Source organism: Colias croceus, chromosome 21, assembly GCF_905220415.1.
Source record: "Colias croceus chromosome 21, ilColCroc2.1".
NCBI lineage: Eukaryota > Metazoa > Arthropoda > Insecta > Lepidoptera > Pieridae > Colias > Colias croceus.
Window position 1 is genome coordinate 7,550,337 of NC_059557.1, and position 288,358 is coordinate 7,838,694.

General features: G+C 33.5%; 22 protein-coding genes and 1 pseudogene across 27 annotated transcripts; 12 read left to right on the plus strand and 11 right to left on the minus strand.

Annotated features, from left to right (window-relative positions):
• Window positions 1–18,097: 18,097 nt before the first annotated feature.
• LOC123701302 lies at window positions 18,098–18,887 on the minus strand. The gene has a single exon (XM_045648724.1). It carries the CDS (start codon window positions 18,768–18,770, stop codon window positions 18,204–18,206), a length of 567 nt encoding a protein of 188 aa, XP_045504680.1. The 5' UTR covers window positions 18,771–18,887; the 3' UTR covers window positions 18,098–18,203.
• Window positions 18,888–21,762: 2,875 nt separating this feature from the next.
• On the minus strand, window positions 21,763–25,387 carry LOC123701367. The gene has a single exon (XM_045648803.1). It carries the CDS (start codon window positions 25,377–25,379, stop codon window positions 24,846–24,848), a length of 534 nt encoding a protein of 177 aa, XP_045504759.1. The 5' UTR covers window positions 25,380–25,387; the 3' UTR covers window positions 21,763–24,845.
• An 11,299-nt stretch (window positions 25,388–36,686) lies between these two features.
• LOC123701179 lies at window positions 36,687–38,927 on the plus strand. The gene is made up of 3 exons (XM_045648576.1): window positions 36,687–37,343; window positions 37,424–38,574; window positions 38,867–38,927. Exons 1-3 carry the CDS (start codon window positions 37,002–37,004, stop codon window positions 38,925–38,927), a joined length of 1,554 nt encoding a protein of 517 aa, XP_045504532.1. The 5' UTR covers window positions 36,687–37,001.
• Window positions 38,203–79,521, minus strand: LOC123701228 (E3 ubiquitin-protein ligase SH3RF1). Of its 2 annotated transcripts, XM_045648628.1 has the most exons (17): window positions 79,085–79,521; window positions 75,583–75,708; window positions 57,575–57,745; window positions 56,907–56,992; window positions 56,305–56,419; window positions 55,800–55,899; window positions 55,020–55,146; window positions 53,807–53,882; window positions 52,309–53,261; window positions 51,634–51,830; window positions 50,808–50,944; window positions 49,532–49,739; window positions 48,955–49,019; window positions 48,154–48,338; window positions 46,115–46,312; window positions 40,756–40,863; window positions 38,203–40,213 (listed from the first exon to the last, which is right to left on the minus strand). In XM_045648628.1, the coding sequence occupies exons 2-17, from the start codon at window positions 75,694–75,696 to the stop codon at window positions 40,036–40,038; spliced, it is 3,018 nt and encodes a 1,005-aa protein (XP_045504584.1). In that variant the 5' UTR covers window positions 75,697–75,708; window positions 79,085–79,521; the 3' UTR covers window positions 38,203–40,035. The 2 variants fall into 2 exon arrangements, with proteins under 2 accessions (XP_045504584.1, XP_045504585.1); XM_045648629.1 differs by lacking the exon at window positions 46,115–46,312 and having other exon boundaries at window positions 79,085–79,520.
• LOC123701230 lies at window positions 60,428–63,579 on the minus strand. The gene is made up of 4 exons (XM_045648630.1): window positions 63,446–63,579; window positions 63,013–63,126; window positions 62,780–62,885; window positions 60,428–62,629 (listed from the first exon to the last, which is right to left on the minus strand). The coding sequence occupies exons 2-4, from the start codon at window positions 63,043–63,045 to the stop codon at window positions 60,711–60,713; spliced, it is 2,058 nt and encodes a 685-aa protein (XP_045504586.1). The 5' UTR covers window positions 63,046–63,126; window positions 63,446–63,579; the 3' UTR covers window positions 60,428–60,710.
• A 647-nt stretch (window positions 79,522–80,168) lies between the features above and the next one.
• LOC123701347 (ataxin-10) lies at window positions 80,169–85,138 on the plus strand. Its single transcript, XM_045648780.1, has 8 exons — window positions 80,169–80,405; window positions 80,488–81,353; window positions 81,794–81,928; window positions 82,308–83,124; window positions 83,452–83,596; window positions 83,941–84,004; window positions 84,385–84,446; window positions 85,012–85,138. Exons 1-8 carry the CDS (start codon window positions 80,248–80,250, stop codon window positions 85,135–85,137), a joined length of 2,373 nt encoding a protein of 790 aa, XP_045504736.1. The 5' UTR covers window positions 80,169–80,247; the 3' UTR covers window position 85,138.
• A 138-nt stretch (window positions 85,139–85,276) lies between these two features.
• LOC123701180 lies at window positions 85,277–85,756 on the minus strand. The gene has a single exon (XM_045648577.1). It carries the CDS (start codon window positions 85,754–85,756, stop codon window positions 85,277–85,279), a length of 480 nt encoding a protein of 159 aa, XP_045504533.1.
• A 1,082-nt stretch (window positions 85,757–86,838) lies between these two features.
• On the plus strand, window positions 86,839–89,747 carry LOC123701286 (UPF0587 protein GA18326). The gene is made up of 3 exons (XM_045648708.1): window positions 86,839–87,207; window positions 88,874–88,993; window positions 89,568–89,747. The coding sequence occupies exons 1-3, from the start codon at window positions 86,958–86,960 to the stop codon at window positions 89,681–89,683; spliced, it is 486 nt and encodes a 161-aa protein (XP_045504664.1). The 5' UTR covers window positions 86,839–86,957; the 3' UTR covers window positions 89,684–89,747.
• Window positions 89,748–90,983: 1,236 nt separating this feature from the next.
• LOC123701181 lies at window positions 90,984–98,884 on the minus strand. The gene is made up of 2 exons (XM_045648578.1): window positions 98,816–98,884; window positions 90,984–93,655 (listed from the first exon to the last, which is right to left on the minus strand). Exons 1-2 carry the CDS (start codon window positions 98,882–98,884, stop codon window positions 91,199–91,201), a joined length of 2,526 nt encoding a protein of 841 aa, XP_045504534.1. The 3' UTR covers window positions 90,984–91,198.
• An 814-nt stretch (window positions 98,885–99,698) lies between these two features.
• Window positions 99,699–104,730, minus strand: LOC123701521 (centromere/kinetochore protein zw10 homolog). Its single transcript, XM_045649026.1, has 4 exons — window positions 103,157–104,730; window positions 102,756–102,959; window positions 102,095–102,360; window positions 99,699–99,921 (listed from the first exon to the last, which is right to left on the minus strand). The coding sequence occupies exons 1-4, from the start codon at window positions 104,637–104,639 to the stop codon at window positions 99,709–99,711; spliced, it is 2,166 nt and encodes a 721-aa protein (XP_045504982.1). The 5' UTR covers window positions 104,640–104,730; the 3' UTR covers window positions 99,699–99,708.
• Window positions 104,731–105,133: 403 nt separating this feature from the next.
• LOC123701182 lies at window positions 105,134–107,485 on the plus strand. Its single transcript, XM_045648579.1, has 6 exons — window positions 105,134–105,192; window positions 105,453–105,664; window positions 105,913–105,965; window positions 106,222–106,320; window positions 106,672–106,772; window positions 106,905–107,485. The coding sequence occupies exons 1-6, from the start codon at window positions 105,134–105,136 to the stop codon at window positions 107,002–107,004; spliced, it is 624 nt and encodes a 207-aa protein (XP_045504535.1). The 3' UTR covers window positions 107,005–107,485.
• A 9-nt stretch (window positions 107,486–107,494) lies between these two features.
• Window positions 107,495–140,651, minus strand: LOC123701184 (hemicentin-1-like). Its single transcript, XM_045648580.1, has 46 exons — window positions 140,352–140,651; window positions 139,563–139,792; window positions 139,191–139,313; window positions 138,911–139,000; window positions 138,307–138,447; window positions 137,625–137,790; window positions 137,162–137,340; window positions 136,864–136,936; window positions 136,730–136,758; window positions 136,447–136,559; window positions 135,565–135,686; window positions 134,754–134,894; window positions 134,416–134,529; window positions 133,651–133,920; window positions 133,237–133,409; window positions 132,696–132,864; window positions 131,940–132,179; window positions 131,657–131,729; window positions 130,897–131,105; window positions 130,561–130,711; window positions 130,142–130,266; window positions 128,825–128,990; window positions 128,347–128,441; window positions 127,781–127,934; window positions 126,710–126,831; window positions 126,298–126,441; window positions 125,785–125,919; window positions 125,351–125,463; window positions 124,323–124,553; window positions 123,723–123,876; window positions 123,219–123,336; window positions 122,325–122,535; window positions 121,586–121,805; window positions 120,949–121,254; window positions 120,452–120,630; window positions 119,668–119,895; window positions 118,510–118,672; window positions 117,901–118,017; window positions 117,326–117,420; window positions 112,859–112,981; window positions 112,025–112,120; window positions 111,830–111,938; window positions 111,302–111,415; window positions 110,663–110,791; window positions 109,895–110,020; window positions 107,495–107,824 (listed from the first exon to the last, which is right to left on the minus strand). The coding sequence occupies exons 1-46, from the start codon at window positions 140,608–140,610 to the stop codon at window positions 107,736–107,738; spliced, it is 6,927 nt and encodes a 2,308-aa protein (XP_045504536.1). The 5' UTR covers window positions 140,611–140,651; the 3' UTR covers window positions 107,495–107,735.
• Window positions 140,652–143,017: 2,366 nt separating this feature from the next.
• On the minus strand, window positions 143,018–159,579 carry LOC123701520 (GPI mannosyltransferase 3). The gene is made up of 11 exons (XM_045649025.1): window positions 159,364–159,579; window positions 158,746–159,017; window positions 158,406–158,631; window positions 158,049–158,193; window positions 156,835–156,963; window positions 156,137–156,289; window positions 155,583–155,650; window positions 150,653–150,686; window positions 149,780–149,959; window positions 145,091–145,316; window positions 143,018–144,774 (listed from the first exon to the last, which is right to left on the minus strand). The coding sequence occupies exons 2-11, from the start codon at window positions 159,007–159,009 to the stop codon at window positions 144,694–144,696; spliced, it is 1,506 nt and encodes a 501-aa protein (XP_045504981.1). The 5' UTR covers window positions 159,010–159,017; window positions 159,364–159,579; the 3' UTR covers window positions 143,018–144,693.
• Window positions 159,580–159,895: 316 nt separating this feature from the next.
• LOC123701214 (centrosomal protein of 97 kDa) lies at window positions 159,896–173,137 on the plus strand. The gene is made up of 17 exons (XM_045648615.1): window positions 159,896–159,968; window positions 160,040–160,197; window positions 160,502–160,646; window positions 160,797–160,912; window positions 162,018–162,217; window positions 162,891–162,974; window positions 163,379–163,535; window positions 163,952–164,030; window positions 164,374–164,551; window positions 164,771–164,883; window positions 165,676–165,898; window positions 166,248–166,538; window positions 167,804–167,925; window positions 168,375–168,463; window positions 170,874–170,978; window positions 171,467–171,534; window positions 171,993–173,137. Exons 1-17 carry the CDS (start codon window positions 159,950–159,952, stop codon window positions 172,093–172,095), a joined length of 2,250 nt encoding a protein of 749 aa, XP_045504571.1. The 5' UTR covers window positions 159,896–159,949; the 3' UTR covers window positions 172,096–173,137.
• A 12,585-nt stretch (window positions 173,138–185,722) lies between these two features.
• LOC123701215 (peptidyl-prolyl cis-trans isomerase D) lies at window positions 185,723–196,528 on the minus strand. The gene is made up of 8 exons (XM_045648616.1): window positions 196,273–196,528; window positions 195,314–195,451; window positions 193,936–194,042; window positions 191,241–191,426; window positions 189,855–189,974; window positions 189,002–189,161; window positions 188,166–188,269; window positions 185,723–186,737 (listed from the first exon to the last, which is right to left on the minus strand). The coding sequence occupies exons 1-8, from the start codon at window positions 196,343–196,345 to the stop codon at window positions 186,483–186,485; spliced, it is 1,143 nt and encodes a 380-aa protein (XP_045504572.1). The 5' UTR covers window positions 196,346–196,528; the 3' UTR covers window positions 185,723–186,482.
• Window positions 196,529–198,154: 1,626 nt separating this feature from the next.
• LOC123701296 (AP-1 complex subunit mu-1) lies at window positions 198,155–199,865 on the plus strand. The gene is made up of 2 exons (XM_045648719.1): window positions 198,155–198,278; window positions 198,445–199,865. Exon 2 carries the CDS (start codon window positions 198,445–198,447, stop codon window positions 199,711–199,713), a length of 1,269 nt encoding a protein of 422 aa, XP_045504675.1. The 5' UTR covers window positions 198,155–198,278; the 3' UTR covers window positions 199,714–199,865.
• A 961-nt stretch (window positions 199,866–200,826) lies between these two features.
• On the plus strand, window positions 200,827–210,968 carry LOC123701295 (DNA polymerase subunit gamma-1, mitochondrial). Its single transcript, XM_045648718.1, has 18 exons — window positions 200,827–201,173; window positions 201,359–201,554; window positions 202,649–202,803; window positions 203,269–203,468; window positions 203,899–204,047; window positions 204,249–204,462; window positions 204,733–205,244; window positions 205,574–205,795; window positions 206,054–206,159; window positions 206,433–206,563; window positions 206,866–207,038; window positions 207,396–207,519; window positions 208,640–208,820; window positions 209,126–209,298; window positions 209,799–209,934; window positions 210,243–210,411; window positions 210,507–210,623; window positions 210,738–210,968. Exons 1-18 carry the CDS (start codon window positions 200,890–200,892, stop codon window positions 210,934–210,936), a joined length of 3,441 nt encoding a protein of 1,146 aa, XP_045504674.1. The 5' UTR covers window positions 200,827–200,889; the 3' UTR covers window positions 210,937–210,968.
• Window positions 203,033–203,108, plus strand: LOC123701564 (annotated as a pseudogene).
• Window positions 210,969–211,215: 247 nt separating the features above from the next.
• LOC123701377 (probable RNA-binding protein EIF1AD) lies at window positions 211,216–211,966 on the plus strand. Its single transcript, XM_045648818.1, has 2 exons — window positions 211,216–211,479; window positions 211,599–211,966. The coding sequence occupies exons 1-2, from the start codon at window positions 211,357–211,359 to the stop codon at window positions 211,947–211,949; spliced, it is 474 nt and encodes a 157-aa protein (XP_045504774.1). The 5' UTR covers window positions 211,216–211,356; the 3' UTR covers window positions 211,950–211,966.
• A 244-nt stretch (window positions 211,967–212,210) lies between these two features.
• LOC123701376 (speckle-type POZ protein-like) lies at window positions 212,211–213,976 on the minus strand. Its single transcript, XM_045648817.1, has 2 exons — window positions 213,810–213,976; window positions 212,211–213,725 (listed from the first exon to the last, which is right to left on the minus strand). Exon 2 carries the CDS (start codon window positions 213,698–213,700, stop codon window positions 212,678–212,680), a length of 1,023 nt encoding a protein of 340 aa, XP_045504773.1. The 5' UTR covers window positions 213,701–213,725; window positions 213,810–213,976; the 3' UTR covers window positions 212,211–212,677.
• A 414-nt stretch (window positions 213,977–214,390) lies between these two features.
• LOC123701356 (ras-related protein Rab-30) lies at window positions 214,391–219,506 on the plus strand. Of its 4 annotated transcripts, none has more exons than XM_045648787.1 (5): window positions 214,391–214,582; window positions 214,652–214,855; window positions 216,034–216,217; window positions 216,811–216,962; window positions 217,516–219,506. In XM_045648787.1, exons 2-5 carry the CDS (start codon window positions 214,685–214,687, stop codon window positions 217,615–217,617), a joined length of 609 nt encoding a protein of 202 aa, XP_045504743.1. In that variant the 5' UTR covers window positions 214,391–214,582; window positions 214,652–214,684; the 3' UTR covers window positions 217,618–219,506. The 4 variants fall into 4 exon arrangements, with proteins under 4 accessions (XP_045504743.1, XP_045504744.1, XP_045504742.1 ...); XM_045648788.1 differs by having other exon boundaries at window positions 214,656–214,855; XM_045648789.1 differs by having other exon boundaries at window positions 214,412–214,507.
• Window positions 219,507–223,162: 3,656 nt separating this feature from the next.
• LOC123701388 (coronin-7) lies at window positions 223,163–242,945 on the plus strand. 2 transcript variants are annotated; one of them, XM_045648840.1, is made up of 23 exons: window positions 223,163–223,239; window positions 223,562–223,930; window positions 225,656–225,842; window positions 226,146–226,349; window positions 226,921–227,142; window positions 228,272–228,399; window positions 228,993–229,133; window positions 229,758–230,246; window positions 231,156–231,258; window positions 231,653–231,763; window positions 232,939–233,059; window positions 233,582–233,680; window positions 234,019–234,116; window positions 234,367–234,480; window positions 235,302–235,550; window positions 235,921–236,180; window positions 236,815–236,936; window positions 237,504–237,642; window positions 238,989–239,120; window positions 240,376–240,450; window positions 240,786–240,921; window positions 241,489–241,601; window positions 242,071–242,945. In XM_045648840.1, the coding sequence occupies exons 2-23, from the start codon at window positions 223,622–223,624 to the stop codon at window positions 242,161–242,163; spliced, it is 3,645 nt and encodes a 1,214-aa protein (XP_045504796.1). In that variant the 5' UTR covers window positions 223,163–223,239; window positions 223,562–223,621; the 3' UTR covers window positions 242,164–242,945. The 2 variants fall into 2 exon arrangements, with proteins under 2 accessions (XP_045504796.1, XP_045504797.1); XM_045648841.1 differs by lacking the exon at window positions 229,758–230,246.
• A 13,106-nt stretch (window positions 242,946–256,051) lies between these two features.
• LOC123701289 (ommochrome-binding protein-like) lies at window positions 256,052–258,979 on the plus strand. Its single transcript, XM_045648711.1, has 2 exons — window positions 256,052–256,178; window positions 257,260–258,979. The coding sequence occupies exon 2, from the start codon at window positions 257,268–257,270 to the stop codon at window positions 258,156–258,158; it is 891 nt and encodes a 296-aa protein (XP_045504667.1). The 5' UTR covers window positions 256,052–256,178; window positions 257,260–257,267; the 3' UTR covers window positions 258,159–258,979.
• The last annotated feature ends 29,379 nt before the right edge of the window (window positions 258,980–288,358 follow it).

The window sequence follows — 288,358 nt, forward strand, 5'->3', positions numbered from 1 at the left end:
CATCAATTATTCTTCACTTCCAACATCAAACACACAAGCCTATCTTAATGTATGTCTGGGTCCGATGAAAAATGTCTACAGCTCATAGAAGAATACCGTAAACATAATGGGACCCACGAGATGAAAACTACAAGAAAAAGAATTTAAAAGGAGACGCCTGGAAGATAATTGGATAAAGCATTAAACACTAAACCCGACTTATGTAAAAGTAAAATATCTATACTGTTATCTGGCTTTAGATGTGAGAAAACCAAACTTAATAAAAAAGCAAAGGAACGGGAAAAGGTAAAAATCAAGACCACTTGTTATTTTATTTATTTAAGCAGGTACTTATAACAAAATAATTTACAAATTTATATTTTTTCAGGTGCAACGGAGATATGTTCGTGGTTTGCATATGAAGCATTTACAAAGTTTTAATTTCTCTAAACTTTCACGAAAATTATAAATTCAATTTCAATCGATTTGGAAAAAAATCGATTAATCAACATCCTCAGACACGCTTAATGGATATCGCTTTTTGTTTACGTCGTATAACTTCATGCATATTCGGCAATTCTCGGTACGCAATTATGTCTCAGTCACACGTTAAGATTGGTGTCGTGTTCCTGTCGGTTAAACAAGTTTTCGTTGATCGTTGTTATTTGTTATTATTATATTGTTAAGTGTTTAGTTTCAAATTTGTTCAATTTGTTCGAATTTTGTATTATTCGCGAACAATGATGCTACCAAAGCATAATATTTTAAAGTTTTAAATCGCCAGGCGAGAAAAATAATATTTGATTTAACGCAGTATTTTAAAAAAGATAAAAAAGAAGAAGGCGTAAAAAATGTCGACGAAGTTTTTTAAGAGTTGCTAACGCAACTGGTGTGTCCCAAACTCCCAACGCACAGTACAGCGAATTGCAACTGAAGGCAATGTTTCGTGCAACAATACGTGATAGACGAAATGTTTAAAAAATACAACCATGATGTCCTTCTATTACCGCCTGATCATCCAGATTTTAACCCCATCGATACGGCCTGGGCTGCTATTAAAGGGCACTATTAAAAACGTCGACTGGAACGTAACCCGGATAATGGAGCTAATCCAGGAAAAAGTTAATTCATTGGATCAGGAACAATGGAGTGCTCTATGCAGAAAAGTACAAAAGGTCGAAAATGAATATAGGTAGAGCGATCATATTATTGACGAAATAACTGACCAATTCATAATAAATACATGAATCTGAAAGTGAGAGCGACGATAATTATGATAACGAACCTATGCCAAGTACCTCAAAAAGTACGCAAGAGGCAGATGACTTTATGTTAGGGATTTCTCCCCTCAGCGAAAGTGATTAAATAATAAAAAGTACTATTAAAGTGTAAATAATTAAAAAAGGAGCCCGTGTACTGTAGTGTTAAAATGGAATTATCAGACATTATAAAAAAATACAAAGATCAACACGTGACCTATAAAATCGATAATTTTATTAAAAGCAAGGGTTTTGATGTGATACGCCTCCCTCCGTATCATCAAGAATCAAATGCCACTGAAAATATTTGGCGCATTCAAGAAAAATTATTGCATCAATGAATATTGATCAAAACGTGACCAACGGCAACACCGAATGGCTGATCCATGAAGACTTGGATCATGTCAATAGCGAAATGTGTATGTATGCTATTTTTGGGCCTCTAAAAAAAGCAATTAATACAGCTTGTGACAATTGGATGCGAAGCAATGCGGGGAAAGTCATGACCTATAGATATTAGGTAGATACCTATACATATACGATTTTCGAGACAGTAATGCCTTACTCTTCCCTTATGCACTATGCTGTACGTGTAAAAGTGTCAGCAAAATTTGACATTTAACTAGTGCACGTACTATGTTTGTATGAAGTGCAAAAGTTTGACAGGTCTAAACCACGGTTTACATTTCTTGTTTTTGTTTTGTTACTAACGTTTTTTTACTAACTAACTAACTAAAACTAATGTTTTTTTTACAGATAATATCACCATACCGGAATCTGATTCTAAATCGGATACAGAGAAAGTTGAAGAATCGGAGAATTTATTTACCGAAGATGCTGCCATGCTGCCTATTTGCCAGAAAAAAAAATCAAATTGTCCGTAACTGGTGATGATGGTTCATGTCTTTCTGCTCATGAGTTACATGAGCAGAATGCTAAGACGTGGTCTGAAACCGATGACGACATCAAGTTTGAAAAACCTACATTGCAAAAACAGTTCAAGGACGCGTCTGTCATGACAACATTGCCATATTCTATTGAAATCGATGAAAATACAAGGATAAGCAACCTAATGTTTTGCAAGTTTATTTCTCACGAACTCGATATATGCGAAGTAGTCCATTGAATAAAAAGTTCTAGAGTGCGTGAGTTAGTAACGTAAGATGTTTCTTCGGAAACATGTCAAGTCCCTAGGTAATAAACATACTAAAACCCCGGGACACTAGGAGGAGCCCCGGAGTGGGAGAAGGGGGGAAGGGTCCATTTTTTTCATTTTTCGCTTAAATCTCAAAAACGGTACATGTTAGAGAAAAACTTTCAAGGAAAAGTTGAAAGGCCATAAAATTATCTACAAGTTGTACCTAAATCTTTCTAGGTTCTCTTGAAAATTTTCTCATTTGGCGCCAATCATTCAAAAAGTTTACTATGGATAATTAAAAATGTTTTGTTTAATTTAACAATTGTTTATATGACAATTTTGTTATCTTATCATTGTTAGTAATGTTAGTAGTTAAAGTGATAAAAGATGGAGAAGAATTGCAGCTAATCATTGTTGTTTCGTGGAATAACCGTGAGTATTCTTTGATTATATTTATTTTATAGAATTGAATTTGAATATACTTACAATATAATAATACTTTTATCGAAACTAATCAGATTTAAGACTTCCTTATCTCTTTAAATTTTCATATTTTGTCTGAATAAAATCTGTAAGAATAACATCAATATCCACAACAATATCCAGAAGACATTACCACCGAATTAATAACAGAAATTCAACAGTTTCATTCAAATAAGCCTCTTATTCCTAATTGAGGTAATTCGGTAAATTTACGGAAATCAATTGATAATATTTATCATTAGCTGGCGCCATAAAAAGGGATAAAATAATGGAACCAAAAAAGACGACAGCTGCAGTACCCCAGGTTACAGTTACATCTTAAAGATAAAATTAATATTTAAAAAGTTTTTATGTCTAAATGAGTGTAAAGTGTGATTTAAAAGTTAATAAATAATGAATTTATATATGCAAAGATTTTTCTATTATTTATATTACAATAGAAATCATAGCTATTTTCCTTGAACTGGTACGACTAAGGCGACCTTAGTGTGATATTTGTATTGGCCATAATGAAGGTAATATCGATGAGCATATTTGTCAAGAACATCTTATAAAAAAAAATAGAGCCAGGAATGAGAAGGCAAAGGATAAAGAAGATGCAGCAATGGGACATAGCATTTTATTAACGATGGACCTAGAATCAGTTAAAGTTTGCCCTTACTCCACGGCTAGCGCTTTAACTTTAAAACGAAACTGACATGCCATAATTTTACACTCTTTGATTTGATTTCACTCAAAGATTTTTCTTTCAGATATTTTAAAGTTTTTTTTTACTTTTTTCGAATATAATATTTCATCTTCCATTGTTATCCTTATTAAAAAATGTTATTTTTCCATTGTGTTGTTTTATTTCAAACACAGCTTACTACTTACTACTTATTTAAAAAATATTTACACTAATAAAACCAATACAACCTAATGCTAGGATATAATATATCCTATTATAGCATTAACTATTAAGGAATATATGGAAGATGAAAATCCATGGAGGGTTGTCGCGTAAGAACCACAGGACAGTTCTTTGGCATATTATGATATATTATGTAGTTAGATATAAGTTACATATTATGTAATATTGACATGATTTTAAAAGAGCAACTATGGAGTTTCTTGATGGTTCTTCTCCATAGATACTGCTTTCCAGTAAATGTTAAAAATAGGGAGGGGTGGCATGAAAGGGACACGTATTGAAAGGGACAATCCAAATAAATATAAAACATTTCGAAACATCACTATTTTTGTCGTATGGCAACCTCGATACAAGTTCGTTCGCGGCTAACTTCACACTCCTGTCATTTCAAAGATGGCGGAATCATGCCAGTGTTGTTAAAGGGATTGAAAAGTATTTTTTTGTTATAATTATGAAACGTTTTATAGAGTGCTGCGAGTTAATTATTTATAAGTGAATCACTGTTTATGATAGGTTGGAGATACACAGATACGAGAACATAAGGTCAGTGAACTTGCATTTGTAATTGTAGATTTTGTGGTTATGTTTTTAATTTTAGTATGATATTTATGAAAGGGACACAACAAAGGGTTATGATATAAGGGGACGTCCCTTTCATAACTGTCCCTTTCATGACTGTTTTTTTTTTCACTTTGTATCTAATAAATTTATCTTATTTTTTTTCAGATTAAAAATGCCACCAAAGAAGAGAACGCGTGTCGATGCTCACAAAATTGAAGAGGCAGTGAATGAAGTGTTACAGAGAGGCATTTCTGTGAGATCAGCTGCAAAGACATTTAATGTAAGCAAATCACATTTGCATAGATTGGTCGCTAAAGCTTCTGAATGTGCGTCGTTTGTCTATAAACCGAACATTGGCAATAAAAAAGTTTTCACGGTAGACCAAGGTTCTCTGGCAGAGTATTTGAAGATTTCTGCAAAAATGTGTCATGGTTTGACAACTAAACAAGTCAGAGAACTAGCATATGAGTACGATGTTCGTTTGAATCTCACTATACCATCTTCATGGAGAGAAAATAATACAGCTAGTCTAGATTGGCTAAAGGGTTTTTTAAGAAGACATGATTCACTGAGCGTTAGAAAACCGGAGAATACATCACTAGCAAGAACTACGAGCTTCAATAAACATAATGTTCAAAACTTTTTCGAAAACCTGGAGAAATGTTACCTGCAGCATGCAATTTCTCCCCAAACATGGTTTGGAATTTAGATGAAACTGGATGCACAACAGTCACTAATGCACCCAAGATAGTTGCCCAAGCAGGTGTTAAGAGAGTTGGTCAAATCAGCTCAACAGAACGTGGATCACTTGTAACTATGCTTGCTTTCGCAAATGCCTCTGGCGGAAGTATTCCTCCTGCTTTTATATTTCCACGTGTTCACTTTAAAGAACATATGCTTGAAAATGGTCCTACTGGTGCTTTAGGCCTCGCAAATGTGTCTGGGTGGATAACTGAAGATTGCTTTTTAAAAGCTTTAAAGCATTTTGTTCACATCGTCAAGCCTAGTGCTGAATCACCGGCTTTAATAGTCCTCGACAACCATAAGACTCATATAACTATTAACGTAGTGCTGTATGCCCGAGCAAATAACATAATGATACTAACCTTTCCACCTCACTGCAGTCATCGCTTACAACCCCTCGATGTCACAGTATAGTAATGATTGGATGACTTCGAATCCTGGCAAAACTGTTACTATTTATAATGTGGCTCAATTTGCTAAAGATGCTTTCTACGCTGCTTTTAATATGAATAATATAATATCTGGTTTCAAGAACACCGGGATATGGCCAATTAATAAAAATATTTTTACAGAAGAGGATTTTTTACCTGCTTTTGTGACAGACCGACCACAGTCTGCTGATACTGATTCTGCTGATAACTCTGAGGAATCTTCCTCAAATAAAGAAGAACTGCCGCATAGACCTTCTAACCTTATTGACCCTGAACCTGATACAAATGCACGAATCGTTTCACCTTCCATTTTAGGTGAACCACAAGCTGGACCTTCAAATGAGTCACGACCCTCTTCTTTAAATGAGACTCAAGTTGTATGTTCTAACACTGAAATTTAGCACGTTGGAGTTTCAAATTTTGCTGACCCTCCAATAACTCCGGAACTCGTTCGACCATTTCCTAAAGCTCCACCTCGAAAATCTACAGGAAAGCAACTTAAAGGTAAAACAACCATTATAACTGAAACACCTGAAAAAGATAGATTGCTTTTAGAAAACATGATGGATATTTTAAAAAAGAAAACACCCAAGACTGAGAAACAAAACTAGCTGTTAGGTTATATTATTATTTATCTATATAATGTACCTAGACGTAGGGCTTTGCAAGCTTAGAGGAGGTGAGAGAGCGCCAATATGCGTAGAGCAGCGACGCGCGTCACACGTTGTCAAATTGTGAATATTATATAACTTATGTGAAGAATACTAATAAAAGTGTTATTTGAAGTATTTGCTGGTTTAATTGAAGCTGAAGAATCCTGCGACAATAAAACACGTGAAACAAATTTTTAAACGCAATTTAATAGATCAGGAAACAACTAAATCTAAAAATAAAGGAAAGGGTAAAAAGAAAGCAGAATTTAAGAAAAGTATTAAAGCTGGTCAGAAGAAGGCTGCTCGAAAAGTAGCGAGCAGTAGCAGCAGCAATGATACATTGTGAAATGTAGATGATGAATCTGACTCTGTACTTGAAATTTCTGAAACTGAAGAAGTCCTCCCAAGGCGAAGGAATCGCAGCAGTACAAAAGATAAAACAGGAGGTGACGACCAATGTAATGTTTGTAAAAAAAAATATTCAGAGAGCACTGAAGATTGGTTTCTTTGCAAAATTTGCACAAATTGGGCTCACGAAACCTGTGGGGTTAAAGGCATTTTTAATTTTTTCTGTTCACTATGTCACTAGAAATCATTATTATTTTATAGAAGTTACATTATTTTATAGAAGTTGATTACTTTTAAAAGACTTTAAATCAAAGTTTAGAGAGGCTATTGATTATAATTATTCTATTAATTTAAGTAAGTCTTAAGAAAAGCAATAATAACTTTAAAGTTCATACTATTTAAATAATAGATATTATTATATTAGTATGTGTTATATTAGCCTGTAATATAAAAAAGTTAAGACTTAATAATAATAATTGCAGTCACTTAAAAATTTGATTTGGAATATACTTAAGTATTGTAGCCATACATCATACTTTCAAGACATGTACGTAAATTGTGAAGTGATTTTCTTTGTAATTATATGCTGTCCCTTTCAAAAATTACCACGTCCCTTTCAATACAGTACATTTATGAAAGGGACACATTACACATTTTTTTTAAATGCGAAATTAAACACTTTAGAATTAATTAATGGCAATTATTGCATTTTATTTAAATAGTTAAATAATAACCCCTTCCCGTTTGACTTCAAACTGTTCCAAATATTATCTCAATCACTTACTAGAGCCTCAACATCAGAAATGTCCCTTTCATGCCACCCCTCACCTACTTATGTAATGACGATTCGAAAGTGCTACTAAAAGTAGTCTAATTGAATAAATAAATGTTTGAGTTTTTTGCGTTTTATCGCATTTCAGCCTATTTTTTCTATTTTTACATTATAAACATTTCAAGTATCTAGAAATGTAAGTATAAGATACATCAATTATGCAATAATTAGATATACGCACAAATACATACATATTTATGTGGGAAAAATTCATAGCAATAAGAAAAGTGATTTTAATGAAATAATATGAAACCACGAGTCGTGTGCAACGAGTAATTATGTTTAGTTGAAATAAAATATATAGTAAACCGTATTCCTGTTACTACCCGCGTCTTGCCCACAAGGGCCTCTCGCGGACGCTTGCCAACAAGGTTGTTTGCGAGTGTGAGTGTAGTGCCTTTGTAGTACGTATATAGCACGCGATACCTACCTCACCTCCCGCGCCCCTCTGTAACGGTCGGTGCGACAGTTTCATTTGATTTACAACAAGTTATTTATTTGCCGCAATGTAAAGAAAGTGACATTTTTTATAAAAGACGTTTTTCAAATTATAACTCCACAATTTATGACCTTAACTCCAAAGACTGCGTGTGCAACTTATGGAATGAGACTATTAGTAAGAGAGGTGCATCTGAAATGTCTACTTGCGTTTTCAATTTTTTGAGAAATTGTGATAGAAGGGAAGTGAAAGAAGTATTCATGTTCAGTGATGGTTGTGTGGGCCAGAATAAAAACTCTACCATGGCAGCAATGCTCTTATATTTCATTAACAACTGTGAATCGATTGAAGAAAGCAGTTTGCGTTACTTCTGTTCTTTTCATGGACAAAGTGAGGGTGATTCCGTCCATAGTGCGATATCATTGCAATGGAGAAGGCTGGCAATATTTTCGTACCCTGCCAACTGGAACCCATCATACGATTAGCCTAAGCGATTAGCACGCAAAAAACCTTACAATGTGAGACGTTATCGTTAAAAAAGGATGACCAAACTGGTGGGTCATTGGGCACGGACGTAATGGAGTTCAGAGTGATGCGAAAAGAACCTACCACACTCTTCTTTAAAACCAGTCACATGCAAAAAGAATTCAAATCTATAACACTTAAACGAGGAAATGTGCACTTTCTAAGGACAAACGTCGAACAGTTAAACCACTCTTACATAAAAATTCCCAAAGCCAACTATCTACCTAATGAAAATGCGCGCAGGAGATACCCCGGCAATAAGGAATAGAGAACATGTTAACTTTCATAAAAACTTAGCCCACGATTGAAAATTATAATTTAATTTTGCAATAATAAAGAGTAACGTACAGAGAAATATTAATGTGTTACATGCAAAGGGATTATGTTCTACAAAATGATATCAGCTCAATCGTCCCAGATGATACGCGATATTTCCTCCCACAAATGTATTTGGGGGTAAAAATTATGATAAGAGACACAGAAACCAAATATATCAGCAAAAAAAGAACAATTAAAAGAGTTTTACTCTCGCTGCAGAGATTTCCGCATCACAGGCTGCAAAGAAATAAAAAAAGTACGACTTCTCTGACGATTTACTTCAACTATTAAAGTATTTATCACCTGAAGAAGCAGTTAATAATTAATCAAACAAGAAACGTTTGTCCATCTATTCTACCGCTTATGCAAAAGTTGCCACGAATCGTCAATAATGACGACGATCTCCAAAAAATTGATGGTGAATGGAGAATGCTACCAGAGGTAAATAAACCATTATATGAAATTAGCTCACAGTAAACCGATGAGTTTTGGATTAAAATCCGTGATGGAACCGAATTAAAAACATTAGCATCTTTTGCTTTAAATGTTACTATGTTTGCCACACTCGAACGCAGATTGCGAGCGTATATTCAGTGAAGTAAATAATATGAAAACGAGACTTCGCAATAAATTAATAACGCCAACTATTAATGGAACTCTTTTAGCCAAGCAAGCGATTCGTAATCACGGTAATTGTACACAATTTAAAGTTCCAAAAGAAATGATTAACAAAATACGTTTATTCTTTATTTCGTCATTCCCTCACCATCATTCCCTCATTAAATTTTATGGTGAGGGAATGATGATATATGAGGGAATGATTTTTGGGTGGGCTAACTGGCTCTTCTTATTGTTATCTTTTAATTAACTCTTGAATTTATTGCTGCAATATTGTTGTAGGCTAAAAAATGTCTAGAAAAAAGAAGATAAGCAAAGAAGAAGCTAAATTGAAAAAGCAAGAATATGACCGAAAACGCAGGGAAAAAATGAAAGTTGATCCTGTAACTAACATAATTAAATTCAAGTAACATTAGTACTATCAAATTCACATACAAGAAATATCAAATAATTTAAATATTTTTTGGAATTTTTAGAATTTCGCCATTTCGTGAAAAGTACCCATGTAAAGCAGAACAATCTATCAACTTGTTTTAAAAATGGAATGGGACTGGTTGGCCTCATTTCAAATTCGACATAACCTTTCGGTTAAAAGACCACAGGCTGTTAAATACGCTCGGAAAACAGCGGTTGATCCATTTGTGATTTATGAGTACTTTGATTTACTCAAAACAACTATAATGGAATTAGGTTTAGCAGACAAGCCTAATGCAATCTGGAACTTTTAACAGTTTTACAAAAGACCCTTCAATACACAGGACCGCGCCGCGCCGAACAGTTAGGCAGGATGAAGAAAGAGTGCTACACGTCGTTACACACGGCGACGACATGAGTAATAGCGCAACGGAAAGCTACACAGAGACCGAAAACCTCCAGAATTTAGTAGAGGCGCATTTCGGTATCGACGCATTAGTGATTTCAATGTGAATAAAACCGAGCGAGTTAGACCAACGTGCGGTACAGGTGTTCGAATCGTCGGTGACACTGGTAGACGGGCATGCATTACAAGGCGGGACTACCATGGAGAAACAGCGACGTAGTAATGCCACCCAGTTATGCAGCAGCTAAACAACAATTGCGCGGTGTAGAAATAAAAATGGATAAATCACCATCGATGGTACTTGCCACTTTGCTGTAACAAACCCGAACAAGCTGGGTAAGACGATATATTGTATGTATATGTGGAATGGTCATTTTTAGAAATAAGTTTCTCTATTTTATTGTTTTATTGCACTTTTGTTCTTAGCAGTATGGCCGAATGTGCAATGGGCATTTTTAGATTTAAGTTTCTCTATTTTATTGTTTTATTGCACCTTTGTACTTAGCCGTCAGTATTTTTTGAGAGAAGGTTGTAAAATAAAGTGATTAAGATAAATTCCCAAATAACAGATGTTTCGATAAGATAGTTTAGAGAATAATTTGTATACGTGGGAACGAAGTATGTGGCGGGGTGAGAAACCCAGGTAGTAAGTAAGGATCTAATTGTATGGGACTCGAGGAAGCAGTCCCTACTTAACTTCGATGTAAGACAGACGTCTGTCCTTTAACTCTGTAAATTTTGTCTAATAAATACTCACTTTAAATTAACCGCTCCGTGATTCCTTAATTATAACAACTTAATAAACACTTAGTATCCTATCATATAAATTCCGATACTACATATATAATATATAATGCCTTGAGTTTTTAGTTTACGGGCTTCTCTCTTAATGGTCGCATAACCACCTAAGCTACGGAAGGTTCAGATCTGCCGTACCGCGCGGGGTTCATGGGACGAATCCCTATTTTATATAAGTGCTATTTCTGTGAGTGGATTATAAAGTTGTGTTGTGTATCGTGTAAATCAGTGAAATAAATTAATTTTTATTATAATTGTGTTTTTTTTAAAACACATTTACGCAACAACTCAACATTGGTGTCAGAAGTGGGATCATCATCGCCGCATTCCTGCGAGTGTTTTGTTACTTTTTATTGCCATTTATTACGTTATTATATTTATAATTGTAAAAGATGTCCAAATTCCAAAAGCGAGGTTAAGTCTGAATGTTCCACTATGCCTGAAACTGAAACTATTCCGCTTAACGTTTTACTTAAATTTATAAAACCGTTCATAGGCAAAAATTATTGTCATTCACTTTCATCCTTGTCATTACTTGCGCTTGTCTCAACGCTTGGTGCAAGATTTTTGGCAAAGGTGGTCTCGCGAATATCTTGTAAAATTTTATCACAGACATAAATGGACACGTTGTACTCCAGAGCCTAACTTGGGTGACATAGTGTTGGTTATGGAAGATGATTTGCCTCTTGCACGATGGCTTCATGAAATAATTTTAGAAAATGGCAGAAAGACATAATATATCGATTTATAATATTGCAGTTAGAAGGAAAAGCCGAATTAGCATGTCCATTCAAAATTTTTTATAGTTGGTTGACTTAAAAATATTTTGAGAATAAACATAGAGATCGCCTTTTGTTGGGCCTTCAAAATTGCAAACAAAAGCAAACAGAAACTGTTTCGCAATATAGTTTAAGACTGGAAACATTCCTTATGGTACGGGAGCTAGCAACGTTTTAAAAAAAGTCATTTTAGTATAGTTGGGTTTTTGATATACTGTTCCTCTTGCTATTTCGGTTAGAGTCCGGGCTGTCTGGCTGGCCGCTGTGGTTGCGTTTATTAGTGCGCATCTTATCTGCACAGGAAAATATCCTTAATTTAAAGTCATTTTTTAACGCGTAATTTTTAATCTTTTGCCTTTAGATAGATCCATCAGACATAATTTTTTTATTGCAAGACGTTTTTTTCGTTGTAAAATAGGTGCCATACGCAATTTTTATTTCAAAATAACTAAAATGTCATCGAAATAAGTGAAATTACATCAACATGTCGGTGTCGGGGGCATTGGTGAGCGGCGCTCACCAATGCGGATTGAATTAACTGAAGAGAATGTGGGCTATTTTCAGTGCCACAAGGATCCCTGCCGTAATGCCCGTGGCAGAATTACACGGGAAAGAAACACGTGGTTCGAGAGAGCAATAATTACTCTGCCGCAGGTGTTTCAGCTAATGTATTGTTTCACCCGCCGGTGGAGTTATGAGACGGCAATCGAGGAAGACCCAGACATGAGGGGGGGGGGGGGGGGGGGGCTACAATGTTTGTCGACGGCTACAGTTTTTTTTTCCAAACGGAAACAACTTTTGCTTTATAAAGTATGTTTCTTTGTTATAGGTCGACGAGTGGAAGGCCACTGGGTGTCGGGCCTCATCGAGGATGGGAGTGAGGACCTGAGACTGGAAGTTTGCCCAGAAAATAAAAGGTCAGCGGAAGTACTAGTGCCCCTCATCAAAAAACATGTTCTAGAGGGAACTACTATACACACTGACTACTGGCGGGCCTACGATTGCTTGGCAGAACATGGGTATATCCATAAAAAAGTGAACCACTCAGATCCCGATAATCCCTTTGTGGCTCCAGATGGGACTCATACCCAGCGAATTGAGTCCCATTGGCGGGTGGTGAAACGTTGGTTTAAAAAGGACAATAATTATAACCACCCGTCCAACTCTGCAGATGTTATAATCGAGTATCAGTGGCGGAGATGGGTCCAAAAAAATAAATTTGACCCATTTTATGAACTAATAAAAGCTATAAATCATGTCAATAAATTTTAATAAAAATATTTTTTTATTCTATTAATGTGTTTCATTTCACGGATATACTTTCCAATTATTGCCGCTACATTGGATCCCCACACATTTATCGCAGAAAGGTTATCATCTAAGCACTCACTACCTAAAGTTTTATCCATCGATTCCGTGTAGTTTAGAGGTTTAGTTTAGGTTTGAAATTATAAACAAAACCGAATCAGCCAACGCCGAATCAGATAGATTAGGTTTAGGTTCGAAGTTAGTGACAGAACCGAATCAGAGTACCCCGACTCCACGTAGTCTTATCTGCCTACCCCTAGACTCTAGAGGGTAATTCAATACCGCGGAGGCGTGGAGGAGCGCCGCGATACTCCGTGCCGGAGCCACAACAGAAGGAATTTAGGTCAACGATCCCATAACTACCAACCCCGAATGCACCAACCCTGACTCTTCGTAATAAGCGGTAGCGATTTTGTCGGAAAACACACCAATTCCATACATTTTGAGGTTAGAATAGGAAAATTGATTTTTGAGTTTTCAAAAAATATTGTTATTTTCAGATCGATGAGATTTTCCGTCTGTAAAACTTATTGATATCCAACAAAATCAGCGAGAAGATCAACGCCCTTTTGCAGACAGCGATTATATTCTGACCGAAATTGGTGTTCATGAGGAAGATCTGACTTACAATGAACAACTATCGAGGACTACGAGTATTGGCAGCAATAGTAAAAATAATGAAGACAATTTTATTGAACCGGTAACCCTTACACGACACTTTCCTCACGTCGAGGAACAAATACTGGCAGCCTTCGAAGTGGATCCTACCACCAGCTTGAGAACAGTAGCAAGAAATTTAAATGTGTCGGTTTGGAAAGTGTGGATTACAATGCGTCGAGAAAACATGTATCCATTTCATGGCAGAGGTGTACAAGGTTTGGAAGAAAACGACCATATTAGGCGAGTCCAGTTCTGTCGCTTTTTACTCAACGGTGACATTGATGGTTTTTGAAATCAATACTATGGACTGATGAGTCAAAATTTTCAAGAGAGGGCATCACTAATTTTCATAATTTGCATAAATGGGCCCCCAAGGACAACAATCCAAAATGGAAAAAACAGGTAATAATAGTAAATTTATTTATTTAATTACAGATGCTCCATTCACCTTTTTCAGAACACTTTGATAAGATTATTATTTTTTATTTTAGGTGTCATTCCAAAGAAAATTTTCAGTAAATGTGTGGGCTGAGTAATCGGGCGATCTTTGATAGGACCACACTTTTAACTGGATAATTTAAATGGTCAAAATTATCTGGAGTTTCTTCAGTTTGACCTACCAGCCCTTCTGTATGACGCTGAAGTACCCATACTGGATACTGACAGGGAGATAATTTTCCAGCAAGACGGATGCCCGGCGCACTGGACTTTAACTATCCGGGAACATTTAAATAATTGCTTCCCAGAGAGCTGGATCGGCAGGGATGGCCCCATTCCTTGGCCAGCGCGGTCGCCTGACCTAACCCCGGTCGATTTTTTTGTATGGGGACGGGCAAAGGACACATACACGACTGAGATAGAGACTATGGATGAATTAATCGAAAGAATTCAATCTGCATTTCGGACAATGAAAGAAGAGATGATGTTAAAAATCACAACGACAGAAGTGAGAAAGCGCGCCCGTGCATGCATACGTAACGGCGGAAGACAGTTTGAACATGAAAATTAAAATTTTGTTTACAAAAAACCGTTTTTTTTTTATTTTCCAACAAATTGAATTATTTACCCTTAACTAGGTAAAACACCCTTACTTGAAGAAATTGTAAGATATCTGCACAAATGATATCTCAAAAGAAAGGGAAATACCCAAGCATGTTTCTAAATGTGTTTGAACGTCTGTAGCTATTTTATTTATTTTTTTATTTGGACTTTAAAATAAGATATTTTTTTTTTCAATTTTTTTATTACATTTAAATGATTGGTAAATGTATTTTTTGTGATAAATGGTACTTTTAAATGCTTGGATACAGTTGAACACACAATGCACTAGCGAAATAAATTGTATACCGTAGACATTTCAACGTAATTTGAACGTTGTATGCAATTTAATGGCAGATTTCGGAATTTTGCAAAAAAAACGTAAGATGCTCCCAAAAAAAAATTGAACTTGGTCTAAGACAACTGTTGCTCAAAATGTTCTAAATGCTCCGTACTATCATCCCCTTAAACCTTTGCACCCACCTTCCAAACAGCCTGTATATTAAAAATCTGTTGGATTTTGTCAAATACCTCTAATAGCAAATTTTCTACGTTTTTTTTTTTGAAAAAGACAAGTTGTTTTAGAGCATTTTTTTTGCACTATCGTGATCTGAAAAGTATCACTTTGTGGCTTGATAATTGCGCCGCCCAAAACAAGAACTGGTCCTTGTTTTCCTATTTGTTGTATCTTGTTAAGTATATAACTGAAGTGAACTTGGAAACTATAACTCTAAAATTTTTGGAAGTTGGACATTTATGTCAGCTGATAAGTTTTATCACCAAGTCGATCTTTCACTCAAAAAGAAGAAAAGAATATATGACTTTGAAGACTTCCATCGCGCCGTCTCTGATACACATCGTGCTATTACATACTGTCAAGAGTATGGATATTGGCGACTTTTATAGAACTTAAAATATTATACCACGACTCTACCTGAGCAAGATGTGTCAAGTCTGTTTTCAAAGAGGACTTCATACCATAATGTATAAAACTGATTTTAATGGACAAGAGAGAATTTTAGATTTCCTAAGAATGAAAAACATTAAAACTGGAATTCCAAGACCAGTTATGAAATCCGTCTTTAGAGGAATTACTGAGAAGCATAAATCTGACATAGTAAATCAATTATTTCCTCTAATGCCCGAGAATCGAAAAGCGTTTTGGTACAATTTGCCATGTAATGATGAATCCGTTGATTTGATGAACGAATATGAGGATATCAATATTATAAATTACACACCAAAACAACGAGTTCAAATGAGTTTTTATCATGGATATCTACACTTTGTTAGTTATGCATCTTTTAATTTTTGATATTGAGGTTTATGCCATATTTGTAATAAAAAGTATTTATGTACCTAGTTAAGATATATCCAAAAATTTATAACTTTCTGTTATCTTAATATAAAAGTACTAATATTCAAAGTACATACTTTGTCTATAGGTACATACCTATAGACTGTTAAAATGTCTAGTTGTTATAAGAATACAAACTTGTCATTTTTAAATGTTTTTTTTTTTTCTTACGGTACAAGTTTTACTGACTTGTGAATATAGAATAATATTTATTTTGTTACTACTGATAAACTATTTTGTTTCTATACTACTTATTCATATTATACGTCTTATCATTAGACTTGTAATTTTGTTTTGATAAAGAAAATGTTATGATAAATATAGGTATATGTTAATTAACATGTACAAATACTCATTTGATGATAGTAAAGAATTGTTCAAAGTGCTGAGTTTAAAAAGAAACCGAAATATGACATGTTCACAATCAGAAGATACTGCAACAGTAGCACCTCTCATGCCCCTAAATCAGAGACCTAAAAATACCAAAAGACAGAGACCTGCAATCATTTCTGGAGTACCTCCAACCATCCAGCCGTCCATTTTATGAGTCTTTGGAGACTGGCCCGAAATGGAGGATATTCTGATGAAGCAAATTAAAAATATTGTAATCTCTCCATAATAAAATTTCCTCCATAACACTCATTACTGAAAATAATGATTATTGATATTGGCCCTATTAGCACCAGGCCACAGAATTATATACACCTGTAAATAAATGTGAGCGTTCTTTTGTCTTATATTTTCTCACATTTTGGCTTTGCACAGAATAGCAATCAATCAAATAACAATCTTAGTACCTACCTACACATCATATTGTACTTGTTTTTGCGTAACAGTTTTATGGATTATTCTAATAAATCAAACTATTCACAACAGCATGGAATTCACACGTTCAGAGAATCACAGATTTTTCGAGCTGCGAGCATTTCGCCATTTCTATTTTCAGCATTACTCATTGACAGTGACATAACACAGCACAGACAGCACACAGCACAGACTTGAGACATAAAATTTTCATTATGAATGTTATAATCTGTGGTTATAATATAATATTATTATAAAATTTTCATTAAAATTAACATCGGGAAGTGTTGTTAGTTTTATGCTCTAAGTTTCTCGAGGCCCGCCCGCGGCTTCGCCCGCGTTTTCAGAGAAAACCCCGCATAGTTCCATTTCCCGTGGGATTTCCGGGATAAAACCTATCCTATCTCTCAAGTTGGATCAAACTGCACATGCGAATTTTATTATAATCGGTTAAGTGGTTTAGGAGTCCATTGAGGACATTGAGGACACGAGATTTATATATATTATAAGATAAGATTAAGATTAAGATTAAGATTAAGATTAAGATTAAGATAAGATAAGATAAGATAAGATAGAAAAATTAGTACAATGCCGCGAAGGAAAATAATCCTCCGTTAGGTCGTGGTGGGACACTCCCTTACATAAACGATCTGTTAAAAGAATTAGCAGCGTGTTAAACTAACTAATAGAGCATGGTGAAACTGGGTTTTAAGCTGGGTTTTAAGCAAATTCTTTAACAATCCTTCTACCTAGCTTACAAAAAATTAAAAGTAAAATAATAAGCTGTTATTTCTGCTACTTATGTTAATAATTCAAAAAATTATATTTTGTAAAGATAACATAAACCAAAAATTTTGTAAATTTTGTACTATAATTATTTATATATAAGTATATATTATTTTTTGAAGTATATACCTATGTAATATTTAGTTCACATTAGTATGTGTGTATATGTGTCTATTTTATATTATTATTTGCAATGAATTGTTATGTGTAATTGTAATTATAGTCATTTATTTTGCGCTATCCCACGACCTTCTTACATTTCCTTTCCTACCAGGTTGCCTGGTAGAGATTGCTGTTCAGCAATAAGGCCGCCTTTTGTACAAATGATGCCTTGTTGTGATTTTGTTCTTTTTTTCTGCTTTGTCCATTCATGTTTGTACAATGAAGTATAATAAATAAATAAATAAATACTATAATACAGACGGAGCGCAGAATACCATTTTTTAATAATATTTGAAAAATGTAAATCCGTTAATGTGAGACAGAATTATTTAATAATAAACTCAAACTATGGAATAATCACCAAAAATTTATTTAGTTATAATTGAGAATAAATCAATTTCTACAATTCTCTTCCTCTATAATTAGGTACCTATGGAACCTTGTCCCGTAGCATTATAATTCATCCTTAACTAGCTTTAGCATTTCATCGTCCTCCTCAGTCCAAATATCAGGGTCGGATGTCATTTGTCCAAGCGCCTCCATACGCCTTTCCATTGTGACCTTATCCAACACATGTTCCATTTTCATATGCATGCAGTCGTTAAAAACAGAGGCGTATTCGCAAATTTCAAAAATCCCCTCAACTACATCGCTACACTCCGCTATAGCCATTTTCAATCTAGACATAACTTCACTGTCTTCTCCATACACGGCTTTATTCGCTTCTAGAAGGTTCTCCTTGACGACTTTATTTTTTACAATTATGGAATTGCGCTTCAAAATGCATGCTACAAAGCACTTACCCTGCATTGTAGATTGGGGAATCCTTTTTAAAAAGTTTTCAACGTCAACCATCGATGCTTTCACTTGATGCGCGCATTCTGTTAAATTCCTCCTGAACGGCTCGACATCTTCGCTAATTTTATTGAATTTTTCGATGTGTTGTTCCTTGCTCAGAGGTTGAAAGGATAAAGATAGATGTAAGATCGTAAATAGTACAACAAATGAGTATGAAGCCATATTATTCAATCGGAATTCTCACGTAAACGTCACGCTCTAGTAAACCTCATGGTTTTACTGTTTTTGTTACAGTTATTTTGTTAATTGGTTGTTAGTTAATAAATGAAGGAGTGACGTGTTGTTCCTTCACTGGATTTGGACATACAAGTATCGCAATCGTAATACTAAGGCCGATTGCAAAGATTTAATTATGAACTACTAGCGGTCCGCCCCGGCTTCGCCCGTGGTACATATTTCGCAATAAAAAGTAGCCTATGTCCTTTCTCGGGTATCAAAATATCTCCATACCAAATTTCATGCAAATTGGTTCAGTAGTTTAGGCGTGATTGAGTAACAGACAGACAGACAGACAGAGTTACTTTCGCATTTATAATATTAGTATGGATGTATATATAACTAGCGGTCCGCCCGGCTTCGCCCGTGGTACATAACGCAATAAAAAAAGATCTAAAGATTGTCTGTGACAAATTTCATCAAAATCGGATAAGAGGTTTAAGCGGGAAAGCGTACCAGACAGACAGACAGAGACTTTCGCATTTACCTATAATATTAGGTATACTTAGTAGGGATTAGTAGGGATGTTTATTTAGCTATTCTTTACAAATCGTCACTGCGTGAAATCATGAGGTGTTAATTCGTAACCTTCGTTAATTATTGCAATGAATATTAAACACAGTTCAGAAATAAATATTTTTTTAGTATAGGAACATAACAAAAGTCACATATCTACTCTAAGATAAAAAAACAGGTACATAAACATATTCTGGAATTCCACTCGCTTGTTCAATCTTTAAAAAATATTCAAGAGATAGATATTGCAAAATATTTTCACGTTTAAGCGATTATTACGGTGTATCTACGGGTATGAAAAGAATGCTTAGGTATGCAAACATTGAACAAATTGCTATGCAAATAAGAATAAACATTGAAGGTGCCTTTCAGGGCCAAAGCTCAAAAATCGTTGAGAACAATATTTTTTTTATATTTTTATTTTACTCAATAAAAATATAAATTTTTACTCAATCTTTATCTACATATAATAAAACTGTAGAAGGGTCAATTCTTTATTCTGTACATTGAAAATATTGAAAAAAGAAATACCACGGGATGTTACTGGATCGATACCAAATCCAAATATGTGATTAAAAAATTTTTTGTCTGTCTGTCTGTCTGTATGTGAAGGCATCACGTGAAAACTAACGGTTCGATTTCGATGAAACTTCCGCGCGAACGGAGTCGCGGGCGGAAGCTAGTACTAAATATGTACTCAATGATATAGGAAACTACATTTAATTTTAGAAAACTGAAAATATTATACTAATTTAGACATTCTTAGAATCATTATTTAAAAAAATATTTAAGCTCAAACTCATTATACCATGTAATTATAACTAACAACAATCTTTTTATTTTAAATAAAAAACAATTCTAGATAGGTCTATGCAAATATAGTCTATTATATAATGGAGAAGAAACTAATGTTCCTAGATTCATAGACTGTGACTAAATGGATTAAATAAATAATCATTCAATATTATTCCGTGTCAGTGCAGACGCTGCTTTTTATAGTACCTACTCTGAGCGTTTTCACATTATCCGATCCGATATCGTTATTTGATGCCTCATGCCGATAGCCGATATCGGACTGGACAATGTGGAAGACTGAAAGACAGTCCGATACCTATAACGGACCGGATAATGTGAAAACTCTCTAACCAGCATGCGCATAAAAAATAATGCTGCAGTTACACAATAAAAAAAATTGTCAAGTCATATTTTTTATTTCAAATAACACAAATGAACATACTTACAATCACAATTTATATATCACATTATTGTGTCTATTATCTACAATATAGACGCAAAAGACAAAACTGTTTTTTTAATTAACAATAATAGATGTAACCATGTATCGTAGATATAATGATTTAAAGTAGATAACTACTTGAATAAAAAAGTCAATTATTAACTACAAACTAAAATTTGATTTGATATTCCCAGTATTAAACTGTTTTGCACTAGTTAATACACCAAACTTTATACATATAAATGCCTAATAATATGTAATGTCCTTAAAAGTATATAACGTCCCTTGTCCCCTTTTTGAGGAGGATCATAGTTCCAACGCAACCCTATTTTACGGATATTGAGGTACCTTTAAATATTGGAATTGATTTGATGGTTTTTTGGGTGAATTACACTATAAATGTAGTTTTAAATACAGAACAATCCTACTTATTAATTCATACGTGTCATACCCATTATTATAGTAATTTAATTAACTTGATTAGGTACATCATTGGGTACATCCATAAAATAAAACTACGTATAAACGTAATATAATACCTAAGTTATACACAAAAAATTCGATACATACAATGTAAATACACAGGAATAGTTTAAAAGAATCTGTTTATGACTACTTGATAAATATATTTTAATTACAAAATACATCACAATTATCATTAATACAATCGTAAAAATACATTTTCATCGACACTAGTTACTAAGGTAGTGAATTAAAAGCTGAAATACTAAACAATAGTCTATAATTATTTAAAGTGAAGGTCAGATTGCAAAAAGAAGAATTTTTGACGAATAGACTTTGCGGAAATACATTTTCTGTTTTATGTAAACAATGTAATTAAATTGCTGTTTAAAATGCAAGCATTAAAGATGTATTATTTTACATGTCTATATTATGAATGGGAATATCCATTTTGAGAAATGTATGAATGCTGTCATATAGGTACAATACACACCTTATTAAAATCTACAATAGTTTATACATAGTATAGTTCTTATACTATGGTTGCTATATATAGGTTAAAGTCGTATTGAATACCGTAAATACCACTAGATTTTCATTATTTCAATATTAAACGATCGCATTCATTTGACAATAATAAGGTAACATTTGATTTTAACATTATAGGCTTAGATTAAGGATTGTTTTTTCAAATCAGGAAACCAAATGAATTATTATAGTGACAGTTCTAGAACTTTCGTATTATAGTCCGCCTTTATTTGTCCTTATATTTTAATAACATTACATTTTTTATCGCCTTGTTACATCACATATTTTTATAAGCTCATACATGGTCTTTCCGACATTTAGAAGGCTCTTACACTTTAAATTTAATTACCATATGTATTTGGTTTTGTGTTCATAAATTCAAAATTTAAACTTTCTTCAAAATAAAATGTTTCAACTATCTGAATATTATTTTTAAACATTGCAAAAGAGCTATAACAAATAATAATAATTGACAATAATTTCGAAAAATAACAAAAATAAAGGGTGCTATGCTGCCACCAGCATCACAGAGCAAGTACCTAATATATAGACCAGCATTTGCAAATATATTTATTATAAGACACTCGTGTGAACTTGACATTAACAATATCGAAAGATTAAATTCATATTTAGATGTTGATTTTTGATTTACATAAATTGGTTGCTGAAAAAGTAATCAATAGCTTTTTTTGCTTGTTATTCAGGATAATAACAAGATTACCACACATAAGTTTTGCAGAATTTTAACAATTAGAATTTTTATTTATTACGATATATTTTTATTCATAAGTAGGTACGTTATTTACCTACAGATACTATAAGTAGCACTATTTCGAGTATTTTTTACCCAAAGCTTGCCCAATAATCGATAAAATAAATCGAATGTTTATAACGTAAGCAATCATTCAAAATGCATATATATGCAATATCCTTGATTGAATTGCGCACATACTTTACAATTTACATAATCAACACGTTCTATTAAAAATGACGACAAAAAAGATGGCTGACGGGCTTTTCAAAATGAATAGGTACCTAAAAATGAGGTCTTTGCACACACGCGTCGCGATCTCTGCTGTCTGCATTTAACGCATGCGTGTTAACTATTAGACTGCTCGTCAACAGATAAAGGTTGGCCCGATTTACCTATTTTATACAGGTTTAGGAAAGAAAATACACCTAGTAGAAAAGTAGCGAACGACTCTATCGCGTTTGAAAGTACGTCAGTTCAAAAAATAATACATTTTATGCAAATACTTAGTGAATGTTTTACTTTTATTATCCCTTCGGAACATAAAGTGCATGTGGATTCCATTTCTGATATTAAAAGTTACAAGTCTAGAGCCCAGAGAAAATAGGAATTTACCATTCCTATAATTGCTCTAAAATGCGTTTATAGTCTCTTTCGGGAAATGATTGGTAGCAATAATTTTACCATTTTGGCAGTTACAGCTTATTTTCGAAGTTCCTCTTTAAATTGTCTATAATAAAAGGGGAGTAGTACAAGGGTAGCCATTTGCCAACATACAAACGACTGATACAGGCCGTAGATTAAAATTATTTGACGGTCGGCCAAAAAATATGATTGCAAAAAAAAATACATCAACCGGGTTTAATGTTTTAGAAATTACATAAATTAATGATTTTTACCAGTTCACAATTAAAATTATTTGTCTTAAAAATGTCTCATTATTTAAATTACATGTTATTGTTGTAAAAAAGTAATAAAAGTGGCGGCATTTGACACAAATAGGTATTCTTGCAGTAGAGTGTTTTAGGAAAACCTTACGGCAGTGATTATTTTTAAGTTTTGTAGGTAAATAAAAATTGGTTGTATGTAAAATAGTATAAGTAAGTACTCTTATGCCTGAACAGTATTTAAGTAAATATATACCTACTGAAACAAACAATTATAAAATTTTTAATATTTTTTGAAAAATGAAGAAGTAGCGTAGGTATTACGTATGTCATATTGTCATAGTTTTTAACTCGAACGAACGCAAAATAAAGATTAGTTTGGACTGTGTTCTGTTGTTTTTTTTTATTTTATTAATTAGTTTAAAAAAACAACAATATGCAATGCAAAAACAAAAAAAAAACACGATCTTGAAAAGAGGCCAATGTATAGGAAGTAAAAAATATAAGTATATTACTCATTCGCAAATGCACCTACATAATGCGATTAAAAAAATGTATGGGGGAGGATATCTTCCCCTTTGAACAATTGCACTCTTTCTGTAATGCATAGCCTTACATTTAAAACGTAGGGTCTTATAGATACGTAGGTACCTACTTATTAGCACTTACCAGTACATCTTGCAAGTTATACAATAGAAGGAGAGCTTTTATATCTCTTTTATTACTTTTTAATGCAATAAGGTTAATTTTATATATTTCCTGAAAGTCAACAAATTTAAAAATTAGTGATAATAACAATGAAAAATCGCTTTTGACGTATTTTTTAAACCTATTACCTAAACTTATCTATATTTTTTTATGAACAGATAAAAAATTGTATTTTAATTTATTCAAATAATGTGAATCAAAGATATTGTTTTGTACATAGTTGTAAGACATCGTTTTGAATCGCTAAATATTAGAAAATTCCAGAATTAAAATTTTTTTTGTTTACAAAATATTACAAAAGTAGTGCTTCCAAATACCTAGTTAGGTATATTATTTTAATAAGAATCAATTTAATCTTGTTTAATATCTATTTATCTTAATAACTTTATTAAAGGAAATATTATAAATTCCGTAACTTGATTGCCAGACATTCGCGTACAGATCAACCCATTTGGCTTAAAAGATAAAACCTTTCAATTATGTTATCAGACCATTTACATCTTAATTGCTCTGTGCGATGTAATGAGATAAAACAGGCTCTATACAATAAGTGTTATCTATATATATATATCAATCATTATATCGATGTTATTAGTACAAAGAGCCTCAAAATTAGACTATATTAAACATACTTTTTTTCATTTTATTTGATCTCCATACGACCTGTCTTCCTTGCACCTTAATTTTATGTTCAATTGAACAAATGGTAAATTATTTATAGTACATTATTAGCACTCATTACTTTCCTTTTACCAAACTCGTTCGATAACATTCATTTTCAAGCTCACTCGTGTAGGTGTTATAATTGAATAATACCTATAAACTTTCATATCGCAAAAAACTTGCTTTCACTTTTCGCATCCCATTGCAAAATAAACACAACCTCGATAGTTATTCTCACGATAACGCACATCGAGGCCAAACATTGTCATTTAAGCCTCTTCTGTTTCGAGTAAAACTGGTAGACTATTGTGTTGGCACGCGTCTGGTGTGTGGCTCGAAAAGGCAGAGATCCACGCTTCTAGATCCCGCTCTGAGCACAGGAATTTGGCAGATATGGCATTGTCATAACCCTTTTGCCTGACGAAAAACCCACTATCCTTCTCGACCCGCTCCACGGTCGTGTTTCTCAGATTAACAACCCCTGTCGGCTTCGATAGACGCTTCCTGGGGTATATTACGGCGAAATGTTCGAGAGAAGTTCTGTACACGACAACCCTGACGTCCTGGCGTATCCCGCCAGGTCCTAAGAACACCATAAACCCCTTTTTCACTTCGGCGTCGCGGCTTTTCTTGCTGATGCCCGGACCGAAATGCTCAGCACGGCACGTCATGATATCAGCCGGCATCTTATTGTTGCACGAGCATAACAATGGAGCGAACCGAATTCGCGCGAAACGTGGTCTTCTCACGAGAGATGGAAGTGAACTGAATTTAATCAGAGGGAGCCTTCCGCGGCGGCGCATCGGCTGCTCTCGGCCCGGTTCGTTGAATTGCATTCACTAGCTCTGGAGGTTTATCGGCTAGATCAGAAATAATTCACAACAGTAGCGCATAAAATTGCTGTCCGAGATTGAAGCGCTATTGCACGCCTCATAAGCGAAGCGTTGAGGTGGGTACTACTGTCACTTCGCGCAAAACATCTGATTTTTCAAACTTAAAATGTCTTTATGTATCATACATTGCACTTGTAAGATAATACATACACACACATATTAAGAAAAAACACTATTTTTAACATTCATGATATTTTTGATGTCATTTTTGTTATTTAAACTAGTTAAAAAACAGTTTAAAAAAGTTCTGTCTTGGACGTCCGTGTGTCTGTATGTGCGGAGGATTTTCTTGTTAACACGATAGCGACCGAAATACTTTACTAATCGAGTCTTTTTTTTTCTCTTACGCTTGAGTATGATCAGGAATAGAACCCTTTCATTTTTCAGGGTCTGATTCGATGTGGTTTAATTGTTATTAAATAAACAAAAAAAAATATCGACTGTTCTCCATAATTTTAGTATATCTATATATATTCTTTATTATTTTTTTTTTTATATTTATAGTGTACTCAAAATTCACCATTATAAACTCGATTCTTTATACTATAAGCCAAGGTTTAAAAAAAAAAGTTGGTAGTCAGTCCCTTAAACCTGCGCAGTTTCACATCAAGCTAATGATGAAGGAAAAATAGCTCAATTATTACGGTACCGCTTTCTTTACTTTTCCAACTGTTTTATTTTATTTCTTTTTTATATTTATAGTGTACTCTTTATAAATAATCAATTTTATTGTAAAGGATGAGATTATGAGGCGTGCACTTTTGGATTTTCCAAACTATTTATTTTTCATGTTACAGACGGCTGAATAAGTAAATTGTGGCTGGTAAAACCCCCAGAAAATTTCCAGGATTTCTTTACTCGTACATTTATACCATTCATATTTTAATTTCGAACATAACGTACATAAGTTTTTAACCATGTTTCGTAGACGCCTCCCACACTTGTGATTTTATCATCAATATGTATATCTGATTCACCAAAGCATGATTATAGAACCCATGTTATTTATATAACAATCTAGTTAATCGTTATTCGTTAACTAATGTAGTTATGCCTTCCAATATTTATGAGGAAAACCGAGACCTGTCTCCGTTTCATTTATATTAGAAAGCTGAATTTGCATTCATAGTTTATGTGTATTAAATGTAGATTTATAGCAGTCTTACTGTAGGAGCGTAGGGAGAGCAACAACCTTATTTATTTGTATTATATCTCAAATCCCTTGATTTGTGCTTTGAGATCTATGAAAGCAACCAAATACAAATTTTTACAAAAAGTACTAGGATTGTCATATCATTATCTGTTTGAGTGAGCATAGTAAACAATTTTACATAGTTAATCATTTTTAATTGATAGCAATTTAATCAATCGAGCAAGACATTATTATGATTTAATCCAGTTTCGAATAAACTATAAAATAAAATATGAAAAAAATGTGTGCGTGTACACACGTAAGAAGTGAAACTTTTTTATGACCTTATTTTTCAAAAAATAATTTATTATAGGTACTTATGCAACTTTATAGAAATACGTCGTCGAATCACGCGTGGTAGGGATAAGAAAAAGATGGCGCGTAACGGAAAAATGTCACGCGTAGGTAACGAAAAAATGTAACACTCAATTTTTTTCCAACCCCGATAAAAAAGTTTCACTTCAATACAGTCGAATTAATTAAGAACCTAAGAACCTCCTCCTTTAATAGGTACGCTTTTATAAGTTTTATCTGTATGTTTGTATGTAACCGACTCCTTTAGACTATATTTTGATTTTTTCACGTGACTAATTATTGTGACCTCTTGCAAAATATCAAAGATGTAACATTAAAAACGTGTTTCGTAACGTATGGATTCACTTAATTGATTATGAACCGATAAATTTAGTCTGGCACGCTTCAGACAGGTTGACGTTGTTACACGTTTATTAATTAGCAAGTAACATAATATTAAACAATTATGATAATTAGGAAAACCGAAAAATATTTTTAAAGATACCTAAGTACAACCTGTGGCACCAGTTACCAGTGGGTAATCAGGTAAAAAATGATGTTTGTTACATGATGAATTATGTCTTAGATAGGTACCTACTGAAAGTATAAAACTGAAGAGTTTGTTTATTTGTTTGTTTGTTTGTTTGAACGCAAACGGTAATCTCAAGACCTACTGGCCCGATTTGAAAAATTATTTCGGTGTTGGACTCGGGTGTTGGATAGCCCATTTATCGAGGAAGGCTATATTCTAGGTATATATTATCATCACGCTAAGACCAACATAAGCGGAGACACGCCGCGGCCGGTGAAACTGCAGAGCGCAGTTAGTGTTATATGTTTTGGCTATAAATGCTATAAAACTAGAATATCAAATGTTTTCATAATAAGTTTTAGTGTAAATATTTTAGATCATCTTAACCTTAGACCTTCTAGAAGGTCAGTAGCAAATACTAGTATGTCTACCTACGTAAGTTAAATGTCGCAGTAATGTTATAAGTTTACCTAGATTTAACAAACCTCTTATTAGCTGCATGCTATTTTAATAGAGTTGTGTAATTAACCGACTTCAAAAAAAAGGAGGAGGTTATCAATTCGGCCGGTATGTTTTTTTTTTTTGTGGAATTAACCGACTTCAAAAAAAGGAGGAGGTTATCAATTCGGCCGGTATGTTTTTTTTTTATGTACCTATGTACACCGATTACTCCGAGGTTTCTGAACCGATTTACGTGATTCTTTTTTTGTTCGATGCGGGATGGTGTCGAATTGGTCCCATAAAAATTTTATTCGGATAGGCCCAGTAGTTTTTATTTTATAAGCATTTTTGTCTGTAGGTATTTGTAAATTTTGCAAGTGCAAGTTTGAAGTCGGTTGTTTTTAACGCAGTTATCACTTGTTTAGATTGTAGCTTTATTAAGATTATAAAAGATTGATAATTTGTATTCACTTCGTAGGCAAATAAATAACTTTTTGAAATCGTTACATTAAATTGTAATCTTATTATAATATTGATATGATTTTAAAAGAACAACTATGGAGTTTCTTTCCGGTTCTTCTCCATAGATACTGCTTTCCGAATCGGTGGTAAATGTTAAAAAATGTAATGACGATTCAAGAGTGCTTCTCGAAGAAGTCTAATTGAATAAATAAATGTTTGAGTTTGAGTTTGTTATAAAATTGATATTTTAGCTGGTATTTTCACGTATTTATGTAATGAGTCTAAAATATTCTAAGATTTAAGGCTATTAATAGATAATATAGAAAAATTCATAATATAGAACTTCAGTGAGTTTCTTTCGATTTTATCATTTGTATTTCCTTTTCAATTGTATATAGTACATAATACAATTAATTTTTATACTATAAAAAAACCATGAGAAAATAATCCAATTAATCTTGTTAGATTTGAGAAATTCAACGTCTTACCAGTCCTACATAATTAATTATTTTAAATACCTGTAGTAAATTATCCTATACCTGTAGTTATACTTGGATAGTTGTACAGCTTCTACAATCCATACTAATATTATAAATGCGAAAGTAACTCTGTCTGTCTGTCTGTCTGTTACTCAATCACGCCTTAACTACTGAACCAATTTGCATGAAATTTGGTCTATAGATATTTTGATACCCGAGAAAGGACATAGGATAGGTTTTATCCCGGAAATCCCACGGGAACGGGAACTATGCGGGTTTTTCTTTGACTGCGCGGGCTATGTCGCGGGTAGAAAGCTAGTTAAAAAATGTATAAGTATAATTTTAATTAAGTATTCCATAATGCAAATGAGAAAGAAATGAGATATCTCAGAAAACTGTGACCTTTTTATAAAGCTATGAGGACGATAAATATAACGAATCTAGACTCTATCTCTAGCATGTCTTGGCCAGATATCGAACTCAAGCCAAACACATACCTATCCAAGATGAATATTTCCTTCCTGAAGAGAAAAGGATAAGTAAAGATAATAATTTAAGGGTCGAAAATATAATATGTAACGATGTTCCTACTATCTATTCGTAGTCTTCACTAACGCTTAAAAAATAGTCGGTAGTAGGAACGAGGACCAAGCGGGTTATTCTTTGACTACGTGGGCGAAGTCGCGGGCGGAAAGCTATTGATAATGTGTAGAAATGATATTTATCCACTATATCGAAACACAGCCCCGGAATTGTAAAAATAATAGCCCAAATTCAATGCATAATAGAACACGTGATAATAAAGAGATATTTACATTTATATTCACAGGCGTTATTTATAAAAACATGCCAGTGCCAGGTGTTGCCGTGCGAATGTGCAAAGAATGCATTATCATAACAAGATAACCGGTCGCCGTGGCTGCACATTATCAAAGGAATTGTTATGGTTATACACACCTGCATTGCATAATTGATTTTTAGAGATCATGGACCATGGAGCGACATTATAGAAAATTGCATCACTTTTAAGCGTAAATCTCTGTCTGTGGTTTGCCGTTTGATTCATAGGTACATAAAAGTGTTGTCTTCTATTATTATCTATTCCCTATTTCACTTGGTCAGAGCATCACGCGTGAATGGCTGGACCGATTGCGATAAATTTTATTTTGATGTGTTCATTATAGTTAAGAAAATTATCTTATGAAAGAAAAATGCAATCAATTTGCACCAAAAAATTATGAAAAAGCGAAAACATGACAATCTAAAGGATACGTAGTATATTACCTATTGCACAGATTAGATACTAGCTTACTGTATGGGCTGCTGAGTTGATATGATATGATATCCCATACACTCCTTTATTTGATAAGTTGATAGATTGATAGTTTGATAGGATGATGTAAAACCAGATATAGCTTTTGATCACTACTTTATTGTTGATTGATACTCGAAACTAATGATGATATAAATGATTAATGATATTTGATAGTTGATGATATTAATTGATAGTTGATCTGAAGAATGCGGGTAAAACCGCAGGGCACAGCTAGTATATTTTATAATTACTTAAAGTCGGCAATACATTTGCAGAGGGGCGTTAGAAATCTGCAATGTTCAAAGGAGTCCCACCGGACATTCTTTGCCGATTATGAAATGAAAAAAGAAATCAGGATAACTTAAAAATAGTTCGGCTTAAATAACAATCACCAAGGTGTTGCCTATTTGTTCTTTTAAACTTTTTTTTTATGTTAAGTAACTAAGTAACTACTTACATCTTTTAAGTTCAGCGTTTGTTTTTTTTTAAAGGAACCAAATATCCAGCTGGACAGGGTTTATTGATAATAATTGTACCACTTTATGTACAAAATTTAGACCGTGAAAATAACAATAAGGCCAAATAGGGTTGCCCTTTGTTACCGTTGGAATACTTAAAAAAAATGTAACTTGCCTCGAAACCCAAATCTTCAAATAGCTACCCGGTTTGAGTTAAATTGAAATTAACTATTAATTAAGTTTTTCAAATAAGTATTCTCTACACGCAAATTAATGACGATCTTGGAGATGAAGATAGATGTTAAAGACGTAGTGTATTGTTTATCAGACAAATTTTTAAAATAATAAGTTCATTAGTGATTATTTATAGTTCATTAATTTAGTTATTTTAATTTTTTACATGACGCCAACTTTTAGCTTTTAATAAAAGTGGATTGGCATAATATTTCATGGTTCTGAAAATTTTATATAAGTAATATATTTCTGTTACGTAAGTAATAAAATACCTCAGGTTTTATCTCACATTATTTTCTCAGAATTGACAGCCCTATTTCCTTTTATCTCGTATTTCGAGAATTCTGTATTCTCTCCCATCCCATTCAGCATTCAGTGGTTATCCGATGACGTCATTGTGTTTAAGCATCTGTTTGTGACACAAAGCTTTCAATTGGATCTTCAATTACAATAGTAAATAGATAATTTACTAAAGGAATAATAACGCATAGTTACGTTTTTAAAGGTACAAATAAGGAAAATTATACTTTCTATTTATTGTTATTTTACAGTAAAAGCCATACCGTAGGCTATTTTGTGATAGTTTGTTACCTAGTTCCGGCCCAAATAAAGTACTTTTTATTATAGTGGAGAATGCATTTGTGCATACCCAGAGCGACTTAGAGCTGTGGCGGGAGGTCGTCAGCTCTACCTTAACTCAATGATGTACATACGATTACAAATTATATGTACATACGTTTTAAACCTCACAGCTCACTACATTTAAACTTAACGGCTCGCAGGAAAGCACGCATTAGCAAATAATGTTTTAGTGCAGTATATTATTATTTATGACAGATCTAAACAATATTTGCTGATGATATTTGGAAAGTGGGAAAATACTGTAGAGTACCTACATTTAAAGAATCTTCAGTTTGCTGTATAATAAAAATAATTTTAAAATGCATTAACACCAATCTTCAGGCTCGATTTTGATCTTCACTTTCGGTCGAGTCGAAAGTAAGAGGTAAAAGTTCAAAACAGCAATAGAAAGTTTATTATTTTAGTACCTACGTAAATACTCTAAAATAGAATTGCATCGTGTTGATATTGTTCAATTTGAAGCTTTGATTTCAAAGAATTGTCCTTTATTTTGAGATATATACAATATCACTAGGTACATAGTATAAAACAAAGTCGCTTTTTCTGTCCCTATGTCCCTTTGTATAGGTAATCTTTAAAACTATGGAACGGATTTTGATGCGGTTTTTTTAATAGACAGAGTGATTCAAGAGGAAGGTTTTAGACTTTTAGTGTATATTATTATTAGCGTGATGATAGCCTATAACCTTCCTCGATAAATGGGCTATCTAACACCGAAATAATTTTTCAAATCGGAACAGTAGTTCCCGAGATTAGCGCGTTCAAACAAACAAACTCTTCAGCTTTATAATATTAGTATAGATTGAAGATAGTTTGTCGTAATTTGAGATGAAACATTTTTTGCTGTTTTCCTATTTTCAACTTCTTAAATCAATCCTCAGTAGTATAGTGGTAAGTATTGCCTGTCACGCAGGCGACAGGTGTTCGATTCACCGCCAGGGAGACCTTTTTGAACATCAGCATATCAAGATGAATTAATCTAATATTTTTATATCAAAATGATATAATATTTATTAGTTTTTATTATGTGTTTTCATATACTTTGTATATCTGGTCAAGTGGAAAGAAGACCTCAAATCAACTATAAATTTTATTAAATTTGATATGAATTACCTACACGTTGTAAGGAACGGGGTTTAATAAAAGTCATAAAATAAGAAGAAATCATTTATTTCCCTTCAAAATCACCTAACTTCATCGATATGGCTCCCGTCTGAGAGATTAAAACAATCAAAATTACTTAACACTAAATCCATTTTCCAACTACAATCCAAACATTCTGTAACATTAATTTATACAAGACAAAAATCTCAAATTAGCCGAACATGTTAAAATTTAATCTATTAATTGTCAATAACAAACATTATTATTTTATCTACTTTTGATTTTTCTAAAAACCTACCGTGTAGCATTGAGGTATTATTATAGAGAGGACACCACGAACAAAATCTATGCGACAAGCGCGGCCGCGGCGGCTAGTGAGTCATACACTTTGTAGATATTCTGCCTCTTATTACTTAAAAATTAAAACCAATCAATGTAACAATTAAATATTGTTTATTTTATTAAAAAAATATGATTAAACTTATCAATTGAAACCAATCAATGTAAAAAAAATTGGTTTGAGACGATTGACTCTAACTCGTGTTACAAAAAGTTGAGTAGCGATGGCCTCTCTAGTACGTAGTACATAGTAACTCAATGCCGTGTAGTCGGAAAGGGAAAGCTTTTAGGAATACATGAAATTCGTTGTTTGGAATTAAAAATTAAAATTTCAAATGTTCCTAATTTAAAAAAAAGGAATCTTACCAATAAAAAGCGCGATAATCGAATAAATACACTTATAAAAAATCAGTTCTTCAATGTTGCCATGAGTATAATATAGAAGTTAGTAAATAAAAAATAAATATGTGAAAAATAACCTTATATAGAATATACAAGTTACATCTAAATACAGATAGCATAGAAAAAAAATATTGAGCATTTTTACACAAAAATGAGTGCATGGTTTTTGATAGATACATTTTTTTTAGTGATGCAACGAATACGAATACGAATATTCGTATTCGCCGAATAGTAGACATTTACCGAATATGCGTATTCGGCGAATATAAGAATATTTAAAAACGAATATTTTTGTACGCAACTCAATCTACAGATTTAAAAATTGCGTGTAAAAATATGACGTGTGTAGAGGCCCTTAACCGCAACGACCTCAGGCAACGACCGACTGCTGATCCTTTTTTCTTAAGAAAAGAACGAACTAAAAACTTTTTTTCAACGGCTGAAAAAAAAAATCGCCTAAAACCAGAAAATCTACGAATTTTGTTTTTTAAATTAAAATTTTACTATTGTAAATTTTAATTATTAGAAGAGTAAACATTCATTATATAAATACGTCTTTTATTACCAAGGCGAGATATTCGTATTAGTATTCGTATTCGCCGAATAGTAGGTTTGATATTCGTATTCGTATTCGTATTCGTAAAAGTAGTATTCGTTGCATCACTAATTTTTTTATAAAACTTTTAAATAATTTTTGTTGATATTAATTTTATTTGTTATCGTAGAATGTAGCTTCTATCTGTTTTTGACGTGACAACGTCTTATAAATTGGTTTGCCGGGTGACACTTCAAGAAACTGCGTTACGCTCCGCTCACGTTATGCGCTCACAATGAGAGCGAGTGAGAGGCACGCGTCCCTTCCACTCGGGCATGGTTAGCCCGCCTAAGAGCGAGAGAGACAGACATAAAAAGTCGTTGTCACGTAAAACTTTCGCCCGTATACCGACTTTACAGGCAACCAATTTTTTTTATATAAAATATTGCATAGATATCTCGAGTTAAAAGCCGATTCCATATTAATGATATTCAAATTTTAAAATTTTCAAATACTAACATGTTTATAATCGAGAAATATTAACATTATCTAAATCGTTCCAAAAATTTCTCGAGAAATTGTTCTAACAGTACAAAATATATAAAAATTATTGATATTCATTTAAAACATAAATACAAGTTTATTAATTATTAAATGTGAAATAAAAATGAATTAAATGAATAATTTATTTATAAAAACGTATTAAATAAAATTGATATATGTATTTCCATCGCTGTTCTTCCTAAAAAAAAACCACAAAATTTATTAAAAAGCACTCGACACTACCAGATCTAAATATCGGATAAAAAATTAAGTTATTTACATATTTTATCTAAAAATATTACTATTATTGTATAAAATGTTTTAGTTTCTAATTCCTATGAATTAAAACCAAAATGTTCATAATTTGTAATAATGAGTTAGTTTTACACAAAAGTGACGTCACTCGTACATTAACTAAGGTACAAAAATCATGCACTCGCATATATAATTATCTTAAAACTATAGATTATCTGTAGACAATACAAACTTTCTAAATCTAAATATATTAATGTGTTACCATTTCACTAAAAAGGATTTTAATATTCATATAGGTGTAATAATATCCTTAGTCGTGGTTTTATATGGCAAGACTATTTCGTAAAATTAATTAAAATTCGCAATAATTATAATTTTAATTTAATCAAAACATAATAAATATGTTTCATAAATTATTAGTATCTTATTTCAAAATATAATTAACATATTTTTATGAAATGGCAACACAACCTACAAAACTACCATGTTAAAAAAACACTGTTAATTCTTCTCTAATGGAAATTACTATAAGAATTTCATCTAAAATAAAAGTCCATCGTAAAACATTAGTGAACTGACCACAATATATTTTTTATTTAAATACATTTTTCTAAATGAATACAATCTAAAAAGGGGTATATTTTGTATCAGTGTTGCAATAATAAATCTTGAAATTTGCTCTTAAATTCATTGAAAAATTCAAATGTAGTGTAAAATTTTAGAAATACAAATGCGTCTTCAAATTTTTAAATATATGTGGCAACACTGAGGGTATAAAAATTAAGGTTATTGAAGTTAAACTTCTTTTGGCGCGATGGAGAAAAATGATGAGAGTGAATTGTTACGATGCGCGCGCACACCGACACCTAAATTTAACAGCATGAAGTTAGTTCTAGGTGGTATGAAAATTGATAACTATGTTCAAGTTGTATATTCTAGTATTTTTTCCATACGCCAAAGAAGCACTGTTGCCAGATCTCCCGATTTTCCGGGAGTTCTCCCGATTTTAGTAAAATCCTCCCGACATCCCGGATGCTCAATCAAACCTCCCGATTTTTATTTACTGTTCCACAGCTTGAAGTCCAGTTACTAAAAACACTGCGATGCACTGCGTCTACTGCGTGAAACGAATCACCAAACCACCGAACGAATCATAAAAGTAATAAGTTTGTACAGTATGTAGTGTAAAGTATGCCTTCATGGAATGGAATAAAGTTGAATATTAAACAGCAAGACTTTGGGACACCAGACTAACCGGGTTTTCTAATTATTATACGACCAAATTAGGAGACATAGTTCAGTCTAGTAATTTTAAGGATAAGTAAGGTATTTAAATGAACAGTATTAGATTGCTTCGTTGTTACCAGAGATAAACATGTTGTTACTTGTGAGCACTTTGTGAAGTGAGAAAAGTTTTGTTTGTTTCTAAGTATCATCATTTTAAAGTGTTAATTATATAAGTTTTAAAGCTGTAATTGTCAGAACTTAGAATGTCTAGTTCTGAGAATGATCAAGAGGTGCAAAATACACCCCCAAAGAAAAAGAAGTACAGTGTCAGCTATAAACCGGATTGGGAAAAAGATGATCTGTTTGAGGGATGGTTATCAAAAAGTAATAAAGGTAAGGGTCAAAGGGGACTTAAATAATAATAAAAGCCTTACTTAGTTACTCAATGATAAAAACTTATTGAATACAAAAAACCCATTTCATTCGTTATTCAGGAAACCTCCTGGATTTGTATGCATACACATGTAAATAGTTCGTGCGTGTAGTGCAGTAATCAATTTGTAATTTTGACATTTTGTTTTGTAGTTCCACAACACCACACAAAAGTACTGACGTGTTGAACTAATTTGAACTCTAAATTCACAGTTCAAATGATTATTTTTGGACTATGCAGACTACATTTTTTTTCTGCGTTCTATTCTGCAAAGTTATTGACTTTGATCCAAGAAAGTCATTGAGGCTTTATGGTCTATGATATTTTTGTTTTTTTTAGTACTGTTTGCACAGTTGGTTTTTAAGACTCATCATCTATAAGGCGGCCTATAAAAGTTGCCAGTTTAAAAAAGTATTCTTAAAGTACGGCAGTATTTTCGTCTTGAGAAATTAACGCATTTTTGTTGCAATATTTAGGCTACATTAAAAAATATTCTTTTCAGGTCCAGATTTTGCTTATTGTAAAGTGTGCTCTTGCGATATAAATATAACGAGAGGGGGTAAAAATGATATTAAAAGACACAAAGAGACAAAAAAACATGAAAGCAATAAGCTGAAAATTCGAGGTCAACAGAGTCTAGACCAGATGTTTACAAAAAAATCTACATCGTTAGAAAAACTAGTCAAACAGTCAGAAATTAGAATCGCCGCATTCATAGTTGAACATAATATTCCGATCAATGTCATGGAACATTTCCCAGATTTAATAAGAGCAGTATGCCCAGATTCTGAAGTCGCAAAAAGGATTACCTGTGGACGTACTAAAACAACAAAAATTATTTCGGAGGTGTTGGGAAGAAGTGACGTTGACACCATGGTTGAAGCCATGCAGACAAATAAATTTTCGTTAACAGCTGATGAAAGTACTGATAAAAGTACAAAAAAGCATTTAGCAGTAATTGTGAGGATCGCTCGAAATAATCTGAAGGTAAATATTATGTTTATAATGTAAAGTTTTCATTTTAAATATGTTACCTTTTATACTTTTTAAACCCTATTCTTTTTCAGGTGGAAGATTTTTTCTTTGAAATATTTGAAATTCTTGAAGGTAACGCCGAAAAATTGCATGAAATAATTACAAAAAAAATGACCGATTTGAGGATTCCATATAAAAAAAATATGATAGGGCTGGCCGCAGATGGTGCCAACGTAATGATGGGAAAAAACAATTCTCTTGCTACGAAGTTCAAACAAGACATACCACACCTTTTCGTTATGAAATGTGTATGCCATTCTGTACATCTTGTAGCGTCTAACGCTTGCTTAAAATTGCCTCGAGAACCCGAAGATCTAGCACGGGATGTGTATAACTATTTGAATGGTAGCCCAAAACGTACCGGCTTATTGAAACAATTCCAAGATTTTTTGGAACTAAAACCACACAAATTACTGCAACCTTCTCAAACAAGATGGCTCTCTTTAGAGGCAGTAGTAAAGAGGCTACTAGAACAATACGAAGCCTTAAAGTTGTACTTTAGGGACGCTATTTTCAGTGACCGTATTAAAGCTGCAGAAAACATATTGAGAATGCTAGAAAACCCAGTGAACAAGCTGTATCTGCAATTTATGGCGTATGCCTTAGGAATATTCAACGAACTAAACAGAACCATGCAATCAGAAAATACGAATGTACACATAATTTACAACAGGGTCATGACCGTAATCTACACAATTTTGGGATGTTATGTGAAAGATGAATACATTTCAAGAAATGATCACAAAAACATCGACTATAAAAATCCCAGAAAGTACATGGATATAAAAGATTGGTATTTAGGCGTTGAAGTAGGGGCGACATTATCTTCACCAACATTAACAATCAGTCCCGAAGAAATAAAACAATTCAAGTTCCGCTGTTTGGAGTTTTACATTGAGGCAATTAAACAACTATTACAGCGATTTCCGTTTGAAGATGATATGGAAATTTTGAAAAAAATGGAGTTTATGGATCCAAAAATAGTTTGTAGTGGCAAAATACTATCCATCGCCGACATATTGGGAAGGTTCCCAAATATAGCACCTTCAAATATTATCCAACAGATTGACACCGAATGGCGGCTTCTTCGGAATACGAAGTTAAACACGGAAGATGAAAATTTAGAAGTAGGAGCTTTCTGGAAAAAGATAGCCCAGATGCATTTGGGTGATGGCAGCAAAATGTTTCCAAATTTAACTTCGACAGTTTTGAGTTTTATGTGCTTGCCACACTCAAGTGCATCTGTGGAAAGGCTGTTTTCCCAAATAAATTTAACCAAGACAAAGTTACGTAATAAGCTGTCTACCCCGGTTATATCGGGAGTCCTTCATACAAAAAATTTATTAAAAAATAATTGTAATTGCTTTAATTTTGAAATTAATGACAAAATTTTACAAAAACATAATAAAGATATATATTAAAAAATCTCCCGATAATTTTTGTAATTTTACCCTAAGACTCCCGGATTTTTATAGGTATGCCTCCCGGAAAATAAAATTTGGATCTGGCAACACTGCAAAGAAGTATAACTTCTAACGCGTGTACATAAGTACACACACTCTTTTTTTTCTATTAATTAGAAATACATAAAACGATGTAATATGGCAGTGGTGTGATTAAGTCGCGAAACTTGCCATACAAATAATTAAATAAAAACCAGCATCAACTGGTGTCGTTTCGTAAATAAAAGCGTAAAATTAAAATAATAAGCGTATCGAAACTAAATAATAAATTCACAATTTGTCTAAATGTAAAAGGGTTTTATACAATAGTTATGAAATACTCTAATCTAGATCTACGTAATGATCCACAATTTTTATAATCTGTCCGTATGCCGCCATTTTGAATATCCCAATTTTGGCGCGAACGTTTATTGCTAATGTCAAAATTCGTTAATTGCGTCTCTTATGGGAAAATTTGTGATGTATTTCGTGTTATTTGTTTGTGTCAATTTTATTTTCTCCTCCAAAGCATTCGAAATCTCCATCTAGTTTTATTTAATTTGACCATTTAATGTTAAACGAAGTTAAAATCCGTGACACGTATAGTGAAATTATTTAGTAATGGTCCAGTATATGGCCCATATTGACGTATTTATCACATCACAACAATATCATGTATTACAAAATCCATTGGCCTATATTGAATTAACACAGCAACTAATTAATGTCTGTACCGAGTACAATAATACATTTCAATCGCGAGTTATGAGCACATTTTCAATTTCTCTTTTCCAATTTCAATGGACCAATCAGATGCGTTTTCAATCCAATCACATCAAAGCTATGCTGATCGTTGATTGGCCATATCCGTGAACACTTTGACCAATCACAGTCAGACTTTTAAACTTCATCTTTCGGCGAACTTCTGCGACCAATCACATCATAGCTATGCTGATAGTCGATTAGCTATCTAAAATTTTCCACCAATCACAGTCAGACTTTTAAACGTCATCTTTCATCTTCTACTTGCCAAATTCCAACCAATCACATCGCCACTATGCTGATCGCTGATTGGCCATTTGATCTAGCTGTACTGAACGTCATCTCCCGCATTCTATTTGCGAAATATTTCGACCAATCACATCGCAATGCTGATCTCTGATTGGCTGTGCTCAGAGCTCGTGATTGGTTCAATAGTGCCGTCATTCGGGCGGGTAACTCTGCACGAAGGAAGCTGGGAACAGTCCCGTTCGGCCCGTCCTCTGTAGCGTGCCCTTGTACCAACCATCGCCACGCTTCTTGCAGACCATCACTATATCGTCTACTTTTAATTCGAGCTCGTACTCGGAGTTCGGCGGGTACGGGACTATACAGCGAAATCTGTAATGCACAAAATTAAATATATTCTTTACTGGCCTCATCGAATGTGTATTTTGCGAAATTTAAATCAGTCACGATTACGTATATTCGTGTGAAGGAAAAACAATTAAACATACATTGATCTCATAAAAATTTAGAATTTTGCAAGCCTAATCGGGATTGTCCTAGTCAAATTAACCTTAAACACTTTATTTAACATCTTTCTTAACGGGATAGTCTGTAGATACTGTTTGTATGTACATTGTACATAATAGGCTGTTATTTAAGAACATAGGTAAGATTTCATCATTCCATTTATCATCGTGATCGTTAAATATGCAAAAAAAAAATCAAAATTTTAAGTGAAACTTCTTTAGGCGCATTGAGAGTAAAATTTCCAGATCGCGTCATAGCAATACCGTCACGTAGTACGGCTATCTTTGAATCTTGCCAAAGAAGTTTCACTTCTGACACACGCTCTTTTTTTACATTTCATTGCATTATGAATCAGTGACGTTCATGCAATTTTTTTTTTTATTTATTCTGTTTTTTTATTTATTTACCTCTCCTTAACGGGCTGCGAGTGGTGTCGTTCCCGCCTCGTGGCCGTCACATCGAGGGACTGCGACTTGCGGTGTTGGCTCTGCCACGGGCCCTCCGCACTGCCCCTACTGTGCGTTCAATCAAAATTCAACCAAATCTATTGAAGTGAAACTTCTTTATCGGGGTTGAAAAAAAATTTAGTGTAACATATTTTCGTTACGCGTAAAGCGCGTCACACACGGTGAAGATACTATAATATTTTATGTTAAGATTCTCTAATATAAAACGTTATAGTATCTTAAGGTATCCGGTATCAGCGTTCTGACCATCATTTTTCTTTTTGTCATTGCGTACTAAGACCCCTGTATAACCGCCATCCTGTTACAAATGACCCACAAAATTTCGGGTCATTTGTAACAGGACGCGCCATCATTTTCTTATCCCTACCACGCGTGATTCGACGTATTTCTGTACAGTTGCATATAGTAAATTATTTTTTGAAAAATAAGGTCATAAAAAAGTTTCACTTCTTACGTGTGTACACTAGTACACGCAAACATTTTTTTTATTAAGAAAAACATTTATAAAATAAGCAAGTCAGCCTTAGGGTGCTTATCCACCTATAATGTGCGAGGATGTATAGCGAGGAATGTGTTTGTAAATAACCAATAGTATCGCTTTAAAACGCTTCAAAGTTAAAATTAAATGAAGCGATGTGATTGGTTATTTTCTTACACATTCCTAGGTACACATCCTCGCATATTATAGGTGGAAAAACACTCTTATTCATGGATACCGATCTCAGGTACCTGTATATGTAAATGAGATAATTTAGAGCAGGTATTTTGACGTGACAACGTCTTAAATTAGGTTGCGGCTGGGAGTCACTTATGAAAAAGTGTAACGCTCGGTAACGTTACGATGAGTCACCGAAAGAGGCACGCGGGCATGGTTAGCCCGCCTAAGAGCGAGAGAGACAGACATAAAAAGTCGTTGTCACGTAATACTTTCGCCCGTATACCGACTTTACAGGCAACCAATTTTTTTTTTTAATTATCCGCGAAGCCATCACCTGACAGTATGCTAATGAACATTAATAGATGTATTTTCTAAGTACCCATATTATATACAATGATTTGTTGGTGTAGGAAATTAACCCTTAGAAAGGAGAATGGCGAAACTGGGCCTAACTGTTACAGAAATCATAATATATTTAAAATTCATTATGTTATTTTTAGTAATTCTTGGTAAAATATTTACTTCTGATTCTATGGGAAAACAAATCTTTGAAAAAAAAAATATTGTGTTCACTACCGGCATTGTTATTTAGATTTCTATGACTACCGGTCTTATCAAGCAGAGATTGTCAGTGTTGTCAGGAGTAAAAAAGTCGAATATATCGATTAATACGAATGAATGACTATATTTTATTTTTAATTTTATTGAATTCAAATGCTTTATAAATCAGAAGCAAAACTTAACTTATTTTTAACACATATCTTAATTTATTTAGATCATTCTATAAAATAAAAACATGTTTTACTTAATCAATAATAATTATAACATTTTTATTTAGGTAGCTGGCCATTAATAAAATGTCAAATTATTAATCATAATTGTGTCAGTGATGAGTGATTTGTTTATGTTTGTTGTTTGACATTTGAGTGAAGTTTTAGGCCCTTCTCCCATTACGATACGCATAGGCGATTCAAGTATCATGCAAGTCTCGGAGACTAGTCGCCGCGGAGTATCTCACATACATTTTTATGTAGGCTCGCACACTACGCTACTGGTATCCTACACGTCTGCGACTAGTATAGCACTACTCACCGTGTCGGTCGCTTTTGCATCGGGTCTCGACTCTCGCGCGTATCTCTTCGTTAGAAAGATAAAAATATCTAATCATCATGTTGTAGTTCTCGTTCGGCTACAAAAACTCTACAATTTATGTTTCTTTCAATATATGGATGAATCCAGTACTTCTTAGTTCTTACTCTTACGTTGGCGTCTTCTATTTCTATAAAAAAGAAAAACTGCAAGAGCTTCTTCGTCACTGGAATTGCTGATTGCTCGACATAACGACGTAACTGTTGTTGCAATAAATAAATGAATTATTATTATTTATTATTATAACGTCGGTCCACAAAAACGAGGCACAATAGTGATGAATTTAGTCATTTTTCAGTCGCATAATATGCGAGCATCTGGTAGCCAGCAAATATCTAAGTAGTATTCTACGCGAGTATCGTATTCTAGAAGTATCGTACCTAATGGCAGAAGGGCCTTAGTAACGTTACATTCAAAATTGATCTTAATCAATATCCCAATATCTCTGCTATCCCATAGAAAAGATCTATAATTATTATATTCATAGAGTCTGTATATTTTTATCTATTTAATCACCCATAAATCATCAGTGTAACGATCAGGCCCAGAGTCCTATGGGAGTTTGCCATTCTCCTTTAGTGCCTACCTAAACTACATTATACATAAGACAATGTTATAATAAAATTATCTTAATATATATAAATCTCGTGTCACAATGTTTGTCCTCAATGGACTCCTAAACCACTTAACCGATTATAATAAAATTCGCACACCATGTGCAGTTTGATCCAACTTGAGAGATAGGATAGTTTAAATCTCAAATCGTTTAAAGCGGGCGAAGCCGCGGGCGGTAAGCTAGTATTAATATATGTACTGAAGAAACTAGTAAAAGATCTCGACATAAACATTGCACTCTATAAAATTCGTGAACACACAGAACAGTAAGAACATAATAGAAGTGCGATGTGAGCGTGGCCCACGTGTCACTAGTAAGGTAAGATCACCTAACTCGCTCTCAGTTGTGCGCAGAAAAATATTCGAGTCGGTTGTCAACTGTCAAACCTTATTTCCATATTTATTCATTATTTAGAGCGTGTTGTTCGGTATTAGAGTGGAAAAATGATAGCAGACGAAATAATATCAGCAATCGAGGCATTTCATACCATCGGTAAGTCTTATTTTAATTTATTTTAAATATATTTTATGTAACAACTTCGCTTGTCGTAATTTGTCAAAAATTTATAAAAATATTAAGTCAAAATGAACCTTAATCCATAAGAAATAAGTACTAATATAGATTGAACAGCAAACAAGACTTTCTGGAATATTATTGCAATAAACAAACGAATGTCGGATTAGTGATGCATGTGGCGCATATCGATAGTATCGATACTTTAGAAAAGACAAACATTATAAATTTTAAATTTTATTCTATTTTTCCTTAGCTTTCATTTGTCCTATTTATTTATAGATTTTCGAAAGAGCCTAATTTAAAAGAGAAATGGATAATAAATGCAACGTGACGAGTTAACTGGATGCCGAACAGCAATGAGCAGTCTAACAAAGGCCACCGATACTTAAAACTTACGGCAGTTCCAAGATTTAAAATAATGCATATTTTCTGTTTGTTTTGTAAATATAGATTTAAACTATTCTATTCCGTTTTTTATTTAAATATAATAATATGAAAAGATGTACTTAGTAGTAATAAACAAACTCCAAAATGTGACACATTATCCTATACTCATATAGAAAGAAGAAAAAAATGCACAAAAATATATTTATTTGTGAATTATCGATAACAAGGCTGACATCCCTTAGAGCATAGCATCAGGTTAATGTCAAGTTAATGTCATTAATTTAGAGTGACACAAATTTCAACCTTATCTTTATGTGTTGAGGTTCAAAGTTATATGTATTGAAAACCAACGCCCTCTGTTGTGGAATAGCTGAATGTTTTCGAATTTGGAATTTCTGAGCAAAGAGAAACAAAACAGCTAATATACCTAGGGATGTTATACTAAAATAAACCGTAACTTGGTTCGTTAGGGTACATATTGAAATGCTGAATTTATAACCTAAGTCAGTTTTTACTCAAATTAAGCTGTCCAATCAAAGGCATAGTTTACTTGTAGTGTACTGTATAACTATCGGTTTAAATGTGTGGGTTTGGCGACACTGGTTTTCATACTAATTAAGACATTATAGCACTTCTATTATGTTCTTACTGTTCTTTGCGTGAACACGACGATACGATATACATGATTAGAAATGTCAAATTATGAAATAAACTAGTATCATAAAATAATTAAATACTGGAACAGTTCCCGAAATAAAACAGACACACACAAGCTTCTATAAATTTTATATACAAGGATATTAAAGAAATGATTATATGTTTCCATTTCATGGCAAATATGTTATGTAGAAATCACAAAATATAAATAATCTGATCAGCGAAATTGAAAAATGAATACGAATGAGGAAAAATACATAAAAAGCGCATATATAATAGTAAAATGCATGTGGTTTAGAGTTCCAACAATAAAAATATCCACATTACAAATGCCTTCTACACATACTAATGAATTAGTAAATAGTACGGGAGCTAGCAACGTTTAAAAAAAAGTCATTTTAGTATAGTTGGGTTTTTGTTATACTGTTTCTCTTGCTATTTCGGTTAGAGTCCGGGCTGTCTGGCTGGCCGCAGTGGTTGCGTTTATTAGTGCGCATCTTATCTGCACAGGAAAATATCCTTAATTTAAAGTCATTTTTTTAACGCGTAATTTTTAATCTTTTGCCTTTAGATAGATCCATCAGACATAATTTTTTTATTGCAAGACGTTTTTTTCGTTGTAAAATAGGTGCCATACGCAATTTTTATTTCAAAATAACTAAAATGTCATCGAAATAAGTGAAATTCCATCAACATGAGTCCTAGTGATAATAATAAAAAATATAAATAAATAAAAAATGTATGTCTAATGGATCTATCTAAAGGCAAAAGATTAAAAATTACGCGTTAAAAAATGACTTTAAATTAAGGATATTTTCCTGTGCAGATAAGATGCGCACTAATAAACGCAACCACTGCGGCCAGCCAGACAGCCCGGACTGTAACCGAAATAGCAAGAGGAACAGCATATCAAAGAACCAACTATACTAAAATGCTCACTTGTCAACGTTGCTACCTCCTTTACGAAAATGACAATACAGTCAGAGCTAGCGCGCAAGAGCAACTTTTGTCTCCGCAACTATTTTGTCTCTCCCATCAACTGTATGGAGAGTTGCGTCGCTACGTGCGCGCACTTTCTTACTAGCCCATAGAGTTGATGGGAGAGACAAAATAGTTGCCGAGACAAAAGTTGCTCTTGCGCGCTAGCTCTGTCTGAATAAAATGCGAAATTTGACAAATATCTGCAAATAATTCTAAACTGGTATGTTATATTATATATTACTTGTAAGTACCACATTAAAACAAGAGCAAAAATCATACTATACTATAAGCATGCATGTATCAGTCATCATGCATATACGAGTGCATGTGCAAACCTGTGCATGCGGTGATCGTGCGGCCTTTCCTTGTGTCTGGACATCGCATTGTGCCCGCTTTGGGCGGATATATGCCCCGAGGAGGCAGACGAGTGCCCGCTGGGGGCAGACGCGTGCCCCGTAGAGGCAGACACGTGCCCGGTAGGGGCAGAGTGCCCGGGCAACGTGCGTAGCAATTGCGATGGGCATGAACCCGACCTGTGTGAGTTCTACGATCTAATATGCTACGGGGTGCGCTACGGGCCTACGGGGTAAGCTACGGTTTTTGATTTAATGGGTAATATAATATATTATGATGAAATATACAAATGCGGATTATACTGTATGTTAGTACATACAGTACATGAATAAAATAACTTGTAACTTGATCAAGTAATTTTAAAAACATGACTAAAAAAACAAACAACGTTTTTCTTATTTTTCTTTATTTTTTATCTAGTAATTTTTCTTGACAAATAGAAAATAAATTGGTTTATTGAGTAAAAATGGCGATGATTTTTCAATCCGCATGTGTATTGTGTACTTGTAATAGCAAAAACAGTGCGACAATTAACATACAGATGGGATGTTGATGGATGTATATGAATTATTGTAATGTATGGTTATTATGATATAGATAAGAACAAATATTAGTCCCGCGCACACCTCGTGTAAACACACAAACATAAAGACATACAATATGACCCAAATCACACTATAAACATTAGTTTAAAAAATGTAGTTTCCATTGCAAAACGTGATTTAGAATCTAATAATCAGAACAGAAACAACAAAGAAACTAAACTAAAAAAATCAATTTTATTCATTTTATTATAAATCTACTACATACTAAAAAAAATTGTAAGTACTCAATGCATTGTTATTTTCATTATACTCCATAGTTATACTACTTTTACATATTGTTTTACTTACGTGTGCTAAGTCTAATCACTACATAGTATAAAACAAAGTCGCTTTCTCTGTCCCAATGTCCCTTTGTATGCTTTAATCATTAAAACTACGCAACGGATTTTGATACAGTTTTTTTAATAGATAGAGTGATTCAAGAGGAAGGTTTTAGTATATAATTTATTAGGTTTTAGACAAAGCGGGCGAAGCCGCGGGTGGTAAGCTAGTCTAATGATAAATAACTTTTTATTCATCTCTCCCTAACTAAACTAAACAACGGGGATTTTTATTTTCTATTTTTCCTATACTAGTTAAACTACATTCATTGCTTTTTGGTAAATTTGATTAATATGTAAGGTAAAACACTATTACGTACCTACTACTAACTACCCTACACACTAGTAATTACTTATAGATTTTTGTAATTAACCTACACATTACACGTATTATTAGTAGATTTTATTGCATTCCCCACCCTACTTGCTTCATTTTTTCGTGATTTTCTGGCATTTTTTTTCAATTTTTTTCCCCTTTTTCACACTTACTGCACATGAACAGCATGCTGCGGCGGTGTATACAGCAGCGAAGTGTTCGGCGAGTCGTCGAACACAGGGTTATCCATACTGTACATATTTATTGTGCATTGATTTTCGCAGCTACCCTACACACTTTAGTCATTATTTGTCTATTTTTTGCAATTAACCTACTTTACGTGTATTATTTGTGGATTTTTTGCATTTTCCACCCAACTTACTCCATTTTTTCATGTTTTTATATGATTATTCAGATTATTTTTCAAAAAAAATTTTTTTTTGTGACTTTTTGTAATTTTTTCCCCTTTTCCCCAACTTACCGCACATGAACAGCATGCTGCGGCGGTGTATACAACAGCGAAGTGTTCGGCGAGTCGTCGAACACCGGGTTGTCCATACTGTACCTATTTATTATGCATTGATTTTCGCATCTATCCTACACACTTTAGGCACTATTTGTCGATTTTTTGCAACTAACCTACTTTACGTGTAATATTTGTAAATTTATTGCATTTCCTACCCTACTTACTTCACTTTTTAATTGTATTGATTTTTTTTTATCGAAAAAAATTTTTTTTTGTGATTTTTTGTAATTTTTTCCCCTTTTCCCCAACTTACCGCACATGAACAGCATGCTGTGGCGGTGTATACAACAGCGAAGTGTTCGGCGAGTCGTCGAACACCGGGTTGTCCATACTGTAGCCGGCGGGCGGCGGCGACTTGCATTTTTTCATGGCAGCCAAACGCTTCATGAGACTAACGCCCGTTGATATGGACGATTTTTCCGATTTCGGTTTGTCCTTCTGCAATTTTTTGTTAATTTTTTAGTATATTTTCAGGCAGTTTCCAGTTAATAGATAGCCTATTTGACATTCTTTGACGTATACTTTCATATTCATTAATTGTCATTTTAAAAGTAGGATATATAAAATGTTTATTGGTGGTTAATAGATGGCCTATTTGACACTTTTTGACGTATATTTTCATTTATTAATAGTACTTTTATCAGACAGATAAACAAAACATATCCAGAAATTGTGAGGTCGACAAATATCTTTACATTGCTATATTATAAGCGTTAGAATGGTACTTTTGGTCTATTAAATTTATTTCTTGCTTGTTTTTTTTCCATTATATGAGTCACTAGCCGCTCCGCGCGGTTTCACCCCCGTGGCTCCTCTCCTGTTGGTCGTAGCGTGATGATACATAGCCTATAACCTTCCTCGATACATGAGCTATCTAACACCGAAAGAATTTTTCAAATCGGACCAGTAGTTCCCGAGATTAGCGTGTTCAAACAAACAAACAAACAAACAAACTCTTCAGCTTTATAATATTAGTATAGATTTGAAAAAAAAAAACATGTCTTTTTTATAAATCGCTTATTAAAACTAAATATAGTATCCAACGAATAAATACCTTTTCCGATCTAGGCGTGCTTTGCTGTGGTACAGGAGAACTCCATGGATATGTTAAGGGTTGAGCTGAAAAAATATATGATGATTATTATCTATTAACCCATCTTTAATATATATAAATCTCGTGTCACAATCCTCCTCAATGGACTCCTAAACCACTTAACCGATTATAATAAAATTCGCACACCATGTGCAGTTCGATCCAACTTTAGAGATAGGATAGTTTAAATGTCAAATCGTTTTAGAGAAAGCGGGCGAAGCCGCGGGCGGTAAGCTAGTACACAGATATATATTTTTAGAATACTCGGGGGCGTGATCTACAATCGACATCAAAGCTAAAAATTGTACATTTTAAATTTTTTCTGTATGTCCGGGCTAAATTCAAAAAGTACTGAATAGATTTACTTCAAATTTGGTGCAGAGATAGCTTGACACCTGAGGAAGAAAAAGGTTAAATCCCAAAAATTCCTCGGGAACGAGAACTATGCCGTTTTTTTTTTGTTTTTCTGAGATTAACGCGTTCACAAAAACAAATTCTATAGCTTTACAATATTAGTATAGATATGAGATATATTTACCATTAGTAGCCAAAGGGCTGTTAGCTCTCGGCGGCGCGTCCGGTGGCGCGAGGTTATTGCCACAATTGCCACTCGCGCTAGTCGCTGGCGTGGCGTTCGTGGCATTCGTGGCATTACTAGCACTAGTGGCGTTCGTGGCATTCGTGGCGTGGGTGGCGTTGTTCGTTTGTGCCACTTTCACGTTGGACGACGATGGGCTTGCGACGTTCTAAAAGATATAAGGGTTATATGTATAGATTAATATTAATTTACTTGGGTGAAATGTGTAATAAGTTTATAATTCAGAGACTTGAAGAAAACCCTTTGTATTTTATTTTTATTTTTATACCAGCTGCGTCTCGAGGTTTCACGCGCTTTTGTATATGTGCCGTGTACTGATGCCGTGAAATGATTGATCATTTTATGAAATGGTCGCATTTCATAATGTGGCCAACTTAGTTTGACCAGATCGTTAAATCGTCAATGCTTTACGATTTTGTCATTCACATTTGGCCAGATCATATAAAATTGTGAGCGAATTTTCGATATGGCCACGACTTAATATTACAACGACTTAATATTACAAACAGACACTCCAATTTTATTATTTGTACACAGTATGCTTGAATATTAATTTATTATTAATCGTGCTAAAACAGTGGCTACAAAGAATAATTTTCCTTTTCACCAGGTTGTCTGGAAGAGTTTGCTTTACAGCATTTACCTTTTGTGCAAAATGTTTGTACCGCATAATTTGTATGCCGTTTATTCATATTGTTTTGTACGATAAAGTATTATCTATACATATAATAAATCTTACATATAATAAATCTGTAGAAGGGTCAATTCTGTACATTGAAAATATTGAAAAAATAAATACCACGGGGTGTCACTGGATCGATACCAAACCCAAATATGTGATTAAAAAATTTTTTGTCTGTCTGTCTGTCTGTCTGTCTGTATGTGAAGGCATCACGTGAAAACTAACGGTTCGATTTTGATGAAACTTGGTATAATTATACCTTATTATCCTGGGCGTATAATAGGATACTTTTTATCCTGGAAAAATACGTAGAAAAAAATTAATCTTTTCAGTTTTATCCATAGACGTTGTTCTGTAGAACCGCGAACACACGTTGCGTATTATTATAGGCCTAGCCGTATTTGGGTCCAATATATATTTATAAGATGTCATTGTCAGAGTTACTCAAAATGAAGAAATAAACCATCCACGCGAAGATCGACATCCGCGCGGACGGAGTCGCGGGCGGAAGCTAGTAAATAAATAAGTATTTACCTTGTCGTGTTTAACTCTAGTGGCCAACGGGGTGAGTGGAGCGACATAGTTGCCGGGGAACACACCGGCCCGCTGCAATCTCTCGCACCAGCCCTTGTACCAACCGTCCCTGCATCTCTCCCGCACTGTGTATACACCTGCAATGGATGTACGGAAATTGATATAATTAGCTATGCTAAGGGCTAGGGGGATTTAATTTATAAAGTGAACAGAAATAATTTGATTATTATAAAGAGTTTATATTTTTTTATATGATTGTAATATAGGTATAAACCTAATTCCTAATCAATTTAGAATTCAGCAGGAACATACATTTTTTACGGCGTCGCCGACTCACCCTCTCCTTTTAGGTAATGTAAACTAACCTAATGACAAATATGGAGGGTAATTTCTACAGTTCTTTAAAAATAACTTTACTATATTTCCATGCAATACTATAAAATAAGATACAAAAAGAAGAGAATGAAAGAGATATTTCTTTCTCTTTCCACTATCGAGTCTATCTTCTATTCTTAGCTAAATAACTGTATTTTTAACCGACTTCAAAAAAAAGGAGGAGGTTATCAATTCGGCCGGTATATATTTTTTTTTTATGTATGTACACCGATTACTCCGAGGTTTCTGAACCGATTTACGTGATTCTTTTTTTGTTCGATGCGGGATGGTGTCGAATTGGTCCCATAAAAATTTTATTCGGATAGGCCCAGTAGTTTTTATTTTATGAGCATTTTTGTCTGTAGGTATTTGTAAATTTTGCAAGTGCAAGTTTGAAGTCGGTTGTTTTTAACGCAGTTATCACTTGTTCAACTTATATTATATTAATTACCTCCTTTCTTCAGCTCCAGTTCGTCCGGTTTCTGCGGTTTGTACGGATAGAGCGCTACATACGCGGCCGGTAAGGGCCGTTCGTTGCTTCGCGATCTGCGTCGTCTTCTCTCTCGCTCGCGCTCGCGGTCCGGCCTATCTCGCTCTCTCTCTGGCGTGTGATCTAGCAGGCTGGTCGCTAGGATCTCCGCGGAGTGCCTGGAATATTTATATATTTAAAATTTATAATATAAAAATACAAATAATAAATACTTTAGGACATATTTCACACATGGTACGATCTGATCCCATACTAAGCTATACGCTTGTGTTAGGGAAACCAAATGGCTGATAAATATATTTCGGTGTCGATTGAAACAAGTTATCAATACTAAATAAATTATTATGTTCACTGATAAAACTGCTACTGTGCTAATTTATGAAAATGACTATTTATTTGTGGTACCTACACACCGTAACTTTGTGATGAATTATTTTAATAATTTATTTCTTACTTTCTAAATATTTTATCACTTTCTAGTTAATAAATTATGATGATTTAATAATCTTTACTGTATGAATTAAAATTTGATGGATTTAATATATTGTGAATAATTCAACTGTAAAATTTATTTATATTTCACAAATCTTCTCTACAAAGTGCTTACTTAATCCCTAATAAACAATAATGACATACCGATTCTGCGTATGATTCCCTTGCAAGTGCGAAGACGGCGTCAAACTGTGTCTCTTCTCTCTATGATGATGGTCTCTATGCGCTCTTGTCACCATATAATTATTATCTTTACTATGAGACGGCGATAAAGCCGCTTGCAATCCGAGTCCAAAGTTCAATATCGAATCGGGCCCGCTCGAGCGAATATTCTTCGACGTACACGGAAGGCTCGTAGGCTCATTATTGCTTGCACTCTCTTGACACTCCACTTGATTCTGCGAAGCGCTAGACGCGGTAGATGCATTCAATTTTGGACTCTCTGACGGTAGACTAACGTTTAGAGACGTGTTTGTTGCCGTCGAACTCTCGTTCAAACTTAGTACTCCCATCGAGGTGTTCACATCTTGGTTCTCTTGCGTTTCCTCTTGCGCTATGACCGTTGTATTTCTCTCTGTGTTATTATCTGGTGAACTTGGCAAACTGGGTTCAGCACTTTCACATGTACTAGTATTTGAACTTGTATTTGGCGTGGTAGTTGAGCCTGGAGTGTTCATACTCGAACTCGAATCCGAACTAATGTTCGAGTTGAACCCCGTGGTAATAGGAAAGTGTTCATGCGCCCGCACATTCTGGTATGTTGAATCGAGTTTCGTCGAGTAATTGTCGAATTTGCTCCTTACTCGATCATAGTTCTCACCAATACGGGACACGCTTTGCACACCTATAGCTTTGTGTGCGTTGGTGAAGTCTATAATATCGAGGAGGTTCTTCGTTTGTGGGCGTTCCATGATGTTTCTCTGAACGTGTTGTGTGTCGACCCAGTTGGTTGGCGCCAATATTTGTGAAGGCTGCGCCAGTAGTGGCGCGTTGGCGTGGAACGTTGGCTGCGATTGGCTCATAGTGGCCATGTTCTGGTAGTTGCCTTGCGCGGACGACGGTGTGGATATGGACATTTGCTGGTATCGGTGAGGATGCTGGAATTTCATAATAAAATATATGTAAATATAGTAAATAATTGTGGTATAGTAACAATTGTTTGTGTCTCATGTCTATGTCTCATGTTGTATTGTTATATTTGTAATATGTTTTGTGTAATCTTATAATGTACTAGGTTTCCGCCCGCGGCTTCGCCCGCGCAGTCAAAGAAAAACCCGCAGTTCCCGTTCCCGTGGGATTTCCGGGATTGCGTCATTTTCCCGGGATAAAAAGTAGCCTATGTCCTTTCTCAGGTATCAATAATCTATCTAATAAAATATAAAATATCTCCATACCAAATTTCATGAAAATTGGTTCAATAGTTTAGGCGTGATTGAGTAACAGACAGACAGAGAGTTACTTTCCCCTTTCTTATAATAGTATGGATTACGTAAGCTAATAAACAAAAGATAATCACGAAAGCTGTGATAACAATAAATAACTTAACTTATAAGTAACTATAATCCACGCTAAGACCGACACCCACGCGGACGGAGTCGCGGGCAGAAGCTAGTACTAAAATAAATAATAAACTAATATTAACCTGGGTATGTCTATGGTCGGAGTGTCCCGGTCTCGAGTGGTCTGGTATCGGTGGGACGGGACGATTCACTGGAGTGCTAGAAATTAAAATCATTTTTATACATTAGTAGAGGTTTTAATAAGACTATTTGTTAATAATATTTTTATTTTTAACTATATATTGTGCTACAACAAAGAGGACATTTTTAATTTTTATTGCAACTAATATTTTAGTTCAATTTACAAATTTTACTAATTAATAATGTTAAAATTATTTTATTATTAAAATTCCTCACAGCAAACTCAAATTGAGTATTTAAATAAAAAAAAAAATATTGATTTTTTTTATTTATTTTAAAACCTTATTATTAATAATATTGATATTTAATGCAAAAAACTCCAAAAAAATGTTTTTCAATTAATTATAAGCAATAAAAATTGATGAAATTTAAATTAAAATCACGTGACTATAAACGCGCCATGACTGGTCACCATAGATGTGACGTCAAAATGTTTTAGTTGTATACGTTTTTCTATCAACTGCAATGTGTGAAAACTAACATTATGACGTCACACGCGTCGGTGACGCTTCGGGAGTTGTCGGTGTGTTTTCGGTACTGGATTCAAAGACTAATTTTTATTTTGAAATAACTTTTGAATTATTGCAAAAAAAAATTTAAAAAAAAGTTTTGTTATAAAACTAATATATAATCTTTCCATTTAGCACAAAAAAAATTTTTATTCAAATACTCAATTGCCAAGAAACATACAAATATTCAAAAACATTCCATAACACAAGTTATTTCAAACTTCTTTGGGCGCGTTGAGAGTAAAATCTCAAGGTCGCGTCATGGCAATAACGTCACGTCGGCGTCAAGGCGACGATTTTGGCATATAGATGCCAAAGAAGTTCCACTTCTGACACGTGTGCTCAGCACACACGCTCTTTATTAACCGACCTCAAAAAAAAGGAGGAGGTTATCACTTCGGCCGGTATGTTTTTTTTTTTATGTATGTACACCGATTACTCCGAGGTTTCTGAACCGATTTACGTGATTTTTTTTTGTTCGATGCGGGATGGTATCGAATTGGTCCCATAAAAATTTTATTCGGATAGGCCCAGTAGTTTTTAATTTATGAGCATTTTTGTCAGTATTTGTAAATGTTGTAAGTGCAAGTTTGAAGTCGGTTGTTTATAACGCAGTTATCACTTGTTTATTGTTATTTGTTTATACCTGTTCATAAGCTGCCTAGCCGCTTGGTTTAATTCCACGAACGCGATAGGAAAGATTCCCACGCGCTGGTCGAGACGACCCTCCGCCCAGTTCTCGTCAACGCGATGGTGCACTGTTATAATTGCCCCTGAAATTATAATAAAAAATAAATAAATAATAAATCTACATTAATATTATAAAGCTGAAGAGTGTGTTTGTTTGCCTGCTTGAACGCGCTAATCTAAAGAACCACAGTTCTGAGTTGAAAAATTATTTCACTTTCGGATAGTCCATTTATCGACATAGGTTATACGGCAATTTATCATCACGCTAAGACTAAAAAGAGCGGAGCAAGCGGGTAAAACCGCAGGGCATAGTTCGTGTATGATGTATATGACAGTAATAGTTTATTTTCTAATTTATATTATAATACAAAGTGTATAACTTACAGATATTCACAATAATTCAAAAAGTCATTTCTATTTAAGCATTTTAATACTTTATTAATTACTAGGTTTCCGCCCGCGGCTTCGCCCGCGCAGTCAAAAAAAAACCCGCATAGTTCCCGTTCCCGTGGGATTTCCGGGATTGCGTCATTTTCCCGGGATAAAAAGTAGCCTATGTCGTTTCTCGGGTATAAAAATATCTCCATACCAAATTTCATGAAAATTGGTTCAGTAGTTTAGGCGTGATTGAGTAACAGACAGACAGACAGAGTTACTTTCGCATTTATAATATTAAGTATGGATAATTCAAAGTCATTTCTATTTATGTATTTTTATACTTTATTTATTACATTACCTTTATCAAAAGCGAGACATCCTTCCTCATCAGGCGCGGACATTCGAAAGTCGTACAACGCTTTGCACAACGCAGTGGCCACTGGCAGCGGTACTACAACCTGAAGAGAAATAAAAACATTATTTATATGCAATAAAACTGTATACAATGAAGAAATTTGCAATAAAACATATCATTATGGTGATACAAAAGCGAAAAAAAAATATACCGGCCGAATTGATAACCTCCTTCTTTTTTGAAGTCGGACCTGACTGAATCAATAATTGTATTGAGTTTTAACTAAATATAAACATGTATATAAAACCTAGTATTATGGAGAAAACACAATAAAAAACGGAACAGTAGTTTTTGAGTTTGTAGCTAACAAACAAACTGACGCGTTTTGAATAGACGAAGCTCCAGTTAGTAGATACCACAATTACAAATCCAGAATGGCTAAACAGAAATGAATTATTTTATCACTTTGAAGTTAGTATTTGAATTAAAGTTAAATTTAAAGTAATACCTGTACATATGATATTGGAAAGATGCCAGTCCTTCCGGAACATTCTCCATGATACCAGAACGGATCCAATTTCTTCTGGAACAACACTGTTTCGCCTTTCTTGAATGAAAGGTCGCTGAAATAAAAATATATTATAATTATTGATTAATGATTATTAAACTATGGAAAATATATTTTATTTTGTTAACAGGCAGCTCTTTTGTAAGAGCAAAATAAGCAAATATAATATTTTCTAATTTCTTGTAACTCTATTAACTATTATGACTTTGAATGTGCTATTAAATTCTACTGCTGTCCATGCAATTGCTATTTTCGCTGTAATTTTTTATATAAAAGAATGTATTATGAAACTGAAATAACATAATATACATATAACATATTAAACTCAAAAAAGTTATGTTTTACTTGTAATGTAAATTGTAAAATAAACATATTTCTTTCGGTCTTTCTTACTACGAATAATATTAAGGAGAGAAGAATGGTATATTTTATTGTACCCTTCTAATACCTTCTAATGCACCCTACAAATGTCCTTCCTTCTAATACAAATAATGTAATAAAACACTACATATTTTAACTATTATTAATAAGTAATACCTTACCCAGGTTCTTTAGATATGTAGTCATACATGGCTCTGCCGTGCGGCATCTGCTTATCTGATCGAGACGTCGGCTGTGCTAGTTGGTTCTGGAATATTCGAGAGCAACATTAGCATCAAATATATGGTAATGTATAAAAGTTTTATTGGACGTAGATGTTAAATTGTCAGAAATAAAAGGTATTTACAATAAAATAAAATGCTATTTGTAATCAAAGTTGTCAAGATTTATTAAGTTTTATAACAATTGCTTTTAACATATTTTTAATGGCATTTAACACAACACTTGCTTACAATGCAAATTGGCTACTGAACAGAATTAACCAAAAATTCCATCTTAGAACTTTAGAAGCAGTTAGCTATATTATCACTACATAGTACGTAAAACATAGCTTTCTCTGTCTCTATGTCCCTATGTATGCTTAAATCTTTAAAACTACGCAATATATTTTAATGCTGTTTTTTTTTTAATAGAAAGGTTTTAGTAAATAATTTATTACATTTTAAACAAAGCGAGCGAAGCCGCAGGTGAAAAGCTAGTTGTCTTATATTTTTGACTTCGATATCGATATCGATGGTAGATCACGCCCCAAGTATTCTTTATAAACAATAATATTAAATGTAGTTTTGACTTTCCTACGATTTTATTACATACATATAGATTAACATACCTGAGCATGCCCCGTCCTCACGCGTTGGGTGCTGACCTTCCTCGGCGCGGAGTTCTTCATGCCCTCCAGGATCCTCATGAGGAGCACGTTCGGAGGCAGCTCCTCCACCTTCGCCTCGACCAGCACCCGACACTCGGGGCATCGTAACTCCTTGTGGGACTCGACGATTACCTGGAAATAAATAAATAATATAAATAAATCCTTATTTATGAATTCAAACATGTTTTTTTGTAACATTAGATTGAGATTCAGGCCGTTCAGGAAAGGTTGGTTTATCATATAGGTTATTTAAAAGTTGCTAGGTTTTCGTGTAGGTATAGTTTTTTAAATTTTTGTCTCATTTTTATGACGCAACGGAGCGATCTTATGGTACCTATGATTTTTGTGTATGAACATAGTTAGGGGGCTAGAGTGAAATAGGCTACTATTCACCACGGTGTATTAGATCTCATTCCTACGGGAAATTCCTTTCACCACGGGAGCGAAGCTGTGAGTAACATCCTGGTATTACTTACAGCTTCGCATACGCTACTGATCCGATTAGAAAAATTCTTTCGGCGTTAGATAGCCCATTTATCGAGGAAGGCTATAGGCTATTTATCATCACGCTAAGACCAACAGGAGCGGAGCAATGCGGGTGAAACCGCGGGGAACAGCTAGTAGTATATAATTCGTAGTATCCAGTAGCTTCGTTGTATAGTTATTATAATCGATCAGTATATTGGGTACAATGAGAGATGCAGTCACTAGACGCCAGATGGAAGTGGGTGCCGAAATATCAAACGCGAAAGAAATCATCATTCATAGCACGTCTTTCGTTATTCAACAACATGAAATAAGGCTACTGCGTGGACTAAAGTTAAACTGGTATAACATTTTTGTGGAAGATAGTAATTCACATGCGTCTACGATACAGAAAACATGATATAATCCGGTAAGATTAGACATTTGAAAAAATAATAATTCCGACAGAGCCAAATGGTGGGGAGCTGAGGGGTACGATAACAAATGTAAATTAGAATTAGTAGTACCTATTTGACCATTGTTTTTATGTCTAATTTTACTGGATTAATAATAGTTATTTTTTGTTTATTATGTAAGTAATACGGTCTATTTGTGCTATATGATTCGAATACAATATTATTTTCTTATCTATACTACTTCTCTATCTCATTAAAAAGAAGCTGGAGTGCATTGCTTATTACCAAAAATGCAAAATACCACATATATAAAACATAATACCTATGTATAAACACGGCAATATCCGGTGTACTTACTTAAAACATAAGTGGTATTCAAATGTGAGATAATAGTTTATTGAATTTGGATAAGGATTGAGTAATACGTTAAATCGTATCCATAACACTTGGTAACGTAATTGTTGAATTTTAACACACCTAAAGCCAATCCTATAGCGTATATCCAACATGAACTTGATTCATACGGTAATGATTTATCGTAATATTTGATAAGTTTAAAAATCATGCAATCACGAGTTGTACTAAAAAAAGCATAATAGGTATACACTTCGATTCCCGGGTATGGTAAATGAATTTACAAAAATATTTTAATGCAGTTCGATTTCTTTATTAAAATAAAGGAATGTTTCCTTTCAGCAAAATTTGCTATCTCCAGTGTTTCAAGTAGGTACTTTCTCTCCAGGGCCTATCGAAAATTTCCACACTGTATATTTCCAACTTGTTTAAGGACTTTAGACTAGCCGGGAGCATCCTTAATAATTACGTGAGGCGTATTTGAGTTTTTGCATGAGTTTTTGCAATCAATTAATTTAAATTAAAATCTTATTAATACTTTTCTGGTTATAAAAATTTGTCACGAAAATATATCGTTTAGACCAACTAACTATTTTACCCTGTATTTATAGTTACCCATCCAAAATCAAAACGCAACCATGTCCACTTACCCACACGCATCAGTAACGCATCACCACCAATCGTACCAACCAACATAATATCTATACTAATATTATAAAGCTGAAGAGTTTGTTTGTTTATCTGAACGCGCTAATCTCGGGAACTACTGGTCCGATTTGAAAAATTCTCTAGGAAGGCTATAGGCTATTATCATCCTGCTAAGACCAACAGGAACGGAGCACTGCAGGTTAAACCGTACGGCACAGCTATAAATTATAAACAACAACATTAGCTAACAACACAAGCTATTTTTCCGTTTCCCGTCCCCGGTCGCCTAGGCGGATGTAATTTACGACCGCCGTTCGGTGATGCCACCGACTTCCACGGTATACTGTTATACTATCAGCTTGTGGATATTGTCATAATGTTCGTAGACAAAAATTACTAACGGTAACAATATGTGTACGTATGAGTTTGTTTACAATCAGGGAAAAAAGTAATGTAGAAACGAAAAGAGCTCTAAAGTAAATAGTGCACAATAATTTTCAGCAGAAAAGAAATGATAATTTCCCTTTCAGATACAAAGAGTCAATTTAGATTTCCATTGTACATGTAGGTATTTTCATATTACAGAAAAACACAAGAAACTTTAAAGTAATTTTCATATATCGCTTGTTTGCGAGAAGCTTGACATAATTCAAAAATTGCAATTTTTGGGTATGATGATTCAAAAGTTTAAAAAATAAAAAAAAGTGTATTACAGTATATATTGAAACATTGACTATATTAAATCTTTTTCTTATTTATCAGACTCAATGTAAAACTAAAATACAAGACTAAAATGCAAGAACTTTTGTTATAATTTCAAGTTTTCAGCAAAAGGGTATAACTTGTGACGTTATTACAGATAAATAATTATAATTTCTTTGTATTCGGATGGGTTTTTAATGAAATTAAGTCATTATTGAAAACAATTATCTTTATCATCAGCCTTTTAATTTATAGTTAAATAGTCACAACATTTACTGTAGGTAACTTAACTAGGTATTTAAGAAATAAAATCAACAATAACTTACAGCTAAACTTAAATCACTTTAACATTGTTCTTTTCTAATTTAACAATAACTTTCAAATAAACTTTAAATCACTTTAACATTATTCATAGCAAAGTAATGAGCTGAGGAACTTTATACTTATGAATCTAATATAAAAAAATATAAAAAAAAATTTGTTTGATTTATGCAAATCAAATTACTACGACTTTAAAGAGAGTTATAAAAAGGTGCGTAATATCTGGGAATGGCATTTTTTCTGATCAACTCCAACAAACCATCTTTTTTCTTCTTATTTAATCCGGGTTTTACGTCATACACTTTTTTCACCTCAACATCTACAGATTTTTTCTTTTTTATCACTTCTGCTTTTTTAAACTCTTGCTCTTCATAAGAAGTTTTAAAGAATATGGATCTGGGATGATCTTTGTCTACTTTCACAACTTTTAAGTCTGCAATTTTGATAGTGTTTCCTTCTTCATCCTTTGTTATGTTTACACCCATTTGAGAACAGACACCTTTCCAATCGAGAAAATCATCATTGTTCATTACATTCACCCGAAAAGGTGTAGGTTTTGATCTAGCAACTTTGATTGCACTAATAAAGGCTTCAGGGGTGTATATTGGACCACTTCTGATTTGCTTTTTAACCTGTCTTTCAATGAGGGAATGTGCAGAGTCACCCTCGTTTTGGGTGTGTCCCTTAATTAAATATTTGTGTGTAATTGTTTTTATGTTCGGATAACGTTGCACAACAAACATGTACATAGACAGCATCATTTTATTTTTTTGTTGGCCCACACAGTTATCACTATAAAATATGACATCGACTGTGCTGTTATTTTGGGCCAGATTTTGTAAATATTTAAATACGCAGGTACCCAGATCATTAACGCCCCTGTTGGCTGTAGCTTCATCCCAAACATAACATTCTACATCTTTAGAATGAAGATCGTAAATGGTGAAGTTAAAGACATTTAACTTGCTTACGTAATAAAATAATGAGGTATCTCCTTTGGGGCATTGGAACACAGCTTGCATGTCATAAACTGCGACAACTACGTCTTTATTTTCCTTATCCTTGACTTTTTCTGCTCGGCATAGATCTTTCTCTTTTAAATGCTTATCATATTCTTGCTTCTTATTTTCTTTTTCTGCACCTTCACAGTTTTCATAGGCAACACAACAGTCACAACGATCTTTCTTTGGTTGGAAAAGTGAAATATTATATTCTTCTGTAAAAATTCTGTAGAACAGAGTATAATTTCCGTATGGAATGTTTTTAGACTTACAGATTTCAATGTAGTCTTTATGGATATCGGCAACTGATTTACCACCATCTATATATTCTTTGGAAGTGGTGGCTCTACAATAATGGGATTCTACTCTTGGAATAGAATCAATGTGTTCCTTTATTGCTTTACGGATAGCATCATCAACTTTTGCGTGATTTTTGTGTTTCCCTCTATTATCCTCTGCTAAAAGATTCCCTGCAACTTTGTTTTGTTTATCTAAGACTGTTCGGATAGGTCGGTCTGTGATTCCAAGCGTATTTTTAAAAAACAATTTGCAAACTCTTATTTTTTCTTCATGCAAATTAAAATAAAATGCACTATTGTAACGGCGCTTTTCTCTGGTGCCACCTTCACGTACATAGCGATACTTAGGTTTTATAGCCTCTATACAATTAGATATGTAATTCCACTGTTTTAAAATACTGCCTAACGACCAATAATCATCAAATATAGACATTCTTTCAGCTTCAGTAAACTTTGTACTGCACTTCAATTTGCACTTTTCGAAGCAGGCATTTTTAATTTTACGCGCTGGTACAATTTTTTTAGAAGTACTCACATAGGATTTTCCTTCATTCCTTAGTTTTTTCAAAACATTCTTTTGCCAGTTATTTTCATCTCTTTTACGTTTTCCTCTTTTTTTTATTGCATTTTCTGTATTTTCTTGATCTGGAACATGATTAACATCACTGGTTATGAGTAAATCTGCTCGTACCGGCAACTGTCCGAATTGTTCATCATCATTTTCATTACAGTAGTCAAAAATTATGGGAGACACGGGAGCTTGACTTTCAGGTGGTTGGTAGAGAGGATCCTTGACAGAATCATCACTATCTGTAAAAGAAAAAAAAAACGTTAACGGTCTAATAGCAATATCACTTAACTACTACAAAATTATGTCTGCTAAGCACTAAGCAGGCCTTGAATGAATAAAAACTTATTTGAAAATATGGCCTCGTAATTGGTTTAAAACTGAAAAATTACCTTCAATGAATGAAGTAGATGATGAAGAACTTGTACTGCTATTGGAAGAGCTCGAGGAAGAGGAGCTGTTGGAGCGACTGCGTTGAGTATTTCCACTGCTATGTTCCTTTGAAGAAACATTGCCCTTAATTTCATTGGCATCATCGTTTTCTAAAAATCAAGTAAACAAGTAAATTAAAACAAAACAAAGTGAATTAGGAAAAATAGGTTATAAATAAGTGACTATAATTAACCTTGTTCATGGAACACTGTTTCTGGAGGTCCATCTACACTGTGATTAACTAAAGCCAATATTCTTCTACCTCTGCTATTTCTTAAACTGGAATCCATGACTATCAAAGAAGTACCTTAAACATAAAATTGTTATTATCAATAATGACTTATTAGAAAATAGTGCAAAAAACATCAAGAAATATTGAGTAGCTTTAACAACAAAAACAATGCAACTTATAATATGACATTATTGAAATAGTCGATTTATTTATTTTTGCTATCAAAAACGTATAATAACGAATTATGACTGTCAGTATGTATTTGTGTTTCCAGAAAGAACGACTTAACGCAAAATATGATGCTGGTTTTTAAAACGTATTTCAAAAAAAAGGTCGTCATAAGTATAGTAATGTCATCTTTCTAGTAAAGGGTTACGTGAGATTATAGACTTACCTTGCAAAAAGAACGTCGTAACACAAAATATGTCGTCGTCGCTGAAATCACGCACGTGCATACACTAAAACGCTCCTGTGCTAACTGAGATGCTACGGTCTCGAAACAAAGAAGCGGTAAGAGTGCGACGGAACATAAAGGCACTACTTCTCTCGCTCTCTCATTTTTGTACTTAGCGTAATGTCGTTTTTGCAGCAAATAGAATAAAATTTTCTGCGTTCACCTGTATACTTAACTCAAAACTGCTGATTTTTGAATTATGTCAAGCTTCTCGCAAACAAGCGATATTTTTGAATCTATAGGTATATCCTTAAAATATATTTATGTATAAAAAACTCCCGCATAGCCAAAGTACCATGCAAGACACGAAAAAGTGGAAAATATCTTACAGCAATTTAACGAAAACATTAACATCACGTCTCCGAAGATATTTCGGTCTAGCGCCGGATGTATAAAACCAAATGACAAGTAAAACGTACCAAATGTTGGGGCGGAATGAGGTGCGCTCCGCAAAATGTCACAGTTCAGAGCTGTGCTTGCAAAGGTCAAGCCGATATTCAACAATAGATACAGTGATCTAAGCGAGTACTATGTCTTATCAATCATTATCAGGATTCAGGATTTCTCAAAATTTATTCCACCTTTAAGACAAAGTAGAGCTTTTTTTTCTATTTTTACAAAGAGCACGCTGTAATTTCTCAAAATACTTCAAACGACTACAATACAAAGATACAAAGATAAACCTTATTTATGACATTTTTGAAAAAAAAACATGAATAATTAATTTACAACAATTTCATACATGTTTTTGCACTTGACCTGACAATTTAACGCCACTACAGACGACACAAATAGGCTCATACCATTTGTTAATTGTTTTTAATTCTCATCTATTATTTCAATACTCATAAAACATACATGAACGGCACAGTTCATTGCATCAATCTTAATTAAAAGACCAGTAAATGTGAATAGTGGCTTATATTACTTACTAGATTTCCGTCCGCATTTTCAAAGAAAAACCCGCATAGTTCCTGTTCCTGTGAGATTTCCGGGATAAAAAGTAGCCTATGTCTTATTCTGGGTCTTAATCTACCTACATACCAAATTTCATCGGTTCAGTAGTGTCGATCCATCCATCCATCCTCACAAACTTTCGCATTTATAATATTACATAGTAGGATTTGACGTTTATAATATTGTCTCTATATAGGAATATATATTTAACTAATCCACTAATATTGCCAAAACAGAAATCCATATTATATACCTTTGTATACAAATAAACGATATCGTTATCTTATCTGTGAAAATTGAAACAATCGAGAAATTTGAGTCAAGGTATCGATGTTCTTGAATATTTATCGCATTTCCTTGTCGTAAAAGATTAGTAGGTCTCATACAAGTGGAATATGTAATACTTGAGAACTATTAACTTTTATTTTAATCTAACTCAGTTTAAACTAATAAAGGTTCAGTATCTACAATAATTGTAGAACATTTATTATTCAGCCATGGCTGTCCCACTGCTGGGCAAAGGCCTCTCTTCCCTTCATCCACGTTTTCCTATTGTGAGCAATTTTTGTCCACTCCTTGCAATGAGAGTCCAGTTCGTCGCGCCATCTGATTTTGGGCCTTCCACGCAGCCTTTTTCCATTGTCGGGGATCCACATAGTGGTGATTTTTGCCCACAACTCTTCGGACATTCGGCAAACATGTCCAGCCCAGTTCCATTTGAGCTCGGCAGCTTTATGGGCTACGTCGACAATCTGTGTTTTTGAGCGCAGCGTTCTATTTTGTATACGATCAGAAAGCTTTACGCCCAAAATGCTGCGCTCCATTGATCTTTGGCAAACCCCAAGTGCGGACTTATAGAACATGTGTAGTTTAAATGGTAGGTACAAAGTAGGTAGTATAATTATTATGTATTTGTACCATTTAAACAGTTCCATAAACATTTATTATCTACACTTATTTTAGGAAGAATGTAAGGGCATTATAATCTCAGTCACGATAAGAATACATATTCTAGAAACTACAATATGCAATCCTAATGGAGCCCAATATATTATGTAGTTTTAAAAGCAAATAACTAAATACACAAAACCGCTAACCATTTTCGCAGGACATGCGGAAGGCACCGTAGCAAAGATAAATGACAACAACACATGAAATAGAGTTACATAGTAAACGACTATGTAACTGTATTTCGTCCGGTCGTGCTGAGCCAACTAACACCCTATTATACTAGTCTATCGACTTGCAAATTCTATACTAATATCTACTTATGAAACATATCATCATAGTTTAAACTAGCTTACCGCCCGCGGCTTCGCCCGCTTTGTCTAAAACTAATAAATTATATATTAAAACCTTCCTCTTGAATAACTCTATCTATTAAAAAAACCTCATAAAAATCCGTTGCGTATAGTTTTAAAGATTTAAGCATACAAAGGGACATAGGGACAGAGAAAGCGACTTTGTTTTATACTATGTAGTGATAATCAATAATGTCTGTTATATTGCAGCTTTGCATAGGAGAATTAAAAAAAAACTATACCCTTTACCACAGACTACCTTTACTTTCTAGTTTCTACAAATAAGAACTTGCACCATTATTCAAGCCTTCATTTTTGAATAGCCCTCCATTCACTCTACCAGAACACTAAAAGGTGTCGTTGCTCGTTTAGCGCCTAATAAAAGTCCTCGTCCCAGTTTCGCATCGATTCTAGTTCACAGTCAGGCACATTTGGAGCGCATCCCTGATACGTAGACAATAAAAACTAACGTACCAGCATTGCCAAGAGTTACTGCTCTATTTTTGTTCTATACCTCACCCGAAATATACAGCATAAGTGGGACAAGCAATGATCGATACTTGTTACCGAGCCACTCAATCACGTGAGGGTGGCGTAAATTTTTAATTAGCTCTCGTTTGTGGCACTTTTGGGCACGCTTTTATGCGATACGAATGAAAATATGCAAACGAAAACGAGTTGGCAATAAGAGTGGAAACGTAAACTGAATACGGAATACCAAGCGATCGTCAAAGCATCAAAGCAATCTGCAATGAGAATATCTGCACATAACCGATATCTGTGCGATTTGCCCTGCCCCAAATAATACACTATTCATGACATTTTTGCAGTGCAACTTCTTTAGGCAGGTCGAGAGTAAATGTCATGTCATGGTGTTCGGCAACGATTTTGGTATCTTTGAATCTTGCCAAAGAAGTTTCACTTCTGACACGTGTGCTCGGCTTACACGCTCTTTTCCTTGGTCACGGCATCACGCGTGAACGGGTGGACCGATTGCGATAATTATTTTTTTATAATATTCCTTGAAGTACGAGCATGGTTCTTATGGAAAGAAAAAATAAACATGTTCCACGGGCGAAGCCGGGGCGGATCGCTAGTATTCAATAAAAACAACTCTATGGCACGGTAGTCTGGATAACAAACTAGTCAACTTATTGATCGAATCAATAATTTTTACAAAGAAATCAATTAAACCGGTACAGCAGCCCTAATTCCTTTTCAGGAATCCGTTATCACGTAACACGACTTCTTTCAGTTTCGTGTAAATGAATTTTAAGTGCACGATAATTGAATTAATAAATCATAATCGTGTAAGTAATTTTCGTCGCTCATAGTACAAGGAACTCGTGTCATCAACAATTACGATGACTTTCTAGCGATACGTAATTGGTAGTTTGTATAACAGCTATATCACGGTTTATACAAATAATATTAATTAACAAGTCATTAAGTAAGTAATCAAAAGGCAAATAATAATTAAACGAGTGCGAATACATTTAATGCTTTATGAATACGTTTAAAGCTTCCTCTTCCAATTTTAAAAACTACGGAACCTCCCAAATACAGTTCATCGCGATAACAATGTCACGCGAGGCAAGTCGTTAAATTAATTAATTAAAATATAGCCAATACACGTATAGTAATAAAATGTTATTTTAAGGAATACCTATTTATTTATTAATTTTAAACACAAGCAATAACTTATATTAAAACTTAGGGATAAATTCCATATCCTAGAGAACATCGTATTTTCAACGTTATCGCTATACTTTCGCTTCGTTCGACTTTCGCTTATATCACTCTTCAAGTTAATACTAACTAGTTAACCTAGAAATAAACCGCTGTATCATTAAGTACAGATATTAAAGTAGAGTTATTTGCATACTCTCAAAGGAAATGACGTTCACAGTCAGAAAAACATTATACAATCATAACACTGACATCCATACTAATATTATAAATGCAAAAGTAACTCTGTCTGTCTGTCTGTTACTCAATCACGCCTAATTTGCGTGAAATTTGGTATGGAGATATTTTGATACCCGAGAAAGGACATAGGCTACCTTTTAAAGCGAAATATGTACCACGGGCGAAGCCGGGGCGGACCACTAGTAGTTTATAATTACGAAAAAAAATAATGTGAAGGACTTATTATTAATATTTACCCGATACTATATTCTCTCAGACTTTTTTCATATAAACCTGTCAATAACGAATACAGAAAAGAAAGTTTAATCCAATTTGGTGAACACGTTTGGAAGTTATGCGCTTGGTCATTTCGGTGATTCATTTTGAATAACTAAGCTCCCGGAATCACAGACACAATAGAAAATCTATTGTGTCGTGGACCGATCGGGCCGCTCGGGGCTCAATGGGTTAAAGTAAAACCATTTTTTATGTTTGTACAATGTTTTATCATAATACGTAATTGAAAGATTATCTGTTATATAAAACGCAAAGGTGACTGGCTGACTGATCTATATCAACGCACAGCCCAAGCTAGTGGACCGATCGGGTTCAAATTTGGCAAACGGATAGCCACTCTTACTTAGATTTGATAAATTCTACCCCCAAGAAGATAAAATAGGGGATGAGTTTGTATATACCATGAAATTATATGTATTGTATGTTGGGGAGGTGCCGCAAAAACCATACTGAAGCCCCTCGAGGTGGCTCAAAGAGCAGTTATGAAAGTCTCCACGTTTAAACCTATGCAGTATTGTACAACCGACCTGTACAAAGATTGGAAAGTTCTCACCGTTAGACAACATTTTATTTTACAGACTATTATTTTACAACACCGATTAACACCTCTAGTTACAACCTCGTTTCGACTAAAGAACAAAATCTGCACTGTTCCTCAGCCTAATAGCATGTTCACCAAGAGGTTCTTTTACTTCCTCGGACCCTATTTGTATAACAAAATTAATGATAGTCTTAGCATCTATGCCTTACCGTATTCTAAATGTAAATTAACCGTACGCTTCTTTCTATTAGGAAAAACTTATGACGAGACAGAACAACTTCTTGAGATACTGGCTTAAGTGTAAACGTGACTGATCTTGCTTAGATATCTATAATATAATATTTCAGACACACACACACACACACACACACTTACACAAACACACGCACACACATACACATACACACACACAAATATATATACATTCATAAGATACAGTTTCATTCGCCACACCCGCATTCTCTTATCTAATATATAAAAATCAATGCCACTTTTCGTTGTAATTCCATAACTCGAGAACGGCTGAACCGATTTCGATAATTCTTTTTTTATTATATTCCTTGAAGTACGAGGATGGTTCTTATGTAGAGAAAACGTTAATATGTACCACGGGCGAAGCCGGGGCGGACCGCTAGTACACCTTAAATTTTACACATTTTTTTTTTCTCTTACTCCCTATTGTAACCAATTTTAATTTATAATAATGAAGTACTTGCTAAGAGGCTTTTTGTGTATTTATATTAGAGGCAAGCTGTTTCTCCTAAACACAGGTTGCCCAGTAACCTAGCTATAGGGAAACATTGGCTTGTATAAATAATTGTTTTGGTAGCCTTTTTATTTATATACTTTTACATGTATATTAATTGTATACCTATTGTAATAAATTGTAATTGTAATTATTGTATGTATGTATGTTTAATAATAATAAATAAATAAATAAATAAATAAAACATTTTTTTAAACATAACTATCTAGTTTACAAATACATGTCCGACATGCTACCCGCACACATTCTGGGAAAAATTCTTCCAAGCGGCAAAACCTCTTCGAATCAAAAGTTCAACTTTGTCTCGTCAATGTAAACAATTATGTTACAGAAGAATGAAGACCCACATGTCGGTGACTAAGGCTTTTCTCAAAACAATGACGAATTCAATAGAGACGATTCAATGTTATTACGCGTTAGATGCATTTATTAGGAATGGGAATAAAAATGAGTCAAAAGTTTTTCTCGGGATATTTTTCCGAGAAAATTATGCATTTATTAGGTACAAATATTATAAAGTTGAAGAGTTCGTTTGAACGAGCTAATCTCAGGAACAAATGATTAGAATTGAAAAAATATTTTTATGTTTGAAATATGAATAGTCCAATTATGGTGTAAGGTTATAACTATCACATCACACTACGACCAAAAGAAGCAGAACATGAATGAAGAATATCTTAAAAATATTCCTTTTGAGTTGAGACGAAGTTGCGTGGGTCAGGTTCAAGACATATAAAACAACACACGTATTATTACAGGTATTTATACAGTATAACTCTTAGATCAACATTTTTATAACATTGTGACATTATTTGGTACATTGTTTACTCCATATAAATCCATTTATATACACACAGTATAATTACTTTCAGATAAGAGATATGTAACAACGACCTATACTTGAAACTGGACCAAGAGAAATGTCGCATAACAATTATTATTACCTACTATTGAAACGATAAAATGCAATTTGGATTCATATAGCGTCGATCGGGAATGTTTTAAATATTGGCGAAAATGTAATATTATCTAGAGATTATTTTAACGATGAAAATTAAAGAGTCAAGCACGAATAATTGTGATAATTAGTATGATTAATCAATATTTTTCGTGTACGTATACTCATTAATAGTTCAGTATATAAAAAGCTTAATAATTAGAAACATAATTTGTAAATAACTACTCTTCAATGTCTAATGTGTTTCTATAACGTATTTTGAGGATTTAAGATCAATAACATAATTCATTGATCTCGTTACAATCAATGATATTATATATAGAAACAAGAGGTAGATACGTTACCCACGCACCAAAACGTAAACCGTGAATTGGTCCTAATTGGGACCAGTGGAATCAGTCAGATTGTGACTTGTGACAGCGAACGTACATGCTGATATAAACGTTAAAATTATCAATAATGCCTTCTTGTGTGTTCAGAAAGTGCACAAATTACGATAGTAAAATAAAGAAAGATAGAGGAATATCATATCACAGGTAAATGTATTAAAATATTATAATTTTAGAGCAAAAATAACAATTTGCAATTATTAATGAATGACACTTGCTTGACACTTGTATTGAAATAATGAAAGAGATAAAACATTGCTTCAATCACTAGTGTGACAAAGCTAGCGCACACTGTGTTCAAAGATTATCATGTAGATACGATTATTGAAAATAGAACGGCTATTTTATTAATTTCGATTTGGGTAAATACTTGATTATTTTTATATTTAAATCCACACAGTGCATGTAATTAACAAATATATCTATTTATTATATACAATGAAATCGTGATGGCAAAAATGTTTGTTTGCAAAAATGATGTTGAATATACGTATACATTAAACAAAAGATTATCGCTACTGACGAAAAATGCTATTTGCTTTTCTGTAAATAGCTATTGAACATACATTTTATTTGTGTTTTAGATAAAAAAGGCTTATACTTCATCCTTTCTTTTATTTCATACTTTTTTTCATCTAGGCACCACTATTATAATTATATCCTACAAGTTGGAGTGATGACCTTGTACGGGTTCCGGGAACTGCCTTGAAACGAATAGCGTAAGATCGGTCCGTATGGAGTTCTATAAGGAGGACTATGCTCAGCAGTAGGTGTTTATCGGGTGAAATGATGATGACCGAAAACGAACACAACAGCTAGTAATAAATGCTTAATACAGTTATATCTCCAAAAAAGTTTTTTTCATTTTAATACAACTTCATAATAATAATTAAATAGTAAATGAAATTGTCACATTTGTTTACGTGTGCAGGAAACGTAACATCTATAACATTGAACCTTCTGTGTCGTTAGTCTATGCCAATTGCCATGGCAACTATTTGTTTATTTATATTCAATTGGTGAATTCTTGTGACTTTTGCTTACACCTGCGCGGAAGTGACAAACTATCTTTGTCTTTTTTGTTTATATCATTTTATTAGAGCCATCTCTCTTATACAGTCTGTCAATGTAATAAATTAAGTAAAATGAAACTTGTATTTGTGTGTGCCTGACACTGCATAGGAAGCATTTTTTTTGGATATCTTGTGAGTATATAACGTATCTATACATAAAATATCATTGGTTACAATAGATAGATAATTTTATTTTCCATGAAATATTACTTTAGTCACGAAAAAATGCGGGTATCACAAATTAAGTGTTCTTCAAGACATGTCAATTGTGAGCGAGTGAGTCAGTCGGTGCAGCGCATGAGTCAAACAGTTTAGATTAGAACGAGTAATAAAGCATGTTTATTTACGATACCGGAGCAAGGGGCTGCTAACTGAGGAAGCTGGTACTGTCGGCTAGAGAATTACCTTGTCTAGTTATTTATTTTTTTTTTTTTTTAGATGAAAGAATAATGGCCAGTTTTACATAGATTAGATATATGAGTTGTCCGCTAGAGAATTGATGCAACCTGTCTATTTTAAAGTGAAACTTTTATTACATCGTCTCAATTTTTTTGGTCTGTGTAGCGCATGTCGCGTGACGCACGATACGTACGATAATTATCGTACAAATACGATAATTTTTAGTTAAATGTCCAACTATAGTGTGAAAAAAAGTTTCACTTTTACCGTGGTTTCATAAAACCACACAACAAAAACAAAAAAATTTTTTCTTTTTTTTTTTTCAATGAAAGAGTACTGGCCAGTATTACATAGATTTTATGAGGGATTGTTGAAATATGCTTGTAAGAAACTTTAGATATAGCTCCAGCTCCCCTCAATCATTAACTATTACTATGGTAAGTGGTAAATAATCCTGTTATATGGAACTGAATATATGAATGAAATAAACTTGCTGGTCACAAGGGCCGAAAATAAAATAGGACAGATTTTAAAATTTAACACAAGGTATGGTTAAAATTCAGCTTCGACGTTCCTCACACGTAGGTTGGGTACCTACTTTTTCATGCTAAAATATATTGTTATATTGTCTTTATACAATGGCAAGCGTGGAAAAGTTTCTACATAGGAAAGGTCCTGTTGCAAAACTTATACGCGACGAAATGTTGCAGATTACTTAATCCAATATTTAAATTGGATTTATCTAATAAAATATTTAATATGTGATTACAAAATCTAAAAACAGTTGTCACGATTTTTATCCATAGGTAAACCACTTCGAATCATTAATGTATGAAGGTAAAAGAATTTCAATATTTTACAAACTATGTGTGCAATAGCATCTTCAAAATAGAAAAAAAAATATATTTTATACGCCGTTTATAGTTTCTTTATTAGCAATATACTTATATTACATAGTATGCAATGATTCAATGGGAAAATATGTAAACAAATCATTCATATTTCATTGAGAATGTGTTCTCATTGAAAGTGTTTTTTCCTTGTTTCCAGTTGAATAAGAAATTATCATAATTTGAGTAATGCTTCGTCAGCGTAACTCATATGATAAATGAACTTACGTACTTCATCATATTAAAGAGTTAGGTTTGTTATAAATTACGTAAATGAATATACCATAAAAAGGAACTAAGTATGAATACTTTAAAAGCGAATATTTTTACAGATATTATTGTAGTTTATCTTCACAGATAAATAAAGAGATTTTATAGGAAATTTAAATTATTAATTACTAGAGGTCCGCCCCGGCTTCGCCCGTGGTACATATTTCGCAATAGAAGGTAGCCTATGTCCTTTCTCGGGTATCAAAATATCTCCATACCAAATTTCATGCAAATTGGTTCGGTAGTTTAGGCGTGATTGAGTAACAGACAGACAGAGTTACTTTCGCATTTGTAATATAAGTATGGATTATTCATAAATTTATTTCATGCATTAAAATTAAAAAGTTAACATTTAACACATATAACACGTATTCTTAGATCTTTCACGAAAAAAAATTAATTACTAGCTGTGCCACGGGGTTTCACCCGCATTGGTCCGCTCCTGTTGGTCTTAGGGTGATAATTTAAAGGCTATAAACCTTCCTCGATAAATGGCCTATCTAACACCGAAATAATTTTTCAAATCGGACTAGTAGTTCCTGAAATAAGCGCATTCAAACAAACAAACTCTTCAGCGTTATAACTTATAATATTAGTATAGATAAATAATATTAAACACTTTTTCGTACAACAGTACCGAAGTGAACGTTTGTTTAAACGTCATGCTAGACTGCTCTATTTTACTGTACAAGAGCACCTCCCTATCAATATTATAACATACTCAAACTCAATCTAAGTTTAGAATACTTAACTTGTAAGCAATTACTTAATTTAGTACAGCATAAGCAGGGTCGTGATTTAACTTAATTTACAACTTAAATATTTGCAAACATAGATTATTATATAAAATAATATCTTGCGAAATGCGAAACTTTTTTCTTGTTTGTACGTTCCTCACACAAGCGACGCATCGGTTGAACCTTGGGTTGAACCGATATTGACTTTAATCATCAATAGATTAATACTTTTTTTTTTTAAATTGCGAGCCTTAATTTAAAATTGATTGAAAAATACATAAACTAAAACCAAAAGTGATTTTCGACCATTAGGCACTCTAAATTTATGAATTCCACAACATTGGACAGTTATTTGAATCAGATGATTCAGATAAATTTGCATAGCGATTATGCTAATTCATATTGCCACTCAGTATAAGCTGAGTGAAGCTTTTGAGTTTGCTTCTCTTAAATCTAAACTATAAATATATTGTTACTTGTTAGCAATATTTTTATAATGAATCTACTTTACTTTAGTCTCGTGCTGGCTCTTTTCTGTAAAAAACTATTTTCTATGCTATGCTTTTTACATATTTGAATTGGAACCTACTACATAATAGGACTATTCAAAAGTGTCTTCTTTCAATCTGGTGGGACCTCATTGCTAAAGCCTCTTTTCTAATAACCTCATTTTAAAAATAAATTAATATTTTTGAGTTGGACTTAGTGAACTGTAAACAGTGTATTTTATAATACACAGGAATTCAAATCATCTACGTCAATTAATGTACAATACGTCGCGTACAAGTTACGTACACAGATCACATTTTGCCTTACTGAGAAACGAATGCCAATACGGTGACGAATAGTGATGTGCTTTATCGATTCATAATGTCACTGACATTTATTTCACATTTCAATCAGTTTAATAACTGTCCTATATCTATAACTATCTCTTTTTTCACGAATTGGTGACAGTAATTTCATAAGATTTGGCGAAAATTTTCAGAATTTTATTTTTTTTTATCTATATTACCTAATTATTTTAATATCTATAGCGAGCTATAACCATAGGTGTAATAAATATAAAGGCCACCTTATCATCTTGAATGATTAAGAATTGATCTCTTAACACAAATTAAGATTTTATTACTTTTAACCGTGTACTGCCTACATAATAATAACATGTACTTTATAATCGTAAATGCCTTCTTAGTGTATAAGCCATACATAGTGTGATAAGGCAGTCCAATAAACTGCATAATATCTACTATTTATTTTTTATACAATTGTGTATGTTTTATTATTGTTTTGTTAGTCACTATCCACTCTACCTATGTCTGAGGTAAAATTTTCTGTTCGATTCCATTTAATTTTGCTCCTATAGTTACAAATCTTTACTGACAACAACAATATCTTCAAAAAATAGAATTACTGAATTTACAAAGCAATCGTTCAGAAATTATACGCGTATGTATTTATATCGGCGCATCATTCTTATTTGTCACACAGATTATTATATGAATGAACATTCGTTCCTTTTTTCGCTTTTTTTTCTGCACACAATTTTTTAACAAAATAGTTATAGATGAATTACTACTTTTATTGTTACCTTAAGACATTTAAGACAGAACGTGTGCTGGCAGGGCAGGACGCGAGATGAGGTGTCCAGGCGCTCCAGACATACGGAACACTCCAGCAGGTCATTGAGTAGACCTTCATCCATACCGGTCTTGCGCTGGAAATAATAAAAAGGTAACATTACATTTTAAGATTATTGTACACTACTGTATCTCGGCGAATATTGAGTTATTTGATGAATAAAAAATTTAATAGTCAACAGGTGCAATTTCATTGTCAAAATATTTTTTGTCATTGGCAAAATTCCTTTGTGTTCAAGATATTAATGAGCATAGTATTCAGATTTACAGACCGATAAGATTATTGCATATTTATAATTTAGACTAAAAAATAAATACTCATTTATACAGATTATGAGATGCAATCCAATTCCATAAATCTCTAGAGACATAACCAATAGAGATTTTTTTAAGTTCATAAACTACAGTGAAGCAGCTACAAGATCAATAAAAAAAAATTAACATTGTGAGTTAAAAATAACTGCTTTGAAATAGCTTTTCTTGTGTATAGTGCAATGGGGAACCCAAGTTCATAATGACAAGGGTAAGTTATATTTAAATACTCAAAGAATTGGGTATAGGAAAAGGTATGGGTGTTTGTGTTTTTAATACATTATGTACAGAAGCAACAACAAATTACAATACATAGTATATCATCAATAGTTAGTTTATCGTGTACCAAAATTTCCTGTAAGGAAAGAAAAGTTTTGACTAGTGTTTTGTTATAGTTTCGTGAAGTTTAATTATTTTATTGATTGAGCATTTTCTTAAATATAGTATTTTCTACTATTTAGTAGAGAATTTCTGCTATTCAACAGGAAAAAGATTATATATCTGATTACCACATCCTAAGGCAAAACTCCTATTAACTATATGTACATTAAAATAAACTACTATTTCATAATCTTACCGCATTTATTGCAACTCAAGTTAACAAAAGTTTTAAGATATATCTTTGAAAACGCGGGCGAAGTCGCGGGCGAAAAGCTAGTAAGATATATCATTGTCTACCTACATCATGTCATATAAGATCATGCAATTATGTGTATTGATTAAAGTCACTGTGAAATACAATGGCATTGTGACATAATAACAATCATAATATGGTTCTGAGAATAAATTTCTTACTTGGATTTTTCTTTGCATCATCAATTTATTAAGTGACCTTATTTCAGTTTAGTGGTTAGGGCAGCTTTTCCCAACCTGGGGTCCACAAGCATATCACATGTCATGATAAGGTGGCGCTAGGGGTCCACTTATGGAAAAGTTGGGAAAGACTGGGTACTGAATACTCAAACATTTATTTGATAAGTACTTCTGAGCACTTTTGAACACATTATCATTACTACAGTGAATTTATAGAGAAAATATAAAATAACTAGCTTACCGCCCGCGGCTTCGCCCGCTTTCTCTAAAACGATTTGAGATTTAAACTATCCTATCTCTCAAGTTGGATCATTCTGCACATGGTTTGCGAATTTTATTATAATTGGTTAAGTGGTTTAGGAGTCCATTGAAGACAAACATTGTGACACGAGATTTATATATATTAAGATCAATCAATTTTACTTTATGAGGCGTCGATAGCTAATCATCTGTTAAGAAAATCAATCAAAGTTAAATAAATATTATACATAATAACTAGCTTACCGCCCGCGGCTTCACCCGCTTGGTCTAAAAAATAAAAAAAAAATAAAATTATATACTAAAACCTTCCTCTTAAATCACTCTATCTATTAAAAAAACCGCATCAAAATCCGTTGCATAGTTTTAAAGATTTAAGCATACAAGGGGACATAGGGATAGAGAAAGTGACTATGTTTTATACTACGTCACACCCCGGACACTCCATACAAAATGATTGTTTTGACAGTCACACTGTAGAGACTGCAAATGTGTGTGTTAACGCTTTATGGTTGGCACATTTGTGACTAGCGTAAAAAAAAATTCGCGTTTTTCTGATGAAATACATCCGTAAACAGCACAATATTTAACCATTTTCTACGAAAAACGATAATCACAAATCCAAAATAATAAAATTACTTTATGTCAATTTGATTAATGTTGTTAATCTTCGTTGCGTTTCGTCTAAGACGTCGTTGGTATCGTCCTTGCGGGGAAATGGGTACCATAACATGTCTGATCGTGCGGGGTGAGGTAAGTGTTTAATTTTGGCGGGAGGCGGAGAGTGTCCGTTCTGTAGCGTTTAGCTACTATTATGTATTCTGTGACTACGTAGTGATATATTGTGTTTGTGATAATAATAATATATTCCACAAGGATAGGAAGGCTATGCTTATAGAATTCACTTTCATAATTTGTTTTAACCAGCCCAATTAAATTAATTACACTGTGGCAATTTTGTTTAAGTACAAACCCTATTGAAGTAGGTAGTAGTCATGTTTATGTCTTGCAGCAAAGTTATAACAACTACTCAGTACTAGTTACTATAATTTGAAATAAAATTGTTAGTTTTTTTTCGTCCATAATGCTTTGATAAATGGATATTATATTGAAAATATCCTTTTGATTCATGTTTCATGTGTTTATTATATTTGTTATTTTTTATTTATTTTATTTTTTTATTTTACTTTATTATATTTGTTAGTGCTCATTTTAACCATTTTTTTTGCAATATTTAAACAATAGCAAAAACTATCAGCTATATAGGTAACTTAATAACAACAATGATTATGCTTATGCCTATTATAACTGAACATTGAAATACAAATTTGTCTGAAACTGGGCATCCAACAAGATAGATAAAATTATAAAATTTTATAATTACTAACCATCACAATAAGCAGGAACACAATATTATGTTGACATGTTTATACAATGGGGTTGTTTCAGGACAGTAGAAAAACTTGTCATGTTCAAGCAAATAGACATGTAAGCTTATAATTTGAGAATGCTTTTAACATCTAATGTATTCAGTTTTTATGAATACAAAATGACTTGTTATGGGTTCTGTTTTGTGTTTATAAAATTTGTAAGTAAACCTTCTTTCTAGTTTATTTTTTTGTAATGGTTATTCCCGTTTTTATTTTTTTAATGTGGACAACTGCATAAAAACAGTTATGCACATTGTTTTTGTTTATATATAAATTATATGTAAAGATACATTATACATACCTACTGTTGAAAAAAATGCATTTACATACTCGTATACTTCGCTAATTTACAACTGTTCGTTTTGTGACAAAACAAGATCATGATTTCTTGGAACTTGGCCAGAATAAAGGCATCTCAAATGTTTACATTGTTTCGAAATTCTGACATCTAAAAGCATGCAAGTTTATTTGAGAAACATTAAAATATCTGATTTTAAAATAGACGTGTTGTCTTTCGTAAAACACCGAAAGAATTAGTAACGAATGAATTTTAATATCGTTAATATGTATAATAAATGGATTAACGGTCGTCGACTGAACTCTCGGTTGCATTTTAGTATCTAAAACAATGATGACTCACCGAATGTTTTAAATTCCAACGATGTTAGCGGGAAGTCAATCCATTATTGCATAGCACGAAACAAAACCTGGAGTAACCACCCCAACCCATTCACACAGAAATTTTTCGATACACAAACGGTTTTACACAACACATAATTCAAACACTTGAAGGAGTTTAATTATTGCACAAATATGCGAGGGCCACCGGGAAGAAACTGCTATTGTGAGAAATATGCACTTGTTCTTACAAAAACTAATACAATTTCACGCACAAATGCCAAATGCCATTCTCACCGCTTGTACTTTTCATTCGTTTGACCAACATGATGAACGAAAATTGCGCTGGAATGACATGGATGATGGAATGTCGAATGAGTCAATGAACCATTCGTTCAAAAATGAAATGTGACGAAAAAGTTATTCGTTCAGCCGGTTCAGCCCCAAAATTACCACATAATATTTTAACTCTTCGAATCACTATTATGACGTCAAAGGCAATATAAACTGTATATAATATATTATAATAACCAAAGTGCCACACCAAAGTGCGTTTAATATCTAAGGCCGCGTTTCCATCTGCAAGAAAACTTCCGCAAGAAAAATGTCCGACAGACTGTCACAGCAACTTGCAAGTCTACTTGCAGGTAGAAACGCGGAATTAGACTTGCAATTTGATGTCAGACAGACTGTCGGACATTTCTCGCGGAAGTTTTCTTGCAGATGGAAAGGCGGCCTAAGGTTTAATATGTGGTTTACTTGGCTTGGGTCTATTATATTCGTCCATCATATTTGGAATATCCATTCTCTTGTTTTACAACAGATTATAAACAACTAACTTAGGTCTTTTTTAAATATATTAAAAAACATAGTGAAAATTTAGTTTGTTCTAATGCTACATTCTAAATCCTTTTTAACCAGTGACTAACATAAAATTGGGGCTTATTTTTTAGACTTTATGAAGATAATAAATTATAACTATTAATTTAATTCAATAATCTGTGGCGATAAAATCACAACAGCTGTCATATTTGTGACATTAAGGTGACATTCACATTTCACATGTCAAACTCAAACAGTAACACATGTCAAACAATGTCAAATGACAGAAAATAAAAAAGCAAGGTGATTTTTGTTATTGATATTTTGTGATAATTATATTAATGTGTGAACGTTCTATTAAATATGTCTCGAGATAAAAGTGTTTGGTTTGCCGAAGAAATATTATTGGATGCTAAACTTATAAATTTCCAACTGGAGACAGGAGAATGGGACGCCGTAGAAGAAATGTTACGTGCCGAGGCGCAACTCTCGCGAGATGCCGAGACCGGGAGATTACGACCGTAATTATGTGTTTTATATGATTTTAACGTAAATTATATGTTTCTAACTCATTTACCTACGTGTGTGTTTTGTATATTTCAGTAAAAAAGCATCAGAATACACATTACGTCTTATAGCCGAGGTGCTTCACATCATGAGGCTAGATGTTGAACAAGCCTCATATAATCGAAGCACATTAGCCGTAGCTGAACAATGCTTGCGACTAGTTCGGTCCTGCGCAGCCGCAGGTACGAAAATGCAAACTTACATTTCAAAAGAACTTTCAATTCTGGATTCTATGCTAATTTTGGCAACAGAATACCAACATCCAAGTGTTGATTTTCTAAACGAAGAATTACAAAAGAAATATGAATCATGCATGACTGTTCTTGTTCAGACACTGGGCAATTTAGTTGTGAATAATCCTTTTAATCAGATTATTATCTGGAATAAATTTGAGCCTACAATACTAAATTGTTTGGTTGGACAGAATGATAAGATTGCATCTGCAGCAGCCATGATTGTTTATAACATACTGTTGGGTCAGCCAAATGTATTACCAGATGATGTAACACTATTGAATTCTTTAGCCTACATGTATAACAATGGAAATACCGAATACCCTCATCTAATCATAGAATATCTTATTGGAGTAGAGAATACATATATAGAGAAGTTATTTTCTAAACTCGATCCTGAATGTAGAATGCTTGTGTTAAACCTGGCTTATAACATACTAATGTCCACCGAATCTCAAGATATCAATGTTTCCGTCAATTTCGTAAAATTCATGGCCCACGAGTTCAAACATAAATCGGATTGTATTTTGAAGACTGTAGATAAGTATGTTAATACTATTGAGCCGCAGGAAGTTGTGTTCTTACTTGAGATTATAGCGACGGCATCCAGTATGGATACTTATATGGATTGCCTGCAGAGTGACACGTCATTGTTTATTAACTGTGCTTGTAAGTATTCATTGTTTCTTACGATAATAGCATTAATTTAATAGACAATGTAATGATAAGTAGATTGTAAAGGTTTCTCTGTGGCTGGGTAAAATAATTGAGTTTATGTTGAATGAATTATTATTTATTATTATAATTGAAACTTTTTATACATTATCTAATTTGCTTACTTTTTTCTTAATTATCTCAAAGTTATTTATATATACTAAAATCATGGGTACACATGTAAAATGATACATTTATTAAAAAAAAATAGAATGCCAAGCACAAGACGTTAAAGAGTAATAAAAGCTGATTTGGCTATATCGTTATATTTTTATTATCTAGGTATCACAATTTACACCACCACAATATGTTGCCTTAAAACTATTGATTAACTGATTATGCATTAATTATTTTTTTAAATGCTATTTTATATTTTTTTGTTCAATTTTCCACAGTTCTCTTACGTGCAATCCATAAGCTGGGTAAAGAGAGTAATAACTTTTTCTCATCAATAAATAAATTGTATGAAGCAACTGGAAAACAACTGGTATGTGATGAAAATATGCCTGCAGTGACGACACCTGGTGAAAGTAAGTATATTATGATGAAATAATAAATTCAAATAAGTTATGATAGATAAATTATTAACACATTGAGCCCCAAGCGGCCCGATCGGTCCACGACACAATAGATTTTCTATTGTGTCTGTGATTCCTGGGCCTGAGTTATTAAAGAATAGAACAATTCCAAGGCAGGATTCGAACCCGCTGATTTCGCCTCGCCTGAATTCTAGTAGGTTTTTGTTTAAAGCATTGAATGCTATGTACCTAAAAATATTAAATGTAATAGGTTTTTACAATTTTTTTTGCAAAATATTAATTTATGAGCCCTTTCTAATATATTTCATGCTTATGAATTTTGACATTTACAAAGTGTATTTTGACACTTATCAGGATATTCTACTTTCAGATCCACTATGCAAAAATGATTCCGCCGAAAATATGTTGTCCTGCAACGAAACAACATCTGAATGCACTGAGTCTGAAAGTAGCGAACAGTACTTTGAATGTACCGACACGTTAGCATACATGGAAAAAATAGATGCACTAAACCAAGACTTACAAAAATTTGACGCTGATAAAACGTTGCGTCCTGGTGACGTTAACGTGAAAATAGATAATGATCTAACGAAAGTCGCTTTCAAAAGAAGCAGCTCAGTGCCCAAAGGCGCTACAGATGAGCGTATACAGTTACCAACGAGACGCATCAGTTTGGAACATAAGATAGATATCTGTGACGATACTGAACCACCGTTAATAATCGACGCTCAATCGCCAACAGCAAGCATGAATACAATAGCTGAAGTGATACCAGTTGCGTTACAACCGAGGCTAGAGTTAGACACAAGTAGGACAGACTCGCAAGATAGTTCGCCTAACGATCCGCCTACAGAAATACATTTGATCAAGGAAGAAAAAGAAACTACCGTCAAGGCATCTCCTAGTGAGATCTCGCCTCCCTTATCCGAAACGGTGCAAGAAACAGAATCGCAGAAACAATCACCAGATACACCAAAGGAAGTAAAGAAAAGCCAGAATTTATCTACAGACTTCGATTTAAGTGAACAATTGCAAAAGATTCTTGGTATCTCGTCGGAGAAAACGCGTGGAGATACTAATGCTGAAAAGAAAACTGAACCAGCGAAGGAAGTCAAGATAGCTGAAGATAATGTTGCAAATAAGGTGCCGTTCGTTAAAATCGATTCACCTGAGATGCAAAAGACGAGGTATGTGTTACTTAGAAACAAGTCTTTATTGAATACTAGCTGCGCCCCGCAGTTTCACCCGCGCCCGTGAAGGAGTTTTTCCTTTTAATCCTATTGTTCTTATTGGAATATTGGTATAAAAAGCATAAGTTACTCCTTATAACAACAGCTATCTGCAGCTTGAAGTCCCGTCAAAATCGGTATAGCCGTTCCTTAGATTATCTGGAACAGACAAAAATTGTAAAAAATACTGTTTTGGTACGTGTACAGTCAGTACATCAATATACATTTAGAAAAAATCGCTTATTTCAATACTAAAAACACACTCAAATTTAATTATTTGTATAGATTGGGAGCGATAGACATGACAACTCCCAAGAAAGCAGTCACAAGTGTCGAAACAGTGGAAAGGCATGTTGCTTTTGGTTTCAAAGCTACCTTGGTGAGGGTACTCGCTAATCTGTGTTGGAAGAATCAGGAAAATAAAAAACAGGTAGCTTTTCCTATATATTATTTATTTATTACTATTAGTACAGAAAAGAGGGAAAATACAATACATATTAATATTATCCATACTAATATTATAAATGTGAAAGTAAGTCTATCTGTCTGTCTGTTACTCAATCACGCCTAAACTACTGAACCAATTTGCATGAAATTTGGTATGAAGATATTTTGATACCCGAGAAAGGACATAGGCTACCTTTTATTGCGAAATATGTACCACGGGCGAAGCCGGGGCGGACCTCTAGTATTATATAATATATAAAAATAAAGACATATTTTATAATTTCTGTTTTTAGTCATTTTAGCTTTTATTTCATTTTTTGTTTTCAGATGAGGGAATTAGAAGTGATTCCAGTACTTCTAGATTGTTGTAACATTGATGCTCGTAATCCTTGTATCCTTTTTAATAAAATTTATAAGCAAAATTGGTAACCCAAAAATGACTTCACGATTGTTGATGACATTCGATGTGTTAGCCTACCTTATTTTTTTTGTTTTCGTATGACTTATAAAATAAAACCTGTATTAACACTTATCATGTTATATAGTAAAACAATGCTGTGCAACAACGAAATTCAGTTCATGACTTGCAAATAAAGTCACTGATAGAATATTTAACATTTTTTTAACACTACATAATATATTCAAATACAATATTAGTCATTTTAGTTAACAGAGAAGCTAACTTAAACACAATATCTAGAAATTGGAAATTAATGTATAATTTAATGTATAAATTAATGTACTTTTAATTTCCTTATAATTATGTAACAGTGATCATGCAGTGGGTGATATTCGCTGTGAGAAATTTGTGTGAGAATTGCCCTGAAAATCAAGTAAGGAAATATAATTATCGAGTAATGTTACGTGCCTGTATTAACGTAAAGCCTTTGAGCTAAAATGTTATAAGTAGGTAATAATAGATAATAGATTATTAAACATCGACATCGACCATACCATGTCGTCTATTCGATAAAAATATACAAATTATATTCATCTTCTCAAAATGTAATACAGTACAAGAACTGCATTCATCTAATATTTCATGAGACATTTTTAAAAATTAGAAAAAAATCGAAACCGAGGCGGGATTGCAACCCGCATCTTTCGCTATTGCATAACGTTGAAGTGGCCCCGTGCTTCACAAACAGTTACCCGTTAGACCGGGAGATAGTGACAGAAATTATTGGGTCATTTGTACCAGTGTAGTATGTCGGTTTTCAGCGGTACGCAGCACAATGACAAAAAGAAAAATGATGGAGAAAATCATCAATAATTTTCGTCACTTTCTCCCGGAATAACTCTAACTCTATGTGAATGAGAGTCCGAAGATTAGTGTTAACAAAACGCTATTTGTATGGAAATTTACCATTTATTATTAAAACTCCATTTTTATTGCAGGAAGTTATATCAAGAATGACACTACAGGGTCCCGTGGACAACGAAGTGTTGCAGGAGATGGGCCTCACGCTACACACTGATTCGCAAGGAAATAGCATCAAAGTTGTTCCTTTGCCGCGAAATTAGATATAAATTATAAGTAATTGGTATTATATAAATTATAACAAATAATATTCATTTAAATGTTATGTTGAAATCCTTTAATTTATATTTTAGTCCTTTCGATAATTTTTAGCACTACTACTGTGCCTAGCCTTATCCCAGTTCACTTGGGGTCGGCTCTCCTCGTCATTCTTCGCCAGAGACATCGATTCCGGGTCGTCGAATCATTTACTTGAGCTTTCTTCAGGTCTTTGTTGATAACAGACATCCAAGTTTGTAGAGGTCTACCTCGCTTTTTCGGTCCAGAATTTATGGCCAAGACTCGCTTGGTCATGTGCTCTTCAGGTCTTCTCATCACGTGGCCATACCATTGGTGACGTCTTTCCGACAGCTTCTCTTCAATTGGTCTAATCTTGAAGCTTCCACGGATATGAGTGTTTCTCACTTTGTCGGCAAGGGTAACACCTCCAGCCCATCTGAGCATCCTCATTTCCGCTGCGTGTATTTTTGTCGCATGGGCCTGTTTTATGGGCCAGCATTCACTACCATAAATGAGATTATTGATGATTTTGTATGCCTTCCCTTTCACACGCACCGGCATCCTGTTGTCACAGAGTACGCCGGACAGTTCCCTCCACTTCATCCAGACAGTGTTGATGCGGTTGGTCACGTCTGCGTCAATGGTACCGTTGTTAGATATAACAGAGCCTAGGTATTTAAAATGGTCGACATTTTACTTTTCATGATGAGGAGAAGTTTAAAATGGCTTTTACTTTTACGGCCGGTTGCCACCTGACGCCAAGACAGTAACCCCTCCTGCTAACTAGGGCTTAGGACGCCGCCGTTGACCTCCATAGGTTCATCCGCCGCCGACCTCTACACAACACCCTGCCTGGTGCTGCTGCTCTCCACCAACCCTAAATCCGAATATGTCAGACCGGCCTAGTAGAGAGTACATATGTGCCTGTTGGTCCGCGGGAGGTATTTCCCTCCTACCCTGTATATCTACAGAGCATTCCCCTATCCGCCACCTGGGGACGCGTTCTCTAGAGGTCAGGCTCCCCCGAGAATCGATAATTTTTAGCACAGTTCGTATAATTTTGTTTTTGCCAAAATGAGGGTATCTACGAAAATTCAGCTTAATAAGCATTACACCGAAGTCACTACCTAATAGATATACTTAATTTTATGTGAAATGTCTCAATAAAGTATTAATAAAGCAACAAATTATCACTATTATTATGTATGAAGCTGTTACATAGTTATTAATGCATTTTCTCCAAGAGGATTGCACTCCTAGCGGTTAACCGCTAGTGCGTAAGGGCACTTATAGTCTAATATTATACGAGCGAATAAATGCAGTGATTATTCAGAAATATACAATGCAAAATACAATTACAGATATTTTATTTAGATCATTAATTCCTACGGAATATACTTTTTTTTTTCATTCATTGTGTTCCATACACTGACGAATTCTGTTCAAGACCCCCGGCAACGTTATAGCGGCTCGATGGATCACGGAACACATTAGGAATTGGGGTTTTAGTCGGTATCGGAATACGATAGGGTAGCTATGCCAAAGTAATATCTAAAATAAAAAAGCCGGAATAAACTATTGTTTATCTATAATTTTTTTAATAGGTTGATTTCAGAACGTAAATTGTAAGATCATTATGATATTGATACTTGTCGTGTTAGCTTTGACGCTACTTGTCACTTGTCAGTTATCACTTGTCTAGGCTCAAGCTGTTTGCTGTACTTGTAAATTGTTGTTATTCTCGAACTTTTCTTCAGTGAGAAAAATAAATTGACCCTTGAAAGTATATCAGAAAAGCATAGAAATGGTAAAAATAGCTCTGCAAATCAAAGCGTCCTTAGAATGCATAGAAAAATTATACACAAACCATCCTTATTACCAATGGTTCTTGAAATTAAAGTGTGGAAGTTGTGGCGAGGTTACCGACAAGTTTCACGATCTTACTGAAGCTGAAAAAGTTCCGCAGAAACACAATAGGTCTGAGACAAACTTGCTTATTAAATGTAAACTATGTTCGAGGGAGAATAACATTGATGTGATCGAAGGAAGCAATGGTATGTACATTGTTGTAGTTAATATAAATATGTAGTATAAATAAAAATTAACATAGTTGTACACCAAGAACTGAAAGCTTACTTAATTATACTTTCATCTCCTTCTCAATGAATATATTTCATTCATATTATGTCCATATGCATATAAAAGTAAAAAAAAAAATTGTCCTGGGTAGTTATTTCTATAGAGAACTAGGGTCATTGCGCCTGTTCGCGTCCACCTGCCTATTCGCGTCCATTTTGCGGGCATCTTTTAGAAAATTCACGAAAATAAGTATACTTTAAGTAAAATTGTAATAAGAAAAATTTCCGATAATACCTCAATGTATAAGAGACATGCACACATATTCAAAATATGCCTGCGGACCGCCTATCCTATTTAAAAAAAATAATTTAATTTTGGTTATTAAACGAGAGAGCTAAAACGCGCGGGGTTTTGAAAAAAAAATAGTGCGCAGCGTCGCGTTTGACGGTAAGTATCTTATTATTAAATGTGAATTTTTGAATATGTAACTGTTTCTTTACTTTGCTAACAAAACATGGAATAGTATGGATTATTAATCAGCTTATTTCTTTTACAATTAATAGCTAAAATAAGGTGGACGCGAATTACTACACCGAATTTGTACAACTTCCATTTTGCGTCCACGGTGGGCGCAAACTTTACCTATAGTGCATAACAATAGAACATATTGCGTCCACATTGTTTTTCATTACGTAGCAATGAATTGTTTGTTAAAATATGTAATTTAAAATAGATTGTAAATTTTTGACTCAGACCACAAGTTGATAATTTAAATTTTCATTCAAATTAGCAAATTTTGATGCTATTTTTTCAAAGGGGTATTCTGTGAATGAGACTTGATCATCAATTTGATATCCGTCCGTCAGTATGTCCGTCTGCCGGTCTTTCTTTCTGTCAAGACCCTTTTTCTCAGTAACGCGTGGAGGTATAAAGCTGAAATTTATATTGAATACTCAAATCTACGGTCCCTTGAAGCAGTGAAAAAATCAAACTTATAAGCAAAAGATACAGCCGTTTATGCTGCAAATTTTCGCAAATTTCGTCATTCGCAATGGAATCAAAACCTGCAGGGTACTTTATGTGAATACGAGACTTGAAGTTTGGTACGAAGCAACGTCTTATAGCACAAATAAGGGAAACATTGAAAAAATAATCATTTACAGCTGTTAAAACATACGAAAAAAACAGGTTAATACGGAAGCCTCGATGTGCAAGTCCCACTCGCATTTGGCCGGTTTTTATTAAATAACTATATTCGTAAATAAATAATTCATTAAAATCTATTTTTTATTTGCATTTATCTGATAAAATATCACCCAATACACTCTTAATTCCTTTTCTAAGCTGGTGGACGCGAACTGGTCCACGGGTGGACGCAAACTGGAATTTTTGGACGCGAACTGGGTAAAACGCCTAATTCTGCTATTTGTCTAGATAAATAAAAACCACATGATATTTCCAACACAATCGAAAGTAAATCTTAAAATAGACTATGTAATGAACACATTACATAAATTTTGCGTTGAAATTTGTTCTGGAACATTTTTATTTTCTCCTTCAAACTTTCCAACTGCACTAAGTGGACGCGAACAGGCGCAATTACCCTATGTTAAGTACATTTTTATTTTTTATTTCCTTTAGGTGTACTAACAAGTGATGATGGAAACAAATTTAAGACATTAGTTATATTTGACTGCCGAGGAGTGGAACCTGTAGATTTTGAGCCAAAGTCAGGATGGATTGCTGAATCAGAAAATGATGGTAAATATGAAAAGAGCATTATCATAATATTATCTGTCTGAGATTTTTTGCATTATTATAAGTATTATTTTATAATAGAAGAATCACTTTATATAGTAAATAATATAGTTACTGACACTGTCTGTCCGTCCCTATGTATGGGTGTATTCACAAAGAAAGCTGGAAACTTATAAGCGCTTATCGGTGCTTGTCAGCACTGGTTCGTTCTACACAAAGGAAGCAGGTTGAAGCAGACCAAATTTTTATAAGGCAGTGCTTGTTGAAGCTTGTCGGCGCCGATCAGCGCTTATCGGTGCTTGTCGGCGCCGATCAGCGCTTATCGGTGCGTGTTCATATATTTTCCTGCGCGAGTTACCGGCGCTTGTCAGCGCTGGTAAGCCGCTTATAAGTTTCCACCTTTCTTTCTGAATACATCTTAAATTTGCTTAGATCTTAAAAAAAAAAAACTAAAAACACACTAACAAATTATAAACTAAAATCTTAAAAGTTTTTAGTTTATAATTTGTTTATTTTTGATAAGATGAAGCTTTTATTTGACAGCCATACCAAAAATAGTATTATTTAATGATTTCAGGTAAAAAATTTGAAGATGTCGACTTGTCAGAAAAAGAATGGGCCGACTATGACGAGAAAAATCAGACTTCCGTTGGAGTGTATGAGCTAGAGTGGCAATTTATTAAAGTCAAGTAAAATTTACTTTAAGTATCATAATCGTTTATGCATTTGTTATTTAATAAATATTTTTTTTTATTATGTTGGATTTTCATTTTTAAATCCCATTTGGTTCAGTAATTCAGATGATATGTCTGTGTTACGTTTTGATTCATTTAGTAATTTTAAGAACTGTAGCATAAATAAATGTAGCAGTAAAACAAAAATATGTAGTTACTTCAATTTTTTTTTTTCTATATGGATGGATGGAACTGTTGGATAGTTAACTATTGAGTAATTTTAGTAATCAGTGGCAGTATGATTTTTTTATATTCTTGTTACGATTAGATTTCCTTATTTTATTTTCTGCTGATAAACATACAACTATCCATTTACTAAAATTCCCTGTGTAATATAAGTATAATACATAAGCACATGTTGGCAACATTGAGGCAAACACAATCTTTCACATATTCTACTGGCATGAGCTTAGTTATGACGTCACAGCCCATCGTCGCCGATCACGCATTTTAATTTCAGGAAACTTGAATAAATTAAAAAGTTATAAATTTAATTAAAAAAATATGTGACCTATAGGCTATAATAGTCGAACTACATAAGTAGGTAGTATATAAGTTTAAAAAATATCTCCGCTACGGTGGAGTTTGTATGTATGTATGTATATCGATTATTCAAATCGTAAAGTCAAACTTAAGTGTTACAAAAATTCTTGTTAGTTCGTAAGATTTATCAGTTATTTTTTTTTTATTTAAAGTGAAATATAAAAGAAAATTTAAAAATAATTCCATAAAAGCAACGAGAGTTCCTTGCTATAAAGCCGGATTTCTACCGCTAAAATTGTCACTCAGGGTTAAAATTCTTGTCATATGTGGTCATAACATTTACAATTATTATACACGCACAAAAATGACCACGGAAAAGGAAGATACTAACGAAAGTAAACAGTCACACTCGAATAATCATGTGATATTATGCAACTCTGTAAAGGCGATGAATTACGCTTTCCTATTAACAGTTATTTCGAATTTCATTTGATCATAAGCCTAGTGAACTAACTATGTTCTTTAAAAATCTCATTGCACTAACGTATTTTTCCCTATCTCGGATTATCTAGGAAGTAGTTACCTATTAGCTTTCATCTAGGCTAAAATAATTTTTAAATGTAATTTTGCACATAAGTACTATCGATGTATGCGCATGTATTATTATTTTGATTTACGTATTAAATAATGCTAATCTGCTAATATATTAGAAATTTCGTTGTTACTAATAAATAAAACATATTTAAACGTAATATTTGTTTTATCTTCACGTAACAATCATTCACACGAGATTATTATGTACAATAATTATACAAAGTAAAAGTTGAAACAATAAAGTCTTTAATTTTTCTTTGGTCGAATATTTAGGCGGGATTGAAAGTATTTATGTAAAATCTTCGTACACATAATATCACAGCGTCCCACATTTTATAAATTAACACACACATCATTTATAAATTAAATTAAACATAAAATTATTCTATTTTTAAAACTATGCGGTGGCGGCGGTTGAGGGGGTCGCCGTGGTGACCTGGTAGTCTGACTGATAGACATCGTCGTAGCCCGACATCCCGTTGACGGTGACTCCGTTGGGAGTCCCCGTGACCTCCTCGTCGGTGCCGCTACCTCCCATCATATCCGCCGTGACTCCTGCGATCAAATGATGAACTGAACTACCTCCTTGAATATTATCATCGTTGATAATTTGGAAAGGATGGTGTATGTACACTGGGACCTCTACTGGTACCTGGACGGGGACTTTGACCGGCACCTTGACTGGATATGGAACTTTAACTGGATAAGGCACTCTTTTCTCGACAGGATAAGGTCTTGGAATGTAAATTGGAACTTTCTTTTCAACTTCTACCCTATGAGGTACCGGTACCTCGACGCGTACTGGTACCTTTTTCTCGACTTCAACGGGATAGGGGACTCTTTTCTCGACTGGCACGTGTATCGGATGAGGAACTTTTACCGGGTAAGGTTTCGGATACGGCACCCTGATAGGTACATGTTTGATAACTTCCACCGGTTCTCGGATTTTAACTTCGATAGGGAACGGGACCTTCTTTTCGATTGGAAAAGGTTGCGGTATGAGAATTTTAAATGGTACTGGATATGGAACCCTTTTTTCAACTTGCACAGGCACAGGATATGGTTTGTCAACAGGCACCGCCACTTGGACCGGATAGGGTACACGTTTTTCAACTTGTACTGGAACCGGTTGGGGTACTTTTACTTCTACTTGTTTTATGACTGGAATTTGATGAACGACAGGGAATGGTCTCGGAATATACTCTTTTTCTATGACTTTAACTGGCACCGGGTGGGGAACTTTAATATGAACAGGATATGGAACTTTTTTCTCCACCGTAACTGGGTATGGTCTATTAACTACTTTAATTTTCTCTACCGGTACCGGCACAGGCACTTGTTTCTCAACGGGATAAGGCTTAGGAACTTCAACTTTGTAAGGGACTTTCACGGGTTTTTCGACAGTTTTAATGTAACGATGATGGTGATGATGATGATGATGCTTAATCTTCGTATATACCTTTGATTTGCTGCTTGCTTCGGCTTGTAGTTCGCTTAAATCAAATTGTGGTGCATGTGTTACAGGTTGTGGTCGCTTTTTTTTACCAAATACCATCACGTTGTTCCGCGGTATGTCTGGCTTTGAACTGCGCAATGACTCCTTCACTGGAATTAGTCCGTAAGTGTGCAAAAACAATGGATTTTTGATTTGAGTTTGATCTGGCTGTTCGTCTGTAAACTCAACAATGGGTCGATTGTGTGAAACATAACTTTCAGATGGATTAACAAATACACTTGATGGTCGTTGTTTTCCATATACACGACCTGGTCGACGGCCTTGGTAAACGTTTTCAGGTTGCTGATATTTATAAAATATATCTAATTCATTGTCTTTATACAAGTTTGAGACGTAGTTGTTTGAATAATATCCATCTGCTTGGTTATCGAAATATGAATCAACTGAACGTTTTCTCCGATATGTCACTGGTTTTTTTACTTTTGCAAAATGTGACGGACGTATCGGAACCCATTCATTTTCTCCAATATGTTCGACAGTTGCTTGTGTCGTTGTTGTCCTGTTCTTTGAAGCTCTTGTAACCCTCGTATATCCTTTAGTCGTTGATTCGAGGCCTTTTGTAGATGTTGTTACAGATTTATCACCATAAACGAACACACGTTGTTGTGTACTAGACGAACCGACACGGTCAATGTCACTGCTATTACTTATTGTATTGGTATCGATTGAATTGCTTGTATTTGCCACTGTGTTATTCATTTTGTCTAAAATCCTTTTTGGCCAAATTCTTTTCGTTCTTAACAGTCTTTTCGTCGTAGTTGGTGCAAATGTTGTCGTGGTAAAGTTGTAGATATTGATAAAGGGTGGTTTAATGTAATCCGTCCTTATACCATTAACAGTTTGAACCGGGATACTTATCTTAATAGGAGTTTTCGGCACTGTTATAGGTTTTCCAGTCGTTGCAGCATATACTAATGGCTGAGGCTGGGGCTGAGGCGTGGGCTTATTGTAATAATGTTGAGTTTGTGGAACCGGTGGTTTAACATTGTAATGAAACACTCCAGGAAATTGATAAATACCATTTGTAACTTTTAAAGGTTCTTTGGTATACACGTGCCTCGGTGGTGGCGGCTTATAAAAATGTTTGACCGGGACGTAATACTTTTTGTCTGGAGTTAGGTAGATAGGCGGTTTACTGGGCGGTCTTTGTTCTATTTTAAATGTCTGGTTGAATGTTGGCGTCAGTTGTTGTTTAATTTGCTTCACAGGTGGTGCTGTTAGATTGGTAACCACAGGTACGTTCTTCGCTTCCACGGCCATCTGGTCGACGCTGCCATCGTCTTTCGCGCTTGCTGAGCATCCATGTGAAATAGTCGCTAGCGCAATGAGGATTGCTGTCTGCAAAGAAAAATAATTATTTTGACTAAAAACCACTCTAACAAGTCCACTTTTATCAATTAAAATTTACTAAGAGCAATTAATATATCGGATTAATTTTTTGTAACTGTTAAGTAGAGAATACTAAACAACACATTTTTCGGACATGATGATTTTTATTTTTAAATATTTTCTGTTGTATTTTTTTATACTTATTCCAAACAATAGATGCAATAAACACATGTTTTTACTTTTTTTATATCCATTTCTTACGGAAGAATTTCAAACAAAAAGTATAATTTATTCGCATTTGATCGTAGCGATAGTGAAAACAGCGAAAACACTCCATCACAACTAAGAAATTGAAACGGGTTGCGTGATTAGAAGAATCAGTTTATTTTTATATGTTCTTCAGAATAAAGAAAATAATTATTTTCAAATATTTTCGGTAAAGTATCGTAACACTTTTAATAATTTTCGACTCAAATTCACAACAATCACTTCACTCCACCAAAGTTCACATTTCACTTTTTCCGCCTAAATGTCAAATGTCACTGAAATTTTCCCGCGCTTTTAAATTACAGGGATGTACCTACCAAAAAGTGTTGCATAGTGTTGTAGCGAATCTCGATCGCAGCCATTCGCGTTATGATACATGCGCGGAAGCGTTACACACTTAAATAGCATTTGTTCGTGTACTATACTTTCTCTGTCACAGCACATGTTTGTATCATCAGAACTTACTAGGCTGTTTGTTAATTGGGACACCCCAATAAGGAACCTTATTGACACACTTATCTGAACTGAACTGAAAATCAAGTATTTTATTAGGCGTCGCGCTTTCAAGAATGATGTAGATGTTCCATCTTTTGTTTTGATTTTTTTTTCAGTCTAGGGAATTACTTTTTCTGAACAATATTTCGTTTAAAGGATCTTTAGGAATTAAAAAATGTGTTCGGCCAAAGGCACCTCTGCGATTTATTAAGTTTTTAATTACACATAATATTATAATCTACTAACTAGTTAAGTCTGAAAGATTACTGAAAACTAAAATATTTTGGTACACTACAAATGTTGGATATGATTTATGAAAGCAAATTTTATGTGACACTAGCTGCGCTTTGCGGTTTCACCCGCATGGCTCTGCTCCTGTTGGTATTAGCGTAGTGATAAATATAGCCTTTCTCGGTAAATGGGGTATCTAACGACTAACACCGAAAGAATTTTGCAAATCGGAGCAGTAGTTCCTGAGATTAGCGCGTTCAAACACATAAAGAAACTCTTCAGCTTTATAATATTTACAGTACCTATAGATTTAAAGTTATAGCATTAATATTTTATTATCTAGGGATCTTTTTCTAAAACAAAGAATGGAACTTTATCAAACTAAATGATCTCCTCTAGGCTCTAAGGTTTGCCACTGAAAAAATAATAAGATGTCATGTACACTCATGCGCGTCTCTACAAGCCCTAACCGTAGATTAAATTGGGAGTTATATATTTCTTTTGTATTGTATAATTTCAGTAGGTAGATTATGGTAGTCTGGAGAGTTACGTGGTATATTAAAATTAAATTCGGTTTTACGATATTCAGAACCAAGATGAATCTAAAAGAAACCGGAGATTACATATGCACTTACTATTGTTACTTTTCTATCTGTCGGAATTGAATTAACTTAGGTATTACCAATACAATATGCAGTTGTTATAACAATTCCACGTATATTTTAAATACAGTTAATAATAGTTATGTTATCGAATTAAATTGGTATTAATAAACCTTGCGTAATGCGTAATGTATATAATTATTTATGGTATTCACCATAATAGCTTAAATATTTTTTTTACATTTACGTGATTTTAAATTATCGTATTTATTCAGTAACAGTCGATTGATTTTCAATTAGATGTTTATATTAATAAATTAATTACAGCATTATTCGTTACACAATCGACAACAGTTGACTAATTGAATTGAATATTTGATACTTATTTCTTAAAATACTCATTAAATGCAAATTGCAACTATTGAAATTATTGGCTAAATTTTCCTATAGACAAGAGACTCGCAAATCAATGTTGCCAATGAAATTAAAAATGGCGCGAAGTAAAATGCCGCGAAATGGTGATTTCCTGCTTCCGTTCTTCCGTACGTTATTTTAATACAATTGGCCAACTTACGCAACGATGTAAATATTTGCACGCGAGAATGATTCTACTATTTAATTAGTAATACACGTTGTTAGTATCAGTATCTGAACTCTGAAGTATTGGTAATTGGATCAAGTCAGTCCTTCACTCAGCTCGTCGGCCCACACATGAATTTAAAATTATGATAAATTTTCTATTTATTAATAATTTCCTATTTATTGACAAACCATTATTGCTTTTTATATAACCAACGATTTAAGAGAAATGTCTTTATTAAACCATATTATAACCATTGAGATAATAATACTACGTATGGAGGAGACACCACGAACAAAATCTGTGCGCCATTTTTTTGATCTAAGTTTTAAAAATTATTATCTAGTTAGGTACTTACAGATGAAACTTATTCCTTTGCACTTTTCCGTATTATTTGTGCAATATCATAACACACACGAAGGCTTATTTGATGCGTTTTACTTTAAAACAAATAAAATATGAGCGTACAGTTACGCCATATGGCATATGTTGAACGGAACATAAGTGATGTAGGCGGTGTCGTCTCCATATGTATATCTCAATGATTATAACATGATATTTCATTTCACACACGCTCATTCAAATACATGTAACTATGAAGTAACTAAGTATTTCTTAGGTGTGTTATTCTGGTACATAAGCTACATCTCTTCCATATATAAAAAAGTACTCTGTGATCTCTTCGCAGTATCATTGAAATCTGTTTAGTACAGAATCGGTTAAGCTGTTTTGGAGGAGTATGGTAACTAACATTGTGACACGATACATGATAATATTTAGAGAAGCTATATGATTGATTTATTAATAGGTAGATGCTTAATTAATCCAAAATAATGTATTTTCAAAAAAGACAAGTAAGGGCTGATTTTTCAATCCTTGGTTAAAACTTATTCATCGAATAACATATTAAACTGTCATTTCAAAAATGTATTCTAATTGTCGTTTATGACAGAGTTTACAGGTGACATTTTAATATGTTTAAACACTCTTGATGAACACATTCCTTTATACACTCATGTTATTTTGATGGGAGATTTTAACACGTGTTTATTAAAACAGGATTCGCGTAGCTCTAAACTCCTTTCTATCACCGATTCCTTTAATTTACATTGTCTACCTTTAAATGCAACACACTTCTTTCCTAACTCTACTCCTTCCCTTTTAGATTTAATGTTTGTCTCGAATCCTAATCTTGTCCCTACGCACGGGCAATTCCCAGCTGTCCCCTTTTCCTATCACGACCTTATTTTTCTCTCCTATAATATCCAGATGCCCCGTGTTAAGAAAGTAACCGTTCTGCGTCGTAACTTTGGTGGTGTAGACATAGAGCGACTTTGTGATGATGCCCGCAATATTAATTGGTTGTCTGTCATAAATGCTGAATCGATTGATGACAAGGTGCAAGGCTTTAATTTCCTAATAACTCAGCTATATGATAGGCATGCACCACTAAGACCAGTTAAATTAAAGCACGCGCCTTCACCTTGGTTAACTCCCGAAATCAGACTTTTGATGAAGAAGAAGAATCGCGCTAAAGCTAAATTCAGATCCTGCAAATCTGATGCAAATCGTGAAAAATACAAGAATATTCGAAATCACTGCAACACTATGTGTAGAGATGCACAACGACGCCATATCTATGATTCGGTCGAAAACGGCGACCCCCAACATATCTGGAAATTTCTCAAATCATTAGGAGTTGGGAAAAATAACACTCATCAGCTTCCACCCGACCTTAACCTTAATAATCTTAACAGTTTCTTTTGTTCATATAACTCTATCCCTAATTTCAATAACCAAATAAGTATAAATCATATTTCTAGCCTTCCAACTCCTAACTATCCCCCGTTTACTTTCACTCAATTCGCCGTAGCTGATGTTAAAAAGATTATCTTGTCTATATCTTCGAAGGCCGTTGGCACCGACTCCATTTGCCGTAATATGATCATTCCTATCCTTGATATCATTGTTCCGATCATTACTCACATCCTGAATTTTTCAATTTCATCCCACAGCTTCCCTACCATTTGGAAAGATGCTCATGTTATCCCTTTACCTAAAAAGATTAATCCGTCATCCTTCAATGAGTATCGTCCCATTTCCATCCTACCTTTCCTGTCCAAAGTACTGGAACGCTTAGCTCATAAGCAGTTAAGCCAGTTCTTGTACGGTAACAATATCCTTAGCCCATACCAATCCGGTTTCCGTCCTGGTCATAGCACGGTAACTGCCTTAGTCAAAGTCGCCGACGATATTCGCTTAAGTATGGACAAGCAGCAACTCACTGTATTAACTTTATTGGACTTCAGTCATGCTTTTAACTCTGTTGACTTTGAAATCCTGCTGAGTCTGCTCAAGTCTATTAATATCTCTCCTACGGCAATTGATTGGTTTCGTAGTTACCTGACTGGTCGTCGGCAGCGTGTTATGTATGATGATAAATTTTCATCGTGGTGTAATATCGTTGCTGGAGTACCTCAGGGTGGCGTGTTGTCCCCACTTCTCTTCGCCATTTTTATAAATTCCTTGACTCCTCATATAACGTCTCTCTACCATATGTATGCAGATGATCTTCAAATTTACACCCATTCAGATGCAGGGTCTCTACCGGAGGCTATAAGAGTGACAAATGCTGATTTAGCCTCAATAAGTAATTGGAGTACACTTTTTGGCCTACAGATCAACCCTAATAAAAGCCAGGTTATTATAATTGGAAGCCCGCATCATCGCTCAAAAATTAGCTGGTCCGATTTACCCCCCGTACAATTGGATGGAATTGTCATACCTTATAGTTCAAATGTAAAAAATCTTGGCATAACTTTTGATGAGGTTCTTTCTTGGGTGCCACATGTTAAAACTGTTAGCAAAAGAGTGTTCGGAGCTGCAAGCTCTTTAAAGCGGTTAAGTCACTTCTTGCCTATACCCACTAAGGTTATGCTTGCTCAATCCCTTCTCCTTCCCCTATTAGACTACGCGGACTCTTGTTACACGAACCTGAGCGAAGACCAACTCAATAGACTTGAGCGATTGCAAAATTTCTGCATCAGGTTTATATTTGGCCATCGCAAATTTGATCATGTGTCTGAGTTTCGCAAGAAACTCAAGTGGTTACCAATCCGATTGCGTCGGAATGCTCACACTCTCCACCTCCTCTATTCCATTCTTTTTAATCCACATACTCCTAGCTACTTGAAATCCAATTTCCATTACCTTGCTTCCGAGTCCTATACCCTACGATCCTCTAATAACTTTCTTCTTCGTTTCCCTGTGCATGGCACTAAATTATACGGTACATCGTTTACGGTGTCAGCAATCCGTTTATGGAATGCCCTTCCGGAAACGATTCGACGCGCCCAGACGTTACGATCGTTTAAAAAGATGCTGAAAGACTACTATCTATCTATATAAGTACTGTCTATGTATAGTATGTTTGTTGTTTATGTATATAATATATTTAAAATGTATCTATGTACATATATGAATATTTATTTAGTATGTTTAATGTTTATGTATATATGTATTGTATTTATGTAAACATAGTGTTTTGTGTATTATGCTTTATTTTATTTAAATATAGTTTTATTTTATTTTTTATTTTTGTTGTCAAATGCAAAATTACTAATTGGTACCTAAAGTTTTGATTTGTCCTTTGCCTGAAGGTTGCCTGGCAGAGATGGCTTTGAGCCATAAGGCCGCCATTTGTACATTTTGAATGGTTTTGTTGTATTTTTATTTTATAAGACTTTTGTAAGTACAATAAAGAGTAAATAAATAAAAAATAAATAAATAAATAAATAAATATGTTCGTGTAATACTTTATTGGATGGATAAATTTTAACCAAGGATTGAAAAATCGGCCCTAAATAAAACAAAACCATATTTCTAAATCATTCTATTTCTTTTAAAATTTTCAGCCTATATTTATCATCAGGGAAGCGGATTTTGACGATTTGCCGGATCTCCTCACAAGTGTATGTTTCCGTTAATTCCTTATCTGTTTTCCAGATCTCAGCTATTTCTAAAAGCTGTGCTTTTAGTAACTGAGGCATTTTGACGAACTTTCTCCATGCTTCGACTTTTGTTTCGAATTTTATAGGCTCCTGAAAAAAAAAACGATCAAATTAGTGTCATAATCGTATGAATAAAGACTATTTTATATTAGATAGGGAGGCGAGGTAGCTAAATGGCGTAATTAAACGGCGCCGTCGAGACTTATCAAAATCGATAGATAAAATAATTTCGAAAAGAAAAGCTTCTATGGTAAAAACCATTTTAGCGGTGGGTTTGGCGTGTACGAATTTTCAAAAATGTAAAAAAAAATAGTTACTTGGGCATTCTCGAGCGCGTCAGATATTCATACTACGTATGCCCCAAGTGCCTCTGATAACAACGGTATACTAATCTGCCGGTTTGCGTGGTGGGGCTAGGCATATTAATTCGACAAAAATGCACAAAAAAAAAATTTACTCGAGCGCGTCAGATTTTCGGAAGGGGTGTTAAGTAGGCCCCAAGGAAGCTCCCCTTAAAAAAACTGACGATTTCGGCGTGACGATAAGTTACGATGAATTTTTGAAAATGCAGAAAAAAAAAGTCCTTTTGAAATACTCGAGCGCGTCAGATTTTCATAGGGGAGGTTTATCTCGGTCTCCTGAAAGCATATTTTCTTAATCTGACAAAAATGTTGGTGGGTTCTCTTAATCTGACCGAAAAAGGTTTGAGAGTTTCTTTTTTTTAATCATCGTTATTTCATATCAATTTTTCTTAACACCCTCAGTTTTCGAGATATACTCAAAAAACCGGGAGTTTGAGTTTTTATGATGCTTCAAGTCAAAAAGTTTTAACTTTGGACAAAAATGTAAAGAGACCTTTTTTGTGTAAAATAAAATTACCTTTTTTGTTTATTCAAACTTTTTTTTTTGCAAAATGTATCGTTCGCGACTTATACAGGGTTACTTGTAAAACACCAGCAACCTCGCAGGACAAGATAGCTAACATCATAAGTAACAACATTTGTTCTACGACTTTTGGCATAACGCAATAAATAATTTTTTAAATGATTTTTTAAGCTTTTATTGTACTCTCCTAACATTTGTAAGTCTATGTTCTATTCATTATCGAAAGGACGACGCGACGCCCCCTTCCCCCTCTCGTTCGCTTCTTGTTTACGTAATTTTTGTGATGCGCGTAGAGTTTATAATATTCAGATAGAAAATGAAATGAATATTTATTTTTGTATGAAAATAAAATCTAACAAATTATCAAAAGTCGTAGAACAAATGTTGTTACTTATGATGTTAGCTATCTTATCCTGCGAGGTTGCTGGTGTTTTACAAGTAACCCTGTATATTGCAACGCGTTTTTCGGAAGACGAAATGGCTCCTCCAGACTTCCGGTCACGCGGAAACCGGCAGATTTTGTATTTTTAGTAAGTTTTAGATTATATTCTTCAAAATAAAAATAAAAACAATCGCGCTCGAGAATGCCGGATTAACGTTTTTTTTTTACAAGTTCGCGACCCTATAACTTGGCGGCGTCAAGGACTTATCGTCAGATTAGTTAAATTTAGTCTTAAAACACTAAAATCAACCCCCAATATCTTAATCTGACGCGCTCGAGTATTTCAGACTATCGATTTTTTTTTACTAATCTGATCGTCTATCCTGGGCGCGCGTCACTACTTAAAGAGCTAAATAGTTAACAAGGTTGTTCTATTAGGTCTAAGGTATCTCTCATATCTTAAACTGCCACGCTCGAGTATTGCAGAAAATTCCCCTCTTCGCCTCCCTATCTATATATAATTAGTTTTAATTTTTAACTCATGCCTATTTACATACTAATAAATTGGTAGCTACAGAAATTAAGTTTACATTATCAATACATAGAATAAACCAAGTCACTGCCAGCTGCCTGTCTGCCCCTATGTATGCTTAGATATTTAAAACAAAGCAACATACTTTCCGCGATTTTTTTTAATAGATGGAGTAGTTCTTGGGACTGGTATAGTAATTATAATAACTAACAAAATGTATATCACTACATAGTATAAAACAAAGTCGCTTTCTCTGTCCCTTTGTATGCTTAAATCTTTAAAAATACGCAACGGATTTTGATGCGGTTTTTTTAAATAGATAGAGTGATTCAAGAGGAAGGTTTAAGTATATAATTTATTAGGTTTTAGACAAAGCGGGCGAAGCCGCGGACGGTAAGCTAGTTAGGTCATAATTTGTAAAGTTTTAGAATAGTTAATCTAGTTAAGATTACAATAAAACATACCTCAAACAAAGTTCTTATCTCCTTTACGGTATCTTCGAATCGGATCGCTAACATGTAAATAAGTTCTTCGTCCACAGGTTTAATGTCCACAAATATTCTAGCGAGCATGGTTTGGCACAAGGTTTGTATCAGAGTACAGATTGAGAGTTGGTACATGCGAGAGGGGAGGATATTGTACCAGCAGCTCTTTAGTTCCTTCATCAAGGTTATGGAGTTGTTTATTGCGTAGTTGAACGTGTCGTAGGAGTCGAGGGACCACGGTAGCTCTGGAATATAAATAAAAAGATTATTTCTTGTTTGATTTGAACGAGTATACATTCAGAAAAAAAAATTATGAGTTTTACGCATGTTATCACAGCTAGAAAGAACTAGACTGTTGTTAGTTATTCAAAACATTGGGGTACTAATCTATTATATAGCTGAAGAGTTTCTTTGTTTGTTTGAACGCGCTAATCTCGGGAACTACTGGTCCGATTTACAATCTCTTTAATATATCCAATACATACATACATATATACAATATCTCAAAAAATCTTTCGGTGTTAGAAAGCTCATTTATCGAGGAAGGTTATAGGCTATCGTCACACTACGACCAACAGGAGCGGAGCCACGGGAGTGAAACCGCGGGGAGCAGCTAGTAATATGTAATAGCAATACATACCATTTGCTTCAACTTTCTCTATAATGATGTTCCGTTGATTTTGTAAATAAAGTGATATTTTTTCTAAACCAACTAGACGTAAGTCCTGTATACATTCCAATAAGGCAATATTAAGGAGATCAGCCAAGGAATCTGGTAGAATAATCTTCCATGGAGGTCCGAGTAAACTGTGTGCTAAGTAGAAGCAATTGTTGAAGAATAATGCTGAAAAATAGTTTATAACATTAATTGAAGGAATGACGGTCACCAGACGGTGACAATATAATATGATAAAATGTTTTGGGTAATATGTGACACATACTAAAATTAAATTATTTGGAAAATTGAAGTTTTTTATTTTAGATTATAACAGTTATTATTTAAAAGGATATTAATATGAATTTTCTTGAGAATTCTCTTACCTATGTCTAATGGACAACATTCAAGATTAACTCTAAACTTTTTCGGCACAAGGCATTGATACATAACAGCAATATCCTTTATATATACAATGAGTTGATTGCTGTACTTTTCTGGCAATTTAACACTCTCTTCCAAATGTTCTATAATAATAGTCATTATCTTCTTAACATTCTGTGATATTACACATTTTGGCAGAAAGAGTGGGCTGTTTAAATCATACACAAAGTCCTTTTGTGTTACATCTAAAATGGATTCATTTTCCATTTCTGTGACTGTGCCTACAGTTATTGTGCCGTAGGACAAACTTTCATGCAACAGCTTACGAACATCATACAAAAGTTTATCACACTTTTTATTATAAAGCACACATTCTGTGTCATTGATGTATTTATTTAGAGGTGATTTGTTCGCCTCAACAAACTTCAAATCTATCAGAAACTTGTTGAATGAATCCAGCTCAATAACAATGTTTTTATAGTTCTGATAACTACTGTCACAAGACGGCAAGTTGTTTCTGATGCAATCTTCTATTATTTTTGTAAAGAAACTTGATCTTATAGATTTAGCGAACACTTCAATAAATGTCATATCTGCCTCTAGTTTCGATCCAAGGGTTGATTGCAAAAATTCAAACACAGCTGTTAAATTGTTGAATATTGTTTGAAAATTTGGTTTCTTAGGATCACTTAGATCTATTTTTATGTTAAATATAAGTGCTCCTACATGATCATCTGTGAATATGTCACAATTATGCCTTACTACATTATGAAGCAACTTATTTATAAAGAAATCAGAAAATAAACCAAGTTCCACATTAAGACGTTCAGTGGAATACAGTGATTTTAATATCTTTTGTATCAATATTGGATCACTTTGTTGTACACATAGAGAGTATGTGAGCTGATTAACACCTTTCCTCTCTGTCCAAGTAAAAATTTCTTCCCATTCTATGCTTAAATTAGCTGTATAAACTGCTATTTGATTTTCAGCTTGTGCAGATAGATTAGATAGAGCTTTAGACATATTTCCTTCATATTTTAAAGATCGCAGTTTTGAAAGTAAATCCCGTACACTTAATATTGCATCGCAGTAGTTGTATCTTCCCAACTCATGGTTAGCTTTCTCAAGTACTGATTTTCCTTCCGCGACGATGCAAAGATCTCTTAAATTATTAATTGATTCATTTAATTTATCACAGTAATTGATAAAATCTTCTGTTTTATATTTATTTTCAAGTTTTTCGCGAATCGTTGTTATTTCTTCGTGTAATTTTTCATACTCTGAAAATATGTTATCTTTTCGGTTTTTATAATTTAATTGCTCCAAACTTCTTGTCGGTGTGAAATTAAAATAAAGATCGATAAAATTTTGTTGTAAATTCCATGATAGCATTTGAACTTTTTCAATAAATTCCTTCATTTTCTGTATCAATTCATTGCGTTGCTTTTTCATATCTTCGGGTGTCATTTTAAAGTCTTCCATTTTTACGTTACTTATCCTTTATCTAACTTAAATTAATACCACTTTAATAAGCACTAAAGAAACACAAATAAAAAATTTTCCAAGGTAGGTACCTACAGTAGATCGGAATTCGGAATTCGGATTCACAAAATAAATTCAAATTTGAAAATTCGAAAATAACAGGCTACCTATTTTGACTTTGACAATGTCACATCTACTTTACGATATTATCGATGCGTTCCGTTTTATGTTTGTATTTCTTTGTTTTTTTAGAGTTCGAGTGTTCTTTAATTACCTACCTATTTAATTTTTTTAATGAAGACGATTATGCAACTTTTTTAACAATAAAATAAATGTGTGCAATGCGATAATGTTGCCATCTGTAATGAAATTTGAAATACTCATCACTGCTTCACAAGTTTGTTTGATCAATATTAATTATTAGTTAGATACTTTAGTTTTTAATAATTAAAGTGAAACTGAATTAAATATATTTTTAGATAAACTCAGTAGCTATGAACGAAAATGAAATTGAAAGTTTAAAAACCGAGTTAGAACATGAAAAAACATGCAGGTAATTCTATTGATATATGTACTAGCTTTCCACCTACGAATTCGTCCGCTTTGTATAAAAATCAACAAATTATTTACTTAAACCTTCCTTGAGAACCACGCTATCCATTTGTGAAAACTGAATTAAAATCGGTTCAGTAGATGTGAGTGTAGACAGACAGACGCGACAGAGGATTTTGTATTATAATATTTACTTCTCAGATATAGGTATCTATTGATAACATATTTATTGAATTAATGATAATTTAAATAATTTATCAGAGAAGCAGCTGCGTGGCAAAATGGGGAGCTGGAAAAACAAATAGTATGCATACAGGAAGATTTGCGCAAACCAGACTATCCTTGGGACTTTGACAATGATTTACAAAAGGAGAGTTCGCGACATAAACAATTATTGGAAGCGATAGAGACTTTACGGGAACAACTCCCTATATTACGGGATAAGATAAGGAATGCTAAAGTTTGTGGCCCAGGTACCTGTGACAAAACAGTGAAGGTTTTTACATGTTTTAAGCTATTGCATAGCTTCTATTGCGGGCCTTGAGCGCGGGGACCGAATCGAGAAATTCCGTAACGAAAAACCTCACTTGGCTTAAAGGCATGCTATGCAATAGCTTTACCGCGGCAGTCCCCGAGTGCCACACGTCTTTTTTTTACAATTCTTGGTATGTAGTTATCTAAGGTAGTTAGTTAACTTATTTTTTAATATTTTTTTTTTCAGACTGCAAATTGAAACACGATGACTTGAATATTAACTTGGATATTCTGACTCCTGTAAGTAATCAATCTAAATTTTTTTCACGATTTACAATACCTATGCGCAATTGCTTCGCGACATTCCCTCATAATGTTTCCATGTCCTATTACACTTCTTTCAAATTTATTTATTTCTGTAGCAAATATCATGAAAAATTAGATCCAGTACAATTAGTGGGCGTGAAAACGTCACAGAAATTCAGGTCAAGAGTTACTTCGAATTTATAATATTTTATATTGGTACATAATGATTTTTAAATGGGTAACATTGCAGGCGGAGCTTTTGCGAACTGTGAAACGTTTTGAACGTTTGAAAACGGACCTCGTCAGCACTTTGCGAAGTAAAGAGTGGCGACTGGATTCGGAGTCTAAGGTAAATGTATTTTTTTCCTTTTGATCGATGTACTATCAATCAAAAGGAAAAAAAATACGTGTGGCACTCGAGGACTGCCGCGGTAAATGGCGGTAAAGCTATATTGCATAGCATCACATCGCTGTGCCGGTTGGAGTGAGGGGAGTTAGGTTTTTTGGTTACGGAATTTTTACATTCGGTCGCTGGCTGCTGCACTCAAAGTCTGGGATAAAAGCTATGCAATAGCTTAAAAAATTAAAGCTTTCGTATAAAAAAAAAAAAACTTTTAATCATTTTTTAATTTTTTATTGAAAGATAAAGTATGCACGTAAAATTTTTATTATAATAACTAAACTTAAAATAATATTTCAGTTATTCGTGAGGGTGAATGACCAACGGACGTATCTGCAGAATGAGCTTATGATTTGTCACAATAATATAATGCGTTTACAAAGAAACGGCTCGTATTGGCAGTAAGTATTATTGATTATTGCCATGCTAAAAAGGACTTTATTTTAACACGATTATGAACTATTGACCTATAGTTTATAAATTGTAGATATCGTATTGTAATTTTTGTGAATTTTATTACTGATATGTTCCAGGAATATTCCAAGAAAGAACGACGAGAGAGTTCTGGACCCAAAGCGAGGACCAATAAAGAAAATATTCTGTAACGATCGTCTGCCGCCTATCGTCACTTAGAATTTTACTTCATTAAGTATAATATCTTTTTCACAACACAAAGTTTCATGAGTAGAGTAAATTGTATGGAAATTATTGTCACTCGTGTTTAATAGGAATGTAGAACATAGAAGTAATATAGATAGAGCAGGAAAGTCAGACTTCCAGCTTTCTTTAGAGAGAGATGGAAGATCGCGGTACCCTATCTGTTGCGAATTTTTAGAAATAGCGCGAAAAAATAGCAATTTCCGAAACAATTACGTTAAAAGACAGAGATAGACGAGGCACTAAAATTTTCCCTCTCATTATAAACTTAACCGATAAAAAACAGATGTTGTATGTCTTCTTTGCTCTATTTATAATGCCTGTATGACGTAGAATGGTATATAACGTGTTGAAGAAAATGATATTTTTTATCAGACAGCGATGTTAAGAAGTATTGTTTTCTAGCATGCTATTGGGTTAGATAAATAAAAATACAATTGTAAATAATATTGTTTTATTTCGTACTTCTTTCAACTATTTTATAAATATACAATGCATTTTTATAATTAAGGCAGTTTTGCGCAATTTATTAAAGTATTAAATTATGCAGCAAAAATATCAAAATCCTATCCATAAAAACAACCTACGTGAAACACTCGTATTACAACAAATTATCATAATTTTTATTCCAATGTTTTTTTTTTTATATCCTTAATAATAATATACAAATACAAATAAAGATGTAATAGCACTCTATTGTTTTGAGGTTATCTGGCAGGATAGTCTATGGACGTGCTGAGATAATCTTCAGTATCCATATCTTCGTAGGAATAGCGAGGCTTGTTGTACTTGGAGGCTGTAATGTGAGAAAATAGCGATTTAAAAAAATCTGATAAGGTGAAGCATGGAAAAAATGTCAAACTTGTATTGTAAGCTCACAATTTAATTGATATTGAAATAAAAAAAGAACACACGTGTCAGAAGTGAAACTTCTTTGGCAAGATTCATAGATAATAAAATAGCCGTCTTTCATGATGTCATGTTATTGCTATGACGCGTTCTTGAAATTTTACTAAAGAAGTTTCATTCATTTTTTACGATTAACTCATTCACTCGTTCATATCATTCACTCATTCACTATAGCTTGTGTGCAGTAGCTGTAGGGCGTAGTTATGTGCGGTTTCAGCGGGGAGCGGGTAAAGAGCACGAGTTAGAAGTTAGAAAGAAACTGAATGATCGGTCCTCTCCCCCGCCTCGCTGTGCACATACACAAACAGTCCTACAGCCACTGTGGTCAAGCATATATAAGTCAATCAAATCATATCTGTACTAATTTAATAAAGCTGAAGAGTTTTTTTGTTTGAACGCGCTAATCTCAGGAACTACTGGTCTGATTTGAAAAATTCTTTCGGTGTTAGATAGCCCATTTCTCGAGGAAGGTTATAGGCATATATTATCATTTTAAGACCAACAGGAGCGGAGCCACGCGGGATAAACCGCGGAGCGCAGCTTGTTGGTACTATAAATCATAAATATTTTTGTAACAATTCACTCATTCATATCATTCATTTATTCAAATGATTCCCTCGTTCACTCTTGTATATCATTTACTCGTGTCACTCGTGTATACCATTCACTCGTTCACTCGTGTATACCATTCACTCGTTCACCAATACTCACGCGGCACGCAGTGATGCCTGTCGGCATGCAGCCGCAGGTGGTTGGGGCAGGCGCACACGTGCCCGCCCGCCACGTTCACCAATACTCACGCGGCACGCAGTGATGCCTGTCGGCATGCAGCCGCAGGTGGTTGGGGCAGGCGCACACGTGCCCGCCCGCCACGTTCACCAATACTCACGCGGCACGCAGTGATGCCTGTCGGCATGCAGCCGCAGGTGGTTGGGGCAGGCGCACACGTGCCCGCCCGCCACGTTCACCAATACTCACGCGGCACGCAGTGATGCCTGTCGGCATGCAGCCGCAGGTGGTTGGGGCAGGCGCACACGTGCCCGCCCGCCACGTTCACCAATACTCACGCGGCACGCAGTGATGCCTGTCGGCATGCAGCCGCAGGTGGTTGGGGCAGGCGCACACGTGCCCGCCCGCCACGTTCACCAATACTCACGCGGCACGCAGTGATGCCTGTCGGCATGCAGCCGCAGGTGGTTGGGGCAGGCGCACACGTGCCCGCCCGCCACGTTCACCAATACTCACGCGGCACGCAGTGATGCCTGTCGGCATGCAGCCGCAGGTGGTTGGGGCAGGCGCACACGTGCCCGCCCGCCACGTTCACCAATACTCACGCGGCACGCAGTGATGCCTGTCGGCATGCAGCCGCAGGTGGTTGGGGCAGGCGCACACGTGCCCGCCCGCCACGTTCACCAATACTCACGCGGCACGCAGTGATGCCTGTCGGCATGCAGCCGCAGGTGGTTGGGGCAGGCGCACACGTGCCCGCCCGCCACGTTCACCAATACTCACGCGGCACGCAGTGATGCCTGTCGGCATGCAGCCGCAGGTGGTTGGGGCAGGCGCACACGTGCCCGCCCGCCACGTTCACCAATACTCACGCGGCACGCAGTGATGCCTGTCGGCATGCAGCCGCAGGTGGTTGGGGCAGGCGCACACGTGCCCGCCCGCCACGTTCACCAATACTCACGCGGCACGCAGTGATGCCTGTCGGCATGCAGCCGCAGGTGGTTGGGGCAGGCGCACACGTGCCCGCCCGCCACGTTCACCAATACTCACGCGGCACGCAGTGATGCCTGTCGGCATGCAGCCGCAGGTGGTTGGGGCAGGCGCACACGTGCCCGCCCGCCACGTTCACCAATACTCACGCGGCACGCAGTGATGCCTGTCGGCATGCAGCCGCAGGTGGTTGGGGCAGGCGCACACGTGCCCGCCCGCCACGTTCACCAATACTCACGCGGCACGCAGTGATGCCTGTCGGCATGCAGCCGCAGGTGGTTGGGGCAGGCGCACACGTGCCCGCCCGCCACGTTCACGCACGCGAACTCGCACCCGCTTATGTTGAGTGCACACTCGTTTATATCTGTTATTTGGAATTAAAAAACATTTGAGTTAAATTAGAATAGAAACGAGTATGTACAGCATTTCAAAATCGTTTATTACAAGCATGATTATTTTAAAATAAATATGTGTGCGTCTTCATCTATGTGTATCGTGGTTGTGGTGATTTTTTTTTAATTATAGAGGGGAAAAATACTGTTAAGTACCTCAGGTCAAGATCTGCGACCTGGTATGTCGGTCTCGATCATTGTCTCATGGTCCATACCGAATAAAACAACAGACGCGTGTGCACGTGTTTGTGTCTGCATGTGACGCGTATGCACGTGTGTGTGTACATGTGACGCGTATGCACGTGTTTGTGTCTGCATGTGACGTGTGTCTGTGTGCATGTGACGCGTGTACACGTGTGTCTGTGTGCATGTGACGTCTGTACACGTGTGTCTGTGTGCATGTGACGCGTGTACACGTGTGTCTGTGTGCATGTGACGTCTGTACACGTGTGTGTCTGCATGTGACGTGTGTACACGTGTGTCTGCATGTGACGTGTGTACACGTGTGTCTGCATGTGACGTGTGTACACGTGTGTGTACATGTGACGCGTGTGCACGTGTTTGTGTCTGCATGTGACGTGTGTACATGTGACGTGTGTGCACGTGTGACCCACCGAGGCAGCGCGCGTTAGGCCCGGCTGCGCGGTAGCCGCGCGGGCAGGCGCAGCGGTAGCCGCCCACACGGTTGGCGCACACTTGCGTGCTGTGGCACAGGTTCAGTGGGAGATGGCACTCGTCCACGTCTGTGAACACATTAGCAGAATATACAGATACAGTAGGGAAACTTAGTACAAGAAAGAAAGAAAGAAGAAGAAACGTTCGTAATGGCTCACAGACACTAAAATCTTTTAGCAAGGCATTTGATTTATTGAATCATATGTTTTTTGATGAGAAATATATCTAAAGGACAACAAGGGTTATTTTAACGGTAGTCAGTTTTGTTAATTCCAAAATCGTATAAAAAATACAAAGATTCACGAGTAAATTTCTATTAAAACGAAAATTCAAGGCAGTTCCACAAGAATCTGTTTTGAGGCCAATATTTTTCATTTTGTCGATGTATGATTTTACCAACAGATTTTAATATAATTTAAAAGCATACGCAGATAAATTAAATTAAATGAACAAGTTTCAATAATTTTAGCTATGATAGATATCTAAGTAAGTTAACAAAAAAACAAGAGCACAAAATTACATGAAGATTGTTATAATTACTCACGTACTCTTAAAAGAAAAAAATTCGTTCCACTTACCAATACAAATATTTTCTTCAGCATTATGTTTGAAGCCAGGATCACAAGGGCCTCGCTCACTGCCGTCTAAGTTTTCTGTCACATTCACGTCATAATATGTGGGCATGCTGGACGCTGTGGATAGAAGTTTTGGTTAATTATAAAATATTCGATCACTGAAATGTATTGTTTGGATTAAATTTAATCAATCAAAGCGTGTGTTCCGAGCACACCTGTCACAAGTAAACTTCTTTGGCAAGATTGAAAGATACCATAATTGTCGCCTTACTCCATGACGTAACGATATGGCCATGACGCGACCTTGAAATTTTACTCTCGACGCGCTTAAAGAAGTTTCACTTCTAAACAGGGAATTTCGAGTTCCAGTTAAAACAATGAATTATAAACAGTATTAAAGGCAACGAACAAAGAAAAATTACATTCTACAATAATAACGTGGAAATATTCGTCAATGTCACTAGAGTTAACAAAGGTATAAGAAATTTTAACTATTCTCTTTACAAAAGACAAAATATTTATTTTCCATACTTGGTGCAGTGTAATAGTCGTCAAATTCGTCATTTGATGGTTGCGAGTTGTATTGCTGCTCAATGTCTGGCCCAATCTCAAATGTAGCTTCAGGCAAGAAGTCAGTAAGCTATAATATGAAGATCAAATATTAATGAAAACTATACTGAAAAGAGCTGCGAGTAAGTTTGAGAAATATAATAAATTTTAACTTACTCCATTATGTTCGTTATCCGCACTGCTGAAAACATCATTTTCCAGTCGCTGCCTTTTGGGTGTAGGACATGGAGGTAGACCACGACATCTCCTTATCTAAATATATTTATAAGTATTTAATTATTCAATAGTACCATAAGAGTTGTATTGAGTCGTGTGGTATGTGGTTTAATGTTCGAGTGTTTTGTGGTGCTGGTGTGGTTTAGTGTTACAATGCAGTGAGGCTTAATATTAATTACAGCGTGTAGTATTATGTAAAAAAATATTTATTTTATTTATTATTTATTTGAAAATGAAAAATTGTAATAAATACACGAGTAAGAGATGTTTTTTTGACTGTCTTATGCGATGTGTGATATATTGTTTGTCGTGTGTGATGTTTTGTGTCTCATGTGTGATGAGTGTGATGATCTTTGCACACCCAATAGATAGGTAGAATGTATTAGCCACATAATATTGAAATTAAAACATCTGTAATTTGTAACTACATTCTTGCAAATAAATATAATTTGAATTAGTCATATATCACGTGTGATGTATTGTTTATTTCTGTATGTGGTGCTATGACTTGTTTTATGTTTCATGTGGCATATGTGCTATATTGTCAAGCGTGTGAGGCGTGTCATGACGTGAGTGTATAGTGTGAATTCTGTTGCTATTGCATGTATCGTGTATCTGTGATGCTTTGTGTCGTGTCATGTGTGATGTTTCTCGCATCAAGTGTCGTGTGTCACGTGTCATGTCATGTGTGATCTATCAAATATCGAGTGTTATGAGTCTTGTGTGTACATGTGTTTGTCATTTGTTGTGTCATTGGCATTGTATCATATTCACCTGCACATTATCCCCGCTACAGTCTCGCACACGACACCGGCGAGTACGCGCCTGTGTAGCGGCGCCGCAAGTCGCGGAACATACGGACCAACGCGACCAGTGAGACCATTCACTGATACTTTCCTGGGGGTTTAAATAAATAAATAAAATAAATAAAAAGTGTGCGTGTTCTAGTGTACACACGTAAGAAGTGAAACTTCTTTATGACCTTATTTTTAAAAAAATAATTTACTATATGTAACTTTACAGAAATACGTCGAATAACGCATGGTAGGGATAAGAAAAAGATGGCGCGTAACGGAAAAATGTTACACTAAATTTTTTTTCAACCCCGATAAAGAAGTTTCACTTCAAAAACACTTTATTGTACAATGCACAGATAATCTATACATATAATAAATCTGTAGAAGGGTCAATTCTGTACATTGAAAATATTGAAAAAATAAATAGCAGGGGGTGTTACTGAATCGATACCAAAACCAAATATGTGATTAAAAAATTTTTTGTCTGTCTGTCTGTCCGTCTGTCTGTCTGTCTGTCTGTCTGTATGTGAAGGCATCACGTGAAAACTAACGGTTCGATTTCGATGAAACTTGGTATAATTATACCTTATTATCCTGGGCATAAAATAGGATACTTTTTATCCCGGAAAAATGCATAGAAAAAAAATAAATCTTAATTTTTCCGCGCGGACGGAGTCGCGGGCGGAAGCTAGTTATAATAATAAAACCTTATTTATTCCATAACTCTTAAGTTTACATTTCAAATGATTGTTAGTATTGTTAATATGTTGTTACGCTAGTTAATTAGTGTTAGTATGATTTATAATTATGTTTAATGAGGTATGGATCTCGTTTGAGTAAAGGCCTCCTCCATTTTCTTCCACAGGTTTCTATCTATTCCTTATTTATCCAATTCTTCCCCGCAATCTCTATAATATCATCAGCCCACCTTTTGAGTGGACGTCCAACATTTCTTTTTCCCAATGCTGGTCCTTTCCATTTGGCATTTGCCATGTCCACCTTTTGTCGGTATAGCGAGAGATGTGACCTGCCCATTGCCACTTAAACTTCAAAGCGTGTGTTAGTGCGTCTAAAATTTTTGTTTTATGTCGTATTGTTTTATTTGTTATTTTGTTTTTTATATTTATGTTTAAGATACTTCTCTCCATTGCCCTTTGTGTTGTACTTAATCTTTGTTTAATTTTACTTGTGTAGGTCCATGTTTGACATCCATATAGCAGACTAGGCAAGATACACGTATCCATTATAGTTCTCTTTAACTTCATACTATAGTTTCCTTTAAGTATTTCTTTATGTGACCAAAACTTTTTCCATGTAATATTTATTCTTCTCTCTACCTCTTCTTCGTTATTAGTTCTACTGAATGATATTTGTTTTCCTAGATATATATAATTATTAACATATTCGATATTGCCTCCGCTTACGGTGATAGGTGTTTTAACGCTATTAGTAAGGATTTTAGTTTTGCTTCTATTTAGTTGTAGGCCTACCTTACCACTTTCTTGATCTAGCTCTCGTAGCATATCTTCTAGTTGTTTGGCCGTTTCAGAGAATACGATGATGTCATCTGCGAACCTGAGATGATTCAAATGTCTTCCGTCAATTCTAATGCCGTATTTTGCCCACTGTAGGTTAGTAAATATGCTTTCCAGCACAGCTATGAAAAGTTTAGGCGACAAAGGGTCGCCTTGTCTGACTCCCCTTTCTATTCTAATAGGATCACCTCTTTTTTCTAATTTTACCTTACTAGTACTGTTGGAGTAAATGCTTTTTATAATATTTATGTATTTGTCTTCCACGTTTGATGATTTTAGTGCGTTCCAAATTGAATTATGGCTAATGCTGTCGAAAGCTTTACTATAGTCGATGCAGGCTATGTACAGAGGCTTATTATATTCTTCATATTTTTCAATTAGTTGTTCCACAGTATGGATATGGTCGATTGTACTAAAACCTGAACAAAAACCCGCCTGTTCTACTGGTTGTGTGTCGTTAATTTTTTAGAAATTCGTTTTAATATTATAGAAGAAAAGAGTTTATATATACTTGCTAGTAAGTTAATTGGTCTATAGTTAGTTATTTCCAGTGGATTCCCCTTTTTATATATCAAAATTATATCAGATGAACACCATTGTTTCGGCACTGTTTCAGTGTCAAGTATCATATTGAAGAGATGTGTTAAGTGTTTAAGTAAAATGGGGGCTCCTAATTTAAGAGATTCGTTTGTCAACCCGTCTGGTCCAGGGCTCTTCTCGTTCTTAAGCTTTTTTATTTGTGAGTATACTTCTTCTTCTCTTATTGGTTCAATTGAGTGTTTATTGTTGTCCGCACTACTGTATTTTTTGTATTTTGTCTCGTTTTCTTTTTTGCTATATAGCTCTCTGTAAAATTCCGTCGCATGGTCTATCACGTCTTTCCTTGTCTTTGTTTCGCCTGTTTGGTATTGCAGTTTCTGTATCCATTTCTTTTGTAGGGTCAATTCTTTATAAGCTCTCTTAGCACTTCTATATGTATTTAGATTCCTTGATATAATTTCTTCTCTATGTTTATTATAGTCTAATTTAATTGATTTATTCGTAGTTTTAAATGTATTCGTAGTTTTAAGTGTTTGGGTAAGTTCTTTTTTCTGTTGTTTGGTTTTATTTTTAGTATGTATTAATTCAGAGCGTTTTTTGATTAGTTGTAGGGTATGTTCCGTGAGTATTCTATTTTGTTTCTTTTGAATAGGGTTACTGTACAAGCTGCTTTTTATGTGTTTCTCCAATAAATCGTAATATATTTGGACATTTTCTGAAAGTTTAATATTTGTGTCTTTTAGGTTGTCTCTCAGGCGGTTTTTGTATAATTCTATTTCGTTTTCTGTTTTAGGACTTTTAATAATGTTTTTGAAGTTTCTCCTGCTTTTCGTTTTTAGACATATGGTAATTGTTGCCCTTAATAATCTGTGGTCAGAAGAGAAGCTGACTTGATTGAGAACTTCGATATTGCTGATCGTATGGGGTTGGTTGGTCATAATAAAATCGATTTCATTTTTAACTTTTTGATTAGGTGCCATCCATGTCCATTTTCTCTTTTCTTTTTTCTTGAAGAATGTGTTCATGATGAATAGTTGGTGTTCAATGGCATAATCTATTAGTTGTTGTCCCCTTTTATTGCGTTGCCCATAGCCATATCTTCCCATGCACAGTCTTTCTTCTGGTTTAGGATGACCGATTTTTGCGTTAAAGTCTCCCATTACTATGAGATTCTCTCCAGCAAGAAGGTGTGCTTTTTCCATGTCGTTGTAGAATGTTTGGACTTCTTCCTCCTTGGATGTCTCCGTAGGAGCATATGCCTGAATTATAGATATTGTAAACTGTTCTAACTTTAGCTGTAACAGAGCTACTCTTTCGGAGATTCCAGTGAAATTGTGTATATTTCCTTTATATTTTTTATTAAGCAGAAATCCAACGCCATGAAGGCCTTTCGTTTCGCCAATGTAACATAAAATATAATCTTGATACTCTTCTATATTACAACCAAGTCTTTTCACTTCAGATAGTCCTAGTATATCAAAATCTATATTTTCAAGTGCGTAAATTAGTTGGAGATATCTCTCGGTGGATGAAAGGGATCTTACATTATATGTTCCAATTTTTATACTGTTTTTATTGTTTGTCTTAGTTTCTGTATTGTAATCATTGTGTTTAGTTAGAAAATTTTTTAGTGGAGGGTAGTGGTCTGATTCCCCTCGAGGACCAGTCGGCTTGGGGAATATTTCTTTATTTATATTGTTACGTTTAAATTTGGCTGTTGTCTCGTTCCGGTGGCTGATGTGTGTATGTCATTGTCTCTGATCGACAATCGAACAATGCACAGATATGAAAATATAATAACATACAAAAGGAATCTTAACCGTACAATTGGCGGCCTTATCGCTTTGAAGCGATTTCTTCCAGGCAACCTTGAAAAGATTGAAAAAGGTAGATACTGCATATACAAGGAGTGAATACACATAATTAGTATAATAGATATAAGTAAGGTATAAAATTACATATAACATATAAGAAAGAAATAAAAACGTGCAGAAGAAGATATAATAGTTAAAACAGTTTTAGTTACAACCGATTTTTAGTTTTTTTTATAGTTATCGAATAGATTTTTCAATTATTTTGATGAGGGGGAGGGGTTTATAACAGTTATGGATGTTCTATTTGTCAATCTGTATTTGAAAAGCTTATTATGAATAGACGTGGTTTTTAGATTTTTTTATTTTGCCAGACACATAATTTTTTAATGCCAGACAGATTTTTTTATTTTGCCAGACAGATAATACAAAATATTTTTGTATGGTGCAAATACATTTGGAAACTAAAAAAGTAATTTAGATTTTTTGTCTGCATTAAACTTGAAAATACTAATTTATACTGCTTGCCATAAATAATTAAGTTTAAAGTATAAATACCTCGCATGGCGGCATCTGACACTTTCTTTGTTCTACGGATGAGCCCTTACAAGCTGATTCGTCCAAAATAATCTTATCTGTTTGACTAGACTTATCTGCAAAATAAGTCATTTGAAAGGAATTAGATAAATAAGTTGTTAAGAATACACTATTTCTAATCTATACTTATATAATAAAGCTGAAGAGTTTGTTTTGTTTGTTTGTTTGTTTGAACGCGCTAATCTCGGGAACTACTGGTCCGATTTGAAAAATTTTTTCGGTCTTACATAGCCCATTTTTCGAGGAAGGCTATAGGCTATACATATATCATCACGCTAAGACCAACAGGAGCAGAACAATGCGGGTGAAACCGCGGGGAACAGCTAGTAGATTATAAATATCAAGAATTTTGATATGGCCAACGACGCCATTTCCTAACATTGCGTCGTCAGAAAGTGCAGTTGAAGTGGTAAGGAACGCACAGTAATTAAACGTATTAAATGTGATGGAAAAAATGGAAAATTAAGAAATATTTTCAGGTCTATGTTAGCATTGTATTATTGTCAGCTAGTGTATAAAGTGATAAGGTAACATACCATAAGTGTGGTTACTATCATCTATGTGTTGGCAGATTCTAGACCGCACTTGCACACCGCGTCCACAGGTCGCATTGCAGTAGCCCCAGCCCGACCAAGCGCTCCATTTGCCTGGCACTGAAGGATTAATTTTTAATGTTGTAGCATTAATTTTAATACAATTAATATTTAATTATCTTTTGAAGTGAAACTTCTTAAGGCGCGTTGAGAGTACAATTTCAAGATCGCGTCATGGCAATACCGTCACGTCATGGAGTAAGGCGATGATTTTGATACTTTTTGCCAAGAAGTTTCACTTCTAACACGTGCGTTCTTTTTTGATTGTGAAGCGGAGATCCAACCTGCACAATTTAATGCGTTCTCACAAATAGTTTTTTTCTGTAGGTACACACAAACATACAAACACACAACTCACACGACAAGCGCGTACACCCGGTGCGCAGTGCCGGGTGTACGTACGAGTATGCGTGTGTCGTGTGTGATCTTTCGTGTATCATGTGTGATGAGGCGTGTATCGCTATCGCGTATGATATTATATTACATCGCGTATGATAAAATATGTTGTGTGTGATCTGTCACGTCATGTGTGATCTGTCAAATAGCACACACCTCTCACAACAAGCTCGTACACCCGGTGCGCCGTGCCGGCTGCGTTCTCCGCGACACAAATGTACCGGCCCGCGTCGCGAGTGTTGGCACTCCACACAGCTAGCACACTGTGACCTTGTACGTTCTGTACGTTGGGTAGATTGTCGCTGAGCTTTTGGATATCCTGGAAAATTGTGGAAAAAGATATGGGTACTTAGAAAATACATATTTTAATGTTCATTTAGAAATTAAAGACTTTTTAACGGATTTTAAACGCGATTTATTCATAATATTATTTTCCCGACGTTTCTTGACGGTCATTCAAAAATTGCTATTTGTAAACTACCTCCACCTATTCCTCCGTACTTTGTTTGTTCATTGTTCATTGTCCATAGAACAGAGTTAAACATAACATATTGTCAGGTGGTGGCTACGCGTAGGTATAATATAATAAAAACCTACTCTTAAATTGTCTCATTTACACATACCAGTGAGATCGGTATCCAGGGATAAGGGTGCTTTTTCACCAATAATGTGCGAGGAATGTGTTTGTAAAAACCAATCATATCGCTTCATTCAGTTTGAAGCGTTTATCATTTGAATAGGGATACTATTAGTTATTTACAAACACATTCCTCGCTACACATCCTCGTATATTGGTAGAAAAGCAACCTACTTGTGGTACCTATATTGTGGCAGCTTCACACTTGATTTATGTCTTGAACTATAATTGAATTTATAAATCGCTCCAAATTCTCAGGATGCTCGTAATCGTTCGTGATATCTGCTGCGAAATGAACATAGAAGCTGTTGCTGACTATTTTACTATAGAGCCGCCATTACATCCTGATGTCTGCTCCACTTCGTGCCGTGAAGTTCAATTTCCAATAAATAAATCTATACAGGGTGTTCTATCCTCGGTGCACTAAGCCCGAAGGAACTTATAGATTCTCGTACATTGATTACTTAAAAAATAATTAAACAAAAATCACGACGCCTAATTTTTTTATAAAATATTTCCTTCAATTCTATGTTTTCATAGAGTTTTACGAGTCTTTTTACGTACTCACCGTTTGCGAAACTACAAGTTCTTTTGAACTTGGTACTCCATGGCTGGGATTCCCTATAATATGTATATACAATGGTGATATAAGAATAACTGGTACAATATAAGAATACCTTCAACCAACTAATCTTCGGCGGTGGATTACCGTCCACTTCACACTTCAATACAATGCTCCGTCTCAAAGGCACCACGTGTCTTTCTGTTATATTATTGCCCATATTACGCGCAATGGATGGAGGCTTTTCAATAATGACGTCATAAATTATCTCAGTTGATCCGACTTTGTTCGTCATAATACAGGAATATTTGCCCGTGTCGAGAACTTCAGTATCGTTTATTAACTGAAAATAATAAGTTAAAAATTTTAACCTTAATGGTAGTTTATATATTAATGGTAGTTTTTTTTTACTATTTGTCGTATATATGTACTGGAATAAAAAATCTTACTTGACAATAAAATCACTCATTTCTTCCTTGGATATTAAAAACGTTTTACCTTTTTCTCCAGTGAAACTTCTTTAGGCGCGTTGAGAGTAAAATTTCAAGTTCGCGTCATGGCAATACCGCCACATCATGGAGGCGACGATTTTTTTATCTTTGAATCTTACCAAAGAAGTTTCACTTCTGACACGTGTGCCTGGCACACACGCTCTATTTGTAAGAAAAAAGTGTCATCAATAGCACCATCTTCTTAATATATATAAATCTCGTGTCACAATGTTTGTCCTCAATGGACTCCTAAACCACTTAACCGATTATAATAAAATTCGCACACCATGTGCAGTTCGATCCAACTTGAGAGATAGGATAATTTAAATCTCAAATCTTTTTAGAGAAAGCGGGCGAAGCCGCGGGCGGTAAGCTAGTTACTTTATAAAAATAAAAAGGACTACTCACCAAAGTGTAATTATCATTGATCAAATGAATTCTCTCAGTTTCGGCTATCTCAGTATATGGGTGTTTGACCCACATCACGTAGGGTAAAGGTTTTCCCTCAACAGGACAAGTTAGATTTAGAGGCTTTCCAAACAGTAGGTTTACGTGTTTTGTGTTGTCTTTTTGTTGTGGGGGTGCGACTAGACACATATATTAATTAAATTTAAAATTAGTATTATTGCTTTTTTTAAAAACTAGATTTGTGTCTGTAATCTGTATATTGTTTGGTATATTGTGTTAGTTTTGCCTAGTCATGTTAAGATTAGTTATTAAAATTGAACATTCAGGTATGGTCAGGATTTTTTTAATTGTAACTGAGCGAAATAATAAATAATAATAATAAGTTATAAAATTTCATGAAAATTGTGCTTTATTAAAAAAAATCAATAATTTGCCATATTTTATAATTCATACCTTTGAAAATTACCACATAAATTAATAATAAATAAATTTCTTACCCAAAACATCAATCAAATAAATAACACTAGTTTCTCCCACACCGTTTCTGGCAACACACGTGTAATTCCCCGAATGTTCTTCACTTGCCCGATTCACGGCTATAATTTCCCCATATTCCTTTGAAACCATAGAGTCATCGAACAATCGTAGAGGCAGGCCATCTTTGAACCAATAGATATCTGGCATGGGGTAGCCATATGCGTGACAATGCATGAAGAAAGATTGATCGGACATTACTTCTAATTTTATTGGGCTATCTGTGGTATTGTCATTACGGAAGAGCGTTTTAAATATTGTGGGTGGCTCTAAAAAATTACATTGATATTATTAAGAGCTACAACTAGTGTCAGAAAGTAGAATCAGTTTCAAAGGATTTATGGCAGACAATTTATAATATTTTACTTATTTATGAAATTTAAAAAATGACCAAATCATATCACGTTATTTTTTATTAGTCCATGTTGTGTTGCATATTTTTCATCTATCTTCTGATTCATTTAAAATAAAATGTGCGTCTTTAAAACGTACATACTTTTTCAATTTGAAAATTAACTATTTAGTTTGTTATTTTTTATCATTATTTAACCAAAAAATTTAAAATGCTTTAAAAATAGAGTTAAATAATATAGCACTTACCTAGTACATTTATCTTCAACTGCCTTTCATCCATACCCCCTTCATTCACTGCAATACATACATATGTTCCTGCTTGTGTGATGGCAACACTATCAAACGTTAAATCAGCGTAAGTAGCGCCCTTGTCATTTTGACTTATTTTATTGCCATGCTTAAACCATTGTATCGTTGGTTTCGGATTGCCTTTCGCTTCACATGCTATTCTGACGTTTGAATTGAGCTAAAAGTTATATTTTCTATTAAACACTATAGATATAAAGTCGTCACTTATGGTATAATATATCAAGGTTAGCCCCCCGGAATAGAAAATATTTGAATGGGGAATTTATAATCACTTCCGATTGACTTTGGAATCGCTGTTGGCAGATAATAACAAATTGACGGCGAATTTTGATGCATTTTCAAATGACTGCCCTATTGCTTCAACCCAGGGGCAAAAGGGGCTCGCGCACAACGCACCAGCTAGTTAAACACTATAGATATAAAGTCGTCACTTATGGTATGAAGTTGACACTAATGCAATGGTATAAAGAGGAAGGTTTATTTTTTTGTTCTAATGTACATTCAAAAGCGACTAGACCAATTTGGAATATACTTTCACTTGTAATAAGCTATATTATTTTTCAGTGACACAGAACTATTAAAACTACTGTGTAACCATAACAATAAAATTAATACCGAATACAATATTAATAATAATCATCGATTATATTACCAAAAAGCAAAAATTATAACTTACAGCAACATCAACACTACCCTCTAAATCAGTTCCTTCCCCATTTCTAAACACCACAATACTCTTCACCCTGGCGACACTGACAACCGTCACATTATACACTAAGTGGGCAACACCGACTTTGTTGAGGGCAACACAGCGGAATGTACCCTCGGATTTTGGAGTCACTGACGTTGATGTTAGCGATGTGTTTGTGATGTGCCAGTTTGTGTTACTGAAAATTATTGTATATAATTAATAATAATCAATTATTCAAGTACTAATAACAATATAAAAATAAATAAATAAAACTGATAATTTTGATGCTGTGGAATTGAGAACATTTTAATGTGTATTATTAATAAATTACTTATTCGTATACTAATTATAATATAACGTAAATTAAGATATCAAAGGTGCCAACTGCCCCAGTTAAAATAGAATACTCTTAGTGCGTCCAATGATTGTTTTAAATTAATAATAATATTCCCAAAATAAAATTTAAAGCCAAACTACTAGTTACAAAAAAAAACTTAAAATTGAATATTTAAAACACCATAATATTAAATTATGGTATTACCACCATAATATTAATATTAAATTATGGTAGTACCATAACATTAAACAGTATTATTAACCGACTTCAAAAAAAAGGAGGAGGTTATCAATTCGGCCGGTATGTTTTTTTTTTTTTTTTTTTTATGTATGTACACCGATTACTCCGAGGTTTCTGAACCAATTTACGTGATTCTTTTTTTGTTCGATGCGGGATGGTGTCGAATTGGTCCCATAAAAATTTTATTCGGATAGGCCCAGTAGTTTTTATTTTATGAGCATTTTTGTCTGTAGGTATTTGTAAATTTTGCAAGTGCAAGTTTGAAGTCGGTTGTTTTTAACGCAGTTATTATTTTAACTTACTCAAAACTCCATGTAACATTTGGTTCGGGGACGCCCTTTGCGTTACAATCAAGTGTTGCATTTGCTCCTTCCTTCAATTGTACATCTAATACATCGAACTCCGATATAAAAGGCGGGACTAAAATATATAAATATTTATGACTGTATTTTCTAATAAAATAAAATAAATATAGCTTGATATATTATGTAGATGAAAAAGCATTTAAAACATTTCTCCTAACTTTATTTCAAAAAGTAAATCAATTAAGATGGTTTGAAAAACTTTTCTAGATTGTTAGTACAGTAACGAATTATTAAAATTGCATAAATTTTGCAAATTATTTAACGTTACTTTTTAAGGTTTAGTCAGGTTTAATGTCAAAGTGACATTTCCCGCATATTTTTGTTTATTAAGGAATAATAACTATACCTTTTGTACATAAGAAACTTCTTATATTTCTTACAGATTGTAAGTAAAATTTCGAAATAGAAAAAAGCCCAATAAAAATAATTAATTTTGCTTACCCAATACACCTAAAGTAAACTCCCTACTCACGGTACCGTATTCATTACTAACAATACACTTGTATTCGCCCGCGTGGTGTGTTTTTATATTTAGTACTACAAGTTTGTCCCGATCTTCCCCAAGTAATAACTTTGAGTTAAATAGCCATTTTGTCTGAAAATAAATATTTATATACAAGAAAGCGAAAATAAATCAAAGACATTTGTGACATTTTTATAATTCTTATGAGATTATTTCAGACTCTGAAATTGAAGTCAAATAACAGACGTTGCGCCATGCGACATTATCTAAACAGCAAGTAATTTTTTAAGGCTGAATGATCGAAATTAATAATAAAAAGATATACCTTTTACGTGCTATTTATGTCAGGTTGTAGATAACTAAATAAATCATTTATTTAACACCATTTTATATTACACACACTTATTGACCCAGGTAACGATGGTTACTAGTTATTATTCTGTGACCCAGGCTCCTAATATAGTTTACAAACTGCTTTTCAGGAGCCATTTACAACAATACTAATACATAAGCCATTACAATAACGTTTTAATTATTTTGTAGTTTATAGATTTTTTCTTATATGTTTTCATACATACCTTAGCACTCGGCTTCGCATCGACCTCACAATCGAAATACCAATCCCACCCTTTAGTCTCCTCTACATGTTTCCCCGGGTTAGCGTGGAAGCGTGGCGCCCACGCTACGTCCACGCTCACACTGGAATGTGCGGAACCCACTGTGTTGGACACCATACAAGAATATGTGCCTGATTGTGAACGTGATACGTTCGGAAATTTGAGAAATCCTGTTGATATTAGCGTGCCGTCCTAATCAACAAAGAAACAGGATAATTTAAAGCTTTTTTTGATTTGATTCATCATATATTTAAACGAAATTCCAAAAATGGGTTTATCGTAATTAAATATCTTTTATAATAACCAAACCACGTTTATAAATAACTTGATAATGATCAACATTATAACTGCACTAAGATTTTATTTGCGTTCTGTACAGTGGGTTAATTCATTCCAGAGTTAGCGTGAAAATTCATTCCACGCTCACGCTGGATCCGCTGGAATGTGCGGAACCCACTGTGTTGGACACTATACATGAGTATGTGCCGGAGTGTGAGCGTGATACGTTTGGGAATTTGAGATATCCTATTGATATTAGCGTGCCGTGCTATTGAAGGACAAAAAATTAATATTATTCCTATTAGGGAATAAACAATGGACTATTTAAACTATAAAATCGGAGGTTTTTAATTCTTGGCATATTTGTTTTATTTTAATCCAATTGCTGCGTAATGAAAATATTCAAAATCTTAAATCAAATATTTAAATTTCTCAACTGATCGATATAATCCTTTTGTAGTCACAGTTAGTGTGCTTTTCCACTAGACGATGTGCAAAGATGCGGACTGAGGGATGCGTTTGTAAGGAATCAATCATATCGCTTCATAGCGAATCAAGCGAATCGCAGCCTTAAAAATTTTGACTTTTGTCAAACCAAATAAAAATATTAAATATAGAAAGAGCAAAATGTATAATCAACTCTTTTTTCAATTCAATGTATAATCAATCAACAACTCCAAATGTTATAATTATTTTCAAAACCATCGAACCTTATACCATTTGATTTCTTCTGCATGTTTCACTGGACACTCCACTTTTGCATATTTTCCTTCCTCTAACGTCACTTTTGTTAGCGCTTCGTCCGATTGTGCTATTGGTAGGGCTATAACAAAAATACAATTATTTGGTTACTATAAATGTTTAATTAAAGTCGTATTAGTCGTATAGTCGACTAACAGTATTTATAAATTTACAAATAAAACAGATATGATCATTAGAGAAGAAAAAGAACAGGTGATTTAAGGTTGTTCAAAAATAACATCATATCCGATGTAGGTATGTACTGGTAAGTAACAGTTATAGATAAAAAGTATCCCATATTATATACCTTCGTATACTAATTTAGGTCATTATTTCATTAATCGTTACGCTTGAGTTGTGTGATTTTTTTTGGAACAAATTCCTTAAAAATACATATACTTACGATAAATGTTCACCTTAACATTTTCAGTGACGTTTCCTAGATAGTTCCTTGCGATACAAGTGTAGTTCCCGCTCATTTCAGCTGAGGGTAGATTTATTGTTAGACTACCCTCACTGTCGATATTGTAACGGGAATCTAAAGTGAATACAAAAAAAAAAGTTTTTAAAGGTTAGATTCCTTTCAAATATTAGAAAATTAAATAAAGATAAATATTTAATATTTTTATTAACTTGGAGGTAGCTATTATATAAAAAATATGTGTAATAATTTTATTCATGAATTTGTGCAGTTACTTGTGACAATTGTTTCACCCCTGAAAATGGAATATGCAAAATCGTTTAAGAAAGTTTAAGAATTTCATTACAAATTACAATTCATTACGTATTTTTCAAGTAAATAAAAACAAATTTCGCAAAATAACCTTTAATTTTATCTCGAAAGACAGATAAGACAAAGACACATATAAAACAAGATTAAATTTTTTCACAAAAGATGAGGGTAGATTTAGCTAACCTCTGTCCAAATAATATTTATCCTTCATCCACACGACATAAGGTCGAGGTTTGCCCGTAGCTTTGCATGATAGAGTTATAGCGGTATCTCTACCCTCTATTCCTATGTATTCTTTTAACTTATTCGATATTATTCTTGGCGGTTCTGAAATAAAATAAATTTTGTTAAGTATTCGTAATTAGCACTTTGTAAAGTATTTTAATTTTCTAATTTACAAAAATACGATTTGCACACAAGTTAGATGAATATTTCTTTAGTCCGTATAAACAGAAATCCGAAAAAATGTCAAAAAACGTTTTTTTTATTCATTTAAGTAACGTCTAATTAAAATATGAGCTTGTAAATCAGTCAAATTGAAATCACAGAGATACACTTCTATTGTACAAATTATTTAAGTTATTAATGAACTTACCGTGTGTATCAAGTACAAATCTCTTGACATCAAATCCAGCGATATTCTCAGCCACACATACATACTCGCCCACTTTATCTGAACTAACATTTTGTATGTACAAATTACCAATATTGTTGAAACTGGAAGGAAAAAGTTAATTTAAAAAAATAGGCTCCTGAATTATTTACATTTAAGGAGCACAGTACTGTTCATATTAATGTAGGTATTAAGGTATTAACCAGCGAAAAAATCGTGGTCACTCTACAACGCAGCGGCAGTGACTAACCACGCACTGACTTGTCTGTTTACACGGGGTTTATTTGGCTGACGCGAGGGTGCGCGGGTGGCCGGGGGCGCCAACTGACTTTAAAATATTCGTGTCCGAATATTCAACTCAGCGCTGACTTCAAGTCTCTGTACTGACTTCAAATCTGTTTACACAGGGTTTTTTTCGGGTCAGCACTGATTTGTCTCGAATTTGTAGTCAGTTACTGACCCTGTGTAAATCAGCACTAATAATATAATATGTATACTGGGAATAGAGATCCATCTCGCGGTATTTTTTTTGCCAATTAATTTGAAACTGCAGCGACCTCATATTTTTTTATGTGAATTCATCGATGTACAACTGCTAATGAGCCATAATAAATAAATAAATAAATAAAACCTCTGGATTTGTGGTTCCGTAACTTTTGTCAATATATATAACTACGTAAATCTATAGAATTATAATATCATAAAATAATTACCTAATGTGGTGTTTGCAGTCAGAGACTGATTTAATTTCATAATACAAAATGATAAGACTGATTTCAATTTATCATTTTATATTATGAAATTAAATTAGTCTAGCTGCAAACACCAAATTTTTTAATATTTGGTAACAGGAATGAGGAAATATATTTTATGGTCGGCCAAGCTCTGCAACCAGCCTTACTGTTCATGTTTACCTGGCATGCGAACTGTGGGTTGCTGTGCCCATGTGATGGTAATTGTGTGGTACTTTGGATGGGCAAGTAAAATATAACACTAACTTAACTATTTACCCCATATTTGATCCTATCATAATTAATTAACGAATAAAATTACCTAATTTCCGTAGCATTTTCCGTCAACATTTCCCCATTAAACTCCCAAGATATATCCGGTATGGGGAAACCGATCGCATCACATGATAACGTCACGTTACTTGCTTCTAGAACATTCTTATTTTCTTCGAGCGGTGGAACTATAGATGGCGGCACTGTGACAAAACTTTATTTATTTAATATTATATTTAGTCTGTAGTTAGTATAGTTTATTAGGAATATTTTTAGTATATAATATTTTTAGTTATACAACACAAAATATTTTTTATTTACGAGAAAAACGAACGGCGTCATACCTAATAATTATATTATGGTTTGAACATTATGAACATTATGGATTATACATGTAGAATGTTTACAAATAATGAAATCTGCTTTGGACATGACCAATTACAATACTGCAAAAAATCCATGCTCCTTCTTAAGTTTCAAACTACCGTATTTGTTAATTTTTATCAAATTCAGTCCAGCAGCTTAGTTGTAAAAGTGTAACTAACATAAGTACAGAGTTTAGGAATTTATAAGGAAGGTAATTAAAATAATTATAAGTGAAATAATAGTACTTACTCCAAACATAGAGTGTATAGTTGAAAATAGCTGTGCCGTGATAATTGCTTGCTATGCACGAATAATTACCAAAATCTGTTAAATTCGCAACAAATCTGAAATTAGGAAATAATTAATTATTATCAAAGCATAAATCGCGTAGGTATATCGTAAAATAATCAGTAAACATAAATAAAGAATTTGATAAAGTTTTTTTTAATAGCATGCAAATCTATACTAATATTATAAAGATGAAAGGTTTGTTTGTTTATTTGAACGCGCTAATCTAAAGACCAATAGAAGCGGAGCCACGTGGGTGAAACCGCGGAGCGCAGCTAGTGCTTTATAAATGAGAAATTTTTAAGAATTGAAAAGATCGATCGCTACGCGGGATTCGAAGGAAAGGCGAAAGACGCGGGTTCGAATCCCGTCTAATGATTTTTTTTGTTATTTAAAAATTTCTCATAATTAAAGAAGTTTCGAGAACTTTTTTCGTTACCTAATCCCATATTCGTCCACATATATTCGGCTAGTAATATTATTCCCATTGTGTTGCCACCACACTGTAGGTGTGGGAACACCACGAGCAGAGCATGGCAACTCTACTAGTTGTCCTTCTAGTAGTTCTAATTCTTGGTTATTGGTAGAGTGGATTGTTGGGGCTTCTGTGAAAATATTAAAGCGTAAAAAGGAACGAAATGTAAGTACATAGTTTTTTTTTTATAAAGGGTGATTTTTTTGCTGGTATCTTTTTGGCAATACTGTTTTTGATAGATCACGCGTGAATCGTGTCTTGTGTCTTTATCAAACTTGTTCAGTTTGGTCTATAATTTAACCATGAATCGACTTACGAACGAACAACGCTTGCAAATTATTGAATTTTACTATCAAAATGCAAGCTCGGTTAAGAGAGTGTGAAGTCGGTTAAGAAGTGCGCGATGCACTTCTTCGATTGGCGATTTTTTTTTGCCCAAAATGGAAAATTTGGACATGCCTCATATGTGGTTTCAAAAAGACGGTGCCACATGCCACACGGCACGCGAAACAATAGCCCAATTGAGAGCCGCCTTCGGTGAACAGTTTATCTCACGTTTTGAGCCCGTCGATTAGCCGCCTAGATCGTGTGATCTTACGCCTTTGGACTATTTTTTATGCCCACAGGGATAAACCAGCAACGATTGACGCACTGGGAGCCAATATTGAAGCATTTATTCGTGATATACCAGCCGATATGTTTTAGAGAGTGTGCCGAAATTGGGCCTTGCGAATGGGCCATCTAAACCGGAGCCGCGGCCAGCATTTGCATGAAATCATCTTCAAACATTAAATTATATTGATCGTTCTATCGATTCCATTATAGATTACATCAAATTTTTCAAATTTTTTGAGTTAATTTTGAAAATCAAATCCTATACCTCTTAAAAAATCACCCGTTATTTCTTGCCGTATCAGTTTTTATAGAAATATTTATGTTTATAGAATTGCAACTCCATTAGATGCCCTTTTAATAGCTTCTACTTCTTGGGTATAAGTAGAGTGGTTTTTGGGCTTCTCTATAGTGATGGTGGAGAAATTTATGCGTGAACAGAAATTATGAATGTCGTACATACTTAGCATAGAGGCGTTTTTACATTATTCTGTTATGTTAATATGTTTCTATCCATGTAGGTTTAACTAATCGGTGGTAAATGGTAAAACTATTTTATGACGATTTAAAATTATTCTAGAAGAAATCTAAGTGAATAAATAAATATTTGTGAGTTTATAAAAACAGAAATGGGCGTTAATAATAAGTAAAAAACATTGTTATACATACCATACACATTGAGAGTGAAATTCCTGGCCACAGAACCCAAAGTACTAACAGCTTTACAGGAAAATATACCTGTGTCATATTGAGATACATTTGCTATTAACAGCTCGTTGTCTTCGCTTAGATATCTAGAAGTTCAAATTTTTTAAATGTGAGTATGTATAGTAAAATACATTTTCTAAATTTGTAGATAATTAATTACTCCTTTGACCAACAAAACCATACTTATTATGTCAAAAATAGCCCAATGCAATACAAAATAGTTCTACTGCAAATATATGGCTTGTAAAAATACTACTGCTAAAATAGTATATTCAAAATAAACTGTTTTCGTTTCAAACACACTTTAAAAAAAAATCGTCATATATTCTTTTTTTTTGCAAAAAATAAGCAATTCATGTACCCAACAAAAGCCAACATACATATTTCTAGAATAAACTATTGGTTGATCGTTTTTAGTCCACACCACGACTGGTTTAGGCGAACCAGTCACATTACAGCTCAATTTTAGATAATTCCCCACTTTCAATTGCAAGTCATTTTTCTCTTCTGGATACAGCAGTTTTGGAGCATCTGTAAGACAGATAAAAAATCGAATGTTAGACTAAAAATTAAGATGTTTATATCCATCACATCTCCCAACTACACCAGACAATATGGAATTATTTTTCGTAATGAAAAAATATTCAAAATCGCTTTTATTCCGTTTATTTTAGAAAACAAAACATTCATACACAAAAAAGGCAAAAGATACTTACACTGTACAACTAATTCCATATAATATTCATCTCTGCCAATAATATTTTCCGCCACACATCGATAGATCCCCTCACTATCGATACTAACGTTCAATATCATTATCTTATTGTCGATAATAGATACATCACTAGGCAGATTTGAAAATTCACTCGAATTATGGCTTTTGTATTGCCACGTTATTGTTGGTTCTGGTTTACCTTGTAACAAGCTGAAATTTTTAAAATTATTAAAGTTAAACATTTTTTTTCCCAGTATATTTTTGATTTTTTTTTTTATATAAGACAACAACCTAGCATATTTACATTTAAAGGTAAGCTCTATTACTTTAGTTGTCTTAGAATATCCTTAGAATGTCTATCATAAAAAAAATAAAGTTTCGTAGTAATATGCTAGTGAAACTATCCTGTTATGCCTCCTCCACACTACTCGCGAAGTTGAACGAGGTTAGACGAATAGAATAATGTAGAGAGGCACTTCGGCTTACTTCGGCTTACTTCGTCCAACTTTACCTCGCCTCGGCCGACTTCCGTTTGTTGTCGGTTTTTGCGCCCGAGTCAAAGGGCACGAAGTTACCTGAAGTTCGTTCTGAATATGACCGTATGCGCTCCTCGCGAAGTTGAACGAGTGTGTAGTGTAGCACCGCGGACTTCAGTCAACTTCGGCCGAGTACTTCGCCGAGGAACTTCGCCAGTAGTGTGGAGGAGGCATTAGATTAATGTTCTAAAAATGCCTAACACCGTGAAAAATACAAAATCTTACCTACATGTCAATATAGTAGAGTTTCCTTCTTGAGATATTTTTTTGGTTGTTTCCTTTGATATAACTGGAGCCGCTGTAAATTGTTCAAAAGAAAACGCATCATTTTTAACTGATTTTACTACAAAGGAAATGTTATTCAAATATCCACACTACATTTTTATATATTTTTACCGATTCCTCCTCCAAACATGTATAGATTTTTGTCCATGTCTGTATGTTTATGCAACATATTTTGAAAGTATAAATATTTATACTCAATAATAATTTAAAAACAATTTCTTACCCAAATCATGAACAGACAGCGTTGCATTGACAACCAAAACCTCATAACTATTATCAGCGACACACGAATACATTCCTAGATCGTCAAAATCTACCATTTCTATATAAATGGTAGAATTATCCGCCATCTTGGTAGAATTTGTTATTCGTGTGGAATTGTGATACCACGATATAGTAGGTGAGGGATATGAGTCTATATTGCATGGTAGTTCTACTTTTGAATATAGTTCTACTGATTGATCTGAAAAGAATGCAAAAATATAGTTTACTAGTATTTCGCCCGCGGCTTCGCCCGCGTTGTTAAAGAAAACCCGTATAGTTCACGTTCCTTAAGGAATACCTACGTTTTATTCTGGATCTTCAGCTACCTACATACCAAATTTTATGATAATGGGTTCAGTAGTATTTGCGTGAAAGAATTACAAATATGGATGGATGTTCCTCACAAACTTTCGAATTTATATAATACTAGCGGTCCGCCCCGGCTTCGCCCGTGGTACATATTTCGCAAAAGGTAGAACAGTCAACAGAATATGTTCTTTCTCAGGGTCTAAAGATTGTCTATGCCAAAATTCATCAAAATCGGTTGAGAGGTTTAAGCGGGAAAGCGTAACAGACAAACAGACAGAGTTACTTTCGCATTTATAATATTAGTAGGGATTAGTAGGATTCCAATTAAAGCAAGTCAGTAAAGATGGATGGATGTTGTTACTGTTACAGTAGTACAGACAGAGATAATTTTTTTTAACATACTTACCAGTGAATCCATCTAATAATATCATCTTCCGCCTCACTCGCACAGTGATGTTATCCTTGTCTGTCCCTTCAGAGTTCTCGCCAGAACAGAAATATGTACCATTTATGTCTTCTTTATTACTATCCAATGTAAGAATGCTTTTATATGTGTTATTTAACATAGTAGTCATCTGTAAATATCATATTCTACTAATTATTTCATTTTCATAAATTGTGAAAAGGATGCACAATGGAAGAAAATAGGTCTGTTCAAAGAAAATGCGAAATAAACTTATGAAATAATCAGAAAGAGAAAAATCACAAATACACATATTTTTACAATTTCACCAACTAAAGACCAAAAATAAAACAACTATAAGTAGTATAAAAAAATATCCGGCCCATAGCCAAACTACAAAAATAATTTTAGATTTTTTTTTTATTCATTTGTAAGATTACATACAATAAAGCTACAGAAACATTAATTATAATAAGTGCATGAATATAAAAAGCTCAATAAATCACGAAATTATTAATATAGTTATTAAATAAATCTCACTTACATTCTGTTCTAGATATTTTTCATTATCTCTGTACCATAATATCTTCGGTTCAGGTTTAGCTCTCACAATACAAGTGACTAGAACCGTTGTTCCATTAAGTACTGTTATGTTTCTGGAACCTTCTATTTTAACTTCAGGCTTTATTAGTAATTTTATATGTATAGAGTCGGATGCTGAAATAATACAAAACAGTCGAAACATTAGTAGAAAAACATATTATACTTATTTAAGTGTTTATTTTATTGGAAATAATGACTTATATTTAAGTTTCTGGTAAACTCTTATTTACTGTAAAATTTGACTGAATATTCAATATTTTTGGTTAAAAATTCAATATTATATGATCTTTTTTTTTCAATAAGGTCTGTTTCTGTTCCATTTTAATTTTATGTATTTTACAAACATTTAAATTACCTGTATAATTTTTTCGACTGGCAACACACGTCCAAGTGCCATCCTCTTTCAAATCCTTCACACTGAACACCGATTTATAGCTACCATTTACCGAAACTGCATCCAAAATGTTTCGATTCGGGTCTAGCCAGTGCGTATGTAGAGCGTTCTCTGTATCACAAGTAATTTGTATGTCTGTATGTTCATGTGCTGTGAGTGTGTGCGGGCCGATGATTTGCACGTGTGGGTGTGTGATTACAGCTATGTGTGTTGATGTGTTTGTTACTCCACCTGAAAATTATATGTTAAAGGTGGTGTACAAAAGTTATAGAAGTCATTTATGGTATACTAGCTTTCCGCCCGCGGCTTCGCCCACGTTTTCAAAGAAAAACCCGCATAGTTCCCGTTCCCGTGGGATTTCAGGGATAAAACCTAGCCTATGTTACTCGTGGATAATGTAGCTTTCGAATGGTGAAAGAATTTTTCAAATCTGCCAAGTAGTTTCGGAGCCTATTCAATTCATACAAACAAACAAACAAACAAAAAATCAAACCTTTCCTCTTTATAATATTTGTATAGATGTATAGATAACAAAGTCGGTTCTCGCTAACTGTCTGACTGTTTGCTTCAATCTATAAAACTTCGCAACGGAATTTGATGCGGTTTTTAGTAGATAGAGGGGTTAAACAGGAATATATTCCTATATAGTTTATATTATACTTAAATTAAATCAAAACATACTTAAAGACAAAATAAAATATAAATAAATTGTAATAAAAAACCTACCTCTATTCCGAGCGAGACATGTATACAATCCTGCGTCCCTCTCACTCACATTTTTAATACTTTTATTGAATGTATAAATACCATCCAAATCGGGCTCCAATTGAAAATCTAGAACTAAATTTAAAACATTTATTGATTTATGTAAAATTTTAAAATATAAAAGAGCCTGTGTGCCGAGCACACGTGTCAGAAGTGAAACTTCTTTGACAAGATTCAAAGATACCAAAATCATCGCCTTATTTCATGACGTGACGGTACTGCCATGACACGACCTTGAAATTTTACTCTCAATTCGCCTTTAAAAGTTTCACTTCAATATTATTACAATTATGCCTTACCAGAATCTTCATCAGTACCGTTGAAAATAATCTTAGTTCCATATAAAAGAGCTTCGCTAAATACAGAACAAGTTATACTCAAGTCTTCGTCAATTAAAATACTTGTGTTAGCTGGCAACACTGATATTTGAGGCGGATCCACTGTAAAATGGAACGTTATTGAAATGAAGAACAAAAAATTGTAAGTAATCTTGTGTATGGTATGGGACAAGTATTAATAGTAGATGACAGAAAATGCATATTTTGGGGTTAGAAAAATATACTATTGAAAAAAACAAATCGTATAATATACTAGTGGTTCGCCCCGGCTTTGCCCGTGGTACCTACATGTTTAAACTATCCTATCTCTCAAGTTGGATCGAACTGGACATGGTGTGCGAATTTTATTATAATCGGTTAAGTGGTTTAGGAGTCCATTGAGGACAAACATTGTGACACGAGATTTATATATATTAAGATTATAGTGTGTCATCGGGACTATTATTATTAAGAGGGTTATAGAACATAATATGGGTTGTCTGGTAGGTTCTAAATTTATACTATGTACCTTTATTTTAAATTCAAACGAAGAATAAAAATTGTAAAGCGAATCAATAGATTTTAACATGTAGGTAAATAATAAAATTTATAATTCACACTTTTCAAGTCACTTGATAAAATTAGTACTACACATCAAACGCGAAAATCACACTAAAAGGAACTTTATATTATACTTCTTCCCTACTAACTTGCCATTATACCTCTTACGGAATACTGTTAAAAATGCCCATATCATTGACTTGATCAATGATATACACACATACACTCTTACCAATAATTTCCAACACAGTTTCCGCACTAGTTGTCCCCGCGGCGTTCCCCGCCACACATGTGTACGAACCCGCGTGTGCTTCACGAACATCTGATATATCGTGATCTAGTGTTGTGCTCTGTCTGTATGCATGGATAAAATGTATTTTAATTATAATTAACTAGGTTTCCGCCCGCGGCTTCGCCCGCGCAGTCAAAGAAAAACCCGCATAGTTCCCGTTCCCGTGGGATTGCCGGGGTTGCGTCATTTTCCCGGGATAAATAGCCTATGTCCATTCTCGGGTATCAAAATATCTCCATACCAAATTTCATGAAAATTGGTTCAGTAGTTTAGGCGTGATTGAGTAACAGACAGACAGACGGAGTTACTTTCGCATTTATAATATTAGTATGGATAATTATTAATTTTATTGTCATAGAAGTGCAATAAACAACAAGTATAACAATCAAGTTAAAGTGTCCGAAGAAAAACTCTGCCTACACATGTATCAGGCAGAGTTTTCGAATTAGCAATACTATGTTACGTTTTAAGCGTTACTGCCTGGAAATAAGGTGTTAATTTCAATGAATATTTCATACGTCACCGCTCGGAGATTTTTTGACGAACTTTTAATACGTAATAAATTATTTTTTTAAGATTTGTGAATCTATAGGTTTTTAGAAGGTCAATGTTTATTGCACACAAACAAAAAGAGAAAAAAAAGGCACAAAGCACATGTATGTAACTTTGTTTGACCAAAAAATTGTTTCATTATTAAGCTATAGTGTTATAAATAAAAGAGGAGACTGAGGGAAATAGGTTCAATGTGATTAATATCAATTGTACAAAAAAACAATTTTATTATATAATTTACAAGATCAATAACATAAAAACAATACTCACAAGCTAGAACCCCTCCGCAAACTAACAGAGTCTTTATACCAAGCGACGGTCACAGGAACAAGACTGTCGACTTCACAAGAGAGAACTATATGCTCATGTGTACGGGCCTGTATCTGAATTTGTAATTAAATTATAGTAAGTATAGAATGCGGGTACTTGAATATTTAATATATAGACAACGATTATGCATTAAAAATTCTTTACGAAGTTTATATGAGGACATTTAGGATTTTCAGAATTAGAAAACGATGCATCGGCAAAGAAAGATGAAAAATTAACATACCCTCTGAGGCACAACTAAGTATGGAGCATCTGTAACAAAAATGTTTTTTTTTACACTTCGCCAAAAACAAAGTCACTAAATTCAATTAGAAATATTAGTGAACTATAGAAGTTAATATAAAACATGGTACATACCAGGTAATTTAGCTTGTACTGCAGTAGTACCGACTCTTCTGAAATCTTGACCACTCTCGTCGACTCCATTTATCTATAGTTTAGGATATGCAATTTGAGCTAAAATAAATTTTAGACTGCGGCTTTTCTTGGCGTTAACAAGAATATGATTTAAAAATATATAAGTATGTACTTTTTTTTCTGATCTTTAGAAAGTCGTAAAAAAATTATGAAAACATAAAACTTATTATTATTAAAAATTTCGTATATCAAACAGACTGTTCTATCTAATTTATTTGTAAACAGTGAAAATACTCACAGATAAGTAGAATAATTCATCAGGCGGTAGAAACGCATCGGCTAAATAGACGCCATCTTGTTTTTTAAGTAATGGAACTTCAAACAAAGATTTTCCCTCCAAATTTAATATCTCCGCGTATTTTACTTTTACTGGAGCATCCGGTTTTGATAGTGTGATCATCATGTGGTTGTAAGTACCTAGAATACGTTTTCTATAAGATTTAAATGTGATTAAATAAATTAGATATATTATGAAATACACTGAGATAGGAGCATCCGACTTCTATTCCTAAAACTATTACATAAAATCGTCTGAAAATTATAAAGAAAGAAAACGGAAAGAAAATAGAACATTTCTGAATACTCAGTATAAAATATGTATCGAAAATATCAACAAACTATGCAATAACAATTCACTCACTAGTCCGTTGAGCGAAAAATATATTATCATTTATTTTTAGTGCCATTTAACCTCAACCTACCCTTCATAGGTCTATAACCAGTGTCCTTCATACTCTGTGGCGTTTGAGCCGCGAACCCGTGCGAGAAAGAGAGGTCCGATGTGCCCAACACTCGGACAGAGTGAGATGCACTGCTTCCTACTGTTATACTCCAGTTGCCGGGCTCTGGTTCGAGTACTTTTACTATCTGGAATATATAGAAGGAAATTTTTAACCACAAACATAGGAAAAATCATGTTTAAAATCAAACCAAAAGATAATGATAACCACGATGACACGCATTAAGCTCGCGCTCTACTAAACTTTTTAACATCGTAAAACCTAGAGTTGAAATACTAGTTAAATTTTTCTACAACAAAAATGAGGGTAGATCGAAGTTCCATATTTTTAAAAGCATATTATTAACCGCTAAAAATAGTACATCTACATACACAAAAAAATACAGAGTATTTAAAGAACTTTATCCTTTTTTGAAGTCTCTTTAAAGTTTAAAAGAAAATCAACATTTATCAGACGAACCTCAATCATTGGTACAGCCTGTAAATCATCGCTGTTTTTGTGCAGTATTTTTCTGAGACTGTGTCTATTTGCCTCATTTAATTTAAAGATAAATTTTGTATGTAACTACGTGTTTTTGGCAATAAATTTATTTTCTTTCTTTTTTTCTTTCATTTCGCTGATACAAATTCTCTAATATAATTACCATAATTTCCGAAAGATCCAGAGTAGTCACCAATTGCGGTGGTCCAGTGATCTCTTCTCCATTGGGATTGACCACACGGATCTGGGGTTTGGCTCCCGACACAGACACTGTTACTTCGTTCACGGTTTTATCTACTGGAATCTGTAATTATTAATATTTTAAGAAATTCATGAATACTGTTATGAATGACTCATTTTATATTAATTTTGAGCACAGACTAATAATAATATACTACGTATACAAATTTAAGTACCTAGATGTCGCAATACCTACCTACCATACTATACTACGACAAATAGTTTCGATAATAGGAAATGGAGAAAAAAAACATAATTTGCAGTTTTAAGCTATTGCATAGTTTCTATCGCGGGCCTTGAGCGCGGGGCCCGAATCGAGAAATTCCGTAACGAAAAAACCTCACGCTCTCCACTCCGACGGGCGGAGGTGTGGCTTGAAGGCATAGCATGCAATCGAGTGCGACACATATTTTTTTTATAGACTCGTTTTGATAGTCAAAATATCATGTAGAGTTTAATTTTACATAAGTACGTGTTGAATATGTAATTGCACATTATTTGTTTGGATAAAATAAGGGCTACCAAACCTTTTGTGTATAATTATATCCAGGGGGGTTGATTGAAGATGCGAGATTAACAGATCTGCCCTTTATAGAAGTTCTTACAAAATCCAGTACCTGAAATTATAAACATAAGTTATTAGTACTTTACTAGATTCACAATCACTCTCTCAATTAATTGTCCGAAGAAAAACTGCCTTCGAGCACTAAGATTTTTCGGCAGAGTTTTCCAATAAGCGATAGAATCGACGAGAAAATAGTTTTTTTTATAGCAATGTAGGTTATATACATACAAAAATTTAAATACCTTATGAACATTGTTTTTATTAAGATTAAAGATCTGTCCAGAGCTAGCGGCTGCGATTTGCTCGTACACCTTGAAAGTGGGCTTGGTCAGGTCATTGCAGTGTCCCGTTAGCACAAATACTACCTAAAATTGTATAAATATTATGAGTATATCCAAATGAATACTTTATTAACAAAACCGGTTCCTAAAAATATATTGAAAATGAAACTCGATCAAGTAGAGCTCTAAATAAGAGCCATAACTGGCTATCTTACCTATGCAACTTTTTTAAATATATTGTTCTCTTTCATGTATTTATTTTTCCGTGCTGTAAAAAATATGTAATACTACTACTAATTTAATAAATAATAAAAATATTACTAATTTACCAACCTGACTCTGCTTCCTCTGCACAGCATCCAGGACCTTTCCGACCAGCCTATGATCAGATGCCGTTGCGTCAGTGAACACATACACAAACGACCTGGGACGGCTAACGTTAAGCGCTAGTAGTAACCCCCCCAAGGACTTCTCCGGGCAATCCCCTCCACCATACACGTGGACTATTTGTAACGCAGCTTTGAATACTTCCTTGTCCTTTGTCACTGTTGCTGGACCGATGGCTAAATAATTCATCAAAAAAATAATAAATCATCATACATCAAACCAAGATTAAGTTATATACTATTTGTAAAGTTAGTCATTCAAACTTTAGCCACAGTTTACAGATTAACAGTACCTACCTATGGAACCTGTCTACAAAATCTAAGGCCTAGTTGCTTTACTACGATTCGTATTATATTTCACACAACTCGATGAACTTCAATATGCGTTATAATGTTATTAAAACTTGTTATAAATTTTAGTAAATAAAAACATAAATAATCGGCCCTTTTCTGAATTTAGTTTCTAGGTTTGAATTTCCCGGGGCTAAGATAAAATCTGATTAAAAAATATGTAACATATTCATAGAATTTCATTAACTTATTTTCTATTAGCCAACACGAAGCGAACATTTTTATTAATAAATTTGCTTATGCATTTGCGTAGCATATTCAGAAGGATAACCTTTTGAACACAAATAAGGAAATGACAGTCATTAACAGCTAGCATAGAAGATAAGTTTAAAATCTCAATGAATTTCTAAAACAAGTCACATATATGTACTATAGTAAAACTTACCTGGATCGTGAAATGGAACGAACACAAAATCTGCGATAACATTGCTTTCTTCGAGTGCCGTTTTCAAAATCATCTCTGCACCAGCCCGAAGCTGCCTCAGATCATTATGCATCGACCCCGTTGTATCAAACACAAAAACTAAACTGCTTTTACCATCGTCTTTATCAATTATCTTAGCTCGGGTAATGTTTTGTTTCTCTACAATAAACTGGGACGTATTTGAAAATAGAATGAAAAAAGTTAAAAGAAATAAAACCATTTTCGCGCCTAATTCGAATTTCGAATCATGTAAAAGTTACATGAATCGCGAGCGCGTAATGAATAGTATTTTGTTGTAAAGAGCTAGATGTTATCAATGACCTATGACCGTACAATCAATCTGGGTTAGATCTTTCTATACTTGAATTAAAATAACCAACGACATGCTTCAGGATTATAAATTTATGGTCAAAAAACTATAATTTAATCATGAACACAATGGCAAAGAATAATAATAATTGTCCTTTGCCATATTGTTCTATGTTTTCGCAAATAAAGAAGAGGTTACACTCTCTACTTATAAAAATAATTTAAATAAATATAAAACTATGGAAAAAAAGGAATCAAGTTTTTAAAACGTACCTCAGGTACAAAATAGTATTAGAAAAAAAAGATACATTGATACATAAAAAATTAAAATAAATAAAAAAGGGAATAAAAATAAAATCTTTATTAAAATTCACACATTACTAATAGACGTCTTTACTTGCACAAAACAACACTGGGACAGCCCAGAAAAAAAAATGCTCAAAATTATCTAATCTATTACATTTAATAGTCAAATAGAAATACATACATAAAATACTTAATTAATTTTTATTTTTCTACTATGGATGTAATCATTTTAAAAAATATTTAGATTTTAAGTTGAGTTTGAAGTACATAACATAGTAAAAATATTATGTCAAGTCAATTTTTAATCATAAGCATTAGGAGTTTGAAAATACAGCTATGGCAGATAAACTTAATATAATCTTAGTTCACAACAACATAGTTATTTTGCTAAAAAAATATATAAAGAGCTCATTTATATTATACCATCAAAATCTTTAACTATGTCGACAGAATTGGTACTTAAATCATATTTTTTTATATGATGATATATTGCTATTTTAAATAAATGCTCCATAAAGCGTAAAACGTCGAAAAAATTACACAAAAATTGCCATATATTATATTTCTTCAAAAAGTTTTGTAAAATGTATAAAACAAATGAGCTCTTGCGTATGTTTAAATCTAAAACAACGTCTTTAAACTTTGAGCAAAGAAATTGTTTACCTACACTATGTCTTAAAATATTATATTGCAATGAAAATGCAAAAAATATAAAAAACAGACACTATAGATTGCCAATAAAGTGCCCGTTTAATTAACTTATTTTAGTAGAAGCTTCATTAAAAATACAAATAAATACGAAAAAAAACATGAGAATTTATTTGCAAATTATCGGTGGCATTTATTTGTTACATCAGTTTTAATTTTTAACACAATAATTACAAAAAAAACATATATAGGGGTCATTAATATTTAATAGAAACCAAGTTTCAAAAATTTGCTATTAAAAAAAAAGTTGAATATTTGAAAAAAGAATGTGAAAATTTGAGATTATTAGCAGTTGTAACTGTATTAATACAATTTAGTGATTTTAGTGTATGAAAATACATTTTAACTGTTATACATAGTTTGAACTTTGAACTAAATAACTGCTTAAATGAACAAAGCGTCAATTAAAATATACTACAAATAACCCCATATTTGTTTATCAGTGCTTTGGCAAGTTAACAACGAAGAACCTGTAAGACGTCATGGATTTATATTTGGATATAGACTGTACTTGAAACAAGCCAAATGAACCAAATCGGAAAATATTAAAGGTAATGTATATTTATTTATCTATTAATATGAACATTCAATAACTTTCACAATATTTATAGACATCAAGTACAGACATTCAAATTACTACTTCACTATTATATTGAATTGTAATTATGAATTAAATCTATTATTGTATAGTTAATTATATAATTATAAAAAATAGTAATAAAATAAGAATATTAAATCGAAAAATTTAATACGTTCTAGACATACTTCGAGACATTTATATAAAATAACAATTAATTAATTTATATAGGTGTAGAAATAATTATTACATTAATTTTTATAATTATTTTAGTACCCACCACATACTTAGTTTCATAATAAAAATAGTCAAAATATTCAAGTAAAAATAATATGAATTACCGAATCTATTGTTTACCTATTATTTTAATAGTATGATTGTCAAATAGTTAAAAAGCCAAACATGTAGGAACACAGCATCTATATGAAAATCTACATTAACAGCAAAACTACGACACTTATTGTCCAAGTACATCAACACATGTAAGAAGTTGTGAAATATTATTACTATAAAAAGCAAATTAAGTAGATTCACTCCAATACTAGCGGTAGTGACGCACCATAGGTTTCCTGCCAAATAGTGGCCTAGTCTTACCGCACCAATATACTTTGCCTACCAAGCTCGATACTCGAAATACATGTAACTCATTCAACGCTTTACCTCAAAATCGCATGTTTGGAAAATAATAATTAATCATGTGCTAACTCCTGACTACTATTAAAAATGCAATAGTGCGCTTGTTTATTTGTCTGTCTATCATTTCGCAATGGAGCGATTTTATACCATGAGTGTTGTTACAGTTGAATTAAGAATCTCATTTTTTTTGGTCGGTTAAAAACATGACTTTTTGGAATAGCGTAGTTTGTTACACGTATGATATGATCATTTTTCGAATTTACCCTCATTACCGTTAATCTACTCGTACTTTAATAATTGGCTATATTACGAAATAAAACGATTTGAATAAATATAGCAGTATATATGAAATTGAGAACAACTTATCCAAAGTTTGCGCATGCTTAGTGCATGACGCATCATCTAGAAGTACTATTATATTATGGAGGGTTACAGACACATAGTAAGAACTTTCTACCTTATTATTTAAACCTGCATTCCATAAATGCACATATAGTATTAGAAATGTAATTATTAATTGTTAATTTAAATGTAAATATTAGCATGTTGGCACAATATTTAAATATATATTTTTTTGTCTATAGTTATCATAGACACGTCAAAAGTTATTTTAAACTCTTGGTCATAAATTTTTAATATTTCAGTAGATGTAATAATCATTTTTCTTTCACAAGTCAATTGATTACTTATGTTATTGTAGGAAACAACAATGTCAAATATTTTATGTAATAATTATCCAAAGGTCAAAATCATGTGTATTATACAGTCAATAAGAGGATAGTTATACAAATATTTTCTCTTAGTCTTGGTTTGTTATTTAAAGATGTTAATGCGAAAACTTTAATGCCCTTTGGCTGGTCGTTTGGCACAGTATTAATAATAGTTGCACTTATTATAATATGGTCTATTTTGACAACTTTACTACGAAATTTATAACATCTGTATAACTTTTGTCGAGTCCCTTAGTAGTTTTACTAATGACTTACTACAATAGTTATACTTGTTAACTACACTCTACTACATCCCTACTGCATTAATCCTACTGCAAGAGTCTCATAGCAATAGCCTCACTGCCACACCTTTAACACAAAATTCCCGCTATAAATATGTTAGTTTCACTATATGATCTTCTGTGATAATCCCATCGCTATTATGTACTGCAATAATCCAACTGTGAAATGCCTCCTGTAGACACTGCTACTGCTACAGTTCCACTGCTATGATTTAAAGGTGAAACTCCAATTGCAATATTACCTGAGCATATTGCACTAATCTTCCCAACCCGCCGCATTTTGGTATCAGATCAGACATCACAGTAGTTTCTTCAACATTTACTGTGGCAGTTCTTTCTATCGGACATCACATATATCATCATTTTCTCCAATAATAATTAGTGCGGCGGCGGCAGTATTTATAACGTTTACAGGGTCACTAGTTCACAGTAGCATAATTTCTCCCAACATTTACTGCGATGGCAGGTGTAGATGGTAGGTGAGATGGATTGGTAGGTAGGCATAATTTTTTCTAACATTTAGTGCAGCGGCGGCTATTTTTAAAACTTTTTAAGGGTCACTAGATCACATTGGACACTACACATAGCAAAGTTGACTGTGACGGTAGGTGTGACACACACTAGTGCGGCAGCTGGTTGAAGTGGTTGTAGCGGCGGTAGTGGCGGGGCGGCAGGGGCGGCGGGCGGAACCCCCACACGAAGCTGGTGTAGCAGTACAGCACGACCGCGTCGCAGGCCGCCAGCAGCAGCATCTGTTATACGTCCTGCGCGCCCGCCGCGCGACGCTGCTCGCGTTCCATTATGATTATGTTCTTGCCCACTTCGCCATCGCCAAACTGGGGATTACATATTGGGACATTGAGTTACTAGAATGTAACTCCATACGTTATTATAACATAATATCGAATGGATATTGAAGCGAGCTTATAGTAGAGATAATTTAATGATAACAGAGATTGTTAAAAAGAATCAACAAAATCGCTTCAGCAAGTCGAAAATCATGATTTTATATAATAAACCAAAAAATAGACTCCATCAATTTTTAAATTTGTTGAAAATTAAATCAAATACCCACTAAGTTCACGTAGAATACGACGGATTCGCATTTGCTCTTACAACAACAAACTACCAAAATTAACAAAGCTACTATACCTGCGAGTGCGGCACTTGATACATCAGTTGATATCCCCTCAGCAGCGACTCTACGCGTCCCCTCAACACGTCGAACAGCACAATGAAGTCCGGCAGCTGCTTGTCCGAGTACTCCTGTCTCCACCACTGCGTTGGGTTGATATAGAAAGTGTCAGATTCGCAAGTGAAGCCGGTCGGTGGAGGTGAACAGTCCAGGAAGCGGGCCGTTATGTTCATGTGCAGGTGGCTGTGGAAAGAATAAATAGATTAGAAAATTAAGATTTGAATAAGTTTGTTATGTAAATTATTTGCATTACATTAAAAAAATGAGCAAGTTTTCTTGGGCAAAATGTTCATCAATTAACACCTTGTTCTGTTGCAGTAAGATTCAAAGTTTAGTGTTAATAACTCAGCCCCCGGAATCACAGACACAATAGAAAATCTATTGTGTTGTGGTCAGATCGGGCCGCTCGGGGCTTAATTGGTTAAGGTGATTGCTACGATCTGTTCCCAGCCAATGTCCCGCTAGATGGCGCTGAATTCTACATTTCTAGTTTATTTGAGTTTTTGCGTAATTGGAAAAGATTAAGGTCGTAGGAATAGTCATGGCGATTACTGAATATTATATTTTATTTAAATATGTCATATCATTGCCTTAAAATCCACCCAATTCGGTAAAACCATGCGTTTTAACATCTGTCATTGCATACAGGGTCGTTTACACACACAGACGTATACAAAAATGATAAAGATTGAACTCTAGATGGCGTGAATGTAAAACAAGTTTGGCGTGTATGTATTTGAGTAGTTAGTAGCATATTATATTCTGAATTTCTGATCCATGCCTATTCACTCAAAACTACCTAATAACACTAATGATTTGTAACAGTAAATTATTTCAATAGGTAGGTATTTGAACATTTCCCAACAAGACGTAAGAATAATTATTCGTAGGTATACAAGATACAATAACAAATCTAATACACTATTTATTATTTTATTATTTACTAGCGGTCCGCCCCGGCTTCGCCCGTGGTACATGTTTACGTTTTCTCTCCATAAGAAGTAAGAACCATCCTCGTACTTCAAGGAATATAATAAAAAAAGAATTATCGAAATCGGTTCAGCCGTTCTCGAGTTATGCGCTTACCAACACATTTTGCGATTCATTTTTATATTAGACTAGCGGTCCGCCCCGGCTTCGCCCGTGGTACATGTTTACGTTTTCTCTACATAAGAACCATCCTCGTACTTCAAGGAATATAATAAAAAAAGAATTATCGAAATCGGTTCAGCCGTTCTCGAGTTATGCGCTTACCAACACATTTTGCGATTCATTTATATATATATAAGATTATGTGAAAATAACCAGGAAGGTGAAAAACATATTTACGAAAACATAGTAACATATGGCTGTCGCTACAATAATTATATTTCAATTTTATCTTTTTATACCTAGTAGAACTGGCCGACGAATAAAAAAAATCGTATTAGAATACAATATATTACGGAACAAAAAAAGGATTGTAACTGAATTAGGTAGGTATGTTTGTTTCTGGGCGCACCGTTTTCGACGACGCGACGCGACGCGCGACGTAAGCGTATAGGTATAGGTACCTACTTTGCTAAAACAAACTAATAAAATTGTGTGTCTGTCTGAAAATTCGGAAAAGCATATTTTGCAAGTTTGTGATTACTTTGATAGTTTACCGATTTATAATAATTGTAATTGTAATTGTATAATATATAATTTGCAATGTGGTGAAATTTCATAAAAATCACGGGCCAATTTTTTGTTTTGAATCCCACCGAAAATATAATTGCGTTATTAGAATAATTAATTACTATACCTACCCACGATCAATTATTACAATATAGTCTCAAATGCATACTAGAGAAATATTGCAATTTGATTCAATTAAAATGCATAGCATACAAAAATAAATTCACAACACAAGAAATTCCGCGCGCAAATCATAGCGCGTGTCAATGAAATCAAGAATGTTTTATATCAAGCCGACGCGGACGAGCGACGACGCGACGCCGAACAAAAGTACCTACGACGGACGACCACGCTTCGAGTTGCCAAACACACAGCCAAACAACAATAATGAGTAATAAATTGTTTACAAAAAAAACAAGTTTTCCATTTTTCTGTATGAGTAGACAGAACTTCAAAACGCCACCTGCTACGGTTTATATTATGAACGATGGTTATAAAAATAAAAGTTATATTTGTTGGTGTAAACTATTTTATTGATCAATAATTTTGGAATTTAAAACTGTCAACATTGATTACAATAAAACGCAGTTTTATTTTATTACACTATTGTTTTTTTATCAAAACATGTATTTGAAGTACCATATAATATTATGCTGATCCAAGCATTTTCACTCAAAACTAATATCACTAATGATTTGTAAAAGTAAATTATTTCAATATACATTTCATAACCAACAAGTAAGAATAATTATTATTATTCCTACCTACAACAACAAACCTAAAACACTATTTACTATGGGAAAATAACCAGGAAGGTGAAAAACATTATATTATTATTTACGATTTCGACGCACTCGACTTTTAGTAAAATATAGTAGGTAAACATAATATTATGGTTTTGATTTTTGCTACTAGTATAAGAAAACTGCGTGTTCAAACTACTTGTTTGTCTGTCTGAAAATTCGGAAGTACTTTGGTAGTTTACCGATTTATAATAATATTGTATATATCGTTGTTTAAAAAATATTCAAACACAATAAAATATGATATACTGATTTATCACTGGTTTCAGTGATGAACTGATGAGTCAATGTTAGCCACTATACTTTCGTCATACGTGTGTATGATTGATGTGATTTGCAACGTGGTGATATTTCAGAAAAATCACGGGTCAAATTGTCCCACCGAAAATATAACTGCGTTATAAGAATAACTATACCTACGATAAATTATACATAATACAATATAGTCTCAAATGCATACTAGTGAAATATTTTATTTAAATCAATAAAATAAAAAAAAAAAAAAAAATAATAATAATACAAAAATAAATTCACAACACAAGAAAATCCGCGCGCAAATCATAGCGCGTGACAATGAAATCAAGAACTTTCGAGCCGACGAGACGCGGACGACGAAGGAGCCTAACAAAAGTACCTACAATCATAGGCGGCTCGTGACAAAATTGTATGGCCGTGTTCACTTGAAATAAAACAACGAAAATAGGTACCTACAATAGCGTTAGCAGTACAAAAAAAATGAGCACCACATTATAAATGTCTATTTAATATTTATACACTAAAAATTATAGAGTATTTCAAAACGAATTCAATTATTATTTAGCAATAATTAGAAAATCCCCGAATTTGCATTCGTGATCGTATTCATAGTGTTTGTCTACACTAATATTATAAAGAGGAAAACTTTGTTTGTTTGTTTGATTGTAATGAATAGGCTCATAAACTACTGGACATTTTACCAATGTTTGCAAGTTTGTGATTACTTTGATAGTTTACCGATTTATAATAATTGTATACTTATATCATTGTTTAAAAATATTCAAACACAATATGATATAGGTACTGATTTATCACTGGTTTCAGTGATGAACTGATGAGTCAATGTTAGCCACAATACTAATCACTTTCGTCATACATGTGTATGAACTATGATTGATGTGATTTGCAATGTGGTGAAATTTCATAAAAATCACGGGCCAATTTTTTGTTTTGAATCCCACCGAAAATACATATATTACTAATTGCGTTATTAGAATAATTAATTACTATACCCACGATCAATTATTACAATTTACAATATAGTCTCAAATGCATACTAGAGAAACATTGCAATTTGAATCAATTAAAATGCTTAACATACAAAAATAAATTCACAACACAAGAAATTCCGCGCGCAAATCATAGCGCGTGTCAATGAAATCAAGAATGTAATTTATATCAAGCCGACGACGACGCCGAACTAAAGTACCTACAGTACCATTTACCTTCAGTGTACAATACAGTTTACAGACCTACGACGGACGAACAATAATGAGTAATAAATTGTTTACAAAAAAAAACATAGTTTCTAAGGTCATTAGTTTTATTTTATTTTATTGTTATTTTCTTTGAACGATTGGAAATGAAATTACTCAATTTTTACACAGAACTTTGATTTATTAGAATTATGCTCATTATGTATAAGATAACGAACGCGAATGCACGACATCTAGCGCGTCTTATGTCTAAACATCGCCTTTCGTTTAGACATTGACGCGCTAGATCTGTAATAAGTATATAGTCTATGCGCTAGATGTCGTGTTTCGCTTGGCAAAAGTCACGCACACTACTGTAGAAGTGTCAAATTTTTCCGGTATTTTACTGTTGTTTTTCTAAGTAAATATTGTAAATTATTGATTAAAAAGGTCGAACGCGCACACATTTCATTATAGAGAAGTGATAAAATGATTAGTTTTAAAGAAATAGTGTCTGTGTTAAGTGTTTAGAGGTAATCAAAAATGTATGGAGGGACGGTCGGAACATCCACCTTAATACTCATTTTAAGTCTCTAGTTGTTTATTACGTCGATGTTTTGTAGATATGTTATATACGTATATACACGCTTCAAAATGGCAATACGAAGTCAGGCAATTGCCTGACTCGTGTTACCGACTACGAGGGTGTCCAGGCAGTTACACAACACGTCACCTGTATAGCGGCATGGAGTGGCACGGCATCATGAACAGCACGGTGGTGCGGTTGTGCGGGATGACGTCACGCAGCAGCGTCATCGCCGGCAGCGGCCCGCGCTGGTGCACCAGCCCGAAGTAGCCGGCGGGGAACGCGTTGCCCACCACCAGTAGCGTCGCGAGACTGTACAGTTGCCAGCTAAAATAACAAAACATATGAGTTACGATACTAATATTACATTATAATCCATACTAACATTATAAATGCGAAAGTAACTCTGTCTGTCTGTTACTCAATCACGCGTTAACTACTGAACCAATTTGCATGAAATTTGGTAAAGAGATATTTTGATACCCGAGAAAGGACATGGGCTACTTTTTACCCCAGGACATAGGTTATCTTTTATTCCGGAAATCCCACGGGAACGGGAACTTTGCGGGTTTTTCTTTGAATGCGCGGGCGATGCCGCGGGTGGAAAGCTAGTATTATATAGCTGAAGAGTTTGTTTGTTTGAACGAGCTAATCTCAAAAACTACTGGTCCGATTTGAAAAAATTTTTCGGTGTTAGATAACCTATGCTTGGAATACATAGAGGAAGGCTATAGGCTATAATATATCATCACGCTAAGCTAACAGGAGCTAGTGATTAATATTAATCGCAAATAGCTCCAATTACATTCTGGATATATTATTTCGATTGACTGTTAAATAGGCTATCTGGGACAATATCGTCAAGTGGTAACACACATCCTAAATTTTTATTTATTTATCTCTTCCATTTTCACTATATGCGTATTTATAGATTGCTGGGAAGTAAATATAATTGTTACCCAATTTTTAAACAAACATAATATAATAAACTCTGTAATAATAAAAGAAAAGAGTACATACTTCTTGGCCTTCCGACTCCAAGGCACCACGACATCTTTATTTTATTTTATTTTATTTTTATTAGGAATTTCCAACAAAGAAAACATAATTTACAGACTCTTAATACTAAAATTGCTAATCGTACTATAACAATATGTTTCTTTACTTATAGGAAATTACAACAATCGTATATTTAAACGGATAACAATAATATCATGTTAGTTTAATGAAAAAATGAAAAAAGAAAGATGAATTACAATTTCTGATGCAGGAATGTTTGCAATTATACACCAAAAAGCTAAACAATAATTGAAATACTACATCCAAAGTGGATCCAAATTAAAATTTGCAATAATATCGTTTTTAATAATATTAGTAATTAAAGGACTAACGCTGACTACTATTATTATTATTACATAGGTATTTATACTTTATTTATTGTGTTGACATGTTTCATTGAAATGATTATAAAGAATACGCTTGAATACCGCAAGTGAATTGTGAAAAATATCAATTTCACGCGACTTTGCTGCAACAACGTTGTACTCATGGGTAAGTCTAACTATTGGGGAATGCTTCCCTAAGTTTGTTCGAAATGGAGGAGTTCTGAGAATAGCGCAGGGATATCGAGGGATCCTGGCGGGGACATTAATACATATTCTGCCCAATAATTCAGGAGAATCAATATTGTTATTGATTATTTTATATAAGAAAACTATATCTAACATTGTCCGTCGAGTTTTTAAGCTCAACATCTTGAAGTTATTGAGTCTGTCCAGATAACTTGTGCAAGTTTTACCAATTCCAGTTCTGAATGCTAGACAACGGACCAGTAATTTTTGTAAACGCTCGATCCGATTTATATGCGTTTGATAAGTTGGGTTCCAGACTGTACAACAATACTCCAGACGACTACGAACGAAGCTGTTGTAAAGTACAAGCGCTGTTTTAGGATCCTTGAATTCTTTGGAGCACCGTAAGATGAAGCCAAGCGAGCGATATGCTGCAGCCAATATGTTGTCATAGTGAGATGTAAAACGCAATTGTGCATCAAGGTAAACTCCCAGATCGCGGACTACCTTAACCTCTTGCAACGATGAACCGTGAATATTGTATGAAGACTTTATGATCTTGCGGTTGCGCGTGAATTTTATGTGGTAGCATTTATCACAATTTAGGAGCATCATATTACAAACACACCACTCATTTAATTTTTCCAGATCTAATTGAAGTAAATTTGGATCTGTTTCTGAATGAATTACACGAATTAATTTGAGATCATCTGCAAAAAGGTATGGAATAGAGTGTTTGAATACATCTGGCATGTCATTAATGAAAACATTGAAAAATAAGGGCCCTAAATTCGAGCCCTGAGGAATACCTGAAGTTGCAATATAACTTTCTGATTGACAACCATTGAGAACAACAGATGATGGCCTGGTATCTATGTATGATTTGCACCAATTCAAGACGGTGGAAGACACTCCAAGCAGTTCCAATTTCTGTGCTAAAATTGAATGGTTTACCTTGTCAAAAGCCTTTGAGAAATCAGTATAAATTGCGTCGACTTGGTAACCCTGATCAACTGCCGCAATAAGGCAAGTTACATATGAGACAAGATTTGTATTTGTAGACTTTTTAGCCATGAAACCATGTTGGGAATCAGAGAGAAGACTATGAAGATGCTTGTAGAGTACATTATAAACCATTGACTCAAAAACCTTTGACAAGGTAGAAAGAATGGAGATTGGGCGATAATTTGAAATGAGGTCACGATTGCCACTCTTAAAAATGGGAACAATTCGAGCTTGTTTCCAAACTGATGGAAACAAACCATTGTTTAGCGAGGTATTAAAGATCAGTGACAGTGGAACGGACAGCCCGTCTGCACAACGCGAAAGAAATATAGGTGGGATATTGTCTGGACCTGGGCCTTTGCTCGAGTCCAGGGCCAGTAGTGCTTTTTTAATTGTATGGCCTGGTATTGAAAATGTACTGAGCCCAGAAGCTACGATGGATGCATTGGGTGAAGATATAGATTTGTAGTCCATGTGTTGTGTAGGATTGAAGACAGAGGAGAAATACTTAGCAAATAGATCACATATATCTTTTGGGTTACTACTAGACTCATTACCAAGTGACATGGTGGAAGGATAAGAAAGACTTCCCTTCCTCAAGTTTTTGACATGTGTCCAGAAATATTTGGGATGGTTCTTTATAGAGTTTTCAATATTTTTTAAGTAATTAGTGTAGCATTCTTTTGTTAATAACATTGATTCTTTACGCAAATATTTAAATTCAATTATATCTAAAGGGTTATTGTATTTTTTTATTCTTTTATGTAAGTTATGCTTTTTATTCAGTAATTTTATAAGTCTAAATGAATACCAAGGGGGATATTTACTTCCACAACTCTTAACTTCAGGGACACATTTTTGAATTATGCTTTGAATTATACCATAAAATTTATCCACCATGACATCTACGTCTTCCGTAGGACAAAGCTCCATATTCCAGTTTATATTCTTAAGCATTTTATTAATTTCGTCGTAATTTGCCTTATGGAATTGGAACTTTTTCCTCGGCATGGTCTTATTAATTTTTGGTCTTATAATTGGTATTATATCCAACGGCGGATGAAACTTATCTACTTCACGAACAGGGTTAGAACTATTAGTAACGCGTATTTCAGCAATATTAGAAAGTATAAGATCAAGAATTTTGTTTTGAGAATTTCGTATATTGTTGTATTGTTGAAGATTATGCAATGCACTAAAATCGGCCAAGCGGTCTTTGAGATAGCCCGTACTTGTGTCCGAGGTAATTAAGTATGGAACCCTATCTTCCGCTACCCAGTCAATACCGGACAAGTTGAAGTCGCCCACTATCAATGTGGGATTATCACAAGATCTCTCCAACACAGCATGGCAATTATCAATGAAATGATCAAACATATCACTCCGAATTGGAGGGGCTAAGTAGACAGCGCAAAGCCTGAGCAAACTGTGCCCATTTGATTTTGTCGAATGCAACTCAATTGTGACCCACAAATCTTCACAGTTGCTCTCCCAGGTATGCATACGCGATGAAACGAGTTTACTAGATACCGCTACCAGAACTCCTCCACCTATACTTTTATGTCGAAAGAGAGGAGATGTTTCCCTATCTCTACGATAAACCGTGAACTTACCATCAAATATTTCAGAGTCAAAGATGCCGCTACAAAGCCACGTTTCCGTAAATATGTATACATCGTAATCCTCAGACTGTACATGTTGACGCACCTTAGCAAGACTTCCACGAAGGCCTCTAGTATTTTGGTAGTAAAGCTTAATCGAGTTGAATGTTATACAATTTAAAGCACAAGAATATGTCCAGATTGTAACAATTTTACAAAAAAAAAAAAAAAAACTATACTACGACGACAATGAGGAAAGTTTTTCTAAGCTATCTATAAAAATGGTGTTTGACGTTTCGTCCTTCTTCATGAAAACTTTTCCATTACGCACCCAAACAAATTTATAATGCTGTTCCTTAGACTTAAGTCTGGCAGCCGCGTAAATGGTTTTGTTGGTCGGTGAAAGATGCTCAGTGACATATACAGGTGATGGGGGATTAGCTGCAATTCCTAAATGGCTGGTATTTAACTTCTCTGTGATATCCTTTTTCTTATTAAATATGGATGACGCAGCTAAAAATGTGTCGCGTAATCTTGGGCTACTGAATTTCGCAATGATAGAACGTGGCCTAGAACTCTGTGTATTCAGTTTAGCAACCCTTGTACATAAAAGAATATCTGTATCCTTAATTTCACATTTAATAACTTTACTAAGTTGAAGGACTGTGTTTATTAGATTTTCGTTACGGTGTTCCGGTACGCATTGCAATTCAATGTTACTCGATCGGGCGTGTTGTTCGATAGTGTTAAGACTTTTCTTCATATCATTTACTGACTGAACTAATTTAATATTGTCCATTTCAAGCTTATTTATCGTGCGACATTTTTCTTCCAAAGTTGATTTCATTTGCTCATAACGCTCGTTGAAGAATGATAAAGAATCTTGAAAAGTAGATATTAATTCGTTTATTTTGCCAAAGTGTTCGTTAATAATATTTTTTATTGAATCCCGAAATGCTTGATCAATTTCTTGTCTAATGATGTCCCTCAGCTTACCTCCCGTGATATCTTTTAGTAATGTATTATGTTCTACTTGTGTTTCGGAGCGCTGTGCTTCGCTTGGTACAGTGGGCGAATTAATTAAATTTGTTTGAGCTGTAGTTGTTGGGCTCAAGTCCCGAGTCGATCTGGCAGGGGTGTTCGTATTATCTTTTCTAGGTAGTCTGTTAATACATACTGGACATTTCCACAAATTCCTATTTTCAATAGACATTAATTTATATCGTTTATCAGATATATTCGCGCATAATAAATCATACCATTCGTTACAAGCAAAGCACTGCAAGCCCTCTCTGCTTTTTATAACTTTCATGCAACCAGAACAATTTTTTGAAGGCATTTTAATTCGGTTACTATTCCTTTTATAATATTATAATAGATGTTTGAATCCAGCGTTTGATAGTATTTTGCCAATACAAAACAGGGTAAAATGTAAAATGGTATTGCGAACGTTAATACGAAACAGTGGTCGGTGGCGAGAAAAAGGTCTTAAGCGCCGTGCAAAACGCGTCGCTTACGCGTTTTAATGATTAACACTTCAACTGTTCGAATGTTGTTAATTCCTTCATGTAAATTTTATTTTAACAATCTAAAACTGCATAAAACATGTGATATTATTGCACAAAAGCTGTTCACTGATGCCGCACTGAGTCTATATTATAATATTAAACTAATTATATACTTTATAATTCCACTTTAACACCGTAAATGATTTATAATTCGCACAGCGATTTATCCGTGCGCTCGCGATATTACGCGATATTACGTGTGAATCTTGCGCGATGTACAGCAGTATCGGTATTAGCGGCAGCACGAAACGCACTTCCTTGTGCGGGATACAGCTGAAAGTTTAATTTGTATTAGAATTTTATAATTTCCACTTGACAGGACATTATTTAGAAAAGTTATATTTTCTATTTCCTTAATACTTGACCAATATGATTATTCAGAAAACAGATCATGTAAAGGAAGTTCCAAAAATTGTTGTAATTGCTTACTAATTTTTTGTTGCTCATTCAGCAAGATGAATTATAATTATTAACAGAGTATTAGCAATCTACCTTTTATTTGATAGGACCTGCAATTTTGCACATATTGCCATATAATAATGTTAGCGCCAAATTACTTATAAATATTGAGTATCCCTACCAGATCAATGAGTTAATTACCAAAGTAGTTGGTCAAGTTATCAATTAGGTTTTAAGCATATTTTGCATTTGTTGAGTATTTTAAGAATTGTAAAGTTATGTTTTTTCTGAATCAATCAATCAATCAAAAAATATCCTCTATTCTTAATTGCCATACAGTTATCCAAAAACCGGCCATACCTATGTACTGCCAGATGCAGAGCCACGGCAGCCAACAGCACAACTCCGATGGTATTCTGCTTGGGTCTGCGGAGCACTGTGTAGATACCCCACAGCACGAGTGGCAGGCTCACTCCGAGAATTGCCGGCATACCCTCCGTTACATACCAGTACCTGTGGAATGTTTATGTTAGGGGTTAATTATATCCATACTTAATATTATAAATGCGAAAGTAACTCTGTCTGTCTGTTACTCAATCATGCCTAAACTACTGAACCAATTTTCATGAAATTTGGTATGGAGATATTTTGATACCCGAGAAAGGACATAGGCTACTTTTTATACTGGGAAAATGACGCAATCCCGGAAATCCCACGGGAACGGGAACTATGCGGGTTTTTCTTTGACTGCGCGGGCGAAGCCGCGGGCGGAAACCTAGTTATTTTATACAAATGAGTCATGAAAAACTAACAAAGCTACTTTTACTGGTCAATTATATAATTATTAATGACTTGAATTTCAAAGAAAAAATTTCTTTTAAGGCTTTGTTCTGAATTTTCTTATAAGAACAATTTTTTTAAACACTCAGTCTATTGAATAACTAAAAATATTTTGCATTTTCAATGACAAATGTTAATCTATCAAGAAAATAATATGCTAAATTAATTATAAATATTTGTTCAACACAAAATTTAAGTGTTTTAATTTGGATACAAACCATGGATGGGTTCCATAATAAGACGAAACATCATGTAGTATATTGTATTTAAAGAATTCCCAAGGAGTGATGATCAGCTCTCCATAGTAGTAAGAGTCCAAAGCTACGAGGCTGCCTCCGCCTATGATGCTGAAATATAAAAATATATGTTAACAAAAATTTCTTGATAATGTATAAAAAAATATTTAATAAAGGGAAAAACAAGACATTTTAAATATTATAAAATGACATTTTAGAGAGCAAAAACATGGTAACTGAAAATAAAATACTCAAATACAGAAAAAGAATTTACAATGCATGAATGCAATGAATTTACTCTGACCACAACAGTAGAATATTACAAAAATCGTGTTATCACTCTTAAGAAAATGCACACTGTGTGCAATGCAGAAATCCATACAAGGTTGTGAACATTAATTGGTTTACAATAACAGATTGGAGAGACTTTTATAGACATTCACATTCGCAAATATTATATAACATTGGCATAAAAAATATCAGTTAAAAAAGTAAATTATGAATGCAGTCCTATAGTCCTTTTCACCTATGATGATTCCTGTGACACTTCATCGTGTTCCGAATTACGTATTTTATATTTAAAACGCCAAAATAATTTTAGTGCATAATATTTTTATTTTATGGCGGTATTATTACCAAAAATATAAAAATGACACATCTTAAGCTTATAAATAAAAAATAGTATTGTTTAGTTTAATATAATGAAAAATAAAATAAAATAACACAAAAATATAATACCTACGCAATTCGTGTACATGAAATGGATCGTTGAAAAATCATAGAGTTGGAAAATCATATAATCGGCTCCCATCTTGTGATCGTTTGTCAATCGAGTCAATCGTCTGTACGACTGCGTCAGCCTTGTATACAAGTTGCATTTTTATAGTGTACTTTACGTGGTATTCTGTTATTATTACTAATTGTTATTGTTGACTTTTTGTTGCTGTTGTTTGCTAAGTTTCCTTAGTTAATTGTTGGCGAAATGCCGAAAAAACTAATTTTGGTACTTTATTCAAATCGATTTCATTTCCATATAAAATATTATCGATTATCGGAAACAATCGATACGATTTCAGTACAGACATCTCTACACGTGTCAAAAATTGATGTGTCACAGAAATCATCTTAGGTGGAAAGGACTATAAAAAAAACTTATACAATTCTTTTGAAAATATGAATAGAAAGTCATATTGTACCTTATTGGCAAATATTTCTGTAGGATCAGCCATTTTCCTTGATTTGTGGTGAAGAGGTTGTATAATCCCAGAACAAGCCAAATTGGAGCAGATGTGGGGCGAATAAACACAGATATTACCGCCAACCACACCCAACTGTTGTTCTCTGAAAATATCATGAAAATAAGGAACTGCCTGAGAAGTGAAGTTAATATTTATTTATGCAGTGATAGGATTGAATCAAGAAATGTAAAGGAAGGATAAAACCATTTTTTTTTTCCTAAAATATCAGGCAAAAATTCAAACACAATGTAAATAAATAATCTTGTTTACATAACAGTTTCTTAAATCCTCATTTTATAGAACAGGATAAATAACCTTTATCGTAATATCCCATTTTTCCTGCTTTGAACGGGAACACAGATAAGCCAATAATTACTAGGACAGTTTCCACTGTCTGTAGCAACGTTCTGTTAGCTGTGTAGAACCAAAACCATGAAGTGAGGATAAGGAAAAGGGCCCATTTCCTGCTTCCTGTCCATTTGTAAAATCTGTAGTCAGCCACCGCACTCAATGAGGCTTGGAAGACCCGTGGAAGTAAAATCTAAAAGGAAAATTTATATATAACTGATATAAAGCAAAAATGCTAACATTAACAAAATGTGTAAAACAGCTTAGATAATAAAATTCACAAATTGTAAAATGCAGAAAATCTTACCACAGCTTCAGGGTAATCGAGGCCAGTGAATTTAAGTATAGCATAGAGCGCAGATACAATGCCCGGGTATAGGAAGCTTCGAATTCCCTTCTTCCATTCCCAAGTCAAGTATCCATAGCCAAAAACATGTTTGTGGGCCACTTCCAAGGTCTGCCAATATTCATCAGGTACAAACCAAGTCTGCACTAGAAATATTGACGCTACCCTCACTATTAATATCATTAAGAAGACCTGGAGCGGCCTCAGGCCCTTTGCCAAAGCCATTCTCCCGCCTAAAACAAGTTACACCCAATCAGCTATAAATAGGAAAATGGTATGTTACTGTGTATTCGAAATATTGGTTTTCTCCTTATTTCATACAAAACGCAAAAAAATGTTAACATAACATTCCTATGGGAATGTTATAAATAGACGCTATCAGACAAAAATAAGCCATCCGAAATGAGTGTCAACTGCCGCGTCCCTTTTTCTAGGCAGGAAAGTTGAATGAATGATGAATTTCTCTAAACTATCGATGTTGTATTACAAGAACTAATATTGTTATATCGTATTATTTTTCAACATTTATTCATATTTTAATTCCAATTCATTAATTTCACATTAATTTGATGTACTAACCTCACCACAAATAACACCGCCGCCGCAAAGTACTCCTTACTAGTGATGTTTTGACTTTTGAGTTTTGTAATGGACTTGTTGTGCGATCAATATTTAAGTTCAATGTTACATGCTTTAAGATCAGTTTTCAATTTTGATAGTTCTACTTTATATTTTCCTCTCATCTATCTACATTTAAGATATAAATCCAAAATTGGCAGAATCCTATTATTCTGGTTTAAAACGTACTCAATACATTTATTTTACCGATCTATCGTAGCAAAAATTCAATACGATGCATCACTAAAATTAGTTTTACCGTGAAACGGACTCCGTTCCTAAATTATTATAAATTACTGAAGGTTTGGCGAATCCCTTTGATCATAGATTTGCTTATAATCATGCCAACATTAATTTTAAGCCTTTCGAAAAGGATATTTATACGAATCGAATGCTATTTCATTTTAATATAAATATGACAAATTATATTCAAGAAAATATGTTGTGACAGGTGACTTGTCATTATCGTAATTTGGAACGTTAATTTACAAATGTTGATTTTTGTGGAAAACTGCATCATTGTCATTTATTTTAAACTAAAAATGCTATGAATATACAAAATATGGGTATGTAGAATAATTTCCATGTTTACTCATAGTTACAGAAATAGTATATATAATTCCTTTTAATCTTTTAGATACTACGAACGATGTAACTTTGGATTTATCGAGGCGTGGGCTCAAGAAAATAGAGAAAGCGCCTTCCGAGGAATCAAAGGCGATTATCAACCTGATTCTCGACCAAAACGAACTGCAACGTTTGGATAATCTTGATACCTATAACCGAGTCGAAAACGTAAAGTATTATTCTTAAATACAATGTTTAATAAATATATTGAAATAAGAAAATTATGTTAGCCGCATTTTTTACCCCAATTTTACAAAAATTGCTGCCGGCTACTTGAATACCTAATCCTTGTTTATAATTAATATTTATCCGCACTAATACTCCCTATTTTATAAGTCAGTAAAATTTTAGCTATGATTGTGAAGGGATAAATAACAATATTTCTAGTGTTATTTACAATTTCTTAGTTATTTAAAACTCATATTAATATATGCTTATTTATATGTGCAATAATAAAAACGTTTTATTTTAGCTGTCAATATGCAACAATTTTCTGGTGCGAATGCATGGGGTGTCTCGGTTAACAAATATCAGGGTTCTTTCTTTAAACAACAATGGTATTTTGCAAATTGAGGGACTAAAGGACATGATCTATCTGAAAGTATTAAAACTGGCTGGTAAGATGATGTACAATGAAATAAAATTTAAATATTTCTTTGTTTATGTGTTTGATTTTTACTGCGATTAAATACTTATTCTATTCTATTCTATTCTATTCTAAATATAAAATCCTCTTACAATATTAAAGTGATGTATATTTGTTTTAGGTAATAATATAAAATCTATTGAACATTTGAACCATAATATACACTTGGAACATTTGGATTTATCTAATAATCAAATATCATTTATCGCTGATATTTCATATTTAAAGAATTTAAAGGTAAGATGTTTTTAATAACATATTTTCTTTTGTATGTATTCCAGTCATTATTCAATAGTATATTTTTAATAATTTTGTAATACTTAGGTATGTTATCTATATATATAAAAATTAAACCTGTTTTGCGTTGTCACGGCATCACGTGTGAACGGCTGAACCGATTTCAATAATTCTTTTTTTATTATGTTCCTTGAAGTACGAGAATGGTTGTTATGTAGAGAAATCGTAAATATGTACCACAGGCGAAGCCGGGGCGGACCACTAGTTATGTTATAGTAATTCACTTTACTCATAGAACAAAGTCCTATATGGGTGTTAATGTGAAATCCATACTAATATTATAAATGCGAAAGTAACTCTGTCTGCCTGTCTGTTACTTAATCACGCATAAACTACTGAACCAATTTGCATGAAATTTGGTATGGAGATATTTTGATACCCGAGAAAGGACATAGGCTACCTTTTATCTATACATATAATAAATCTGTAGAAGGGTCAATTCTGTACATTGAAAATATTGAAAAAATAAATACCAGGGGGTGTTACTGGATCGATACCAAACCCAAATATGTGATTAAAAAAATTTTTGTCTGCCTGTCTGTCTGTCTGTCTGTCTGTCTGTCTGTCTGTATGTGAAGGCATAACGTGAAAACTAGCGGTTCGATTTCGATGAAACTTGGTATAATTATACCTTATTATCCTGGGCGTAAAATAGGATACTTTTTATCCTGGAAAAATACGTAGAAAAAAATTAATCTTAATTTTTCAGTTTTATCCATAGACGTTGTTCCGTAGAACCGCGAACACACGTTGCGTATTATTATAGGCCTAGCTGTATTTGGGAATTGGGTCCAATAGATATTTATAAGATGTTATTGACAGAGGTACTCAAAATGGAGAAATAACCATCCACGCGAAGACCGACATCCGCGCGGACGGAGTCGCGGGCGGAAGCTAGTTGCGAAATAAGTACCACGGGCGACCAAGCCGGCAAGCCGGGGCGGACCACTAGTATTTATATAAAATTGTAATACATTACAAACACCTATTGAAATATTGGCTTTACATCTTCCTACTATGTCTCTTATGATAACTGTAATTTCAGCATCTCAGCTTGGAACGTAACAGAATAGTGGACCTCCGCCAATGTGACCGATACCTACCACCCCACCTCACTCACTTGGGGCTCGCACACAATAACATCCCCGATTTGAATGAAGTGTCGTTCTTGGTGCATTTAAACCAGTTGGATAGCTTTACGATACAGGGGAATCCATGTGTTGCTATGGCGGGGAAAGACAAGTTGTATCCTTTTGTATTGAACTATAGACTTAAAATTAAATGAAAATCACAACTATTAGTTTTGTTTCAAATCTATACTAGGTGATATTATATTACCGAAGAGTTTATTTGTTTGTTTGAATGCGCTAATCTGAGGAACTACTGGTCTGATTTGTTTGGTGTTAGATAGCCCATTTATCGAGGAGGGCTATAGACTATAATTATATCATCATGTTAAAACCAACAGGAGGTGGAAAAATCAGGAAAATTTTCTAATGAGAATCTTGTTTGTTTATAGAATTAAATTATCATACTGTTTTGCAAGCACTATTTAATATGTAAAACATACACTAGAGCAGATGAGGTAATGAATTTTAATTTTATTAATGAGGCTTCAATATGGCAATCTTGTTGATACAGGCATTTATCTGATGTATGTGACAAATCACATTATATGAATAAAAGAAAAAAAAAGTGTGTGCCGAAAACACGTTTCAGAAAAACTTCTTTGCTAAGATTCAAAAATACCAAAATCAAAATCGTCGCCTTACTCCATGACGTGACGGTATTGGCATGACGCATCATTAAAATTTTACTCGTAACCTAAAGAAATTTCACTTAAAAAATAATAGAAATAAAAAAATCATGAATAAATTCTTCTATTTTGCATACAAGAATATTTCCTATTACATAACAGAGGTTTTGATTACCGGCCGTTTGTTCTAAACTGGATTATGAGTGTCAAATCTATTGATGGTTTCATTGTCAGCGCTATTGAAAGGTTAGTTTTATTTCCGCAAATTTCTTTTTAGACAATTAGTTTATTTCGTTTATATTTTTAGATCTATTTGTGTGGCTTAGTAACCGTTTTGTGAACTTTTATTATTGTAAAATTTAGGTATTGTAAAGTTCCACATGTAATCAGTGTTGAATTAATGCTATTCGCCAAGAGACTATTCCAATTTTGGTATTTTTTTTTTCTATTACGTTTCACTATGACGAGGCAATCTGTTTTCTAAAGAATTGGCCCTTATATAATAATAATTAATATAAATTTTGGTAATAACAATATAAATTATTAAATAGTATTAAATTGGAAACGATTTGGAATTATCGAGAAAGAATATAAGCTAGTTGATATTGATATAAACAAACTTTATTGTGATACATATTTGTTTCTTTCAGCCTAAAAGCCGAGTGGCTATACAGCCAAGGCAAAGGCCGGCACTTTCACGCGGGCCAACATCGCGAAGTGTGCGAATATCTAGCTTCGACCTGTCCACTCACTGCTGATGCGCTAGAGACGGAGGACCAGAGGAAACTGAGGCTTATATTAAGCAAGGTAAGTGGTAAATTGTTTTGATATTCTTAAGCTAAATAATAAATATTTCGGGACAATTTTCACACACGGCACAATCTGATCCCATACTAAGCTTTCGCTTGTGTTATGGAAACCACATGGCTGACAAAAATACATATATAATTTTAAATAATTACTTATATAGATAATTAACACCCAAACACAGAGCAAACATCTATGTTCATCACACAAATATTTGCCCTGGGTGGCAATCGAACCCACAACCAGTGGCTTGGAAGGCAGGGTCACTACCAACCAAGCCAACCGGCCAATCACAAATGAGTTGAATGTATAGTTAAATTTAAATTATAAATAATATTTTTAACTAATTAGAAAAAAAAGTTCAATGAGTTATTTCAATTAAATATTATTCATAATTATTATTTGATCATTTTTAGGCACAGCACCATCAACAACAGTTGAAAGATCAAAATCATAGTCCAGTGAAGTCGAAACTGCAGTCACCGAGAATGCAAGGTAACAATAATGAATGTTCAGAAAATAATCTTAAGACTTAAATTTTTATAAATATAAATACGAAATAAGTAAAATCAGCATTTTATTTTAATAATAGGAGTGTTGTATCTCAATTCATAAACCTTATGAATTTTGATATTAAGCTATTTTACATAATGGAATTACGAATACTTTGCATTGATCGTAAAGTGTGTGAAAAATCCGTAAAAAGAATATATTGAATAAAACACATTTAAAATCTTTTCATTTAAAATCAATACTTTAATATCGAAGTAGATATAAGTTAACTGAATTCTTACATATTTACTATGGTTTTCTTTAATAAAAAAAAATTACTTTTCAGCTCGCATGTCCGGCCGTGCGTTAGGCCGTTCACCGGACCGTCTATCGTGCAGCTACCACGGTGGAGTGCCGCGTACTGCCAGCCCGGCACCTAACGCCATGTCTCTGTCTTGTTCCGGAGACCTGCCCGCACCGAACCCCGTGTCACATAGTATGTCACATAGTGTGACACATAGCGCATCACATAGTGTGACACATACCTCGTCGCATAGTGTCACACACACGGCACCAAACTCGGTGACACATAATGCGCCGCATACTCCTCCGCTAAACACTCGAGAGAGGCAAGTTGGTGAGTATCCTGCCCCTGCTACCTACTTCAGTAGCTAACCCACCCCGCTGATATGTTGCTGTCGTGTTCTGGACTTGCCCGCGCCGAACCCCGTGTCACATAGTATGTCACATAGTGTGACACATACCTCGTCGCATAGTGTCACATACACAACACCAAACTCGGTGACACATAATGCGCCGCATACTCCTCCGCTAAACACTCGAGAGAGGCAAGTTGGTGAGTATCCTGCCCCTGCTACCTACTTCAGTAGCTAACCCACCCCGCTGATATGTTGCTGTCGTGTTCTGGACTTGCCCGCGCTGAACCCCGTGTCACATAGTATGTCACATAGTGTGACACATAGCGCGTCACATAGTGTGACACATACCTCGTCGTAGTGAGATGCAGTAAATAACACAGACGTTCCGCGCCACCCACTGTTGCCACCGAATTTACGTGAGCAACTCTCCTTATTTATTTATTAAGCTATTGCATAGCTTCTATCGCGGGCTTTGAGCGCGGGGACCGAATCGAGAAATTCCGTAACGAAAAAACCTCACGCTCCCCACTCCGACGGGTGGAGGTGTGGCTTGAAGGCATAGCATGCAATAGCTTTACCGCGGCAGTCCCCGAGTGCCACACGTCTTTTTTATTTATTTATTACTCTTTAATAAAACTATACATATACTATACATGGGAAACTTCTTGCTAATTTATACAAAACAAAAAAAAACAGTATAGTTTATTAGGCGGCCTTATAACTTAGAAGTGAACTCTTCCAGGCAACCTGTTCTCCTTCCCTCCTCTACACAAAGTTCAGTAAAAGGATTCTTATTTTTTTAACACGCATAATTAATGATTTCTAGTAGAATGAAAACAAAATGTTAACTAGGTAGTTAAACATGCCATATGCCATATTATTAGTGAAAAATCGGAATTAAAAATAAATATTTCAATACTTTGCACAAGAATTTGAACAAAATTACCCCAAAAAACCTTTTACATCAAAATAAACATGCAAACATTCAGTTCCAGAAGCAAAAGTGACAAACCAATCACTAGAAGCGGCTTCCAAGATGGTGCCCGTACCGGAGTCCCTAATGAGTCCAGATTACCAAGACCCAATATACGATATACAGAGAACGATACCAAAGGCCAACTCTATCTCTAACACGTCTTCGCAGTCAAGTAATAGCAGCATACAAGAAGAGAAGAAGAAGAATTTAAGAGGCTCGCCCAGGTTGAGTAAAAGGTAGGGAATTTAATTTGTTTTAGTGTATTTGAATTGATTTATCTTAAAAGTTTTTAAACAATAAAGAATAGAAAAAATGAATATATCACGAGGCAGGATTCGACCCTAAGTCTTTAGCCATTACCGATTTTGATTTGTGACTGTTTAATATATTTTTTCAATAATATTAATCAAAGCAAACCTTTATCAATTTTCTAGAATATTTATAAAGGTTTGCTTAGATTATATTGAAAGCAAAAAACTGATAAGTTCTTTGACCAATTTATTAAACCTCTAGAAATAGTTTGAGAATTTCATTATTTAATTTATTGAATGTTTTTCTTTATTTTTAAGTCTTATTATTTTTTAGTGCAACCTCTTCACCGAAACTGAAAACCAAAATGGAGCAACGCAACGGCAAGCAAGATTCCAAAGAGAAGTTGAACGGCATGACGCAAGACAAGGACAAAATAGATCCAGACAAGTTAGAAATTATTAAACTCGCGTCTAACCAAAGGAGGCAAAAGAAAATGAGCGTAGAGAACATGGCAGCGGTCACAATACAAAAGATGTGGCGTGGTTATCGAAGTCGGAATTTGAATAAAGACACTATGAGGATTTTACACGCTATACAAGCCGCTAGAGCAAGGCAACATATACAGTAAGTAAATTTTAGTATTAGTATACTAGGTTTCCGCTCGCGGCTTCGTCTGCGCTGTATATAACTTTAATAAAAAAAATCGAAGACCAGGCAAACCATTGGAAAACAAGAATAAAATTAGGTGTAGTCTTTTTTGAGCTTATAGCGAATAGATAGACAGGGCAAAGGGCTTTGTTTTATAAAAAAGTCCATGCAAATTCCTGTCTCTTTTATCAAAGAAATTGACAACATTTCAAAATTTTAAGCTACTTATTTTTTTATTTTAATGAAAACTAGATCAAAAATTATGATACACGTATTTTTTGCTTTTTATAAATATTGAAGTTTTCATTCATCTTTTTGAGTTTTAAAATCATCTCATTCTAAAATGTCGTAATCGCCAAATGACGTCATACATACGGAGGAATACATTTTTTCCTTTGCTACATACCTAGTTTAAATTTTAAAAAAAATCTTGACAGTTGACATTTTGGCACATTTGTCACTTTGATTCGTCAAGCTTTGTTTACATTGTTATTTGTTATTTGCTGATCCAAATTTTGAACAAAAGAAACTTATTCACAAGTACTGATGATGATGACTTTATGCAGGATTTGTTTAGGGGTGCTGAAAATTTCTGGGAAGGAAATATACTATCCCAAAAACGTTGGAAAGTGTTAAATAATTATACAACTTTTAGTAAGTAATCAAAGTCTTTTATTTCAAGAAAATTATGAACACTATAGGCACTATTTGTATAATATAAATAAATTGGTCCAACTCCAATCAAACAAACACCACGCTAATGAGATTAAATTAGAAAACTAAAACACAATAACACGATTTAAAAGTTTGTTGACATGAATAATTCACAAAAATGACATTAATATGAAATTTGACACATGCCATACCCTGTAAATGTCAGTGATAGTTTTTTTTAAACTTTTTTTAAATTAGGCTATGGCGCATTTTTATTCCTCCGTATGTATGACGTCATCATCACATTTATCGTTTTTATTTAATTTCTCTTAAAATATGCGATTAAAAAATGAAATAATTTTTTTTTCTGTAATCGCAAGAGCAAAATAAAGAAACGGTTTTTTTGTTTCATGGCCTTATAAAAAATGAAATGTTGTCAATTAATGTAATTATCTCAATGTTTTCGTACTTTTGTATGTAATAGAGAAAAATGCATCTTTTACATCAACAATAATTGTGAATTAAATTAAAGTCGCAATATAAATAACACATAATATATTACAATAACTAATTATTTCATATTTTAGACGGTTGACATGCGACATGGAGGCAACAAAAGCAGCTCTAGAGAGCGAACGGAAGATCCAGCAGTTGCAGATGCAAGCCATAAATGCGTTGTGGAAGAAGGTCTCTACGCTGCAGACACCTGGTAACGATATATTTACTTTGTATAATCTTAATATATATAAATCTCGTGTCACAATGTTTGTCCTCAATGGACTCCTAAACCACTTAACCGATTATAGTAAAATTCGCACACCATGTGCAGTTCGATCCAACTTGAGAGATAGGATAGTTTAAATCTCAGATCATTTAAGAGAAAGCGGGTGAAGCCGCGGGCGGTAAGCTAGTACATTTATAAAGAATAGAATAAATTCGATTACTCAGGCGGGTCACGAGTGGCTGAGTTGGTGAGGCATCCGCCCCGGAATGGCGCGAAGGATGCGGGTTCGAGTCCCGCTGAGTGATCGAATTTTTTCCATTCTTTATAAATTTATATTTATAAAGCATTTGAATGCCATAAAAGCAAAAATATCAATTACAATGAACATATGTTTCAGTTTTGTATATCTTCTTTTCTAACATTATTATTTTCAGAAATGCAAAGGCAGAAGATGCCAGATTTAGATGATAACTCTGAAGTGTTGAGGCAGCTTACAGAAACGTGCTTCAATTTACAAACGCAGGTAATCTTTTATTGCAATCTTTGTGAAATAAAATTGAACGTGTGATTTTTTATGTGTTACTAGCTGCTCCGCGCGGTTTCACCCCCGTGGCTCCACTCCTGTTGGTCGTAGCGTGATGATATATAGCCCATAACCTTCCTCGATAAATGAGCTATCTAACACTGAAAGAATTTTTCAAATCGGACCAGTAGTTCCCGAGATTAGCGCGTTCAAACAAACAAACTCTTCAGCTTCATAATATTAGCACTGAATACGTAATAGTAGCTAAACGCTACAGCCCCCCTAGCCAAGTGGCTTTCTGTTAGCGTAGCGTTCAATAGAATAGACTACGAATGTATGAGATTGACGTAAGCTGTAGATACGTTATCTGTAAGCTGTAGATACGTTATCTGTAAGCTGTAGATACGTTATCTGTAAGCTGTAGATACGTTATCTGTAAGCTGTAGATACGTTATCTGTAAGCTGTAGATACGTTATCTGTAAGCTGTAGATACGTTATCTGTAAGCTGTAGATACGTTATCTGTAAGCTGTAGATACGTTATCTGTAAGCTGTAGATACGTTATCTACAGCTTACGTCAATCTCATACATTCGTAGTCTATTCTATTGAACGCTACGCTAACAGAAAGCCACTTGGCTAGGGGGCAGGACGGACACTCCGCCTCCCGCCAAAATGCAACACTTACCTCACCCCGCACGATCACGCTATACAGGGTTACTTGTAAAACACCAGCAACCTCGCAGGACAAGATAGCTAACATCATAAGTAACAACATTTGTTCCACGACTTTTGGCATAACGCAATAATAGATAGGGAGGCGAAGAGGGGAATTTTCTGTAATACTCGAGCGTGGCAGTTTAAGATATGAGAGATACCTTAGACCTAATAGAACAACCTTGTTAACTATTTAGCTCTATATGTAGTGACGCGCGCCTAGGATAGACGATCAGATTAGTAAAAAAAAATCGATAGTCTGAAATACTCGAGCGCGTCAGATTAAGATATTGGGGGTTGATTTTAGTGTTTTAAGACTAAATTTAACTAATCTGACCATAAGTCCTTGACGCCGCCGAGTTATAGGGTCGCGAACTTGTAAAAAAAAAACGTTAATCCGGCATTCTCGAGCGCGATTGTTTTTATTTTTATTTTGAAGAATATAATCTAAAACTTACTAAAAATACAAAATCTGCCGGTTTCCGCATGACCGGAAGTCTGGAGGAGCCATTTCATCTTCCGAAAAACGCGTTGCAGCATATAAGTCGCGAACTTTACTTTTTCCAAAAAAAAAGTTTAAATAAACAAAAAAGGTAATTTTATTTTACAAAAAAAGGTCTCTTTTCATTTTTGTCCAAAGTTAAAACTTTTTTTACTTGAAGCATCGTAAAAAGTCAAACTCCCGGTTTTTTGTGTATATCTCGAAAACTGAAGGAGTTAAGAAAAATTGATATGAAATAACGATGATTAAAAAAAAGAAACCCACAAACCTTTTTCGGTCAGATTAAGAGAACCCACCAACATTTTTGTCAGATTAAGAAAATATGCTTTCAGGATACCGAGATAAACCTCCCCTATGAAAATCTGACGCGCTCGAGTATTTCAAAAGGACTCTTTTTTTCTGCATTTTCGAAAATTCATCATAACTTATCGTCATGTCGTAATCGTCAGTTTTTTTAAGGGGAGCTTCCTTGGGGCCTACTTAACACCCCTTCCGAAAATCTGACGCGCTCGAGTAAATTTTTTTTTTGTGCATTTTTGACGAATTTATATGCCTAACCCCACCACGCAAACCGGCAGATTAGTATACCGTTGTTATCAGAGGGACTTGGGGCATACGTAGTATGAATATCTGACGCGCTCGAGAATGCCCAAGTAACTGTTTTTTTTTACATTTTTGAAAATCCGTACACGCCAAACCCACCGCTAAAATGGTTTTTACCATAGAAGCTTTTCTTTTCGAAATTATTTTCTCTTTCGATTTTGATAAGTCTCGACGACGCCGTTGAATTACGTCATTTAGCTACCTCGCCTCCCTATCTATAAATTATTTTTAAATGATTTTTTAAACTTTTATTGTACTCTCCTAACATTTGTAAGTCTATGTTCTATTCATTATCGAAAGGACGACGCGACGCCCCCTTCCCCCTCTCGTTCGCTTCTTGTTTACGTAATTTTTGGGAGGCGTAGAGTTTATAATATTCAAACGGAAAACTTAATGAATATTTATTTTTGTATGAAAATAAAATCTAACAAATTATCAAAAGTCGTAGAACAAATGTTATTACTTATGATGTAAGCTATCTTGTCAACCCTTGCTGCAAGCTTGTAACCCTGTAGATGGCCCGCATTTTTCCACAAGGACGATACGCAACGAAGATAACGCTTTTTTACTATGTAGTGATTTTGTTGCAGGTGGAAGAACTGCGCAGTTGCATGCGCGAAGTGTTACGAGCTGTGAAGAATCCGGGTGAACCGAGAGCCACACAGACAGACATTACAGCGCTCACCACACCGCAGGTATACATTGTGCTACACCTTGTGTGAATCCCATCGCAATGGGTACAGTCGTTTTGTTAAAATGGGTAGGGGATAAAAGTTGATGAAGTGTAAGATTAGTTTTTGAGTTGTAGTAATCGTTTGTAAAATAGACCTACAAACATAATATTTAATGGTTCGGGCATAAATAAAATAAAGTCATCAGTAACAGTAAAATATTCAATAATTTTCTAAAATATTCTACTGTTCGATTTTGTGAATAATAAATTATATGATTACTAGCTGTGCTCGGCGGTTTTACCCGCAGTGCTCCGCTCCTGTTGGTCTTAACGTGATGATATATAGCCTACAGCCTTCCTCGATAAATGGGCTATCTAACACCGACAGAATTTTTCAAATCAGACCAGTAGTTCCAGAGATTACTGCGTTCAAACAAACAAACTCTTCATCTTTATAATATTAGTATAGATATGTAATTGAAGTGAAATGAATGTTTGTGTGTATGTCAGGAGGAGCGAGTGAGTTGGTTGCGGCGGCCGCAGTCTCTCGCACTGCCATCTTCGCCGAGAGATAACACGTGAGTATATCATTATAATTAAAAATAAAATATTAGTACGCTTTGAATAATTGAGATCCTTCGTCGTTTCTGGAATGATGATTAAAAAGGAGTAGCAAATAAAATTGAAATAATATCCTATTTTATTCAAGAACAATAGAAATTATGGGTGGATTCGGCCCCCACCCGGGGTAAATATTTGTGTGATGAACATAGATGTTTGCTCTGTGTCTGGGTGTTAATTATCTACATACGTATTTATTAAAAATTATATATGTATGTTTATCAGCCATCTGGTTTCCATAACACAAGCGAAAGCTTAGTATGGGATCAGATCGTGCCGTGTGTGAAAATTGTCATTTTTCTCTCATTTTTTTCCTACACAAATGCATATTGACAATATTACTATCTAGACAACAGTAGAAACCTTTTTTTTATTAATATCAACATTATTTACGTGTATTTTTATTTTTTTACAGGGACAAAACCGAAATAGAAACTTTAGAAATTGAGAGAACGGAATCTGTCATAGAGGAACAAGATCAAAGCATAAACACCGAGCCAGAATTGTTGGTGGAATGAAAAGTATTGTAGAATATACGTGGGAAATATCACTTTGATTGTGGATTATATTTTTTGAGATATAGGGTCTGTTTTTAAATGACTTGAGTTGTCTGATTTTTGTTGGAATTTCATTCGATTTGTCGTTGTCGACTTTATTTATTAGGAGATAGAATCTGTTTTAGGATGACTATTGAGTTGTAAGACTTTGGAATTTGGTTTTTGAAAATTCAAATTCACATTATGTTATAAAGTATGAATTCTCATTTGAATGGAGGAACATTTTTTGTGGTTTAGAAAGTTTACCAGATTTATTTGTATACAGAAGATGTTTTGTTACTCAGTATAAGAAGGGCATTTTTTGTCTAATGATAATAATTGAGAATTATACTATTATAAAATTTATTTATTTATAATCGGTCGTATATGTATGGAATTTTTTTTTTGTTTACGGGTTTAACCAAAATAAGACACACTGCCATAAAATTTTCGAGATCAAAGTGATATTTCGCACGCAATAATACGCTTTATTGTTTAAGTACGTAAGGGTCAATGTGGTACGCGCTTATCGCTTATACAATACGCACGCTGCCTCTTTCTTTCGTTACAAGTGTGAGTGAGACAGATGTCTCGTTAATATAAGTATGTATATGTGATGGATTTTTTTTTTATAGTATTTTAATGTTTTGTAATAATGTTAACCGATTTGGGAAAAGGTTATTAGGACGTTTTTTGTTGGGATAGTAATTTTTTTTTCATTAGTTTTAGGTGCTAAAATCAAGGTTTTTTCGTAAGGATTAACATAGTTTTGCTGTGCATAGATAAATTGCCGATTACGTATTTGCTTATACATAAAGTAAATATCTAAAAACTAATTCTGTCTTACCACAAAAAACTTTAGACAAGGTTTAACCACAGAATACATAATAGTAGCTAAACGCTACAGAACGGACACTCTCCGCCTCCCGCCAAAATGAAACACTTACCTCACCCCGCACGATCAGCCTGAAAATGGTCCGTATTTGTCTGCAAGGACGATACGCAACGAAGATTGACAACATTAATCAAATTGACTAATGACTTAAAGCAATTTTATTATTTTGGATTTGTGATTATCGTTTTTCGTAGAAATGGTTAGATATTGTGCTGTTTACTGTGTCGTATCAGAAAAACGCGATTTTTTTTAAGGTAGTCACAAATGTGCCAACCATAAAGCGTCAACACACACATTTGCAGTCTCTACAGTGTGACTGTCAAAACGATAATTTTGTATGGAGTGTCCGGGGTGTGGTTTAACTCTAAGCGCGGGTTCTCTTTAATCTGGTTTTGTCGTATTTCACATAGACAACTATAAAAGTGACAGATCTCCGGTTTAAAGTTAGACAGTGTTTAAATTGTTTTGTGGTAATACCATTTGAATTTATTTTTAATCGTTGACCATTGAATATAATACAAAATAGTTAAATAAATTTATAATTGTTGAATTGGCGCGTAAAAGACATTTCGAATTTCGGAACGACTGATTTTTATTATTATAAATTATAATAAAACTTTAACAATACGTAAAATAAATATACAAATTACAAACTGAAATTTTCAGTCATTTTTGCTGGAGTTCTGGATTCGTAAATCATACAATTTTTCATATTCATAATGCTTTGTACTAAAAAAAATCATGTTTTTTATATAATTTCTAAAAATCTCTCACAAACATAAATAAAAATATTATTTTAAAGTTAAAACATCATTTTCACTGCCATCACGAATTAACATTTTAAAAATGAAGAGAAATATTAAAATTAATATTATGACTCGAATGAGCTTCTCTAGTTAAGTTATAAAAAGTATTAATAATTTTAACAAATATTTTGATTTTACATCCCCATTGCTTATTAATGAGTCGAAAATATAACCAATGATCTATTAGACTACAGGCCCATGTTGTAAAAGTTATGGGTCATTATTTAATTATTCTCATCTGCACTCAGTTGGACAGCTTACAAGTGACGGCATAGTGCTGAATTTTATTATTTTATGCTCTTATATCGTTCTAGATAGGTCACCTGGTGGTTCAAATGACCCATAACTTTTTCAACATGGGCCTGTAGTCTATATCGATATTCAAAATTCAAAATTCAAGTATGTAGTAGTTATAATAATAAAATAATAGATTTCAGTAGAGTTATCTTTTAAAGCTGATGATGTATTTTAAATTTATGATTCACGTCGTTTAGGTTTTTCAGTCTTACTTATAATAAAACTAATTTTGTGTCCTTTAATTTTCTATATAATGTTTCTTAAACAAAAAACAGTGGTACAATTTAATTATAATATTTTAAAAAAAATGTCGAAATACGCACACGCAGAGACAGGACAGTTTGTCAAACGAAAGTGTATCTTATGTCATAGTTTATAAGCGCTAGTTTAAGGTTTATTTATTTTTGTAATCGCGAAGTTAATTAAGTTTTCTAAAAGCTTTATTTTTGTCACACTGTACAAAGTACGTCACGAATCTCTTACGCTTTTTGTAATAGTATTAGGATTTCGTTTAGTTGTAGGTATCTTGTGTAATGGTTCGGCCACATAGAGCCAAGAAAAAGTGCTCTTATAAGTATTAAAAAGAGCGTGTGTGCCGAGCACACGTGTCAGAAGTGAAACTTTTTTCGCAAGATTCAAAGATACCAAAATCGTCGCCACTCCATGACGTAACGGTATTGCCATGACGCGACCTTGAAATTTTACTTTCAACGCGCTCAAAGAAGTTTCACTTCGATAAAATTAATTAATTTTAATTACAGAATGAATGAAACAAAACTTTAGTACAATTCACCAAAAAGACAAACTATTTAAAGGTATAAGTATAAGAACCAATAACAAGAAAAGAAAATTTGTTTGGCTCTGTGTGGACGGACCATAAGTTTAACGTAGTTTTTACGTAGAGCCAGTGATTTGAGTCGCGTTGTGTCGAAATAATGGGAGTAATTTTTTATCGAATCTTTCATACGTATTGTCTAACTACATATTTTGTTAACTAATATTCACCAATCTCAGTATTCGCTAAGTTATTTTACTAGTCATTTTTTATTATTTCACTTGTAAGTACAATAATAATTTATGATTGAAAACTATTGCGATGTATATTGTTCTATGTTTAAGTAAATACTTGAGTAAATATTATGTATCTGTTTGTGTAGTACATACATGTATAATAAAAAATTGTAAACAAATTAAATAGGCGAAGAAAATACTACCAATTACGTGATAGACGTTAGCAACAAGAATTAGACGCTAATCTTACATTATACGGTGCATTTACATCAAACGAGCGAATGCTCATTCTAACCCCACTATGTCAAATTATTTTAGTGTAAACAAGCGTAGAGAATTCTGTCGTCGGTCTTAGTGCGTTCGAAAAGATTATATGCAATGTTCTTATACTGAGCAACAGTGAATACGAGCTTTCGTTTACACTAAAAGATCACGAAATAATGCTCTTGCTCTAGCTCTATGTTCGTTTGATGTAAATGTACCGTTAGGATCGTTTTAATTTTCCAGTTTCCTGGCCTTTATGTTATTAAAAGTGAAGTTAACTGGTTATAATGCGTTCTTATTGGTATATCAATTTTTGCAACCATTGTTCAAGTAATGAAAATATGAGGTTATTTTTTCTCTTTTTTACTTATGTTGCAGTAAAAAAGTATACAATGACAAAATTGAACAACAATCAATAGTTCTAACATAGACCAATATACATCGTCAATAGTTGAATTTATTGTATATAATTTTATATTTCTATATCTCGATCCCAAAGTGCAGGCTATATTTATATTTTGTAACACATTATGTCGCGTAACTACACCTTCACTGTACACAATATTATCTCATTAGTACATAAATATTTAGTTTTAATTTCACTATCACCAATTGAAAAAGACCAAAATATATTTTTACTGTCATTTTTTACTGTATTTATGCTGTTTCGGTGTATGTTACAATATAGTTACACTTACAATATAGTTCAAAAGTAAATAATATATATTTCGTCTGAACCAAAGAATACTCATTAAAAAAATTATTGGATAGAACCTATAATTACTACGTGTTTTTTATATAAATCCATAACATTAGAAGTATAAAAACAAATGAATTGAAATATATTGTAAGTGTAAAGTGTTCTTGATAAAAGACATGTGAATAGGACATTATCTGCAAACAAAAACAGATTTCAAAAGACTAGTTTTTATTTTTATAGAGCGTTGGCTAACATCGAATTTTTTGTAAATTTTCACCTTCCTCGTTTATTTCTGAACAGATATTTTTTTTTTCAAACAAAATAATTATTTGTTTGGTAACTGAAAAGCGATTACGAAAATAGCATTAAAGACAAGTTCTCTCTAAGTTATGTCGCTGTACGGTTCCCAAAGACACTTGCCGTCCTACTTCAATTATATAGCGTACCCACCTTATTTGTTATCGTTTCGTTAGAGCCTGTATTTATTGTTTTATAAAAATATTTTGAAAAAAAACGTGCTGTTTTATTTTTATACCTCTTCCTTATTTAATTCTTATGTCACAACACTTGGTTGTAAATTTTTTTAATCTACAAAAACGTATTAGAAACACTTGGAAAAGCAAGAACACAGGTAGATGAGAATAGTAAAGTTCTTAGAATAAATTATAAATACGTCTGCTGCTACTCACAAAACTAATAACTGAGATATCAAATGCTTATATGAAAACTTAAGACAAAAGATCGGATGCAAATCCAGAGTTATCTATAGATACTAATTATCTAGGAAAAACCATATACCTTTCCTTTAAATCCGTTCAACCGTTTTGGTTCATTTATTCAGAGCAGCATACGTTAAGATTATGTAGGTAAGCATGGAAGTCTTTATATTATAATCTATTTCTAATTATGTTCAGGATGAGGAAAAGATAAAACAAGAAATAAAACACTAACTGTAAAGTTAAATCATATATTCATAGCTTACAAGGTCCATTGATAAACTAATATTATACATAGTAAATTAGGTACAACTTTCTTTATTCATAACGGATGCATCGTCTCTAAATTACTACACTCCAGTTTCCAACCCTAAATAATGTGTCACGGGACCCCTCATGCGCCCTCTAGCGGAATGATCACACGTGGCGTCGTGTGCGTGCGAAAGAAGCATATCTTTTTTCGCACGCACACGCAAAGCTTGCGGTGGTGTTGGCGGATGCATTTGTGCGATCGATACGTAATTATGTTTTCATTGCGCGTTTAGCTTCTAAGTGTGATGGATACCGATTATTATGTCTGTATGATGGAACAATATGGATGTCGAAACATTTATATCACATCGCATCTGCTTCACTCGTGACTACCTACATGTGAAGTAGCTCAGCCTTTATCACGTAAAAATAAATTAATGTAATACCACAGTAGTTATTACTTATATCATAAATTGCGAAGATAGTTAAGTTAAGCCGTTATTAGGGAATACATATCAAGATTTAAAAATGGAAATACAAACCAAACTGAATAGTAGGGGAGCCCAGGATGCTAAATGTGGATTTACTCGAGCGTCACGGGAACCTATTAGAATTGGTAGATTAGACCATAGCGAGAAAAAAAGGTCCTATAATGTTTTCACTTTTAGCGGTGGGGAAGGGTTTTTTGATTTTTTTTTAATTTAAAAAAGAAAAAAATTGGCTTGGAAATACTCAAGCGCGTTAGATATTGATATTTTGCATGCTCCAGGACGTCACTGAAAAATAGTATACGTTAATCTGACGATTTAAGTGGCGATTTAATCGCTATGAAGAAAGGGTAAAAAATTAAAGTAATATTATTCGAGCGCGTCAGATTAATATATGGGGGGGTTAATTACAATATAAGAAGTCCCCATTTCGCTAATCTTACGATTCGAGCTCAACCTTAGGGAATTATGGATTATTCAAATTTTCCAGCGGGGCCCCTGAGCGCACCCACCAACCATAACTGCTCATATTGACTAGAGGTACTAATGAATAGCTAAGGTACCGTCCCTTATAGTAATCTGACGCGCTCGAGTAAATCCCAAAATCCCCTCTTGGGCTCCCCTACTAGAAGACGTGATGTCTGTAATTTATCCGGGAGTAAATAGGATTTTTCAAAATTTTCCAAAAAATGGCTAAGTAAAGAAAGAATATCTTGAGTCCGGAACACAGTGGGGTTTTGGTCGGTAGGAATCCGACATAACCCACGGCCTCTTCCCCGGAGGCCGTGGGTATCTATGCAAGATTTCCCCACTAAAAAAAAAAAAAAAAAAGGTATACGTTTCGGAGCAAAATGAATGCGTACAGCTGCAGCGTATGAACTTCGACCACTTCGACCGTGTAGTCACGCAATAATTTATTTTTATGATATTTCGTGTGTATAAGAATTAGGGATGCGCCGAATACCGAATACATATTCGGTATTCGGCATATTCGGCATCTTTTTTACTATTCGTATTCGGCCGAATTATTCGGTTTAGGTGCCGAATATATTCGGTATGAGTATTTCTACTTTCTTGGCTATAGAACTAAATAAATAACTTCATATTATGAATGATTTATGTCATACTATACACAAGTCAAAGAAATCCTATGAGGAATGTTTGAACCTAAGGTTTACAGGGTGTAATCGTTAAGTGTGCACAGGCGATTATTCCGTAACTATAACAGATATCAAAAAACCTTAAACTGATATTGAAAGTACTATACCTAATGAGTAAAATGACAATACTTAATAATTTTTTAAAAATAAAACGAGAAATATCCAAAAATGTTACATGAAACGCTCCCATACATTGTCCCATACAATGATACAATGTTCGAGACGACATCCTCGATTTGGAATACCATTGTATTCCACATCGAGCTCTATTTACAGTCTCTAAATGAACTTTCATTAAAATTTGCGAAATAATTATAGCACAAAATCAAATAACAAAGCAAAACCTTTCATATTAAATGTTTGAAATAGTCATATGTTATACTAAATGTATGGGAGCGTTTCATGTAACATTTTTGGATATTTCTCGTTTCATTTTTAAAAAGTTATTATTGTCATGTCATTTTACTCATTAGGTATAGTACTTTCAATATGAGTTAAAAGTTTTTTGATATCTGTAATAGTTATGGAATAATCGCCTGTGCACACTTAACGATTACACCCTGTATAAAATAAAACGATCATTACGTTTCAAACCAACGTTTATTTTGTAAATATACATCAACATAATTTAATCATGTTTATTATTAGAACTTAGTCAGTATTTAATATTTATAATACTTTAAATCCTGAAGTCTGAAGACAATGCTTTTAGTCCCAATAGAAAATGACATTACGTCCGCTCATATTGCAAACACTAACTTAAAGTAACAATATAAAATTTTTAAACAATTTAAAATATTTTAATATTTTGTGCGAAGTTTCAACACAACTGAGACGGCACGGAGTGCGCGGGTGGCGGGCGGTGAGGGAAGGCTCGCTCGGCACCGAGCCGGCAGCTAATAGACACGTCAAAACATTGAACCGAATAATTCGGCCGAATATTCGGTTCGGTAAAGTTCTAACCGAATAGTATTCGGTATTCGGTTATTCGGTTATTCGGTGAAACCACTATTCGGCGCATCTCTATTCTCTAATAAGAATCATAACTTGAAACCTCATTGTATAGATTTAAATGTTATCTGAGTATTCATATATGCGAAGAGTCAGCGTGTGCTCGAACTGCTCGAACGCAAAGAGTTTATAAAATCAAGTGAGTTCATCAAATGTACTTTTCGCATGTTAGGTGTGGTCACGTGTGGTGTCATTTTTCTGAATTCGTTAGTAAAACAGCTTAGCAGTTGGTGTGATAAGAGGATATCAGGAGTAGAATAAAAGACAGTTTTTATTAAAATTTGTATATTATTATGTCATGTAGAGACCAGTATAAAAACTATAACTATTGTGGAATCGGCTAATCCAGAAACGATTGAACTATAATTTGACGACACTTACATTCTTGCTTTATTGTCACTGTAAATAAAGTACTAAAGCAAAGAAATGAACTTTATCTACAATCTAAGTAGAGTATACCTACGTACTTAACTCGATTAAGATGCATTACTAGCTTCTGGTTGAAATAAAAAGAAAAAAAATGTTGTGTGGTTTTATGAAACCACGGTAAAAGTGAAACTTTTTTTCACACTAAGTATAGACATTTAACTAAAAATTATCGTATTTGTACGATAATTATCGTACGTATCGTGCGTCACGCGACATGCGCTACACAGAACAAAAAGTTTGAGACGATGTAATAAAAGTTTCACTTTAATAATTGAATTGATAATATTTTCAAAATAATGATAAGTAGGTATATGAAACAAATATCTGACAATAACCTTTGCATAATAAAATGTAATATCAATATCAAACGTTCTCGTTATGTTTTCTATTGAAATTTCACCACAAAGTATAACTATAAGTAGTAATTTAATGATTATTTTATAATATTTCTTTAAAGTATTTTGCACGCACGTTCGCTGACAATTTTCGTCAATTAAATAAAATTTTGTAATCAGATAAAATCGGCGGTAAAATGCCAATAATCATGTTATTTGGATCTTTAAAACTAGTCCTTTAATAGTAAGTCATCGTCATAAATGATAGTCCAAAAGCTAATCTAATTGTGACTTAAACTACAACTTAGAGTTCTAACAGACAAACGGCAAGTTGTGAACGGCACAGGCTACTTCAGCCGTCGCCACATGTCGACGGCAGTCGTCGGCACGTCGACAGCAGTCAATATGTCGACGGCTGCCATCGACACGCAATAGCGTCAAACGTAAAACGCTTGAGTTTGACGTCGCCACCTGTCGACGGCAGCCGTCGACATATTGACGACTGCCGTCGACAACTTGAGGTTCGTCTGCAAAAACTCTAACTTACATTCTCTAGAATTACAGTAAACTTATTATTATGCCCGAGTCTAGTTGTATTCTAACAATAGAAGGCCAGCTATTGTTTACATTTTCGTGTATTTACCGTATATTTAAATGCCATTTTCTTTGATACAGATTATAAATTGTTGTTACAGAACGTAATAACCATCAATACGTTATAGGTACCTATAATGTTTTGTCACATTTTCTGAAATTCAAATCTACACTTGATCGAGAAGGACAAATCATTCAATTATTTAGAGGTGATTATGAATATTCATGGAACAATGCAATAAAATTACTATTTATAATATATTCAAATGATAAATTTGAAATATCCGTATGATGATAAAAAATAACAGAATCTCTAAGAAAATTGATAGATAAATAACCTTTGTACTCTGTCATTAATTACATATCAAATTAGTTTTTTATGTAGTCTAAGGACCAACTTGTCTAGCATTAAAAATAATATTATTGCATGCACCTTTGTTCACATGAATAAGTATTCCTGAAATAACTAAGGATCGAGAATTTAACAATTCTAAAATACAAGAAGTTGGAAAATGTTGTAACATTGAGTGAAGCAAGATAGAGACAGTTAGATTATAAATATTGCCATCCTTTTTTTTACATTAACAAAGAAAGTTTGAGTTTACATGATTCGAAAAAGTTACATAATATTCGTATACTTCACTATTAGCTAGTTCAATAAAGAAACGAATCTTCAATGGCGGCGCTTATCATTCCCTCTCGCTCACACACGGCCGTACGGTATGCAAAAAAAGGGAAAAATTAAATCACTAAAATGTATTTGATTTTCCCTATAATAGTTTTTATCATAAATTTACAATGACAATTATGCATTTGCGAAAGTAAATAATGTTTTATTGGAATTTGACAAAATATGTTCTTTAGGAAAAGTTGTTCAGTTTTATGGGCTTATTACAAGTATTACGGGGATTTTATTACATTCTGTATACGTAAATATGATAATTCATATAAATACACAAATACAATAACGAAAAAGTTTGTCAACAAACAATTTGAAATAATTAATAAAATAATTATCAATTTACGTTATTTTTATTTTCTTTTTTGCTGATCCTACCATCTGTCAAAGTCAGCTTTGGCCGCCATTGAAGATTCGTTTCTTTATTGAACCAACTAATATCTATGGCTTCTTATCGCGGCTATTGAAACTTATTGCTATATCACTATATTTGTATGTACTTACACAAACTGTCTCAACTATTGTAAATGATACAAATATTAATTTACGATGTAAGTGGTTGTACAATATTTATTTAAACTGTAAAATATTACGAAATTTACTAATTAAAACTAAGCTTTAATATTTTAGATAACTAAACTATTTACAAAAAGAAACCCAAGTTAGTTTATTACGAGTTAGTAACCAAACAAAAACTTACAAGTCAAATTTTAAAATACAGATAATTTTAAAACACATTTTTAAGTGTTTCATATTGATGTTCAGTAATTATAAGTAACAGAGATCATTTAAGCACACCCTAACTTGTATGCTTGAACTTATATATAACTTAAATTATAACTATTTACACTTAGTTACATACACGGTACTGATGTTTTCCTTTTACACTACAACGTATTTCAAGTTTCTAGTGCATAAGGGCGAAACAGACAGAATATTCCAATAATGTCAAATTATTACATAGATGTTAAATTTAGTACCAAATATCATCAATAACCATTTTCATCATGTATCTACATAAGATTAATTTTATCTCGCTAATATCGGGAACTACTGGTCCGATTTGAAAAATTCTTTCGGTGTCAGATTGCCCAACAGGAGCGGAGCACTGCGGTTAAAACCGCGGAGCACAGCTAGTTAGTAATAATATTAGACATAAGAATCACAACAATGGCCGCTACAAAATATCAAGCCAAACTCCATTCAATGTTCATATTTGCCAAAAAAAGAAATATACCAGCCGAATTGAGCACCCTCCTCTTTTTGAAGTCGGTTAATAAATTACAAGCGAAAATCACTAACTACAATATCAATTGAACACTAAAAAATGTTTATAAAGAAACACACACATTCTCTACACTTTGACACTAAGACGCAGTTAAAGTCCTTGCAATAATTTATGCCTAATGTATAAAAATTTATAAAAAAACGTTCAAAACCCCTACAACTCGCTAGTCTAATATATCTGGCACTTCCAATTCGCTAGTTGATATAGCACCATCGGATTTTACACATTCTCTACTCTTTCCACACCTCTTTATATGTCCATACTAGAGCTACTATCGTTCGAATCATTTACTTTTACTATTTTTTCAAGATCTTATGAACACTATTATCTCGTTTTTCAGTTGTAATTTTTTATTATCCTCACTTTCATACATTTTTTTCATCCATCTACATTCTATTCAAACCTCACCTTCATGCTAGTGTCTTAGCTTTTTGTGACTTAAGGTTTCTACTTCCTACAACGTTACTATTAGAGCGGCCGTACACGGGCTGCTCGAGCGGTCGGTCGTTGACTGCTCGAGCAGTCGCTACAAACCGCGCAGTTGACGGCTTGAAGCGGTCGTGACTGCTCGAGCAGTCCGTGTACGGCAGTGAATGAATATCCATAGATCACCGCGCGGTCGCGGCTTCAAGCCGTGGGTCTCAACTGCTTCAAGCGGTCTATGTACGGTTGGTTTTATGGCATTCAAATGCTTTATAAATATTGGTTGCTCGGGTTGCTTGGAAGAAATTGCTTGAAGCAATAAAGCCGCCCTTTGCATCAAATGTCCTGTCTGTGTGTGTGAAATTTGTATTTGTTTTGTATGCAATAAAGATTATAAATAAACAAATATTTTTTTTTCTAGTCTTTAAAAATTTATAATTATCTAGTGGCTGTCGCTGGCCACCAGTGGCTTTGGTCGGTGGCCCGTTTGCGCCAGTTATTACGGTCATAGTACGTCGTAGTTGGTAGAGTCCTTTACGTTTAGACTTTTTTGTAATAAACCAATGGCAACAAAGTACTACTTGAAACATCAATATTCCATCTTAACATCCCTTCTCATACTTTTCCTTTTTCTAGAAACACTTTTTTTCAATATACGTATTCAACGTCATTGTGACCTTATCACCAATTACCTCACATTATTCCAATCATCAAAAAATCATTTATAAAAATGAAAAAACACTTGTGCGTCAAACAGGCTCCAAATTATCTACGAGTCAAATCCAAATAATATCAACCAATACAATACAATAACTCAATAATATTTTGCTACAAATAACAGGTTTAAGGCACTATTATTCACGGCAAGATATACAAAAGCGTGCATTTTAATTAATTGCCAAGAAATTTAAGAATCATCAAGGTTAATTTTTTCAAAGTTCTGTTTTTTTTTATCCTTTTTTACGCAAGAAAGTGTCATATCAATCAAACACATAAAAAAAGTTGTTAACAACACGCTCTATATCAAAGATTAACATCACATTTATATAAAAGGACAAGAGTATTATTCCGAAAATAAATTTCAATATCAAAAAAGTTAATTGGTCAATAGTAAAATTATACTAACAAAATTCATTTAATTTCCTAAAGAATTTCATTGTTATTTTAATAACACCGAATATATACGTATTATCAAAGATTATAATACTACAGAAGCGACACTTAGGCTAAGCGCGCACCACGATTTTAATTTTTGCGACACGATTTCAAAATCGCGCTGTAGAAAATCGCAGAGAGTACGGTGCGCGCACAGCGATAATTTAATAGTGATCCTTACTCACTTTCATCGTGGATTTCGTACAAGTTGCTTGTCTTTATTTACTACTTCGGAGGATAAGAAGAAAAAAAAAAGAAAATTCGTCTATATTGGACTCATTATAATAGCCGTCTGGTTTCCATAACACAAGCGAAAGCTTAGTATGGGATCGGATCGTGCTGTGTGTGAAAATAGCCCCGAAATATTTATTTTATTTTTTATTTTATTATTTTACAGCAGATAGAATTGTCAAAGGTTTCTTTTATCCATACTAATATTATAAATGCGAAAGTAACTCTGTCTGTCTGTAAATTTGGTATAGAGATATTTTGATACCCGAGAAAGGACATAGGATCGGTTTTATCCCGGAAATTCCACGGGAACGGGAACTATGCGGGTTTTTCTTTGACTGCGCGGGCGATGCCGCGGGTTAGAAATACAATAAACTTCGGATGTATCCCAAAAAATTCTTTGGCTATTATAGAATGAAAATTCCGCCAAAAGGCCGCCCTTTGTGCTTTTTTATTTTTTTATTATTGTAACCTTTATGTATATTTTGTTTCTTGTACAATAAAGTGTTAAATAAATAAATGATTACTGAGTTTATGTTTACCAAACAGTACCTACCTATACCACTACGATGTTTACTGTTGGACAGACGAAACACAAGTGAAGTACCAGCCGGGCCCGAGTGTGCGATTTTATTATCGCAGTGCGCGCGGTACCATACAATTTCATATTCTGCATTTCATTTTGGCGACAATCGCGTCGTGAGCAGTCGCAGCAAAATGTGACAAATCACAATTTTAAAATCGCTGCGATTATTTAAACGCATGTGCGCGCATTTTCATAGTAACTCATACGTTGTATTTCTGCGATAAAATAATCACGCTGCATAAAGTCGTGGTGCGCGCTTAGGCTTAGGGTGCTTATCCACCAATAATGTGAGAGGATGTGTAGCGAGGAATGTGTTTGTAAATCACCAATAGTTTGGCTTCAAATGCTTCAAATTCTACTTTCCAAATCGGTGGTAAATGTTAAAATATGTAATGACGTTTCGAAAGTGCTTCTAAAAGAAGTCTAATTGAATAAATAAATGTTTGAGTTTAGAGTTTGAGTCAAATTTCAAAACGTTCCTCGCTATACATACTCACACATTAGTGGAAAAGCACCTTTACACTCAAATCATTATACATGCCAATAATTTTGTTTAATACGAATAGGCTTGTCACACAGACCGCGTGTAGTGTGTACCCAAGAGACATACACATAATGTGTATGTAAAACACGAAATACCAATTTTTAAAGAATTTTTAGTAACGGGTTGTGGTATGGAATCCTTAAAAGAATAGGTTAAAAATAGCACATATTTAGATGTATGAATTTTTCTAATACGTTTTCTACTGAGATAAAGGGTGGGACTATTAAAATAGATACTTTCTCGCTTTCTTTTTAGTAATGAAGTGTTAACAGAAAGAGATAGCTATACACATAACGAAGGTTCAATATATAACTAAGAACCAAATTTCATTCCACACAGGTGGTTTATGATTGCGAATAATATATTAAATTTGTAAGTTTAAATTTTTCCGTTAATACCGTTAAGTAAAAGTACGTGTTTCTCTATGTATACTGTATAGTATATACGTATCAACAAATTCGATGCCAACATTCACATCTTATAAATAACAACGTTCAACCTCAACTCAGTGATGTCCGAAGGCGGCTCCTTTTTCTTTTTGGTCACGAAAAAATTTTGACAGCCTCTGCTTTTGTATATCGTTGTAGTTTTTATTTGTCATTTTCACTTCCTCTAATAGTCTTTGCACCGCTTTATTGTTGGGCGACACTTTTTCCGCCAATTTGAGATCTGATAGCGCCGCGTCGTAGTTCTTTAGGGCGAAATTCGCTTGACCTCGCCGGTAAAGGGCCTTCTCGTTTTTGGGGTCGATGCGTAACACCTGTGCAGAGAATTTTGGCTTTTAAATACTTATCATTCATTAATATGTTATTATTATGCTGCCGTCATTGTTGTAATAGGTGGTGAAACGAGATGTTTGGATTTCTGGTAGATAATTATATTATATGGAAAACTTCACGGAGCTATTTTTAAAAATCGCTATTGTGTCACTCTAATAACTTCATAAGCATGATATTTGAAGTGTAGTGTGCCGATTTTGTTGTGAATGCTCGATGTCAAAATATACAAAAATGTGCAGTGCATGCAGTACAACTGCAGGTGTGGGTGTGTGAATGTATATACAGGCTATGAATGTGTGCATGCGTGGGTAAGTCGTGTATGGATGCGTGTGTGTGCATATTTTCTTATTTACCTGGGAATATGCGTGCAAGTATTTTGGAATTTGCCTGGGTATAAGCGCGCCTTTATTTTGTATTTTACCTGGATATATGCGCGCCTGTATTTGGAATTTACCTGGATATATACGCGCCTGTATTTGGAATTTTCCTGGATATATGCGCGCCTGTATTTTGTAATTTACCTGGGTATATGCGCGCGTGTATTTTATAATTTACCTGGGTATATGCGCGCCTGTATTTTGTTATTTATCTGTGTATATGCGCGCCTGTATTTGGAATTTACCTGGGTATATACGCGCCTGTATTTGGAATTTTCCTGGATATATGCGCGCCTGTATTTTGTAATTTACCTGGGTATATGCGCGCGTGTATTTTATAATTTACCTGGGTATATGCGCGCCTGTATTTTGTTATTTATCTGTGTATATGCGCGCCTGTATTTGGAATTTACCTGGGTATATACGCGCCTGTATTTGGAATTTTCCTGGATATATGCGCGCCTGTATTTTGTAATTTACCTGGGTATATGCGCGCGTGTATTTTATAATTTACCTGGGTATATGCGCGCCTGTATTTTGTTATTTATCTGTGTATATGCGCGCCTGTATTTGGAATTTACCTGGGTATATACGCGCCTGTATTTGGAATTTTCCTGGATATATGCGCGCCTGTATTTTGTAATTTACCTGGGTATATGCGCGCGTGTATTTTATAATTTACCTGGGTATATGCGCGCCTGTATTTTGTTATTTATCTGTGTATATGCGCGCCTGTATTTGGAATTTACCTGGGTATATACGCGCCTGTATTTGGAATTTTCCTGGATATATGCGCGCCTGTATTTTGTAATTTACCTGGGTATATGCGCGCGTGTATTTTATAATTTACCTGGGTATATGCGCGCCTGTATTTTGTTATTATCTGTGTATATGCGCGCCTGTATTTGGAATTTACCTGGGTATATGCGCGTCTGTATTTAGATATCCTGGTGTGTACGCGCACGTGTTTGTGTATGTGTTCGGTTGTATGTATGGATGGGTGCGTGTGTTTGTTTTGTTTGTGTGTCTCACCTCAGTACAGCACTTGAGCGTGGCACCGTGCCGCTGCAGGCGCGCGTAGCACGCGGCCAGGTTGAGGCTGCACTGCGCACGGTACGTCTCTATCATTTCGCACACTGCGAATTTTATTTATTTATTTATGTATAGCCTTTATTGCCAATATTACAGGTTACATTTTTACTTAAACTAAAATCAAATTTCTTTGTGGTTGTTGGCGTGTCCTTGTGACACAAAGGCCTCTTCCAACTTCTTCCACTCGTCACGTTCTTTCGAATAGCGAATTTAAACAAAATTAAATAGCTACAATTAAAAAAATGGAAGATTACGATGGGGGTTAAAAGGCAGTTTAGAGGAAAAAATCTATAATAATTTTACTTAAACAGAAAAAACAATCAACAAAATTCTTTAGGCAAGGCGTTGAAAGTTAAATTTTAAAATCGCGGCATGGCAATACCGTCACGCCATGAAGTAAGGCGACAAATTTGGTATTTTTCAATCTTGTCAAAGAAGTTTTTAAGGCATACTCTTAAGAAATTAATGGGAGAAGCCATTGGCTCCTGAGACACAGTACTTAATGAATTCAGGGGCCTATTAATTCTTATATAAGCTATTTCTTATATACCTACTAGCTTACCGCCCGCGGCTTCGCCCGCTTTCTCTGAAACGATTTGAGATTTAAACTATCCTATCCCTCAAGTTGGATCGAACTGCACATAGTGTGCGAATTTTATTATTATCGGTTAAGTGATTTAGGAGTCCATTGTGGACAAACATTGTTACACGCGATTTTTAAACTATATTAAGATTTTTATTGAAAAATTAGAATTTTATAAATCTTTTAAACTAACACTTGTGCCGCTCGTCCCCTTCAGGCAGCGTGGAAGCCACGTGCTCGACGTACCGCAGACACTTGCTGTACTTGCCGGCGGCCGCTTTGTACCGCGCGCTGCCAAAATGCGCGTTTCCACTGCACTTTATGTCCTGTATGCCGGCTAGTAACTCGTCCACCTGGTTGGGAAAATAGAATATAGAAAAAATCTTTATTTAATAAGTTTTAAAGTAATACAATTTATATATTTGGGGAAACTAAAGCCTGTGTTAGTTCAAAATAGAAAAACATCTTTATTGAATAAGTTTTAAAGTAATACAGTTTATATATTTGGGGAAACTAAAGCTTGTTATTTCAAAACTGTGTTACAGGCTACAGCATACTATAATAATCTAAGGTAAAACTGACCGTCTCGCGCTACACGCGTTTCAGTAAGCGCATACGTGCAAGGTACGTGCGTATGTGAGAGTTTGTTTGCGTACGTGTGTGAGTAACACGGGACGTAACACACACATATGCGCACTGTACAGACACTTTATTTAGTACTTAATATATGGTTGACGGAAAATACATAATCCAAGATGTTTTTAAAGTTATAGATCTGTAGAAAATCTATAGGTTTTTGGGTATTTGTCCAAATCATGTAGGCGAAATAGTGAGATGTAATCCGTTTTATGCGTGAAAGAAAAAATTAATGATGTCAAAACATTGTTCGGTGGGTGTGGTGTTCTATGTGGCATCTACTATAAAGATCTACAAAAACTCCCTTTCCATATACCCACAAATATTTTTTTTTCTTTCATATATCACAACAAAATTGGAAGTCTTATCAAAAAAATCCCAATCAAGAAACCTGCTACTATTAAACTTACCGTGAGCTCAGTCCTCAAATCCTCTGGATACTCCGGCAAGTGATCTGTTGTACCATCTCTACAGCACACATCCCACGTCTCCAGGTCGGTTATCTCCCCACAATCCTCTATGACGCATTCCTGAAATTGCCGCATTGTTTCAAAATATCTTGAATTTTTATTATTTCAAAATTCATGTTTATTTGTATATATTTATAATTAAATACAGGCAAAAATAGCCACAATTCTTAAAATATCCTAAACTCTCCCTCTTCCTTTCTGCCTGATTACTCTGTTATTAAAAACTTTCTTCTATTATCAGTAAGTAATAAAGTGGTTAGAGACGTAAGTAAATAAATGTAAGAATGATATAATCTTCTTAAAATTTCAATATTTTAAATACATCAATTGATATCAATAATTTCATAAAAAACTATCAGTCTGAAAGTAGCCATTTGCTGCTAAGAACGGTAATTACTAGAAGGTACTATAATTTATACATAAGAAACTATGATTTAAAAAGATGACTAAGTACACTAATAAAGTGATATAAAATTAAACACTAGATAGTTCTAGCATTATCTTAACGATAGACTTATTTACATATCGCTCTATACATTAATCTAACAGTTATAAATTAATAATGGTTATGAATAGTCGCTAATCGTTTTCTTCCATCATTAGAGAGATAAAAGCGTGTAAATTAACTGCATACATCATGTATATAGGAATATTATAACAATACATAGGAAATAGACAAGGGTACAATTATTACTTGAACTTGACATTTGACATTAATTGTTAATGAATCGACTTCACAAAAGGGGACATTATTTTTTTCATTTTTTTTTCAAGTCTACGTTACAATATGACTTAGGATAATTTCCATTCATCTTATCAAATATTTTTTATGTCAGAGCAAGCAAAGGGGCAGGTGGGCCACCTGATGTTAAGTGGTTACCACCGTCCATAAACACTTGTAACAAAGTGAAGAAGTGTTGTAGGTGCTTTGCCGGATAAATTTTTATAAAGTAGCTTTAATTTACAAACATAAAGAATGTGTTCAATGCTTCTCTAGATTTACTTTTATTTAAGCTACCTCAAATTCAAATTTAAATAAATCTTTAGGCTTGTTGAGAGTAAAATGTTTAGAAAATGGTGCTTTTCCGAAAATCGAAATAATATATTGTGTATCTTAGAAAAAGTATCACTACATGGTAGAAAACAAAGTCGCTATCCGCCGCCTGGGTATCTATATGCTTAGAGCATTAAAATTACCAAACAGATTTTCATGATTTTTTGGTTTAGTACTTTAGTATATAATTTATATTTTTTAGACAAAGCGGGCGAAGTCTGGAAAGATTCTTGAAAAAAAAATGTACGAGTTTGAAAAAAATAAAAACTCACCACAGTAGGCCGACAGTCGTCCGCCGTCCGCTGCACCTCTTCGAGCACGCGCAGGCCCGCGCGCACGTGCCCGAACACCACGTTAGTGCCGTCCAGGTGCGGGCACGGCACGCTCGTCACGCAGAACTGCGAACCGTTTGTATGCGGCCGCCCTGCGTTCGCCATGCTGAGCACGCCCGCCTCGTGCTGCAATATACATCATCCCATATACACTCCCACTGCTGGGACGCGGGCCTTCTATGAGAGAACTGGCCATAATCCACCACGCTGGCCAAGTGCGGGTGGGTAGATGTCACATGTTGACGAAGTTTTGATTCTTCGACATGTTTTCCTTCACCGTTCGGGCAGTGGTGTTGTTATCAACATGTGCAGATAAATTGAAAAAACCAATTTATTTCCTGCACGCTCGCATGGTCCCTAATCCCGGACTTATCGATTTGAAGTCGGAGATCTTCACCACTAAGCTACTGCACAGCTGCAATATACGCGTGCTGTATACTCGCAACGGTTTATACGTGGATGGTATACTAGATAGTTGTAGTAAACACTACGTCCACTTCGTATTGAAATATAATGTAATAATATGCATTTGGAAATCAGGGTCGCTTTGTCAATGTTTGCAAACTCTTATTTGTTAAAATAAATAATTTTTCATCATAATATGTTTTATTTTACTATACGCATGCTGTATTACAATAATTAGAAGAATAATGCTTGGATATACTAGTTATACTTCGTTTTTTCTAAATATGTATAGGTTTTACGAGTACTTCCCTGCGTAACATTTATTTAACTCTTTAGTTATTAATTTACGGATTAATTTTGCATTCTACATTCATAAAATTGTCTTTTTGTATAAATGAAATACCTATGTAAAGCCTTGCAAACCAAATTTTTCATTGATTCATTTGATCTTTCTAGTTCTCTGAATACAAGTTGATCTAGGTAGGCATCTACTTGATCACTGAAGAGATCAGATTAAATAACAAAAAGTAAGACACGGAAATGAAAATGTAGGTAATATTCTGTTTGCATACAGCGCACCACATTTTAATAACGTATAATTAATAACGTCATGCTAATTTAAAATGTCATTGGGTTGTGGTATTCTTCCATACACGTATTTCGTATTGACTTCAAATTTACTCGAATTACCTTTTATTAATATTTACTCAAATAATTATTATCTTCACGAAATTCTACAACATATCTAGGTATGTGGGCTTTTTCATACAAATCGAATACGAGTACAAAACAAATAGAAACAGAGCAAATAAGTTGATTACTGGACAACATAGTTTTTAACATGAAGACGATTAAAATTTTACGGCCTACGTTACTAGAATATTGTAAAATACACTACATAGCCATAGTCTGCACCTCTTCTAGTCTAAAAATGAGTACTAGACATAGCTATGTATACGAGTACAATGTATCAAGTATGAAACGGTTGCGTATCACATCGCCAAAATAAACAAATTATACATTCCTTACATATAAAAACAGAACTAAAGAAATCTTATTAAAGAGATTCTACGAAGGATCTGTGACATTTTTATTAAGACTGCATAGTTAGATGCATCTAGAATAAATTTGTAATAAAACAAGAAACTACTTCATATTTAATACAAATTAAGGCCAGGCAAAATATGGAGCAGGAATTCAATGAAAGTTCTGAAGATTCTTTATAACCATTGCTTTGCATTCTATTGAAAATAAAATTATTTTGAGTTTTTCATGCTTTCAACGAAATCTTCTACTGCTAATAATATAAGTTCCTTCATAAATATAAGTAGGTACCTAGTTACCTACAATCTACAGGCGCCGTCTCGTCGATTTTCATTTCTATATTCTTCAGGGACGTTATTGCTCATTATGTACCTTATTATTATTTACCTGACCGAGCCGGAATGCAATTATCTTACGTAAGCCATGATAGTAATTTTCAACCGACTTCAAAAAAAAGGAGAAGAATTCAACTATGTATAGTTGTAGTAAAACTATGTATGTATATTTTTGTGTTTGTTAACTTTCGAATGTGTGAACCGATTTTGAATTTATTTATTTTTTCCCAAAACGCTGGTGTGGTCTCCCATGTGGTCCCATTTAAATTTGATCTACAATAATCACTAATCTGACATATTGAAGATGGTTTAGTTTATTTGTTAAAAATAACTATTTAATTATTTTCCACATTCACATTATAATATTAGTATGGATTTATGTTTACTTCATATTCGTATGTACCTTTATGTACTTTTAAACTTATATGCCTAATTCTGTCGGTAATATTTCATCATCATCATCATCATCATCATCATCATCATCATCATCAGCCCATATTATACGTTCCCACTGCTGGGACACGGGCCTCCTATGAGGGTACAGGCCATAATCCACCAAGCTGGCCAAGTGCGTGTTGGCGGATGACACATGTCGTCGAACTTTTTAATTCTTCGACGTGTCGGTTTCCTCACGATGTTTTCCTTCACCGTTCGAGCAGTGGTGATGTTACAACATGCGCAGATAAATTGAAAAATCAATTTATTTCCTGCGTGCTCGCCTGGTCTCGAACCCCGGACTTATCGATTCGAAGTCCGAGGTCTCACCACTGAGCCACCACTGCTCTATATAATGGTAATATAAAGGTAATATTTCAATACTTATAAAGTCTCAAATTTCACATAAAACATACCTTAAGTATAAAGTTTTCATCTTCAAACGTTGGTCCATAGATACTCTCACCACCGGTGCCATCACCATTGATTATATCACCACTTTGTACCATAAACTGAGATATTGCTAAAAAGAAAATTTCAATTATTATTCATAAGGTGAATTTACATCAAACGAACATAGAGAGAGAGCAAGATTATTCTTTCGTGGTCTTTTAGTGTAAGCGAAAACTCGTATTCAGTCTAGTTCAGTATTGGAACATTCCACAGAATCTTTTTGAATGCACTTAGAACAACGAAAGAATGCTCTACGCGTGCTTACACTAAAAGAATTTGACATAGTGGGTTAGAATGAGCATTGCTGGTTTGGTGGAAATGCACCATTACATTTTGTGTTTTCTTTATTCTAAATGAAATGGTCTGAATAAGTATTAATACTATGATAAATTAATTAAATTACAAAGAATGAGTAATAGTAGTACATAGCTTAAGCCTTTCTATAGTAATTAGTTTGAAAGTTGAAATCTACTTTGTTAACCTATGACAACTTCTAGCTTAATCTCTGATTAAAAACTAGAACATTACACTAAGCCCTGCGGTTTCATTGTAATATCTGGTGATTACAATAACACCTTATAGTAAAAATCCATCCAGTAGTTTAGGCTGTAGGGTGTACCAAAGAAGTATAAACTCAAAAACAAAATCGTCCTCTTTTCATATTTGAGTTAAAAGACAGTAGCCCTCACTTTTTTATGAAAGTGTGATAGACAGATATTTATAATATATGCCCCGCAGTTTTACCTGCATTACTTCTTTCCTGTTGGTCTTAGCATGATGATATATAGCCTATAGCTGACCTCAATAATAGTGCTATACCTATAACACCGAAAAAAATTTTCAAATCGGCCAATAGTTCCAGAGATTAGTGCAAACAAACAAACAAACTCTTCAGCTTTATAATGTAAGTATAGATAATATATATTTGAAATATAATCACTGTAACCATCATAGCAACAAGATATTTGTACAGAAGGAAATATGATAATATAAACATATTAAATACATTTGAACATTAGCAATTCCATATGTGATAACTGATAAGGAATGATAAATGTCTAAAATATGTTTTATTTACATTTATTGCACATTCAATCAGAACTCAGTAATATCTACTTGAAACATGTTTATATTTAGACTAGCTTTCCGCCCGCGGCTTCGCCCGCTTTGTCTAAAACCTTATAAATTATATACAAAAACCTTCCTCGAGAACCATTCTATCTATTAAAAAAAACCGCATCAAAATCCAATGTGCAGTTTTAAAAATTTAAGCATACAAAGGGATATAGGGACAGAAAAAGTGACTTTGTTTTATACTATGTAGTGATAATGTATTCTTACCTTTATGGAATTTAACACCTTTATAATGTAAGGGTTTTCCTAGAGTGCCGATTCCCTTCTCTCCAGTACATAAAGCTCTAAAATTCTCTGCGGTTTTTGGTACAACATCCCGCCTCAACTCTATTACCACTCGACCAGCTAAAAATAATTCATTTGTATATAACAAATAATGTAAGCTATTTATAAACTGCCAAAATATAGTGACATTATGTTAAAAATTTATGGTTCAATTTAGTAACACTTTAAACCATAAAGCTGCTGCTATATTAATAACTAGCTGCCCTCTGCGGTTTCGATCGCGTGGCTCCGCTTCTGTTGGTCTTAGCGTTATGATATATAGCCTATAGCCTTGCTCAATAAATGGTCTATCTAACACTGGAAGAATTTTTCAAATCGGACCAGTAGTTCCTGAGATTAGTGTGTTCAAACAAACAAACTCTTCAGCTTTATAATATTAGTATAGATAACATTAATATCACACAAACTAAGCTTAGCTATGTCTCAGTATTTTAATCTTTAATGTGAACTTATGAACTACAGGTCAGGTAATACAATTATATGATATAAAAAATGTAATTATTTTTATAACACAGTTCATGTATTCCAAACATTGAACATAAAATTAAATACTTTAAAAATAAACAGGCAATATTTTTTGTGAATAAATATGTTTCATACATTTTCAACTCAATTCTGCAAAACAATTATTGTAATATAATTGAAATGACAGCCCTAACCAAACTTCTTGTTTTCATTTCGGTAAACAAAATATAAATTCAGATATTATGCACTTTGCAATGTTACGCGACCTCGTCCCACTGAACTGAATAAGAAATCAGTGAGTATAATGGATAAAATTATAAATAAATCACACATTTGAACAACATAAAAAATTGCAGTTTTATATGCTATTTATTGAAAAATCCATTAGAAATAATTAAACGGCACTTTGTACTAACCTTTAACACCGTCTATTGATATATCTAAATATACTAAAGGGTTTCTTTGTTTTGTTTGAGTCTCCGATATCATTTTTATCCAGATCACATCGATGATAACACTTTTACGCTAGGATATTGATGTAAAACCACAACCACAAACGTTTAATTGACGATCTCATTATTTTTTATTCAGAAATTACTGAATGAAACTATTAAACAAAATAAAAACAAAGAAAAGGACGGTTTGCGAATTTACGACCTACCTCAATCACAGAACGATATCAGAATGTCAACTGTCAAATCCCGTCAAAATTAAACGTCATATTATTATGGCGATTACACATCATAAATCACTTACGAATTTAGGAATGGGCAAACACAATCCGTGTTTTCCAATTACAGCACTAGAGCGCATTAAGCGGCATAATGCTTAGCGTTGAATGTTCCAATTGCAGCAATGCTTCGCACAATTGAGCACTCTTAAAAGTAATGCGCGTGAATTGATGCGTGCAATCGATTTATCATAAGTAATTATTAATTGTTGGAAAATATTTAAAGCTTTCGTTTCTTTCGAAATAATCAAAGTTAATTCAAATTGTGTTAAAAAAATCAATATAAGTATGGATGAAGGTAAATCCAAATTACTTAAAATAACCGTAAATAGTTTTCAACCAATTATTATGTATACCACTTTATTTACACATTAATGAGGTTATTGCTAACTCTATGAATATTTTTTTTTTTTCAACACTGAACTTAGCGCAACCTGCTGGTGCGTTTCACGTTCCAATTAAGCATCAGCATAATTCGGCATTGTGCGCCACTGAGTCGCATTATGCTCTGTAATTGGAAAACAGCCATTAACTACCATAGTTACAATATAACAATAAAAGTTTCAAAAATTCTTTATCTTCTCGTTCTTCTCAAAACATGGACATTCTAAATCACAGTTCTAAATATTTTAAAAATTAAAAATTATTTTACATTATGCGCTTATTACACTTTCCTTAATTTAGAAGGTCATTTACGAATAGAAGCTTCTGATCACTCTGTCTTAAAAAAGAGCATATCAGATAATGATGATAGCGAATATTTTAGAACAAGGGGGTGCAGAAACTATGTTCGAAATATTTCTCAGATCATTTTACATAATATTATTAAATCTTGTGACATCTGCGTCTTTAATTCAGAAACAAGATACTTTTATCCCAGTATAATACTTCCTATTTATTCAAAGAAAGTTAGGGGGTTTCGAATCTGTGTTGTTAAGTTAATTCGTATTATGATTAATGATTCAGTGTTTCAAATGCAACCCCTTCCGACAGCAAAAATATACTTGATATCGTGATATTTGAAAAATGTGAGCCGTTAACGAAACATCGTCATTTTGTACGACGAATTTAGTTAAAAAAATCAGATGTTTTGCGCGAAGTGACAGTAGTACCCACCTCAACGCTTCGCTTATGAGGCGTGCAATAAAGCACTAGCCACTAGGTACTGCGTATATACTGTGCATATAAAACATTATAATATAGCGATGAGTGATGCGTCACATCGACACGCCAGGTATCGCTTTTACGTGCGGCTATATATGATTCATTCCTATCAAAAAGTATTTAAACATTTTAAGTAACTAATTATCTCTAATTATGATTACACCTTCCTCAATGCGTTTCTAATTAGGCTTCTAAATTAGTCAGTCAGTCAGAAGCCATCCTGACTTCCAAATGGATGCATACTTATAGAAGTGTGTTTTATCTTTTCAAAATTTAGTGGTCACTAAAGTATCTTGAAATTTGGTGGCTCAGTTTAGGATGGTGTAATAACTGTGTGTAATAAGCACATAAAAGATAGCTTATATTACCTGTGGAGACGTGAATCAAAATAGAAATTTAAAATGTCACTGTCAGTTTGAAAGTAAATTGCGTCATCACATTACAGCAATTTTACATTGCTTAGAAATAATTTAATTATATTTTAGAAATGATTATCGTTAATTAATAAGGCATTATAAAACCAATAAAGTAAGTTCACAATACATTTACTTTTTTGATAAGATTCCATATAAAAAGCTTGACAATCTTAGTATACGGTCAAGTATATTGACATAGATAATAATTGATTAATGTTCATATTCCAGTGTTAGTAAAGACTAATTTATAGTTCTTATTATTCTAAATTATTTTTCAGATGTCTTCGTCAGCAATATACATACTGGACGTTAAGGGGAAAGTCCTTATATCCAGAAATTACCGCGGCGATGTTGATATGGGTGTGATCGATAAGTTCATGCCCCTCTTGATGGAAAAAGAAGAAGAAGGAATGTTAACTCCTCTTCTACAAACCAGCGAGTGTACTTTTGCATATATTAAAACTAACAACCTTTACATAGTATCAACAACAAAGAAAAATGCTAATATTGCCTTGGTATTTGTGTTTCTATATAAAATAGTGGAAGTCATGACTGAATATTTCAAGGAACTAGAAGAAGAAAGTATCAGAGATAATTTCGTCGTAATTTATGAGTTGCTTGATGAGTTATTAGATTTTGGATATCCACAGACAACTGACAGCAAGATTTTGCAAGAGTACATTACTCAAGAAGGTCATAAATTAGAAATGCAGCCTCGAATTCCAATGGCTGTGACAAATGCTGTGTCGTGGAGGTCAGAAGGGATTAAATATCGGAAGAATGAAGTATTTCTTGATGTCATTGAGTCTGTAAATCTATTGGCAAATTCAAACGGGAATGTTCTGCGTAGTGAAATAGTTGGAGCCATAAAAATGAGGGTGTACCTGTCTGGAATGCCAGAATTGCGACTTGGTCTCAATGATAAGGTACTTTTCGAAAGTACAGGAAGGGGGAAATCAAAATCTGTTGAGCTGGAAGATGTGAAGTTCCACCAATGCGTGAGATTGTCTAGATTTGAAAACGACAGGACAATTTCTTTCATTCCACCTGATGGTGAGTTTGAGCTGATGTCCTACAGGCTCAACACTCATGTGAAGCCCCTTATCTGGATCGAATCTGTCATAGAACGACATGCACACTCCCGTGTTGAATACATGATTAAAGCCAAGTCGCAATTCAAGAGACGTTCAACAGCCAACAATGTTGAGATTATTATTCCAGTGCCTGCTGATGCTGATTCTCCAAAATTCAAAACTACAATTGGCAGTGTTAAATATACACCAGAGCAAAATGCCATTACCTGGTCTATAAAGTCATTCCCAGGGGGCAAGGAATACTTAATGAGAGCGCATTTCGGCCTACCGTCCGTTGAGTGCGAGGAGACTGATGGAAAACCCCCAATACAAGTAAAATTTGAAATCCCATACTTTACAACGTCTGGTATTCAAGTGCGGTACTTGAAGATCATTGAAAAGAGTGGTTATCAGGCACTACCCTGGGTTCGGTACATTACCCAAAACGGCGACTATCAGCTAAGAACAAATTAGTACAATTAAGCATGTTTTGTTACATTCCTTGTATTTTTAAGTATGCACTTAATAAGTATTCATTATGCAGTTGTAACTTGATTTTTATTAGTATTTTATTATGTAAGATTATTTTGACCCAATAAATTGTTTAATCCTATTATTTTATTTAATTATTCTTTTATTTTCTTCTAATATTATATAATTACAATGACTTCCTAACCCACGAATAATACTATTTATTTGACAAAATTAATTTATCTTAAAATTTTATTTTAATAGGCTTAATTTAATGCTAAAGTGAAATAAGACATCATATTAATTAAACCAAGCTTAAACTAAAAAATTATTGAAATATCAAGATCAAATCAAGATATTTTTGGTACCTACCACAGATTATTGAACTGAAAAAATAAGAACCCCAAAAGGCCCTTATATTTAAGGGCATTATAGCGACAGGATGATTTGGATGGGCTAATCCATCGCAAGATCGCAGTATATTCCTTTGAATTTTCGTTTCTAAATAAACAATGGTGTTCGTGTACACGTATTCAGTTGTTAAGTAGTTAACTAAATTATTATCATAGATACCGCGGCGAAATATCTCTGTATCTTTTTTATTTAAAACATCCATCCTCCCCACGTCCGTCCTCCCCACTCCCATCCTCCCACATGTATCCTCCCCACTACCATCCTCGCCACCGAAATACACGTCATTTTTACCTATACTTGGGCTTTATAGCAAATTCAATAATATGATTGGGCTAGAAGCTAGAATATGTAACCTATGTACACTTGCTCTCAAGTCTCAGGTGTCTTTGTGGGTGTCCCAAAAAGCTTGAGTGTCCGAAACTGTGGTCCTAAAAGTTTTTGATATTACTAGCTCTGTGGTTTTTGATACTCTGTTCATAGTTCATACTCGAGTATTTTAATCAAATTTACATAAACGTATTGTATGTATTAGTAAATTTTATAAAGAAAGTTAGTTTTATTGCTTTTGTTAGCGTTGTTCAAATATTATTACACGAAAATCAGAAAAAATATTTTATATTTCTAAACATCAAATTGCCAATGCCTTGTCATGTCAAGTGATAACTGATAACAGCTGATATTTACAAAAAGTCAAAACAAACCGCGGGTGTTTTCTAAAGTTATTTTACATGATACTTAAATTACCTACTTAGCCAATAGTCTAAAATGCGATTTAAAAGGACAAGTTTTTGTATAAATAAAAACATATATAGCGCTTGTTTACTATGTAGAAGTTATTGTAGTGATGTTCTTCCTTTGAGTGAAACAAAAATAATCAGAAAACATAAAGAAATTTCTAAGAATGAAGAAACTCCTGAAAAAACCGAATGTCCAAAGGATACTGAAGAGTTTAGGGTCAATGCTGTTAATATACAGATGATTTCAAAAAATATCTACAAACAACTATTCAAGGACAGTCCTACTGAAATAGACCCAAATATTGTTAAAAAGTTAGTTTTATAATGAAACTCAATGATTCGCCCACCTAGAAATCCTATCATTTATTTATTCTACTACGAAATACCTTTTAAGATGAATGTTAAACTCAATTGAGAAATAAAACTTAATAATATTGAAGTAAAAAGAAGCTATATGTACAAGTAGGTTATTATTTGAAGTTATTTTTTATTTTCAGTTGCCAAGCTCATCTCTTACAGCACGGTATAAATTATAAAGAATATAGCAAACTTCCAGATGTTCAATTAAAGTTGCCAGATTTAGAAGGAAAAGATATTGTAGAACATTTTTATAACATCGGAAAGAAACAATCTGCTCCTTATAAAAAGTTGTTAAATGAATTGGCATCAAGAAAGCTGCCAGAATTACCAAAGGTATAGATTTTTAAGTTTCTGCTCATGAAATATATAGATAAATCATTCACTTAACACATTAATACTTGAAGCAGATTCATTACTGTTTGGATATGTTATTTCATCAGGGTGTTCAAAAAAGTGGGTTTAATTGTAGATGGAGATGAATATCTTAGCCTTAATTTTAGTATGTGATTGTTTACTTTTATAGCATAGTTACTTCAGTTAAAAGAACAATATAAACTCAAACAAACTCAAACATTATATAATTTATTCAATTAGACTTCTTTTAGAAGCACTTTCGAATTGTCATTACATATTTTTTAACAATTACCACCGATTCGGAAAGCTGTATCTATGGAAAAGAACTGGCAAGAAACTCCATAGTTGCTCTTTTAAAATCATGTCAATATTACATAATAACCAAGGAATTGTCCTGTGGTTAATACGCAACAAACCTCCATGGATTTTAATCTTCCACATATTCCTCTACATATATTCCATAGGGTGTATTCAGAAAGAAAGCTTGAAACTTATAAGCGCTTATCGATGCTTGTCAAGAAGCCTATAGTGCTTGTCAATGCTGGTTTTGACAAGCTTGTCAATGCTGGTTTTGACAAGCTGGTTTGAGCATTGACAAGCGCCGATAAGCGCTTATAAGTTTCAAGCTTTCTTTCTGAATACGCCCTTAGGCTGGTTTCAGAGCTTGACCGACCGTCAGTGCGTACCGTCGGTCCTGACGATACGCATCAACAATTGTATGACTTTACACTAATGCGCATGACAATACGCGTGCGTATAGTCGGTCTAGCTATGAAAGGTTTTATGAATTTCCATACATATGACAAGCGCGACTGACGTACGCACTGACGGTCGGTCTAGCTCTGCAACCAGCCTTAAATTTATATTTTTATTAAAAGAAGAATTTTATTAAAATATTTTTTATTAAAAGAGCAACTATGGAGTTTTTAAGGTGGTAAATGTTAATTATTAATCTCATAATAGATTAAAAATGCTTCTAGAAGAAGTCTAATTAAATAAATATAGATTGATTAGGTTAATAAGTGGTCTACTTATATCTTATATAAAATAATTAAAATTTCTTTATTCTAAAGATATGGCTAAAAAGTAAAGGCTGGACAAAATACACACCAGAAGGCCCCAAATCAGTTCCATGCCCTGATGATGATGTCTTGGTTTTTGATGTTGAAGTTTTGATGGCCGCGGGTAAAAGGCCAACCCTGGCTTGTGCAGTATCTCCTGATGCATGGTAAGTTAATAGATGCTCATTGATTTATTTTTAATAAAAAAATGTCACATTTTATTTGATTTGTAGCTGTATATTGTTTATACCTTGCATGCTGTAAGCATTTACGTCGATATATATGTATAAATTAATTTCATAATCGATCACTACCCGGATCCAGATTACGCTTACTCACAATCATTAACCAAACTATACAGAATTAAAGAAATAAAACATATTATTCCACTTAGTTTAGACCTTACTTCATAGGATCATTTCTATAGTAAGCTCTTCACGAGAACTCCACTTAGTTTAAAAATAAAAATTATCATAAATTCTCTATCGTGGTCCTTCGAGCCGGATTTACTTTCTAAATGTTAAAAGATAGCCTTCAGGTGCGCACTCGCCACAGCAATATGTTTTCTATATGAGTAAATGAGTAAAAACTTATACATGTGAAAAATAATAAAGCAAAAGTACTGATTTTAGGTACAGCTGGGTAAGCGAACCACTAGCCAGTGGCAAAGCCCATGAATCTTTTAGTGAAGTGAATTACGAAGACCTCATTCCTTTAGAAACAGATGGACACAAGCCATGCGGTGATTTGAATAGGCCCAGGATAGTAGTTGGACATAATGTGTCGTACGATAGAGCGAAGATTAAAGAGCAGTATTGGTTGGAAAGGACGGGTAATTTAAAACTTTTATTTGTTTCTGTACATCGGTATTTATAAATATTTCTGAGATTGAAAAAAATATAATATTAAAATTCTTATTTTTTCCCAATTGATGACAAACATGCACAATCAGATGTGCATATTGTGCTATTGTTGTAATGCAGAAGGAACTGGCGATTTAAAATTTGATTTAATCGCTTTTCGAAGTCGTAACGCAATCTACGACGCGGACGGTAACGACAACTTAAAACATGACAATGCTGTAGGTAAATGTACATATATATTTTGCTGTGAGCACCTTGTACAGCATCGACCATTCGTAGGGACGTTATAATCTAAGGAAAATGTTGTAGTTTATACATATCCAGCAATATAATGATTATTTAAATACTATATCAAAAAGAAGAACTGTATGTTTTATAAATAACAAATATAACTTACAGGTGTGCGTTTCATGGACACAATGTCGATGCACACGTGTGTGAGTGGGGTGACGAGCTACCAGCGCACAGTGCTAAAGGCGAAGAACAAAGAGCCCGATCCTAGTGACGATGATTGGATTGAAATTAGCTCATTGAATAGTCTTTCGGAGGTACTATCAAATTTTATGAATTTAGGAAAATACATTTAAATTAATTATTATTTATCCTAATTTATAAGATGATATTATGAAAACAATTTATAAATGGCTATTTCATGTATGCCGCCTACTTTTACTATTTTTCTACATTGCGCCTAGCATCACTTTCAATACCTACTGTTTACGAAACTTACCTCTTACCTTCTGCAATAGGTACATAAGCTCTATTGTGGTAAGGCAATCGACAAGCAAACCCGGGATATCTTCGTAGAAGGCACGATGGAAGACGTACATAATAACTTCCAAACGCTCATGAGTTACTGCGCTGGTGACGTCATCGCGACTCATAACGTACTAAGGGAACTATTCCCGATGTTTCTAGAAAGATTTCCTCATCCTGTAACGTTGGCTGGGATGTTGGAACTAGGTAAGTTTTGTGTGAGAAATCTTCATATAATCTGCAAATGAATAAGCTTATAAAATTTAAGTGCATTTGCTAAAAATCATATAAATATGAAAAGTTGTCTTAGATACAATGCTAGATTTTTACTTCAGATTTTTTTAAAGCTGTTTTCTGACACTTGACAGGCCTAGGTGAATCAAAGCTTATCGTACTATTGCATTGACGAAAGCAGCTATGTCTATTTTTTTTGTATGTCCTTTATTATAGTGACAGTAATTTGAAATAAATTTTCAGGTACAGCATACTTACCCGTAAACTCCAATTGGACGCAATACATCGACTCAGCAGAAACGGTATTCAATGATTACAAGCTGGAATCTCAACAGTTGCTATCCCTTAAAGCAGATGAAGCCTGTCGCCTTATGGAGAAAAAAGAATACAAAAACGACCTTTGGATGTGGAATGAAGATTGGTCAACGCAAACTTTAAAACTGAAAAAGTCTACGTCGAAAAAGACAGATATTCCTGAAGACATAAAACCTGATAAACAAACAAAAACTCAGGATAATTTTGAAACGTTAAGTGAAAGTTATATAGAAAGCTTAGAAGCAAATAACGGAGAAAAAGTAAAGGTTCCAGAAGAACTAGTCAAAAAGTTTCAATATTTGTACGATTTACGAAGTTCGTTGCCGGTAAAAAGGCCGTATTTAGCCGGATATCCGGCGTGGTATAGGAAATTGTGTACGAAGCCAGGGAAGGATCCTGATTGGTCGCCTGGCGCTAATAATATTACGACCAGCATGCAGGTAAAAACTGTGATGTCAGTCGTTAATACAAACAACAGAATATCGTATATAAATAATTCTTTGGTTAAAAAATGCCAGTTAATAACTATTAATATAAAATAAGATATTTTTTTAAACATAAAAGGTTTTCAAAATTGCACATACACAAAAGCAACTTTCATGGAAGAAAAAGTAGTCTTCGTAACGACGATGTCCGATCGCTCTAATAATTATTAATATTCAATGAACTTTAACGTAAATCTGCACACTATGTCATAGGAAAATAGTAAAAGCTATCAAATTATCTATAATCTACATATATTCACACCTAATGAAAGGTATTCTTTCAGATAACCCCAAAACTTCTCCGTTTATCATGGGAAGGTTACCCCCTCCACTATATCCAGGGAGAGGGGTGGGGGTTTCTCGTCCCCTACAGTAGAACAAGGGGAGATCTAGAAGAGGGGGAAATTCCTTTACCCCTAGAAACGTTGTTATCCTCCTGTCCTATAGTTACGTGTAAGGGGACTGAAGTTGATGCCGAATCGTATGTATTGCCGAAAACTGTTGAGGTGGGTGAAATTCAAATTAGATATTTTTCTGAAAATATATTGTGTTCTGCAATAAATAAATTGAATTACAAACAATTCATGGCTAATGGACACTTTCAGTAATTATTGCTTCAGATTATGACAGTAATGGGTACAATTAATTTTGTTTTTTTTTTTCTGAACCATCTGTCTGGCGGATGCTGCAGCTGTAGAGAAGATTGAATAATTTTGACATTTTATTACTTACATTTATTTTACGTATCATTATCTCAAATCTAGGAGGATCTTGGAAAGCGTGCGTATTTTGCGAGGAAAAGAAAGCTAGAACAAGCGGCAGCAAATCAATACCATGGGTTAGGGGTTTGGACAGGCATAGAGATACAAGGTAATAAATCATACAAGTATAACATTATAAGATGAACTTGATAAGTATAATTTTATGGTATTAAAATGCTGTATAAATATAATTTTTAAAAAGTACTGCATAAATTCTATTGGTCTGGCGGGATCACGAGTGGATCAGGCGTCGCTCCGGAATGGCGAAAGACGCGGGTTCGAATCCCGATGAGTGATAGAATTTTTTCTATTATTTAAATTTATCGTTTAAAAGATGTTTTTTCATGTATAACATATTTATAAAATACGTTATATTATACAGGGTGTTGCCATTTTCTTCGATTGCCGCACAAAGATGGCCCAAAATACAAAGTCGGCAATCCTCTAGCGCGGGATTTCCTAAACATGTTCAGTCAAAACGTTCTGTCAGCGCAGGGAAATGATGCAGAAAAGGTTTGTATTTAAAATTAAGGCATAGGTACTTCTTAAAGTACAAATATAATGCTTTTTATTATTTATAGTAACACACACAAAATAAATGTTTAAATAAGTGTTTTTAAGTAAAGCCGAATTACTGTGAACTCGACATTTTTGTCTAAATTTAAATATTATTATTATTAAAAATTACATACAAACTGTGTGTTGGGTCAAACGTAGTTATTTACTTCAATAATCATATACATTACAAAAATGTTCACACTTAATTATTTTGCCACATATTCCTTATTTTACCTATAGTACCCTAAAATTTCTAGGTACTAACCTACGGTCGAATGATGTCCTACTGGCGAAATAACAGAGAGCGAGTCATGGGCCAACAAGTTGTATGGTTACCTGAGGAAATACTGCCGGAACATTTAAGAGGGACATTGAGAAGATATGGTGCGATTATACCGCAGGTGGTAGTGTGTGGCACGCTTACTAGACGGTACGGGGTATTTATAAACTATATTTGAAAAAAATATTAAAAATGAATGCATAGAAAAAAATATTATGTATGGTAAAACTATGTTATGACGATTCAAAAGTGTTTCTAGAAGTCTAATTGACTTAAAAAAATGTTGGAGTTTGAGAATTCTACGCTTTTCGTGGGGTTTAAATCTCGTTTCATGATTGCAAGATTGCTTGTATTATAATTAAAAAAAATACACTAAATATAATAAAACTAAAGTTATTTATTTTTCACATAATGATGTTTTCTTTCTCCCATATAAAGCTACATTATTTCCGAGCTTACATCATTTTATGTTTGTTTATTTTTAAAATTAATAAACAATTATTACAGAGCCAGCGAACCAACATGGATGACAGCTAGCAATGCGACAGCAGAACGTATCGGTTCTGAGTTACGCGCGCTCGTGCAAGCGCCGCCGAAGTACCGCTTCGTTGGCGCTGATGTTGATTCTCAGGTATACATGAACTATGGAAGAGATGGTCCTCCTTACTTCTACAAGTATTAACATTAAATTTTTAAATAAACTTACGATTAATATTTATTTTAGTTCATGTAATCGATGTCACATTTAGTTGCTTTATATCCGTGTTAACATTCCTTACGAACGCAGCCGTACCGTCGTAGGACCATATAATTGCACAAAATAATCTCCACTCACCCGCATTTTTTTGTCAAGGTATTTGTATACCTTGACAAAAAAATGCGGGTATGATTTTATTAAGCTTGTGCTTATAATATTATTACTTATAAAAAGTTAGAATAAGTGAATTGTAATTTTTTTTTGTAATAAATTTCTCCAAACATAAGTAAGCAGGATCATCTCATAATAAAAAGTGTCCGTTGAAAGTGAGCAAATTGAGTTGGCGCTACAGCAAGTGGAAGAATTTTAAATAGAGCGCCTCAAAGGACCATGTCTATATTACTGTGATATTACCAGGGGCGACTCGTGACAAAATTGTAAAGGTGTTCACATGAAATAAAACAACGAAAATTCAAAATACAATAGCGTAAGCGGGATAATTTATTACTAACAAAAAAAAACTTACCTATACAGGAAATGCATAGGTACGTCTGTCTTTTTTGTGTGCAAAAACGTATATCTGATTAATTTAACGTTTTTCTGTAGATAATGGATATAATACACAACGCATTTAAACAGGCCCGTGTCATGCTATTGCGCGTAAAAGTATTCACTTTACTAAAAATTATCAATTCATAATTATAAAATCTCCGAATTTGCGTTCGCGCGCGTAAACATTCAAGCAGACTAGTGAATAGTGTTCGTTTATATAGGAGTGGCAACGTCGCGCACAATTACTGCTGTCATGCGATGCGGCGGTAATAACCGGCAACGTCGCGTGAGAGCGGCGCGGCGCTCCGTATATATTTTTCCCTATATCTTTTGTTTCACGCGCAGGACTGTGTCGAATTTTCTCTTTCACTCTTATTTGATTTTGTATTTAGGTAATGCTACTATCTCTTGTTTCATTGGAGCGCAATCGAGAGCTCTGAGCAATAGCTCCTATACAACAAGCTAGCTATTAGATATAACTAACAGCTAGCTTGTTGTATAGGAGCTATGGATAGCCGCGTTGCTAGGCGACAGTGGCACGCAGCTGTGCGGTGGGAGCGCGTTCGGGTGGGCGGTGCTAGCGGGGCACAAAGCGGCTGCTACTGATCTGCACTCGCTGACTGCGCGAGCTGCTAATGTACAGAGAGATCATGCGAAAGTGATTAATTACGCGAGGATTTATGGTACGTGGTGTTTATTAAGGGGTAAAAAGTTTATTTGAATGTCACTAAAAAAAATTGAGTGATTATTTGCGTGCACCCACGTGCACCAGTAAATGTAAAAAAGTATTAATTTATTTTAATGGTGATTCTCATTCATATTTAAACTAATCCTTGTTAGAAAGAAATAAACTTAACATTGATTAAACCAGCATTAGAGACATTCAAATCAAATAATCAAAAAAGAAGAAAAAGAAGCTCACTTTTGTAGAAATCTTCGATAAACAATTGGAAACGAAATAAACCCAGAACGTTGAACTTATTCCCAGGAGCCGGACAAAACTTTGCGGAACGATTGCTAAAACAATTTAACCCCACTATGACAATATCAGAAGCAAAGAGCAAAGCTGCCAAAATGTTCACTACAACGAAAGGTAGAAGAGTGTATACATTGAAGAAGAAATATATGTTGGGCCTTATGGATGAAGATATTGAAGATCAGGTTTGGTTATAAATATAAAATTGCATATCTACACTTTACAAAAACGTTTTGTCAGTGTAATAGGTAATCTATAAACGTTCTATAAATTACCTTCCAACTATAATTTTCCTCTAAAAACTAAAATGATGATATAAATCACTACATAGTATAAAACAAAGTCGCTTTCTCTGTCCCTATGTCCCTTTGTATGCTTAAATCTTTAAAACTACGCAACGGATTTTGATGCGTTTTTTTTAATAGATAGAGTGATTCAAGAGGAAGGTTTAAGTATATAATTTATTAGGTTTTAGACAAAGCGGGCGAAGCCGCGGGCTAAAGCTAGTGAAGATTAAAACATAATTTTGAATGTGTTACAGACAAAGAAAATATGATGAGGCTAAAACTTAATAAAAAATGATTTTGTGCACTAATCATAAAATTATATTTTTACTTGATTACCTAATATGAACTATGATAAATATCTGTCTGGAAAACAAAATATGTGTTTTATTTGTACCTAGAAAGTTGAGATGACATCATATCAAGCGACAAGACTAGCCAAGATGAGCGGCAAACAAGTTGAAGACATGTTCGAGAGACCCCGTTGGGTGGGCGGTACCGAGTCGTGCATGTTCAACAAGCTTGAAGATATTGCGGGTAGGTGTACATTATTAGTTTGTGATGTTTTTATGATGTGAATCAGTTGTTGTGCCAGGTTTGAGAATAATCAGTAATAATTTTCTTTAGAATGAGGTGTTCTTTACAAATAACATTGAAATGCATGAGTTTTTGTTTTCTTTTGATTTTTCCGTTTGTCTCTATTTCTTTGACTGATATCAAATACGAATCAAATACTATTTTTAATTATACAGTAAAGTAAAACGTTAAAAAGAGTGTAATTCGCATAAAAAATATATTTGTTAATAAAAAGTTTAAATCGCGTACATACTCTTTCTTTTTCACAGATTCCGTAGAACCAAAAACGGCATTCCTCGAAGGGCGATTATCGCGCGCACTAGAACATAGCGCGGGACGGTGGGGGGGAACTCGGCTGAACTGGGCGGTACAGAGCGCAGCTGCTGACTTCCTGCATCTCATGCTAGTTAGCATGACGCACTTGGCACCGAAAGCGAGGTGCATAGCAACATACTGGAAATAATTTATGTCCTTAATATCTCTGCGACATGCTTAGTGTAGAAAAACAAAAATTTATATTTTGTGATTTTCAGATTCTGCCTAAGTTTCCACGATGAAGTGCGCTACTTGGTACCTGATGAACATAAATACGAAACAGCACTTGCTCTACAAATCACCAATTTATTTACGAGAACATTTTGTTCCCAAAGGTTAATTTACTCACATTTTATTTTAATTTATGATATTTAACTATTTTCTAATTGTTCATGAATCAATGCCAATGCTTGAAAAAAAAAGTCTTATATTTTTTTTTGTTTTTACAGAGTCGGTATAAAAGATCTACCACTATCAGTTGCATTCTTTACGTCTGTTGAAGTGGATCAAGTTTTACGGAAGGAATCAAATTTAAGTTGTACGACACCTTCTAATCCGCACGGCTTAGAAAATGGATATGGCATACCTAATGGAGAATCATTGACCATATTCGATGTACTTGATAAGTGTAAAATAAATAAGGAATAAAGATGTGTATTTTTATTAAAAGGGAAAACCACTCTGGAATTTTTTTTTTCTGTACATAGCTTTTTTTTATTAACGTTACCTCATTCACTTTACGAACTGTGAGCCGAGCTCTGAGTTGTACCTACACAAGCGTAGATAAAACCCGTCATCGTCCCCTACACAAGCGGCACAGTACGGCCGATGTATCTTATAAAAGTTTTTAATTTTTTCAAACTGATAATAATTTAGAACGCATTCATATAATTTGTGACAGTGACATAGAAAGTTGACAAATGACGTCTTATCTTGTCAAATAATTTTGAGGTTATAGAAGATAAACAACGCGATTCTTATGTTTTAATTTTGTACGAATTCAATATTTTTAATAATTTTTTATACAAGTTAATGCATTTATGTGTGTAATACACAGAAAATTAAACTATGTCGAAAGTAAATAAACGGAAACATGTAATGAACGAGACTCTATGGGACGACTATGAGTTGCCCAAAGAAAATCAGAGTATTGTAAAAGTTTTAAGAAGTAGAGGAAATAACTTACACGAGGTAAGAAAATCATATATCGTTTGCTTGATTTATTTATTTATGTAACAAACAATTAATCTATTCAGGTATGTAGTACACATCTGAAATTGAAATGTTATTTTTCGATTTTTTCTTCTCAGATTACTACACCAAGTGGCGAAGAATATCTAGTATCTATGCCCACAAAATTTAGGAAGAATATTTGGGTGAAACGAGGAGATTACATCCTCGTTGAACCAATTGCAGAAGGAGACAAAGTGAAAGCGGAAATCGTCAAAATAATGAACAAGGATTCTATAAAATATTATAAAGAAAATAAAGTTTGGCCTAAGGAGTTTGACGATGTTAAAAAAGATGATAATACTAATAATGGTGATGGTGATAGTGATGATGATTTGTTTGTGAACACTAATAGAGTTCAAATGCAAACTTATGATAGTGATAGTGACACGAGTGAGAGTGACGATAGTGATAATAGTGATAAAAAATAAAATGTACTATTAATTTATAACTTTTATTTCTTTAACAATAATGAGATCATTTTTTTAATTGTACACATAGATATATATAACATTTGGAATATACTTTTATATTGTTAAAAGAAAAGGTTCTCTATTAGATAGACATCCTTTATAAATACTCTACAAATAGATAAACAATAAAATAAAACATGTATAACGCTTGTAAAAACAAAATTTCTAAACATACAGAGTATACATACATCTAAACATAAAATATTTATGTAATAATAAATAATTTTATTTTATATAAATCAGTATGATACAATTTATAAAATTTTATTCAAGGAGAAATGTAACAAGAATGATTATAATTATAGAGAAAGCTTAAATTTGTATTGAATAGTTACTTAATCCTCATATTTATCAAAATTAAGTAAGTTTTTTGTACCATCTTAACCCAGATCTGACAAATAAAATACAGATCCAATGAATTAGTTCACACCCTTAAATGATAGAATAATTTTATAAAGATTTAGTTCCCTCAGATTGGAAAACATGTGGAAATGCAAATGGAAAATGTTTATGGCATTTAAGGCCTTATTCATGGGTTATTCTATGTATATTTTCCTACACACCACTATTAACTAATTTAAGGAATATATTATAGACACCAGAGAAAAAATACTATTCTACACTACCTCCGATTTCCTGAAAATCTAAAGATATGGCTATCCCTTAGCAACAAATTTTTGCATTTATTATTTAATATCTGCATCTACATCATCTGTCATTATATGCTCATAAATACTTTTAATCAGCTCTACTGACTTCACCATTGCCCAACCTTCAGTCTTTGTTATTAGTTTTGCTTGACCATCCTTTATGAATTCTAAAGTTAAATTTTTCAATGTTTTTGCCGAATGTAAATCTGCTAACTGTAAGGTTTTAATAGCATTGTTCACTGTAAGTTTCTTGTGTAAAGCCTCTTCACACAAACTCTTAAGTCGGCCAAGCTGATAATAGTCAGCAGCAGCCAATAGCTTCTCAGGTATCTCATCGACTCTCGGGGCTCTGTCACTGTAAATAAAAGTCAGAACTTCTCTCAATACTTCCGACTCTAGTGGCGATTCAAGAATGTTTGTTATACATTCAGTAGTGTTATGTTCAAAGTGAGCCTTTAAAACCAAACTACGACTGGCCAATACAGCTTTGTGTACTTTGAATTCATTTCCTTCTGCACACTTTATAACCACATCTGAAAATAAGCCATTATTCAAGAGGCTTTCAAAATCATCACTGAGTTGGGCCTCGGGCACATGAGCTCGGTCGACTTTTATGTCATTTGTCACCATGAACTGAAATTTGAGGCGTAGACTGCCATCGCTCAATAGGAATGTATCACGCCCATCATAGCTTACAATATCACGTTTATATAGTGTTGCTAGGTATTGCCATTTGTTGGCTTGTACTGTGTGGTATTCTTTTATCACAATTGATCGCTCTTCAAATCTCTTTAAACATATGGTAAGTATTGATTTGAGAAAAACTGGTATGGGTGATAAGTAATATATCTCGATTATATCATTGAATCTGCCGAGAAATTGCATTTTTAATTGAAATTTTGAATTTGCTAAATCACCGGGTTTATCTTTTGGATTTTCTGTCCGAAATTCTCGGGATGTTTTAATTTCTAATAAGGTTTCGAAACATGGTACTGTCCAAATAATAGTGTTTATTTTTGTTTGACCTTCCGTTCGAATTGTATAATTTACATTCGACATTTTAATACCTAATCTCAAAGGAAACCTATTTTATTAACGAAAAATAAATATACATAAATTTTTGTTTTTTGTGTACAGCGCTTTTTTCATTTACACCAAATTTACATACACATATTGATACAGCTGGTTAGTGGTTCTTTTAGACTTTAGTGTCTTTTATTTACTAACAATCTACTGTTATTCACAGTATACAAATCGCACATCAAAGCTGAAAATTGAAAACTCAAAAATGCAAATATTGCAAATTACACAGGTACCTATAGATCCACAGATCAAAGAAACCACAGATAGAAACAATAAAATATGACAATAATTATTGACAGTAGGTATCACAGGTAGGTATGCTAGGTTAACGTACCTAATACGTACAACGTAGGTACAGTTTGGGCCACGTTCGGCGTAGAGGGAGAATCTTTAATATAATATACTCTAAGGGGAGAATTATTTGTTATTTATCGCTCTATTTATTCTATTTAAAACAGAATGTGGATAAAAAATAGTATTATACAATATTTGCACTTAAATGCTTTCTTTTTCAGTTTGTACCCTAATTCATACAATCAATTGCATAATTTCAGTTTTGCACGATTTGTTACAGTGGATAAATCCCTATAAAATATGATTTTATTGTGTTAGCATTATCTATGGCAATGGTAAAAGATTTAAAAAAAAACAAGTCGTATGTCAAAGTGAAAACTGAAAACTGAAAAGACAAAAGTCAATAACTTGATCGTCATCGCTGTATTTATTGTTTTGAAGATTGATAATATCTCCATTGATATTTTGATATGAAATAACGTTTTATGTGTAATCTTATCAAAAGTATAATATGTGTTTGATTGTGGAATAATCGTTCAATTTCGTTTATCAGCCTATCGTAATGTAATGTCTGTCAATTCACTAAAGCGGAACAGTGAACGGGGGAGATAATTTATTGTTAATTTCTTTCAGCTAGTTTTCGACAAATGTAATTAGCTGTTCATTATGGAGGATTACAAGTTTTTATTTAAAGTAGTGCTCGTTGGAAACGCAGGTGTAGGCAAAACATGTTTAGTGCGGAGATTTACGCAAGGACTATTTCCTCCAGGTCAAGGTGCTACAATCGGTGTTGATTTTATGATTAAAACTGTTGAAGTCGATGGAGAGAAAGTAAAGGTGAGTTCACTTGAATCGAAATATTTGGTAATACGCTTCCATATATGGGTGGATCCTTAAGAGGAAACAAGGTTCAAGTTTTGAAACCATTACAAAATAATTATGCTTGTATGATCATGAAGGTTGGACAAATTCAACATATTGTATTTGTTGTACTGGGTCTAACAATGACTAATTAATGAACAAGTAATTAGATTTTATTGGAATGATGTAAACTGTGTTTTAACACATATTACAATAATTATGTTATATGAACAAGTGATAACTGCGTTAAAAACAACCGACTTCAAACTTGCACTTGCAAAATTTACAAATACCTCCAGACAAAAATGCTCATAAAATAAAAACTACTGGGCCTATCCAAATAAAATTTTTATGGGACCAATTCGACACCATCCCGCATCGAACAAAACAAGAATCACGTAAATCGGTTCAGAAACCTCGGAGTAATCGGTGTACATACATAAAAAAAAAATACATACCGGCCGAATTGATAACCTCCTCCTTTTTTTTGAAGTCGGTTAATTAAAATGTTTACATATATAATGTCTTACTAAATATTATGGTTTCATTGGTAGATAGTTGGTCTAATACAGTAAATAAAAATTTTCCCATAGAATTGAATAGAAAAATATTTATGGAAATAAATAATTCAAACATCTTTTTAATATGCTTCCAGAATGTTTAAATTGTAAATTATAAGGATCAAACATGTATAAAGAACATAATTTGATATCTTCAACATTCTATATTAAAGCATTCTTCAAAAATTTCATAGTAGAATGTGAATGGAAATTGTTGGTAGAATGAAATTACAGAAAGACTGTACCTATTAGTTAATATTATTTTTAATCCTACTACTATTATAAAGGCGAAAGTTTGTAAGTATGGATGTATGGATGTTTGTTACTCATTCACATAAAAACTAGTGAATCGATTACAATGAAATTTAGCACACATTACATTATAAACTTAGATCAACACAGGATAGGTTTTATCCCGGAAATCCCATCCCGGGTTTTTCTTTGAAAACGCGGGCAAAGCCGCGGGCGAAAATCTAGTATTTAATACTACACAATGTGCTATATTATCATGATTAGTGAATTGGAAATGTATTACTCAATTTAGTAATGTACTTGGACTTTAAATTCTATTAATTTAACGATATACCCTTTTAGCTACAAATATGGGATACGGCAGGGCAAGAGAGATTTCGTTCAATCACACAGAGCTACTATAGATCAGCTCATGCACTTATTCTTGTGTATGATATATCTTGCCAACCCACGTTCGACTGTCTGCCGGATTGGCTCAGGGAAATAGAAGAATATGCTAATAATAAGGTGCTGAGAATATTAGTTGGTGAGTCTATTATTTCATTAATCTTTTTTGAAACTAGCATCTATAATAATGTTACTACACACAAGAACAAAGTAGAATTAATGGGCTCACTCCCGACATCATCAAGATCTATTTTAATTATGTTTTATTCCATTTAATGAATACAGCTCAAATCATGCTGTGGTTCCAAATAATTTTAATCTCAATAGAAAATTTCTATTGTACTTTGATAAAACTATTTGATTTTTGTACAAAACTTAAATTGGTTGCTTAGTAAGAATTCAGAATGGATGTCAAAACAAAATCAAAATTCAATTGATAACAAAATATTTTGGTCTCCAAATGTGCTAAAAATTATTTATTACTAGCAGTCCGCCCCGGCCCCCGGCTTTGCCCGTGGTACATATTTACGTTTTCTCTACATAAGACCGATCCTCGTACTTCAAGGAACTTCTTTTTCAATTGATAAAAAAATAATTATCGAAATCGGTCCAACCGTTCACGCGTGATGCCGTGACCACGGAAAAATGGTTTCATTTTTATATATATTATATAGATATAGATCTATATGTAAATATCAAGCTATAATTTTTTTGTATTAAATCCGTCATCAGGTAATAAAACTGATAGAGAAGATAGAGAAATACCAAGGCATATTGGTGAAGATTTTGCACAGCGTCACGGGATGTACTTTCTGGAGACCTCAGCGAAGGAGGCAGAAAATGTTGAGCGACTTTTTATGGAAATTGCAGTGGAATTGATGGAAGTAAGTTTAGTATTTTTTTTCTCACACATTTTTTTTATTAACTTGCAATGTATGTGAGTATGTTGTGATATCTTCAATGTAGTGAAACCTTTTGTGTTCCAGAAATTTAAATAAACATAACAAAAGTGTAACTGTCGACTTTATAGTGGACGTACAATTGTAATTCTGCGGCACCATCACAAGTAAATGTGTAAAATTTTAATCTTAATACATATATATAAATCTCGTCCTCAATGGACTCCTAAACCACTTAACCGATTATAATAAAATTCGCACACCATGTGCAGTTCGATCCGACTTGAGGGATATAAATGCGAAAGTAACTCTGTCTGACTGTCTGTTACTCAATCACGCCTAAACTACTGAACCAACTTGCATGAAATTTGGTATGGAGTTATTTTGATACCCGAGAAAGACGTATAGGATATGTTTTATTTCGGAAATCCCACGGGAACAGGAACTATGCGAGTTTTTCTTTGACTGCGCGAGCGATGCCGCGGGTGGAAAGCTAGTTATAATCATATAAATTTTAATAAATTTTATTCTATTTCAGCAAGCAAAATGCAAGGATTTGCCAAAATACGATGGTAGCTTAGGACCAATAAATGGCAAATCGTCATCCATTGGTGATTCTTCTTGCTGCTTTAGGTCGTAGATAACCTAACGAATTTATCTCAATGATATTACTGTGTATGAGATTATATTTTATAAGCAATCATTTGTAGCGATTAATGAGTATGATAAAAACAACATATCTCGCAATTACATAAAAATTTAGTGTAGGGACAAGTTACATGATGTACTGAAATTTTGTTTATTATACATAAATCCATACTAATATTATAAATGCGAAAGTAAATTTGTCTGTCTGCCTGTTACTCCATCACGCCATAACTACTGAACCAACTTGCATGAAATTTGGTATAGAGATATATTTAAAACCCGAGAAAGGACATAGGCTACTTTATACCCCGGGAAATAGGCTAGGTTTTATCCCGGAAATCCCATGGGAACGGGAACTATGCGGGTTTTTCTTTGACTGCGCGGGCGAAGCTGCGGGTGGAAAGCTAGTGTTAGATAATAATTACGGAATTGATCTCAATGCATGTTAAAGTTGTATTTACCTACGCGTTATTGTGAAAACTGTATTATCTATGTTGTTTATCAATAAAACGGTTGTGTAGATGTTAAATTTTGGCCATCTTACGTCAGTGAATGACACAATATTTGCTTATATTTGCATTTGTCTTTATTTCTTGATTCAGGTAAAGATTGTTTTACAAATAACCGCCAGTGATAATAGCAGGTTGTAAATGAAATATTGCAAGGTGATTGTTGACCTTTTATTGTTAAATGAGAACTACATAGAGATTGGGATTACTAGAAATAAGGTCTAGGTTATTTTTTCTTCTTGTTTGTATATACATGTGTTTGTCGTTCTTAAATATTATTAGCAGACTTGTCGACGGTTCGTCAGAAAAACTCTGTTTGATAATTATTCTACAATTGATTGCTTTATAAAGTTCTTACTGTTAATTATTATATTTGTAGAACTTAACATTCCATTTGCTTAAAAGAATAATGGATTTGTCAAAATGTCATACTCGGGCCCTTTTTTTGCTGATATTAGTCACATAGTAAACTTGTTTCACAAATAATAATGTTTCTAGTATTGTGTTCATTTTATTATGTGCTGCTTATGTATATATAATTTATATCAATAACTCAATGCATATCATCAATTTATGACCTTTTGACAGAGCCATTACTTAGTTGTCGCGATTTATGTTAATCAATGTTAGGTATAAGTAGGCACGCGAAATTGTGACTTAGATGATGTAGACAATTTTTTAGTACTTTTTAAAATGTATTGGTTGTTCCATAGATAAAAAAATAGTTAAAAATTGATAGTAATACATTTATGATTTAATCGTAGGTTGCTACTAATCTATTGTACCTATATAGCTTATTTTTTGTTGAGGGTAGATCTCATTGTTTTATTTCAATTGCAATTTTATTATTCCTACCGGAAATATGTGTTTTAGTCATAATAAACTTATAATAAAGGATAACCTTCGATTAATTATTATTAGACGCAGTTATAAATAATTAACGTTTACATTGTACTGCTAGATAATTGGTGTAAAATGATTAGACGTTGTGAAATGATATACAGGGATAATGGAACAGACTATTCATAATTGTCAAGGTTTTGAAGGCTATAAACTAGGAAATTTATGTTTTGTTCCTATTGTAAAGATAACTAAATACATTTTTCGTGTGGACGTTTACAATTTGATCCTTTATGTAATTGAAAAGACAACGATTCAAAATAATCGAATTTTTTACAGTAGGAACGGAACTTAAACGGTTCTTGTAATATTACAACAGATATAAGATCGGATTATAGACTAAGGTATCATAAAATTGAAAGGAAAGAGGTTTGAAAATTTTTGGCACACCTACTGCCCGCCATTTTTATTTTTTTGCTCGTCTGTATGTCAGCAATCGAAATATACAAGTTTAGTAGTGCGACGAAAAATCGAAAAAAAAATCAAAATGGCGGACAGTAGGTGTGCCAGGCTCCATACAAAAATTTTAAAACCCCTTTATTCATATTTCCCAATTTACATTTCACTTCATAAAGCTACCATCTATCGCGGTAAAATTAACGAAATTCACTCCATAATTACTCCGTTTACTATTTTTATCACATCGTGGATTATATGGGCGTATTTATTTACATTTTAATGGTCAGGGTTTTAACAGAAGCTTTATTTTATCTTGCGATTAATTTAAGTACAGTATTTGTTAATATTTAATGATCACAGTAATGTATATCGAGAATTATTTAAATTTGATTGTGATGTTTTCTTAAAATTTACGTTACTTGTATTTTGAATTGAAAAAAAGAGACGAAAATTTGGCTGATCTCATTGAGATAATAGTACTACGTATGGAGGAGACACCACGAACAAAATCTGTGCGCCATTTTTTTGCTCTAACTAAGGTTTAAAAATTATTATCTAGTTAGGTACTTACCGATGTAAGTTATTCCTTTGCACTTTTCCGTATTATTTGTATTATTTGTGCAATATCGTAACACAAACGAAGGCATATTTGATGCGTTTCACTTTAAAACGAATAAAAAATGAGCGTGCAGTTACGCCATATGGCGTATGTTGAGCGGAACATAAGTGATGTAGGCGGTGTCGTCTCCATATGTATATCTCAATGGCTGATCTAGATTTTTCTAACACTATATAGACCATCTAATTCTAATTACACGATTGGTAATTCAATTTTATAAATCCATTGAAGCAAAACATGTGTTCTGTAAAAATTTGTTTAAATTTCTTTTTATATTACTGTGGTCGTTGTTCATGTGTTAATAGTATTTTATATTATTGTTAATTTTTAACATCAAATGTTGTATAATTATAATGTTTCAATATTAGTTTTGGTAAATTACTATTTAATTATTTATAGATTTAAATGGTATAGTAACTGGTTTGAAACTTTATTAAATTCATTTGCGATAAGTACATTAATAACTGTAGTTATCACAGGTAGTTATATTTATCGAAAGTACATATTTTCATCGTAAAATACCTTATTCATTGACTAACTTTCTTACTATGTAGTAGAATATTTTTATGTTTTATAAAAAAAAGTAGTTTAATGTATAAAATGGGCATAATGATTTTTAATCATCACATTTACCTATTTCGTTTTTGGTGTTCAATAACTTTGCTTTGTGTTGTTTAAAAGACTTCTTTATCTAATATAAATATTAGGTAGTAGCATTTAATTCCGTTATTATCAAAAACCTATATTTAAATAAATATACAAATAATGTAACGGTGGTTTTATATTATGATTATTTGAGTGTACAACTTGTGTAGTTGTGTGTGTAAGAAAGTACTGGCCCGAAACTGCGCAGAAGTCAAAAGTAAGGTACAGTACGATTCAAACTTAATGGCGGCTCGGAACATCGTACGATCCGATGCGCATGCGCAGAAAACAATTTTAGGTATTAGCGGGACGTTAAGGGACCTGTGCGCACCCGCACTCGCACCTAACTTCCGAACCGCCATTAAGTTTGAATCGAACTGTACCTAATTAATAATAAAATTGTATGCAGTACCTCAATAAATCACCTGCACATTGCACTCAGCGCTACTTGGACCAGGGTTTGAAGTTACCGCAATCTTTCCCTCACTCCTATCTCTATAGGTATATGCCCATGATAATGTTACTAAGAACCATATTATCAATACCATCTTAGGTATAGGTTTTTGATAAATCGGATATCATTATAAGATGGTTCTACTTCGTGCAATGGCGCTTGGTTGGTTGGTCTTTATTAATGTTTGTTGTATATTGTTCTTTAACATTTGTTCATTGACGCTTATTGTTATTTGTAAATATTTTAAGTGATACGTTTGCATATTTTATTTATTTCTTAATTTCACTTCCTATAATATGTGTGCTATTTTTGAGGTGACCGAAGAACTCATGTTTTATAAAAAAAATAATCAACAATTATTAATAATAAGTAACAATACTTATTCAATCACAACTTCAAAAAACTTTTACATTTTTTTTTTAATTTAAAATTAATGTTTTAATTTTAAACGTAAACCAAATTTACATTTGTTCAAATAATTTACTTCTTTTTTTATTTTTATACATTGTGTTTAAATTAATTTTTGACCATGTGATGTCTACACTACCTAATGCATGTTTTTTTTTGTAATTCCTAACAGATCTGATGTAATAATTATTATTATAATTCGTGTCATTTATAATAGAAAGTAAACATCACCAAAGAAATTGAATTATTGTAATACTCGCAAATAATAAAGGAGATATCACTTTAATGTGTCTTTTCTTTCATACTTATCTGGTTTTTAGAACTTGCACATAATCCGTGTTACCTCTTACAATCTTATTGAGATACTATTACTACGTTACCGGTTACAATTTTACAAAGATACTTCGTTTGGACTTTTGGAGCATTTTTAAGGGCTAAGGCACAACCCAATACTTGTGTGTAGGTTTGTTGTATTTTTCTATTGAAGAATGATTAAGAAACGAATAACGATATTGAATCAAAGAAATTTCTAAAACTTGTTCAACTCACGTTCAACTATTTTCTTGACTTGATTTATTTGTTGTCATAATATTAAATACTAGATTTCCGCCCGCGGCTTCGCCCGCGTTTGCAAAGGAAAACCCGCATAGTTCCCGTTCCCGTGGGATTTCCGGGATAAAAACTATCCTATGTGTTAATCCAAGTTACCCTCTATATGTGTGCTAAATTTCATTGTAATCGGTGCAGTAGTTTTTACGTGAAAGAGTAACAAACATCCATATATCCATTCGCCTTTATAATATATATTAGATATATACTCTGTGATATATATTATACAGTATTATCTATGGTTGTCATGAATTAGGACATCTGACATCACACGAACTAGGTACGAAGCGCGCCAAATGACCGCGTCGTTTGAATAATAATTGTCGAGATGGGGTTTTTAAAACATTTTTTTTCTATTCTTCTAATTACTTTTTGGCTGCAAAATTTTTCTCCCTAAAATGTTGTAAACGTTGTAAACTATCGGATAAGAAAATCATGCATATTCCATAGTAAGAAGTTCTAAGTGTATATACACCTTTATTTACAAACTACGAACATAGGGTTGTATGCTGCATCGATTACAAATAAGACTCAACACTGTATCGATTTTTACACTGATCGATATTGAGATGCGATTATGTTTCTCTGGGATTAGTTTATCAAGGTGGTGTGGTATAACTTCCATGTAATATTACATAATTCGGTTGGATACAATATATAAATTAAAATTAAGTACCGTTATTCGTAATACCAGACTTTTTGTCATTAAAATGAAATGGTTTATTGGTTTTGTAAGTTTTATTGTGACAATACCAGAAAATACACAATAATAACAAAATTAGCTCAATTGCTAAAAATTAAAAATGTGCAATGTAACGTGCGTAAAATAACATTTAAGTATGTAATAGATGAATAAAATAAAATAATTTAAAAGATATAAAATATTAATTTCATCATTCGATTTTAAATCGATTATATTGTACTGCATACGAGTGGAATCGTACTGCATTGACACATTGACAGGAATTTTATTATCGATCTGCACTAAATGTCGCTACAATTGAAATGGCCGACGTTTAGGGGGAGTGTCTACCAGAAATTTGTTTTCTAATTGATATTTTAAACGTAGAGGTGAGATAATTGTATTACTCATTAACTTCCTTAGTAATAAATTAATGTACTGGTACAGTTATTTATTGCCTGAGTACTGTTTACGAGTTTTGCTTAAATCTTTTCATATCCGGTCGCAACCCGGCCAACTTATTCAAAACAAAGTGCATATAAATTATTTAGAGTGTATAAAATCTTTCTCTCGTGAAGATTTCCATAAGAAGAGACCGGTAATAAGTAGACTAATAATATTTGTCAACATTCTTTATTATTTACTACAATTTATTATTCATATGCACTTTATTAAAATTTTACCTTTGTCTATAATGTTTTTATTTTTTAGGTACACCGCCTAAGGCTGTAACATTCCAAATTAAAGACTGAAACATTTTATTGGCTCAAAATGGCTTGGCGTTTTAAAGCCTCTAAGTATAAAAATGCAGCGCCGATCGTGCCGAAGCCCGAGGCATGTATCAGGGATATATGTGTGGGTTCGTATCAGACGTATGGGAACAATATATGTGCGTCGGCAGCGTTTATGGCGTTTAACTGGGAGCATGTAGGCTCCAGTATGGCTGTTCTGCCTCTGGATGACTGCGGCAGGAAGAGCAAGACCATGCCATTGTTGCATGCTCACTCTGACACTATTACTGATATGGATTTTTCGCCGTTCCATGACGGTCTGCTGCTCACTGGGTCACAGGATTCATTGGTGAGTTTCAAAGTTATACTTTTAGGGATGGTTCAATTGTTGAATAGTTACTCCTGTTAAAATAGTATTGTGGTTACATTTTTCCATTCAATTCAAACCATATTAGTATAAATTATTTTATCATTACCAATTATCAAACTTTGATAAAAACTAAGTGAAATAAATAACTATTGACTTGATTGAACTCATTAAATTGTATATTTTTTGTATATTGTCACTATTATTATTTATATATTTTAATCACAAAGACAATTTAATGACCCTACAATTATACCCTCTACCTTTAATTAGACTGTGATTCTAAATAGTGTTCTATTTTTATCTCCATGTCCATCATAAACAATGTTTAGATTGAGCTGCAAAATCGGTACATAGTAATTGTATTTGGTATATGTTCAATTTTCGTTAACCTATATGTGGACTGAAGCATTGAAAGTGTTTTCACCTTTCTAATAGCTTTGAGCGCCGCTAAACTTTGTTGTTTGAGATTTTTTAATGATCTCTGATAGTAATTAGTGATCAAATCATTCAGTGTTCTTAGACAAAGGAACTTGGTAACATTTTAGTGTTATTGAATGTGTTGCAAACAGATGTTGATTTTATTTTATTCGTCAATGGATTCTTATAATTAATTTTTTTTGACTGCATAGCATATTCTGTCATAAGCAATCACATCCTGTTCAATATTAACTTAAATTGTTTTAAATGATCAAACAACAAATAAATTATATAAGTGTATTGAAAAATAAAAATTAAAAATGTTGAATAACACTGTGTTTCCCAATATATCATGTTATGTGCGCCAAAACAATGTTTTATTGCTCACTTAATACGATTCTATTTTGATATAGTCGTTCTAAGGTTATAAATATTTTTTCAATATCAGTTATAAAGAATACAGAATATTTGTTTAAGCAGTAATGTGTATGTTTACTTTACTTGCTGAAACAATACAACTTGTCCTGCTTGTTATGAATAAAGCCTACAAATACATACAACAGTTTTAAAATTTAAATGCTATGAAGGAATAGGACCAACATTTTTTATCATAACTTTTACAGTAATCTCGTTTTCACTGGAAATATACTCAGTTCTATTTTTGTGGAATAGATAAGATAGAGAAAGTACTTGCAATGGTCAGAATTACATATTTGTTTAAACATTGATTGAATAATCCAATTATTTAATATTAAACATGTAAACACAATACATCCTGATGTATTTAGTTATAATTAGATAAGCAATTAATTTCTGACTACTTATAAGTTAAACACAAATGATCGATTAATTAAATTTTTTTATGGAAAAGATACTATAAAGTTTAAACAATATCTATATTTATTTCATACTAGCTTTCCGCCCGCGGCTTCGCCCGCTTTGTCCAAAACCTAATAAACTATATACTAAAACCTTCCTCTTGAATCACTCTTATCTATTAAAAAACCGCATCAAAATCCGTTCCGTAGTTTTAAAGATTTAAGCATACAAAGGGACATAAGGACAGAGAAAGCAACTTTGTTTTATGCTATGTAGTCATAAGATATTTCTGCACTGAATTTGTGTATTGAATGACCAATTTAAAAATGTTAAGAAAAAATTGTTAACATAACTGTGAACTCATTGTATGTTCTATTTATTCATTTCTTTATATTTTTTGTTGACATAGCTGTGAACTCGTCATAGATACTATTTATCCATTATTTTTATATGAAATTTGATCTACAGGTAAAAGTATGGCACATTCCACCTGAGGGCCTCAAGGAGTCTCTCTCGACACCTGAATGTACTCTGTCCCAGAAACAGAGAAGAGTGGAGAATGTTGGTTTCCATCCTGTTGCCGATGGCTTGATTCATGTTGCGTCGGGACATGAACTTGCGCTGTGGGACTTGACGAAGCAGAAGGAGGCTTTTGGTAGGTTTACTTTTACATTTTGCGTCATTGTTTGTAAGAATGTATGTATGTTTGTTACTCTTTCATGGATATTGTTCTTTCATACCACTGAATGGATTTTGATGGTAATTCGAAGTGATGTTTATAAACCAGAACAACACATTAGCTATTACTTTTGCACGCGGTTTCGTTCGCGATTTGGAACTTTAAAATTACGTATATTTTTAGTTTTGTCTTTCAATTCAACCTTATAATAAAGTACATAATATCTTATTATTATAAATGTGATATGTAAAAATATTCTAATATATTTTTTGTTAACAGTGAACAGAGACCACACAGAAGTGATACAATCAACATCATGGAAGAAGGACGGCAAGCTAGTAGCCACTTCTTGTAAGGATAAGAAGGTGCGAGTGTTAGACCCGCGCGTCGACTCGCCCGTGCTGAATGTAGCGAACAGCCATCAGAATATCAAGGATAGTAGACTTGTGTGGCTCGGAGATACGGATAGGATTCTTACTACAGGTGAGGGTTTTGTATTGTATTTTATCAATAAGACGGCAAGGTAGTATCGTCATGCAAGGATAAGAAAGTGTGAGTTTGGACCCTCGCGTCGACTCGCCCGTGCGTTAAAAAAAGGAGGAGGTTCTCAATTCGACCGTATATTTTTTTTTCGATAGACCTATTATAGGTAAGGGTAATGGGCATGTTTCCGCAATGCGGCGAAAAATGCGTATTTTACGCGTATGCTCGCTGTTGTTGTATTCGTAACAGTGACATATAGAAATGCGAAACATATTATTCACAATGAATACCTGTAAACACATCACACAATACACAATCTATATATATAAAACTCAAAGGTGACTGATATAGTGATCTATCAACGCACAGCCCAAACTACTAGACGTATCGGGCTGAAATTTGGCATGCAGGTAGATGTTAGGACGTAGGCATTCGCTAAGAAAGGATTTCCCGAAATTCTTGCGGGAACGGGGAAACACGGGGATGCACGTACAAAGTCGTGGGCGGAAGCTAGTCTTAAATAAATTGTATGCTTACTAAACAGAAATTTAAATTGTATCCCCTCTTACAGGTTTCGATTCAGCGCGTCTCCGTCAAATAATTATTCGCGATATACGCAACTTGTCCCAAACTCAGAAGACATTAGAACTAGACTGTTCCACCGGAGTGTTGATGCCGTTGTTTGATCCAGACACCAACATGTTGTTCCTCGCTGGAAAGGGTGATACGACGATATTGTATATGGAATTGACTGATAAGGAACCGTACTTGATTGAGGGATTACGACATTCTGGTGAGTTATTATTATTTCTATATGTTTGAAGATCGTATTTCACTAATTATTAATACTCTTGTTTCTAAAATTTTCTTGCAAAAATACGATTGATGAAAAAAATAGCCAACTCTCAATGACCTATTATACTAGTAGACGCGGCATACGCCAACATCATTGCACTAAAAAACAGCATAATTAATTCATACCTACTTACTAACGCATTATCACCAATACAGTTGTTCTCTCTTTCACTCTCACGCACGAGACATAATACATGTCTCACTCATGTACTTCGTAATAACAACTGCCGATTAAAATACAAAAAGAACGTCCAGCCACGACGCTGAATGGTGCGTGACTAAGTGAAACTCGGGCACTTACCTGAGTTTTTTCTTGCCAAAATAGAGAGCGGGTAACGTATCTAGCTCTTTTATATATCATAGGCCAACTCTAATAAATATGGAATTATTACAAATGTATACATTTTCTTATTTACTTTTGATACATTATTTGCTAATTTATAAATTTTCATATTCAACTAAGACTATCAAATATGTCTCGTATTAGTTATTCTGCCCGCGGCGTCGCTCGTTAGCGCTTTGTACGGTTGTAGTTCTCCATTCATTCTTTATGTTTTACTTTCGTTACGGAAGTCTTCTAAGTGAAATGCTTCATCTATGTTTATATATTAAATTCATAGGTACTCGATTTAAGATGAAGTGACTTTTGTGTTTATAAAATTAGTGTATTTTCAATGTTATTGATGGAATCAATTGAATTACTTTATTGCCTGAGTAGAAATATATTTCTGTCGTGTCGACAAATATATTTAATAAGGCTGCACTCGATCCATTTTAAAAAATAAAGCCGTATTTAACTGATGCTTAATTACATATGAAAAATAAATATAACTGCTGTATAGCGGTCGTCATTTAGTTAAAGATCTAAAGTAATATGGTCTAAGATCCGAATATAAGTCGACCTGCAACGGCGTGATAATAGAATGAGACCAATTTTATAATAAATTTAGTGTATTAAAAAATGTATTAAAAATGGGTTGACTGGGAAAATCCTGGAAATACATAGTTTGTATTAAATTAAACAATTAATATATTTTTAATAATTTAATTATATTATATTCAACCAGGTGAACAAACAAAGGGGGCTTGCCTCGTGCCCAAGAGGGCGCTCCGTGTTATGGAGGGCGAGGTGAACCGCGTGCTGCAACTAGCTGGCTCCTCTGTAGTGCCCATCATGTATCAAGTGCCGAGGAAGGTTTGTATATTCAAACTCTAAACACTATTCAATTAGACTTCTTTAAAAACACTCTTGAATTGTCATAACATAGTTTTACAATTTGCCACCAGTTATTTTGTAGTAGTTAATTTGATAATTTCTCTTGGAAAGTTCTTTCTGTTATGGTATTTTGGGAGTTTTTATTATTTAAGTAAATAGTTACTTGTGCTATAAAATACAGTGACAATCTAACTGATAAATCGGGTTCCAAATTTATCAACGTATAGTATCGTAGTTTTTGTGTGTTTTGAAAGAATGTACAAATATAGAAAGTACTCAAAAAAAGTCATATTAGGATAGTATAAATACTACTTCTTTTATATTGTATATCTACACTAATATTATAAAGAGGAAAACTTTGTTTGTTTGTTTGATTGTTACGAATAGGCTCATAAACTACTGGACCGATTTTGATGAAATTTGGCACAAACAATCTTTAGACCCTGAGAAAGAACATAGGCGGCATTTTTATTGCGAAATATGTACCACGGGCGAAGCCGAGGCGAACCGCTAGTATTATATATAGAGATATTTTCGATAAATAACATCGATAAATAACATTACATTTACAGAGTTACCGCGACTACCACGCGGATCTATATCCCGATACGACGGGCGCAGTCACTTACCTCAGCGCACCCATGTGGCTCGATAAACAGGATTATCCCGTGCCAAATATATCCTTACATCCTGATGCCAATAATTCTACACAGGTATGTTGATAAATGGTCGGATTTGCTAGTTATTTTTGGGGTAATATTTGAGCGTAGAATGGAACTAATTTGGGTAATGATTAAAAAAAAATTGGGTGTATAAAATAGTTATCCTATGATCAATGAAATGAATCCTTTACTAACTTTATGGTTAGTAATAAGCAGGGGAAATATGTGTAAAATTGAAGTAATGTTTTAGGGACTGTGTATTGAAATAATTGGTTTTACATTAGACTAACATTTTTTTAACTTTAAATGTTTCCCAACTAACACAAGTAATTTTCTTATTTACACGTATTTGCAATGAGTTACGGTTGCAAATTTTAAAATAATAAAAAATAATTAGCCATTTACAGGATTTGATTTTTTTTGGATATGTGTGATTTTCAGTTGTGATATTTTTTTGGTGTGTGCTTTTTAGTTTTCGTTTTTATTTCGTAGTGTCCCGTAGTTAGTGGTTTATTTTGGGTGTTTTAGTTCAGTAAGTAATGTTTTTAATTTTTTGTTTATTTTTATTTTTTAAGCTTCTACATTATCTGCTTTATTTTATTTTTATTTAAGTGTTGTCTGCATGGACATTGCGAAAGATTGAAGCTTATGAGTACATACAGAAAATTCTTATAGGTACACCGCGGGAATTTGGAAGAGCTCGTCAAGAACATACTAGCTATGCCGGTTCCTAAGAAAGGTGACTCTAAAATTGTCACATCCACAACAGAAGTGAAGTCAGTAGCTAAACCGCAGACTATACAAACACCAGAGAAAGAAGAAGATAGAATCGATTTCATAAACGTCAAAGATATCATCAAAGGCATGGAGAAACAGAAAGTGGAACCAAAGGAATCCTCAAAAGAAAATGGCTTCCACAAGAAGATAACGGATAATGGGTGTGACGAGAAGAAAGATTATGAAATGGAGAAAGCGCAGAGTTTGGACAAAACCGACTCTGATTCTAGTGAAACGTTGTCAAGGAGTAATAGTTTGATTAACGGTATTCAGGTTCCAAAGCCGTTGCCTAGGTCTTCGATTTCGGAAGCTGGTTCTGCGAGTGATGATGTAGAGGCGCCTAAACCTAAGCCCAGGACCACTGCTATGCCTGTGTCGGGATATAAGGTATTCGAGTGCATTCAGTGGGTGTGTTATTTTTATTTTTATTGATTTTTCTTGTAAAATTTTATTAAGCTATTGCATGCATAGCTTCTATCGCAGGCCTTGAGCGCGGGGACCGAGTCGAGAAATTCCGTAACGAAAAACCTCACGCTCCCCACTCCGACGGGCGGAGGTGTGCTTAAAGGCATAGCATGCAATAGCTTTACCGCGGCAGTCCCCGAGTGACACGCGTTTTTTTTTTCTTATTGGAATGTTGTGTTAATTGTTTTCTGTTCATGTTGCGTGTTATGCGTTCTTTTTGATTTTGATGTTGTATTTAACTCGTATTAGAAACGAAAATGACTCAAAAATATTTTTTATTATAATAAAATATTTTTTGTGTCGAGGAAAGTTTTGGTTTCTTAAGCTTTTTGTACATGTCTCAAAATCAAACAGGAAGATATGCTGAGAATTCTCATTTATAAAGCATTTGAATTCTATAGAACTAAATATCAATGAAGAAATGTTTCTTTGAAAATTTTACAATGTTCCGCTATACCATATTTGTCTGATAAAAACACATTTATTTAGCGTATATCTGCACGTATTTTAATGTATAAGAGTTTTTGTTTGTGTTATTTTTGCGTTTTAATAAAACAGACACGGCGTTTTATTTTTTTTGCTAGGTATATAGTTTTTTTAGCTTGTAGATGTACTGATGTATTAATTAGAATTATTATACTGTGTGTTAGATTTAAATCAGTAATAGGCACTTTTATTAACTTTTTAAAATTGTGTGCCTGAAAAGTGCCTGTTATTTTAAAAAATAAGAAAATTTAAGTTTATTTAAATAATTAATATCGTATGATTTGACTTCTATATAAGAGAAAAAATACTGTATACTAAGTACTATAATATTTGGAAACATTTCAGCCACGTCTAGGTCCGAAGCCGTTTTCCGCGTCCGCCGGCAGCGAAGAATTCTCCTTCGATAAAGTTTTTTCAGTTCCCGCCGTGCCGGGAGTCAAGAGTGATGGTAAATGTAGTTTCTTATTTAAACCAGCGAGTTTGTTAAAAAATAGTGATGGTTAATGAATATAATATATATTTAAGCGAAAAATATGTGGATGCAGTTGTTTTTGGAGTAGTTTTCAACTGAAATTCAAAACTATTTATTTTACACAAAGTTTTCATACATACATAGCAGGTGCTTGGATGTATTTAGCCGTTCATTGTGTGTTCGTTTTGATTTTAATTTTTGTTAACGTATTATAATTTATAGCTATGTATATAATCATTCAATGTATGCTTTGGTTTTTTAACTGTTAGTACAATGAATGTTTCAATAAATGAATAAATGAAATGAAAAAAGCATTAAAACCATTTTATTTAATTTTAAAAGAAAATAAACAGCTCTAAATAAATTGCAGCTACATCACCCGTATCTGGATCGACGCCAGTGACGTCAGCGCCATTGTCTAAAGATGAAGAAAAAGAGAAATCTTTATCTCCCACTAGCGATGTAGAGGTTGCTCCTAAAGGTGAGAATTTAGATATTATTTATTTATTAATTCATTTATTTAACTGCTGCAGATAGTAGTAATGAAATCATGGGCGTAGCCACGGTGGGGCATGGTGGGGCGCTTGCCCCACCCAGGCTTTGACCTGGAAGGTACCTAACCAAATCTAAAAATTGAATTATCCAGGTACTAACTACTAAGCTTAATATCCGTAAGAAAATTCACACTCGATTCTCGAAAGTCGACAGTCGACACAGAAAATGAGACCAAAACATTAGTATTATTTACCTCTACAATGACTGATTAACAAATAATTGTCATACGCCCAGCGACCAAACGGCTGAAGATTTTGGATCACAAACACCTTATTGTTCACCTACCACATCACGAAATAGATCCAAAATGCGTTCGCAAATGCCTTGGCAAATGCCTTGGCAAATGCCTTCGCAAATGCCTTCGCAAATGCCTTCGCAAATGCCTTCGCAAATGCCTTCGCAAATGCCTTCGCAAATGCCTTCGCAAATGCCTTCGCAAATGCCTTCGCAAATGCCTTCGCAAATGCCTTCGCAAATGCCTTCGCAAATGCCTTCGCAAATGCCTTCGCAAATGCCTTCGCAAATGCCTTCGCAAATGCCTTCGCAAATGCCGGCGGCCGTGCCACCGGCATTTGCGGTTCGAAGACCTGGATATGACTTTGGGTACATACAGTTGCTAGTTACATATTATTTTTTTATTGTTGCCCCACCTTGAGCCCATGGCTAGCTACGCCCATGAATGAAATATTTATAAAGTATTGTAAAATCAAGTATTTCGTCTGTCGATCTTTTCGACCCGCGTAGTTTTTGAAACTGTTGAACTGTTTCTGGATTATATCTAATGGGAAAAATGATATAGATTACTAATTTATTAGTTTTACTAGCTTACCGCCCGCTTTGTCTAAAACCTAATAAATTATATACTAAAACCTTCCTCTTGAATCACTTTATCTATTAAAAAAAACCGCATCAAAATCATTTGCGTAGTTTTAAAGATTTAAGTATTTGTTTTATACTATGTAGTGATAAAGACTTTGTTTTATACTATGTAGTGATATAAGGTTAATTTTATCTTATTTACGTACATTGTGCATACATCTTGAACATTTATAGATCTTGTTTTTATAATAATTCTTATCTAATATCGCCCAATAATTACAGAAGAGTACACAAACGGCAAGTCGGACACGAGCGTAGAGGAGGAAGTAAACAGTTCAGACTCTGGGTACATTCCCAAAACGCCCAGTACAGCAGATAGGAGGAAAATGTTCGAGACTACTGAGTGAGTATCCCGTGGATTTGTGAAGTATTGAAATAATGCTCTTTATTAAAAAAGAGTATTGGTATTAATTTACACAATAAAAAAAAAATCCGCACACTTCTTAATACGTATGTGAAAATTAAGCCCTAAGCCCTTTAACTTAAAATTTAAGTTACTAAATTATTTTACATGCGAAAATAATATTATAATCATAGACAATTTTGGTGATCCAACTCATTCCGTAAATTCGATTGAAATATTATTTTTATACTTTATGTAAATTTTAACGTGCTATTTATTAAAAAGCTAATCCATACTAATAATATAAATGCGAAAGTAACTCTGTGTGTTACTCAATCACGCCTAAACTGCTGAACCAATTTGCATGAAATTTGGTATGGAGATATTTTGATACCCGAGAATGGACATAGAGGACATCATCAAATGGCTACCTTTTATTGCGAAATATGTACCACGGGCGAAGCCGGGGCGGACCGCTAGTATAATATAAACGAATATAAATGAATGTATGTATTGTTGCAGTGGTGTGAAGTCGATAGCGGACCGTCGCCGCGCGTACGAAGTGCGTTCAGTGAGCGCCGCGCCCGATACTGAAGCCCCGCCTTCACCCGCACCACTAAGGTATTTTATTTTAATTGTAGTTTTAAAAAAATATATAAAAACCTGCTTTTGTGTACGTAGTTTAGGTTTTAGAATTATCAGGTGTTTGATTATGAAAAGTATTGTATTTATTTTAATAAGAAATTCGAACGTAATAGTTTGTAAATTGCGGATCGAAAATGTGACAAAAATATTGTTGTCTCAGTTTATTGTTCCCTCTTGATCTCAAACATTTGAAACTTAACTGATATTAAAAGTGTCTTGTGTTCAAGTTGTGTACAAAAAATGTATAGTATAATTATAACACAAACGCATACTTACATAGCCATAATATGCATAAATGTAATATGATTTTTTAGACGCAGAGACTCGTTAAAATCCCGCAAGAGCCCCGACAGAGAGGAGAAACGCTCGTCCGTGCCAAATGTGACCACCAAACGTACTTCTACTGTTTTTGGTATGTATTTTATGAATATTTCATTTACTTGCACTTTTTTATATTTAAACAGCATAAGTAAAGTTTTCATTTTATTTGTCTTTGAATGATTTAAGATGTTGGAAAGTTTAAGAAATTGGGCATTTTAATAATTTACTTAGGTGTGCTACAGACTTAAGCTTTGGGTTACTATCGCTTTTAAACTTTCAAATTATTGAGTTTCCTTTCAAACCATATAATACGATAACTATAAAAAAATATCTTTACGCAGGAAAAGTATCAAAGTTCCGCCACTTGAAGGGCACGCCGGGCCACAAGTCGACGCACATTGAGAACATCAAGAACATCAGTCGACAGATCTCGGGAGAGTGCCACGGTTTTTGTGGTATGTACTTTTATATCTTGTAGAAATATTGTCTATATAATATTCGCTAAACTGTAATAGCTCACCTGTTCTTACAAGCAACGTACATGTAATAAGTTATTTTAATATCGCCTTTTAAATAGTTTTAAGTAAAACAAATATTAATTTTTAACCGACTTCAAAAAAAAGGAGGAGGTTATCAATTCGGCCGGTATATTTTTTTTTTATGTATGTACACCGATTACTCCGAGGTTTCTGAACCGATTTACGTGATTCTTTTTTTGTTCGATGCGGGATGGTGTCGAATTGGTCCCATAAAAATCTTATTCGGAAAGGCCCAGTAGTTTTTATTTTATGAGCATTTTTGTCTGTAGGTATTTGTAAATTTTGCAAGTGCAAGTTTGAAGTCGGTTGTTTTTAACGCAGTTATCACTTGTTTTAAGCCTATTCCTAGTCAATTCCATTACACAAAAGTAGCATATGTTGTGCATTGCCCAGTACTGTTCATAAAGTGAATTCGAATAAACTCAAATGTGTGGCGTGCACAACACAGTGCGGTTCTTTATCTACTTTTTACAATATAGATATTAAACTGTGGCACTACGGTCCACAGCGAACGATGCTGCGTGGTACGACTCTCCACTTTTCTACACTTATTGCCACTCGATTATAAACCTAAACTCATTGCATTACGGTTCACAGCATGCACTGCTCTGTGATTTATTTTAAATACAATCGAACATACACCTTAATACCTTGTAATACAGTTCCCAGCGCGAAACGTGTGCTGTGCAAATTGCCATTGAAATATAGACTTTAACTCCATACACTACGGTCCACAGCGAACGGCGTGCGCTGCGCAGTGCCAATCAACACAGTGGGCGGGGGCGGGCGGGTAGCGGTCATTGAGCTACCCGTCGGGGCTTCCCCCGCCGCCCGCGCAGCCCCCTCGCACCCCGCGGCGCTACACCCCCACGCGCTGTTGCACCCCGCGCCCTTGCAGGACTTCGCGTTCGACCCCTTCCGAGTTGATAGGCTGCTAGTGGCCTGTGATGATGGAGCGGTGAGGGAGTGGATCATACCGGAGGGTGGTGAGTGAAGGCAGATTTCTAAACGATGCATATTGTTATTATAAATTATGTTGATTTATGTACATCGGGACAAAAAATACATGTTCTGTTTGTTGAATAGAAACTAAAGTCTTACTATCTGTTTGTCTATTTCTTATGTATAGCTTTTTATTTAAACTGCTTTTTTTTATTCGTCTTTGTTTACATTTAAATTATACTTTATTGTACTTTGAGTAATGTAAAGTTCTATAATTAATAATAATTTGCAATTAGAATATTTATAAATCCTGATTTTTGATAATGTTAATTATTATTGGTTCTTTATTAACAGTCACTGTTCATATTTCACGTAATTTTTACACCAAATACTAACAATACTCATTCCCCACAGGCCTAACAGAGTCAACGAACGAGCCAAACCGCACGTTCTCAGCGCACCCGGACAAGATCTACATAATACGGTTCCACCCGACCGCCGCGGACCTGCTCACGACCGCGGCCCACGACCTCACGGTCAAGCTGTGGGACCTGGCCCAGGAGGTCCCCACCGCGGAGGTCACGCTCACGGGCCACACGGACCAGATATTCGCGCTAGATTGGTCCCTGTACGGGGAGTATCTGGCCACCGTGTGCAAGGATGGACTGATTAGGGTGAGTTTGTAAAATGTGAGCGACGAAGTTTATGTAAATGAAGGTTCTGTTAGTTTGAATTAGAACTAGAGTAATTTGATATACAGAATTACACTTTGAAAAAATTGATAAAATTAAGAATATAATATTACAGGATTTTATAAGTTAAATTTTTTCAACGGAGAAATGTTTCTTCCCGGTTCCTTTCCATAGATAATGCTTTCCGAATCGGTGGTAAATGTTAAAAATATGTTATGACATTACAAAAGTGCTTCTAGAAGGAGACTTATAAAATACATAAATGTTTCGATATTATTTAAGAAGCACACTATAATTTCACTTAATATTTCATTCCTCCATATTCACACCTCTATAAAGTTCTCGCAAACGACGTGTCAGGCACAAAGCATACATAATAAAATGAATACGAAATATTTTTTTTTTCAATGTATTGTTCTTAAAAGTGTTTAGTTATAACCCATTGAGCCCCGAGCGGCCCGATCTGGCCACGACACAATAGATTTTCTATTGTGTCTGTGATTCCGGGGATAGATTTTCTATTGTGTCTGTGATTCCGGGGGCTGAGTTATTAATGTAAAATATTTGTAAAATAAACGTATTTTCTTTATTTCTAATAACACTATTTTATTGTCAGGTATACAACCCGCGCGTATCATCAGAGCCGATACGCAGCGGTGGTGGTGTGCTAGGAAGTAGAGGCGCACGTATCGTGTGGGCGCTCGGGGACACCCACCTTGTGGTCACTGGGTTTGACAGGTACGCATGTACACACATACAGTGTCATAACACACATAGATACGAGCACACAGAAAGAGAAACATACGCACGCACACGAAAACAGACACGTATACAAACACGTACGGTGTATATTTATCTTAGGTACAATCCTTTCTCTCAAAGACACTCCACCCTATCATATACATTTAAACCAATGATTATAATATTGTATCGAAAGAACGCGGCATTTTGAAGTGAAACTTTTTTATTATTTTAGTGAAACTTATTTAAATTTAGTGTAACATTTTTTCGTTACGCGTCATCTTTTACTTATCCGTACCACGCGTGATTCGACGTATTTCTGTAATTGCATATAGTAATTTATTTTGAGTTTTCAAGTTTCACTTCTTACGTGTTTACTAGTACACGCACACATTTCTTTTTTTAATTTAATTTTCAGTTGCTTATTAACATGCACATAGCACAAGTTATATTACTATGTAGCGTTTGTCCAATTTAGCTGTTAAGCCAGCAAAACTTTTTATATGATTTTTACTTTCATACCTTTAAAAAAACAACTTGTATAAAGTATACATAAATTCGCAGAGTATCCGAGCGGCAAATACTACTGTACCGCGCGGACTCGCTCGCGGCGCCGGTGTGCACGGTGTCGCTGGACGTGTCTCCTGCTATCCTGCTCACACATATCGATCACGACTCGGGCACACTCTTCTTGACTGGACGGGTGAGTTACAAATATAGATATAATGATTTTGTGATGAGAACGAGGTGTTATTAAACTTTTGTAGTTAATTCGCGTAATTTCCTATGCTCTCAAAAGTAATATTATTTCTCGCTTTTGCAGCAAGGGGGTTACCGTGACGTTTTATAGCAGTACTTATTCTAGTGTGTGAAAGTGATGGGGCTAGATGATCGTCTTTGGAATAAGAACTGTTTTATGATGTTACTGTAACCCCGATAACTTAAGATTTTAAGGCATACATAAAATTTGTGTTTGATTTTACGCGAGTATTATATATTTAGAAATTAAAGCCATTAGTCGTTCAGCCTGAACGAATGATTTCGCTCGTTGTAAAGTGTGCGTAACGTCGGGTTAATTATTAAATGAATAAATCGTGTTTAAAAAAAATCTAAATACCATTTTTTTAAATCTCCATAATATATTTACCTTCTGGATTCGACGGGGAGACCTTCCAGGAAAGGGCATATTTATATCTCGAAGGCCGGAAATACATTTACGGTGACCCTATCATCGCAAATGCGGGCGGCGGGCTTCACTTTCTATCAGGTGACCCGCCTGCTCGTTAGTCTGCTTTAAGGGGCTGATAAGACCAAATTGAAGTTATTTGAGCAGTTTTTTAAGAAAAGATATTTATTCTAGCCCGCCAAAAAAAAAAAAAAAAATGTTAATATTCATCATATTTCGAAGACCGTGGACGGACTCGATACATAATTGGACGAAATCGGCTCGATAGAAAATAATTGCAAAGATTGGTCTTAAAATCATCATTAAAAGATTCTATGTGTTTATTTTTTTGACGTACGGGTCTGCAATTTAAAACACGAAGTTAACATATTCATACCTGAACCTCTAACGAGTCATATTTCGCATATGACCCACACTTTTCCTTAAATCACATATTTTCTTATTATTTTCTTCTACGACCTGGCCCCGCCCAGTAACAGTGATATATTGCGCTCTCGTTTGCGCACACTGTCTAATTGTATGGGAGTAAATGAGAGCGCAATAACTGTTAAATTGGGTCTTGTCAGCCCCTTAATGATAAAAAAAATGCGTATGGAGGAGACACCACGAATAAAATCTGTGCGCCATTTTTTTGCTCTAACTAAGTTTCAAAAATTATTATCTAGTTAGGTACTTACCGATGAAAGTTATTCCTTTGCACTTTTCCGTATTATTTGTGCAATATAACACAACACAAGGTAACACAAACGAAGGCATATTTGATGCGTTTCACTTTAAAACAAATAAAAAATGAGCGTGCAGTTGAGCGGAACATAAGTGATGTAGGCGGTGTCGTCTCCATATGTATATCTCAATGTATACAGGGCGACTCGACGATCTACTGCTACGAGGTGACGTCAGAGGCGCCGTACCTGTGCGCGCTGTCGCACCACCGCGCGCCCACGCTGCACCAGGGCATCGCCTTCCTGCACAAGCACATGCTGGCCGTCGACAAGGTCTGCTGTTGTTGCAATTAACTGCTTTTTGAAGCCAAACTTCTTTATCGGGGTTGGAAAAAAATTTAATGTAACATTTTTGAAGTGAAACTTCTTTATCGGGGTGGGAAAATAATTTAGTGTAACATTTTTGAAGTGAAACTTCTTTATCGGGATGGGAAAAAAATTTAGTGTAACATTTTTGAAGTGAAACTTCTTTATCGGGGTTGGAAAAAAAATTTACTGTAACATTTTTGAAGTGAAACTTCTTTATCGGGGTTGGAAAAAAATTTAGTGTAACATTTTTGAAGTGAAACTTCTTTATCGGGATGGGAAAAAAATTTAGTGTAACATTTTTGAAGTGAAACTTCTTTATCAGGGAAAAAAATTTAGTGTAACATTTTTGAAGTGAAACTTCTTTATCGGGGTTGGAAAAAAATTTAGTGTAACATTTTTTCGTTACGCGTGACATTTTTCCGTCACGCGCCATCTTTTTCTTGTCCCTACCACGCGTGATTCGACGTATTTCTGTAAAGTTGCATGTAGTAAATTATTTTTTGAAAAATAAGGTCATAAAAAAGTTTCACTTCTACACATACACATTTTTTTGTTAAAAATTTTTCTCAAAGTTTTTAATAGACAAATATTTGTTTTATTGATTAATCCCACTTCTGAATATAAAAAAAGTCATGACAATTTTCTGTCACTTTCAATGTGGCAAGTGAATTTTCGAAAAACTTCAAATGCAGTTCTGTTTATTTTAAAAAATAAAGTAATGTTTCGTTTAGCACCTTTGCCATCTCTATCTACAATTGTAAAAACTTTTCTTCGAGTGCCCATAAAAAAATCACCCTGTATGTTGTTGCACGAGTGCTTTTATTTCGCGTATAGTGGGCAAGAAGTGTCAATTTTATATTGTAACGTATTCTATGGCAATAGTATTAGTTTTTCTGTCCAATAAAAGGATATAGTAAATAAAGGAGATAGTAACGTAAATATTTTTATTTGTTATCTATTTGAGATCAATATATCAGGGGCCTTAGACAAAGTAACAATTACAAAACGATAACGAAGTTAGAAATCGCAAAATGTATGGGATTGACATTAGATAGACCACGTGATCTAACGCGGCGTATGTCAATCCCATACATTTTGCGATTTCTAACTTCGTTATCGTTTTGTAATTGTTACTTTGTCTAAGGCCCCTGGCCTTTTTTAAATCTTGTATATAAATTTAAAAAAGTATGTTATTAACACAGTCATTTTTCATATGCAGGTAGAGTTTGCGAGAGCTCTCAGATTGACAAACGGGAATGTGGAACCTCTGTCATTCACAGTGCCTAGGATTAAGGTGAGACAGTATTTTTATTTTTTATTTTATATATTTTTTGTAGATCAAAGCGAAATGATACATTATTTGAACTCATACAATGCATTTAAGTCTCATCAATTTTTATAGTGTATAAAAGAATTACAATCTCTTCCAATAAGATAACCTCGTTAAGAGTTCTTTTAATTCGCATTTGATAATATTTTCAGTTTTACTGAGTTTCATACATTTAATCATATTTTTACTAATGGTGTATCTTATAATTTGCTTATTTGATTCTTACCTAAATTCTAAATTGTACAATTACATAAAAGGGACACTTACTAAAAAATTAACGATTAAATAAATTTGTACAGAGTGAACTATTCCAAGACGACCTATTCCCCCCAACCCACGTGACGTGGGAGGGCTGGCAGAGCGCGGCCGATTGGCTGAACAACAAACCCCTGTCTCCCCGCCTTGTGAGCCTGCAACCGCCGGGAATGGAGCCGCGTGAGTACACAAACTCAAACATTTATTTATTGAACAACACTTTATTAAAAAATGCTTGTCAAAATACAGATAAAAAATAATTTACCACCGGCTCGGAAAGTACAGAGCAAAACCGGCAAGAAGTTTGTTGTTTTTCCATAATTTTTTACACAATATCTACATAATATTTATCATAATAATGATGCCAAAGAACTTTCCTGTGGTCATCATCATAATTATATTCATTAACATCATCATCATCATCATTTATTTCAACGAATTTTCTATAGAAGATACATGTATATCCTCTACTCTTTAAGCCTTAAGAAATTGCATCATTAATTAAAAACTGAAGGTCAATAGTGATGGATTAACTTTAAAAATTCTATACGCGATATTATGTCAAATTTAAATACAAATTCACATTACACCCCATGATGATCATCATGGAAGTTGTTGTTAAATGTGATGAGATTTATTTATTTAAATCAATCTCGAAGGACCAAATTTTTACATTTGAAAGAATACGACCGATTACAATATTTTTGAATTTGAATGTGTATGTAAATTAACTTATTTTCATCCTAGTGTCAGCGCACACGGCTCCCGCTAACGCGGCGAAGGAAAAGCCGACGCAAAAGCCCAAACCGGACCTCATCAAGTCGCACGTGCCTATGGACCCCAAGGAGAAACAGGATAGTGTGAGTGCTTTTTAATCTTTTCTGTAGTAATGTTCAGATTAATCGATATTAAAGCCAATATAAGGGCTAACTGGATGTTTGTCCCCTAAAGAGTCGTTTTTATATCATTTTAAACGGACCGATCTAATTCTGTCTGATACTTATCAAGCATCAAAGAGTAAAAAATAAATATTGTTTACAAATATTTATTGTTTCAGGTTGATTCTGTAATTAGAGCCTGTTTTTAAGTTTTTCGAACTATATTTATGATAAAAATTGGCTGTCAAGTAAAATTTTACCTTTGTACAAATTTTAAATTATCTATTAATTCTTAAAAATTATCCTAAAAGTAATATGTTGCGTAATCTGGAAAATTTTACGAAAAATTCAGGTTTGGCTGTTCAGATTTTTTTGTCGTTAATTAATACAATAGGTATTCTTCATTATTAGTCAAATATTTTGTAGTCAAATATTCAAATTCTTTTTGCAGATAATGAAATCCATGAGCGCCAAGGTGACAATGAATTTGAAGCTAGAACAGGACAGCATGGAGGGCGTCGACGAGGCCGAGTGGGACCAGTGAAGCGTGTACACCCTATACTGGGATAATTACCGCGTTTTAACCGCTTTAAAACGCGTTTAAAACTTAGACTATTTCAAGTATCCATATGATAATAATATGACGTAATCAATGGTTTGATGTGGATTTTTTTGAGTATTGCTGGATCCTTGTAATTATTGACACGTTTTTCATGTAATTTAGAATGCAATTCGACATTTTTATTTATGATAATCGATATTAATTCACGTAATTTTTTTTTTGCAGTTTAAAGACATGAAATGAAATGTGACGTGAGCAAAGATGCATTTATAACCTTTCGTTTAAGATACACACTTGGTATTGCTTTTCACTTATAAATATTTGCAATAATACTGGAGAAATTAACAAATTTTGGTTAAACATACAGTTACTTATACAAATGTTTATATATCTCTATATCATGACAACAAGAATATTTATGATATAATTGGAAAAATATTCAAATAATAATAAATAAACCCAAATTTGGTATAACTCAATAATATTACACAGCGATAGGTGTTAATTATAATATTGCTTCTTGGATTTTTTAACGTAAAAATTTGCTTTTTTAACGTACTTTTTACGTACAATTTTTAATCGCCATATTTCAATATAATGGGACATACATCTATGATAAGAATAAATACGAAAATAATGCGTATAAATGAAGTCCTACTGGTATTTTAAAGTATTTGAAAATTTAATAATGACATATCTAATTCCCTTGAATGGTTGTAGACTTGAAACGTCCAATAATGCTTGATTAGAGTGAGGGTTGAGTAAGGCTTCAAATTTTTATCATAATCTCTTCGCTATTTTTAAATTTTATTTGAAACTTAAGAATGAAAAATAACATTAATTTAATCAACAAATAATTATTATTAGTCCTTGGAAAAAGACAGAACACTAATTTTCTTATGAATTTATAAAGAATAGAAAAAATTTGAATGCCATAAAAACAAAAATATCAATTTCAACTAATTTTCTTATTGAATATGAAGTGAATCCCTTGAATCGAAAGTGACTGAGTATACCTTAAGACTACTCTTTTTTTTTCGTGAAAAATACCCGTTTGAGTATAGGATGAATATGTCGCATGCTGTCTCTTTCATTTTAATGTAGAATCACACGAAAAACTATCTTATAACATTTCAATGGTTTAGACTTAGTATAGGCTTTATTATGAAATGTTAACTTTAACAACTTTTGACAAATGAAGTTGCTGGACAACTTTTTAGAAACACTGAATTGACAGAAATTTTCATACGAAAATTTAAATAATAATTGACGATTATTCAAACACATTACAAACACAGACAGACAATCCAAAATGTATATTCCATTTTTTTTTTTAATAGGAAGAGCTGCAATAAGTATTGCTTGTTTTTTACTTCAATATTCATACTATTACGTAAGCATACGTAATTTAAATTCTATTGAGATCTATTCCTTTATTAAGCTATTGCATAGCTCCTATCGCGGGCCTTGAGCGCGGGGACCGAATCGAGACATTCCGTAACGAAAAAACCTCACGCTCCCCACTCCGACGGGCGGAGGTGTGGATTGAAGGCATAGCATGCAATAGCGCAACCGCCCCAGTCCCCGAGTGACACACGTCTTTTTTTATCAAATATACCTGTCTCTTTCTTTTGTTTTAAAGAATATGAGAGGGCATTATACAGTAGTTTTTATGAAATAAGGTTTTGATATTAAACAATGTTTTGTCTCATTCCTCATGACGTCGGATTATTATTAAAGAGGGAAAGAAAAAGGTTATTAGAGACAAAAGCATTTAAATTGAAAATAATTTTTCGCTGCATTTTTATACAATATATTATAACGGACCATGGATTATGTTTATAAGATTTTGAAGTGAAACTTCTTTATCGGGGTTGGAAAAAAATTTAGTGTAACATTTTTTCGTTACGCGTGACATTTTTCCGTTACGCGCCATCTTTTTCTTATCCCTACCACGCGTGATTCGACGTATTTCTGTAAAGTTGCATATAGTTAATTTCATAAAGAAGTTCATTTTAATTCATAAAGAAGTTTCACTTCTTACGTGTGTACAGTGTACACTAGTACACGCACACATTTTTTCCAATAAGAACTTCTTCCTGTGTCTATTAATTCTTCTTATAGCATAAAATTGCATATAACGTCACAAATATATGCACTTTTTTATAAATATGTTTGATTATAGCATTTTGCTTGTATGTATTTGGTACCTATTTCTCGAGTATTTCAATGAATTTTAGTTAGAGTATTACATATTTAGATATGTATTGAATATTTTTTTTTACGGATTTAAAACGTGGTATAAACAAATTTTTAATTCAGAAATTACTCCCAAGAAACTAGAAAAAATGGTCAAGAAATGGAAAAAAATCTGTAATCAGCAATTTTACAATGAATATCTATTAATATTTACGGTTTAAACCGCGATTTAAATCCGTTCTATTTATCAATTGACTTAGTTATACATCTATTTAAATAGTGTTGTGATCTCGGTGACCAAAATATTAATAAATAATGCTCATGTATTGCTCACTGAATTATAAGTAGCGTTTTATCCACAAATATTGTAACAGTTTTAGAGTTCCGCCGTACAAGGAACTATTAGTTACTTTTTACCTTATAGTAAATGGTATTCTTACGTTAGAACGATTTTGAACCTTAATTTGTGTATGTTAAGGTGCAAATTAGTTTGTCTCATGTTGTATATTTGTTTGAATAGACGCAGTTATAAAAATAACGTATTTTTAGGGCAATAATGAAAAATTGAAAAAGGATACCTTTTAATTCTAATTCCAGAATAATTGTCTATAAACACAATTGAACTTGACTTAAAAATAATGTAAGAATCCTATATACTACAAGTAAATAAATTATTTGTATGAAAACTATTCAGTGACAGTTAGTGATTAAAAATAATGTGAATGAAAAAAATAGACTCGATTACCTCGTTTTTGAAACTACAGTTTACCAAAAACAGAGATCTAGTAATTTTATAGCTACTCTTTACCCATACAAATATGTCTAGTAATATTTTTAAACATTTTCATACTCTCACTAAGCACTCTAAAAAACTAATTATCTTCCAACTTGTCTTTAATAATTAAAAATAGCGTTTTACTTACATATGACGTCACTCACAACATTCCTACATTTGCCATATGAGATGCATTTATTTATTATAACTACGCACTTTTTTGTATTTTTATTAATTATATTTAAAATACGTTAATATAAATTGTAATGACGTAGATAAGAAAATGTAGGGTACTTCTGATTAATGGCGCGTCTACACTAGGGCACAAATTGTACTGATGACTTTTGTCGTTACTTGTAATTGTGCGCTAGTGTATCCGGATCTTTAGGGAATTGAATTAAATGTAACCGGTATATAGTCATCATTTATATTTATAGATTTGTAAATGAAAGAAAGCGTTTAGTACCGCTAGTTGATGCCATACAGTTTGCGTTCCTATCGTCACTCGGAACAACACATCACGTTTTGCTCAAAACGCCAAAGGATCTTTTTAACATTATTAGAGGTTTATGGAGTATATTATTATATTTCGATTTATTAGTTTTTAATAAAAATTCACACGAGTTAGCTCTCTACGATGCTATTTCTTTGATTTATGCAGTGTAATGAAATTTCAGAACGATTTTTGTCTTGATGTAATTTTGACCGGAAATCTGACTAAGTATTTTTTTTATTTACAAACGATTTCTAATGACATTTCCCATTTGCATGTATTAGTTAGGTATTGAATTACTTTTAGTGTTGAATATGAATCTCATTTTGTAATTTTGAGCTTTATTTAATTATTATAATTAGAATATATTATATGCGTTAACGGGCCTATTATTAGCTTGTCTCGCTCTCGCACAATACGTGCGACAGAGATGGATGTACGTACGTACGCTTTATATTACTTAAAACACTTATGTATAGTTGTAATTTTATTCGCTAGTCAAAAGTTATTGTAAAACTTATGATATTTTCAAATGTATTACTTTGAATTAAGGTTTATATTTGGTTATTGGGTAACATCAGGAATCGGTATTATTTTGAATCGGTATATTCTGTAAAAATCAATTATAACAAGACATGAATTTCTTTTTCTTTTTCTTGACATGAGGTTTAATTTATTGGTCAATTTCAGCTGATCCAGATCGTTATCGGTTCAGCAAATGAATGTATCTAATACAAACGAATACATATCTACATGATTCTAATATAATATCGATGACTGATTCGCACTGCACGTATAATCATATCAAACTTGCAACTTCGCACCGACTTCTCTATTTATTTATGGTTTTACATTTTCTACATATATACTACATGTTGTGAATGAATTATGCGCTCAATTTGTTTTACATTTTTATGTAATTTAAATTTAGTATTTTGTACCGCGATTCTGTTATGAAAGTGAAAAATGTTTACAATGTTTTTAGTGGTATTGCATCAGATTTATCGTCCGAAATGCATGGAGGTATTTTCAAAAATAAATCAAACAACTGAATAAGACTAAGGCAATAAACCTAAATCTTATGTTGACCAATCCTTATATTAGATCGTATCATGACTATAGTTCAACGAAGAGAAAGTGCCTAATGTGATAATAATTAGTTTTGCGCATTATAACTGTTTATTTAGTTCCTTGACTTAAAGGACCATTTGTCATTGTAATATGAACATACCTCCATGCATATCGAAGATAAATTTGACAACTTAAGCCAACATATGTGACAACAGATGTAGCCATCACCATCTCCATCAAGAATTTATCGAGCCAAAGAAAATGTTAATTGTTAAGCAATTGCATACATTTTTTTTACAAACTGAATATCTGTGTTTAATTCCATGCAAATGGACCCGTCGAAATAATATTTCACTGGGTTTTTTAATGAATGGAATCGCGTGCAAATGAAATGAAGCACAAAGCATTGGCTTTTAATCCCGCTCCGTGAAGTTGTGAAAAGACAATAATCGTTTTGTCCATTTGTTTTTTCACAGTGTGACTGCTACAATCGAAATCGGTGCCAACCCTTTGTGATTTACATACAATTGGCGTAATTAAATGTTGCCAGGTCTGATAAAAATGTATTGGGGAGTGATGGTTTTGTATCTTTCAATTAGACAGACAAAAAGTCGCTGATAATTATAAGAATTTAGCATTTTTGTGTGCTACGCGATTATGTAGGTAACTCAATGTTATTATGGAGAAATAATCGTACCCTTTAGATATTTTAGGATCATATCTCAATACATTTTTATCAGAAGAACAGTAAGGTAATATGAATAAAAAAATGTCAATAGTGTGATTGCGTGTAGTTTTGTATTTTTGTATGATCGTACACATACTGATATCCCTAGTGATAAGTCCCAATATTTGGATATATTTTTATTTTGCATTTTTTTATTAAACTCTCGCTAAACGTAAATGTTGTTTTTATATACCCGTCGTCCGTCCTTTTCCTGAATTTCCTTGAAATTAGATTTATTGAGCTTTTAATAAATAAGTATTGACTGAAAAATAAAGTTAACATTATCTCCTATTTTAAAGAAGAGGTTTTTATATTATTGAATGTCGTAAGCTAAGTGCGCCGCCCAAATACTTCTGCAACCGAGGTTACGAGAACATAAGGCGAGTATTGCAAAACCATAACCAAAGCATAGAAATTGATTAATTTTGTATCAGTGATAAATTATTAACCACTACTACGTGTTATTACTCATTACCCATTGTTCCCATTTGAAATTAGCTCCAATCAAACCTTTAAAAAATGGTTTTCAAGGTTGGTTTATTGAACAATTGTCCGTGAAAAGGTAATTAACATTTGATCCCTAGAGAAATACGCTAAACAATAGAAGCACGCAACTCTATCAATTCATTTATTTATTCAATGGATTAATTAGGGCTCCGTGGGAGTACCTATAATGACCACCCACTCATGTTGGATAATGCTGAAAATAGTGATCGTCTTTTCTACACGATTCCAAATGAGTGTAATGTCATTATCACTACATAGTATGTATAAAACAAAGTTGTTTTCTCTGTCCCTATGTCCCTTTGTATGCTTAAATCTTTAAAACTACGCAACGGATTTTGATGCGGTTTTTTTAATAGATGGAGTCTAAGGATGGAGTGATTCAAGAGGAAGGTTTTAGTATATATGTAATTTATTAGGTTTTAGACAAAGCGGGCGAAGCCGCAAGCGGTAAGCTAGTTTAGGTATACGGGTATTACTGTATAAGTATCTTATTCGATTAATTAATAGCCAAGTGTGTGCAAAATTCATTTTAGTAATGAACGTACCTAAATAGATCATGGGTTTGAAAGCGTAGCTTTTTTAACAATATATTTAAAATTCAGATTATTGTGGTAAATGTTAAAACTGTTACGACGACTCAAAAGTGCTTCTGGAAGGCTATTTTATTGAATAAATAAATGTTTGTGTTAAGTTTGTTATAAACCTTATTAGAATGATATTGTTGCAACAATTTATATAGATACCTATAATTTTCATCTGAGCTTTATAAACAAATTTGTAGAAATAAGTATAAAAAGTGGTAGGTACAACCCTTCGTACCTAATTCTATATAATTGCCCTATTCAAGGGACGTTACATAATACGCATTATGCGTAACTTGATACGGAATTTCTGGTGTGTTGCGTAATAAAAACCTAAATACATGATACCCCTCGTCAACTCGTGACGTGTGCTGATAGCCAGGACACGCAATTTGGCGGCTGTGGATCGGGTGCTCGCTCGATGAATCGAAATACCATCGCCTGTGGTGCTTGGTGTAAGTTATAAGCTGTTTATTGGAGGACTTAATTGTTGATAGTTTTAGGGAAATACAGTTTTGGGAGAGATTAGAAGCATAGATTGGCACAGTTTACAGAGCAGTTTACAGTCTTGGCTCCAAAACATTACGAGAAACTGTGTGCATTTAACGTGATAATAATTTTGTGAATTATTATGTTTATTTTTTATTATTATTTGAATATTATCATTGTTACGTATTGTGTATCTAACAAAGTACAGTAATAGTCTGATTGAAAAATTATTTTTTAGGTGAGAGTCTCGACTCTACATTATTGTGTGTGTTATGTAAATATAATTACGGTACCTAATCTTGAAAAGGCTTCGTATAATGTTGCGTAGTCCACGATTTTGGGCCTGGAGATGACAATAAATTAAACTGGTTGCATTTGGATTGTATGATGATGTATGTACCTAAATTGTTATGTGAGAAATGTGGAAATTTTGTAAATTCTATAAATAAACAAACTATTGTTTCTATTGCGGATAACTACCTCTTATAACTTGGAGCGAGTTTGCAGAAAGCGTGGGTGTACAGGCGAAGAACAAATTTCGCACCAAGCCTGCGGCGTGGCTTTCGCGCGGAATATTCGATACATTTCGCTTTATTATCCGATAAATGTGTGTGTTTATTACTGCCTTTCAATACAATATACTATATAATATTTAATACAATATAGTTTTATTGCAGCCATGTTTATGCTATTACTTATTACCTACGTTTATTTTTACGTATCTTGTAAAGCAACTATATAATGTAATATTAAATAACTTTGGCTATTAGTTCAGGATACATCGCCCATTTTTGCAAGTGACTACTATCAAGCTAATTTTCCGTTTGTAGCTTTATTTTGATGAGACGCCCAATAATTTCGTGTACGAAAGTCTCGATTGTGGTAGCTAACAGAGATAACAAGGATAAAAATTTTTGATTTGATGGTTCTCAAATATTTATTACTAACTGAATTTTTTTTTGTTCAATCTCAAGATAATTACCTAAATTATTCGAAAAAATATTTGTCCTACAAAATCTATGGTTGGTTCAAAGAGTCCCCCTTTCCAAATTGTATCGATAACGAGGTCATCATAAATGATTACTAACAAGCTGATTTTTTTGTTTTCACTTAGTTAATGTTTATATAATTCAACAGACATATTGTCCTACAAATTGCGTAATAAATATTTGAGAACCATCAAATCAAAAAATTTTATCCTTGTTATCTCTGTTAGCTACCACAATCGAGAGTTTCGTACACGAAATTATTCGGTGTCTCATCAAAATAAAGCTACAAACGGAAAATCAGCTTGATAGTAGTCACTTGCAAAAATGGGCGATGTATCCTGAACTACCTATATAGAGTACGTAGTTAAAACTTTATAAATATTTACTATTCAAATACCTACTAGGTACATAGATACTTCAATCAATGAATTGGTAAACTTAATTAACTTTAAATTAAAATTAATATCTCCGTGTCATGTCAATGATAGCTATCGAACTAGGTAAATTACTAAATTATAAATAATAAAGTGGTTGACGCACTACGCTATGTAACTATGATCTAAGGGTATGACTCAATTCTCTGAGGGCTACGGGATCCGTCAGTTTAAATTCTAATGAGGATATATTGCTAGGTGCCATGTAGGTTGTGATTGCAATACGTTTAGTTGTGATAAACGGTTCCTCACGTGTTTGTTTGCTACGTTTTATATCCGAGTTTATAACCAGAGTAGAGTCAACAAGAATGAATATATCTACACTAATATTATCTATAAAGAGGAAAACTTTGTTTGTTTGTTTGATTGTAATGAATAGGCTCATAAACTACTGGACCGATTTTAAAAATTCTTTCACCATTCGAAAGCTACATTATCCACGAGTAATACCTATATTATCACGCTAAGGCCAACAGGAGCGGAGCCACGCGGGTGAAACCGCGTGGCACAGGTAGTAGAAAATAAATTGTTCTGTTTTACATAACCTACCTCGAATTAATGTGTGATATGGGTAGGTAGGTACATTAACGAATATTTATGAATTAATTTTGATTCAAGGAACGGTTTGTGAAAGAAGAAAATTATATAGGTAAATAATGTTCAGAATTATTTCATGAGAATAATTTGCATGCTACGCGCACGCTATTTTCACGAAATTGAAAGAAAAGAAAGATTCGACAAGTCCAAATAAACCATTAACTCGCACGCAACAGGCTCAATCCAATAAAAAAGTTAAAATGAAATCGAGGAATTTAGACAACAAAAAGCATTTGGTGCTTAAAGTGAAAAATACACGCAAGCTCTACATTGCTTCTTACAAATTACAGACATTCATCAACACTTACTACGTCTCAAAGGATACCGCGAAATGTCTATGTGAAATTGAAAAAAAAAAATCTCTATACGCACGTAGCGAGCTTAACTGGCGTAGGGTTTATGGTTCTCACTTTATTTCACTCTACGTCACGCTGTAAATCAAGAAAATAATTTATTATCTGCATGAAACGTGCGTATGTTTTACGTTCCCGGGTCGTGTTTGGTTTCCCTCTCTTATTTTGAATTCAATTAACGGTGTGAGTGTACCTAAGGGTTGAAAACAATTTGAGGTGCATTATTTATATGTGAAAGCAGCTCAAAGCTTAAAAGATTTCGTGTCTGAATAAAATTCTTCAAATAGATTTATTATATCTACGCAGATTTATTTTACTTTTGATACGAGTGAAAAAAAAACTAGAGAAAAAAACTAAACATTTTCGCGCATCAATTCCGATACAGATTATAAAAAATAAAGCGTGCATAATTTGCAAGCTGGAAAATATGACATTAAAAAGTATAGAGTTGACATTTTCAAGTGTGGTGCGCTTTCATCTAAACCCGTATACAATGTGGCCGCCCCAGCAAGCCATTTAAATTGTCTTTTGATGTACATGACCTAATTTCAACATTTTATGCATTTTTTCTCCGTTTCCCGCGTTATGAGATCAGGCGCTACGGACACCTACTTTCTTTATTGTTCCCTACTTTTTATCTTTTTTATTGTAGTGACAACACTTTGGTGACGGCTATTCTTCGTTTAATATTAAAATATTAAAGTCTAAACTTGGACAATGCCTAAATATTTAAACTTTCTTTTATAAATTTAAGCTTTTGTAAGCGATTATTTATTAATTTACGAATATTGTGGATATTTAATACGTGCCTTTAGGTAGATAATTTTGGTGGGTCTAACGAATATTTACCTACAGACAAATTGTTGTCAGGTTACTGTTTTCTTCATTAGCGATTAACTATTCTTAAATTATCGATTAAAGCGTCAAAAAGAATCCACATTGTAGCAATATTAGTTTTTAATACTCTCGCCTAAACTACTCGACTAATGTTCATAATTTCAATTAATAAGCTACCTATATTACACTATATGATCAAAAACAAAACACCTTCGCATTCCTAACAGGATTGTTTTGGCTAAAGCTCACACCTACATGATCTATTTTAAAAATAAACAATGCTCTTCATCCAACCTTTTTCCATACAACCAGCTATTTTGATCTTGTCATGGCAGGGGTCCACAATAGCATTGGATTAACAAAGATTAAGTGCGGGTTTCTGGATGTTTCCAAACGCGGGCCTAACCACATAATATACACGATTTTCCACGTCTTTATGGTTATGGCTACTATTTATAGAAGGAAGTACAAGTCAAAAGTGACTAGGATATTTTAACCGCGCTTTTAAATGTCGAAACGTATATTCCTAACATTAGATGTAATTTTGTTTTAAGTTTTAGAAACCTTTAAATATACCTAGATTTTTATTTGAGTTTGTTTGTACACATAATATTATACATTGTATTACTTTATAATATGTATACCTTTAGCTCTATTTCATTAAAAATGTTGTAATACTTTAGTAATTGAAATAAATACAAGCGATGCCTTTAAGCTGAAGCTCTATACATTTTCATACTTATAAGCGTGAATAATTTTAAATATATATAACTATCATATCTACACATAAAATCACTTTATTTATTTAACATATCTAATACATGAAAAACTTTCAATATCCCTAATATCAATACAATCATAGACATAATCATTGATTAGCCAATCCCGGTCAAAATGGTCGACCTTTTCGCCAGTAACATTAATTCGAGCAATGACTATCCCATAGTAAACAAAGGCGTTAGTACAATACTGTTATTATCAAACTAGCTTTGGGTAACAGCTTCCTGACTCCAAAACAACAGTATTCCTACCTCTAATTACTGCCAATTGTATAAACAGGGCTGCCAACTTTCCGACATCCGGCTTTTTGTCACTAATTTGACATCATGACGTGCTTATATTTATTGCAAGTGAATTGTTGTTAGAATAATAGCGACTTCGATGCCCTGATAGGAAAAATATTTTTTTTCTTATCTTTTTGATGATTTAATCATAGTGTTATAATCCTTTTGTGAACGAAAAGGAATTGTTAGACTCTATAGTTTTGTTATGAACATTAAAAGTAATAAATTTCAGTATAAATGATGTAAAAAAAAATATGATCAGATTAAAAAGTAAATTTACAATAAAGCCTACGTAATTACATTGCAACTTCGTTTTCTTTTTGATGTAACTAAAAATACTATTGTTGTTTAATAGAGGAACTGGTCCCTCGTGAACTGGTTGTAATAAATTAAATAACAAATAGTTTAATAAAATTATTGAAAGGTAGCAACCCTATACAGTGTATATAATTTATAAGCAGTTCTTTATCCGTGATCACACACCGAAACTGCTGTTCTGTTGTGAATGTGTGAATATTTAATGTGTTTTAAGTACATATTTTGAATGTAACAACACTAAAACATTTACTTTATACTTTGTATGAAAACAAAAATACTTTTGCACACAGCTTTACCTACCCCGCCTCGTGATGGATTTTTTCTACTCCTTAAAATCTGAATGCTATTAAACTAATTATTAACAATAAACACGTTTATTTTTTTATATACCTACGCAAATTAAAAAAAAAAATGCGGATGTATAAGGTATAGAAAATATTGAAAACGAAATTAAAATGTTGAGATCAGTATAATAAGTAGGTATATTATTTTTATAAGCATAAATACGTATGTATATGCAAATGTTTATAATCTACAACGAGAATCGATTATGAATAGATAGGTAAAAATGGTGTAAGAATTTTCTTACATGCTTACTGAATAAAATATCTTTCCAGTCTACACGTGTTTCGCCAAATTTAAAACAGGCTTCCGAAAACATGAGTTATTTAGTTAATAAGTCGAATATAATACGGCGTTAATAATTACACATTCCTTACCCGGAATTACTTGATTACAATCTAAGAACGTCTAGGTAAATAGTCCAGGTTGAGTGAGGTTAAACTTAAACGAGTAAGTATTTAGGTTAGGTTACAATTAGGGCCTACGGTCTAAAATTACACGGCCCTTGATAAAATCTATGACACAACTGGGTAATCATGTAACGTCATACAGACAATATGGAGCTATTTGAGCGTGCTTCCTTCTGGTATTTTTATACGTGAATACTTAGATAGGTATGTTATATTGCTGTTTATATTTACATGTTTGTCTTTGAATGAATGAAAAACACTTTATTGTACACCTTATAGACATTTTACAAACTTAAAAATATAATGTAACAATGTACAGCAGCGGCCTTATCGCTGGCAGCGATCTCTACCAGGCAACCCAGAAAAGACGAGGAAAATACTTAGCTTTAATAGACATAATAGATTTTGTTACTTGAAAAGGTACAAAAACCCAATGAGAGTTTATTGAGAAAAAATCCTTCAATTAAATATTTATACAATACAAACTGACAAATATCATATTTTTTTTTAAATATATTTGTTTATTAGCTACTTTTAGTATATCTACAGAAGCTACCATTTTGCATCCACAGTTAAGTCAAGATTTATATCCATTAAAAAGGTTTATTTAAAAGAATTTAAATTTACCTTTTGTGCGCAAGAAGATAATGGAATATTTCAGCGTTTATAATTTATCTTGTCTAATCTTCAAAGAAATGGCGAAGAAAGCCGAGACTGTATAATTTGCTACACTAAAAATACATTATATTTTTTGTTCATTTAAAGTAAACATTTTGAACTTATTCTTTTTAAGTTTTTCCAGATTTATGAGATTGTGTTTTTAAAAAATACCTGAAGAACTTTTATGTAATAAAAAAAAAGACGTGTGGCACTCGGGGACTGCTGCGGCTATTGCATAGCATGCCTTCGAGCCACACCTCCGTGCCCGTCGGAGTGGGGAGCGTGAGGTTTTTCGTTACGCAACTTCTGGATTCGGTCCCCGTGCTCAAGGCCCGCGAGAGAAGCTATGCAATAGCTTAATAAAAATTATAGGATATATAATTTTACGTGTTTAAGGTGTGTTCTTTGGGCTTCATTATCACTATTATACATAATATTTTATTCCTCTAGGATCGTATCGAAATATAACATGTCCATTTATGTAAACAAATGTACACAAAGTCGCGTTTGTAATATTAATAAAGGAATAATTTATAGATTCCCCCGGGCAAGAAGGTAATTAATGTCCTAACATTGTAACATTATAGGTTTTATTCCCAGCTTAAACAAAAAAGTCAGACAGCTTAATGAGAGCTTATACAAGCTATCAATAAAACATGTGAAAAGGTGTTTACCCTTTCGCAGTTTTTACAAGGCAAGGGATATTTGATAAATTAATTTTGTTATTTTAACAATGTATAAAGATAATAAGTTCCCGTTCTCGTGGAATTTTCGGGATAAAACTTATCCAATGTGTTAATCCAAGTTACGTTCTATATGTGTGCTAAATTGCATTGTAATTGGTTCAGTAGTATTTGCGTGAAAGTGTAATAAAAATACATACATCCATTCTCACAAACTTTCGCATTTATAATATTAGTAGGACGCTATTTACATACCTATATGTATATTAAATACGCTATGCTAGTCATTGATCTTGATGACACTATATCCCTGTTTGGAGCTAAATTTCACAGTCTGTAAGCAGCTTAATAAGCAAGGTTACATGCTTTGTGTACATACAGTCATACAGTCTCGAGCCGAGTGGTAGTGGTCAGTATGGTGGTGACTAGTGGTCCGTAGTTTTAGTGTAGTGAAACGATTGGAATGTGGTAATTTTGTTTTTTTTATTTAGATCGTATTTGGCCTTAATTAAATGGAGATTTGGAGGATTTAATTTCGAAAATCGTGAAGTATAATTTATTAGTTTGCTAAATACTCTTTTTAATTAGTTATATATTTGAGAAATGGTTGTGATTTCGTAGAATAGTAGGTTTCGCAGAATTCGTAGAAATTTCGATCAATTTTGGTACAAAGTTTTAAAGTAAAGTTTGATTGATTAGTTTAATATATTACATTTATTGGAATAGTATATTGATTGAGTTATAATCAATGAACCCGTGTGGTATTTAATCTTAATAATTATTATGTTAGAAAAAGTCAACTTGTATTTGTTATGTTTGCTCTACCAAGATACTAATACCTACCATCATAAATAAAACGTCCTGTCTATTTATCATTAACTAGCTGTGCCGCGCGTTTTCACCCCCATGGCTCCACCCCTGTTGGCCTTAGCGTGATAATATTATATAGCCTATATTACTCGTGGATAATGTAGCTTTCGAATGGTGAAAGAATTTTTTTAATCGGTCCAATAGTTTATGAGCCTATTCATTACAATCAATCAAACAAACAAACAAAGTTTTCCTCTTTATAATATTATAGTGTAGATGTCACATTACGAATATTACATTCCAAATACAATTACCTACATAATAGGGTCAGTAATAGCAAAAACAATGCAATTAACCATGATTACTTAGTCCCATTATGTCGCGACATTAATATCCTAATTTATTGGAGCATTACAGTTAGCTTCTACTGTGGACAGTTTCAAGTTACCGAGGAAATAATCGATATTCTTTTATAGTGCTATAAATGACTGGTGATAGTTTGATGTAGTTTTACTTTTATATTATGCTTATACAATACATAGAGAGACAAATTAGGTGTAAAATATTTATTGAACTCAATCAACGTGACAGTGTACATAATAAATTTCCTGAGCTAAAAATAACATATAAAATATGCAGCTAAATATACCTATAACAATATTTTGAAATGACTATCATATTCCTACCTGTGTAAAAAAACAACATCCATTTTATATAAGCGTATTTATTACAATTTCAGATATCATCATGCTGTTTGTGATCACTCTCCTGTCTACAATACCGTTTATTTTAAGCGAGATATGCACAACATGTGTCCGAAGCAACTTCTCGTGTTACAATATCACCTATCTCTTCGACATACAAGCGCCGTTCAGGGATCGCGTCGTTATCCACAAATTAGGCATATTACGCTCAACAAACACGCTGTTCTACAGTTTCGAACCTAACATCAACGATGAAGAGTACTATAAAGTCGGTTTCATCAATTTGGACGATCCCGTTAACAGCACGGTTATTTCTGGCGGGAAATTCATCATGAATTTTGGAACGTTTGACGTTGATCAAGAAAATGGACTCGTCTATCTCGGAGGCAGTGATGGTATTTACGTCTTAGATACCAAGTCATATAAAGTGGCGCCGTACAGCTCCCGCGGCGATAGCGTACTTAGCTTGTTTTATAAGGGCCACGTATACTTTGTTAGGAACGGCGAATACAGAATCGTTAAGAAGAAAGGAGATAACTTTGATGTAATTGTCGAACACATGCCGGTGAAGAACTTTGTTGTTAATAAAGACTATGTTACTGTGTTCGTCAGTATGTATGGATTGTTTGCGAGTAAAAACGATGAAACGGTGTGGCTGTCGAAAAATTCTTATTTTAGAGGATTGGCTATTAATTTAGACGATGAAATATATGCTTGGTGGTTAGATGGTATTTATAAGGTTACTATAGATAGAAACCTAGCTGATTCCAAAGTGGAAAAAGTGATTGAATTGGAAGATATAGATGCACTTACTTTCGATAATGATAACAATTTTATGTTCACATCAGGGAGAAGTCTGTATAAATTATTAGATGTAAATATGACGTTGTGTGACGATGGTACTTCAAACAAGAAAAACATTACTAGATGGTAAATTGTAGAAATATTCCCGATGTTGAAAAAGACAATAGAAATCATAATAGCGTAACTAATTATATTAAAGGATAATCCCGTTATTTTGAGGAAAGACATAACCGTTAAATTTCCTGCTTGAAGACATTGATATTCATTTATTTGTCCTCGCTCTTGGTCCTAATGGCTTAATTGTGTTGATGTGTTTATGTGGAGATCATCTATTTTAACTAGTCGGTAAGGGCTAATTTACTTTGAACGTGTGACTGTGTCATGTAGATACGGCTAGCAAAATAATATGAGAGGCGTTATTCAGGGAATTGATTAAGGATATAATTTTGAATTTGTGCAATTGTAAAGTTGTAAAAGATTGTATTAACTATACAATGAACTTTGGAATCCTGGGAAATACTCAAAATATTAACGAATTTTTTAATAAAATTAGTTTGAAGCCCATTACGCAGTATATAATTATAGCTAGTTAATTATCGCATTTGTTATTTTATATAATACTAGTTCTCCGCCCGCGGCTTCGCCCGCGTTTTCAAAGAAAAACCTACATAATTCCCGTTACTGTGGGATTTCCAGTTACCCTCTACATGTGTGCTAAATTTCATTGTAATCGGTTCAGTAGTATTTGCGTGAAAGAGTAACAAACATACACATACACAAACATCCATCCCCACAAACTTTCGCATTTATAATATTAGCAGGATTCCGGTTACATGTAGTACTTTTAGATGAAATAAATTTGTAAAAATTTCAGAACGATGACAATTATCTAATAATTAAGCCAGAATGTGTGAAATAGAAAGTAGCAACACGAATAAACGGTACAAGGGAAATGAACCCATACTGGGTCATTTAATAATGAACTAAATGAATATTAATTATAATATGATTATATCCCTTATAACATAAATCTATTAAAATTGTATGATTTGATTAGTTTAACAATGTTAATATAATTTTAAGTGTATAATTTAAATCAGTATTTGTTAATAAATAAATGAATAATTTTTTGTTTCATTTTCTTACTCTGTTGGTAAATATTTAGGCGGTCATGGACTAGATAATTCATTTTACAGGTATTTTATAATATACTAGCTGCTCTCTGCGGTTTCACCCACGTGGCTCCGCTTCTCGATAAATGGGTTATCCAACACCGAAAAAATTTTTCAAATCGAACCAGTACCATTCTTGAGATTAGCGCGTTCAAACAAACTCTTTACCTTTATAATATTAATATACATTTGTTTCTGGCACATTGTCTTTGGCCACAGTATACATACTACTACTACATATTAGCTAAACGCTACTTTGGCCCAATAGCGTTGGCTTACTGATAAGCGCAGTTATGATAAATTAACTACGTCGTAGAGAGATGATGTTTTTTACATGAAAACAAAAAGTATATACAAAACAAAACAGATTTCATTCAACTCAGTAACTTAGTAACAAGTTAAATATTTACCTATATGAATGTCGTACCTTCATACCGCATCAACAAATATTGCAAAGTAGGTACAGAAGGTACAAAGCAAGGTATTAAAATGAAATGGCTCTTAAACCAAGTGGTCATTTGGAAACATCAAACAGTATTTACCCTCTTATTTGGGTTCGATTCCCACAAAAGAGGTTTTACATTTCATCGGTTTTTTGAAACGTTTAAAAGGAGCTCGATATATATGTTAATGTTATATAAATATTCTTTAGAGTTTATGTATTTGATGAAGTTATGATTTTTAACGTTATTGCTTAACGTATAATATTTGTATTTTGTGATTATTGATGGCTTTATGTTTATAATCTATTAGCTTTCCGGTCGCGGCTTCGCCCGCGTTTTCAAAGAACAATCCGCATAGTTCCCGTTCCCCTGGTATATTTGGGATTAACCTATCCTATGTGTTAATCCAAGTTACCCTCAATATGTCTGCTAAACTTCATTGTCAATCGGTTTAGTATTATTTGCGTGAAAGAGTAACACACATACACAACACATCCATCCTCACAAACTTTCGCATTTATAATATCTATAATAAGTAGGATAGGATAATTTTGTACAAAATTAATTGTGCTATATAAGAGAGAAACACTTTATTAAAAATGTAACTTCCTGTTTTTTATATCGGTATTTTAAACGTTATTAAAGGCGTATTACTTTTTTGATGATAATAGATTAATCTGATGTAGCCAACAAAGTGCTTCATACAGCATTATATTACCGAAATGAAAGCAGTATAAAAAATATCTAAGTAAATGTGTAGAAAACTCTGTAATTATACATTTTTCTTAAAAACTGAAACATGGCTGGGACTCCAGATGGCTCATCATAAACAAGCTAATCTCGTTAAAACCTAAACGGCCTAACGTAAAGTAGAAGATTCAAAACATACGAGAAAATTCATCTCTTGAGTCCATAAAAATATTTATCCATCAATTCTTGAGTTACGCAAAGATGAGTGAGGGAGAGAAAAGAGGTGTTCGCTTTTGGGACGGACTTCGAACATTTTTATAATATAATAGGGGTGAATTTTTGAAAATATACGTTGCGTTATTTTGCGGGAATGGCACGAGAGCCTTCATCACTAAAAGTTCGTCATGATGTAGATCGCTGAAAGCTTTGGGGAGCGTTCCGGGTGAAACCGGGTGTCTTCGCCTGTATGTCACATTAAAATATATATCATTTTGGTCGCCTTTTAACTGATTTCGCCTCTCTATCACATTCTCGAAGGTTTTAAATTGTGTTGCATGGAGCGTTGATGTCTCACTGATTTCATTTTGTAAATGTGCCTAATTAAGCACATTATTGTGTAATTACACAAGTGGACTATTTTATTACGGTAAATAAGACTCGTGTATGTAACCTGAATACCAATACATTGTGAAAAAGACAAAGAAAAATAACACATTAATAATCCATACTAATATTATAAATGCGAAAGTAACTCTGTCTGTCTGTCTGTTACTCAATCACGCCTAAACTACTGAAGCAATTTGCATGAAATTTGGTATGGAGATATTTTGATACCCGAGAAAGGACATAGGCTACATTTTATTGCGAAATATGTACCACGGGCGAAGCCGGGGCGGACCGCTAGTGGTCAAATAAAATTACAACAAAATACATTAAAGCTCCGTACAGGTAGTAGTAAGCATGAACCTAATAGAAATATAATCTAAGAAAACAATATTAATTATAGAAAATTTCTTGTAAATCCACCGTAAATCCGTCCCTGCTTTCGTAATCATCACAGGGCTCGTCTTCCCGACGAAAGTTAAGGGCGCATTATAAAAAATTCAAACTTATTTACCCTTTGTAACTCACTGGGAGAAGTATTGAATGTTATTATGTTAAAAGAAATTTTAAATAAATGGTTACTCTACTTTTAGCCAAAGTGACTCTAGTAATAAGTAAAGTTCTGTAATTGTATGATTATGGAGTTCGAACAAGTTCAAATTATTCTTACGGGAATGGCATAATATTTACTATTTTGACGAAAAATTTAAATTGATATGAAATAATATATCACGATAAATATTGCAGTTAAATGGATTTTAAATGTAAATTGCATTCATTCATTAATTGAAAATTTAAGCTACACGCGTTTTGCTAGTCATCACCATCTGAGCCCACAGTTTTTTTTTACTCCAAATTTAAAACAATTTGGAAGCGTTAAAATTAAGCCGTCCAATGGAAATATTGGCAAAGATTTAATTAATAGCTTGAAGCTCATCGGAAAATTTGATTTTAGGAAATTTATTAAATAAATTAATAGCTGTGGTTGTGAGTTTTTAATCGTTTCTGTGAAATTCAATTGGAAGTTTTATCAATTGATTGATTTTACTTATTAATTATGCCTATAAATATATAGATGTAGGTATATTTAACCGACTTCAAAAAAAAGGAGGAGGTTATCAATTCGGCCGGTATTTTTTTTTTTATGTATGTACACCGATTACTCCGAGGTTTCTGAACCGATTCACGTGATTCTTTTTTTGTTCGATGCGGGATGGTGTCGAATTGGTCCCATAAAAATTTTATTCGGATAGGCCCAGTAGTTTTTATTTTATGAGCATTTTTGTCTGTAGGTATTTGTAAATTTTGCAAGTGCATGTTTGAAGTCGGTTGTTTTTAACGCAGTTATCACTTCTTGATAATTAATTTTATGCAAACATTTTTATACTTAGAAATAAGATTTCAATGCAAGAATATATATTTAAGTAAACAGTATAATCAAAAGGCCGCCAGTTAAAAATTAATTCAGGAAATTTTATTATGAGTGAAAGCAAAGTGGCGGAAAATTTTATTTTGCAGAGTTTTGCATACATTTAGAGGGGTGATGTGTCTCCGCGGTCCCCGGGGCCAGATTCCCCGGGACCATTTGAACGATTGCCCCGGTTTGTCCCATCGCTCAATGTGTCTATTTGATTCGAATTTTGGAGACAAATCTGGGGAATAATTGTTTAACAAAAGTATAAGGAATCATGTGTATGTTGGTCATATACCTAGATGGAAAACTTTGAATCATGACAATATGATATATTAGTGCCATGTTTTTTCAATATTCGGTGTTGTGTAATTGTGTGGTAGATTTTGTAGCAGAATAAACTTTTCATTATTTATTTTACAATTCAAAATCTTTTTTAAAATATAGCCCTTTACTTTTGTGTTCATTAGCTGTTGTTCTTTTTATTTTAAATTCGTCTCTATTTTAGAAGAAATGTAAATAGTTAATCAAGATAAAATTATTCGTTTCCTAGTAATTAAATGTTTAACTTTAACATCTACATGTACTTTGACATTACTATAATAAACTAGCTTACCGCCCGCGGCTTCGCCCGCTTTCTCTAAAACGATTTGAGATTTAAACTATCCTATCTCTCAAGTTGGATCATTCTGCACATGGTGTGCGAATTTTATTATAATCGGTTAAGTGGTTTAGGAGTCCATTGAAGACAAACATTGTGACACGAGATTTATATATATTAAGATTATTATTTATACTATGGAGTATCTACTCAAACATTGGAGACATTTCAACACACATTTCAAGGTAAGTTAGTGCAATGGAATAGAAATAATACGTCTATACATTTCATTAAGTTTATGTCAGATAACACGAGACTAAAAAGTATTGATTAAATGTTGTCTGTGGTCGGAATAGACATTAAAAAAGCAATAAACAATGTAGAGAGTAGAGATTTGCGCGGAAATTTCGACAGCTGAATTTAGTTCATTCGGTCTTGTTAAAATGAAGTGTTGAACTTTTGCCATTGGAGAAAAAAATCTACTATTTCATTCCTATACGCTTTACCACGAATTGTCTGTACCTATTATAATATATAATATTATTAAATATAATGTTTGTTAACTTGAAAAATATTTGATTAAACTTTCACACAAAAAAAGAACCAGTCCGACAAAGTTTAGTAATATTGGAATTGAAAATAGTCTCTTGAATTTTAATACTTTTGGATACGAGGTGAAAGTTATGCAGACAAGTTGAGGAGATAGAAATTACTTAATATTTAAATTATAAAGAAACAAGCGTTGTCTATTTTTAAACAGTCTTTTTAGTGTAATATTACTATGACGATGGTTGATTACAAAAAGTTAATTTATCAAAAGCAAATAAAAATAAAATTCGTTTTTCTACCTGACTTTAAGTACCGTAATAAACTTCTCATATGGACCGGGTAAAGGCTTAAAGACTTTATAGTTGAGTGGTGAAAGGGAATCAATAAATAGCAATAAGACGCCGTCACGGAACGGCTGCTAACCTTTCGAATTCCGTAACTCCCTATAAATGTTCATGCGACGATTTTTATGTGGGCCCAGGACCAGGATGACGAAAATATGGATGTGGTTAAATTATAATTAAGTATATTTTATTTCTATTTGCTATAAATGTGGCACTCACAGGCAAACATCGCGTCTAGGAAACATAAATCCAGAATCAAGACTCACGTAGTAAATGCATTATCAATTCTCTTGCTGCATCATTTATCGACTTGGTAAAATACATAAGAAAATAATATAAGCCATGATATAAGCATTGAAATGCAGAAATTACGTTGTTTTTTTTACTCACATTCTACCGAAACTTGCTCTTGTAGAAATGTAGAGTAAAATTCATAAATAACGAAGCCAGTCTGTGCGTGGTGACAAGTGGTCCATTTTAGGATAACCGAGTTTTTATGCTAAATTTAAGCCAAATTAATTTTTAATTGTTCTGAGAGATTAATGAAATGATTGTATCGTTAATATTGTCTTACTAGATAAACTAAATCTTACAGAAAAAAACATAATTCCATAGCTCATCCACTTTTACAACTTCCAAGGCACCACAGCCTAACTTTTTCGCTACAAATGAATTCCTTTCTCATTGGTGCGTGCCCCGCATGTGGAGACTGGCTATTGTGGCACCAATATGTACCCTTAACTAAGCTTTGTCGATATGAGTGAGCCAATTAACCAGGTGTTGAACTACCTGTAGCGGAGGGCTGTTTCGATTGGAGTTAGATATGTAAATATTAAAGTCTTTTTGGTCGTGTTTGATGCAGGAGTTTGTTTAGAAAAAATGTAAAATTGAAGATTGGCTTTTTATTGATATATTGTTAATCTTATTTTTGCTTCATCGATGTTTTATCGTGACGCTAAGTAAACTTTACCAATTACCTACACTTACGCATTTGAACTGTTAGTAAGGAGTAATATAACATTCTGTTTCCTACACAACACACCGGACAAACACACTCTAATGCAACAGTCTTATTCACATTCACAGACCACAGTAACTACAGTATAGCCCTGAAATGTTAAAATCTCTCAAAAGTCAACAATAAAAATACAGAGAGATTTTAGTAATTACAGTTACCACGAAATGTTCGTTCAAATTACAACAGATTATTATCACCTTTAAATAAATTATGCATAATATTTCAATAAGCCGGCCATTTTAGCTTTAATATTAATGGCAAGTAATTAACATCGTATTGTATCGATTGCTGATATACGTCGGGATTATAACATTATGGCCTTATTTGTCGAATTTTAATTAATTATGTAGATTGTATGTACTCATTTGTAAACCTTGTTGAAATGGTTAAATATTTAATTAAATTAGATAGAGCCGTTTGGAACCCTTCATCAAATCAAATCATTTATTGCATACCAATACATTTTTACATACATATTAGCACAATGACCTATTATACTAGTAGACGCGGCATACGCGAACATCAATGCACTAAAAAACAACGTATTAATACATACCTACTTACTAACGCATTATCACCAATAAGTTGTTCTCTCTTTCACTCTCACGCACGAGACATAATACACGTCTCACTCATGTACTTCGTAATAACAACTGCCGATTAAAATATAAAAAGAACGTCCAGCCACGACGCTGAATGGTGCGTGACTAAGTGAAACTCGGGCACTTAGCTGAGTTTTTTCGTGCCAAAATTGAGAGCGGGTAACGTATCTAGCTCTTTTATATATCATAGTATTAGCAACCTTATGCATGTATAGCAATACAATATCACTACATAGTATAAAACAAAGTCGCTTTCTCTGTCCCTATGTCCCTATGTATGCTTAAATCTTTAAAACTACGCAACAGATTTTGATGCGGTTTTTTTAATAGATAGAGTGATTCAATAGGAAGGTTTTAGTATATAATTTATTAGGTTTTAGACAAAGCGGGCGAAGCCGCGGGCGGTAAGCTAGTAGGTCATATAACATTATTAATTTAGGGAAACTATTATTATTATGAACTTGAACTACAAGTTTATACCTTTATTAGGTTTTTCGTTTCAAATTAAAACACTTGTATTCCTGTAATTCCATTTTCTTTATTTTTGTTGGCAATTAAATATTGTGCTTTTTTGCGGTTCTGTTTTACATTATCATCAATTAACAAAAGGGATAATCAGATACAAACAAATAACATATTTTGTTGCGGTGTAGGTATTATTTTAATTAAAACATAGGGTTCTTTATTGTAATTAAGGTCGATTTACTCAAGTTATGTAAACTGGGTAAGGTGGGTAATGGGTAAATTGAAACTATAAATCCGGGATCTGTAGACCTCCCAGAGCTAATATTGCGACGGACCCCTGAATTTTGCATATTACGGTACCCTAATTTTGAAATTATTTGCCGTTTGAAGTCAACTAAGTTCGCATGTTTTGGGTATAAAATTGTTTAAGGAAGTGCAATTTATGTTTCTTTGGGCTTGGGTTATGCGTATGTTTGTCGTATCTAAGTGGATATAGAAAACTCTTAATATAGTTATTATTTATAATAAGCATTATTTTGGACTTACAAACATACTACTGGTAAACATAGGAAGTTCTAGATCTTAATGGGTACGTGAAGAAATCATAGAAGTGTTATTACTATGGCGTTAACAGTTTTTTTGTCAAGTGTCATTAATTTAGACATCAACAACACAGCATATTCTATGATTAAAGGCTGATAGAGTCTCAGTTAATTACAGTTCTGGTACAGAAATTAATAGCACGCTATTCTTTGTGGGACAATATTTTGATAAGAGCTAACATATGCTCTTATTTAGTCACACACCATGTGCCTATAATGTACTCGCTGTGCCCCGCGGTTTTACCCGCATTGCTCCGCTCCTGTTGGTTTTAGCGTGGTGATATATAGCCTATAGTCTTCCTCAATAAATGGGCTATCTAACACCGAAAGAATCTTTCAAATTTGACCAGTAGTGCCTGAGATTAGCGCGTTCAAACAAACATACCCTTCAGCTTTATAATATTAGTATATTAGTATATATTAATAACATTAGTAAGTAACACATTATTTTTCACGAGAGAAGCATTTTGGACGTCATTACCACAACGCTCAGTGGTGTACATTGTGATTTATTCCAACCTGCCCGTCCCATTATTGTGCATGAGTTATGAATGGATAATAAATAGCTATTTATAAAAATATTTATTTTCATTTACAAGTATTTATTACCAGATGTTCGAGCTTTCGCGTTTTGCCGGGTCATAAATCGTGCTAATGATGGTTTGAGGTTGTTCGTTTTAGATATTATAATATTTCTTTTTAAACAGACTTCAGTACTTACCTATTGATGTTCAGTTAATTTGGATATAGTTTGATAGATTATCTTCTCTATATATAAAATTCTCGCGTCGCAATGTTACTTACCATACTCCTCCAAAACAGCTGCATCGATTCTCATGAAATTTGATGTGCATATCGGGCAAGTATGAGAACCGACAACATCTTTTTTTCATACCCGTAAGTGACAAGTACGACGCTTGCCTGGAAGCTAATTCTAATATTACCCTCCATAAATTCTCGAATCATCATCCATTGTAATAATAATTCTGATTTAAACTTACTAGTCAAATTTAACCATGCGAAGGACAATTGTAATATTATACTCCGTATTATTTCACCCCTGGTCATCTTTACGACCTCCAGGGTTATTTGTAAGGAGCTAAGGCTCTTATCAAAAGTTCTTAGATGTCACGTACGTAACTCCATTATGACTGAACGTGACATGTCACAATGAATTCCACAAAAAAATCAATTTCGCTATTTATGATTAAGCAGAAAATTAAAACTCAAACTCTTACATTGAATTTTTCAATTAGACGTTTTCTGGAAGCACTTTTGAATTGTCTTAACATAGTTTTACCATTTACCACCGATTCGCAAAGCAGTTTTTATGGAGAAGAACCGGCAAGAAACTGCATAGGTACTTGCTCCTAAAAAACATTTATAAGCTTTACGCCCGCGACTTCGCCCGCTTTGTCTAAAACATAATAAATTATATACTAAAACCTTATTTTTGAATCACTCTATCTATTACAAAAAACCGCATCAAAATCCGTAGTGTAGTTTTAAAGATTTAAGCATACAAAGGGACATAGGGACAGAGAAAGCGACTTTGTTTTATACTATGTGATATTCAATTACCAATGTTTATTAAGCTTAGTATTTACTACTTGAAATTCCCCGTTTGTTTGACATCCAATTAAACAGCACAGAACTACTTCAAAGACGAAATACGTATTAAAACTCGTGCTTAATATAAAATATTTTAATAGGATAGCAGCAATTTATTTGCGAAGTAAGATATTGCAGTCGCGTTTGTCAACTCAGCTCTGTCTGCACTTCATCAGGGAGTTTTATTGCGTTTCTTTTGAAAATATAACTTTTTATTGTGTTGACTTTATTCAAAGCTTGAAAAATGAGATAGCGACTAAGAAAACTTTCTCAATTTAGCGGAACGCAAGTTATTTCGAATATTAAGTGGATATTTCAGGTATTATGGTAATGATATATTAATTTGTGTTGCTGTCTGAGTAACTGTCGTCCAGCTGATGTTTTAAGAAAATCTGCACATATAGTTTACTAGGTTTCCGTCCGCGGCTTCGCCCGCGCAGTCAAAGAAAAACCCGCATAGTTCCCGTTCCCGGGTGATTTCCGGGATTGCGTCATTTTACCGGGATAAAAAGTAGCCTATGTCCTTTCTCGGGTATCAAAATATCTCCATAACAAATTTCATGAAAATTGGTTCAGTAGTTTTGGCGTGATTGAGAAACAGACAGACAGACAGAGTTACTTTCGCATTTATAATATTAGTATGGATGTGTACAGCTTTTAACACTGGTTTTCTGCGTAAAACTCTACAAAATGTTATCTTTCTAAACAAGTTGTTCATATAATAGAATCACGAGACGACTTTAATTTTTCTCACTAACAATCTTAAGAACATTTTAAATAAAAAATCAGTAGAAAATCAGCAGAATGCACCTACAAGATTTCTTTCCATGAAAATCTACAAAGAAAACTCAGCCAATAAAAAGTGCATGAGAAGCTTTCTTGAATAAAGTTAATTTTGAGTTAGCAAGTTGCGAACTAAAATTAAAAAAGCAAGCGGATGAAATTATCCGAAGATCTAACCTCATTTCTACAAAAGTGTTAAATTCAGTTACCTATCTTACTAGCAGTTTAATTATATGCATCGGTTTGAATTCTGTCCGGTTGGCGAACATTAAATTCGCATTACTGATATTTTACGACCGTTCCTTGGTATATTGAGGATGTTAATAAGTTGAGTAGCGTTTGCGAATTATTCGTTGCAAGCTTGTTTGCAAGGAACAGAGATGTTGTGGTTTGGGAATGTTAGCATATGATTCTACATTATCTACATTGTACAATGTACGTATTATGTATTAATGTTTTGACGGTAGGTAATGTGTAATTAATATGAGAATCTACTGTGTATAATTCGTCAACGTAATTTTGCAAACTAAAAGAAAATACTAACATATACATGTGATTCGACTATAGCACACTATAATAGCGTTTTAAAACAACCATATTAAACGTATGTTTAAATACAGGTCCCAATAATTAATCTAAATCGCTTAAAAACCTACCAATCTATTTTTTTTAATAATTTGGATCATTAGGATCAAATCAACAGGAATGAAAACTTAAATTAAGTAATGTTAAAGCGAACGAATAGAGAGAAAAATTAACATTACAAAAACAATAGGTACTATTTAAAATCTTAGCTAAAATTTCTAATTTATTCTGTTTGCTACGAGTTTGTGAGCTTGAAGGTGATTTAACTTTGTTCAAGCGCAATAGACTGTGAAATGTGTCTTTCAAAAAACCTTGTGCTTATAAAATACACTTATGTGAAACATTTAGTATTTTTTTTGTATTATTTTATATGTATAATGAAACTAATAATAAAGATAAAAACTCAGTCTAATATGAAATGCGTGAATATGTATTATTAGAATTAATTTAAGGTTTCTAGATGTAGTTGCTATTTAAGAAGATTTACCATTTAAAATTGTATAACATGATAATTTTAAAAGTATGACTAGGTAATACATATTTTTGAAAATCATTTGGCGATGAAATTATTGAACGTAAAAATGTACATAGCAACCCGTTTTTAAATAAGCTCAAAAAAACTAGAAGCGAATTCCATTTTACACATTCACTTGAGTATTTAACATTTCGCAATAAACGCGACATAAACGCGATTAACCTTTGATCTATTGAATAATTTTCGTATAAAATATATTCGTGTAAAGTTCATTGTTTTAAATATATATAAGAGAAGCCATCAATCTGTAATTGAGTTGGTTCCATAACGCACGGACGCGCAGAATGTACAATGTTTTTTATATTACAGCAGACGTACTGAATATCAGCGCTACGGATTTTGGTCGCAGCATATGCTGAGACTTTTAACAAAAGGATTGTTTGTATATTAATACGTTATTGTCGATTTAAACAGTGCATGGATCTTTTGTAAACATGTTGCAGGAAATTATTACTGTTTTTTTAAGGTAAAGCTTAAACAATAAAAATCATAATTGTGATGAGCTGTCTTGTCTGTTATTTTAAATGAAACATTTATTTACAATATTAATTAGTAGGTATATATATTTGTATAATATCATATTATAGCACCTGGAAACTTATTTCCATATACAAATAAATATCTTAATATTTCTGAAATAAAAATTCAACTTACCTTTTTTGTAATGGTTTGATCAAAAACAGTGGTTAAAGGATTGGGATGTCCAAGGTACTAACTTACCTTAACGTAATTTAAACTAATTGTGGTCGTGTTAAATCTGAAATTTTATTAACATCGTTATATTATTTACAAAACGTACAAAATGTTACTCAGAAATGTAACATTATTTTCCGATATAATACCTACATCTAACATCTAACATATATTATAAAGGCGAAAGTTTGTAAGTATGGATGTATGGATGTTTGTTACTCTTTCACGTAAAAACTTCTGAATGGATTTGAATGAAATTTAGCACACATATAGAGGGTAACTTGGATTAACACATAAGATAGGTTTCATCCCGGAAATCCCACGCGAACGGGAACTATGCGGGTTTTTCTTTGAAAACGTGGGCGAAGCCGCGGGCGGAAAGCTAGTAATATTATATACCTATTATCTATATCATATTCTAGGTACAAGGTTACACATTACAAATAAATAAAGAAATAAATAAAAGTACGTAAAAAGTACACATCATTATATAATTCAATTCTACATTTCAAACACATTACAGCTAACGGGAGCTTACAAGCTAACAGAGAGGTTGTTCGAAAATTTATCATGAGAGTCTCCACATATTATTCGTGTCTTCTTGTCCATTAGTTTATAAAGACTAATGAAATATATATTTTCACGTAAAATGTTGAAATAAAATGTTATAACAAGTAAAGTTGTTTGTGTGTATTCATAAAAAATCTATCGATAAAGATAAAGCAAACAAAATGTTTTAATAACTTATAAAACAAACATAGTTGAATAGTTCAAACTTTTGGGCCTAAATTAAAAACTTGTTATTTCATAATATACATATTTTCACCGAAAATATAGCAACAATGTTTTCCCAGGTTTTAAGCCAATGTTAAAATATACATCCCGATCTTTTGATTTCTCGTTAGCGAATAAATTATTCATGACCGCACCCCTTCACCAGCCTTATTTTTCACAAAGATTTCACCAGTTATTATTATAATGAAAATTTCAGTGATGACTTTCTTACGTGTTCTGTTTATCCTTATTTCTATTTGCCATTTTTCTCTCGTATTCGTTGATTTCGCAGTACATTTGTTGCTGTTATTTTTAATTAAATTTTGTTTTTGTTGTGTTTGATGGAAATGTGCAACTGAAGTTTGAGATGTTTGTATTTTTTATAATTAACGAATGGCGTAGAAATATTAATGTTTAGTGTATTTACATACCTTATTGATTTGTTATGTCGTCTTTTTAAAAAGTTATACGTCGACAATATAAATTATATAAAACGAAAAAGAAAATTGAACAACGATTACCTATATAAATATGAATATTTATTTGCATCTATTTCTGAAACGAAACTTCTCGAGAAAACCGTATTTATGTAATCCATATTTTATCAGATATATTTATTCGTTCCGAGAATTCAGATATGAGTCGCGGATGAATAGAGTCAATAAAAATGGTTATAAAAATCATATCAAATTAGCGAGATCTTTTTTCCTATTTATTTTTATTTTTATGTCTATTTTAGGACAAATTTTTGAGTAAATTCTTTTTTCGATATTTTTCCAGTAATAACAAGTCATATTATGTTGTACCCTTTTGAGACATTATCAAATAAAATACAAAAACATGTTTATTATGCCACAGACACAAGAATAAGCAATCGGTCAACGAAAGAGCACAACAGGGAGACACAATCCTACTAATATTATAAATGCGAAAGTTTATGAGGATGGGTGGATGTTTGTTATTCTTTCGCGTAAAAAACTACTGAACCGATTACAACGAAATTTGATGTGTAGGTAGCTGAAGACCCAGAATAGGCAATGGCGAAATTCTACGGGAACTATGCGGACTTTCCTTTAAAAACACGGGCGAAGGCGCGGGCGGACATCTAGTATTAGTATATCTACGTCTATAATCTCGTGTATCCATAACTAATTTACAGAAACACATTGTATTCTCCATGGAGCCGAAACACAATTCCCACAGCGTGCTACAGAGTCGCACACATTACGGTTTCGCAGTTTTGTCCTACGAAATATTGCTTTTGACAGCTGCTTCTGGGAAGTTTTTAGAATATTTCCCACTGAGATTGTGTTTGTAGGCGGCGCACGTATGTACGTGGCGCGCCTGAGGTTCTCAAAGTGTGATTAATTATTTTAGTGTACTTGCGTCTTGTGAATATACATATATAAAAAAAAATGTGTGCATGTACTAATAATCTAAGGTACTAGAGTACACACGTAAGAAGTGAAACTTATTTATAACCTTATTTAAAAAAAATATTTACTATATGCAACTTTAGAGAAATACGTCGAATCACGCGTGGTAGGGATAAGAAAAAGATGGCGCGTAACGAAAAAATGTTATACTAAATTTTTCTCCAACTCCGATAAAGAAGTTTTACTTCAATAAATAAATCTATACTAATTTACTCATAATATAGAGCTGCAGAGTTTCTTTGAATGTACTAATGTTTGATACTTGATTTAAAATAAAATAATTTCACCGTGCATGTATGTGATCCTTGAGTGCTTGATAAGCAATATCTAAATATAAAAAAATAAAAACCCGTTTTCTTGGTCACGGCATCACGCGTGAACGGGTGGACCGATTTCGATAATTATTTTTTTATTATATTCCTTGAAGTACGAGGATGGTTCTTATGTAGAGAAAACGTAAATATGTATCACGGGCGAAGCCGGGGCGGACCGCTAGTATAATATACAGCATCACGCGCGAAGCCGGGGTGTAGTAAGTTTAACAATACTTCATGTCAAATGTTTCACAAACTTAATTATAATTAAAAAAAAACCATAGCGTTGAATAAGCTAAAAAAATAGACACTGATGGACTAAAATAACAGACTACATCAAATGGTTATGATTATATAAACTGTCCTAATTTCTCGTTTATTATTCATATGTAATATTTTTGAGCCTTAAATCAACTTATTAGCATGGCCTTAATACAAGCTTTAAAAATACGTAAAACACGAGGAAAATAACTCATAGATTCTTTTGAGCAATAAGCAAACCATCCATACTAATATTATAAATGCGAAAGTAACTCTGTCTGTCTGTCTGTTACTCGATCACGCCTAAACTACTGAACCAATTTGCATGAAATTTGGTATGGAGATATTTTGATACCCGAGTACCACGATGATGGTAGATGGAAGATGTACCACGGGCGAAGCCGGGGCGGACCTCTAGTATCTTAATAATTATATTTATTTTACACAGTTTGGGAACCACTGGAGAGCATATAGCGAACAAGCTGCAATCTGTAGTTTGTGTTCCATAGCTCTCGTATGACGCAGTGTTAGCCTTTGATTTAACTTGAATTAGTTCTGATTTCAGTAAACCGTGATAAATAATGTTGCGCTAAATGCTTTGCATTTATACGTGTAATAAGGTGGATATGAAATAGCTTGGAATGGTAATCTCGCAACCTAATTGGTTGAACTTAGATCTGGGTATTAGTCAATAGTCATACCTTTAAGAAAATTGTTGTAATACATATTGGTGATAGGAAATCGGAATATAAAGAATGCTTTTTAATTTTATTAAGGTTAGAAAAGAGATAGTGGAATGCCCATTTCCATCGAAACTATTTATAGTTTTTAAATTGATACGCAAGAAATCGTAGGCTCTTTTTAAATATGAATGAATAAACTAAACTGCAAAGTAAAATGTAGAGAATAGTCTCTACATTTTACTTTGCAGAGTAAACTGCAAAGTAAACTGCAAAGTAAAATGTAGAGAATAGTCTCTACATTTTACTTTGCAGAGTAAACTGCAAAGTAAACTGCAAAGTAAAATGTAGAGAATAGTCTCTACATTTTACTTTGCAGAGTAAACTGCAAAGTAAACTGTAAAGTAAAATGTAAAGAATAGTCTCTACATTTTACTTTGCAGTTTGCAGTCAATAGTGACATACCTGTTAAAAAAATGTGTGCGTGTAGGTACTAGTGTACACACGTAAGAAGTGAAACTTCTTTATGACCTTATTTTTCAAAAAATAATTAACTATATGCAACTTTACAGAAATACGTCGAATTACGCGTGGTATGGATAAGAAAAAGATGGCGCGTAACGGAAAAATGTCACGCTTGACGATAAAATGTTACACTAAATTTTTTTCCAACCCCAATAGGGAAGTTTCACTTCAAAAAATAGAGACATAACAATAATAATACATCGTCTAGCATAATAATTAACACAAACTCTTGTAAACAGCAAAACACCGTCACACCCAACATCTGCTAATTCATTATCATATAATCTTAGCGATTTACGTTCAAAGGTAGTTAATTCTTGGCATAATGAAGATTACAGTGATGCTTCTGACAAGGTATTATCGGGATATATTGATCCAATGGATTAAAGTTTACTGCTAATTGTTCTTAATAATTCAGATTGGATTTATTCTATTATTATTTATTATATTTATTATTTTATTTATCGGTAGATTCGTATGTTTATTTTGTGGAAATAGATTTAAAGGCGACAGTCTATTCACACAATAATTTTACCCCTACTTTCACCTTCTTAGCGTCTTGTTTAGCGATTTCAATACTTCTTAAGTTGGACGCATCACTACTGTATGAATGTTTCAGTGATTAGTGAGTAGTCGCTGTCGCCGTCTGTCCGTCCCTATGTGACGCTTAAAAATATTATAGTACTCTCTAATAATCTTTAAATCTGCAAAACGGATTTTGAAACGGTTTTTTAAGAGATAGAGTGGCCATAAAGGAAATGTTTAGTATATAGGTATATAAGTTTTATTCAATGCGAGTAAAGCCACGAAGTTGCAGTTTAAAATACAAATCAATCAATATAATAACTAAAGTAGCGAACATACATTAGAAGGAACAAGCTACACTAGACTGAGAAGGAAATTCGCGACCATTATCCCTGATACGGGATTTACCGGGATTCCAAATGTCCGTGTTAAGGTGCAAGCTACAAATCTCACTAATTCCTTATGCTTACTAGAGTTTGTACGCTGATAATTCTCACAATACGATACAAAGATAAATTACTTCATAATGAATTTAAAGTAAACTTTAAAATAATAAGATTATAGTAAGCTTCGATTCACAGCTTGAAGTTGCTTCAAGATACCTCTTAGATTTTTAGAAATACGCATCAATATAGGCAATTTATATTCTTATTCATGTACATAATTAATTAAACATGAAAATTAATTTATAAACGCTACGCTACACTTATAATCAAGTGGTAATAGTATGTTAAGTACAATACCCTATTTGTTCTGTGCTATTACCATTGTTACAAAAAGTATTCGCCGACCTAAGATAGCTAAGGGTCACAAAGGGAACCCTTTTTATTCTGTTAAACATATACTCACGTCTTTTCATCCTCTTTAGGGTCCGTACATTGTTACACGAACGTGTATATTGCGAATGCTCATTAGGTGACATTTAGCATTAGACGCATCTGCCTGTACCCTTATAAAAACAACGTTTATTCCAGCAATCATCTTACAAACGCGGTTATAATTCCGTCCTAAAAAATTACAGCTCGCGGCGTAGGCTCCAAATGTTTTTTTAAGGTTATTATAAGTGAATTACGAATTACCGCTGGGTTCTGTACAAAGTAACGGCCCTTGTTAAATTCTTAATGGCGCTATTCAATTTCTTTGCCCTGGATTTTGGTTATTACCATGTAATTTGAAGTTATATTCATTACGTAAAAGGTTGTTAAATTAAGGTAGGTTTTACATGTAGCTTGATAGAGAAATAATGGTTTTGTTTGCGCATATAATTTAGCAAGGCGTCAATTTGTATGGTAATAATCTTAAACAAACTTTCATGTTTACAATATTGTTGAGAAACGTACTGCTTGCATATTCATCGAACCAAGTTTTCTGCCTCGAATGGGGCGGAATGATTTGAACTATATCTGTAAATAAATACGTCTATTTATAACACAAACAACACTGAAACAATATGTATAACACAACAGAACACAACACGATAATAATTGATATGCTGTACACTCCAGATATTAGAAGTAAGTAATCTAAGCTCTAGGAAGATTATGTTTCCTACACTGAAGTCTGGAAGTTACTTCTGTTAGATATGAAACAACGCACGTGTAGCAGAAAAAGCATCATATTTACATCAAACATATGCCATTACCTAATCCAGACATTAAAGTGTCTCGATACTTTATAGAGCAAGAAATATTAAAAGGCTCAACATTTACATTAATATCATTAGAAGGGATTAATCGAGTTAATCTTTCCCTACATTTTAGATGAAATTTTAAAAAATGAATCAAATCAGAGAACTTTTTATTCGATTTTAAAATATTGCTAAACGATTGTCATAAATTATGATTCGATTGAATGAATATTCAATTATACAGTGTCGCGCTGCTCGTTTTGGGATTTTTAGCAAAGTTCCTGTGTCAATTAAAAGTTTTAGTAGCAATTTCATTTAAATAATTTATGTTAAGAGTATCTGACACGTATTGGTTTCTGGCTCAGTTTTATTATCATAATAATATGGCACTCAATGACCTATTATACTAGTAGACGCGGCATACGCCAACATCATTGCACTAAAAAACAGCGTAATTCATACATACCTACTTACTAACGCATTATCACCAATACAGTTGTTCTCTCTTTCACTCTCACGCACGAGACATAATACATGTCTCACTCATGTACTTAGTAATAACAACTGCCGATTAAAATATAAAAAGAACGTCCAGCCACGACGCCGAATGGTGCGTGACTAAGTGAAACTCTGGCACTTAGCTGAGTTTTTTCTTGCCAAAATAGAGAGCGGGTAACGTATCTAGCTTTTTTATATATCATAGATGGCACTCGGATCATTTGTTAAATGTTTAGTGGCGTTTGTTAAAAAAGCAATAAATAATTTTTGTGACAGATAATAAATACGGATTTATTGTGTAAACCATTTTCAATTAATTTACGTGTCTATGTTCCTACAAATTATAGGTATATTTTTTGATAATGTATTTGAAGTATAAATGGATGCCACAATAATTTATCAAACGTGATTGTGAATGTTTTTAGATTATTAATAGTTATAAAGCAATTATGCCAATTACAGATATCAAGGATCTCCTTTTCAAATTGATTGGAAACATAGCCCTATGTAAATAGTTGAAACCTAATCTTAAACACATAGGCATCCAGATATAACTGCGTATAGTATGTATCTCATTCATTACATTCTACATAAGCATCTTTGTTCGAAGATAACTTACTTCTTTCTTTATACAACTAGCTTTCCGCCCGCGGCTTTGCCCGCGTTTTCAAAGAAAAACCCGTATAGTTCCCGATCCTGTAGGAAATCCGGGATAAAATCTATCCTAAATGTTAATCCAAGTTACTCTTTATATGTGTGCTAAATTTCATTGTAATCGGTATAGTAGTCTTTGCGTGAAAGAGTAACAAACATACACACACATAGGTCCTCACAAACTTTCGCATTTATAATATTAGTAGGATAGAATAGGATAGGATGACATGGGTATACAATATACATATATATGTATAAGTAGAATAAACAGAAAAGAAAAAAAATAGAAAAAATCTTTATTGAAAAAGTTTTAAAATACCAGTTAAAATTTGGGGAAATTAAAGCCTGTGTTAGTAGTAGAATGAAGCTATCTGTTCCGGATACATGTTCTCGAATCTTCTGACACATGACATTGTAACTGCAAAGGATAAACCGCCGCAATTAAAACGGTATTCAATTAAAAATAAATGAAGTCTGGGTACGTTTGCTTTGTTCAGCATTTAGTTTTGCCGCGTTGCCTCGGTTAGCGCTACAGGCTTTTAGAGGAAACATTTAATTGCTAAATAAATTAACCAAGATACTAATTCTCGCGCCGCAGTCTTCTGGATTTTATGGCTTGTTTATACGTGACGGGTACGATACGACTGGTTTTTTTTTAATTATTTATGCTGAACTTTTATTCAAAAACTTTATAATCGAGTAATTTTTCTTGTTGGTCTCATTTATACCTTAAACTAACATCAAAACAGATATCACTTAACTTTATCTTCTATACACAGAATATACATTTATTAACAGAGTATATGTATATTACACAAACACACACACACACACACGCACACACACACGTGCACACACATACACACACACACACATACACACACACTCACTCACAGACATACATCTGCACACGTATTATGTTTGTAAACTCTAGTTAAGGAAGAGCGGGTCCTCCTGACACAGGTTTTTGTAAACTTACTAGGAGGACTCATCCATTTTCTGTATATGAAAACTGTGTGTATGAGAAATAAATATATTTTCATTTTCATTTTCATATTAAAGTTAATTAATGTTTTTTTTGAGCTAAGAGGAAAGTTAAGTCATCCCATGACTTGATACTTTCAGTACCACCATTGCTACCTACGAGTTTTTTTGGACGATAATTTCTCCAAGAACTTTATATAGGGTAAACGCAGGTATTAACGACCCCTCTAAGGCAATTTCAAAATCAACCATATTTTTTAAGTATACTGGTTCTTCTAAAGATTTATAATTTCATTTTATATGCTAGTGTTATGTATAAAAAATGTATTTATTGAAGCAAATACATTCTAATAAAGGATTATCTTGTAAAAAATAATTTACAATGTGACTTAGTCGATTGTTGCTATTACCGACCCATAAAAACGGCTGTGAAGCTATTAACGATTTTTATGCAGCTATTCCCGATCGTATGTGAGAGGAAGCCTTTTTCCAGCAATGGAATGTATAGAAGCTAGTGATGATGATGATTACCGATCTTAATAAAATGAAATAAAAATGCAAATATATTCGTATATTTTTATTGTAGTTATTTTTAATAAAACAAATGAGTACTTTTTAGTAATGAACTAAATAATTACAAACTTTTAAATTAATCAACATAATACTATTAATATATGTACATATATTAAATTAAGGATTTCAAACTCTAGGATATTTCGTTATGCTATTTGATTGATTGCTTCGGCGAGTTGTGTTTTACTGAATACTTTTCGCCGCTTTCGTGGCTCCATATTTCTGGAAAAAATATACCTAATTATATGTTTTATGTTAATTGAACCTAAAAAAAATATAATTTTTAATAGGCACCTATTATGTCATAAAAGTAATAAAGATATATTTGCACGCTCAATTACGAGCGGAATGTTTAAGGATCAATATTATCTGTATATACAAACATCTTTATTCTACATTCTGCAAATAAAGCAATTTGAATTTGAATTTGTAGATGAGAAACTAAACAATCTATATTCGATCGGTAATAGCTTCCTATAGTTGCTATTGCCGACCCACATGGGTCGGTATTAAAGTATGTAAGTATAAACCTAAATTGTATTACCGACCCATAAAAAAATGGTTATTTTAATTCATTTGACCATCAGACTATAAAATAGATTATAATTGATTAATGTCATACAAAATATGAACAAATGCATATTGTTTAAACAAAAAAAACAATGATTTACTACTGTAACTATTCGATAGGGATCCTCGAAAATATCATAACTTTGTATAAATTGACAACGCTAAAAGACACAACACTAGACAAAAAAGTTTAGTCGCTAATAGATTTTTATGAAGACTCATAGCTTAGATTTAAACTGGTCCATAAGACCACTTGTGTTAGTGTGATATAATAACATAAAAGAAAATAAAACAAAAAGTTACGTTGCTGCCATTGCCGACTTACGGGTCGTTGATACCTGCCACGACTTAAACTGGTGAAGCTAACACCGTCCCATTTTAATTTTAAGTTTTATCGTTTCAAATTACTTTTTATTAATAAAATGTTGTAAGAAATGAAAAGTTGACACTTAAATGCATTGACATTTAGTAATATAAATTAAAGTATAGATGTCATTTGTTTGTAAATGTCTTAAAAAGATACTCACAGTACTTACCCGAAGGAACAACGGAACAGTACGACACGTCCTGCTTCCACGCTACCCCGCAGCAACTTACGCATTTTAACTCTTTTTTGCTCAGTTACTCACTCTAACGTTAAAGTATACGATGCTCAATTAATACATTCGTGTATAACTTTGCCTACCTATAGCTAGAATAGTTCTGGAAACGTTTAAATTTCGAATTACTTTTATAGGTCGGTAATACCTTCAGATTTTCGATGGGTCGTTGATAGCTGCGTTTACCTTAATGCTTCTTCGCTCGCTCTGCAACAAAAATATCCAAAATGTAGAACAACGAATATTACAGAAGCAACGTTAAACATGTACCGATATTTTATTAATTAAATTTATAAAATCGCATAGATATCGTATCGTAATCGTTGAATCTAAATGTATTCTCTAGAGTGGTCTATTCATCACAATTAGCAGGCGGGACGAGAAAAAACAAAACACCAAACGCTCTCCCAAGATGTTTAATGGTGTTTGTACATTGCGGATTATTTACTGCAAGATTCGGTATTACGGCTTTTATTTTAAGCGTGGTTAATTTTCATCTTAGTGCGGTTATAGTGAGCTATGCGGAATACGTATATGAACGTTATAATAATAATAATAAGTTTGTGTTTTGTGCTTTGTAAATGGAAGAAAATATAGGATTATTGTGGCTGCAACGTTAATGTAATATATTAATTAGTTTGTTGTTTCATGGGTAACTTTGAAACGTAATTCTATCACGAACGGTGACTTATGTTTATCTAAATAATTCGATGGTATATGAAATAGGTTGTGTGAAATATTATGGTATATTATGATGTGAATAAGTTTCTTAAGTGTAGATAGATGACCTATTTAATTTCTGTGGATATGGAAAATGGATACGTTTCTTTTAAATACGTCTACGTAGGTACTAGATAAAGAGTAGGTACTAGTAGTACTCGTATACTATCGTTACAATATAACAACAAATGAGTAAAATAATAAAAAGGGCCACTATAAATAAAAATATCAACACCAAATCTAGCAGAAAAGCTTGTATGCTATACAATCTATGTAGAGGAACATTTGCACCCGTTTTGCAATGCAATTCGCTTCTACAGAGTATTTCTTAATGTAAAACGTGCTTAGACGTACTTCGAACATAAATTCAATCCACTGGGGCCCGAATTGCAGTCTGGATTACTAGGTATTGCTAGATCTAGGCTCGTAAACAATACAGGAAAGTCTGTGATTTACTTCGTTTTAACGACCAGGTGCAACTGTGATCATGGATACATATACTATAGATAGAAGAGATAAGATACTAAGGTTATTAAGCTACTTATAAAGGCTGGGCCTGTATGTCCATATTATGTTTGTAAATAAAGCACAACACAGAACCGATATCACATAATCTGGCATAAATGTTTGTGATATATAATTAGATATAATTAGATATACTTAATAGCGGAATTTTATACATTTTCTCTTTTATCCAAGAAACAAGCATCATTTCATAATTATATAACATACTAGCTTTCCGCCGGCCGCTTCGCCCGCGTTTTCAAAGAAAAACCCGCATAGTTCCCGTTCCCGTGGGATTTCCTGGATAAAACCTAAACTGATATATTACTCGTGGATAATGTAGCTTTCGAATGGTGAAAGAATTTTTAAAATCGGTCTAGTAGTTTATGAACCTATTCATTACAAACAAACAAACAAAGTTTTCCTCTTTTTAATATTAGTGTAGATTATATAGCGCGTATAAAAGTAAATAATGCATGAACTTACTGAAACTTGAAAATGTAAAACGCAGTTTGAAGTTCCTTGAAGGAGATTCATTTCCACCGTGTTAAGAAATAAATCTTGTACAGTTTGGTTCGACGTGAAGTAGGTATTTATTATAAATTCCATGTTTCCTAAAGCAGTCAACATTACTGTTATATTCTCTAAAGCTGGGTATGACATACCTGACAGTTGTATTATTGTTGTAATGATTTAAATGTAATTTGGAATTGAATTTCGTTAATGTAATAATTATTTAATTTTGAATTGAGTGATTTTCTTATCAGGTAACTGTAGGTGTTATGCAATTTTTTATATTGGTTTTTATTTACTAGATTATGTATTTATTGATTGATTCTTCTCTTCTGCAAATGTCTGTAAGGTATCTACATAAACTCTACCAAAGAAGACTCAAACTAAATACATTTCAAATTTGTTAACATTAAGAATCGACAGTGATTGTAATTGGAATATACGGGACGACGTGGTCGCTAAGCGACAAAGTCCCTTGGAAAATAAAGAATAAAAAAAAAAAAAAAAGAATCAACAGTAAACTACCGTGGATTTATCATACTTCCATCCTATAGATTTTAACCCTTATATCTACTTGATAAGGGCCAATTTCCAAGTGCATAAGAATATTAAAACCAAGGTAAATGTACCAATTGGAGAATGAATCTCAGTTTGAAGTAAGTTTCTCGCCTACGTTGTTTGAACTTTTCTACTCGAGGGAATATTAGACGAAACTAATTATAAGAACGGTTCGAGGTGCTCAATTATTGGTGATTTTACTCGAACTTTTGATAATTCTAATCTTTTAAGGAGTTAGATAAAGTTGTAAAATTTTAATGTGCCAATGACGTTTTTAAAATTTGGAATTATTTTTGAGATTAGGTTAATTAATTTAGTAAAATAATAATATTAATTTCTATTGTTAATTTTATTTCCTCTGTTTGAATTAAAATTTTCTACTTTCCTTGTTCATTATTAATTACTTGCGTAAATGTAAGTTGCACTTTTAGAGAAATTACTCAATAATTTACATCTAATAACGCGCAATAAATGGGAATTCAATAAAAACTTACGACACGAAATGAAATTCATGTCATTTGGGATGAGGTAGAGATAATATAGCAGAAGGGTAGCAAAAAAAAAATAACCCAAGTTTTAGTTTGCTTATTCTCGGAGTTGAGTTACGCAGTACTGATATTTTAGTTACGTGAATATGGTGTGACATTATTTATTTTTTTTATTTTTTACTTTGCAATTGCAAGTGGTAATCACAAGAGACATAAAAGGTTTAGTTACATGGTTGATCGTTGGCTTCTTTTGCATTCTTACGACGAAGGTTTACAATGGTAAAGACAGCTCATAGGTAATGACCGTTCAGTACAATCTTTAATCTCACTTATAAAGAAAATTGTTTTAACATATGTGAATTTGTCCCATACCCCACAAGGGTAATAGATTTTGCATAGTTTTGATCGAGTGTTAAACGCCGTCATAAACTTTAGCATTTAAGTGGCGCGTTCTTTTAGATTTATTCCAAAAAGAAGTGTCAAGGGACACCCATAAAAATAATAAAACGTCATTGTAATAAAAGTTGTTTAATTTATTGCGAAAGTCTCACAAATCTAAAATAAAAGCGTTAGAGAACTTTGTGTGAGAAATACAATCGATACACGATCTAGGGCTGCTACAACTATTCAATCTTAAATTTATAATTTTAATTACATTTAAGCCAAAATATATCTTATTTTTAAGTAAATAAAAATCAATATGCCAACAATATTGATTTATGTGAAAATCATTAAATTTTTGAATTAATGTATGAAAGTAATACAGCAGTAGTAACAATTTTATTCAGAAAAAGAAAATACTTATAATATGGAAGAAATTGAGTTTGAAATTTATACAACGTAATTTAGTTTATATCAGAAAGTTACGTTGAAAACTTGGATTTAGATCTCGTTCCGTGTATTAACTTCGGTTCTGAGATCCTATGTTTATGGAATTTCTCGGAAACAGCTAATTCAGAGTTCAAAATTAAGTAAGTTCTTCTATTTCTAACCCTGTCTATGTTGGAGTACTTGATTATATATTACAACTAGCTTACCGCCCGCGGCTTCGTCCGCTTTTTCTAAAACGATTTGAGATTTAAACTATCCTATCTCTCAAGTTGGATCGAACTGCACATGGTGTGCGAATTTTATTATAATCGGTTAAGTGGTTTAGGAGTCCATTGAGGACAAACATTGTGACACGAGATTTATATATATTAAGATTTAATTTAACTCATCTTGTTACGGTAATATTATCGTATAAACTCCTAAACATTATATTTTATAATATGTTTGGTACTTGTACATAAAATAATAATAATAAAACATGTGCATTATACCTCAGAAATTGGCAGTAAATGTTCTTTATGAAATAAGTTTTACACTTCCCTACTATTGTCTTGTTTAAAAGTTATTAAAAATATCACTTTAGCGATTATAATAAACCGTGTTCCCAAAACTAAAAAATAATTAAAAAAAAATAATTTATAACAATAAAAAGTAACTCTATAGTTGACAACCCTATTGTCAGCTTGATACGAGAAGCTCGTAAAAATAACAAAGCGATTCGGATTTAACTGTTTCATGAATGTTTTTGCCAATAATGCCATTAACATCATATTTAGCCGAATGTGTATTCATTAACACAGATTTACATGGACATTTGTTTTATCTGTAATGTACCTACGTAAATAAGTACAGAAAATTGGAACTATATTTTAAAATATTTGTTAACTAATGATGTAGGTAATATATACGTAGATACGTACGTATTTTATTCAGTCTTACAAATATGTGAAAATAATGTTGATAATTTAGTCTTTTATGAGATACCTACGTTTCTTTTCAGTCATGGTAATTAATTACCTACATGAATTGATTCTATATATTTTTGAGATAATGATAAATACTACGAAACTTGATATACCCACCAGAATGTACGCCTTATTGAATGCTGCTTATAATAAGCTATTGCGTTATACAGTATTTCGCTGCGAAAATTAAGATATTTTTCTTCCACAAAATCGCACGTTTCACTGCCAAGATTAATATATCGGTAAAACCCTTTTTACTCTTGCGTTTAAAATTCCACGGATAATAAATAACGCGAAGCTACAATAAAACACTTCTAAGCCTTGAGTTCCTGAAAATTTATCGAACAAATGCAGGGAAAAGAGAACAGGGTGTCCATTTCGATAATAAATGTGCGTTTGCTCGTGTGGATGCTCTGATAAATTGATTTAGAGATAAATGGTGGACTAGAAATTTACTGCATTTCAACAGGAATATAATTTAATCGTCTCGGACTCTTCTGGACATAATTGAACGAAGAAATGTTATTTTATTACATATATAAGAAATTAACATTGAACATTCGTCGCTATTTTGATGTTTACAAAAAAAGAGCGTGTGTGCAGAACACGTGTCAGAAGTGAAACTTCTTTGGCAAGATTCAAAGACACTTTAATCATCGCCTCAATCCATGACGTGGCTGTATTGTCATGACGCGTTCTTGAAATTTTACTCTCAACGCACCTAAAGAAGTTTCACTTCAAAATATATCTACTATTTGTTACATATGTATGTTGGAAGAATTAGCATTTTATATTCTTCAAGAAGATAGAATATGATATTTCATAGAATATTGTTTTACGCAGCAACAGTGCAATAAATAATAGTTTCAGAATTCATTTACTGTGGCACCGTCTATAGATGGAATACCTAATATCATAATTACTAACCAATGGACAAATATATCTATATTTCTTGTTAAATTTCCACTTGTTAATAATCTAGATCTAGATCAGGTCAATTTTTTCAAGTCTCATTTTATAGGTAACCCAGAAAATTATGAATAGCTAAAATCGGAAAAAGAATAAAATGGCTGTGATGTTTTCAGAACTACACGAGTAAAAATCACGAGGCAAATGTATATTATGTGCGTGCCAAGGATTTCTATTGAGGAATTAGAAGTTTTCAAGTAAATACAAAGAAAGAAAGGAATCAAAAAGAAAAGTGTAAAAAAAGTATTTTAGTTACATTATTTAAAATGTAAAATAAAACTACACGTGTGTTTAATCTCTTTCCTTAGCGTGTACTTTTGCATTGAACTATTTTAAATTTATCTATGTTACATAAAAATTCCTTTGTATATATTGTTGTATATGTATATAAAGTGTAAAAGGTATATAGCCTAGTCAAAGGACCGTATACAGCTTGCTCTGTTCGCACGAATAAAACATTCAGATGCCTGCACGAGGCTTAACACTGCACTTGGTACGGATAGCAAAATAGGAATTTTATGAAAATATATATTGTATTCTTTGAGTTGCGGTAATATGCATATTTTAACGAACTAGAATATTTAGCATAAAGCTCTTTTGTTATTGTTAGAACGAATAAGTCGACGTGTTTAGTTTGTTAATTCAAATGGTGTCTATAAAAAAATGTTAAAATCATTGACAATAGATACGTTAGTGTAAGCACAAGACTAAATAGTTTGGATTCATTTTGATTTTATTGTATAATAGCTTATATTATCATGTTAAACATTTGAGCATGAATGGAGTACTCCTACCACATAAAGTTCAATAATATACAAATAAATAAAACAATATCAATTGTTTTGCACACCATACCGAGTAGCGAGTCATAAAGATTATGTTATACTTGACAGATGAGGCACATCTGAAACGGATATTGAAGATTGAAGATGTGGGAAATAGGTTTTTTAAGCGAACCCTCTTTATTTGATGCATTTGATACGATTTCATACGAATGATCTGGACTTACCACAAACCATATTTATTTAAAGAGAAAATAGAAAACGTAAGAAATATCATATGTTATGACGTTCTATTAGGTACTTATGAGAGTTGGCGATTTAAACATATATGTATTGCAATTGGTTGTGCACTTATTGTTAAGACTGAAATATTATAACGTATGAAGAGAAAAGATCTCAAGTGCTTATAGCGTGTGGTATTTTAATAGAAAATAATGTTTGGATTTTAGCAGTTTTTTAAGAGTTTTTTAGTAAGCTGTTAGCTGAGTACCTATTACAATGTAATATGAACAATGCGTTGTTTATGAATGTTGTGCTGAATTATTACACACTATGATGGAAATATTCATACTACGTTAATGTTGATTTCAAAGACATTTTAATGTATGGAAATCTATTTCTTTTCCACCCCACAGAGCATCACTAAACATTCAACAATTAGGTTATTTTTATTTCCTTTTCAACTGGGTAATTTGGTTTAAAAGTTTATTCTTCAGATGAAGTCGTTCAATTGATTGGACAAACCATCACGATGTATAATTGAATAATAAACAGTAAGCCAGACGCCATTAAATGCTCAAACCAATAAAATTTCACTGGATTGCTTCGGAATAAAGCACTGTTTCTTTTTCTTTACTTTCGCGGACTTATTCTGAATGATTTCCTTGTATAATATTCGTGATTTATTTCCATTTTGATTATGTATGCTAATTTTTTGAATATTTGAACGTTTATTGCAGTTTACATGTAATGCTAATATTTAACCCATTGAGCCCCAAGCGGCCCGATCGGGTTCCGGGGCCTGAGTTATTAATTATAAAGTATATTATATAATTTTATATGTAAAGTGCAGGTTCTTGTTAAATAATCATTGTAATAACATCCAACTCCATTTGTTTACCAAATTCTGTGCCAAACAGCCTGATAAATTGACCTTTTTTCTGGCTGCCTTTTTTAAGCATTGTAGGAAATGATAGGTCTTTATGTATGTACTTATTTCAGTACATAGTCCCAGATATTTTTATTATATATAATTAATAAATAAAAAAAAATA

Excerpts from the sequence above, each read along its gene's own strand:
- LOC123701181 (XM_045648578.1), bottom strand. The coding sequence starts at position 98,884 with ATGGCCAAATATAAACCTGATGCAGAAATTTTGCAATCGCTCAAGTCT. Across the intron at positions 93,656-98,815 it reads TTGAGTTGGTCTTCGCTCAG|ACAGCAATCCTCATTGCGCT; the intron begins GTTCGTGTAACA and ends TTTTCTTTGCAG.
- LOC123701347 (XM_045648780.1), top strand. The coding sequence starts at position 80,248 with ATGTCTCGAGATAAAAGTGTTTGGTTTGCCGAAGAAATATTATTGGAT. Across the intron at positions 81,929-82,307 it reads AGTGACGACACCTGGTGAAA|ATCCACTATGCAAAAATGAT; the intron begins GTAAGTATATTA and ends TTCTACTTTCAG. Across the intron at positions 84,447-85,011 it reads AGAATTGCCCTGAAAATCAA|GAAGTTATATCAAGAATGAC; the intron begins GTAAGGAAATAT and ends TTTTTATTGCAG.
- LOC123701377 (XM_045648818.1), top strand. The coding sequence starts at position 211,357 with ATGTCGAAAGTAAATAAACGGAAACATGTAATGAACGAGACTCTATGG. Across the intron at positions 211,480-211,598 it reads GAGGAAATAACTTACACGAG|ATTACTACACCAAGTGGCGA; the intron begins GTAAGAAAATCA and ends TTTTCTTCTCAG.
- LOC123701521 (XM_045649026.1), bottom strand. The coding sequence starts at position 104,639 with ATGGAAGACTTTAAAATGACACCCGAAGATATGAAAAAGCAACGCAAT. Across the intron at positions 102,960-103,156 it reads ATGTTGTCCATTAGACATAG|CATTATTCTTCAACAATTGC; the intron begins GTAAGAGAATTC and ends ACTATTTTTCAG. Across the intron at positions 102,361-102,755 it reads AGAGAAAGTTGAAGCAAATG|AGCTACCGTGGTCCCTCGAC; the intron begins GTATGTATTGCT and ends TTTATATTCCAG.
- LOC123701520 (XM_045649025.1), bottom strand. The coding sequence starts at position 159,009 with ATGGCTTTGGCAAAGGGCCTGAGGCCGCTCCAGGTCTTCTTAATGATA. Across the intron at positions 158,194-158,405 it reads AATGGGATATTACGATAAAG|AGAACAACAGTTGGGTGTGG; the intron begins GTTATTTATCCT and ends TGATATTTTCAG. Across the intron at positions 149,960-150,652 it reads TGGAGTCGGAAGGCCAAGAA|CTGGCAACTGTACAGTCTCG; the intron begins GTATGTACTCTT and ends TTGTTATTTTAG.
- LOC123701302 (XM_045648724.1), bottom strand. The coding sequence starts at position 18,770 with ATGGCTTCATACTCATTTGTTGTACTATTTACGATCTTACATCTATCT.
- LOC123701356 (XM_045648787.1), top strand. The coding sequence starts at position 214,685 with ATGGAGGATTACAAGTTTTTATTTAAAGTAGTGCTCGTTGGAAACGCA. Across the intron at positions 214,856-216,033 it reads TCGATGGAGAGAAAGTAAAG|CTACAAATATGGGATACGGC; the intron begins GTGAGTTCACTT and ends ATACCCTTTTAG. Across the intron at positions 216,963-217,515 it reads TTGCAGTGGAATTGATGGAA|CAAGCAAAATGCAAGGATTT; the intron begins GTAAGTTTAGTA and ends ATTCTATTTCAG.
- LOC123701179 (XM_045648576.1), top strand. The coding sequence starts at position 37,002 with ATGTTTACAAAAAAATCTACATCGTTAGAAAAACTAGTCAAACAGTCA. Across the intron at positions 37,344-37,423 it reads TCGCTCGAAATAATCTGAAG|GTGGAAGATTTTTTCTTTGA; the intron begins GTAAATATTATG and ends ATTCTTTTTCAG. Across the intron at positions 38,575-38,866 it reads TTGGGTGATGGCAGCAAAAT|GTATGCCTCCCGGAAAATAA; the intron begins GTTTCCAAATTT and ends GGATTTTTATAG.
- LOC123701289 (XM_045648711.1), top strand. The coding sequence starts at position 257,268 with ATGCTGTTTGTGATCACTCTCCTGTCTACAATACCGTTTATTTTAAGC.
- LOC123701184 (XM_045648580.1), bottom strand. The coding sequence starts at position 140,610 with ATGGTTTTATTTCTTTTAACTTTTTTCATTCTATTTTCAAATACGTCC. Across the intron at positions 138,448-138,910 it reads GATATAATTATACACAAAAG|ATTCCAGTAGATAAAACCGT; the intron begins GTTTGGTAGCCC and ends TAATAATTACAG. Across the intron at positions 135,687-136,446 it reads TTGCGGAGGGGTTCTAGCTT|ACAGAGCACAACACTAGATC; the intron begins GTGAGTATTGTT and ends CCATGCATACAG.
- LOC123701180 (XM_045648577.1), bottom strand. The coding sequence starts at position 85,756 with ATGAAGTGGAGGGAACTGTCCGGCGTACTCTGTGACAACAGGATGCCG.
- LOC123701182 (XM_045648579.1), top strand. The coding sequence starts at position 105,134 with ATGAACGAAAATGAAATTGAAAGTTTAAAAACCGAGTTAGAACATGAA. Across the intron at positions 105,665-105,912 it reads TGCTAAAGTTTGTGGCCCAG|ACTGCAAATTGAAACACGAT; the intron begins GTACCTGTGACA and ends TTTTTTTTTCAG. Across the intron at positions 106,321-106,671 it reads GACTGGATTCGGAGTCTAAG|TTATTCGTGAGGGTGAATGA; the intron begins GTAAATGTATTT and ends ATAATATTTCAG.
- LOC123701214 (XM_045648615.1), top strand. Across the intron at positions 164,031-164,373 it reads GCAGTCACCGAGAATGCAAG|CTCGCATGTCCGGCCGTGCG; the intron begins GTAACAATAATG and ends ATTACTTTTCAG. Across the intron at positions 164,552-164,770 it reads CATAGTGTGACACATAGCGC|GTCACATAGTGTGACACATA; the intron begins ATCACATAGTGT and ends GTCACATAGTAT.
- LOC123701295 (XM_045648718.1), top strand. The coding sequence starts at position 200,890 with ATGCGATTTAAAAGGACAAGTTTTTGTATAAATAAAAACATATATAGC. Across the intron at positions 201,555-202,648 it reads AGCTGCCAGAATTACCAAAG|ATATGGCTAAAAAGTAAAGG; the intron begins GTATAGATTTTT and ends TTTATTCTAAAG. Across the intron at positions 207,039-207,395 it reads TGTGGCACGCTTACTAGACG|AGCCAGCGAACCAACATGGA; the intron begins GTACGGGGTATT and ends CAATTATTACAG.
- LOC123701286 (XM_045648708.1), top strand. The coding sequence starts at position 86,958 with ATGGTAAAAATAGCTCTGCAAATCAAAGCGTCCTTAGAATGCATAGAA. Across the intron at positions 87,208-88,873 it reads TGTGATCGAAGGAAGCAATG|GTGTACTAACAAGTGATGAT; the intron begins GTATGTACATTG and ends TATTTCCTTTAG. Across the intron at positions 88,994-89,567 it reads TGCTGAATCAGAAAATGATG|GTAAAAAATTTGAAGATGTC; the intron begins GTAAATATGAAA and ends TAATGATTTCAG.
- LOC123701296 (XM_045648719.1), top strand. The coding sequence starts at position 198,445 with ATGTCTTCGTCAGCAATATACATACTGGACGTTAAGGGGAAAGTCCTT.
- LOC123701367 (XM_045648803.1), bottom strand. The coding sequence starts at position 25,379 with ATGCGCCGCCGCGGAAGGCTCCCTCTGATTAAATTCAGTTCACTTCCA.
- LOC123701388 (XM_045648840.1), top strand. The coding sequence starts at position 223,622 with ATGGCTTGGCGTTTTAAAGCCTCTAAGTATAAAAATGCAGCGCCGATC. Across the intron at positions 228,400-228,992 it reads TGTATCAAGTGCCGAGGAAG|AGTTACCGCGACTACCACGC; the intron begins GTTTGTATATTC and ends TTACATTTACAG. Across the intron at positions 231,259-231,652 it reads GCCGGGAGTCAAGAGTGATG|CTACATCACCCGTATCTGGA; the intron begins GTAAATGTAGTT and ends AATAAATTGCAG.
- LOC123701230 (XM_045648630.1), bottom strand. The coding sequence starts at position 63,045 with ATGGACCTCCAGAAACAGTGTTCCATGAACAAG. Across the intron at positions 62,886-63,012 it reads AACAGTGTTCCATGAACAAG|GAACATAGCAGTGGAAATAC; the intron begins GTTAATTATAGT and ends GTTTCTTCAAAG. Across the intron at positions 62,630-62,779 it reads ATCTACTTCATTCATTGAAG|ATAGTGATGATTCTGTCAAG; the intron begins GTAATTTTTCAG and ends TTTCTTTTACAG.
- LOC123701376 (XM_045648817.1), bottom strand. The coding sequence starts at position 213,700 with ATGTCGAATGTAAATTATACAATTCGAACGGAAGGTCAAACAAAAATA.
- LOC123701215 (XM_045648616.1), bottom strand. The coding sequence starts at position 196,345 with ATGATATCGGAGACTCAAACAAAACAAAGAAACCCTTTAGTATATTTA. Across the intron at positions 194,043-195,313 it reads AGGTGTTAAATTCCATAAAG|CAATATCTCAGTTTATGGTA; the intron begins GTAAGAATACAT and ends TTTTCTTTTTAG. Across the intron at positions 191,427-193,935 it reads ATGAAAACTTTATACTTAAG|CACGAGGCGGGCGTGCTCAG; the intron begins GTATGTTTTATG and ends TGTATATTGCAG.
- LOC123701228 (XM_045648628.1), bottom strand. The coding sequence starts at position 75,696 with ATGGATGAAGGTCTACTCAATGACCTGCTGGAGTGTTCCGTATGTCTG. Across the intron at positions 49,020-49,531 it reads CAGCCCTTTGGCTACTAATG|CTCAACCCTTAACATATCCA; the intron begins GTAAATATATCT and ends ATATTTTTTCAG. Across the intron at positions 46,313-48,153 it reads CAGCATGCTGTTCATGTGCG|GTCGGGTTCATGCCCATCGC; the intron begins GTAAGTTGGGGA and ends GAACTCACACAG.